Genomic DNA, 239,259 nt, shown 5'->3' on the forward strand with positions numbered 1-239,259 from the left:
ATTAATTACATACATTTTAATGTCCAGGGGCTCAACCATATGACTAGAGATGCCATAGCGGGCCTACATGAACAATTGGCTGCTACTTCATTGATGACTTATCACAACAGAATGGCCCTCGATTTCCTCCTAGTTGAAAGAGGTGTTGTGTGCACTATGTTTTCCCAAGACTGTTGTGTTTTCATCCCTGACAACACAGCCCCAGATGGCTCCGTACCTCCAGTCCTTTCTGGCCTTCAGACCATGTCAGAAGAGTTAGCAGAACACTCAGGGATAGACAATCCCTTAACTCATTGGCTAAACAGGACCTTTGGCAAGTGGAAAACATTAATTATGTCTGTTTTCTTTTCCTTAGTTGTTGCTGTAACTGTGTTAACTTTATGTGTCTGTTGCTGCATACCATGTATCAGGCACCTCTGTCTAAAGTGTATTACCATGGCTATCGATGACAAATTCCCCACATCACCTCCTTATCAATTGCCACAACATGCTGCTGAAACTGTTCCCCTGGTCTCCCTCTCTGAGCCTGGAGGGGAAGCTGCAGGCAGGGTGCTTTCAGAAATCCGTACCTCATTCAAAAAAACACGGATGGTCTTATTTCACACTTTGTATGCATGTGGTAGCACCAGAGATACAAAATAACACCCCAAATCCAGGAAATGTGAGTTTTTCATAATATGGGACCTTTAAAGTGATTCTGATATTTGCTACATACGCACAAGCAATCTACAGTGCATAAGTTCTGGTTATGATTTAAGACTGGGCATAGGAGGTTAAGAACATCTGGTCGACACGCACACAAACAAACACACATACATGCACACTTGCACTTCTATACTTGTGAGAGAATGAGGACACTCAATGACATAATGCATTCCTAGCCCCTTACCTTAACCTTAAGCATTACAAGTAAATGCGGAGCCCCAACCCATTCCCGAACCCTATTCATAACCACTACTTGCTTAACCTTAACCCGGCACTACGCTTTTACCTAAACTTAACCTAACCGTACCTAAATCTTAACCCCAGTCTTTGCCCTTAAATTTAATGATTTACATTATTGGGACCTGCATTTTGTCCCCATAAGTACAGCGAGTTCCCACACACACTGCCCCACTCAGTGAGTATAGAAGGGCGTGTTGGTATTTTCCCTGATGTATGTAACCTCACTTGATCAGCAAGTTATGTTTCAAATGGACCAAATAAAAGATGTCTGTGCTACATAACAATGCCTACAGTAGCTGCTATGGGGCTTATTTAACAACATTAAATCATATTTGTTGAAAATTCATCAAGAAAAGTACAAGGTCATCATCTTGGGTTTAGTAACACTGCGCAATTATTTAGCCAGCATGGCAACTCATTAGTACCCTTCACATATGAATAGACAGCACTTGTTTGTATGTTGTGTTCACACATCTACACTAGCTTGGTGTTGGACTTTATTTTGGGGGATAATAGCACAGCACTGTGAAAGACAAGCACTGGTTCAAAAAAGAAAAGGCAGTACACTACAATCTTGAAACCTGAAAACTGTCTGGCATCTGACAAGAATTGATGACAATGATTCTGCTCATGTCCTAAGCTGTTTTATTCTGCTGTTTCAGCATTTCCTAGATAATAGTGAATTATTAATACAATGGCGTAAATGGTAAAAAGTGTAAATGTTGTTGCAGCTATGTCTATAAAATACACTAGGTAATTGTGTTTTCACAAGAAGTGTTAAAGCAATTGGAAACATTTAGACAGTAAATGTAATATACTCAAGCATCCCTGTCAATATTGTATCAAATGCCACAGGTGTTACAGCCCCTTGGTTTCAGTTTACACATAGAAACATTTGTCCCTGCATACACAGAGCCTCCATCCATTCAACATTCATAAAATACTAGGCATCTTAGGTTTAAGATAATGAAATATTCATTCATCTTCTATACCCGCCTATCCCTTTTGGGGTTGCAGGGGGCTGGAGCCTATCCCAGCTGTCAATGGGTGGGAAGCGGGGTACACCCTGAACCGGTGGCCAGCCGATTGCAGGGCAACATATACAGACAACCAACCATTCACACTCACACCTATGGACAATTTAGAGTCACCAATTAACCTAATGAGCATGTTTTTGGTCTGTGGGAGGAAGCCGGAGTGCCCGGAGAGAACCCACGCATGCAAACACACCCGACCCGGGGATCAAACCGACCTTCTTGCTGTGAGGCACGCACACTACCTGCTGCGCCACCGTGCCGCATAATGAAATATAATCATGGAGAATTTGTTTGAGTAGTACTTTCAGCTTGAAGGCTTATCCAAACTATGAGGAAAGATTTTATGATTCACAACTGCACCGAAGAGAGATCTGCATTGAATCTGGACTTGCACATTGTCAGCATACCAAAACAATTAGTTGGGGGATGACACTCAACTTAAAATCTGGATCCCTTCGCTTTGGCAACACAGTGGCATCATTGAAAGACTGAGGTGTTTCTTTTTTATTTTGCAGTTGCTCTAAACACAACCTACATTTGAACCCATTTTGTGTGGTTTATGCTCTTTATTCGCAATTTACATTCTGAGCAATTTAAACCTGATATAAAAGTGGTTGAAAGATTTAATTTATATGGATGTTTGTGGTGTATTCAATTGCAACTGTGACAATTTTACACATCAGAATGTGTTTCCAGATACTGGGAGTAATACTGCAAATGTAAAGCCTTTTGTGGTTCCAGAAGGACTTGTGCTAAGTCTGAAAAGCTGTCTCAAGTCATTTCACTTGAGTCACTAGTCTGAACCTTTGTGAAAGAACAAAGAACAAAGAACTTTGTGTTTCTCCAATACGACAGGTGTCGTAATTGTGTCACAGATTGGCCATTTCATTGTGCAATTACTTTATTTTTACATTTATTTTGCAATTATTCAACTGTTGTATCAACTCTGTGTTATTATGGAATTATTCATGGGAGCAATTGTTCAACTGTAGAAATTACTCTGGCATTTAAAATTTCCAGTATTATTTATTTTGATATTATTCAATTATTATTTACACCATGTTTATAGTGTAGTGTGATGCACATGTATCTTTTTCTATTTCAATATATATTATACATTATAGTATAATGCAAATATTTCTACAAACTAATATCTTTATTAATCTCTATTTTCTATTTTCATTATAATTTCTCTATCTAGAATGAAGCACCTGGAATGTGACCCAATTTTTCTTCAGGAATCAATAAAGTATTTCTGACTCTGACAATTAAACATACCATTACAATTATCACTTATTACATTTAATCTTACAACCGTTGGTTTACCCATTCAAGCCCAGATGTTTAGTTAAGTTTAGTTTAGTTTATTAGTTTAGTTGACAGGGACCATGTACAGAACCGGTTCTATACCAGATTTAGCTAAAATAGCTAATTTGCATCTGTGGTCCCAGAGCAGGGAGTTAAAAATACAATAAAACACATACTAAACATTACAGACAATATCAGCAACAGACAGCAACAGCAACAACAACATTACAGAGTTAACATCATACAAAACACATAATACATTTGGTGTTCTATATACAAGATCAATGATCACATGATTGATTCTCTTTCAGCCATGTTTTCAGAGAAATTTTAAAACTGTTAAGAGTTGTCTCTAATATGGAGTAGGATGGAGTTCCATTTTCCATTTGCTTGGAATGAGAATGCTGATTGCCCAAAAGTGGTCTCCCTAAATTTGGTGGAACAATCGCCTGTCATTGAGGCCCTGGACACCCTTACATTGTCCATGCAGAGTGACACACATTGCTTGAGTGGTGGTGGTGCAGGGTCATGAATCAATTTGTACATCAAGCACGTCAGCAAAAAACAGAAAACTGTCAAAGGTCAACAGGTTATGCTTTTTGATAATGGCACAGTGATGGTAATGTCTTGGTTTTTATCAAAAACTTTCACAGCCTGTTTGTAAAGGGTGTACCAGGGTTTCAGCATAGTCACACCTGCCTGGGACCAGCTTGTAGTGCAATATGACAAATGTGAGAGGATCACTGAATGCATTAACAGTTTAGCAGCATGCATAGGTAATTGATGCCTAATATGTCAAAAATTAATTAAACAAGCTCTGACATTTCTGGATCTCTTTTTAATATGCTTTTTAAAAGTTAGATTAGAATCAATGATTATGCCCAGGTATTTGAAGTTATCTACAATTTTAGTCCCCTCTCCTTTGACAAAAATATCAGGTTGTTGTTGTGCATCTCTCTTGTTGGAGAAATACATACCAACTGTTTTACTGACATTGAGAGTCAGACAGCTGCTAGTTAGCCAGTCTGAGACTTTGTGTAATACTGCAGTGAGTTTTGATGCAGCCTGTTCTCTATCCTTAGCATGTGTGTAGATAACTGTGTCATCTGCATACATTTGTATATGGACTTCTGGGCAAATCAGAGGCAGGTCATTAATATATAAGCTAAATAAAATTGGTCCTAAAATTGATCCCTGTGGGACTCCAATGGTGCTGTTAGCAAAAGAAGAGTATGCATCATTAATTCTGGTGCACTGCCTTCTTGAATCTAAATAAGACTCCATCCATGTTAGAGCTTTAGACGAAAAGTAAAATTTTGACAACTTTGACAACAGAAAATTATGATTTACAGTTTCAGAGGCTTTTTTGAAATCAAGGAAAACAGCACCAACAACACCTCCATTATCAAGGCTGGATTTATTTTGCTCAATAAAATAGCAGTTTGCTGTCTCTGTTGAATGATATTTCCTAAATCCAAATTGCATAGAATGCAGTGGAAAATGGCCTTGATTTGAGTGGGCTATCAACTGCTCACACACTATCCTTTCTGTTAGTTTGGAGCTTTAAAAACAGGAGTTATCACTGCTGACTTCCAGGCAATGGGGAAAAAACTATGTTTAATCAACAGATTAACCAGATGTGTAACTGGAGTAGAGAGGATGTTTTTAATACTTCCTCACAATGGCACAGTGACAGTCAAAAATATCTTTAGCCTTAGTGTTCTGAAACTGGCTTATGGTTTTAACTAAAGATGGCTCTGTCACCTCAGAGATGTTAAAAAGTGGGAGATTATCATTTGGCAGTGTAATGCTCTTCTCTCTAGGACCAAAGCTTTTCGCTAAGTCTTGGACAGAATCAATAGAATAAGTATTAAACACAGAAGAGATCTTAACTATACCTTGAGTTAAGGTCACCAAACTCTTTATCTCTATCATTATTATCCTTTTTTAAGACCCTGTTAATGTTTTTCCAAGTGTGTCTGCTGTCACCTTTGGAGTCATTCATGATATTGATAAAAAAATAAATTTGCTTTAGACTTCCTCAATTCCCTTACAATTTTATTACTTAATTGTTGAAAAGTTCTCCTATCATGGGCTAAACCCGACTTAAGTGCGGTTTTTAATGCATAATCCCTCTGCTTCATTAAAGCCCATACTTGTTCATTAAGCCAGGGTAAGTTGCTTTTTTCTGGAGTGAGTAATATTTTTACTGAATTCACTTTTAACTTTATCAATCATGATCATTAAGCTCTTAGAAGCATCATCAAGGTTATCTGTGGAAAGGATCTCCCTCCAGGAGAGTTTTTTGAACTGGTTTTCACATTCATTGATAAGCCACTTTGGTATGATATTTAAAACCTTTTTACTTTCCTGTCGATACATAAATCTTTGTCTTGTAGCTTCCTTGATGTTAGTGTCAAATTGTGATCAGATAGTCCGGTCAGGAAATTAAATGTTTTAGTTATTCTCTCTGGTTTATTACTAAATATTAGATCGACCTGTGTTTGAGATGATGGGGTCATTCTGGTGGGGCCTTGGGTTAACTGTGTAAGATCAAATTGGGTTGTTATGTCCTTGAGTTTTTTCCTTTTTGATTTCTCAGTCCAGTTTATGTTGAAATCACCAAGCAGAATTAGTTCTTTGTTTCTGTCAAATTCTTTCAAAGTGTTCTTCGAGTATTCATAAAACATCCTATTTGACGAAAGTGGTCTGTATATATACACCATATTACCATACCATATTCTATATATACAAATAACAGTAAATGACATATTGGTAGGTAGGATCATTCGTACTGCCATACATTCCATATCCATACAGTTCAATTCAATTTGGAACAGTTTGGAAGATGGTGGATTATTGTCACTTTGCTGGGGCAACTCAAAGCCATTGCAGCTGAAGTTAGGCCCAGGGTTTTGGTGGACATCGCCAGCAAGCAGGAGTGTGATAACGAGGTAGCCGACTGATCTCCTGTTTAGATGGATTCTCTCTCTCCGTGGATCGGAGCCGCTTTGCAGGAGCAGTTGCACTTCCGTCACTCAATGTTGCGGAGTAGGAGATGAACTGACTCCGTGGATCACAGGTAAAAACATTGCTTTCTTGCAGTAGGTTTGTTGTTGCCCAACAACAACGTACAGATAAAATCAGGAGGGTAACGATATAACTTATGATTATGACTTCCTGAATCAAATCAGTGATCATCACCCTTTGTGTAGCATTGATTTTAAAACAAAAACCGAGCTTATTGTTTGACTGGGTATTAGCAGAGCTGGCACCTGTAGCACCTGCCTCGCTACCTGTGCGCACCGCCATGTGAGGAGCACACGTGTGTCAAGTCAAGTTGCCTTTTTCTTTCTCTGTGGGTTATGAATATGAATGTAGTATAGTCCAACTGGTCATATCTCCAAAAGATCTGGTAAAACAGGGTTTGCCTAGATGACTAAATAAAATATTCATGTAGACAGGCCATTAGATCTGCATTGAACTACATGTAAACTGCAGTTTTGTTAACTGCCAATGTATGTCACCATAAGCACTGCAATCTTATTGTGCTGGTCAACAACCTGCACAGCTGCTGGGACATCTCACACAAAACAGTGGTGGAGAGACTAGTACAAGACCTGTTACCATCATTTTAACCAAATTTGAAGTACTGGTGTAAAAATCTACTTGAGTACAAAACAACTCATTGAAAATGTATTCAGACTAAAATTTACCTTGTACAAAAGAGAATGAATACTCCTCTTTTTGCTGACTGGCCATTCAACAGCCATTGGACAGCTCCACAGTTTGCCAATTCACAATTGTCCAGGTTTTTTTTTTTTGCTTATGAGAGTCATAAAATGAGTACTCTGCAATAGTGTTTTAACTGTAGTCAGGTTTACTACTGAAATATTTTTTTAAATAGGTACACACACAAAAATTGTAGCATTAACTTGCATTTCATTCTTTGAATAGAAGACAGCATGTTTTTGTGTAGTACTATGCCATTTCATCACACAAAATTGATCAGAGGTATGGTGAACAAGACTGTTCAAAGCAGAAATGCTGCACATAAATTGTTAAAAAACAACAACAACAACAAATGAAACAATCTGAAACTGAATAATACATCAGCTAAAAGTCTAAAAATAAAATACCAACCTTGATATTTGGTCTCACACAGGACAAGAAACCCCAGTTTCCAGCATGAGAGTCGTGTGTTCATCCACCACAACCTCCCGTGTAAGTGGGCTCTGTCTCTCTGGCTTCCCAAAGCCTGTGCTGAATCACAAATCTGGAGCTGTGTTTCTTCAGATGTTCAATATGCCCTTGTTGTATTCCCCTCTGCACTTGCCCTCAGGGGAGACCCTGATGCCATGCTAAGTGTCATTCCATTGAAAAACAAAAGTGAGCTTGGCAAGATCAACCCCTGGTGGTCTGAGGGAGCGAGTCAACAATGATGGCCATTCCAGTGGTATATTCACCCATAGTGCATTGCAGTTATGCGTTTGGTTAAGTGGAAGTGATGTAGGCTTTGTAAAACTGTTTACCACTGAACAAGGAAATAAATGATTACAGTTAATATTTACTTAGACTGTACTGTTCAGCTTGTGTGATTTCTTTATCTCCAACTTTAAATGTAAACTCATGAAAAAATGCTGTTTTGGAAGATACAATAACCTTGTAACAATAACAATTACAATATTCATGATACAGATCACAAGAAATTTCTAAATCAGAAACTGATGCAACAAATTACCAGGCACCGACATATTGCAATTTTCCTCAGAAGATAATTCTGATGATTTGCAAAAAGGAAAATGGAACTAAGCCTGCAAGTGCTGGCGATCCATGATAGTTTGTACTTAAAGGTACAGGGGAAATGTGCTCTGTTTAAATCCCCCGCTCCTCCCACGCCCACCTTCCCTCTCTTCTCCAAGTGGCCTTCATGCAACGTAAGCTGTTACGTATTACTACGGGCTGAGGGGAAACGAGGGCAGTTGGAACAGCTAATGAAAAGCAGTGGTTGTTACCATTTAGACACGACCCATTTCTATCCATTGAAAACATCGTCAGGAAACTGTAGTTTTAGAAAAGCCTCTATAGCGCTGCCATTCCGCCATATTGGATCAAAGATTATAGGCTCAATGGAATCCTGCGTAACAGGGTAGCGCCCAAATGGAGGACAGCGGAGCAGTTTCATAACCCCCGAGTAGGAGGAGCTCAGTTTTCTCGAAGCTCCGTGGAGCTGAACGTCCAGGCACACGGGCGACAGTGGTACGGAAAAATATTAACCAAAGGCTAGAAAATGTTGCTGAGCCAAGAAGAAACACACAGAGAGTGAACCCACTGAATTGTACATTGAAGACTTTAACCCGCCCGTCAGTTACACGGCAGAAGGACTATCTGCATCCCTGAAAACACCAAAGTGTAACCCGTGGCTGCTCGGGAAGTGAAGAGCACTGAACCCACCTGGACCAGTGCTGTAACCCGAACCTGATCTGTCCATCAGCTCTGTCCGTTTCCTCTTTTCTGAGCACGGCATTGTACGTTAATGGTTGGATCCGTTTGCGGGAGCAGACTCAGCAGTGGAGTAGTTTACAGTGTTTGTTTGACAACCACGTATGGTTTGCTTTTTGGGACGGTACGACACTGGGAAGCGGTGGGAAAGGCGGGGCCGAACCGGTGGACTCCCAAATTGGATTATTGAGCTCCCCCGTGCCGATTCTCGTACAGCGACGCAGCGTTTTCGGGGGTAGGGGGGTCGGCGAAGGAGGCAACAACTGGAATTTAGGAACCTTTCTTTCAAACTCTTTACTGACTATTGTGCTGCCGACGACACGAATGGTGTTTTGTCAGTTAGTTCTGTCAAACGGTCAGCTGCTTGTGGCCTTCGTTTTCCCCATTTAGGAACATAATACGATTTGGGACGCATATTTTAGGAATCAATTTTCCCCAGCCGGGGTCGGACTATGGCGGACGACGACATTCTCTTTGAAGATGTGTATGAGCTCTGTGAGGTCATTGGCAAGTAAGTGTTGCATTACTGATTTATTTCACTGTTTTAAGGTAAATGTTGGTCACCGGGGCTCCAGTTAGCTCCTCATAATATCCAGTGATGGCACGCACGCACGGGCACGGCTCAAAAGCTTTCTCAATTTCTGTAGGAAATAATTGTGTGCCCGTAGTCATCATAAGTGAATGTATGATGACCTTAATCGCAGGTTATGCTATTTTATACCCCTAGGTAACGCAATCATTGAACATGGACTCAGGCGTATCCCTCAACAATTTAATACAGGCTATTATTGCCCTTCTTTGGCATAGGCACATAACACCATTGACATGGTAACAGTTGTTGCATTCCAAGTTTTATTGCTACATGAAGATAAGATCCTATTTCACTGTGGTAGTGTTTACCATCGCCCTGCATTGTTTGTATGTTACAGTTAGAGAGACATACATAACTTGGCATGAAACCGTGTACTTTGACCTAGTGGCAGTTGGCAATTTGCAGCAGAGATTAAAGGGCAGGGCACCAGACCATTATGAGTCATGCAAGCCGCACATCTGGTCATCATTAGTGACTGAAGGTCTCATCCAGCAGGCTACTTGAAATAATATTTAATGCAAGGGTCAGACTCAGTGCACGTTTTGGGAATGTTTTTGCATAGAGAAGTTACAATATTTGATCTAATTTGTGTTCAATAATTTCCATCCTTTTGGAATGAAAACCTACATTATCCCCTCAGCAAAGTTCATTAGTATAATGCAAATATAGATTATTAATTCTTAATAAATATATATCTGCAATATAAAAAGAACCCCACAAGATACTTTTATGAATAATGAGGTCTCTGTAAACTCCCTTCAAGATAATAGTTTTTGTAGCAGAATATGACAGGTAGATTATACTGTGGTTGCTACAATTACTTTCCTTTTGAAATCCTGATATATACGTAAGGGAAGACACAAAGCTTGGTATATCTTTAACATTTACCCATACAATATTATATTGCAACCAAGTAGAATGTTGTAACAGCCATGGTGTGTGAAAGTAGAATTGACTATGAATGTTCTGAATGTAGCTTTTACACTCATTGCAGAGGATGTCCTATTTAATAGCTACAATACCTGCACCACACCTGAGACTTTGCAACTTTATTTCACACAACCTCATACAAGAAACTGGGAGTGCAAGAGGAGAGGCAGTAAACGCTGTAGAAGACGGTCACGTTGCGTTGATGTTCAGTGGAAACAGTTGAATGACTGGAGAAGACCTGTTCCGGGGAAAAGTGTTTCTGCTTTGACCAATGCAGGAATAATTGATGCTGTCATCTAAACGGCTGGTCTTGATTGAAGCACTTCATTGTGTGTACAAACAGAAGTTCCATGTGAATCAGGAGCTTGGCAGGCCTGATAGACACTGTCATTCAGTCATACCAGGCTGACTGGTTATGGGACTTCTGCAGTGTCACAGAGATGGTTGACTGTTTGACAGGGGGAGAAGACCTGAACTGCTCAGTACATGTTTAGGCAAGCCTGAAATGTTCTGTACTCTGTTTTTTTCCACACACAATCACAAACAGTTTCTCTCTCTCTCACTCAATCACACACAAGCATAGCGCTAAAGAAGTCCTCCTGCTCCATCATCCCTGTTCTTTAAGTGTAATGTAAAAATATAATCACCACCATTTTAAATATGTGTTCCGCCAAGGTCCTGGTTGGGCAGGAAGAACGTTTTAAAGCCAAGTGCTTTGAATCAGCCACACACAAACACACTTTGTCTTAGTTTTCTGATTCCCAGCCTTAATCACTGAATTCATCAAACTGTCTGTGATGTACAGTTTGAAAGGGAAGAGAGTGGTCTTTTATCAGCTGACCTGCTGTTCTCTGTGTGGAGAGCTACTGCAGCCACACCACTGAATCAGCAATTGTGGTTTTTGATCCTGAAAGAGACTGGATTAACCCGAGGGGACCCAACCAAATGACAACACTGCAGATAGGAAAGGTTAGGGATGTATGATCCACTTTTTTTTTTTCAGTTCTGATCCAATTCTTCTATCTCGATTTGGATATCTGCCGATACTGAGTACCAATCCAACACTGACATAAACAATGCTTTCCGGACATTGTAAAACAAAATGTATCAAACAATTCAATAGATATAAATTTCCTGAATTATTTATCATTAAAATGATAATGAATATGCACCAGCCACTTAGTAACAAATCTTCACAATAAACAGGAATTACAATTCAAGTGTAAACCTTTTAAATGCAACTACTTGATCAGCAATTAAAATTTCAGTATAAAATGATACAACTGCAACAAATGACAACAAAATGTAAACATTGAATCACATTTAAGTCCTGATCTCGTGCAAACAAACTTGATAAGTTCACAATTCACACACAAGTGGTAAACAAGTAACATGGTAAAAACAACATTCAAAACACACAGGAATGAAAATTCTTTGGAAACATTTAGTGAAAATGGGCATGTAGACATAAACATTGAATTGATCAGCCTCAATGTCACAGATACCCGGTCCAGCTATCTGAGTCAGTATCAGACGGATATCAGTATTGGATTGGTGTATCTCTGAAAAAAGGAATACTTTTAAAGCCAAATGCCCTGGATCATACTTTGGCATGAGTATGCATGTTTGTGATGTGCAGGGATGGACCCACATACTTGCAGATGCTGACTTTTTTATATATATATATATATATATATATATATATATATATATATACTGTACTGTAGGTTATTCTGAGTTGTGCTGGATTGTGAACTGTGCTGTATCCCATACAATTGTTAATGTATGTGCTGACATACATAATTGGCATAAACAAAATTTAGCCCTGTACTTGTATTTTTAGAGCACTAGCTTTTGACCAAAGCCTGCCTGTCATCCAAGGTGTGTGTTGTGTGCATCTGCCTTGCTGTCAGATTGATCCCGCACATTATGCTACTGTATCCTGAGGCACAAAAATGAGGATGGGTGAGGGTGGAATAAAGTAAATAGGGATTTTTAAGACCAAGAAGAAAATGAATGAATGGATAAATGAATGAATGAGGAGAGTAAATCTGGGATGGAGGATGAGAAAGAGAGGTTGCAAACAACAACTAATTCCTTGTATGTGTAAAATCGTACTTGGCAATAAAGCTTCTTCTGATTCTGATTTGGATTGTGTATAGGATGAGTGAGGGAGCAAGAGAGGTCAGGGTCACAGTCGAGGGAAGTAGTCTATTAGTTTGACTCACACATAAAGAGACATCCTGTACTTTCTGGCCATGCTCTTTTCCAGTTCATCCTCAGAAAAAAGTTGTGCACATGTGCCTGTGTTTCTCACAGTAGGGTATGTAACACAGCGGTATGTTTAAAGAAATAAACTGCAAGAAAGATGTTTTTCATAATCCTTGCAGCTTTCTCCAAGTTGTTGTTAATACTATGTGACAACAGAAAATGCTAATTTCAGTGCATCAGACCAAAATTGCACAGCATTCTAGGTTTGCATTAAAGTTATGTCATGAATATAACATCAGAATGCAGGCTACACAATGTTAACCCTCCTGTTGTTTTTGCGGTCAAATCTGGCCAATTGACAATTTCTCTCTCTAAATTATGTAGTTAATTTCATCTGTCATAAGATTCCTTGACTTTGTTCACACATGGCATCTGAACACACAGAATGAATTTTGAGATTCATTTTCAATTTTTGATGTTTTATTGAACTTATGTACACCCTTGGTCTTCCTGGTAAGAAATGACCAGTCATGAAAAATGAGAGGGTAAGATTACAATAGGGCCTAACCCTAAAATAGAGGTGTGTGTGTGTGTGTGTGTGTGTGTGTGTGTGTGTGTGTGTAAATTCATTTCTGTGGCAGCACAAGGGCTGAGGCTTCAGATTATTTCTTTGATCATGAGACTGATGAGGAGGGGAGAGGGGAGGAAAATGACATTGAAGATGCTTTTGAGAAGAGGTGTCAGAAGATGAGGATGACACAGATTATGATCCAGGCGAAGAGACCACTGATGGGAAACAATCCAGTGATGAAGAGGATGCTCCTGCTGTGGTTACATTCCAGTCAAAGAATGTGACTTTCTCCTGGTGTTCATCCCACCTGAGAGGAGAGGTTGGCTGTCGGCAGAAAATGTCATCAAGAAGACTCAAGGGTCAAGGTATGCCATATCCTGGATGGATGACATAAAGTCCTGCTTCGAATTGCTCCTGACAGGAAATCCAAACAATAGTCATGAACATGACCAACTTGGAGGGGAGATGGGTGTACAAAGATGCTTGGGAGGAGGTAGACCGAATGGACTTTCAAGGCTTCATGGGTATCTCGATTCTGTCTGGTGTCTACAGATCCAACAATGAATCCACCATCAGATTTATGAAGTAGGACTCTGCAATCTTTCGAGCCACAATGCCCCTGAAGACTTTTCACTGTCCTGGGTGTTGCATTTCGATGACCAGGACACAAGAGAGTGAGAGATGTTCAAGCACCAGAAGCAAGAGCCACCAGGAAGAGGAAGAGGTGCAAACTGTGTGTACCAAACTGTGTGTACCAAGAAAAAAAGCTAAATCTAACATCTCTTGTGTACAAAGAGATGTCAAAACCGGCCTTGTTTGCCACAAATGTAGTGCATCTATTTCCAAGGCACATGCCAAAATCACAACACACTGCTCAACATGTGCATGCAGATAGATTGTGAAGATTTTTTGCTTTTCATTTTTTTTTTTTCAAAAGGACCCAGAGAAACAGAATAAGATTTGTTTTTTGCTCGGGCTTGATTTTGTTCATTTGCTTTTGTTCTCTACTATATGAATCATTCAAGTCAGTTTTGATCGGGAACATGGTATTTTGTGTCACTATTTAATCATTTTCAGTGGTTTCAAAGCAAAAGTCCTTGTTAGACATTGAAACTGGGTAATCTGTGAAAAATAGCACAATATGTCTAATCTTTTTTAATATATAATAATTTTTATTTTTCTTGCACAATATAACAAAACATTGCACAGTACACGTACATATATACATACATACATACATAGGCACACTCAACACAAAGGGAGTGGCCCAGTACTGTGAGATAGGCACTAAGCCCCTGCACAGCTGTATGCCAGCAGGTCAGAGGCCCAGCCCCAACCCACCAGCACCAGGCATGAGACAGAGAGTGCAGAATAATACAAATATATGTTCACAATTGAAAACATGGAGAGGGAGTCTGCAGGCCTAAGGCCTGCATGACCACCACTATGATGTAAATACGTATCATAGTGAATCCCAATCCATTTGTTTGTTATTCAAGAGTGACATAATCTGACTGAATAAATTTTTATGATCACTGCTCATATCATGCAGAACAGATGCTGCTTGTTCCATGGATATCAATTACAGATAATCATTTAGCCAGTAATCTATTTTAAAACAATTTAACTTCCTCACCTTCCAATTGATGAGTATTGTTTGTTTAACTGAAAAAAAAAAGCTAAATCTAACAAATGCTGAAGTTCCTTTGAAGTTACTCCATCCACATTTTTTCCCAGTAGACCCACTGCTGGACATAATGGAAAATTAATTTTAAATAATTTACACAAAAAATCTCTAACATTTAACCAAAATGCCTGTATCTCTTGGCAATGCCGCAGTAAATGCATAAGAGTACCCGTCATCCCACAGCCATGCCAACACTTATCTGAAACATTACAGTTCATCTTCTTGAGTTTATGTGGAGTAATGTAGGATCTATTCAGAATCTTCATTTGTATAACATTATACCTTACACATTTTGAGAGATAATTTGAACAACTCAAGATTGCTTCCCAATGGTCTGCTGCAAGATGTAAACCCAAATCTTTCTCCCATTGTGCTTTTATGGGTACACTACATTTAGAAAAAATACAACATAATAATCTATAGATCTTAGAGACATCAGCCAACGTAATATTTTTAAATACAAAACCATGCATGATGGACTTCAATCTTCAAACACTTTATTAATCTCTTTGAACCATTTCTGAGGGATTTCTAAAGGGATATGTCTAATCTAATATATATCCACAGTATAATGCTCATTGACCACAAATTCTCATGGGTGGGTGGGCATGGTGGGTCAAAGTTAGGCCATAAATAGCAAATGGAACTTCAAAACTCGTATTGTTCACAAGAATTTTAGTTGATAAAAAGATGAAACACACAACATTAGGTCATAATATATATATAATTTATTTATTTATTTATTTATTTTTTTAATACCCTTCTCGCCCCGCCTGGGGAGGTATTGTGCCTACTTCAAGCTCGGTTCCTCTACCAGAGGCCTGGGAGCTTGAGGGTTCTGCGCAGAATCCTGGCTGTTCCTAGGAGTGTGCTCTTCTGGACAGAGACCTCAGATGTTCTTCCTGGTATCTGCTGGAGCCATTCTCCCAGCTTGGGGGTTACCACTTTGAGTGTCCCAATCACCACTGGGACCACTTTTGCCTTTGTGCCCCACATCTTCTCCAGTTCCTCCTTGAAACCCCGGTATTTCTCCAGCTTCTCGTGCTCTTTCTTCCTGATGTTACTGTCACTTGGGATCGCTACATCCACCACTGTGACTGTCTTCTGTTCTTTGTCTACCTCCACTATGTCTGGTTGGTTTGCCATCACCAGTTTGTCTGTCTAGAACTGGAAGTCCCACAGGATCTTGACTCAGTCGTTCTGGATCACCTTTGGAGGGGTCTTCCACCTTGATCCTGGGACCTCCAGCCCATACTCGGTACAGATGTTCCTGTGTACGATGCTAGCCACCTGGTTATGATGCTCCATGTATGCCTTCCCTGCAAGCTGTGCTGGATTGCCTTAGGGGCATCTTTGCACAGCCTGCACCTGGGGTCTTGTCTGCTGTGGAAGATCCCGGCCTCTGTTGACCTTGTTTTCAAGGCTTGCTCTTGTGTGGCCATGATCAGTGCCTCTGTGCTGTCTTTCAGTCCAGCCTTTTCCAGCCACTGGCATGTTTTCGCTATGTCAGCCACTTCCTCCAGCTGTCGATTGTACATGCCATGCAGGGGCTTGTCTGTCCATGTCTCCTCCTTGCTGGGCTTCTGCTGCCTGAGGCATTCACTCAGCAGGTCATCATTGGGGGCCATCTTCCTGATGTACTCCCAGAGGCTTGCTGTTTCCTCCTGGATAGTGGCTCTGACGCTCACTAATCCATGGCTCCCTGTCTTCCGCTTAGTGTATAGCCTCAGGACGCTGGACTTAGGGTGAAACCCTCCATGCATCGTAAGGAGCTTCCTTGTCTTGATATCAGTGGCTTCCATTTATTCCAGTGGCCAGGATCTTATACCAGCAGGGTATCTGATTACTGGCAGGGCTTAAGTGTTTATTGCCTGGATCTTGTTCTTGCCATTCAGCTGACTCCTCAGGACCTGCCTCACCCTCTGAAGGTATTTAGCTGTGGCTAATCTCTGTGTTGCTTCCTCATGATTGCCATTTGCCTGTGGGATCCCTAGGTATTTGTAGCTGTCCTGAACATCTGATATGTTGCCTTCAGGTAGTTCAACCCCTTCAGTGGCGATCATCTTCCCTCTTCTGCACACCATCCATCCACACTTATCCAGTCCAAATGACATCCCGATGTCATTGCTGTATATCCTAGTGAGGTGAGTGAGGGAGTCAATGTCACGCTCTCTCTTGACATACAGCTTCATGTCATCCATGTAGAGGAGGTGGCTGATTGTAGTCCCACTTCAGAATCGGTATCCAAAACCACTCTTGGTGATGATCTGGCTGAGGGGGTTTAGGCCTATGCAGAACAGCAGGGGGGACAGTGCATCTCCTTGGTATATACCACATTTGATGCTCACTTCTGCAATTGGCTGTGAGTTGGCTTCCAGAGTTGTCTTCCACAACCCCATCGAGTTCTTGATGTAGGCTCTAAGTGTCCTGTCTATCCTACACAGGTCTAGACACTCCAGTATCCATGTGTGTGGCATCAAGTCATAGGCCTTCTTGTAGTCAATCCAGGCAGTGCACAGGTTGGTACTTCTGATCTTACAGTCCTAGGTGACTGCCCTGTCAACCACTAGTTGGAGTTTGGCTCCTCTGGTGTTGTTGCCAATTCCTTTCTGTGCTCTACTCATGTACTGAACCATGTGCCTACTCATCTTAGCCACTATGATGCCTGACAGGAGCTTCCATGTTGTGCTCAGGCAGGTTATAGTCCGGTAGTTGGATGGTACCGGGCCCTTCTGTGGATCCTTCATGATGAGGACTGTATGGTCTTGGGTCAGCCACTCTGGGTAGGTTCTCAATCTTAGCAGCTGATTCATCTGTGCTGCCGGTCGTTCCTGGAGTGCAGTTAGCTTTTTGAGCCAGTAGGCGTGGATCATGTCGGGCCCAGGTGCTGTCCAGCTCTTCATTTTTGACACTCTTTCTTGGATGTCTGCAGTGGTAATTTCTACTGGTTCCTGTTCTGGGAGGCTACTGTGGTCTGCTTTCAATTTGAGCAACCACTGGGCATTGGTGTTATACGATGCCTCCTTCTCTCAGATACTCTTCCAGTAGAGCTCAGTTTCAGACTTTGGTGGGTCTGTCTGGGTCTTCTTACTACCCTTCCATTGAGAGTAGACCTTAGCTGGGTTGTTGGAGAACAGTCTATTTATTCTCCTGATCTCGGCTTCTCTGCTGTATCTCTTAAGGCGGGTAGCAAGAGCTGTGAGCCTCTGCTTGGTAGTCTCCAGAGCTTCATCTATGGACAGCTTGTTGTATCTCCTTGGCACTTCTTTCCTGATCTTTACACCTTTCTGTAGCTCAGTTAGCAAGCTAACCTCCCTCCTTGTTGCCGTGATTTTGCTCTCCAGTCTCCTCTTCCATGGAGGGTTCCCCTGCTCCTTCCGGCTACTGCTGTTCATCTTGTAGCCTAGCATGCACAGGATGACTGTTGCCGCTGCATACATCAGCTGATTGGTCTTGGTGATGGTTTCTGTGGATATAGTCATCAGTGCCGTGTTCACGTCTTCCAGTAGAGATTCATCTAGTACTTTGTCTCTTAGCCTTGGCAGGTAGGTAGTTGTGTTTCCCCCAGGATTCTGTTATCTGTTCTCTCAGGTCAGCTGCCCTTGTGTTCAGGGTGTCTGTGCTTCCTGGGGCTTGGTACCCAATCTCATTATTTGGGGATGCAGATGTCATCCCTGCACTGACCTGTCGTCCTGGCTCCCGCTTGCCATAGCATCTTTGTACCGTGGATGAGGCACGTCAATCTCTAATTGCAACAGTAGGTTGTTCTTACGGATATTAGAGCACTGGGTCTCAAGTTGCTTTGCAGTCCACATGGATGTGGGGTTTCGAAGCATCCATAGGTCCCACATCCTCTTCCATGTGTGTCGTGTTTTTTATACATATATATATATATACATATACATACATACACACATATATATATACACACACACACACACACACACACACATATATAATTGTCATGGATTTATAATAAGCTACATGGGAATGGTCACTTTTGACCGGGAAGACAAAAACAGAAGTAGTTAACAGAAAGCAAAGACCGCAGGAGGGTTAAAAAGCTTACAGTCACAGGCCGCTGAGAGGAGCAATAGTGTCTATTAACAGAGCCTAAAACAAGAGTTAATATTAAAGAGGTTAGGTGTATAGCAAAAGTTGCCATCACAATCAAGGCTTGTTAAAAGAGGGCCACGTTCATGGCATTGAAAATGCTGGCTTTAGGCCCAATATACCTTGCTAACCCATTAATCTTTCTTTCTAGTACACCCTTCATGTAGCTATTATGTGAACTGAGCAGCACTTGTGCTTCTGAGGGGCTCAGCAATACAACAAATGCAGCCTTTTAACTTACCAGTGCACATAAAGAGCTGCTAGGGTCTGCTTGGGGTGTTCTCTCCAGCATGATGAGGATGGGTAAATATTTCAGTGGTTCAGTGTGAGATCTCTGCTATATCATTTATGTGTAATTGTGCATGCTGGAAACAGCCTCTCAGCAGATTTTCTCCTCCAAGTCCCAACAGAGAGGTTAAGATCATATAACACAAGCTGTTAACATACATACATATACAAATAGTGTAGACAAGCGGCCACCACCTTGTGCGTACTGCTCAAGGTCACAGACCACATTTAGTCACAACCACTGCCATATTGTTGATGTATTATGACTTTAAAAACTTGCATTTCTTAATTGATATAGCATTCAGTAACCACTGTAGACTTCCATGGGCCGAGAGTTATGATGACATTTTGGCTTTGTACATGCATGCATGCACTGCTTTCCTGCCCACATGCATTCAGTTTGTAATGATGATTTTTTTTTCCCTTGAGAGCATTGAGAGTGCACTGAGTTGTAAAATACATATCAACTTACAAATTTACACAATTAGTAGTTTTGTACCAGCATTCCTCTTATGCCTTATTTGCATCAACAGTGTTGTCTTTACCTCTCATAATCTGTTTGTATTCTTCATTGTTCTCCATTACAATAACCTGTTCCTATTGGCTGAAGTAGATGGCTTTTGATCCGTCCATTTTGTGTGGAAGTAGAGTCAAATGATGCACCAAATGTACCTTTTTATGAGAATACACACAGAGCCTGAAACTTGAGGCTGATGACCACCATCATGATACCCATTATTTCTGATTGGGGTTTAAGCTTTTGTTGAGCCAGCTCACGCAAAGAAAGCCTGGCTATACCAACCTTGCTTCGTAGTACACCTATGGGTGGTGTACTGGTTTCCTCACTGTCAACAATGTCACCTTCTGGACATGGATTTTGCAATCCTGTCATAACTGTGATAAAAGTTTTAGCATCGGAAAAACAATGCACTTTACTGTGGCTGCCATGCATTGCAGGGAGAGGGCTTTACATGTACTCATGCAACTGGAGTTACATCCAGTAACAACTATTTTACTCGCTATAACTCAGACCCTGGTAACACGAAGATTTGGAAGGTAACGTGAGCAAAGCACACCAACTTCTCTGTTGTTTGCTAAAGAACCAACACAAAAGTCTTCATCTACTCCCACCATCTGAGAAAGTGAAGACTTGGATTAACTTGATGGAAATGTCTCCACAGCAACTGGAAAACTCTAAGGATTTATGTGTGCACTAATTATTTTACTTCACACTGCTTTGAGGGCTGATACAAAGGAGGATTCCCCTCAAAACTGAAGCGTGGTTAGCCTGTTAAATTTGGTGGTCTCATGTTTCACAGCTAATGTAGCCAGTGGCATCTATTCTAGGCTGGTATGTAGGAGCAATGTTGCTGTGTTTAATATTGAGGCACAGTAAAGAGAAACTGTGTGAACGTTGAGTCTCATTTGAAGCCAATTAAATAACCAGACAAGTATCTTGGATGTGGATAACTGTTTTTTCACTTTGCTTTTTGTGCCGTCTCACACAGCCAGACTTAATGTTATCTCCACACTTCATACTGCAGCACAAGCTCAGCTAGATTTGTTGTTACAGGAAAGCCCCCTCTTCTGTGATGGCAAGTCAGTATGTGTGGTGTTGCTGCTGTATATAAATGTACTTGATAGACAAGTCCCATGGTACTATGACTGCTGTGCTTATATAATATACCCTGCACTTTCCACCAAAGTGTATTATGTCAATATGTGTGTCTGTGAACTCAGGCAGTAGCGGCGTTACTACTTGAACTACATTTTTCAGTAGTGTGGTGGTAGCATTGCTGTTTTCTCAATCAAATAACTTTTCAGTAGCTTAGCTCTTTTATTAATCAAGTAGTACGGCAGTGTGCACACAAACTACATTTTCCTAAGCATGTTCGAAGTTCAAACACAGCAGAGCTGTCTGAATTATTAAATGTATTAAATTCTGTGTTACCAGTTTGTCCTGCGAATGTGCTCAAAATGTGTCTAAATTGAACATCAGCCATGCAAGCGCAGTTGCACGCTCTCTCTCTCTCTCTCTCTCTCTCTCTCTGTTTCTCACACACACACACACACACACACAAATATAGATAAACATGCACACATTCTAGACACCAGCTTGTTGTTATTATGTGGAGCATATGTTTTTTTTTGTTGCTTGTTTTTTTTTGCCAGCAGAGAGCACAGCTGTTTTATTGGCCACTGAGATAGCACTGACTTGCAATGAAGTTGGTTCAATGTAATTAAACATGTAGAGTAAGTATCTTAGCTCCAACAGCTCCAAGTAGCTTGCCCAACACTGGTGTCTTGTGCTGTGTGTGTGTGTGTGTGTGTGTGTGTGTGTGTGTGAGACCAGGTATTTATCACGTTGTGGGCACAAAAATCTGTTTATACAGTCACATTGTGGGGACTCACCTGCCTTATGGGGACAAAATGCAGGCCCCCTTAATGTAAATCATCAAATTTTACGTGAAGACTGAGGATAGGGTTACGGGCTAGGTTAGGTTAGATATAGGGTTAGGAATAGGCAAATAGTGGTTAGGGTTAGGTTTGGGTTTAGGGTAAGGCTCCAGGAAATGAATGTAAGTCTATGTAACGTCCCCACAAGTGATAAAAACACAACGTGTGTGTGTGTGTGTGTGTGTGTGTGTGTGTGTGTGTGTGTGTATAGATGTATGTACGCATGCTCACTTGAGGTGGTTTTTGCTGTGCATGTGTCACTAAAGCCGGCCAGTCACACATTCACACATAGCGTATCTCTAGCAGACTATTTGCTATGTAAGCACAAACACATCCATACCAGACAAAATGAACAAATAAGATGATTTAACACTACTGTCTCTTCACAGGCTGCACACCAGTCTGGGAGAAGGTGAAATGACTGTGTCATGTTACTGCTGCTTGTGTGCATGTCTTTAGTTGACAGATTCAGATGTGGGGTAATTTTGAGCATATTTCCTCAATACATGCACACACTGGCACTGATGCAGAACATATGCCGTCAAAGGCCATCAACTCTAGATGAAAGGGCAAAGTAGGCCAAAAAGTGACAGTAATACCGTTCTTCCATTCACTTTCAACCCGGTTGCTTCTGCTACAGAGACTTCATTTAACTCCTTTACAAGAACAAACATCGCAATTGAAATTGAAAAAAAAGAGAACAATATGAGCAGAGACACACTGTTAAGGCTATGACTAGGAGTGACACAAGAGTCAGAGAGCCCACAGTGTGTGGAGTGCTAGTGTGTATGTGTGGGTCAATACATACCTAGAACTACCACATGGTTCATGCAAAGATGAGAGTGCCATTTTCTGATGTTCCATTTACCACTATAGCCATCTAGTATGTTGTACCACAAAGAATTAGAGAGCTGAATTATATTAACACCTGCCTACTCAAATTTTGGGCTGAGTATTCTCTAACAGTCTTTCATTTCAATGAATAATACCTGAGTGTTTTTTTTTTTTTGAGGCCAGTACTAATATGGATTATTTAAAAAATCTGATAACGATGCTATTTTTTGTTTTTACATGAACACATAACCAAAACAAACATAGTTTAGAGTAACCCTAATGCTGGGATCAGACTACACGATATTTTTGTCTTTCATGATGGTCTCTTTCTGTGCCTTGATGGGGTGACTGGCAAGACTACGCGTATTATCCCGACAAATCACAGCACGTTGTGTTTCATGATCACGCACACATTCAGATGTCACTGGGGAGGCAGGTGAAGCAACTGCCGGCCAAACTGACAGAAGCATCGTTTGTGATGCTGTTGGTCTTGTGTACTGAAAAAAAAAAAGGCTGTATGCACTGCAACATAAAAGCAAATACAAGAGGCGGTGTTAAGTTTGGCCCATTCGGTCATTTTTTATACATTTGCTGGGTAGCATCAAGATAACAAGGATGGCAGGTACAACTAGGGCTGGGCGATATGGCTGAAAACTGTATCACGTTATAAGTGTTTTATATTGGTCAATATCGATAATTATTGATATTTTTTATGACCTATTTAAAATAAGGACCAGCAGATAAATACATTAAATTTAAACATTTTTATTAAGCTTCCTCTGATTATAATCCCCTCAGCTATCAAGGCAGAAAGGAAAGGAAATGTCAACACAACCATGGAAAACACTCACATAATAAATGTAAATAAAAGTCTAAAATCACAATGAACACTCACACACTATATCTTAACATTAAGGTGCAAAAATGAAGAATACATAACAAATGCTTAATAAAGTGTAACAAAATAGTGCAAAGTATAAAAATGTAAACATAGAGAAACCTGAGAACTTTTTTTCTGCAGGTTTAGTGCCAGGACATTCACAAGCTGATTACTCTTCTGGTGACTTAAGTGTTTTAAAATATGTGCAGTGTTTTATAAACACAGGAGAAATTACAATAAACTGAGGTAGACTTTACATCTGTAACATAGAAAACAAATGGCAGTCTTAGAAAAGTACTTTGAGCCAAGTATAACATTGAGGTCAAGCACGTGCAAGAGATTTTTATAACCTGGCTTCTCCACAGTGCTCAGCGAAAGCACGTCTTTAGCTATATGATATGCCACTGCCCCCCTTATGTCTTTGTGCCTTTTAGATGATTTGTCATAAGACACTGAAGCAGAGTACCTCTGCATGGTGGTCTGCTGCTTGTGCGGTGGTGCTACGGTTGCACATGTTATTGGACGTTGGTGAATATGGCTGCGCTCTGAAGGGTGAGCACGGCTAAGGTGGTAAAACAAGTTTGTGGTATTAACCGGTCTTGGTGGGGACGACGGTCTTGCATACTTTACAGACCACATTGGTCTGACTACGGTCCGACTTACAAAATCCAAAAAACTGCCATACTGGTGAGCTGACTTTCCGTGTTTTATCAACAATTTCTTTGCTTGCTGCAGCACTCACTTTCTATTTCTCTTCTCACTCCTCGCGAAGAATCAAACACGAGACAACGTGATGGCGCAACCGAACGTGATACTGGCTGTTAGCGTGTCACTCCCACTGATCAATGATTACTCCCTACATTGCTATGTTACCAGAGAGTGAGTGCCTTTGTTCGTGCAACCAACCTTGCTTCGCAACTTCTGGTATCTTCCGACGAAGAAAAAAAACTATTGAATGTTTTATCAAGCGCATTTTTTATTGATATTGACGTGTCTATCGCGAGACATATCGTTATCGTTTTATCACCCAGCCCTAGCATCAAACAGGCTGCTAGTGTTAGATCAGGAGTTTGTGATGATAAGCATGTTCCCACAATTCCCACAAAGGACCATGGATAATGTTACGACAGCATGGCATACTCCCTCGAGGAAATGCCAATAGGCAGGAGTACTGTTGGCACAGCTAACCAGACTTTTTCTCTCTTTCATTGTCTCACCTGAGAGGTCGTTTCGCATGTCACACTACATGATTGTCATTTATGAATTGTGACCAAGGTCTGTCCTCAGCGGGACATTTTACAGTTGGAAAACAAACTTGTCAGTACTTGCTGGTAGACAAAATATATCATGTAGATGTAAGGCAGTTTCACTTGTTATCCCACGACACATTTAGCAATTCCTGCATTATGTTCCTTGCAGGACACCGTAGCGGTGAAATTTGTTCTGTGCAGGACAATATGTTCAAAGTTTACTTTTCTTTTTCAGTGTTAAAATCACCCACCCTGTGAAATTGGTTATTTGTTCTGTATCTTTATGTATCATGCTACAGTTCAGCATGAGTTGAATGTAAAGTACTTGTGTTTTCTGACTGTTTTGACATTTCTACTGGAGTATGGGCAGGTGGTGACTGCACAGAGGAAGTGGTTTACATAGACATTATTTCTAAAAAATCTCTTTCTGTTTGTCAACAGTTATGACAACACTGTATATATCTGCAGTGGGCTGATATGCTGGCTTTGCCAAATTATCAGTTTAGTAGTAGTATTATATTTTTTGATGCCTTGCATAAAGTAATATAAATGTTTTTTCAGCGAAACCCATGTTAAATAAATAATCCAAACTTATGAAATGCATGTGTTTAGTCAAGTCAACTTTATTATTAATGCTACTATATGTACAGGACATGCACAGAATTGAAATATCATTTCCCTTAAATCCCTGGTGCAAACAGCAATAAACATGAAATATAAAATATAGAATGTAATAGAAAATATAAAATAAAAAAATATATACAGATTTAAAAGATCTAGGAAAAATATGGCAATCTAAGATATATGGTATGATATGGAAATATGAACAGTATAAACAGTGTGAAATGTATCAAAGATAAATAAACGATGTACAGTACAGCTTGTAGACAGATTGTGTACAGCAATTGACTGTACATAGTGCAATTTAGGTTTGTAAAAGAGTTTTTTGAGTTTGTAAAGTGGCTGGTTCTGTTTGGTTTGTGCATGATGGTGGGGGGGGGGGGGGGGGGTCAGTGTCCAGAGTTTGTGGGGGCAGAGGGCAGGGAAGGAAGGGGGAGGAGAGCTGGGAGGGAGTTCAGCCCGTCTGCAGGTTCTGGCCGATAAGGCGGGCCAGGCGTGTGCTGTAAATGTCCTGGAGGGAGGGGAGGGGGGCACTGATGATCCTCTCAGCTGCTCTTACTATGCACTGCAGGGTCTTCCGGCAGGATACAGTGCAGCCGCCGTACCACACAGTGATGCAACTAGTCAGGATGCTCTCAGTGGTTCCACGGTAGAAGGTGTGCATGATGAGGACTGATGCTCTGGCTCTTTTCAGCCTGCGGAGGAAGTAGAGGCGCTGCTGAGCTTTCCTTGCCAGTGAAGATGTGTTTCTGCTCCAGGAGAGGTCCTCAGTGAGGTCCACGCCCAGGAACTTGGTACTGGTCACTCTCTCCACAGCAGCACCATTAATGGTCAGTGGGGGTTGCATGGTGGAGGCTCTCCGGAAGTCGACAACAATCTCCTTCATCTTCTCCACATTAAGAGAGAGATTGTTGTCTCTGCACCATGTGGCCAGTTGGCTCCCCTTGTCCGTTTAGTTTGACTCATCGTTATTATTGATGAGCCCCACCACAGTAGTGTCGCCTGCAAATTTTATGAAGAGGTTGGTGTTGTGTGTTGTGTGCAGTCGTGGGTCAGCAGGGTGAAGAGGAGGGGACTGAGCACACATCCTTGGGGGCCCCTGTGTTCAGCATGATAGTGCTGGATGCATTGCTGCCAACCCGGACTGCCTGTGGTCGTCCGGTCAGGAAGTCCAACAACCAGTTGCAGAGTGAGGTGTTTAGTCCTAGACAGTCCAGTTTCTGTATCAGCTGTTGGGGGATGATTGTGTTGAAAACTGAACTTAAGTCTAAGAACAGCTTCCACACGTATGAGTCCTTATTGTCCAGGTGGGTGAGAGCCGAGTGGAGGGTGGTGGAGATTGCATCATCAGTGGACCAGTTGGCCTGATATGCAAATTGGTAGGGGTCCAGGGAGGGAGGGAGGACAGATTTGATGTGGTGCATGACTAACCGCTCGAAGCACTTCATGATGATGGGGGTCAGTGCCACAGGGCGGTAGTCGTTGAAGCAGGATGGATAAGTCTTCTTTGGAACAGGGACAATGGTGGTACTCTCTAAGCAGGTGGGGACAACAGCTTGGTTCAGGGAGGTGCTGAAGATGTCTTTGAGGACATCTGTGAGCTCCTCTGCACATTTCTTAAGCTCACGACCAGGAATGTTGTCAGGACCTTTTATCCTGGACAGGTATCTCCTCACGCTAGCTGGAGACAGGGACAGCACCTAGTCATCTGGAGGGGGTGGTGTCTTCTGTGCAGGGGTGTTGTTGTCAGCTTCAAGCTGTCCAAAGAAGTTATTTAGACTGTTCAGCAGAGCGATGTCACTGTCACAGGTCTGTGGTCGGGCTTTATAGTCCGTGATGGTCTGTATCCCCTGCCACAGACTCCTTGTGTCTCTGCTGTCAGTGAAGTGGCGGGTTATCCTGCTGCTGTACTGCCTCTTTGCTAGTCTGATGCCATGGGACAAGTTGGGTCTTGCTGATCTCAGAACAGCCTCATCGCCTGCTCTGAAAGCAGCGTTCCGGGCTCTAAGTAGCCTGTGGACTTCCCCCGTCAGCCATGGTTTCTGGTTGTTCCGTACTGTGATGGTCTTGGTGTTCGTCACATCAACGATGCATTTGCTGATGTAGGCAGCAACAGTGTCTGAATATTCCTGGATGATCTGGTGGTTTGTTGGTGGCTGCCTGCTTAAACATGTCCCAGTCTGTGATGTTAAAGCAGTCCTGACATGCTGAGGAGGCACCCTCTGTCCACACCCGTACCTGCTTCTGGACCGGTCTGGTGACTTTGACCTTCGGCCTGTATGCTTGCATTAGCATCACAGTGATGTGGTCTGAGGCACCGAGATCGGGGAGGGGTAAGGCCTTGTATGCTCCTCTCAGTGTTGTGTAAACCAGGTCCAGTGTGTTGCTTCCCTTGTTGGAAAGTCAATGTGTTGGTACAACTGAGGAAACACTGTTTTGAGATTTGCATGGTTGAAATCTCTTTTCCCTGTGATCATCAGGGAACTATGAAGTCTGTAAACACTTGCTGCACAACTCCCACTTGTTGTTGATGAAGTGGATGGTCAGACTCCTGTAAGGCTCCATGCCATGACTTGACCACAAGTTAGTTATAGTTGCATAGTGTTTAACTTCACTGTAATGTTACTCCGGACCATGTCATATAATTTTGGCATTTAATTTGCCGAAAGTGTTTGTTGTCAGGTACATAGATACATTTCCAAAGAAATATAATTCTTACATTTTTACAGTATGTAATGTCTGCGGTGTTCCCTGATTTTCAGTTCATTTCCAGTAATCTGCTGTTGGATTTGTGCAGATTGGTTGTTGATATGTCTCCAAGTAAGCAGCGAGAGGGCCATAATGGAATGTGGCAGCCCAGGAAAACAGTGACTGATTTATTTCCAAAATTGTTTAATGGGTGGGCAGTCCCAGGTGGTGTAACCTGTCTGGGCTATTCTGTGTGCAGTTTGAACGAATTTCTGATAAGAATCTCATTTTAAGCATTTTTTTGCCCAGTTAAGTGAATTTTGTGGAGTAGCTTATATTGTCCCAGATGGTAGTAAAATTAGTTGGTGCAAAACTCCCTGGTCCCACCCCCCTGGTCACTGCCATAATCTACTGCCCCCCCAAACCAAACCCCTCATTCCCCTCCAACTTCTCCCACTTTGTCACCCAGTTATCTGCCATATCACCCTCTGTCCTCCTTTTTGGAGATTTTAACCTTCACATTGACAATGCTAACTGCAAATCTGCTTCCGACTTCATGGACCTGCTACAATCCCTCAAACTCACCCAGCACATCAACTTCCCCACAGACAACTGTGGGCATATCCTTGATCTAGTCTGCTGCTCTGGTCTCTCAATCCCACTCATCTCCAGCCTTAATCTCCACATCTCTGATCACCTGGCAATAATTATGGACATAAACTTCCCCATCCCCATGCTCAAGGAACAACGGACAATCTCCTTCAGAAACATCAAATCCATCTCCCCCTCTGTACTTTCTGCTTCACTGTCCACTGCCATGCCTGCCTGTGTGGACTCGATTGTCCCAGCCAGGACTGTCCATTGTTATCCAAATAACAAGTCATGGGTAACAAAGGACATCAAAGTCATCCTCAATGATAAGAAGAGGGCTTTCAGAGCTGGTCACAGGGAGGTGGTGAGAAAAAATACAGGGGGAACTGAAGGTGAAAATCAAGGAGGCTACGGAGAAATACAGGAGAAGCAGGAGTGGAAACTCCAGCAGAACAACTTGAGAGAGGTCTGGAGTGGAATGAGGACCGTCACTGGCTTCAGAACGACCAACAACAGAGGAATTGAAGGCAGCGTTGACAGGGCCAATGAACTGAATCTGTTTTTTAATAGATTTGACACTGTAGGCCTGACATATCCCCCCTCTGACTCCTCTGCTGACTGTCCTGGACGACCACTATCAACCACTCCCCACTCCCCCCCTCCTCCTCCTCCTCCTCCTCCTCCTCCTTCTTATGCCTGGTTTACGCTGCTGCGTCGCGGCGACGCCGTACCTACGGCGTACACCTGACGCCGTCACTGAGCATTCATAGTTCTGCATCGAGGGAACGCATTGCTCCGCAATTCACCACCAAGCCGCTAGGGGTGTGTGGCTGTGTCTTTGTATGGTTTCGGGGGGCTCTTGTCGGATCCCCGTGTTTTGCAAGAATTCCCTCCACAAATTGTTGGCCATTTGGCAGTCTTTATACTGCCGGGAGTTGTAGAGGTGGTCGTACTTGCGTACCTCCTCGATAATTCTTTCTTCGGCTTGGTCCATTTTTTCTTGTAGCTCTCACCACCAAACTTTGAAAATGGCAGTGTTGTTGTGCTGCAACCATAGGGCTGCGGCTGAACCGAAAATAAGTTCTGAGTGGACCAATCACAGTCCTCGACGTTCACGTCACGACGCGTCGACGCGACGCGTAGTCAGGATTTTTTGGAGGTGCGCGTCAGGCTACGGCGTAGGGTCCGCATAGGGGTCTGCGTCGACAGCGTAGGTACGGCGTCGACGCGACGCAGAAGCGTAAACCAGGCTTTACACCCTCCCATCCTCTTGTGTGAGCCCTCTTCACACCTCCTCCTCCAGCTGCCAGACTGACTGTACTCTCCAACCTGAGGACTACACCCCTCCCCCACCTGTCACCTCCACAGTGTGCGTCACTGCTGACCAGATCACAAGACAGCTGATGAGACTCCATTTAAATAAGGCTCCAGGCCCTATCAGCCCCGACTTGGAGTTGAGGATGCCATCATATACCTGCTCAACCGTGTCTACGCCCACCTGGACAAGCCAGTGAGCACTGTGAGGGTTATGTTTTTGACTTCTCCAGTGCATTTGCACAACACTATTCGTCCAGCTCTACTGGGTGACAAGCTGACAGTAATGCAGGTGGATGCATCCCTAGTGTCCTGGATTGTGGACTACCTGACTGGCAGACCACAGTGTGTGTACCTGCAACACTGTGTGTCAGACAGAGTGGTCAGTTACACTGGGGCCCCGCAGGGGACTGTCCTCTCTCCCTTCCTCTTCACCCTCTACACCACGGAGTTCAACTATTGCACAGAGACCTGCCATCTTCAGAAGTTTTCTGCGATAGTTGGATGTATCAGTAAGGGTGATGAGGATGAGCACAGGTATGCTGTGGACAACTTTGTCACATGGTGTGAGCAGAACCATCTGCAACTAAACGTGGCAAAGACTAAGGAACTGGTAGTGGACCTGAGGAGAACATAGGCACCGATGACCCCTGTTTCCAGCCAGGGGGTCAGTGTGTATGTTGTAGAGGATTACAAGTACCTGGGAGTACATATTGACAATAAACTGTACTGGGCAAAGAACACCGACACTCTCTACAGGAAGGGCCAGAGTTGTCTCTATTTTCTGAGGTGAGTGAGGTCCTTTAACATCTGCCAGACTATGCTCAGGATTTTCTATGAGTCTGTGGTGGCTAGTGCTATTCTCTATGCTGTTGCATGCGGGGGCAGCAGGCTGAGGATGGCGGACACCAACAGACTCAACAAACTGATACGCAAGGCCAGTAACGTTGTGGGAATGGAGTGTGACTGACGATGGTGTCAGAGAGGAGGATGCTGACTAAGCTACGGACTATCTTGGACAATGTCTCACACCCAATCCATGATGTGCTAGAGTACTTTGTACTCTGTTACAAGAGTACTTTCAGTGAGAGACTCACTCAATGCCACAGGAAATCAAACTGTACAACTCCTCCCTCTGAATGGCCCTATATATATATATATATATATATATATATATATATATGTATATATATATGTGTGTGTTTCTTCTAATTAATCTCTTCAATCTCTTCTATACCTATAAGGAGCACCTGTAACAAAAACAATTTCCCCTCTGGGATCAATAAAGTATTTCTGATTCTGATTCTGAGTGTATTAAAGGTGACATATTATGAAGCGTACTATGAAGCTTATTATGAAGGCTCCTACAGAACCTCAGACTCAGAAAATTTAGCAGGACGCTTCTGAAAGGTTAGTCAAAAAATGTCTTTCTATCTTTTTCTCTTCAATATGAGTGCCGCCTGTACAGGGGTCAGTGTGAGATGCCCGCAGTTCAGGTGGTTGATGCTCATGCTAGGAAGTACCAATCCTAACTTGTAGCATACCAGAATGACAGGAAGAAACTCAGCTAAAAGCCTCTACCAAGCATTGCCATCCAAACAAAACATAATTCATACCCCAAGAATTACTTGTGCATGTAACAAAAACACGGAAATAGCGTATGTCCACTTTAGTGCGTCTGCTGATTTTATCACGTAACGCAAGCCACAAAAGCGTGGTATCATATGAAAGCAGAGAGTCCGAAGATCCTGGTTGTTTACATAAAGAGGAGGAGATTTCGAGCAACCACTGGGTTGCTGAGACATTGACCGGTCTAACGAATTGAATTGAATTGTGCTGTTAGTTTCAGTGCACTGTCACATTTACACATGAATGGGCAGAGCGCACACAGACAACACTGCTGACCAGCGCTACTGGCTATTCACCTCAGGCTGAGAAAAAGTAGCTAGCTAGAGCACACATATTCAAATCTAAAACGTGGGTGCTATTATTGGTTGAAAATGCTGGTCTGCAAGGTTTCTTTTTCTTAAGCTTTATACATGCATGATTTTTTTACTTGTTAGTATCAATGCACATATGCAAAGTGTGCAACAATGCAGATGATGGGTCGACAATGACCTTCTCCATGATCATGTCCATCAAATGATCAATATACCCTGTGCAGTACACACACACACACACACACACACACACACACACACACACACACAAGTGAATCACTAATATCATTTACTAGATTATTCAACAACTGTTAAGAGAGTGACATTTTGCACTTTGAATTTTGTAGTTTCTCAGGTATTTAAGTGTGTATTTTTTTGGTTTATCTATTGTGTTGAAAGTACCAAGTTGTAGTATTTTGTGTCATGTACAATTAAATAGTTTTTTGAGTGAAAAAAAAATAACATTTTACGAATGTGGCCTCAGTCTTCACTGGTTTCGCTGTGCACTCTGTTTGAAAAGAGGATCCCCTGATGATGTGGTGGCTTGTCTTCTATCAGCATTCTTGTTCTAATGCAGTGCATTACAACATTAGTCCTTGCAGGACACAGTAGCCTGGACAGCTATAACAAAAGTATATTGTTATGATAACAGGGCATACATAGGAGTAAAACATGACATCACTGTTACAGTGTAAATTCAAGCTGTAACAGCTCACTGCTACACTTGATCAACAGCAGGTTACTGTAATGATGCACTGGCCTATATAAAAAGAGAGAAGTGACATCAACCTTATCTTACATGTATAGCTATGCCAACAGCTACATACAGCGTAAAAAAGGATCACTCATAAACAAACTCCAAGTGAAGAAACTCATTGCACAGAATGGTTGGCTTGGAGTGTAAAAAGTGCTGTGATGTAGCAGTTTCAATCATACCCTCGTTTTGCCCTGGGCTTTTCTAACATATTCCAGCTTAGAAAACTTTTCCAAATGCATTATTTTCTCCAATTCCCAAAGCTTAGACCCAGCGGAGTGTCTGTGTATGTATCACTTGACTGACTGGGTCGCTGGGTATGGAGAGCATGCTGATTGCTAACTAGAAGCTAGCGGTTAGCGTTAGCTTGTGTTAAGTGGCAAACACAACTTGGTTAGTTAGTGTAAAACTGCAAAATGAACACAGCCAAATATTTGTAAATGCTGGCATATCCCTCGAACATGCATTAAATCATTTGCAAGATCAGAAACGTAGTGTGATGCACCAAAAGCTACGGCAGCAGCGAGCTAACCATTGATGGCTGAAGTCGTAGTCTCGAAGCTAGCGGTTAGCCTTACATTGTTCTCAGTGGCAAAACACACTCTACAACACGCAAGAATTTGCGCTAATCTACAAAAGAAACAGACAGCTAATTATTTGTATACTTACATGTCCCTAGTCTGTAGGTATTCCACACAAAGCTGGAAGTGACTCCTCCTTTAGAGAAAGTCTCCCAGCTAATCCTGCCTCATACTGACCGAGGTTGGAGAAACAGTCAGCCTCGAAGTGGTTAGCACACACCAACAGGTTTTTGCCAACTGTAGTGGGGACGTTGCCCTCAAAAATGAATTCAATCCACCCTGCTCTTCTGTCCTCTCCTCTCTGGGAGCCGATGGAGTGATTTGTGCTTGTCTTTACAGCCAACAACAGAACACTGCGTGTGGCGCCTCAACATGATGGTTCCTAACACAGTGCTTTTGATAGCGAAATAGCGGATCTGTAAGAAGGTAGCTGTGCATCTGGTGGGTGGAGAGACACCAGGGAGAGGAGGAGGGGGTGGTGGCTGGTGGGTGGGAGTATGCAAATGTATGGGCTTGTTATGTAACAGTAGGCGGCAAATTCGATCGGCTCGTTTTGACGCTGCAGGCAGGGTGCTTTCAGAAATCCGTATCTCACTCAAAAAAGCATGGATGGTCTTATTTCACACTTTGTATAAGTGTGGTAGCACCAGAGACACAAAATAACACCCCAAATCCCAGAAAAAAAGAGTTTTTCATAATATGGGACCTTTAAGTGTAGTGTAGATGAAATACTATTGCGCTCAATTAAAATTTTTTATATCAATAAATCTATGGTTTGGAACTGAATTTTGGTTGCAATTTTCAACTGAACCTCAAATGCCAATAATCAAGTACCCATAAAAAATGTGAATTTCTGTTCTGCTTATCGGTTATCCTTTAATATTTCAAACAAAGGCTACATACAGTACTGTGTTTTAGGCAGACTTCTTCAGACAGTCGATGGATGTACCTGCCTCCCACGGTTTTGGTTGCCAGTTCTGAGCCGATGCACTGCTGGACATCTTATGATTTTGAAAGGAAATGTCTACGTTGCCCGTTTCTTTGTGCTTCAAGCACATCTTGAAACCCCCGTCTGCTTTGAAATCTTTGTCTGGGAGAGACCTCGCTGATGCAGTATATGCATATGCATGCATGAGAATGACAATTCACAGTACACATAGGAAGCTACTTAGTTTTAAGTGCTAATGTGGTGCTGCACATCAAATTTGGCAAAACATTTAAGGCGGCAATGACTTAAGCATGAGCCAAAAAATTGACATGAATTGTCTAAATTGCAATGAATGATTTCAAAACAAAGACAATACAGAAGTCAGTAGAAGTCCTTTTATGAAATAATTAAAAGAGCTGTTTCATCGCATGACCACATCCAGGATCAGTTTACGTACTGGCAAGTTTAACAGTCTCTGTTTGGTGGTCAGCTCAGCTGTGGTAGTTGAACTGCAGTGAAATAAAGGCTCACCTAACTCGACTAGGCGGACAGCTGGCACAGCCTACATTTAAACCCACTGGTGAATAAAAGTTTAAACTTTGTGTAAAGCACTTTATGTGTGTGGATAGTCCAGCCTCTCTCACTGCTACATCCATATTTCGTGCATTGTCTGTAGCGACAGCAATACCTTTATGATTGTTATTCTTCATTTCGAGCTCCCACTCCAAAAGAGCAGATTTCCGAACGTCAGCTATGTTGAGTCCAGTGTGTGAAGAGAGGCTGCATCTGTCAGACAAAACTTTTCATTTCCCATTCACTGGTCATAACATGAGTTGTGACTGTAATAAAGCTCGAGTAGGTCATGAAGTTCACCCATCTATGGTTATAGAGATGCACACAGAAAACGGCCTGAGGTCTTTATATATTTACTATATATTTACCAATGCATCTTGTTATTTCTTCAGTTCTGAGACTGTTATGGGGAAGCATGGCTCCAAATGCTTCTTTCAGGCTCCTTTAGTCTGGCTGAGGCTTTGTTGTTGTTGTGATTTGAGCTTTTCCGTGTGGCGATGTGCCAAATGGCTTCTCATGTTTGATGACCATCATTGACCATCATCCGGCAGTATTTGCAAGTTGTTTTGCATTTCTCAGTTTCCTTTTCGCCATTAACAGTTCTGGAATAGGGAAATCAGAAATATGCCACATATCAGCTCTAAAAGTCGATGGAGTGTCTTCAATCTCTCTTTCATTATTGGCCCGTTCATTTGTCATACTGGGTTTATTTTTTAGCAACACTTTAATTACACACAAAGGATGACAGGAGTCTTGTCTTCTTGTCTATTATGATTGCGCCCTCTGCTATTCAAACAAAAACATTACAATTTTCAACAAGGAGAGGCTGTAAATGACATGTAACGTCACGGTAGATAGCTTCATAGTCCTACGATGGTATGTGCCATATTTCTATTGCAATATCACGAGATTTGAAATATTGTTACATTCCTAGTATCGATCTTAACAAATGTTCAGCATTTGATGTCTTGCAGTCTCCTAGCCCAAAATGAGTGTGCCATAACCTTTCAACACTTGTTGGATTGTGCTCTTTTTAAAATAGTGGTTAGTTTGAATATATTTTTAGTGTTAGATATCATTTGGAAATTGTTCTGACTCTGTTGCATTTTGTGTGGTCTCGGCTACTGTGTCATGCTCTCTCTCACTAGTCTTGGTAGCCTAAATAGCATATGTTGTCGGTTGTGGGCTCTCTGACTCCTGGACAGTGTCTCTGCTCATATTGTTCTCTTCCAATCTGTTACTAGCTTCAACAAAGTTGTCAATACTCATTGCTTCTACACAATTGGAAATTACGATGTTTGATCTTGTAAAGGATTTAAATGAAGTCTCCGTAGCAAAATCAACCCAGTCGAAAATGAATGGAAGAATGGTATTACTGTCACTTTTTGGCCTACTTTGCCCTTTCATCTAGAGTTGACAGCATTTGACGGCATATGTTCTGCATCAGTGCCTGTGTGTGCATGTGTTGAGGAAATATGCTCAAAAAAATCCCACATTTGAATCTGTCAACTAAAGACACGCACACGAGCAGCAGCAGCATGACATGGTCATTTCACCCTCTCCCAGACTGGTGTGCAGCCTGTGAAGAGACAGTAGTGTTCAATCATCTTGTTTGTTCATTTTGTCTGGTATGGATGTGTTTGTGCTTACATAGCAAATAGTCTGCTAGAGATGCGCTAGAATGTGTGACTGGCTGGCTTTATTGACCCATGCACACACGCTCCCCCTCCAATATTTACCATCCTCTCTTACAATTCCTGGATGCACCTCCTAGCTGTTTGCTGAATGAGCAGGAGTGATGAGAGGACAAATTGAGATCAGGCACACTCTTAAAGAATGATTCATTGATGGGGGGGGGGGGGGGGTTAAATAAGCATGATCACATTTCTCTAAAGGCGGAGTCACTTCCAACTTTGCATGGAATACTTGTAGACAAGGGACATGTAAGTATACAAATAATTAGCTGTGTGTTTCTTTGGTAGACTAGTGTGAACTCTTGCCTGTTGTAGCGTGTGTTTTGCCATTGAGAACGATGAAAGGCTAACCGCTAGCTTCGAGACTACGACTTCAGCCATCAATGTTAGCTCGCTGCTACCATAGCTTTTGGCACATCACACCACGTTTCTGATCTTGCAAATGATTTAATACATGTTCGAGGGATATGCCAGCGTTTACAAATATTCAACTGTGTTCATTTTGCAGTTTTACATGAACTAACTAAGTAGTGTTTTGCCATATAGCACAAGCTAATGCTAACCACTAGCTTCTAGTTAGCAATCAGCATGCTCTCCACATGCAAACCCAGCAACCCAGTCGGTCAAGCGATACATACACAGATGCTCTGCCGGGTCTAAGCTTCAGGAATTTTGTAAAAAACGGCATTTGGAAACATTTTCTAAACTGGAATATGTTAGCCCAGAGCAAAACGAGTGTATGGTTGAAACTGCTACACTGCTACATCACAGCACAATTTACACTCCGAGCCAACCATTCTGTGCAATGAGTTTCTTCACTTGGAGTTTATTTATGAGTGATCCTTGTTACACTGTATGTAGCTGTTGGCATAGCTATGCATGTAAGATAAGGCTGATGTCACTTCTCTCTTTTTATATGGGCCAGTGCATCATTACAGTTACCTGCTGTTGATCAAGTGTAGCAGTGGGCTGTTGCATCCTTTTGTGCTTGAATTTATACTGTAATGGTGCTGTCATATTTTACTCTTAGGTATGCCCTGTTATCATAACAATATACTTTTGTTATAGCTGTCCAGGCTACTGTGTCCTGCGAGGACTAATGTTGTAATGTGGCTGTGGCTCAGGAGGTAGAGTGGTCGTCCACCAATCAGAAGGTTGGTGATTTGATCTCTGGTCTTGGCAGTCCACATGGTGAAGTATCCTTGGAGAAGATACTGAACCCCCAAACTGCCCCTGATGCTGTGCCATCGGTGTGTGAATTCATATGTACGTCGCTTTGGATAAAAGCGTCTGCCAAAATACTAATTGTAATTGTAATTAGGCATGGGAATCGAAAACTGGTTCTTGTTGAGAACCAGTTCCCAGTGTTTTAATTCCTCAGGATCATTTGCCAATTTTGCGCACGATTCCCTTATCGATTCCAGTGGGTGCGAATGATGTTGCACGTTAGGTAGCTTACGCAAGCTACGCATTGCTCGAAAACAAACGCTCGAAAGTTTGGTTACATTTTACAAGAAAGGATGACAACAGGGCCACTTGCAATACTTGCAAAGTGGATATTTCATCAAAGGGAGGAAATACTACCAATATGCAGAAACATTTGCATACACAGCATGCGATAACTTGGAATGAATGTCGCGTTTTCGATCTGCTCTGGAGTGAATCTCAACCCAGCAGCAGCGGCAACGTTAGCACGTCCTCTGCTGTTAATACTGCAGGTAACTAAGTAATTAACACTGCCTATTATGTTAGTGCTCATTGTAAAACCTTCTATTACTAACTGTTAACGTTAAATGAATGCCTTCTCATGCATTACATTTAGATGACTGTGATGAGAGACAGAGGCTGACTGGCTCAGAGGCTGGCAGTACTCGCTCCAGTTCACGTCTACCTCTAGCTTCCGAGTGGATCAGGAGATCCAGCTGTACAGAAGCCTGCCCCCCATCCCCTGCGAGGATAACGCCACCCTATGGTGGTGGAGCAAGAGAGAGACTCTGCACCTGCTGTCAGGCCTGACTGAAAGCTTTCTGTGTATTCAGGCGTCCTCCACCCCGTCTAAGAGAGTGTTCTCCACAGCTGGAGACACCATAAGTCCAGAAAGATCCCATATCCTTCCTGAAAAAGCAGATATGCTTATTTTCCTGCAAAACAATTGTTAATTCTTCATAGTTAATGTTTGCAGAATTGCACAATGCACAGTTCCATTGGACTTGACTTGATTGTATTTGTCATTGGCTGACGTAGTTTTATTTTTGAGTGCTCATTTCATATCCTTTTAAAAAGGAGAATTTTAATTTCTATTAGAAAAATGTTGAACATGTTACTGGACATTCTTGTGTAATTGCCACAGAATAATTTATGTTGTATTTTGTTAATTTCTACAGAAGAATATTTATTTTAATATTATTATTATATTTATTTTCATAACAAATTAATTTTTCTAGGGACCCCCTCGCACCCCATCAAGGAGCCCTAGACTGTGGCCCTCTTAAGACCTCACTGTTGGGTTTGTAAGGTCATGTTACTTCTAAACAAAGTTGATGCTAATCGGCCTGTTTGTTCTCCTTTTTTCCAAGTGAGAATCGGTAAGAGAATTGATAAAGAACTGAATTGTTAAGCAGAATCGAAATTGGAATCGGAATCGTAAAAATCTTATCAATTCCCATCCTTAATTATAATTGTAATGTACTGCATTACAACAAGAATACTGGTAGAGGACAAGCCACCACATCACCAGGGGATCCTCTTTTCAAACTGAGCTTTCCAAAGTCCATGAAGGGAGAGTGCAGAGCCAAACCAGTAATGACTCAGGCCACATTTGTAAGTGTTAACTTCTTTTTTTTTTTTCACTCAAAAAACAAACATTTATAATGTACATGACACAAAGTACTGCAACACAGTACTTTCAACACAATAGATAAACAAAAAAAATACACACTTAAATACCTGAGAAACTACAAAATTCAAAGTGCAAAATGTCACTCTCTTAACAGTTGTTGAATAATGTAATAAATGATACTAGTGATTCACTTTTGTGTGTGTGTGTTTTGTGTGTCTGTGTATTGCACAGGGTATATTGATGATTTTAAGGACATGATCACGGAGAAGGTCGATCTATCATCATACAGAGCTGAGATTCTGAAGATAAACATCCTGCCGGATGTGTCTTCACAATGTGAGCATCCAGAGCATCCAGCTACGTATCTGTATCTTCCCTGGGAAACTCCCAACGTATCCGAAGTACAAAGCATGATGGGATGACTACACATATCTTCTGCCCAAGGAAGCCCCAGCACCAGCTCACAAAACTCCTATAAGCTAAATGCTTATCGAAAATACTGTTAGTCAACAGGTTCTATAATGTCAATATCTGTATTTACATTTTTCTAATTTGGATTCAGTGAATCCTTCACCTGTACTGTATTTCTATGTACAAATATTCATGACTGCCGTCAATAAATATTTATTGTATATCTGTAAAATGTTTCATGTGAATAAATGTGTAATACACAGTATTTGCTTCGGAAAAACTTGGCTATATGTTCAAGAAAAAATTTGATCTGAATTTGCGGCATTTGCTGACTATATTTAGTATATTATGGTGTAGGTCATTATAGATGAAAGTCACTGCTCTGTCCCCTGCAGCTGTAAAGGACCATAGTCAGCCCTGTAAATGTTGTATGCGCTCTGCAGCAAGAACACTTTAAGGCAAACAGGTTCTAAACCTGGATGGTCGATCATTCATAGAGGACTTTCATGGCTGCTGCAGCCATCTTGTTACGCATTGTGCATAACATAGGATGAGTATCTGCAGTGGCATGTTATCTGCAGTCATACACTGCGGGTGTAGGTAAAGATAATGTGACCTGTGGCACCTGCTGGCAGCATATGTTCTCAGGCTCTGACTGCATTTTTGCACAATTTCCACATGTGCACTGATACTAACAAATTTAAAAAAATCATGCATGTATAAAGCTAAAGAAATAAGAAACCTTGCATGCCATTATTTGCAACATAGCACCTCCGTTTTAGCTAGCTACCTTTTCTCAGCCTGAGGTAAATAGCCAGTAGTGCTGGTCAGCAGTGTCCTCTGTGTGCGCTCTGCCCATTCATGTGTAAATGACAAGGAGCACTGAAACTAACAGCGCAGTTAGACTGGTCAATATCTCAGCAACCCAGTGGTCGAATTTGATGATCGACACCTCTATCGACCAGTCAAAAGAATCAAGAGGCAGGACCCGAGTTCACCGTAGAAACACCAATGATGATCCAGAAGGAAGTAACCCCCGAGACAATATATCACATGAAGAGGCCTCCCCTCACTCTAGCAACCCCCTCCTCTTTATATAAACAACCAGGACCTTCGGATTCTCTGCTTTCATATGATACCAGGCTTGTGTGGTTTGTGTGACGTGGTGAAATCAGCAGACGCACTCAATTGCACATACGCTATTTTCGTGTTTTCGTTACATGCCCATATAATTTCTTGGGGTATGAATTATGTATCTTTTGGGTGGCAATGCTTGGTTGAGGCTTTTAATTGAGTTTCTCCCCTTCATTCTGGTATGCTACAAGTTAGGATTGGTGTTTCCTAGCGTGAGCATAGACCATCTGAACTCCGGGCATCTCACGCTGCCCCCTGTACAGGCGGCGCTCGTATTGAAGAGAAAAAGGTAGAAATACATGTTTTGACTAATGCTTCAGAAGAGTCTGAGGTTCTGTAGGAGCCTCCCCTCCTTCAGGATCCGATTCAGGTTTGATCATGTACTTTTGAACTACTGAAGCACTTGGTCTGTTCATTGTCGCCATGTCCGCTACTGTCACACGGGTAGTACTACGTGAGTCTACGCTCTCCCCGTTACCATGGTAATACTTTATGGGTGGGACAGCAGCAGCTCATTTGCATTTAAGGCTACAGACACCAGAAACACTGCATTCTGAAAGGGACTGAAACAGAGGGAAATAGAGGGGGGCAAAAATCTTTTCCTTAAAACTTGGAACTTGGAGCCCTATGTAACTTATTGAAAAAGCTTCTTAATATGGCACCTTTGATATCCACCACTTGGGGAGGACCTCCTCCCCGACCTGGATTCTCATCCCAGCCGCTTCACTATCAGAAAGCCCACCCCAGCCCTCCGCCTCTCACCACAAGCAATTCCAGAGAGAGAGTCCAACCTTTCTCAAGCCAGCAGTCTAGGTGAGCCTGACTATATCTAGTTGGTACTGCTCAACCTCTTCTACAAGCCCCAGCTCCTTCCCCACCAGAGAGGTGACATTCCATGTCCCAGAAGCTAGTTTCTGCGTCTGGGGATCGGACTGCCATGGTCCCCGCCTTGGACAGCTGTCCGATCCACACTGCACCAAACCTCTATGGCTCCTCCTGTAGGTAGTGGGCATACTGGAAGGTGGACCCATGTCTCTGTTTCGGTGCCTGGCTCCAGGGTGGGGCCCCAGTATCCCTATGGGCAGGGTACACTGATCCTTGCTGGTTACAATCATAAGGTCACTGGTCACTGACTCAAGACTTGAAAATATCATCAAAGCACCATTGAAAACACCCAGCGTAGTCGCCACAAACACAGCTAGAAACACTAGTCTGTTTTAGCCACCTTTGGTGTGGTCAATGGGATGAAACAGCTAGTAAAATGAGTCGGGATAGGGTTAAAAAAAAGTAAAGACTCATTTGTTCACTACATCCCTTGCAAAGTGTAAGAGGAAGAAATACTTTGGACTAAACATTCCTCCTGAAGTTTTCATATGGTTATTCAGCTGTGTGTGCAATGCAGTGATGTCACCCATCCAAATGACTGCCCTGCTATGTCCCTCTTACTAAGTGTTGACACACACAGGATGTCAACTACTCTCTTTCAGTCTAATGCAGCAATGTGGCTGAAGAGAGATCAGAAAATGCTTGTGTGTGTGTAATCAAGTGTAAGTCAGTGTCACCCTGTTGATGCAAAGCGTATGTGATCTCTTAGTTTGTGTGTGTGTGTGTGTGTGTGTGTGTGTGTGTGTGTGTGTGTGTGTGTGTGTGTGCGCATATATGGGCCTGTCTTAGCTTTTGTGCTGGCTTCAGCAAGCAAAGAAGATTAAGAGAAATAAGCACATGAGTGCTACTGGACAGAGTCAGTAGTAACAACAGACTACACATCAAGAGGTAAATCCTATAACATATTACTCTGCTTCAGGGTGCAAACAAAAACTCTCCACTGACAAACATTTATGTATTTCAATACATCACCTAGAAAAATAAGTTTTACAATCATATAATTGTGCAATTAATTCATTCTCATGTCCAAAATATGTCCTATAATACTTTGAAACATAATGTTTGTAGACAGCTCTTGGGTTATTTGAAAGGACCATTTATGTTGTTTCTGGGATGGAATATTTTATATGATTTGTATCAGAATTTTTACTCATGATTTTAGAATCCCATTTCTGCGTAATTCTGATCTGGTTGCATATTTTGTGTGTTCTTAGTCTGTTACTTGCTGTTATTGCTGCCTATGTTTGCCAGTGATTATTGTTTGGCTTGTTTGCATTCACCTATGTCAATTCAGACATACAAGTTGTGGATAAAAAAGATATAAAAAAAAATATCTAAAAAAAAAAAAAAAAAGTTGTAGCAAAAGTAAAATGTGACAATGGAATCAATGAATAATGTACATGAAGCATGTGATTTAAGCCTCACTTCCAGTGAAGGAAACATCAAATCTTTGTTGGGCAATCCTCACATTAATACATGAAACAGAAATATTTCCATCCTGTTCTCCACATCTGACGGGAGCTCTTTTAATGACGTCATCTCATTGTGTTCTCTTCTGCAATACCAATTAACTAGTATTCACATATTAGTAGTAGATGGAAATGCACACTAATTTGCATTTTCTTCCTCACTTCTGTCATGTAGCACCATTTATGATTAATAACACAGCAGAAACAAAAGTGCTATCCACAAAAATACACGGCAGCTTCAAGAAGGATGTTAATGCATATCCACGTTAATGTGTGACCATACATCCACACTGGCAATGTAAATGTGATGAAGTGACTGATACATTTCTAATAAGCACGGAGCAGTGACACTTGAAAAAGAAAAAAAAAAAAAGACAGATGGTAAGTTCACACTCACAGCCAACAAGTGGAGCTTTTGCCAGAATTACAATATGCTAATAAGTCCAAGGTAGAGAGGTGGCGTTGAAACAGTATCTAGGTACAGTGCCAAATAGATGTCACTTGACAATGTTAGAAAAACACACAAATTTAGTCCATATACTTTTTTCAGAAAAACTTAATTCAGGTAAGTGCAATTCAGAGTGCTTTACATATGATGATACACAAGGTAATGATATAACAATTTTAGAGTGAGGCACACAAATAGAAATGATAAAAGTGAAATAATATAAACAAAAAAGTAGATGAAAGAAAATAGAATCCACGAAAGACATTACATTATTAAAATGATGCCAGACTATATTAAGTATGATTTTGATGTAATCTAAAACAATTATTTGATTAATAGAGTGACCGAAAAATATCTACAATGATTGTAAATTTTTTAAGCAAAAAAAAAGCCAAAAATTCAGTGGTTCCTGCTTGTCAAATGTGAATTTTGGTGGTTTTGATAAATTGAACAGATTGGGGTTTTGAACAGATGAAGAAGAATGTAGAATGAGTGTAGAATGAACAATGATAGGCATTTGTTTTTACTTTTTTCTGACATAGGCAAAATAATTGATAAAGAAAGAAATTAAATGTCAACCTATTAACTAGTTGCAGAAAATTTTGATATTACTCCTGATTTGACAGATATAATTTAATGTTATCTACATGTTGGTCAGCGGTACTGAGCGTTATGCCTGGCTTAAACATGTGAGCCTCTATAAACCCTAATGCATCAGTCTCTTAAGAGGTTATGTTGATTGCTTGAGAAGGCACTCTACTGAGACGGACCGAGGACAGTGGGAGTGATCGCTGAGAAACTAAACCTCATCTTGTGGTTTCATCCTCTCTAAATGCAGACTGCTGAGCATCTTGTCATTACTACCTTGCCCTTTGACCCAGCCATAGCTTGAATGGGTGAGTGAGCTCAGGACTGTACTGGAGACTTCAGACACCCACAGATGCTGAAATGAGAAAGGCAGCAGACAAGGTAAAGGTCAGATCTTTTCTTTTCACTCAAAGGTCCTGCTGAGATGGTCAGAGGCTCGGGTACTTTGGTCTGTTTATAGTGTAGAGTGACTTGTTAATACAAACAAGGGCTGTAAGCACACAGGAACTTATTGTGGGCCAGAGGGGGGCTTTGCTCAGAGCTCTCTCTCTCACACACACTCACACACACTCACACACACAGATTTTCTCTCATGCTGTGCACCCAGAAATAGATTGTGTAGATTTAGTGTATTCTGTGCGGAGTGTTGTTTGGGACTTTGTCCCTGGAGAAACATCACTAGCATGTAGATCAATGTGGACTTGCACAACAAATCAGATATAAACCTCTCCATGTGGCTTTGCCTTTGACGGTGGGAAGGAGACCAAGTGAACATGTTGAGGTTAGGCTGTGTGTCAGTACTGAGCTGGTAGTGTAAGAATAGCATGACAAGTGAGCGAGAAAGGACAGTGTACAAGGAGGGAGGCAGTGTTTTACAGCAGGCATGGTGAAGATGGTAAACAAGGCTTGTCAGTATGTCTTTGTTCTCTGAAGTGGAGCAGTGTGTGGCAACAGATGAGGCACTGGCAATATACCATTACTGCCCTTCTCCTTGTCATCTGACACAGAAGTAGGAGCCTGAAAAGAGAAGTAGAAAGCTAGCATTTGCACATATAAAAGGATATGTTTACCTTTCATACCATATTTCCATCTCCTCAATGTTAACCTGTATTTTTTTCTAAGTTACTGATTGTCCGAATATATTCTCCTCTCATGTACTTTCACTTCATCCCTCTCTTTCTTCACCTGTTTCTTTCTTTTTCTCTCCTTCTGCTTCATTCTCTGCTCAGTCTGGAGGCCCCTAAACTTCTGCTCTGTGGTAGAAGAGAACAGAATGGCAGCCCAGCTCCTTTTAAGTCTGTATGAGAAACTGAGTGACAGGATTGTCCCTCTTCGGCAGCGCTGCTGAGTGCAGGAGAATTTGTAGAGCTGACAGAAAGCTTGGCTCAGAAAGGCTGATGCTGATGCTGTTGTGAGTGTAATGATAATGGGGATGATGCAAAATTATATTGAAAATGTAACCAGAGCATTCATTTTCATGATGTACTTAAATAGGGCTGGGTGGTATGACGGTATATATCGTGCAATGGTAGAAATGTATCCACTGGTAATGATGAAGCAATAGCTGTTTCCACTGCACAAGCTATCCCTCATGCTGTTTTTGCACACTGTCATTCACAGTGTATGTACTGCTACCCTGCTACACAGCGAGCCAGTGGGCGTGTTGATGACTTTGCTAGAAGTGTAACTGTTTCATACTCTTTTTCTGCTTGTCTGTATATTATTTTTCACTCTTTTGTTGACATCGCTGACATGTCCAAATACATGTAGTATTGATATCACTACAAAGCAGTCATCACTACGGATGAGTCCTCCTCCTCCCCCTGCATGCTCTACCCAGGCACCAACCCTAGCTTAGACCAAACAGAGTCTGTCCAGTAAGCAACTGTCCTTCTGACATGCACAAATGTGCTACATGCGTGATTGGGCAACTCTGGATAATGTCAGGACCTTATTCTGTGGACATTGTCAAGAGTTCATATGAGAAAACAGCTTCAGTGTCTCTGCTTTATATTTGAGGCAGGCAGCGTGATGTAACAGTCCAGCAGGACACCGTCTCATTGTCACATGACGTGAGAGCCACAGTTGGTAACGATAATGCACCTCTATTGCATCTCTGTTGTTCTCATTTGGAGCCTTAAAGCTCCCATTTGTAAGAAAGTTAGTTTTACTGTTTTGAGTCTTTTTTTTTTTAACTCAAGTGTTGTCTTGTGAAGCAGCTATTTCTGTTTGTAGAAGTTCCAAATGAGAGAAGACAATAATCAGATGTGCTGAAGTATTGAGTGGTTTAAACCATTTTTTAAAATTTAATTTATCTAATGATTGCTGCAACATGATTTATACTATTACTGTAATATAAAATTGCATATGCTGTGATACAGGATTTTGGCTATATTGCCCACCTCTATACTTAAGCCATTTCTCAGGTTATGGTCTAGTGTCGTGTTCAGACTCTTATATTAAAGCAGAGCAGTAATTTAGTTATGAAATAATGACGTCGCCTCAATTCTCAATGCTGACAACAGAAGACATCATATTTTGCACCACACCACAAAGTAGACACTGTGCCTTCATGTCGACTTGCAGCTGATAATTTTCATTATGATTCATTTGTTGACTTTTTTTTTTCCAATTCATTGATCGGTTGCTGGACTGTAGTGTCATAAAGCTGAGAGTGACTCTTAAAATTAAAATTTTGAAAAATGACCAACAGTCAGGCGCATTTCATCTACAATATGAAACAACAAGCAAATTATTACATTTGTGAAGCTGTTACCAACAAATCGTTTGTATTTTGGCACAATAAATTAGTTGAAAGGTAAAGAAATTATCATCCACTAACATTGCTGAATTGATGGATCAGTCAAGTAAAACCAGTGTTTGATCAGCATCTTCTCTGTCCTGTTTTAAATATATCTGCAAGCCTTTTACAATGTATGTCTGAAAGTTTCTGAAAGGACCAGTATATACGATTTAAGGGCATCTAGCGGTGAGGATGCAGATCGCAATGAATTACAGGTCGACCGATCAGTTGGTTCGGCCAATTCACCAGCACCTTTAGAATGTTTTACAAATTATTATTGGCAGAACTTGGCTCTAATAGTGGCTGATGGCTGTGCAGCCTCCACCACTCCACAGGGGGATGTACATCACTGTGTTACATGGAAGTCAAGGGAATGGTGTTCTGTACCTCTGATCCTCATACTTTATATTTAAATGAAAGTTAACTTTAACTAAGACAGCTTTTTTTTTTTTTTTTAAATTATGAGCATGATACTGTTGTTGCTTAATGTGTGGTAATATTAATGTATTAGACTGAAGATAACTGCTGCCTCTGGAAGCATGATGTCTCTGTTTTGCAAGTGTAATGCTGGTTACTGTTAGCTTTAGCTATCAATTTGATCGTTACAGTGAACATTTTTCTCAACTGGCAGTAAGAGTGCCATGAAAGTAACAGTCTCTGCTTTGGTGAGCTAATCTCTGTTACTCACATATGTCTTCCTTTGTTGTTATTTTGATGATTAAATGTCTGAAAGAGTCCATTTTAGTCCATCAGTACAGTCACTAGCTTTGCATTAGCTTGTAGCAGCAGTCCACGCTGAGGAGAGAGCAGTTAGCTTTCCAGTTAGCCTGGCAAAATTCAAAACTGCAAAAATGAGCAACCACCAGTATCATGCCTGTTACTCTTAGTGTTAACAACAAACTTGATTGAACTATTTTCAGGCCATGGGTAAAGCAAGGGCACGGGCTTCATCTGTGTCACAATGTCCATTTAAATGTCTGCTTCAACAGTAGGATAACTGAACACTGCCAACAAATCAACAAATATGTTTAATTAAATGTGAGAGGCAAAACGTTTTCTAGGATCTACAACCAAGTCCAGTTGTCCTTGAGTCAACCTTTCCCGAATAGCCATGACCTTGGTAACTGAGAAACTTCACAGACTTCTCCTGTTGTGTGCTACGTGTGTGAAACGGCTAGTCTGGACAATGTCCAGACCTCTCTCTGATCCCACTCCGTCCCCCCAAGACTAGATTCACCCTCGCCATCTGAGCCTTAATGCTTAATGACAGGACTGCAAGGTATTGTGATGTGTGTTTATAAGTCAGAGAAGGATTAATGGCCACATGTGCTCATTTACACATCTCTGCAATCATATAAACATACTGATATATGTGGGTGTGTTTGTGTGTGCGTACACGCATTGTTGTGTGCCAAATCTCAGCTCAGTGGGCTCATTAACTTTCAGAGACTGCAGTCTGGGCTAGGAGGAAATGGCCAAGCCAATATGCTGACAACTGTGCAGATTCACTTCACAGAGAACACACACACACACACACACCACTTTCAGTCTCCCTTGTCTCTCTTGATTGTGATTAATTGCTCTGAGAAACAAGATTGGACTTTTCAGCAAAGAAAAGACAAATTCATAGTTGTTTTGTTGGTGAAAATCCAGCAGTTTTTCTATTGCACTTATCTCACCCTTTCATTATTTAAATGCACTGCAGTGTTAATCAAAAGTTCCATTGATTTCATTGATTTCCCTGTGCCAAAGCTCTGCAGTGTGTGAGCTATGTCTTGAAGTTGTGTTTAGTACAGGGAGGATGCCAGGGATTTAGTGTCAGAGTTTCCAGTCCTTATTTCTGAGGATCCTTATGGTTTGTGTTCAGCTGAGTGCATCTGAGCGGCAGAGGCTGATGGCTGTGGTTGGATTCCCAGTAGAGAGGCTTCAGGCTTTCTGGAGGGTCAGGGAAAGGCATGTTTCTGTTCAGTATATGAGACTATGGAGCTGACCACTGTTTTGTGGCTGTTTGAATATAGACTAGTCTAACATAGGATACAGTATTCAGACCTGTCCTAAATTTGAACTCAAAATATGAGCTTTACTGATGACCTCATGTGGCAGTGACCACACAACTAATTGTAAAACTTGTGTTTTTGCCCTGGACCATGGATAGTAAAGATAGCTTGTGTTTGACTGGATCATTGTGATTTGAACTGGGATGATTAGCAGAATTTCTTATTTCCCTCCCCCTTCGTTTTTGATACAAAACTATTCTGCACATGGAATCAAGTCTGAAAGCACCTAAATTAAACCAAATGAAAAGGCAAAGAAGATAATCAGGCCTTCTGTTTATAATTTCACAGCATTTTATTAATGAGAATGTCCGACATTGCATCAGCACAGTTTATTAGAAATGAATGGGATCACTCTTAAAAGTCATATGTCTAACAGTTTAAGCCCAATTCTACAGTATAACTGATAATTCTGATTAGTTTTATTAGTATGATTACCATACACAAATGAGAACATAGTAAAGACATCAGTATTTAGGCCTGGGTTTATCTCATGCCTGTTGTTTGTTTGTGCTTCTGTTATTAAGATTAAGAATACATTTCCCTTAAATTCATTTGCTTCCTGTAATTAAGATTCTTATTCTTCAGGGAAGAGTTTTCCGTTTTGCTTTGTTAAAGAAGGTAAATATTTCAGTTTCAATGGTTAGTAATATTTTCATCACTTATTAACTTTAACCCTCTGCTGTATGGAAAATCTCTAAAAGCTTCAGCTCTGTTGGCACTGAAAGAGTCATGTGCTTATCTTTTTTGTGCCCCAAAACAAATAGATTTTCATACATACAGCCGAGTGAAATCAAGCCCCTACTGCTGAACTGGACCGTGAGGCAGTAGAGGCCCAGTGCAGCACCCTATAATTTAGCCACTGGCAGCATTGCATGATGCACACTGGCCAAAAAATAAATAAATAAATAAAAATCCCATACACAATCATTAGAAAAGGAATTCTGAGTGTCACAAACTCCCCAAATGACTCTTTGTATACTCAAAATTTTATCCATTTGGCCCAATAACATTTGAAAAGTTTAGAAGAGCTGCATGATTAAATTATTTTATTCCACTCGTGTGTGGTCTTGAACGCACATTCTCTCAAGAACTGCTTTAATGTGCTTGCTTTATGAGACCCAAAATGCAGAAATGTGAGCTATTGTGAGCTATTGTTTTGTTGTCAGTAGCACTGCAATCAATCAAGAAAACTGGTTATCTGATTGACAAAAAATGTAACTACAATTTAAATAATACAGAAGTTTTGATAATCAAATACTTGAGTTATATGCCAAGCAGATATGCAAAACACCTGTCTATACAGCTCCCAAATTTTAGAATTTTCTTCTTTTCTGTCATGAATAGCTGTAAATGATGATGATGATACTTTATTCATCCCCAAGGGAAATTCACAAATTCCAGCATATTCCACAAATTTAAAGTAAAAGGCATGCAATAAATAATCCAAATGCACAGCAAGCAAATACTTAAAAGTTAAAAGTAAAAATGTCCAGTGCAAACAGAATGCAAGTTTGAATGTCTAGTGCAAACACAATGCAAGTTAAGTTGCATGTTGAACAGAGTGTTGTACAGATTCCATTCAGAACATTGAGGAATGTTGACATTAATGTTTAACGCTTAAACTCCACACAGTCCCCTTTGATGGTCACAGGTTCCGGATGAGGCCTGGGCCTCCTGAAGTCCACCACCATCTCCCTCTTGGTGGTGTTGAGGTGCAGGTGGTTGGAGTCGCACCATGTGACAAAGTCCTGGATCAGTGTCCTGAACTCCTCCTCCTGTCCACTCCTGATACAGCTTATGATAGCAGTGTCGCCTGTGAACTTTTGCACGTAGCAGGACTCTGAGTTGTATTGGAAGTCTGATGTGTACAGGGTGAACAGGACTGGAGAGAGCACGGTTCCCTGCGGTGCTCCTGTGCTACAAACCACGGTGTCAGACCTGCAGTCCCCCAGTCTCACATACTGAGGTCTGCCTGTCAAATAGTCTGTAATCCAGACCACTAGGTGTGAGCCTATTCCCATCTCTGTCGGTGTAGCAAGTACAAAATGGTGTCCTCCACTCCCACCTTCTCCTGGTAAGCAAACTGCAGAGGGTCGGGGGCGTGGCACACCTGTGGCCTCAGGTGGTGTAGCAGCAGCCGCTCCATGGTCCTCATCACGTGTGATGTCAGGGTGACTGGCCTGAAGTCATTCAGATCCTCAGGTTGTGGTCTCTTTGGGACTGGGATGATGCAGGATGTTTTCCACAGCTGAGGGACCCTCCCCTGCTCCAGGCTCAGGTTGAAGATGCGCTGTAGGGGGTCTGCCAGCTCCAACGCACAGGCCTTCAACAGTCAAGGGGATACTCCATCTGCACCCGCTGCCTTGCTGGGATAAAGCCTCCTCAGTGATTTTGGGTGAGGGGATGGTCTCCTCTGTGCTGGTGTTGAGAGGGAGAGCAGAGGGTGGGGAGGGGGGTGCAATACTCTGTGGTGCGAATTAGTTGGGCTGGTCAAACCTGTTGAAGGAGTTGTTCAGCTGATTCCCTCTCCCCACATCTCCTTCGATGGTGACACCCCGCTTCGAGCTGCAGCCAATGATGATCTTCATCCCATCCCACACCTCCTTCATGCTGTTGTTCTGCAACTTCTGCTCCAGCTTCCTTCCGTACTGCTCCTTCGCCGCCCTGAGCTGGAGTCTCCCTGCAGCTTAAGCATGTGCAGAGTTCCCTCTGCACACGCTTAAGCTCCTGCTGATCACCATCCTTGAAAGCCCCCCTCTTCTGGTTTAGAAGGCCCTTGATGTTACTTGTGATCCAGGGCTTGTTGTTAGTATAGCAGGGTACAGTCCTTAAGGGAACAAAAATGTCCATACAGAAGTTGATGTAGTCAGTCGTGCAGTTCACAGCCCCCTCAATGTCCTCGCCGTGTGATCCCTCCAGTACATCCCAGTCTGTAGTTACAAAGCAGTCTCTCAGAGCCTGCTCTGCCTCAGGAGACCACTTCCTGAATGAGCGTGTGGTTGTGGGTAGCCTCCTCACTCATGGTTTATAGTGAGGCTGAAGCAGAATCAGGTTGTGGTCTGCTTTCCCCAGTGCAGGCAGCAGGGTGGCGCTATATGCGTCCTCTACGTTTGCATACAGTAGGTCAATAGTCCTCCTTCAGTCCACATACTGGAAGAAAGCAGGTAGCATCGTGTCCAGAGTCACATGATTAAAGTCCCCAGAGATCAACACAATGACCTCAGGATGCTGTGTTTGTATATTGGCAACAGCGGAGTGGATGACGTCACACGCTACCTCCGCATCGGCCTGTGGAGGGATGTAAACAATAACAACAATGGCGTGTCCAAACTCTCCGGGCAAATAATAAGGACACAAACTTACAGCTATAAGTTCGATGTCCCTGCAACAGATGGAGATTTTGGTGCTTACATGCCCAGGATTACACCACCTTGTGTTGATGTATATAGTGAGTCCTCCTCCTTTTCTCTTCCCACAGGCTTTTGTGTCTCTTTCTGCCCTGACTGCGCTGAAGCCGGGTAGCTCCATGTTAGCATCTGGGATGTTTGTCGTGAGCCACGTTTCAGAACAGCACAGCAAACGGCACTCCCTATAGGTCTTGACATTTTTCACTAGCGCAGCCAGTTCATCGATTTTGTTCGGTAGTGAGTTCACATTTGGGAAATCATGTTTTTTCATGACATATAGACTGAGCATTTATTTGATTAAATGCAAAGTAATCAACATTAATCAATACTGAAAATAATCATTAGCTGCAGCCCCAATTCACACGATTTAGTATCAAAACATTGCACATTGAAACAAAAACATTGTTGTGCTGTTGCTTTGTTCATGCCATTGGTAGAGCTGTCTGAACCTTTGTTGTTTATCATCGACTCCTGATCTCTGAGATCAGGATTTACTGTCACCTTTTCATGTTGACCTGGGCAGCTCTCTGATTCTGTGTTTGTGATGGATTTAAATCCTGTTTCTAAGGTTACATCATGCGATGCTGTCCTGTAAATACCTGTTTCAGTGTCCTCTATTACAACTGTAACCCATAACAGTGTTAGTTTGTGCTTTTGGACTTTATACATTGTGAGAGGGACTAATTTCGTTTAGTGATCATGGCTGGCCATTGGAGGCTTTTGTGGATGGAAGATCATGGTGGCTTGCAGACTACTACCATATTGTGTTCTGTTCTGTCTTCAAATGTTTTTTTTTTTAATTGGTCCCCTCTGATCCAGAAATGACCCTCAGTGATTTAGCAGAGAGGCGAAGTCAAAGAACTAATGATCTAGCTGCCTCATTGAAGTTGCAGTAAATCTTACACACATACACAACAGGATCGTAACAAAAGGCGATCTTTTCATCTTGGACACTGAGTTAATTGTAATGATTTCAGAGGTCATCTCTAGTCTGTATGTCATGTGTAACTACAATTTGTCATGCAAAAATTCCATCAAAAATGAACTGTAATAATTATATGAAATCTGCGGTGCACTGACTGCAAATTGAATTCTTCAGAGGTTGGTATAATTTACTACCAAAAGTGCTAGATATGATAAGTTCAGCTTGGCTCTGTATCTCTTAGTGAATGACAAAAAAATAAACCAAAACAAAAAACAAAAAAACAAAACAAAAAAAACACTGAAATTACTAAATATTAGCACACTGAGCATACTAGTGCACTGTAACTCTAAGTGTATTTGCATCCAGACTATTAAATAGTGTACTTAAAATGTATGAAATAGTGTTCCTATCATGTATGAATTAGAACAACTGATTTTTTGCTTAACAGACTTAAATACCATTTAAGTTATACAAAAGTCCAACTTAAATTGTATTTAGCATACTTGACTGTGCTAAAATGGGACTATTTTAAGTATACTTAAGATACTGCAAATATACAAATTATTGTGTATTCGCTCATGCTAATCTTCAATTTAAAGTACAGCTGAAATATATTTATAATGCAATGCAAGTTGTACTTTACATAAAATCTGACATTAGTAGATTACAAATGCATCTACATTGGGATACTAGTGTAATTTTGTGCATTTTCAATAAACTTTAGTGTACTTGAACTCTCCTAAAAATGTATTATAAATGAGGATTTAAAGTGTACTACCAGTTTGCTTAAATATATTGCACTTATAATAAACATGAAATGTACTACTAATGGATTACAATGGTACATCGACATAAGTGTTTTTATGTATATTGCTCCAACCTTTCCAGTACACTTTAAATGTAACTTAGTAATCATAAAATTAGGGTACTAGTGTATTTTTTAGGGATGTAACAATTTACAGAATCTCCATCATGGGACTGTGACGCTACATGACATTTCATGGTTATTTACTTTTATTGTTTTTATTTGAACAGCAGAGGGTGCAATCATAGTAGTAAGGAAGACAGACTCCTGTCATCCTGTGGAAAAGAGATTGAGGATGCTCCATTGACTTTTAGAGCAGATGTGTGGCAGCATTTCAGTTTTCCTGTTTCAAAAACTGTCAATGGTGAAGAGGAAACTGAGAAATGCAAAACATCTTGCAAATACTGCTGGACGATGGTCAACTACACTACGAGAAACACATCAAATATTAGAAGCAGTTGAGATATCGCCACCCAGAAAAGCTCAAATCACAACAACATTTTGTGAGAGAAAGCCCCAGCCAGGCCAAAGTCTTGAAAGAGGCATCATAAGCCATGCTTCCCCATAACAGTCTCATAGCTGAAGAAATAGCAAGACGCATCTGTGATTATATAGTCAAAGACTTAAGGCCATTTTCTGTAGTCGATGACGATGGATTTCAGGAGTCACTAAACACGCTGGAACCAAAGTATATAATTCCGTCAAGGCCACAATTTAGTCAAAGTGTTTCCTTCTCTGAACCAAGAGACAAAAGCTGAAGTGAGACAGCGTCTCAAAGAAGCAGAGTGCATCTCAGTAAGCATAGATGGGTGAACTTCATGACCTACTCAGAGCTTTATTACAGTCACAGATCATGTTAAGACCAGTGAATGGGAAATGAAAAGTTTTGTCTGACAGATGCAGCCTCTCTTCACACACTGGACTCAACATAGCTGAGGTTTGGAAATCTGCTGTTTTGGAGTGGGAGCTCGACATGAAGAATAACAACAATCATAACGGTTTTGCTGTCGCTACAGACAATGCACGAAATATGGATGTAACAGTGAGAGAGGCTGGACTATCCACACACATAAAGTGCTTTACACAAAGTTTAAACCTTTATTCACCAGCGGGTTTAAATGTAGGCCGTGCCAGCCATGTACTTGGTTGAGTGAGGTGAGCCTTTATTTCACTGCAGTTCAACTACCACAGCTGAGCTGATCACCAAACAGAGACAGTTAAACCTGCCAGTACGTAAACTGATTCTGGATGTGATCATGCGATACAGCTCTTTTAATTATTTTAGAAAGGGACTGCTACTGACTGCTGCATTGTCTTTGTTTTCAAATTGTACATGGTTCAGTCATTTATTGCAATTCAGACAATTATTTCAAATTTTTTTGCACGTTTAATTCATGGCAGGCTAGTTTTATTTTTGTTTTGTTTTATTATTTTACTTTATGAAACAAGGAAAGCAGAAGCACTTTAAGTTAAAAACAAATTCTAGAAGAATAAAAAAAAAGCTGTACACTAATGTATTAATAAAGGGCATTTTTTGAAATTGTTTTTCTTTCTTTCGTTTTTTGATATCACATTAAATATTGTATTGTAGACTTTTTATCGAGGTAGTATCGCACTGTGAGTTTTTGGTATTGTTTCATCCCTGGTGTTTTTATGTACTTCTTGAGAATTTTCAATACACTCTAAGTGTACTTTAAAACCAAGGATGTGCCATACATATATTTCCTCAGATATATGATGCATTCAGTGCACATTAATGCCTGCCTGTCCTTGAAATATTTGGCAGCTCCTATTGTCTGACCTTTGGAAATTATGTGTCACTTCCTATTTTTCCTTTCATTGACAGCGTGATACCGCATTCTGGATGTTTGATCTTCAGGTGATGATAAAACAAGCTCTATAAATGTGACACTTACTAGCTGTTGTGACAGAAGTGTGAAATAACTTTATACACTCCTGATCAAAATTTTAAGACCAGTTGAAAAATTGCAAGAGTTTACATTTTGCACCGTTGGATCTTAAGAAGGTTCTAAGTAGAGCTTCAAAATGCAAAAAGAAGAAATGGGAGTGAGACAAAAAAAAATTTGAGCAATTTATTGCACACAAGTATTAAACTGAAATAGGCTGTTCATCAGCTGATCAAAAGTTTAAGACCATATCTCAAAAAACCCCCAAAACCCTCTAAAATAGAATAAATTTTTCAAAAAAGGACTCAGTAATGAGTAGCTGCACCATTGTTGTTAATCACCTCAAAAATTCGTTTCGGCATGCTTGATGCTAGTGTTTCCAGGAGACTAGTGGGAATGTTGCTCCAAGTGGTGAAGATGGCTTCACGGAGGGAATCCACTGTCTGGAACTGGTGTCCATTTTTGTAAACTTCCCTTGCCATCCAACCCCAAATGTTCTCAATTGGATTTAGATCAGGGGAGCACGCAGGATGGTCCAAAAGAGTGATGTTATTTCTCTGGAAGAAGTCCTTTGTCAGGCGGGCATTGTGAACTGCAGCCTTGTCCTGTTGAAAAACCCAGTCATTACCACACAGACGATGGCCTTCAGTCATGAGCGATACCCCCTGCAACATCCCCATCCCCTGCCGTTTGATGCCTCTGCACAACCTGAAGCTCCATTGTTCCATTGAAGGAAAAAGCCCCCCAGATCATGATGGTGCCCCCTCCACTGTGCCGTGTAGAAAACATCTCAGTTGGGATCTCCTTGTCATGCCGGTAACGTTGGAAGCCATCAGGACCGTCAAGGTTAAATTTTTTCTCATCAGAGAATAAAACTTTCTTCCACCTTTCAATGTCCCATGTTTGGTGCTCTCGTGCAAACTCCAAACGGGCAATTTTGTGCCGTTGAAGACGTTTTCCGTTCTTAAAACCCTTCTCTCACAGATGCCGTCTGATGGTTATGGGACTGCAGTTGGCACCAGTGACAAGCTTAATTTGGGCCGAGGATTGTCCCGTGTCTTGACGGACAGCCAATTGGGTCCTCCGGCTCAGGGTTGGTGAAATTTTTTTGGGTCTACCACTTGACTTTTTTGTTTCATAATCCTCAGGATCTTTTAAGAAGTTTAAAATGACTGTCTTACTGTGTCCAACCTCAGCAGCAATGGCATGCTGCGAGAGGCCTTGCTTATGCAGCTCAACAATCCGACCGCGTTCAAAGAGAGAAAGCTTTTTTGCCTTCGCCATCAGGAGTGGATACCTGACAGAAAATGACACTGAATCCACATTTTTGCGAAGATTTGGGCTTTTAAATGCTGTGGTCTTAAACTTTTGATCAGCTGATGAACAGCCTATTTCAGTTTAATACTTGTTTGCGATAAATTGCTCACTCAAATTTTTTTTTGTCTCACTCCCATTTCTTCTTTTTGCATTTTGAAGCTCTACTTAGAACCTTCTTAAGATCCAACAGTGCAAAATGTAAATTCTTGCAATTTTTCAACTGGTCTTAAAATTTTGATCAGGAGTGTATAGGATATGATTTTGTATGTGCAGGCTTTTGTTTATCTGTATGTGCTACACTGAATGGCAAATAGATATGTACAGATTAGCAAGTAAAAATGTACTCTTAAGTATGTCATGACAGCATAAAATTAATGAACTTTTTATGTGTATGTTCATTTTAAGTGCACAATTATGCTAATAGTGTTTAAACATACTGTACATAGACTAGAAAAGTAGTTGACAGCAATAATCTAAAAGGTGCACTTTACATATTTAACTCAAATATTTAAATATTTAATATATGTGTACATATGTACATGTGTATATATTTAAAGTATACACATTTATATTAATGTACTGCAAACCTACTTTGCAGTATTTAAATATGCTTTATGTATGCTTAAGTTTTTGGGGTTTTTTTCAGTTGGGTTGTTGCTTCAATTTGAAGGAATCTAGCATGAATTACTTTCATTACCATATTTTCGGGACTATAAGTCGCTCCAGGGTATAAGTCACATTTATTTAGAAATTTATTTCACAAAATTCAAGACCAAGAACAGACATTTAATCTGGAAAGGCAAGTTATTCAACTACTCAATAGCACACAGAACAACAGGCTGAATAGGTGTCTGGTATGTTAATGTAACACATTAACAGTAATTCAGCTACACAAAAGCATAAAGAAGAGACCTGGGAGGCTGAATAGGCTAAATTAACATAACAAGCCAGCGAATCCAACAAGCAAGTTACCAGTAAGCAAGTTTACCAAGCTCCCGATCTCATTCCACATCGCTTCTGAACAGCTCTGCAACTCTGGAAGAAGTTGAAGCGCTGCCTCCTCTTCTGCGAGGCTGTCGTCAGACTCGGCATTCAGCATTCAGTTAATTTTTTCAATGGTACAGGAGCAGCATATAGTTGTCACAAGCTTAGAGCGCCCTCTCGCGGCTGTAGACGGTAATGTTTACTCCTTGGTTCATGTCAGTCAATATGAATTAATATTTAAAAACATGTTGAATTATATATATTTTGATATATAAGTCGCACCTGACTATAAGTCGCAGGACCAGCCAAACTCTGAAAAAACGTGCGGCTTATAGTCCAGAAAATACAATATATTGTAAAGAATGGGCATTTCTGACTGAAGGTATTGAGTACTTACCCAAGAGTTAGGCAACAAATCAGCTTGTTAATTCAGAGAGTGCCTCCTCTCCTTAATCAGATAGTCTCACACATCATCAGGCAGCATATTTCACACTTTGCTCACAAGCCAAAACAATTAAGGGACTGGACCAGAGGATTTTCTTTCCTCTGCCTTTCTTTTTTTCTTCTTTTTTTTTTCTTTTTGTTTTTGAGGTTTATTCTGTTTTTCTCCCTCCCATGTCCTTGCTTTCCCATATCCATTAATTTCCTGCTTTATGATCTACTCACAACTGTTAGTTTTCATTCTCCCCTCATATGTTTTTTCCTTTAGCTTCATTAAGACATGTTTTCGTTCGTATAAACAGAAAATGGGTTTCCTCTCTCACTCCTTTGCACAATGGAGTGCAAAAGCTTTTGATAGTAGTGCAGCTTTGTCTGCATTTGCTGCAGGCTACGCCTGGCCTTGCTGCCTATATAATGGACCTATGCCCCAGATCACATGGAATTGGATAAAACATTGTAATCATTGGGAGATTTCCAAAATGAGTACATTCAAATAAGAATGCAATACATGGGAACACAGACATTTCATCACATATATTAAGCAAGAAGTATTAAGACATGTATGAATGAAAATGGGTAGAGATCCAAAATACTGAAGAAATTTGGATAGCATGGGCAGATCAGTCAATTGTTCAAATTCACTGAAGCTTACTTTTAATTCAGGCTGAATGAATCTATGGTGATTGACCAAATTAGCCATCTTGTCATATTTATTAGTGAGTATCAGAAATCTGGAAAAAGCAAGAACGGGTTGAGATGGAAATGAGATCTCTTTCTGCTTGGCCACATGGGAACTTGGTGCTTACTCATTCACCCACAGATGTGTGGGAGGAAGGCAGGAAAGGCCCCCAATTGCAGGACTCAGAGCTGTCAGTCTTTATGCCTTCTGTCTTCATAAACTGACAACTATAAATGTCCAGCACGGTCTCTCCTCACCAGAGACAGAATGATTGGGACATGTATTTCTTTTGTTCTTTTTTTTCCCTTATGGTTTGCTCACTAGCTCATTTCCTTCTGTCAGCAGTCAAGGATAACTAATTATCATGCAATAAACATAAAGAATAGTGAGCAGATACTACTACAACTATACTATTGAAGTGTTTAAGTTTGTCATAAGTCCAGCAATTACAGTGAAACAGTCATTGGCAATGGAAGTATTGTTATCAGGTTATGTTATCTCTTGGACACATTGTCAGTTTGTCATGGCATCACTGAACCAGCCTGTCATCTACTCCATGTCGGAATGAAAGTCTTATCTGCGAACATAAGCATACTGTTTCAACTAATTTAACCAATTACACTACATTTATCAAAGAAGACTACATTTTATTGACTGTAAACATGTCCAATTTTACAAGTACAGTAAACAATCACCGATATACTTCTGTGTCGCTTGTGGAGAAAGTTATCAGACTGTTAAAGAGTTACACTTGATTAAGTTAACTCCCCTGATATAGCTGTTTTAATGCTAACATTTGATAAATCTAACTCCCCTGATATAGCTGTTTTAATGCTAACACTTAATAAAGCTAACCTCCCTGTTATAGCTTGATCCATCTCAAAATGGAGATAAAACAGAACGAAAGTATTTAACCTATAATCGTGCATTTGTCCATCAAATCAGACACAAACCTGCCAAAGACAGCAAATTTAGCAAACTGCAATTAGCTGAAATTTGGTGAAAGAGACACTGTGGTAAAATGTAAATTTATTAATTATTGTTTTGTTTTTGGAATATTTCTTTCAATTAGCAACAGTCTAAAGTGAATCCTTTATGTAATCACAACATTAGTGTCTCATTAAATCAACAAGGAAAAATGGTTTCAGCCATTTCTACACACATGTTCAAATACAGGGAGCACCGAGCTCTTGTAGTGTTTATCTGTTCCCTGATCAGTTAAACCACTGAATACTTGCTAAATGTTTAGAAGTTATTATTCTTCTTGAGTTAGTGGTTGTTACCAAACAGGTCCAGGTATATCACCACCTCATTCTGGACTGAAGGATGGTCAACTTTGAAAATAAAGACAGACTGCATTCAGATTTGTCTGCTTGCCCAACAGGGACTTCCTGTTTTTCCAGGGTTTCCTCCGTGTTTTACTCTTCTCACCTGCTGTACTCCTGTTTCAACATTATCCCATAAATCTCCAGTATTTTTAGCCTTTCTATAAAACAAAAACAAATTATAAACAAATTGGTTAGAATGGTTTAGGGAGGCATTTTTGCTTCTTTGATGTGTTCACCATGTTCCCCTCTAGTTCAGCAGCTGGTAGTATGTAGAACATTAGCTGTAACATCTATTGATGAGGAGTCATTCATTCAAATGGCACCCACCAATCGAAGAAGAAGTAGAAGGATGAATTTGAGAAGGATGGAGTACCTTCCAAAAAGGCTAAAGGTGTTTGCAAGTATCTCACCAAATGAGAAGATGCTTACCCATGCTTAATGAAGAGCAGCATCAGTAAAAATCATCCTTTTTGTAAAATATGCTGCACAGATTTTAATGTATCACACAGAGAGAAAAGTGACAAATCAGTTGAACATAAGCATGCCCAAGAGGCACAGAAACATGCTCCACCAATGGCTGCATTTATACAATCTCTGCCATCCATTGTCGTAATGCCTCTCTGCTTCCAATTGTCTCATTTGCCAGAACGGTTTCTAAAGATCACAACTGAAACATAATATTGTGATGTGTACACATCCTTTAAGCAATAGATAGATAAACTAAGTGCTGAATTTATATGCCCTTTTGTGTTTTCATTTCTACCATGCAGGTATGTGTTTCACTTTCAACCAGGTACTGTATCTGTTTCCACCTGACCACCTAATTGTAGCCACTTACTTAGTAATGTGAGTGAGCCCAGTCCTTGTTGCTTTGACATTTTAAAGCAAGTGGTTGCCTCATGATGATTTTAGGATTCCATGTTTGTCCCCTTGTCTAAATGTCAGGGGTATGTTGACAGCAGTAAGGGTGGTGGGAAGGTCCAGGGCAGTGTGCAGGAAAATTTCCCATATTTCAAATCCTAATGATGACAGGTATGATGTGGCTGAATATAAATGCAAGAACCTCATATTTGGATAAAATCTCAGCTGGATTTTATCCGGGTATGAAACATGTGAAATGACAAGTGTAGATAGGGTTTGTGTGTTTATGTGTGTGTTTATGTCTGAGAACACTAGCACTCAGTATGTGGTACTGTTTCTTCCTAATTGTGTGCAGATGCTGGAGCCTTGGCCCCATTCCACAGAGCAGCACAGCCACCAGCCTCAGTGGGCAACAGACAGACCACACCACATTAGGCCACGCTAGGCAAAACGGCTTTGGCTCTATATCACAAGAGTCAGTATAGTGGTTATTTTTCCAAACTGCTCCTGCAGCCTTGCTCTTAGTCAGGGTGGTTAAAGGGCTGGACATGAGGGTGGCAGGGCTTGGTATCGGGCTTGGTAATTTTTGATACCAGTCTTTTGAACTTTGGCTTTGATACAAATTCCTGAACAAAACTTATACCAATTTTATACGTATATTTATACAGGATTGGACTATACAGAAATTACAAATACATGTCAAAGGGAATATTAACAGCAAACAGCAGAGGGTGACATTGTAATGTGTAGTATGCCTTATTCAACGCGACGTTTGTAGTATTGGAAATTCGCTGTAGAGTGAGACCTCTTAAAATCTGTGTGCTAAAGAGCAAGCAGCAGAGCCCAGGTCGACTATCACTACTATCGTGTCAAATTTACACCATTTTACTTTTTTTTTTTTTATACCTCTGTCATGGCACTAGCCATCTTCTATGCAGTAGTCTTCTGTAGCTTCTTGACTGCTGACAGGGAAAGACTTCACAGACTAATTAAGAAGGCTAGCTCTTTCCTGGGATGCCCCCTTGATCTAGTGGAGGAGGTTGGAGAAAGGAGGATGATGGCTAAGCTGTCATCACTGGAGGAGAACATGTCCTTCCTTGTTGCTTTTGTTTGACTTTACAATCAGCGCTGATCCCAGTAGACCACACACACTGAAACTGACAAATTCACTCGCACAATATCAGTGCATACTAAACTCTCACCTCACCTCGTCTCATCTTGTTTCGTCTCGTCTCGTCTCATCAACTGAAGTACATTTCATGGTGTTTATTCTCAAACACAATCTAACTGTCTAAGACAGGGAACCCACTGCTACTTCTGCATGCATTTATCACAGTACTTCGTACAACCTGTGAGGGGGTTTTAGGTATAGCCTGTCAGCTCTGCTGCAGTGCCCTCTGTGTATGTGTGTGGACTGTCAGTGAGCATTGCAGGTGCTGATTTGTCCAGGCTCCTGCCTAATCCCCATGGGAGTGTAAATAAGCTGCCTAACTCTGCCTCCTTACATAACCACTCTGCCAAAGAGAGGAGGAAGAGATGACGGCATGGATACAGAGACAGGAGGAGGTGGAGTCGACCATTGCTAAGAAAACGGGGGAAAAGGAAGCTGTAGGAGAATGGAGGGATGAGAAGACTATAGGAAAGGTAGAAGAAAACTGTTTGAAGAAGATGTGATGTGTCTTGATTTTTTTTTCATTCCCTGTCTTGTGTTACTGATGGACACATTTAATCTGTCTTTCTTTTTCACACACAGTCACATCTGCTCTGACTATACTTTCCTCTGCTTGTGTTTTACTCTCTCCCTCACTGTGTTGTTTTTTCACAGTTTTCCTGCGCTTTTTGTGTCTGTACAGTGAAATCCCTGGGTGGATGCAGGGAAATGTCAGACATTAAATTGACATTTAATTGAATAAATCTCAGCTTTTGTTGGGGGGACAAATCATTTTGTTGGAGAGTTGGATTTTTCCCATGCCCTGTTTGACAACCGCTGGTCTATAGCCATACTTGAAACAGGGACGTTACCATTCATGGGTGGCACCTTAACACTTGGCCAATGAGGCACCCCCATTATTTTGACATTTTGTAGACAAAGTGATTTGTCTGCAAAATTGATTGATTGTAAATATAAATGTTAGGTTAATTGAATGGTTGTAGCCCTAGAGTAGTCATCTTTGTGCTTGGGGGAATGGTACCCTTTTACTTCCCACCCTCCCTCATAAAGGCGCTAACATGACACACCAGATGGTTTGATACACAGAACTGCCTGGGAAGTCATCCATGGAAATTGTTGGGAAAAGTGCAAACCCTATGATAAATATTTGGCAGGTGATTGGATGAACCCTTCTACGTCTGTAAGTCTATGTCTGTCTATCACAGGATAATTTCAACCAATCAACAAACCATGTGGCGCAGTAGGAGAGCATTACCAGTGGAGCCAGTTGGTAAAACTTGTCAAAGCTAGTCAGGTGAAGAGTGAAAACATCTTTTCCATGGAGAAAAGCTTTCAGTGGTGGTCTTTGCTTTTCTTTCAAAGAAGAAATACTCCCCATTTCTGATGTAATTAATGCTATAGCAGCATAGCAGGCACCATTGTTGTTTTCAAACAAACGTCTCGCTGTTGGCAGCATCACACCTAAACCACACCCACACCTGCCAGTAATTCTTCATTGGACGCTGATTGATCCAAAAGCCACAAGCATATAATTTGAAGCCTGGCAAGATTGGTTCTCTGTTTGCGTTATTTTGTGTGATCTTGTGTGATCATCTGATCAATTCAGCAAGCCTGAAAAAGTATTAAAGGTTCCCCAGTCAACCAGTAGAAGTCATTAGTGCAGCAAGTAGGTCAAGATCCTTGGCCTCCCACATGTAAAGTGTGCTGTGTTTGTTGTTCTCCTTCATTCACAATCCAGCCCATCAGCATCCCAGGAAATAAAACGGATCAGATGACATACTAAAAGGAAAAGGGGAATATTCTTATGCGGCCAGTATGACATAAAGAACTTAAACTGCTCAACTAAAAAGTTGAATGTTTAATGTGCTAAAGCAGAACCTTTCCTCATTGTTTAGCTGGCTGTGACCTTTATTTCTTTCCCTTTGTTAAAAAAAGAAAAAAGTTATGTTCATGCAAGGCCATAACTTTTTTCAGTTTTACAAATACAATCCTGTTTCCAAAAAAGTTGGATCACTGAGTGTAATAAGATGGAAACAGAATGTAATGATTTGCAAAACACTGAAACTCTCTATTTAATTGAAAATAGCACAAAGACAACATGCCAGATGTTGAAACTGAGAAATTTCATTGTTTTTTTTTGTTTTGTTTGTTTTAATTGATGCCAGCAACACATTTTTCGAAAAAGTTGGAAGAGGGCCATGTTTAGGACTCTGTTGCATCACCTTTTCTTTTAAGAACATTCTGTATGCATTGGGAACTGAGGAGACCAGTTGTTTTAATTTGGAAAGTGATTTTTTTCCCATTCTTGTCTGATGTGCAATTTCAGCCACTCAACAGTTTGGGGACTCCTTTATTGTATTTTATGTTTCACAATGCACCAAGCATTTTCAATGGGTGACAAGTTGGGACTGCAGGCACGTCAGTAGCACCTGGACTCCTTTAGTATAGTGCTATGCTGTTGTAATATGTGCAGAATGTTGTTTTGTATTGTCTTACCTAAATAAGCAAGGCCTTCCCTAAAAAAGACGCTGTCTTTTTGCCAGCATATGTTGCTCTAAAACCTGTATATATATTGTTCAGCATTGTGCCTTCACAATGTGCACGTTACCCATACCATGTGCACTAATGCACCCCCATACCATCACAGATGCTGGGCTTTTGAACTGTGTGCTGATAACAAGCTGGATGGTTCTTTTCCTCTTTAGCCTGGAGGATGCGGCTTCCATGATTTCCAAAAAGAATTTCAAACTTTGACTCATCAGACCACAGGGCAGCTTTCCGCTTCACCTCAGTCCATCTTAGATGAGCTCAGACCCAGGTGGTGTTTCTGGATCTGATTTATGTTGTTACCTCTTTGCTTGGTATATTTTTAACTCAGATTTGTGGATGCAGTGACAAACTATGTTCACAGACGATGGTTTTTGGAAGTGTTCCTAAGCCCATGCAGTGATGTCCACTACAGAATCAAGTCTATTTTCAATGCAGTGCTGCCCGAGGTCCTGAAAATCACAGCCATCCAATGCTGGTTTTCAGCCTTGTCCCTTTATATGCAGACATTTCTTCAGATTCTTTGAATCTTTTAATGACATTATGTTCTGTAGAAAATGAAAGCTCCAATTTCTTTGCAATTTTATGTTGAGAAAATTATTCTTAAATAATTGCACTTCTTGCAGTGCAGTAGGTCACAGACTGGTGAACCCCTCCCCATCTTTACTTCAGAAAGACTCAGCCTCTCTGGGATTCTCTTTTTATACCCAATCATGTTACTAACCTGTTCCCAGTTACCTTAATTCATTGAGAGATTTTCCATCAGGTGCTTTCTTATAATTAAAAAAAAAAATTGACATACAGACGTTTGTTTTGCAAGTCATCGCATTCTGTTTCTGTTTGTTGTACACAGTGTCCCAACTTTCTTGGAAATGGGGTTGTAATGACATTAGCAAAATGACATTAGAGAAATGACTCATTCCAAAAATGAAACTGAATCCTGATGCAGTGTTAATGCTCACAAAGTCCACTTGAAATCTACACACACATGCTTTTACAAGCCAGGAGAGTAGAGAGCACTGATCATAACAGACTTATGGCCTATGATTATGGCCAGGTCTTGACCCTCTCCAAATAAGACACAAGACACATAACACATACACACACAGAATTCATCCTTCAGTACTCTGAGTCCCAAAAGCCACAGTGGTTGGACAAAGAAAACAGCATATAATCAAGGAAAATACTGTCTCCATGCCTTACCTTATATTTTGTGAGATATACAGTACTGTGCAAAGGTTATAAGCAGGTGTGGGGAAAAATGCTGTAAATTAAGAGTGCTTTCAAAAATAGTAATAATAACTGTTTATTTTTATCAATTTACAAAATGCAAAGTGAGCGAACAAAAGAAAAATGTAAATCAAATCAATATTTGGTGTTACTACCCTTGGCCTTCAAACCAGCATCAATTCTTAAAGGTACACTTGCACAAAGTCAGGGAAATTTTGTCAGATTATAGTCAGGTATATGATCAACCAATAATACCAAACAGGTGCTAATGATAATCAATTTCATTTTTGTAGATTGAAACACAGTCATTAAGTGAAACAGAAACAGCTGTGTAGGAGGCTTAAAGCTGGGTGAGGAATAGCAAAACTGTGCTACCAAGGTGAGGTTGTGGACGACAGTTTCATGTCACAGGTCATACACCATGGCAAGACTGAGCACAGCAACAAGACACAAGGTAGTTATGCTACATCAGCAAGGTCTCTCCCACACAAAGATTTAAAAGCAGACGGGTTTCAAGATGTGCTGTTCAAGCTCTTTTGAAGAAACTCAAAGAAACGCTGAGGATTGTAGACGCAGTGGTCAGCCAAGGAAATTTAGTGCAGCAGATGAAAAACACATCAAGCTTATTTCTCTTTGACATCGGAAGATGTCCAGCAGTGCCATCAGCTCAGAAATGGCAGAAACCATTGGAACCCAGGTGCACCCATCTACTGTCTGAAGAAGTCTGGCCAGAAGTGGCCTTCATGGAAGAGCTGCAGCCAAAAAGCCATACCTCTCAGCATGGAAACGAGACCAAGAGACACAACAATGCGCAAAAACATAGGAACTGGGGTTCAGAAAAATGGCAGCAGGTGCTCTGGACTGATGAGTCAAAATTTGGCTGTAGCAGAAGTACAATAATGAATGTCTGCAGGCAGCAGTGAAGCATGGTGGAGGTTCCTTGCAAGTTTGGGGCTGCATTTCTGCAAATGGAGTTGGAGATTTGGTCAGGGTTAATGGTGTCCTCAATGCTGAGAAATTCAGGCAGATACTTATGATGATTGGCCCCAAATTTAGTCTTTAGCAGGACAATGACCCCAAACATACAGTCAATGTCATTAAGAACTATCTGCCCTGTAAAGAAGAACAAGAAGTAGTCCTGGAAGTGATGGTATGGCCCCCACAGAGCCCTGATCTCAACAGATTGTCTGGGATTATATGAAGAGAAAGAACGATTTGAAGAAGCCCACATCCACAGAAGATCTGTGGATATTTCTCCAAGATGTTTGGAACAATCTACCAGCCAAGTTCCTTCAAAAACTGTATGCAAGTGTATCTAGAAGAATGGATGCTGTTTTGAAGGCAAAGGGTGGTCACACCAAATGTTGATTTGATTTAGATTTCTCTTCTCTTTATTCACTGCATTTTGTTAATTGATGAAAATATACTATTAACACATTTTTGAAAGCAGTCTTAGTTTACAGCATTCTTTCCACACCTGCCTAAAACTTTTGCACGTTACTATAGTTCAGTGGTTTGTAGTCTGTGAGCTATTTTCAGAGTACCATAGTGAAATGTTACACATATACATATTCTTTCAGCAATAAAGGGAACGTATTCAGGATGTCCTTATCACTTACAACTCATTATGAATCATTATCATTGCTCAGTTAGGCTGCATTAAACTAGATCTACTGTGTCCACCCTCTTTTGTACCTTGTTCACTTGGAGCCAGGTAGAGCCTTATTTTTTTTCTTTCAATGCTTGCTCTGTCTCTGCCTTGTTCACTTCATAAACATAGACTCATGAATTTTCACAGCCTGTTTTCTCTGCATCTGTGTCTCTCTGCATGATACCAAAGCTGCGTTTATGTCAGATGTATACCATTTTAGCTACAAATTTTGTCACTGAACCATAATTTATGTTATGAGAGTCAAAAAGCACTACAGCAGCTGAGTGAAGTGTAATTGAAGCTTTACTGTCAGCACCTGAACAAATGTTTGTCTATACATGAGTGAGACAAGGAGAGGAACAGAAAAAATTTAAAACAGTGCAAAGACAATGTTTTTTTTGTTTTTTTTTTTAACCTTTCCAACATCATTGATTTTTGCAAGTTTATGCTCATTCTGTATTTGATCCCTGCAATATGTTTCAAAAATGCAGGGACAAAGTCAACAAAAGAGTAGGATATTTCTGGAATGTTCAAAAAAGAAAAAAAAAAAACTTGTTTGGAATTCCACAGGTAAACACGTTCATTGGTAACAGGTGATAGTATCTTGATTGAGTATGAAAGGGACATCCTTGTAAGGCTGAGTTGTTCACCAGTTCCTACAGGTTAAGAACTTTTCTCCATGTACAATTGCAAGGAATTTGGGGATTTTGCAATCTTAAGTCCACAATATCATTAAAAGATTCAGAAAATCTGGAGAAATCTCTGCATGTAAAGGACCAGGCTGTAAACCAAAGTTGAATCCCTGTGACCTTATCACCTCAGGTAGCACTGCATTTGAAATTGACGTGATCATGTAAAGGATATTATTGCCTGTCCCTGTTTATAAAGCTACAGTAAGTTGTTGCTGATCCAGGTGACCTTCAACACTTGACCATTCTGTTCTACGTAACAGGTTTCAGCAATGGACGAGTGTAACAAGGTCTGCCCTGGACTGGTTTGCCTCCTATATCTCAGGGAGTTTTTCTGTGGCCATTGATCACTATGTCTCCTCATCTGCTCAGCTGACATGGGGTGTACCTCAGGGTTCAACCCTTGGTCCTAATCTTTGCTCCCTGTACATGCTTCTCCTGGTTTCTTTGGCAATTTGGCAATTTAAGGGCATTTATTTTCACTGTAATGCAGATGATACCCATCTATACTTTTCTTTCAAATCAGATGATGTCAGTAAGCTGTCTACCTTGAAAAACTGTGTAATGGCTATCAAGGATTTGATGTCAGATATCTTCCTCTAACCCTGACAAAACAGAAGTCTTCATCATAGGCCCTGTGTACCTTTTCTTTTTTTTTTTTTTTGAAAAAGTACAGCGTCAGCCTCAAAAAACCTTGGAGTTTTCTTTGACCAACATTTGAATTTTGAGTGACACATAAAGGGAGTGGTCAAGTCATGTTTCTTCCAACTAAAAAACATTACCAAAATTAAAGCTGTATTATTCTTTGGAGAAAAAAAAATCATGTTTTTGTTTCTTCCCACCTTGGTTATTGTAATTTCACTGTGTCTCTGAGTCACTCTTGTGTATTTTGGCTCGAGCTGGTCCAAAATGTGTCTGCTAGACTTATACCTAATACACAAGTTGTAGTCAACTACATTCTAGGGATGTCCCGATACTGATTTTGGTATCAGGACCTCTGCAGTGCGCATGTAGTCTTTCTTTTAATAATAAAACTACTTGATACTATGGCACCCGATACCACTTAATGGAAACAGAGCATTAACCTGTCTTGAGCAGGTAGGCAGAAGAGCAATATCAGCAGTTTGGAGATATGTTAAGATGCACTGCTTGTCAAGACAAGGGGTGACAAGTAGCTCCTTTAACAGTTTGCTATCAGTGGGAAACAGCTTAACCAGCTTTGCAGCAAATACTGATACTAATACTGATACTAATGGAGAAGGGAGAGAAAATATCCAGAGACAACCCACAGCCGGTGAAAATAACAGAAACTCTTGTCCCTGTACATTACTCTTAATGACCACCTGTTGTCAGTTGTAAATAATATGGGATTTTTGTCATCTCAGTGTATTGGTGCCAACATATGAGATTCCAAACATCCAAAAGAAAAAACTGAGTTCTACTCATGCTTCGGCTAAGAGCTGACATGCAAAGAAACAGACACGGTCATCAGAAGTGTTTTTGGACAATAATTCTAAATAGTCGTTATTGAAAATTGTAGTTAGTTGAATCACATTTTCTTCTTTTTGTCTGGTTTGTGTTAGTAAAGATTAAGTCAATCGAGCTTCGTTTTAATTCAGTGTTTAATTTTGTGTTTAATTTTACTCAATGTCGTACGTGTACTGTTTTCTTATACTGTAATGGGTTTTGCTGAACAATATTTCTCCTGGCTGTAAAGATTCCAATGAGAAGCTTGTCTTGAACTGTGTGTTCTACACTAACTTCTTTAGGAGCTGCCATTGTTTTTGATTGCAAACAATGCCAGCCCGTGCCGGTAGTTCCTCATAGGACACTGATTGGTCCGACCTACTGTGGCCACAAATGCAAAACTTGGAGCTTAGCAAGATGAATTTTTGGTTTGCGTGATCTTGTTTGATCTTGTGATCTTGTGAATCCAACTGCCTGGTAGATTAATAGAGTTGCTTTATGTATTAACTGTGAACAAGTGGGAACTTTTTGCTGTAAACCAGTGGTGTAAAGCAGCTTAGTGACACTTCCTCCTTTGCTGTTTCTTTTTTGTCTGTCCTTTGTCTGACTGACAGATGTGTGCTAAGGTAAAGCTGTCCTCACCACAGTGTCGTCAATAAGGCCTACTCTGAGTGTGTGTGATGCTATGGACTTGTGTGTGTCCTAAAGCTGGTGCATTTATGGAATGAGATACAGTGTGATTGATGCACAATGAAGCTAGAAGGGAGTACTGCCTGCAAATCACCTTTTACTTCGGCAATACACACACAAAGATTCAGATAGATGGCATTCAATATAGGCCACCCTGTCTTTTTGATGCTGTTGTAAATTCTCAGTGGTTACCCTGACATGGAATGTAGCAGACACTCTCCTCTCTTCCAAGCCTGTCCAAGCCCACATCCTCTCACTGGATTATTTATAGAATCCCAGGTTACAGCAGCACCTCCTACCCATGAAGTCATCTGAAGGTCAGGGAGTAAAGGTCAGGAGTTGTGTGGTAATTAGGTGCTTATTGCTGTGAGCTGTTTGACTAAAGGCCACAATGTTTATTCTTTACACTGCAGACAATTGTCTTTGCTCTCCACTGCATCTAGTTAACACAGAGGCACATTTTTACACACTTCAATTCAGTGCCCCAACTATGTACAACTTGATCAACACACAGACATGCAGCTATACACACGAAATTAAGAGTGATAGGCCATGGATGTCTGACATGGGATCATAAGGTGATCATTCAAAATCTGTTTCATGTAATTCACTCATTCTGTCTGCCTTCCTTCACTTCCTTTCTTTTGACGGATTTCAAAAGTTACTCTTCACTGTTTTTAAGTATTTTGAGTCTAATGTGTGTGGGAGATCAGTTGCGCCTCTTCAACCTTTTACTTAATGCTTGCACAGGCTGTTATGAATAAGTCTCTCATCTGCTCCAGAGCACCTCTTTACTCAACATGTACAAACACACACAACTGCTTAGGATGAATAATTTAAAGTAGAATTAGGTTGTAGTCCTACATTTCAGACATTGGCTGTTAGCAATTGAATTGTAATAAAACATGAAGCACTGATACTGCAGCTGACTGTGGCTGTTTTGATCAAGTGCCACCCATTTGAATTATATTTAAGAGCTTGTTTCCTGAAGCCCAAACTTGTTGTAATTTTCAGTAAATTAAATAATATTAGTAATAGTATATTATATTTGTATAAAGTAGTAAAAAAAACACAACAATATAATAGTATATTATAGTAATGACAATAGTAAAAAAAACAAGCAAACAAAAAAACACTGAGGCTCGCAGAAAGAAATTATGCGATTTCAGAAACTCCCACAACCCGTAGTTGTTTATTTTTGGCTTGTCTTTCTAAATTAGCTATCTGTTGGTCAGTTTTCATGCTTCTGTTGTTATGTCTCCCTGTGCTTGTCGTGGTCTCTGTTAGAGCTTCGCAAACTTTTTTACCTTCATGGTTTTACTATTTCTGTTTAAATTTCCCTAAAGAAAGCAACTTATTCAAGGCTCATTGTTTTTTCACATCATTGCCCATCTTGCCTGCCTTTCCTCTGTCCTCCCACTGTTTGTCCCAGCGCAGCCTTGAGCAAGGCCTGACATTTGCTGCACTGCGAAGGGGGCAGAGGTGAAGTGACTGGACTGTAGCGTGCAGGTAGATAACGCAGCTACAGAGAACAGACTGCATTACTAATGAGAGTGGTGTGACCCAGTGTCCTGCTCCAACAAAGTTTGGGTTGAAACCTATTCCTGCTGAAGTTTAAGTTTAGATAGACTCTTCATTTGGCTCTTAGTGCTGACTTCCTGAAATTGACAAATTCATAGTTTGCAAGCTGGCGTTATCTTTCCGTTGGAAAAGCAGATTCCCCTGTTGAGTCTGGCTCCTCCCAGTCCAAAAGGCTTGAGAAAAAACTGGGTGAAAATGATCATTTTTGTCACTCTTTCCTTTCTTACCAGTCATGCTGTACAGAAAGTTGAAATCTGCGCAATATATGTCAACATGTACCAGTTAGTGTAACTAGTGAACAATTTGTTTCTTTGAAAGACATATTATATGTAGCTTGTTTATCTAAAGAATCAATCAGTGCATGAGTGATTGGACTGATGGACAAACAGATGAATTTAGCAAGTTAATGAGGAATTTACTGTCTCACTCTATGTGTTTGTTTTGGCTAATTGCCCCTAGAAGCAGGCCTATCATGTGATAGTGAGCTGGGGAAACCGAGGAATGTTTCTGCTCACTAAAGTGGTGACCCAGTGGCTTGAGTTGACTGCTAGAGAAGGCTGCATGCATGCATATGGCATAGGAAACATTGCACAATCCCCCTGTAGTCAAAGTGGCCGTTTACTCAGCAACACTGCACCTTGTGTTTATTTCAGTCTGCGTCTCATCTATGTTTATACCGTATGTGTGGATGGAAGTGTTTGTGTGAGTGTGTGTGTGGATGCGTGTGTCTCCTGCATGTCTGGACATGGTGCAATCCTACCTTACCCTTCTGATGCTAAGCAGCTTTAGCCTGATCACCATCTGTTCAACCAGTTTGTGTTTGTGCACAAAGACAGCCTCACACTCCTCACCCACACAGGCACAGGCACAGGCACACACACACACACACACACACACACACACACACACACACACACACACACACACACACTCTCACACACACACACACACACACACACACACACACACACACACACACACACACTCTTGAGCAGCTCTGCTTGTGTTCAATCCCCAGCTAGTTGGTATTGCACTGTTTGCTGTAGCCAGGGGTATTTTTTTGTTGTTGTTTTTTTTTTGTGTGAAATTTGGGTGCTTTTACTTACTATTGAGGTTGTGCTGACTGTAATTATCTGTGCGATGGGTAATTCACAGAAGGTGGCGGGTAATGTTTGTGTCTGCAGTGTGCATGTGTTTGTTCGAGGATTGCTGCGTCTATCTGCTAGTTGAAAGCTGCTCTGTGTATATGTTATACTTTTACTGCATAATATACTACATCCAGTTTCTGTATTAATACAGACAAGTATAATTACTTAATCATGTTATATACTGTTGTGGTGTACAAGTCTGTTCATGGGTACTGTATAGTTACAGCTTGCTTTGTCATTTCGAGTGTAATTGCTCTTTTAAAGTCTGTATTTTTATTGTTTCTTAATTTTCTTCTTTTTGGATTATTATTATTTTACCCTTATCTGTTTATCTGTACTTATTTCTGTTCTCGCTGAGTTCTCCCTTGGAATATGATGGCTCATCTTATCTTTACCATGCACCATACAGCCTTCTTGTTTAGTTATTCTTTGATATCTCTTGATTTACATCAAAATTGTTGTTCTTTTATGGCTACTTGTGTTAAAGACAACATTTAATATTTGAGAACTTCAAGTTCTTTTGAAACAAGAAGAAATGATTTGTAGGAAAACTTGTGTTCTTCCTATATTAAGGACTCTCACATATAGTACTTAATAATTATCTTATAGCCGAATGATCCAGATCAGTAAACCCCTCATCAACGTACACAAATAACTTCTCGACAGCTACACATGGAGCCAAAATGTGCTTTCTCACATATTAATCTGTCACATTATTATGCCTGCTGACCCATCCAGGGTGTTTCCATGTCTATCACCCAGTGCATGCTGCGATAGGTTCCAAGAATAAGCAGATAAAGAAGCTACATGGATGGGATTATGTATCTGCTACTGCCAGCATTTTATACTGTGTGTCTGTTCTTATGCAAGTTCCATTGCCTCCTTTATCGGTATCTGCACCAGCTCCCATCCTCCCAGCTGCTAAACCTCATGCTCCCAACATATACACACATTCTCACATATGTATATCAACTCACATTATTTCACAGTGTGTACAGGTCAAATCAAGCCCATTAGCCCAGTGTTGTGAGTACAGTTGTAGCCAGGAGCTCCATTTAGGTAGTATGTGTATTGCAGTGTAACCCTGACCTGATGGCTTGTTAATTCTAAACTGCAGCCCTCAGCACCCCAGCAGATGGAAACATACCTAATTCACATTCTGTTTGTTGTGTCATTTCTAACATTGGCTTCAAATTCACCTGACTGACTGATTGTGCGAAATGATTGAGGCCACCTCAACTAATCACAATCAAGTGATCATGTCATAATTGCAACTTGGACACTCTGCTGCTCCCCTTAGCTTCACTATCATTTTTCACACTTTTCACAGCACTTTTTTTGTTCACTCTCACCATTCTTGTCTGTTGTTTCTGGCCAAAGCACAGCTGTTTTCAGCAATAAAGTTCTAAACACTCTGACTTTATGTTACCTGCCCAGGATCAAACAGCAGGCAGACAGAGTTGGCAACTAGCTGGTGAATGTAGTTGGGGTATTTTGGAGCGAAAAAGACAGATATTTCCTTCAGGAGAAAGAGAGTGAATATTGGACAGACAGTCATAAAGTGGACAGAAACACGACTCCAAATAGATGGTGATGTTACTCTGTGTCTTCTTGACATGTAAATAATCAACTCTTGCTTGGTTTAGGCTTCTGCGTCGCGGCGACGCCGTACCTACGCCGTCGACGCAGACCCCTACGCGGACCCTACGCCGTAGCCTGACGCGCACCTCCAAAAAATCCTGACGTGAACGTCGAGGACTGTGATTGGTCCGTTCAGAACGTAATTTTCGGTTCAGTCATAGCCCTATGGTCGCCCTATGGTGAGAGCTACAAGAAAAACTGGACCAAGCCGAAGAAAGAATTATCGAGGAGGTACGCAAGTACGACCACCTCTACAACTCCTCTTCGCGGCAGCAAGAGCCCCCCGAAACCATACAAAGACACAGCCGCACCCCCCTAGCGGCTTGGCAGTGAATTGCGGAGCAACGCGTTCCCTCGACGCAGAACTACGAATGCTCAGTGACGGCGTAGGGTGTACGCCGTAGGTACGGCGTCGCCGCGACGCCGAAGCCTAAACCAAGCTTAGCCAATAGGTTTGCCATGTTAAGTGTATGTGATGTTAATATTAATGTTTTGTTTTTTGGTTTTTTTTCCACCTGTGTTGTGAAGGGGTCCCTTCAGTGTGGTGAGAAGATGCATCAACAGAGAGACGGGGCAGCAGTTTGCTGTCAAAATCGTAGATGTGGCTCAGTTCACCTCCAGTCCTGGACTCAGTACAGAGGGTAAGAGATCACAGTCTCTCATTGTGTCCTGCTGTTATTTCTCTCTATTTACTCATTCTCTGCTGTTTCCAGTTGCTCATGAATATTACTGAAATTAATTTGCTTTTTGACAGACTTTTATTCATCTCACTCTGTTACACACTAGAAGTCAGTGCAATGGAGGGATCACAATCATGTTTATCCTTGTTTATGTGAGAGTGTTTTAGTTTTTCTTTTTCTTTTTTATAAACAAGTCCACAGAAACTAGTAGATGAACTCAGAAGGCAGATGAGACACTTAGAGGAATGTAGAACTTTGTTAGAGAAAGAAAACATGACCAGTTTGCAACAGTCTACATAGACAGGGCACAAATAACTTCTTTAGTGAGGTATTCAGGTGAGTAACAGGAAATGATGTTCGGTACTCACCCCATACATAGCATGGTCTTAATAAATGCAATCTTCCTTGCTGTCACCCACTTCAGCTTCCTGCATGGTAGACAATGAAGATGAATCTGGTTGAAATTCTGAGTAGCCGTCTCCATCCACTGATCACCCGCTGGCTTTGTGTCAAATGTTTATATGGTCATCTTTGACAGGTGAATGTGTATCAGGGCTGAGAGATGAGTATGTGACAGATCAGAACTATGCTTTTTATAGTTTTTATTATGTTGAGAAATGAGAATCTCTTCTCACATCCTGCACTGCTCAACGGCAGTGTAAGAGACAATTTAACCACCCTGTTGATGCTGGAGGAACAATCTGGATTGCTTGTACATGTATTTACTATTTGGACCAAATCATACACAGGATGCTGTCAAGCAATTTCCTGCTTGCTTTAAGTGCATCTAATCTCAAACAGTTTAATCTCTGTGAAGTTGCAACATTTCATGACTCCAGGCAGTGTTTGGAGTAACACATTACAAAAGTAATGCCATTACTGTAATGCATTACTTTTTGCTGTAACGCAGTAATGAAGGGCATTACAAAAAAAGAAAAAAAAGGCAATATTTTACTTAGTACAAATCTCAGTAGTGCTCGTTACAATGCATTTTAAACTCGAAATTAAGTGGTGTGTTGTTTTCATACAAATTCGCCAACACCGCGAGATTAGCAGAGGAGAAAAATCCACGCAAATTTTTACTTCCTGTTAATGCCAGAGAACTATATTGATTGAGGTGAAGATGACTGCAGCAGCAGCTGAGTCGCACTCTGGGTTGCCTGAAATTATTGTGGGAGCAATCAAAGCTTGATTTGCTGCTATAATTGATTCCAAAGCTGCACTAGTAGCTTCCGTCTCACTGCCCAAGTTTAAGCTGTGCTGGGTAAAAGAGGAAACCAGAGGAGACCACATCACTTTCCTCCTTACAACAGAGTGCCGCTCCCTTCCAACGGAGGAGCCTGCAGCCCTGTGTTTCCTGTAAGGCCAACAGACCTAAGCACTTGAATTTTATTTAAAACCCTTTGATTGTCATTTGTAATTTTGAAAAATGTGGCTATCCCCACAGAAGCAATAGCCATAGGTCTAGCTATAAGCTACATTGTTCACATTTCCATATTTGTAACAGATTTTCTGTTCAGACTTTATTTCTCTACTTTCCATTTTTTGGAATAGGTTAGTTAAGTCCATTTTACCAGCTTTATTTGGCTGCAGGCTACCTCTGTTTGTATATTTGTTTGAAGTCTGACAAATGATTGAACTGTGTTTCCTATGAGGGCCAGTAGGCCAAAGCACTTTAATTTAATTTGAAGCACTTCAGTTCCTTTTTTTTTGTTTTTTGTTTTTGTTTTTTTTGTTTTTGTTTTTTTGGACACCTTGACATGTGGCTAGGTAATGCCATATAGCTAATAGTCTAGCTGTAAGTGATGTAAAGATTACTTTTTTCTTTTTTCTTTTTTTTCCCTTCAGGCCAGTTTTATTTTATCCCTTGAGGCCAAGGACTAATTTTTTTCTTATTTTTGATGAAGCATAAACTATATGTCATTATGCTGTGAATTCTCTGTGAATAAAGGAGAATAAAGGGATAGAAATGTAAAAAGGGTGGTGTATCTTATCATGTCTTTTTTTAGGTTGCAAGATACAGTAGTAGGCTCTAGCTCTATTGATTTCAATGTGAATATGCCTAAAGTTACAGTATTTCTATTATAATATGTTTTGCGCCATGAGCCATAACTGTGGCCATTATTATTATTACTGTTGTAAGCCTTAACCCTAGCTCAGTCATTATGCCATACCACATCACATTCTGCTGGATGTGTAATCAAACTTCAAACTTTAATTATTTATATGGCACTTTTCATACTTAAAAAGCAACACAAAGTGCCTCACAGAGGCTAAAAACAACAAAGAAGAAAACCCAGCCCTCCCGCCCCCATAACTACATACAGAAACACACGCACAGACATGCACGCACGCACACACACACCCGCACACACACCCATATGGACAAGATAAGGAATAAGCCACCTTTGGGGGCCATCCACATTGAGAGGGCCCCCGGCTCATGACCGGGGAGCGCCGCCGAGACCACCCCGACCCAGACAGACAGGAGTCCCCACACCAGCCACCAGCCTCCAGCCATCCAGACCAGAGCCGGCCCCTCAGCAGAGCCCCCATCAGTAGACCAGGAGCAGTTCTCAGTAAGGGGGGCCCCATGAGGAAACACTTGACCTAAAAACCAAGGACCCCCATGAGGAAACACTGGAGCTAAAAACCAAGGGACTAAGACATAAAATAAAATAAAATGAGTAAATTAAATAAATAGCAATTAAACATGTCGTTAAAACATGCAACTAAAATAAGATACGAACAAAGATAAATATGCTAAGAAGCGTGATTAAAGGAATAAGATAAATCAAACAAATCAATTGAAAGCCTGATTAAAAAGGTGGGTCTTGAGCCTCTTTTTAAAAACATCTCTGCGGCACTGAGGTTCTCCGGCAGGCTGTTCCACAATCGGGGTCCATAATAACTGAAAGCTGCCTGTGTGTTTTAGTTCTTACTTTTGGAATGGTTAAGAGGCCAGTACCGGAGGACCACAGGGTCCGCGAGGGTTGGTAGGGTGAAAGTAGGTCAGATACATAAGAAGGCCCAAGACCGTTAAGACATTTAAAGTGTCACATAAACAAAACAGAATGTGACAATATGCTAATCCTTTTTGATATATACACAATTTAAACCAGTACACAGCCAAAATATTTAATGTTTTACCTCATCAACTTCATTGATTTTTGGAAATATATGCTTATTCTGAATTTGATGCCAGCAGCACATTTCAACCTGTCTAAAATCTCTCTTGCCCAATGCCAAGACTGAACACTCATTGCAATTTATAAAACAGATGTATGTATGGACAGGTGAAGGTGACTGTATATCTTACATAAAATGGCTACATATAATGGTTTGTACTTGTATCTAATTTTGTATATGGGTGGAGAACCTTTATATAGTTTGCTATGTCATCAGGCAGACATGCTGTGAGTTCAAAATAATGAATCTTTCTTTTAAGAGCTTTACCTGCCACAGTACACTGTAGCCTTCTTTACCTTCAAATTCTTGTTGCTGATCAAGAGTGTAAAATCTGGCATGACAGGCATGTTAGTTTACTTCTACATAGCAGACATTAAGTGCTCAGCCCTTGGTCTCATGAAAATGTCTTTTGTACACACTAGCCTTTTCAGGTCATTTTAAAAGTCACATGCAAAAATTGTATGAGACATTGCTGTATCTCTTTTTCTCTTGGTTTAAGTTGGCATCATAGTGATCATCTTAGGCAGGACATCATGTTAATGATGTTTAGGCTGATCTCTTGACAAACCATCGTCTCCTCTGCTTCATTTTGATATTCTTCCCCTTGAGCTACTACACTACTGTTCAAAGTTTGGGGTCACTTAGAAATGTCTTTATTTTTTAAAGAAAAGCACTTTTTTTTTTTCAATTAATATAATGTTAAATGAATACAGTCTAGACATTGTTAGTGTGGTAAATGCAGCTTTCTAGCAGAAAATAGCTGATTTTTAATGGAAAGTCTACATAGGTGGACAGAGGCCCATTTCCAGCAACCATCACTCCTGTGTTCTAATGGTACATTGTTAGCTAATTGAGAAAACCCTTGTGCAATTATGTTAGCATGGCCAGACAAAGACAACTTTCTTCTCAAACTCGACAGTCTATTCTTGTTCTGAGAAATGAAGGCTATTCCATGCGGAAAAAATGCCAAGAAACTGAAGATTTCCTACAACAGTGTGTACTACTCCCTTTAGAGAACAGCACAAACGGGCTCTAACCAGACTAAAAAAAAGAAGTGGGAGGCCCCGGAGCACAATTAAGCAAGAGCACAAGTACATTAGAGTCTCTAGTTTGAGAAATAGATGCCTCGCAGGTCCTCAATTGGCAGCTTCATCAAATGGTACCCGCAAAACGCCAGTCTCAACATCCACAGTGAAGAGGCAATTCCGGGATGCTGGCCTTCTAGGCAGAATGGCAAAGCAATATCTGAGACTGGCCAATAAAAGGAAAAGATTAAGATGGGCAAAAGAACACAGACATTGGACAGAGGAAGATTGGAAAAAAAGTGTTATGGACAGACAAATCTAAGATTGAGGTGTTTGGATCACACAGAAGAACATTTGTGAGATGCAGAATAAGTGAAAAGATGTTGGAGGAGTGCCTGACATCATCTGTCAAGCATGGTGGAGGTAATGTGATGGTCTGGAGCTGCTTTGGTGCTGGTAAAGTGGAAGATTTGTACAAGGTAAAAGGGATTTTAAATAAGGAAGGCTATCACTCCATTTTGCAACACCATGCCATACCCTGTGGATAGTGTTTGATTGGAGCCAGTTTCCCACAACAGAACAGCATCGTGCTGTGGAGATGTTTTTCAGCAGCAGGAACTCAATTCAATTCAATATTCCTTTATTTGTCCCATGAGGGGAAATTCCAGATTACAGCAGCATCAGTAGAGCAGAACTGGAAGATTAGTCAGGATCAAGGGAAAGATGAATGGAGCAAAGTACAGAGAGATCCTTGATGAAAACCTGCTCCAGAGTGCTCAGGACCTCAGACTGGGGTGAAGGTTTACATTCCAACAGTACAATGACCCTAAGCACACAGCCAAGACAACGAAGGAGTGGCTTCGGGACAAGTCTGTGAATGTCCTTGAGTGGCCCAGCCAGAGCCCAGACTTGAACCCGATTGAACATCTCTGGAAAATCCTGAAAATAGCTGTGCAGCAACGCTCCTCATCTAACCTGGCAGAGCTTGAGAGAATCTGCATAGAAGAATGGGAGAAATACCTCAAATGCAGGTGTGCCAAGCTTGTAGCGTCATATCCAAGAAGACTTGAGGCCATAATCTGTAATCGCTGTCAAGGGTGCCTCAACAAAGTACTGAGTAAAGGGTGTGAATACTTATGTACATGCGATACTTCAGTTTTCAGTTTTAATAAATTTGCAAAAAAATCAGAAAAACCTTTTTCACTTTGTCATTATGGGGTCTTGTGTGTAGACTGGTGAGACAAAAAAGGAATTTAAACCATTTTGGAAAAAGGCTGTAACATAACAAAATGTAGGGAAAGTGAAGGCGTGTGAATACTTTCCAAATGCACTGTACACACATACCAGCTTATTCTCTTCAGCCTGTTCAGAGGTCTCTCTGATGAATAGATCGGCCCTTTGAGGGGATCAGAGGGAAAAGCTTTCTAGAGAAATAGCAAAATTCATCATGTGCCATCACCTACTTACCTCCTTTTGCCTCTTTCATTGTCCAACCTCTCTGATTCCTTCACACTCTACTTTTCCTCTGAAAATAATAAGCTGAAACAACTTTCTATGAGACATGGTCTTAAATTCCAGGAGTGCCATGTATTTAACTTTGCATACATACATGTAGTATATGATTCTGTGCATCAGTGTCTCAACCAGCTAGCAATTTGGTAGTACCATGTTCGGCTTGCTTTCTCTTGGTGTAATGAATGGCTGTCTTGGAGATCTTCAGTTTTTTGGCTACCTGTCTCTCACTCATGTCAATTTCCAGCAGTGCCAAGATGGTTGCCTTCGTGGCTTCACATAATTCTTGTTTTAGGGATTATGTGAGAGCTGAGTTGTGCTACGGCTTGAATGTAAGCAGGAAACTACTCTAGGCCTTTGCATGTGCAGTACTACTTATGACATGAAATGGCCTCTCATATAGCCTGGGAATACAGTTAAGCTTAAGCATGTCAAATAGGACATAAAATATTATAGAATCAGCTGCATTTTTTGTCATGTTCATTGTATTCTTCAGGTAATATATATGTAGTATGTATATGGTATGTATTTTATTTTACAACATTTGTGTCACGTTGGCAGCCTTAGCAAATTTTTTCTTTGACTGAGCCAACCCAAATGAAAAAGAATGATGTATAAATATGTACAGAATATAAATATTCTCTCTTCTCTAAATATTCTCTTCTGTCTGTAATTTTTAACAGACAACAAGACATTTCTCTGGAATTTAATTTTATTATTAAGTTTCTGTTGCTTATGCTTTGGCCACCCCGTAACTTTAAAGCAGTGAAAGTTGCATCCCTGCAGCAGTTTCTCTTACAAAAGAGCTCATTAAAATTTGTGGGGTTATTTGTATCTTTGATAGAGTATCTTTCATAATTTCCAGCAGCAGTTACGGTGACAGATATGAGTAGCAAGCTGACTAGATGACATTAAATGTGGCAATGCCCTAAAGCAGCCACCTATTTGGCTTTAACAGCTTTAGCATCATGTGACCTTAGAGCTAACCCATGCCTTGTGCTTGTTCTGAGAGGATTAGCTTATTGTTAGCACTGAGACTCGCGGCAGCACTAGTGGCTCATGGCTTAAAGTCAGAGCTTAATTAAATGTCACTGCATACATAGACAAACAATACACTACCTATTCTTCATAGTATGTGTTTGTAATTACGAGCTAGCCTGCCCTGTCTTTTTCCCATTCTGTGTTCCTGTCCATAAATCACCACCAAAAACACCATCTGAGGGAATACCTCATTGGCAAAAGGGAATATTTAGCTTACATATACTGTATATTGTGCATGTGAGTTTTGGCACAGCCTGGCTATGTCAGTAGGAGAGACCAGTAATGAAAGGTAATGAAGTTAAGCATGCTTGGTGTTGCCTTTTCAACAAATGAGATTGTGCTCATGCAGAAGTGATCTGCATATCTCTGTGACTGGCTTCAACCTTCCAAAGGTCTCAGAACAACAGCTGCCGGGAGGAGAATGAGCAGGGACCTGCTAGAAAATGTGAATGAATCGAAGGATTGAGAGATTGAATGGAAGGATGAAAACAAGCTCCGTGGGATGGTCTACAGTTGTGTGCGAATGTCAGGGCACCCCTTTAAAAACAGCATATTTTATATATAAAAAAATTAATATTCATATTTATAGTCTCTCTGGTATATGGGAAAAAAAGACAATATTATCAGGAAACATTAATGCATAGTTACATTTTATTTTATAAATTGAACAAAATTACAAAAATAAAAAACATCATTTTGGCATGTGCAAACAAGCTGTTAAAGGGGTGTTTAAAGGGGCATGTTAAAGGGGTGCCCTGACTTTCGCACACAACTGTATGTTAAAATGTTCATACTGAAAAGCAAATCCTTGTTGTTTTTTCTTATCCAATCTTTAAGATTGACTTGAATGTTATTATTCGTTTGTAAAACTGGTCAGATTTGTGTTCAGGTAATGAAGGTCAGGAACGATACTCCATCTGTTGCTGTGTTAATGAGGTTGGCATAGATAGTGGTGCCTTTTAAGATACAGAATGGAAGCATATCCCCTTGCTCCTCATGGCACAACAATATTAAATATGTTTCTTGCTTCTGTCAGGGTATCCACAGGTCTTGAAAAGCACTGAAATTAGTTTCCTCAAAAAAGCTATTCATTTGCTTTACAAAGGTCTTGATTATTTTCTTTGTCTGATCTTAATTATCTTCTTGCCTGCCATAGACAGTAACATCAGCTATATACATATCATTTTTATAAAATTAGAATAATTTTTGGCAAATCACTTTGTGGTAATTAATATTGTATGTCATATGTCATTCAGGACTGTCAGGAAACATTTTACTCATAAGCTGTGTCATAAAGAGTGGGTGGAGCTACTGTGACACCACCCATTGTTTTGTGGGCTACCGCCTTTTTGTTTTTTTGGAGCCAGAAGTGACCATATTTGGACATGAACATGGAGCTGAGGAGGATGCACATTCTTACACTTCTATCCTGATCTGATTGAGAACCTGAGTACACACCATGTTACTGACTACCCAAAAGTATACCCATCTATTTTACTTTGTAATGTGACCATAATTTGCTAAATGAGCATCTTGGTGTACTGACAACTTGAAAACAGCGATTGAGACCCTAAACTCATTTGAAAAATGTTTACAGCAGATAAGCCAAGTGAGACTTAGCATCATTTTGCCACAAGTTTACTTACAATTCAGTGGAGTTGCAGGTTTAAGGCACTTAAACATTGTTTTTCAAACTTTGAAGTTCTATCCATGTCTTGTACTTTCTATCTTTTATATACAAGGTTACAGGAAACAACAATTGAAACTAAAGGTGTAGTTTGGTCTAAGGTACCACCCCCCAAGATGTGTATTGTGTGTCAGCCCCAGGGGAATGGCATCTCAGAGACTCAACTCACTAGTCTGTCTGAGCAGATATACATAGGCTTAATAACATTTGTTTTACAAAGCAAAAGGTGAATTGAATTCCAGGCTTCTTGGACAGAACATTTTACTCATCAGTGTTATGATTACTATTGTGATGAAAAAAGACCAAAATGGAGAGCAACCGATGCTACGTTTATTCGGAGGCGATGAACACATAAGACGCAAAAGTGGCGTGTCGTCTTCAATTTTTTATCCGCGTTTAGATGAGCGTTCTCAGCAGGAATTGTTTGTTTATACGAAGACGCAAAAGTGGGCGAATTCGATTGGATATGCATGCCAGGCCGCTAGGTGGTACTGTGATAGATGGTACTTAGGTGATAGGTGGTACTTTTGGTGGTACTTTTGCTATCTACAGAGAACATTTAGGGCTTTTCAATGATACCAAATGTGAAGGGGTGGGGCTTTGGTACCTTTCTCTTTCTCATTAAGGAAAATGGCATCCATGAGTGCAAGCACATTTTATAGGAAGAGGGAAAGTAAGTGCATAATACTTTTTATTGAGCAAATTTTGGCGTTGCAATGTTGTTGGCAGATTTTAGATGAGTCTCTTAACAGCACATTAAAACATTGTCTGGATTATTTTAACTGTATTTTAGCATAGTATTTGTTTAAAAAGTGTCCTAAAAAAATCTTTTTTCGCAGCAAACCTCTGTGAGGGTCTCTATGGCAGTACAGGCTGCAGGGCAATCAGATTTGGAGCCTCTGACAACATTGATGGCTTTGTCTATGCTGGCATCGCTTTCTGTGTAGACAAGACAGATGTCATCGCTGTGGCCCAGTACAGGAATACCCTTAGCTGCCATTTGGATCTCCTCGATGAGCTGGGACAAGCCTCTCGGAATGATCAGGTTGACCAACTTGTCCAGTCTGCACAGATCGTCAACTTCTTCATGTGTGCTCACCACTTGAACTAAAGATGACCTAAGTTGGACCTGTAGGAGGAAGTCGCTGAAACATAATTTTAGTAGTCTCCTTAGTAGTAATAATCTTAAGTAACAATACTGGCAAGGAAAACAACAAAGACATATGAGACTACTCTGATGACTAATCATTGTTTCCAAGCATTCAAAAAGGTTTCTAATATGATTGCTATGTACCTCATTAATAATGTGTTCAATATGTGCCATAAAATTACAGTTGATAGTGTTATATTCTGGCACATGAGCACAACATTCATCACCAGTCACTGCACAAGTGCCCCTCTGAGATGCTAAGGTGCTCAGTTCTGTAAGGCAATCAGACAGGTTGTAGCCAACTTGGATGGTAGGAGAGACATAACTTAGGAACTAGTGTCAGCTAAATCCTCCATTTCTTGGAAAAATCCCTTATCTAATTCAAGGATGGCAATACACCCTAACTGGGAATAAGCATGGCAAGTAGGTGATGCCAATTTGTCTGTCAGTGGGTATTAAATAAATCAGATTTGGATCTAAGTGATCTCAATCTTGAGAGAATTGAGGGCAAGTTATTAACAATTTGCATTGCTGGGAATACAAACATACATACCTAGGCCACACACCCCACCCATGTGTTTTTAGTCCACAAATCCACTAAACTCTTTTTCCAGGGGCGAAGGAGCAGAAAATAGCAGCTGTGGCCAATCTATCAAAATAAATTTGTAGTCTAACACAAGCTGTAGGCTGGAGATGGTAGTCTGAAGTCCAGATTACTATAATTTTTCCAAGTTTGGTGTGTGCACAGCTGTCACCCAGCCTGTCCAGGTGCAGTAGCCCAACAGGTGTGCCAAGAGGGGAAACTACAGCTCACAATCCACTGACTCAGCACCACTGCTGGCTGAGAAACCAAGAAGAACACAGACACAACCAGAGAAGCCTCCATGCTTGACTCAAACTGTTAACTCATAGTCCTTCAGAATTAATGTGTGCTGTAATGAGTGCGGAGAGCCACATGAGGGCAGTTTGCATGGGAAGGCAGCCATCAAAGCATTTGTCATATGGAAGTCAGTGTGGTATCTAAAATGGATTGGAGAAACACTGAACAACACCTAGGTTCAGGTTGCCCACAAGGTCATCTTCTTTAAAGGGGATCTAGGTCAGATGGCATATGCAAGCACACAAGCCGTGAGCAAATAATTAATACAATGGGTAGTGGTTTAAATAGTTATTTGAAAGTATTGGATAAATGGTTCAATGAGAAAGCTAAAGGTAATGTATGATTGAATTATATAGCTAAAACAAATGGACAAATGGCTGAAACACCTTGCCTCTGTCACTGTCTAATGTGGCTTGCTGTGTTTGTCTTCTCTGTGATTTCTCTAATCAGCCAGTCTGCATTGTGTTTTTTCAGCTTCAGTAACCAACTCCATTAACCCCCACATCTTTACTAACCAATTGACGTGCTACTTCTTGATGGGCAGCAGTAAGAAAATCTAAAATAATGGGAAAGATACAAAGAAACATCGCTTGAACCAAAGGATAGCCAAAAGAGACTTGTTGCTGATTTGCAGCAGCATCATCCAGATGAGTCATCGTCACGGTTTTTCAGGAGTGAGAACCCTATGCTGTGCTATTTTCTATTTTCTTTTCAGGTAACAGTAAGAGCTAAGCTATAGAAAGCCAAGGTAGGCAGGATTGTCTGAAATGCAGAGGTGTAGAGCTGGGAAAGCAGGGTTCAACTACCTAAATTGGTGGGGAAAACAGCATAGAGTGTCTCAGAGTGTAGAGGTGTGTTTTAACATGTAGCATGTCATCAAATTTAAGCAAAATAAGGAAGGTGCTTGCCAGTTTTAAAAAGGTAAAATCTGTCAGGGTTGGCCATGTGCCAGAGAGAACCTAGACCTCATAAATAATAATGGAATTCAAAATGTATAATGAAATACTGATAGCAGTTCCATGGTTGAAGACAGTTGGCCGGATTCTTGTTTGGTTGTCTTCTTAGTTACTGCACTAAAGACTCATACAGATCATTTGCGGCACTTGCACAATGGGGCTGAAACAGGAGAGGATAGTGTGGACATCTCACATCTTCTGGTGATGCCCACAGCTGGCAGGTGAAAAGAAAGGACGGCTCACAATGTTTTACGGGGCATTATGGGAGTCTTTATTAGGGGCAAGTGAACTCTGTTCTCAATACCTGTACACTTTGTTTCACTGCTGCTGTCACTTGAACCTTGTCAGCTCAGCATTTACACAAGTGTCATACGTGTGATGAAATTATTAACAGAATAATTTAAACAAATTAATAAGAATTTTTGTTAAATCACTTTGTTGCAATTAAAATGTATTTAGAAGTAGCCTGTTCATCAAATCCTTGATAAATCACAACACATTGTTCCCACCACATAATAGTCCATTGAATTATTGTAATAATACGGCAAATTACAATTTGCAGCCCTTTCCAGACTGACAATAGGGTTAGCAGTGACTGGAGTACATTCAAAATTTCAGTTTTTCAGAAAAATATGAAAAATGATAGGAATTAAGTATTTTTTATTAAGAAAATGCATTTCCAGGTCTCTAGCAGTAATAAAAGTGTAGTCTTTGGTAAATAAAAAAATAAAAAATCTCTCTCTATATATATTTCTCCTGCATATGTGATACACATATTATGTCTTCTTGATGATAATGATAAGATATCCAGCCTGTCATCAGTTGTAGAAAAAATAGGGCTGATCATATGTTCTGTGTATAATATTGAACTACATGCTCGTTTTGTCATGTATGTTCATCTCCCTTTCTCTCTCTCTCTCTTTTCTGTGTTTGTTTTCAGATCTGAAAAGGGAGGCCAGCATCTGCCACATGCTGAAGCACCCTCACATTGTGGAGCTGCTAGAGACATACAGCTCAGATGGGATGCTTTATATGGTTTTCGAATTGTAAGTCTCTGGCTGGCAAAGATTCCACTCAACAGGATTGAGCAGAAAAGTCACATGACCTCACACCAACACACATGAGGGTTTAAGGAAAAGATCATACCTGTAAGAGATGTGGGACTGATGGCACAATGGGTTGCATCTAGAGGAGAGTGGGAAGATGAGGTGGCATTGGGAAAGAGGACATACATTAGGACGATAGGAAAGAAAAGAGATGATGGCATTAAGAGGGTGGTTGCTGCAATAGCAGGGCAGAGAGAAAGCAAACCTTGCAGTAGTTTTATATAATCAGCACTGATATGAGAAAGCTTGTCAGCTGAGGATGAAGGTGGTGTAGGAAAAAAGGAAGGGGGGAGACGGTGCACAAGGGGTGAGTGCAGTGTTTTTTTTATATGTGTATATATATATGTGTGTGTGTGTGTGTGTGTGTGTGTGTGTGTGTGTGTGTGTGAAAAGAAACAGATTAAGATTTCACACTAGCTGCCTCCTCCAGCTCCTCCAGCTCCTCCCAGCCAACTCAGTATCTTCATCTTTTCTCCTCTTCCAGAACTAATTCCTTTATCATTTAATTCTGTTCTATTATCGCTGAATAGGCAAGTGCTCAGGTTTCGTACACAGTTCTATCATAAGACTTAATGCAGGGGAGAAAACTTTCAAGAAAATGCAAGTAAGCTCCATTTAAAGGGATTTTCAAGGTTTTGGAGCTCATTTGTGCTCAAACTCTTGTTTCATACATACTAATGTACACATGGGAATGCAGGTAGATTTGAGATGTTCTTTGAGTGGTGCGGGATAGATAACAGAGTAAACATGGTAGATCATTGTGGCAAGCTTCATATGTCCCCCTGCTAGCTGAGCGTCATAAGCATCAATCCACTGTGTGTGCAAGGGCCTCATGGCTATAGCTTAAAAGTCTGTCCCAGCAGTTTATTGGTTGACACTAGAACCCACTTTTGACTGGGCTGAGGTTGGGCTGTCATTGTCAGAGCCATATCTTCATTGTAAATTTCTCTGGAGAGATTTTATAAATGCAAAGGCATTAAACCTCACCATTACAGCAACAGCTTCTCCTCTTGCAGGTAATATTTTGGAATTGCATGACTGTGTGCAAATGTCCTTATCTCTCTGAAAATCTTCCATATCCCTTTGAAAAGAACATGTTTACCCACAGTTTTAAAACTTCAAGTTGCTTTGACAAATACACTAATAACAAATTTATTGAAAGATTACCTGATTTTATTTGGTAATTTATAAAGTCATTGTGATTTATTAAAGAAGAGGAATGTGCAAATATAAATACTTCTTGCCCATATTTTCTGTTTGTAAATTATATTGAAAATAAATTTAAGACCCACATCATCTGATCTAATTTAGTTTCAGATAACACATGGATTTTGGTTCAAACTTTATTCAGTGTGAGTTTTAAATATCTTTTGTGTCAGATTTCTTTTCATTAGGAATTACCTGTGATAAAATGTGCTCCCTCTAGTGGAGTACTGTGGGATATCCTGCAGTTATTTACAGAGGAAAAATAAGATTTCTAAGTAATTATGTTCTTGGAAAATAAATATTGCCCTGTCAAACTTATTTGAAAGTACATACAAAAGTATCAGCAGCTGTGGTGATACAGCTGTTTCAATCTCAACCCTCACAAATGAGACACAGTTACAGCTTCTCCTCTACTGACCTGTGTCTTCCATTTCACCTTTTTAAACTTTTAATAAATGTGATCTTTCTTACCCTGCCCTGACCTTTATGCCACACTGATCCTCTCTCTGTCTGTGTCTCTCATTCAACCTCTGTCTTTATTAGTATGGATGGAGCAGATCTGTGTTTTGAGATTGTGAAGAGGGCAGATGCCGGCTTTGTGTACAGTGAAGCAGTGGCCAGGTGAGGTTTTATTTGATTTTCTTCCTTACAGTGCTCTCTCATGCTGTTTTTATTTTTGTGCTCTGTATTAATACTGTATTTGCAACTATTACTTAAATGTAAACAAATACTTTCCTATAATACAACTATAACTGTACAATGTCTTTTCCATAGTCACTACATGAGACAGATCCTTGAGGCACTACGCTATTGCCACGACAACAATGTCATCCACCGAGACGTCAAGGTATTTCTGACCCAATTAATTTTCTTGTTTTACTGCAACCTTACTTAATTGAAACTGCAAAGTGACTGTGGCTTCAAGAAAGTCATAGAGTATATGCAGTTGAGGCAGTTTTAATGAGGCATGATTATCGAAATAGACAATGTTGCTGATTCAAAGCAAGCATAACCACACACAGGCAGCTTTATCCAATTGTAAAGCTGCTGCCTCACCATCACGTCCAGACCTACAATCCCAATCTCAATCAATCCAGTATCTTCAGAATTTTCCTTGCCAGGCTGCTCTTGTTTTCTGTCGGAGCAATTTATAAGAATGGTTCTTGTTTGTCAAGTAACATCCACATGAATGGTTTCCCAGCAGAATGTGGCATTGTGTCAAGGGTATTAATATTATTCAGTTCGCCTGTCAGTGGTTTCAGTTTTGTCACTGATCAGTGTATAATTTATATTCAGATGACTTTTTTAAAAGCTCTCTGGAGAACTAATGATAATGATATACCAACTGTCAAGTTAAGTCAAATCTGTTGTTTCGCATTCGATGACATGCTTTTTTAGATGATGTAACAGAATAATAATCAACATTAATATTCAGGGAAGGGAAGGGATTACGTAGCCTACATTTTATTTGATGGGGGACAGTAAGGGACCTCAATAAAGGATAGGAGGCACTGGCCCAAAAAAGGTTGAGAACCACTTTACTAGATGGTGGAATCTTAAAAATATAATCTCAGAATCATGCTGCACAACAGTTTTAACACTAATCAAAACCTTAGAAACACATAAAAGCACCAACTGTAAAAATTAGAGAAACTTCAGTTATAACACTTTGAAATTTCATATTGCAGCAGCTACTGCTTTCTTTGCTTGTAGTTCACAACATCATTGTTTCAACATCTGCAGATTTAAGCTGCAAAAACTGTAGAACTGGTCTGAAAACTGCCAAGAATCTGCTGCCTCTCAAACATGAATAAGTGAGCCTGTGAGTTTAGGATTAGAATTCCAGGTATAATGTGTTGTGCATCTAAACATTTCTCTACCAGATTATCACAGAAAGTTAATCACAGCTCGTCTTGTTCTCAAATTCAACATTTTTCACAATTCCCAGACAAAGCAGCCAATGATGAATGTCACCATTCATCATTTGCTGTTTTGATTTCTCTTCTATTCCTCTGTCCTCCTGTCTCCTGTGTGGGATCCAGAAACAATTCAGTTCCTAGTAGTGTGTATGGCTGGACTTGCCCTAATATTGCATTGATTGAAGGAGTCCTATTTTGTAGAGAAAAAAAGTGAGAGATAGTTTGGTCTCTATCAGCTCTCATATCTTAGTGCTGAATTCAGGTTTCCTTCATACAACGTAAGAAAACTAATTAATCTGAGTGTTCTGAATGAAACCATGGCTGCACCGTGCTGTGTGGTTGATGGTAATGGAACTCCAGGTCAAATACAAGTTTTCGTCTTATTTCCACAGCAGTATCAATATACAATGCCTTTTTTCAGTATCTCACCCTCATATTGGGTTTGTCTGTTGACATTTGATTATATGTGTGCATGTGTGTGAAAGGATCAATGCACTTGCTTGTGTCAATGTGTTGTGTGTTTGCACGTCAGTATTTGTGTCTGCTGCAGGTTGATATTGTGTCAGCCAGTTTTAACCAACTTTTATAGTAAGTAAAGCCAGGTTCTAGAAAAAAATAAAACTCAATTAAGGCTTTGTATTCAAATTCAATTCACTCAGTAGGCTCTGTGATGTGTTTAATGGTTTTTAAGTGATATTCACAGACCTCCTTTGCAGTTTTTGCTTTTATATGTATTTTATTGCATTGCATTGCATTGCAGACTCATATAGACAGACAATGCATATTATAAGGCCACAGTCAGCAGTTCCCAGCTTGTGGATTACCATCACTCTCTCTTCAACATTGTGCTCAGGTATTAGTCATCAAAGTCAGTGCAGTCCTATCTCTCTGTCTTCAGTCGGCTGCCTTCTTGACACTGGATCCCTGCTGAAAAACTGGTTTAGGCCTAGCCCCAATGTCTACATGTGATTGATAGCAAGTCTGTAAGTTCAGGGGGGCACAAGACAATACAGCCGACTGTTTACAGCTACAGTGTGTGTCTTTCAGTACAACTCCTGGTTATTAGTGATATCTCTTATATTTCCGCTATTTACAGCTCGTTTCCTCTATTTCCACTACCTATTTGCCATATTCTGATGCATGCCACATGTAACTCCTACATGCATTGACATGTCTTTCTTTTTTCTTTTATTTTCTTTCTTTTCCTTATTGTTAGTAGATTGCAAATCATCATTCACATGTCACAGATTCAAAATGGATCACAGCACCTACACAATTACCAAAAGCAGCAGCATATCTCTCTTAAACACATAAACAAGCCAATATCTTGCTAGATCCCTGAATTGTTCTTTTAAAAAACAAGAGAGAGAAGAATTTGGTAACAACTAGAAAAGATGAAGGAGAAAGAACTGAAGTATTAAATTGCCAAAAGGTACAGCGTCTTAAAAGAAAAGACATAAATCAATTTAACCAAGGACAAAGTCTATCTGGCACATCATTACCTCTTCCACATCTGGTTGACCTGATAACTGAATAGCTTCCAGATATGAAAGAAAAGGCCCAACAACCATTGAAAATTAACCTAGAGTTTTGCCTCTCTAGACTTTTTTCTCTAGTTATTTTTTCTCTCGATTTTTCTAGTGGTAAAAACTGTATTGTCAATAATTGAGCTAGGAGTAACTTGAATATTTTAAGTACTTTCCTTTCATGGAACAGGTTCGTTGAAAGGACTAGATGTTGCAATCCCTAGTGTTTGCACCACTTTTAATTCGGGAGTTCTTGATGGATGGTTGCTATAGGGCTTTACCAGCGGGACACATCATCAGTTGTGCATCACGGGGTGTTTCGGCCATTTATCACAATACACCCTCTGCTGAGGCAGGCCCAACACAGGTTGATCAAGCCTGGGTGTGTGTTCCATGGTTGTTTGCCTTAGCAGCCCAGGTGGTGTCACTCCTCTTCAGCCACAGCCAATGGCTTGTCCTCTCGGCAGTGTTGGCCAGCTCTTTGACAGCTTGTCTGTGAATCTGTCCCCTGACTCCAACCTCCCTAAGGAGCTTCGCTGTTGTGCTGGCTACAAAGCCCCTACACCCCACCTCCACTCGGCGCACCCTTATCTTCCACCCTCTGTCCTCTGCCTCGGCTGCTAGGTTGGAGTACCACAGCTTCTTACGCTCATACGCTTCTTCGATGGCGTCCTCCCAGGGAACCGTCAGTTCTATGATGTAGGCGAGCTGGCAGGAATTAGACCAGAGGATGAGGTCTGGTCGCAGGGTGGTTGTGATCTCCAGAGGGAAAATGAAAAGACTGGGGGGAAAAAACAGAGGGAAAATACTGTCATGCCTTTCTGCTAGAGTCACAGCAGCAAACTTGATATGTTGACCAATTTTCACCCAGTGGTAGTGTGTTTGATTTAGTGCACAGAACTATTTTGTCAAAGATTTAAATGTCAGGTATTTTGTCTGTTTGTCAGTCTGTGTCATACTGTTCACATGTGGCCCACAGAGAACACTTTTCACACAGAAAAGAAAAAACACACTTCACTATACGCTTCATTTCTTGGCCAAGAGCAGAGTCTTCCGTCAGACACTGGGAAGGGACCAAGCAGGTATGGGGTGTTAGGCTTATCTTGGACTTTTAGGTACTTCAAATGAAAGTTCAAATGAAAATCCTTCAGCTCTGATGGAACTCAAGATTCATTCATTGGGGCTGTTTCATTAACAGTTCCACTGTACATACCTGGAATCTGATCTGAACATTGTGAATGTGTAGCAAAACACAGAACATAAATTACTGTCAGATCCTGACCAAAGCTATGGCTGCTGTGTCAAGTGCATTAATTACTCTGTCAATTTAAAGACAGACTTATCATTTCAGCTGCTGTGCGATGCTGCAGGTGTTTAATAAATTCAAAGGAAAGAATCTGATACAGCAAACAGAACAATAGTACTGATGTTTCTGTGAAATCCTGGATATAGGTGAAACTCGAAAAATTAGAATATCGTGCAAAAGTTCATTTATTTCAGTAATTCAACTTAAAAGGTGAAACTAATATATCACATAGACTTATTACATGCAAAGTGAGATATCCCAAGCCTTTATTTCTTATATTTTTGATGATTATGGCTTAAAGCTGATGAAAACCCCAAATTCATAATCTCAGAATATTGTGGAAAGGTTCAATATTGTAGGCTCAAAGTGTCACACTCTAATTAGCTAATTAATCCAAAACACCTGCAAAGGATTCCTGAACCTTTAAATTGTCTCTCAGTATGGTTCAGTACAATTCACAATCATGGGGAAGACTGCTGACCTGACAGTTGTGCAGAAAACCATCATTGACAACCTCCACAAGGAGCAAAAGCCTCAAAAGGTAATTGCAAGAGAAGTTGGATGTTCTCAAAGTGCTATATCAAAGCACATTAATAGAAAGTTAAGTGGAAGGAAAAAGCGTGGAAGAAAAAGCTGCACAAGCAGCAGGGATGACCGCATCCTGGAGATGATTATCAGGAAAAGGCCATTCAAAAGTGTGGGAGAGCTTCACAAGGAGTGGAGTGGGGCTGGAGTTGATGCATCAAGACCCACCACACACAGATGGATCCTGGACACGGGCTTCAGATGTCGTATACCTCTTGTGAAGCCGCTCCTGAATAACAAACAACGCCAGAACCTTACCTGGGCAAAAGAAAAAAAGAACTGGTCAGTTGCTCAGTGGTCCAAAGTCCTCTTCTCTGATGAGAGCAGCCGTCTACCAGGAAATTTTAGAGCACTTCATGGCTCCTTCAGCAGACAAGCTTTATGGAGACGCTGACTTCATTTTCCAGCAGGACTTGGCACCTGCCCGGCCAGCTAACTCACCTGACCTGAACCCCATAGAGAATGGAGCATTGCCAAGAGAAAGATGAGAGACATGAGACCGAACAATGCAGAAGAGCTGAAGGCTGTTATTGAAGCATCCTGGTCTTCCATAACACCTCAGCAGTGCCACAGGCTGATAGCATCCATGTCACGCTGCATTGAGGCAGTAATTCGTGCAAAAGGGGCCCAAACCAAGTACTGAGAACATATGCATGATTTCTGTATTTAAAATCCTTCTTTTTTTTTTTTTTGATTTCATGTAATATTCTAATTTTCTGAGATTTTGAATTTGAGGTTTTCATAAGCTGTAAGCCATAATCATCAAAATGATAACAAATAAAGGCTTGAAATATCTCGCTTTCCATGTAATTTGTCTATGTAATATATTAGTTTCACCTTTAAAGTTCAATTATTGAAATAAATGAACTTTTGCACAATATTCTAATTTTTTGAGTTTCACCTGTAAGTCGCACTTTTGGCGCAGGTGCAAGTTCTGGCTTATAATGTGACGTCGGCTACCTAAAACTCTGTTTTTCTCAGTTTACATGCAAACGTGCAACTGAAGTTTTGCAAGATCTCCACTCTGGCTGTAGTTTTTAGAATGCATCGTTTTCAGAAGCAAATTCTCCATTTGCGTGTAAATGAAGGGCACAAACAAAGCGAAATGTTTCCGTTTTTCAAAATATCCGTGTACGCGTAAATGGGGCTCAAGCATCAGAATGGGGAAGAAAGGAGATTGAAGTGACTTTGAACATGGCATGGTTGTCAGTACCAGACGGGCTGGCAGAAACTGATGATCTACTGGGATTTTCACACGCAACCATCTCCAAGGCTTACAGAGAATGGTCAGAAAAAGAGACAATATCCAGTGAGTGGCAGTTGTGTGGATGAAAATGCCTTGTTGATGTCAGAGGTCAGAGGTTTGAGATGATAGAAAGGCAAGAGTAACTCAAATAACCACTCTTTATAACCAAGGAATGCAGAATACCATCTCTGAATGCACAACACGTCAAACCTTGAAGCAGATGGACTACAGCAGCAGAAGACCACACTGGGTGCCACTCCTGTCATCTAAGAACAGGAAACTGAGGCTACAGTTCACACAGGCTCACCAAAATTGGACAATAGAAGATTGTAAAAATGTTTCCTGGTCTGATGAGTCTCAATTTCAGCTGTGATATTCAGATGGTAGGGTAAGAATTTGGCATAAACAGCATGAAAGCATGGATCCATCCTGCCTTGTATCAACGGTTCAGGCTGCTGCTGCTGGTGTAATAATGTGGAGGATATTTTCTTGGCACACTTTGGGCCCCTTAGCACCAATTGAGCATCTTTTGAACGCCACAGCCTACCTAAGTGTTGTTGCTGACCATGTCCATCCCTTTATGACCACAGTGTACCCATCTTCTGATGGCTACTTTGAGCAGGATAATGCACCATGTCACAAAGCTCAGATCATCTCAAACTGGTTTCTTGAACATGACAATGAGTTCACTGTACTACAGTGGCCTCCACAGTCACCAGATCTCAATCCAATAGAGCACCTTTGAGATGTGGTGGAACGGGAGATTCGCATCATGGATGTGCAGCCAACAATTCTGCAGCGACTGCGTGATGCTATCATGCCAATATGGACCAAGTCTCAGAGGAATGTTTCCAACACCTTGTTGAAAGTATGCCACAAAGAATTAAGGCAGTTCTCAAGGCAAAAGTGGGTCCAACTTGGTACTAGCAAGGTGTTCCTTATTAAGTGGCCAGTTAGTGTATAGAGCCTTACATTTCATGCAACCTTGTCTATATTGCTACTAATGCATGAAGCAGTACTAAACTGTGCTTAAAAATACAGTTATAGTACCAGGTGCAAAGAATGTGACTATAGCCTCTGCCCAATCCTGCAATATATTACCGAATGTACCATACACATGGGGTTGTGGTGGTAAAAACAGCAACACGTGGTGGCAAGTTGGAAATTTTCAGCCATTCAGGCAGCAGCGTCAAATAAATGCTTTGAGTTGTGTTGTTGTTGTGTTTAGGAGAGCGATAGTGAATTTGACTGTCCTTGCCACTGCCACTGCACCCCAATTGCTGTCATGTTTACGTTGGAACAATGGATGCTCACTGTCCTTTACAGCCCATCTTGGGTGGATTCAGTAACAGTGTTCTCCTTCAGATTGGTGGTTAAGCTGGTGCTTGCTATTATACAGGCAGTCCTCCCATTCCTATTGTCCAACTCAACAGTGGAACTGCTTCCACTGACTCGCGCACACAAAACATGTTGCCCAAAAAGGACAGCACCTCCTTCCTCACTGAAGAGGATAACAGGAAGTACATAACAGGATCCAGGCAGCTGTTGAAGGCTGCAAACAACAGAGCCATCTCATTGGCTTTGTCAGCCACACCCTGCCAGAAACATGAAGTGTCTGTGATCTGGGTGTTTATGTAGAATACTCTCACCATGTGATTGTGAAGAGAAAGAGGATGAAGATGGACTTTCTGGCAGTTTGAGCATAGTGCAGTGCATTGCCCAGGCCTGGTTTCTCCTGGGATGTTCTCAGAAGCTTGAGTGCAATCAGTCTATAGCTAGCATTAATGTTAAGCCTAACGTTAACGTTCTTCTGATGGTTTCTTCATTTGTGATGCATTTTCAGAGAAACATTACAAGGCAGCCTGTGAAATTTGGCCAGCTTGTCTTGCATCCATAACGTCTCCACAATATGAAAGCTTGCTTTGCTACATTTCCATAGGGTATTAAATGAGCTTCATCTGCAACTTTTCCTCAGAATTAATGTTTTGAAGGTGACTTCATGCATGACACAAATAAAATCATTCAAAACACCAAGTGCTTGTATTCATTTGCATGTATTGCTCAATGCCAAGCCAGTTACATCCATGATATCGCATGGAATGTGTAAAGACTTTGCACCCCTTTACACAGGCAAGCTGCACACACCAGCCCCCACCCCCCGACTGAATGTGTAAAGACTTTGCAACTATTGCACATGCAAATTGCACACATTTGCTGCTATTCCCTACCATTGCAACAATACTATACTACTGCTGCTACAACTTATTTATTTAATTACAACTTATTTATTTAATATTACCTAGGGTTTAGATTCTTTTCTTTTTTTTGTCCTGTTGTCTTGTTGTCCTGCCGTGCTTCTGCACCTACTGTTGTCTTGTCTATGCCGGGAAAGTGCGAAACGCAATTTCAGTTCCTTTGTATGTTAAGAACATGTGAAGAAATTGACAAATAAAAGTGACTTTGACTTTGACTTTGACTTTGACTTTGATACACTTAGCTAGATGTTGGGCTGACTGCCACATAATATGTCAGTTATAGTTGACTAATGCATGTTAACTTGCCACCTTAGGAACTGTAGTTACGTAACCTTTGGAACTAGCCACAACTTAATTGTCCAGGTGCACACGTACATGTAATAGATGCGCTCTGGTACCTCAACAAATAGCACTACACCTCTGAACAAGATTTAGTTTTTGTGGTTCTTTACTTCACACTGTAGTTACAGAGCAGCTATAGTCTAGATTGAACTACCACCTGGTGGAGATCCAAATACACTACAAAACAGTGAAACGGAGCTGTACTGCTAGACCAGCTGCCATACCAAGGCAAAAAGTGATCGGTATCAGCCAGTATGGCTCACAGACATGATCAGAAATCCGTATCATATCCAAAAAATGTGATCGAAACATCCCTATGGATTACCCCTAAATCAGCATTTATCCTGGCCTCAGTAATCACAAATTAACACCAGCTGACCACTATAACAACAGAAATTGGAAAGTCCAATAAAGAATAGCATTAATATTATATTTTAATCCTTTATTTAAACTAGAAAATCATAGGGGGCACATAAAAGATACAAGATACAATAAATAATTCAGTTAAAACAGGTTCAAACAGAAGCTAAATGGTTCATTATCATTGAGTTAAATTTACCAAGGGGCACCAGAGTATTAACTTCTAGAAGAAGAAGAAGAAGAAGAAGAATCAGAGGGACAGTCCCCTTTATTTGTCACACAGTAACATCCACATGCTCACACACACGCCATGTACTGGTGAAATTTTTCCTCCGCCTTTAACCCATCCTGGTCGTCCTTCCTCCACAGCAGACCAGGAGCGGCTATGATGCTTTGTAAAGAGTTCCAAGTAGTCGGTAGGTATGACAATTGAGCAATTGAACAGAGGCCAAATTCAAATAATGACCATGTGATAGGGAACAAAACAGACAATGATGATGATGATTTAGCTTATCTCACAAGGGACCTGTATTTATTTGTAAATGAAGCCAGTGGGATGCCTCTTTCAGGTGTCTAGGCCTGGCAGGTTCATCAATCAACTGAGACTGGAAGAAACCATCTTTAAATAAACTGCTGCATTAGTCAGCCAGTCAATGTTAAAGTCCCCCAAAACAATCATTTCCAAGTTGGTATACAGGAAGAGTAACTCTGCCATATATTTAATAGACCAAGCATCAGCTGAATGATGTTAGAAATCCCAATTTCAGTAAAGGAATTGTTAGACCCCGGATTTAACTTAAGGGCAAGGAGTTTAAAACATGTGGACATTGACATAACAGAAATTCTCACTCAACCACCCCTTCCAATCCTCTCCAAAGAGATTGGAATAATTTATGGATGCTTCAGAATCACTAATGCTCCTCTTAAGCCATGAAAGAGCCAGAATATCAGGATCTCCATGAGGGAGTAATAGCTTCAAGTGATCAAGTTTCTGATGCTGGAGTAGACTTCTACTATTGAGATGAATCAGTCTTAAGCGCTTTCTGGTCTTAAACATACATGATTGTGTTGACAATATGGAGTGGACTTTGGTAGACATTTAGTCTGAGAAGGAGCAGAATTACAGGGAGTAATGGCAGGATTTGAACTCGGAGACGGAGTGAACACAAATCCAAATATATAAAGGGGATAGGAGACAAGCCAACAGTTAGATGAACTGTCTTCAGATATAGTAAGACATAGCTAAGATTATTATTATAACCATTATAAAATGAATGCTCCTGCCATAATGGGGCATATAACTGTACAGATTAACTCATGTTTTAGTTTTGTAACCCAACCAAACAATTGAACAACCATAGCTACATGCTCAGTCAGTTCACTGCAAGGAATACATATCAAAATATCAGTAACTGAAAATAGAAAATTGAGATTGCTTTGTTCACAGCACACAGCACTTACATCACAGCTAGTGTAACAAACTAAAAGATGTTGCTAATATTTCAAAGTGGAATGTGTCAGACTACTCACCTAGTCATTGAAGTCCATTAAAAAGCATTAGCTTTTGCTTATTCACTCCGTGCTGAAGAAAAGTAGCTAATTTGTGGCTTTTGCAGCCCTTTTCCTTTCCCTTGAGCCACTCCAGTATGTTCTCTCAAGTTTAATCTGTGGATAAGACTATGCAAAAGTTGCTATCCAGTGAAAACTCAGAAAGTTCAAGATCCTTCTTTTCAGTGTGGATATTCAACTTTCTGCTGTTGTCTACCCTTTGGTGACCAAATGTTATAAGTTCAAATGAGAATAGAACTGTGGTCTGCTTCTTTCTTTTGTTTCCTCTCTGTAAGAAGCATGCCCTCCCCAGCTGCGTTGCCGAAAGTAGACAGAGAAATGCTGAAGTGCAGAATGTGGTAATGTAGAGAGAAAACTTCAAGCTGTGGTCAACCCACTCTTTCCTCACAACCACAATGCAGAACTCTGAGATAAAGTCAGGACAGGGCTTAGTGCAGACCTTCTAATTACATACATGAGGGCAAGCCTTGAGATCACAGAGCATGCGCCACTTGTATATACACAATATGCATTCCACTGGGTTTTGATTATAATATGGAGGTATCTACTGGGAGTAGCCAACTGTGAAAGAAAAAGGCTTGCAAAATAGTATTCTATTCCCTCAGAATAATTAAAGCAATCTCTTCAGAGTAGAGCAAGGCCAAGGTGTAAATTGCCACCCAAGAGACATTAGCTGCTGTCAACTTCTTAAGCTAAATTCGTAGGCAAGAGGTCAAAATAATCATACCAGCACTTGAATGTTAATCATGCCACTACATTGTGAAACTTTGGGTCAGAGCAGAGGGATTATTAACAGTCAATGTTGTGCATGTCATGTACAAAATCAGATTTACACAATGAGTTAATTAACCAGTCTAGAAACTAAATAGGTGAAGGTTTGTGTTTTAATACACTGTGTCCTGCCTACTCATACTCTTTCACCACTTTATAGAGGTAGGGTGACTATGTGCTGATACATAACAACTTGCAATATAACATGTTAAAATAGTACAGAAATTCTGTTTTTTGTCCAACGTGGACAAGAAGTGTTGACAGAAAATGAAAATTTGAATGACTACATTTTCATGGAAATTGGCCCACTCCATCTGCAGAGGAAGTGTGATTGTGGGATACTTTCAAAATCTCAACAACAGCAACCAGTACAATCAGAAAAGTCATAGTTGACTTATTTCATCCTTCGCAAATAAATATTGGCTTTTTTATCAAGTGGGAAACATCTTGGTTAGAATCAAAACATAAGAAATTGTATGATACAACCAAACTGGAACTAAAACCAATTGACTTTCTACTGAGGATACTGAAACAAAACCTGAAATGTAGCTCATATAATGTTGGTTATTTGTTTGTGGTCATATTGGTTGATGCTTTGGGGATTTGGGTGTGTCTTGCACATGTGATGCTGTTATTTATAGGAGGGTGTCACTCTTTAATTACCAAAATGAGACCATTAAATCAAGAGTCTTCTCTCGTCTCTTCTCTCATTCTCAGCCTCACTGTGTGCTGCTGGCATCCAAAGAGAACTCTGCTCCAGTTAAATTGGGGGGTTTTGGAGTAGCCATCCAGCTGGGAGAATCAGGACTGGTGGCAGGAGGTACAATAAACACAACCATACATACTGTAACATTACTTTGTGCTAATTTCAAAAGAGGGAAAAAAAAATCTGAAGACCCATTGAGGGGGGGACATCAAAGGGGGAGAAGAGGTAAATCTTTGGTAATTTAAATCGTCATTCCAGATGACATTGACATGGACGTTCAGCAGGAGAAAGGTAGAGTGAGGGGGGGGGCAAAGATGCTGTGTTGCATGAATTTGAGACACAAATCATACAGAAACACATACCGATATAATTCAGTGTCACTTCCACTTCCCTCATTATCACTGATGTCCATCGCTAGTAAACATCCATAAAGATCTTTATCATAGTAAAAAGACACTCCAGAGCTTGCCTGAGAATCATCAGGTATTGAAGTTGTCTTCAGTATCAAAGTAATCCAGTGATAGTTGTCTGTACATCCATGGGCACACTGTAAATAGGAACTGCTAACAGCTAATTAGACATACTTGATGCCAATTTGCCGAAATGTAAACAAATTTGGGCAAGAAAAAAAAAACACTGGCTGAAAAGAGAATAGCAGTACCAACCTATAGCTGTCATTACAACAGCACATTGGATGAGCTCTCTCTCCTTCCTGATGTCTTTAATGTTTTCTGTCATTATATAAGTTCCACAGTAGGTATATAAATTGCTGTGAACATGTTTCCATCCATCTGATCAGCAAAACGCTTTTAGCTTACAAACAGTTGGCAGTATGGCTGTAATTATTACTGAGGTGAAAAATGTGCATTCCAGACAGGATTGAAATCACTGACCAGTGCAGGTGATGTTAACATCACTCCCTCTTCCCTAGAGAAATAAAACCTGTCTTGGAGGGAGTTTTCCATGGCAGTGGTTGATTGAAATCAGAGACTCACTGTCACCATCCATGGTGCGCTACTGACTGAGAATGTCATACTGTAATTTTTTTCCCCTTTAGCATAAGTTACTGAGTGTTAGCAATTTAAGCCGTTAGCATTTTAAGCTGTCTATTTACAACATTAAACAGTTGGGAGGATGGATCATCCTGCTCAGGTTGTATTCCATTTGAAAGTGGAAGCTAGTTACCTTAACTTACCAATGTTAGCAATGATTCCCTGTGGGTATTCTTTTTTGTTCATGTTATTTTAATCCATCAGCAGCTCCCACAATCACTGTCACTAAGCAACATCTCCCAAGTTCTTACACACCATAATGTGTCACTGACAGGTGTGTAGGATGTAAAACTCTTGACTTGAAAGAAAAATGGTTCCCCAGTTGGTGCCTGTGTGGTCATTGTAACTGAAGTGATATAACATAAACAGCTTTACCCCCCTAGAGAATTTCTTCTTTTTGGTCATCGGAATTTTGACAAATCAATTTCAGTTTCACTTAAATGTCAACAAATCCTACAAGTTGAAAACACTGTCTATTATCAAGAATAGTCAAAACCAAAAGAGCAAAATTGGAGTTCTGAGTTTGTAAAGGATGGCAAGAAAAGTCCACTTCACTCCACATTAAAAGCCAGAAAATTATGTTTTAGTTTTGAACCTGGACATGAAAACTTTATTTGCAGGGGCGGTACTTGACTTGGTCATAATTAAAAATAGAAAGACATCTGAGTATTGCTACAGGTTTCAAAGTAGGAAGAAAAATCGCTTGGAAATGGCGAAGTAATAAAAACACTTTATTTTTCGAGTTCAGAGACTGTAAAAATTGAAATTTACAAAGAAGTCCCAGTAAGCATAATGGCGAGTGTGATTTTGCTTCCATGTGCATACATTTAGATCCTCACTTTAATTATCCACTGTCCTTACCTGACTTCAGAAGTGATGCACCCACACCACTCTGTCTTTTGTAACCCCAGGTCGGGTAGGAACTCCCCACTTCATGGCCCCAGAGGTGGTGAAGAGAGAGCCATATGGTAAACCTGTGGACGTGTGGGGCTGTGGAGTCATCCTCTTCATTCTACTCTCAGGGTGTCTGCCTTTCTATGGCACCAAGGAGCGTCTGTTTGAAGCAATCTGCAAGGGCAAATACAAGGTCAGGAGTTTATTCAAAGAACCTCCACAGTCGTTAAATGTAAAATGCAGAAGTTTCAAATTTGTGGTTTCATACATCCGTTCAGCACAAGAGTCCCCACCTTAAAAGGGACAACCCACACTTAAGTTGCACTGGCATGTTATTTCTATAATATTGTACAGCTCATGTCTAATTTTAACAAATCTTACATTAAACTGACCAGCAAAGACACAGACTGAAAGGATGATGTCATTTATCATTGAGCTGCTCCACAGACTGCTCTACAGTGAAGCGCCAGTAGTCATAGTAGTTTTCTGTGATATGGACACATTTTCTGACTCACAAGTCCTACATTCAAATAATACACATTTGGATAAAGTCTTAAAAAAAACCCTGTAATATCCCCTACTGTAATTAGGGCAATGTATGTTATATTTCAGAGGAGCATTTGACCTTTAAAGGAGTATATCAGAGAATAGTTGGTAAGTGGTTGACTAGAAACGTTTACGTTGTTTCTGTTGTTAAGGAGCTATGGCCTATTGATCAAATAACATTGTGCTCTCCAAATAAATGGCTGAAATCTGGAAACACAGCAGAATTGTTAAATAGAAGTCAGATGGGGCAAACAGCAATCAGACAAACAGGTTTTCCATTCTCAAACCATTCTCAGCTGCAAATGCATCAAACTCCCATAAGGATGTTTTTGCTGATCTTTCCATTCTGCTGACATTGTGCAAATGCAGGATTATAGCACTCTGGATGGGCTTTCTTTTGTGTTTTACCTACAAATAAAGTAATTCGGATCATTTTGCAAAATTTTGCAATCACTGTGTTCCCAGATATCATCAATAATTACTATGACATTATTATTATAGTAGGAGCAATGGACAAACTACAGAAATATAAGTTGTAAGAAACTGGGATTACCCTTCAAATTGGGGCCATTAAGGCTTGAAGGTCTAAACTGCATGCCATTCTATCATTCTCTCTTTTCTCCTCTTCTTTTGATCACTATTTGGTACATGAATTAGGGATCAGTCCTTCTTTTATTTACAAGCTATATAATTAATGTCATTTTAATCTCAATGAGGCTTTTACCTGGTTAAATAAAGGATATATATATATATATATATATATATTATATAAAATTCCTGTGTGTGTGTGTGTGTGTGTATATATATATATATATATATATACACACACACATATATACATATATATACATATATATGTGTATATACACATATATATATGTATATATATATATATATATATATACACACACACATATATACACATATATATATACATATACATATACGTATATATATACATATATATGTGTGTATATATATGTATATATATACATACACATATATACGTATATATATACGTGTATATATATATGTGTGTGTGTGTATATATATGTATGTATGTATGTATATATATGTATATATATATATATATATATATATCAAACATTCTCTTTGGTTAATACCTCATATTTAATGTTAGTTAAAAGCATACATAGTTGAAAGTCTGTTAGGGTTAGGGTTAGTCTGTGTTAGTTTGGAGCAACACTGCACAGGCAGCAGGTACACATGAATGATTATGCTTTGGAACTGCATGTGTGTGCCACAGGACCAATCCCAGAAACTTGTGTGTGTTCCTGATAAGTCTGTGTATATTGTTTGTGTAGATGAATCCCCGCCAGTGGGGCCACATCTCAGAGAGTGCAAAGGACCTGGTGAGGCGCATGCTGATGCTGGACCCTGCTGAGAGGATCACTGTTTATGAGGCTCTTAACCACCCCTGGCTCAAGGTATTGCAGGGCATTCACTAGCACTGTTAAGTCATGTTCATGTTGTTTATACTTCAGTGTACTGTGTCAAAAATTATTTGACAAATTAGCACAACAATTATTTGCTGCTTTTGCAAGTCTAGGGTGGATGTTTTCCAAGGAATAGTTTCTGCCGTAAATTGACTGCATTTTTCTCCTTACTACAAGAGCCTGAATGCACCATCATTGAAGAATCTTCAAAATAATAATAGTTTTCAGCTGAATTTTCACACAACTGAAACAAAGACAAAAAGAATATGCTATTTCCCATCTTTAACATGTGCAATCTCATGACTGCCTGTAACATGGAAAAAAAAATCAACTCAAAAATCTGAAAATGTATTTCCTGCTTTGGAAATGGAAAGCGTGGGTAGTCTCTAAGATGTGCATCCAAAGTTTTGACTTGTGAAACTTCTTGCTTGTCTTTGAAACAGAGTAGAATAGTAAAAGCCTATAGCCTAAAGCAATCACGTAATGATCAGTTGCTTGGGTGGCACAGCTCCTCACACAGGAAAACAATGACTGTCAGTGCTGGCACAGTGGTGTTACTGCCTGTCATGCGTTGTCAGCAGAAGCTTTTATTGTGTGTTCTGTGGACAGTGATGGAATGGTACATAGAGATGACTGTTTGACAATTCAAGTGAGAGGCTACCAATTCATTTGGGAGCTGTGTGGCACATCATTCAAATAATCAAATTTTAAGGGGTGTCCCATCTTACAGTGCTACATTTTAGTCTATTTTAGCCCATTATACATTTCAACTGATTTGTCTGTGCTTTAACTGTAGAAAGCTAAAGTTTAGACCATCAACTTCTATTTGCAATATCCAGTTTAAGTAGCATAATTAGACTTTCTGGCTATTTAGTGTTGATTTCTTGCCCCTGATTATATACAGTGTCTTGCAAAGAATTCACCCCCTTGGCTTTTTACCTATTTTGTTACACTACAACCTGTAATTTAAATGTTTTTTTTTTAATCAGAATTTTATGTTATGGATCTGCACAAAATAGTCTAATTTGGTGAAGTGAAATGAGAAAAATATATATAAAAAAGAATTTTAAAAAAGAAAAAAATGAAAATTGGCTTGTGCATATGTATTCACCCCTTTTGCTATGAAGCCCTTAAAAAGTTCTGGTGCAACCAATTACCTTCGGAAGTCACATAATTAGTGAAATGAAGTCCACCTGTGTGTAATCTAAGTGTCACATGATCTGTCGGTACAAACACACCTTTTCTGAAAGGCCCCAGAGGCTGCAACACGACTAAGCAAGAGGCAACACACCATGAAGACCAAGAAGCTCTCCAAACAAGTCAGGGACAAAGTTGTTGGTACCACAACAAACCTGCCAAGAGAGGACTGCCCACCAAAGCTCACAGACCGGGCAAGTAGAGCATTAAACAGAGAGGCAGCACAGAGACCGAAGGTAACTCTGAAGGAATTGCAGAGTGCCACAGCAGAGAGTGGAGTATCTGTCCATATGACCACAATAAGCCGAAGATTCTCTGTTCAGATGAGACTAAAATTGAATTTTCAGCCACCAAGGAAAACACTATGTCTGGCGCAAACCCAATACATCCCATCACCCCAAGAACACCATCCCCACAATGAAACATGGTGGTGGCAGCGTCACGCTGTGGGGATGTTTTTCAGCAGCAGGGACTGGGAAACTGGTCCGAGTCGAGTGAAAGATGGATGGTAGCTAGATACAGGGATATTCTTGAGCAAAACCTGTTTCAATCTGCCTGTGATTTGAGACTGGACAGAGGTTCACCTTCCAGCAGGACAATGACCCAAAGCATACTGCTAAAGCAACACTCGAGTGATTTAAGGGGAAACATTTAAATGTGTTGGAATGGCCTAGTCAAAGTCCAGACCTCAATCGAATTGAGAATCTGTGGTCACACTTGTTCACAACCAAAAAAACATCCAATATGAAGGAGCTGGGGCAGTTTTACCATGAGGAATGATCAAAAATCCCAATGGCAAGATGTGGCAAGCTCACAGAGACTTATCCAAAGCGACTTGCAGCTGTAATTGCCTTAAAAGGTGGCTCTACAAAGACTTTAGGGGGGTGAATAGTTATGCACGCTGAAGTTGTCTGTTATTTTGTCCTATTTGTTGTTTCTTCACAATAAAAACAAAATCACATCTTCAAAGTTGTAGGCATGTTCTGTAAATGAAATGATGCACACCCTCAAACAATCCATTTTAATTCCAGGTTGTGAAGCAAAAAAACATGAAAAATGCCAAGGGGTTTGAATACTTTTGCAAGCCATGGTACCAGTCTGAATGTAGCATCACAGGACCCACAATACACACGTGCCTTAGTATCATACAAACCCATACACAGTACATGAACCCTAACTGTGCATCGTGAGTCTGACAATGTTACTGGTTTGCAAATATAAATCGTTTGAGTAGTCTTTTAAAGCAATTAAGTATTGCACTTGTAGAAAGTTTGAGGACTTCAAAGAGACAGAAAATAAAAATAGAATGGTCAAAATTGATGCAGGTGAGGCTGAGATATCCTGACTTTTCATCCCCAGTATGGATGAAACACAGGATCACACATTTCCCAGATGTTATGGCGAGACGACATCAAGTTGTAAAACCTGTCACACCTCAACGTAAGAAAAAGAAAAGAAAGCAAACACAGAGCTGGCTGGTAAAAAGAGGTGAGTGAGGGGCGCAGCTATGCCTACCGGTCTGATGGCGGTTCCAGCTGCTGGGTCTTTACGACAGCGTCCTCTCTCCGTTTTCAAACAGCCCACGCTCCGCTCTCCAGAGCAGACCAGCCCCGTCGTGCTGACAAAGTCAGGAGTTCAGGGTGAGAGAGAGAGAGATGGATCCATGATCCGTCTTCACAGTGGAACACGCTTTGGAGAAGCTACTTGTTCTGTGGCCACCAGACGTGTGCCAAGCACTGACGTGCGTGGGGTGTGTGGCGATTCAGTCTCTTCTGCAGCATCTTCCAGGTGTGTCAGATAAGCAATCACCAGTTTGCGCCAACCGACTTGACCGGAGGTGACATCACAGTAACCATGGTAACAGCTGCGCATTACATGCAAACACAACCAGCTCCAAACAAAAAAGTAGAAAGGAAAGAAAGACCAAACCTGTGTCTGTAGCACCAGAATACAACTCATGGCATGACATCCATAGTTTGTAATACAGGGTTTCTGTATAAATTAGTTGTCTCCAAGCCCAAGTTGAAATGACTCGACAAGGCTAGACAAAGCTCTCTCCAGAGCCACAAAAGATACTATATAACTGTTTTCAAAGGCTGAGTTGTACCCCTCATTATAGTGAACTGATCTTCATGTGTAAAATCAACAGAGTATCTCGTTAAGGCCTTGCTTAAGAAGGCTTCTTATCTGTATTGAATTTCCAAGGAGAGGGACCGGTATGCTTACAAAATCCACCTGCCAGAGACTGTGGAACAGCTGAGAAAGTTCAACTCCAGGAGGAAGCTGAAGGTTTGCATTTACCATTTACCATTTTTTCATTTGCATTTTGATCGGGCATGCATGCATGATCATATTTTGCAGCATTCAAGGTTTGTTGTTATGACATCATCACTATGTTTCTGAAGATGAGATGAATCTTCACAGTTACACATGCTCCTCTGCTGCTGCTGATGTGTTTCAGGGAGCTGTTCTGGCCGCAGTGTCCAGTCACAAGTTTAATTCCTTCTATGGAGACCCCCCTGAGGAACTCCATGACTTCTCCGATGACCCCACCTCCTCAGGTACACACAAAGACATGCGCTCAAAGATTTACATTTGTTGCCCTTTCATCACATGACACAGGCATGACACAAATCGGGTGTCACTGGTGATTGGGCACCACTGAGAAGCATATTATGCATATGCATTCAGGGGGATGGACATGCCCCCCAACACACATAACACTGTCTCTGTCAGAATGTGGTCTTGTGAAAGCTGCTCGTTGGGCATCCAAAAGAAGAGTGTCAACTTTATCCAAGAGCATTTGACGTTGCACAGTGAAGATCCTTCTTCATCACTGAGCATGTCCCCACAAACCAGGTTAAAAAAGAGAGAAATAAAAGAGAAACCACTAAGAAGAATGTGATAGTGTACTATTTTATGTCATTTTCTTTATCACTGAAAAGAGTAATAGCTTTTTTGTGTTCATGAATTGCCCCGTGGGTCAGATCAAATGGTCTTGTAGGGCGTATACGCCCTTGTTTTAGGGAATTCTGATACAGATGTTAAAATTGGATTGTAGTTTTCTGGAAAATCTGTTCCCACTAGGTTATTTTATGTATTCTTCCTCTTTTAGTCTTTCCAAGATACAGAATATTAGACTTTGTGTTATTCACCTTGCAATCTGCCATACCACCAAAAAGACTCAGTTACTTGTGTAAGTCTTGGTAGGAACTGTGCCAGATGGGTTGCTGTACAGTAGTTTTATCCATTCAGTGATATTTTCCTTTAAGCGAAATCTGGACAGTATTTCAAATAGATGCAGCCGTTCCACCCTGTCAAAAGCCTTCTCAACATCCAGGAATAGAATGACCATATCTAGGCTTTTCTTCTCAGTATAAATAACATTGAGCACCCTTCTCAAATTGTAAAATGCCTGCATATCTCTGATTAATCCAGCTCCAACTATTGACATTGATATTAAAACCTGAGTTCATTTGCAAACTGTCAATGTTTGTTTGTCTTTCTATTAATGCTTCCCACCTGCTAGGACTGTTAGCAGCAGAACGTAGGTATCCGTTGGTGGCTTGTGTGTTGTGATTCAAGTTATGTACTCTTACTTACTCTTAACTGTTTGTAGTTGTTAAGTCAGTTTACAATTACTGGAGGTTGTCTCTCTGTCTTTAATAGCTTGCTTTTAATGAAAAATGAAGAAAATGTTTCAGTCTTTGAGTGAGTGAGAATTGACCTGACTGATGGACCATCGCTCTAAAATATGAGCGTGCGTGCGTGCGTGCGTGCGTGCGTGTGCATGCACGTGCATGTGTCTGTGTCTGTGTGTCTCGCAGGGGCTGTGTCTCAGGTGTTGGACAGTTTAGAGGAGATCCACGCTTTGACGGACTGCAGTGAAAAAGATCTAGATTTCCTTCACAGTGTTTTCCAAGACCAGCATCTACACACACTGCTCGATGTAAGTGTCACACTCAAACACCGACACAAATAGAAAATGGGATGCATTCATGCAGCCCTTTTCTACTTTTACTGACAACTCAGAGCGCTTTGCAACACAAGCCAGCATTCACTCATTCACACACACACACACACACACACACACACACACACACACACACACACACAAACACGAGTTGTGTTTTTATCACTTGTGGGGACATTACATAGACTTACATTCATTTCATGGAGCCTTACCCCAAACCTAACCATAACCATAACCACTATTTGCCTATTCCTAACCCTATACCTAACCTAACCTTACGTAACCCTTATTCCTATCCTCAGTCTTCACCCTAAAATTTAATGATTTACATGAAGGGGACCTGCAGGTGAGTCCCCACAATGTGACTGTGTAAACAGATTTCTGTCCCCACAACGTGATAAATACCTGGTCTCACACACACACACGCACACACATTCATACACTTGTTGGCAGTGGCTACCATGCAAGGTGCCACCTACTCAGTTAGTACACTGGGATATGTCCACCTTTATGAGTTGTAGGGGAATTACCTCTAAATTAATGTTACATTCGTTAATATTACACGGGGCACCAACCTTCGTCAGCTACGAAGGATTTTGTATATTATATCTGTTAATGCTGATGTAGTGAACGAATGAATCAACAGTAGATCAGTCTGATAATCTAAGGCGTGAACTCTCAGTACAGGGATTGCTTATATCCAGCTCAAAAGGACACCGTCGGACAATGACTTGTATGCAAAAGATTACTTATTAAACACAATAATGAGATGAATATGAATCATGAATAATACGATAGATTATATGGATGATGTAAATTAACACAAACACTGCACAGAGGAACTTATGGCAAGAGGATGGTAAAATGAGTTTGGCGATAGTGAGAAGTAGGTTTTAAAGGGAAATGGGGACGCGAATATGAAGTTAATTTGTTGAATGAACGATCTAGAGAATTTAGACAAATTAACAATATCTCAACCTCACGGACCAACTCTTATTCAAAACCGCTTAGGTATGCCTACTTTGTCAGCGATGTTCCTGTGCCGTTGTCTGTCACTCTGGCCCGTACAGCAGTCTGCAGGACGAATCAAGCGAACCGCTGATGGGAGCTGGTGCTGGACAGGGATGTCTCGGGAGCTGAGGGTCTTCGGTGTCGGTTACAGACGAGGAACGGCTTCTGATGGTTCTTTAACCCGGACCAGCGGGTCAGCAGCAGGCTACAGGTCTTTGGTGCAGTCAGTTAGTTGTTGGCCGTTTGGCAAGGCTTTTGATTACTAATAATAAGATTGAGAAACTCTTCGATGGCCGGTCGAAAATGTCTTCAAAGTTATTATTACGTGACTAGATTTAACAACAAAAATAGAAATTATGCGGCTTGGCGTGGCGAGCAAAAATGAAAGTTTCACGAAGATTAGAAAAGTGCGTTTTCTGCAGAATTAAATCAGGCCGCTCTGCGTAGTTGTGAGCAGCAGCAAAAAGACTGAGAAAACGACGGAGCGGAAAAATACTTGAAAACTAAAGACAAAGAACTTAACACAAAAATTAGACTAAAGAAAGAAAGAAAGGAAAGAACTGAACGAAAGGAAAACTTAACTAAAACTGAACAGAACTGAACTGAAGTCCGCTACATGCGACTACTTTATCATCGCTCCAGGGCGTGTCTAATCAATAGGACGTCACGCATGTAGGATGGTTCGCAGACGCGCAACGTGATTTCATCCTACAGAGCGAGAATTATTTAATGATTCATACGAGGGACTCATCTGCTCCTCACTATGGTCAATCGAATATATTTTAAATGATCAATTTTCAATGGCACTTCAACAACAACAAGCGCGTTCGCTACATGCGTTAGACAATTCTTATGAATAACAACAACATTAAACAATGAACATGGTAACATTTCCTAATACTAATCCTAACAAACATGATGACTAAGAGTATAACTACTTTAATATGATGAAGGGATAAAGAAGGGCAGACTATATTTGCCAAAATGATTATCGCTATTACGGTTACTTATTAATAAATGTATCCGCTAAGCACATTCAACCTAATTGCTATGAACCTCTAGATGGCAGTATGGTTACATGGTAGAAACTCAGAGAAAACCTTTGAAATAGTTTAATTCACAGTTTCGTCATTCTGTAAGTTAGAAAAACCAGGAAAGCATTGTTATTGAACAGATCACGAGCTTAGCAATGTAATAACATCTACGGTTAAATCAAACATTGAGATTTGGTTAATTTGGTAGGTTAAGCAAAAGACACACAGACATACAGAACAGTTTGCTTCAGGAATGTTCAATTTACAACCCATCAGCGTTATCTGGTTTGGAGATTCCTTTGAGACATGGCATTCGTCCATCCAGGCAGTTTTATTGTCCTCAACTCCCATGGGCTATCAAGAAAGAGTTAGCACCTCCATGGGAACGTCTTGACCAGATGTAAATTAGAAGTAAAAGTGTTGTCAGTGACTCTTGTTGCCCTGAAAGAGTGTGATAAGAGGTCTCTGAACCAGACATCCTGTCTCTGCCTGGGTTCACACCTTTCTGTGAACCTTCCAGATGGTCAATAACTCTTAAAAGTCTGATTGTTTTATCACTACATTTCTCCTGAGCAATGCAAAGAGGTTAGAAGAGGGTCAGCTACAGACCAGTTCTGCTACAGTGTTATTCATTTTTATTTTATTATGATGGCTTATCTACTTTCTATTTCACTTTATTGTTAACTAATGAAACAGAGTAGCCTTCCCAAAGATTAATTCTCTGGAGATGTAAAATCCTGTCAGTATTACAGACTGTTGTGCAGTGTTTTGGCATCTGATAAACCTTTTAACACATTCATCTATTACTAAAACTGAACTTCCTGGATTGTATTTCATTGTCTCACCAGTACCATAAACAACACACCTCCATCAGCACTGTTTTAACTCAGGGCTATTTTTGGATTGAATCCCCACTTAAGATTAAATATTAAACATATGGGATATGGCCTCCAAGCCAGTGCCAGTTCCCTTATGGATGAGCAGCAGGTGCATTGGATGCACCTATATTCTCAATTAGGGTTGAGCCGGATACTCGTTTCAGACGAGTATCCAGTACGGATAAAGCATTTTTGACGAGTACGAGCATGATATGAGTAAAACTCGTCAATATCCATGCTTGTGCTGAAGGAAAATCCTCATTGGGTAACTGACTGTCTTCACGCTCTGCTCTGTTCTCACGACTTGTTTCGTAACGTACGCGTCTGCTTGCTCTTAGTTTGGCTGGTGATATAAAGTCAGTTGGAAAACTTTGCTCCTACTGAACACGGTGCTTTTGAGAAGAATACAGTGAACAAGGCTGACATATTATTTCCCTGTTTGCCATCACAAATCACACAGATCATTAAAAAATAAACAGTCATACAGACCACTTACACACATACACACATATAGCTGAACATACAAAGTAGCCTATATTAATATTTTTATTGTATATCAATTTCAGACTTAAAATAATGTACCGATTTAAGCCCCACCCATTTTCGATTTCCAATTTACTACCCAGCCCACTTCCGGTTTAGGCCCCGGTTTAGTGGTGTACTCGCTCATCCCTACTCTCAATGCTATTACTCAATACTACTACTCAATAATACTTTTTGCAATTGCATGATTAAAGTAGAGCCCTAAATAAGATGTAGATATTTTATGAAATATAACTCATAAATGGTTTTCTTTCACACAACACACAAACAAGGATGCTTATTGCTCAAAGTTGTTAAAAGGTTGTGATGTTTTTAGATGTGTCATTACATTCCTCTGCATGTGTGTGTGTTAAACACAAATGGGGCAGAGTGCAAGCAGTGAATTTGACTAATGGTGGTTTGCCACTCTTTTCTGTGACTCAGGGATGTTCACAACATTAGCAGCCAGCAGAGAAGCTAAACAACATTTTAGATTAGTGCATAGTTTGTCTGACACTCTTAGAGTATGTTCTTATTATGTGTCTGTTAATTCTGTTCTCTCTCTGTGCTTTGTGTCAGTCTCTGAAATCAGAAAATCTGTTGGCAGGACAAGGGGGATTTGCAAGAAAGTTATCAAACAACTGATTAGTTAAAGGATAGGAACTTGAAGAAATACAAATCAGAAAATGAGATGATTAGCAATGAATTTTGGAAAAAAGCAATTCATGTATTGTATGTTCTGTGCACACATCAAAGTGTGCTTCCAGGAGTTGGGAAGTACTACTGCATATGTGAACACAGTTGTACAAAGCCTTTTGTGCTTCCAGATGGAGCTGTGTGAAGTGTGACAGATGGCCTTGTTTGATGTCATTTGAATGAGCATCAGTACAAGTTTCAAAAAAGAAAATAAATCCGGGAGTGTGAAAGAAGTGAGTTCGCCATACTTCTGCAGCCTGCTCCCCATCTCTGATTGAGTGATCATTAGCTTTAGGCTCATGGCTCGAGGCTACATTAGCTTCCATTAGCATAATGCATCAGAATCTCTGACCAAACTGTCAGCAGTGAAGTTACTTTGTGGGTAATGTAGGCTCCAGGTTTTGACAAGGACAAAGAATGATTGGAATAAAAAAGGCAACATTTTTGGTCCTGCTTCATCAATTTTGATTGTCTTTTTAACTCTTTATATTGAGTCTGTCAGTGTTATACAGTTGTGTGCGAAAGTCAGGACACCCCTTTAAAAACAGCATATTTTATATATTAAAAAATTAATATTCATATTTATAGTTTCTCTGGTATATGGGAAAAAAGACAATATTATCAGGAAACATTAATGCATAGTTACATTTTATTTTATAAATTGAACAAAATTACAAAAATAAAAAACATCATTTTGGCATGTGCAAAAGTCGGGGCACCCTGAGAGTTTCAAAGTGTCAGATTCTTTTTACAAGCTCAGACCTTTACCAGCTCATTAGTCCTGAAGCATGTGTCAACAATTGTCATTAGGGAGCGCCAGCTGGTGCCAATTTCAGGGTTTCTTAAATACAGCGACTCCACAAACCTTGTGCAAACACTCAGCAACCATGGGTTCCTCTAAGAAGCTGTGTAAGACAGGAAAAATAAAAGTTATTGATGCCCACAATGCCGGGGAGGGCTACAAAAAGATAGCAAAGCATTTTCAGCTTGCAGTTTCCACAGTGCAAGGTATAATTAAGAGATGGCAGGTGAGGGGAACTGTGGAGGTCAAGATGAGATCTGGAAGACCAAGGAAACTCTCAGAGATAACAGCTCGTAGGCTGGTCAGAAAGGTAAATCAAAACCCACATTTGACTTCAAAAGACCTGCAGGAAGATTTAGCTGGCTCAGGAGTGGTGGTGCACCCTTCCACTGTGCGGCGATACTTGCACAAACAAGACCTTCATGGAAGAGTCTGCAGAAGAAAACTTTACCTGCGTCCTCATCACAAAATCCAACATCAAAAATATCTACAGAAGCCTGATGACTTTTGGAAACAAGTGCTGTGGACTGATGAAGTTAAAATAGAACTCTTTGGCCACAATAAGCGAAGGTATGTTTGGAGAAAAAAAAGGAGCAGCATTTCATGAAAAGAACACCTTGCCAACTGTTAAATATGGGGGTGGATCCATCATGCTTTGGGGTTGTGTTGCAGCCAGTGGGACAGGAAACATTGCTCGGGTGGAGGGAAGAATGGATTCCATTAAATACCAGCAAATTCTGGAGGGAGATATCACAGCATCTGTAAAAAAGCTGAAGCTGAAAAGAGGATGGCTTCTACAACAGGATAATGATCCTAAACATACCTCAAAATCCACCATGGACTACCTCAAGAAACGCAAGCTGAAGGTTTTGGAATGGCCTTCACAGTCTCCAGACTTAAACATCATTGAAAATCTGTGGGTAGATCTTAAAAGAGCTATGCATGCAAGACGACCCAAGAATATTGCAGAACTGGAAGCCTTTTGCAAGGAAGAATGGGGGAAAATCCCAAATAATAGAATCCAGAGACTTGTAGTTGGCTATAAAAAGCGTTTACAAGGTGTGATATCTGCCAGAGGGGGTCTTACTAAGTGCTGAAGGTACTGACACTGTAGGGTGCCCTGACTTTTGCACATGCCAAAATGGTGTTTTTTATTTTTGTAATTTTGTTCAGTTTATAAAATAAAATTTAACTATGCATTAATGTTTCCTGATAATATTGTCTTTTTTCCCATATACCAGAGAGACTATAAATATGAATATCAATTTTTTAATATATAAAATATGCTGCTTTTAAAGGGGTGTCCTGACTTTCGCACACAACTGTAGGTGTGCAATGATAAATCAGCGGAGTACTCTTTTAAGGGCATGTCAACATCCTTTCATGGTGCCTTTGCAGGAAATCAGGCTCACAAGAGGGAATGATTGAGATTTTAAAAAAACAAACCATACCTACACAGTTTTAGTTGCAAACCGTCAGTCAGTTTCATGCGCTGGACCAGTGAAGCTAGCAGAGATTCCCCTCTGAACGTGCACAACCACGGTTCAACCCCAATTCCAAAAATAATTGAGACACTGTGGAAAGCAAATGGAACAGAACTTGTTAACTTGCTTATCCTGCTTGACATACACTCAACTGAAAACAATACAACTTCATTGAATTTTATAAATATATGCTTATTCTGAATTTGATGCAGCAACACATCAAACAAGTTGAGATAGGAGCAACTAAAGACTGGGAAAGTTTTGGAATGCTCCAAAAACACCTGTTCGGAACATTCCACAGGTAAACAGGTTCGCTGGTAACAGGTGATATCGTGATTGGGTATGAAAGGGGCATCCTTGAATGGCTCAGTTGTTCACAAGCAAGAACTTTGTGAAACACATGATTGTATAAAGGAGATTACTACATGGACTTGGACACACTTGCTAAACATGCTAAACAGTTTGTGTTGTGTGTTGTGTTAAAAGCTCTCCCTCTTGTTAGAGGCTGAAAATGCAAGCTGGCGCTGTGTTAGGTGGCCACCTGTTGCAGTAGCTCCATCGTTTGCGTTCATATTTGTTCATTTAGTGTGTTTTTTCCATTCTTTTTAATCCTATCTTTTAACTGTGCTTTTTGGTAATTGTGTTGCGATGTTTGCGTGTAGTTTTACAACTTTTTTGGTGGCCCTCCTATTACTTTTTGCACTCTTCATAATGGAGGGCCGTACAGAGAGGAGTGGGGGCATTGTCTACACACGCGAGCAGCTGATCGCATTGTGTAAACCCACACTGCCACCTGGAGAGAGGATTGTAGTCCTGGATGAGGTGAAGAGGCGACGTTGGGGTTGCAGAGCTGGAGCCAAACGGAGGCCCAAGGAACAGAGATACACACCGTCCGTACGTGAGGTCCTTGGCAAATAAGATGGACGAGCTCCTCGTGCTGGTCAGGACTCAGTGGGAATACCAACATTGCAGCCTAATGGCCTTTACTGAGTTGTGGCTTCACTCAGACATCCCGGACTGGAGCATGGAGGTACCCGGCTTCAGCTATGTGCGGGCGGATGGAGACGCGGCTCAGAGCAGTAGGAAGAAAGGAGGAGGGATTGCGCTGTTGCCTGGACATAGAGCTGCTAGCTGCGGGGATGCTGGCTTATTATTTGCCTCTGGAAATTCCGTCCGCCAACGTTATCATTGTTTGCATTCCTCCGAAGGCTGATGGGGATGCAGCGCATGACGTCATCCACTCCACTGTAGCGGAGCTACAAACGCAGCAACCAAACACGTTTGTAGTCATTACTGGGGACTTTAGTCACAACTCTTTGGACAAAAGTCTGCCAACATTCCACTGATTTATTAACTGCCCCACCAGAGGCAACACCACACTGGACCTACTGTATACTAATGCAAAGGATGCATACAGTGCCACAGCTCATCCCCCCCAGGCAGAGCTGATCACAGCCTGGTATTGTTAACACCTCAGTATGTCCCTCTTGCAGAGGCAGCCTGTGTCCATGAGGACAGTGAGGAGGTGGACTCAGGACGCTAATGAGTCACTGCAGGACTGCTTTGAGGCAACAGACTGGGATGTGTTGTGTGAGCCAAATTGGGAGGACACAGCCTGACAGAGTGTATCACCGAGTACATCAAATTCTGTGAACAGACCATACTGCCAACCCGGACTGTACACTGCTTTCCCAACCACAAGCCCTGGATCACCTGTGACCTGAAAAGTCTGCTTAATAGGAAGAAACAAGCCTTCAGGTCGGGGGACAAAGACGAACTGAGGAGCGTTCAGCACGAGCTGAGGGAGAAGCTGAAGCAGAGCAGAGATGCCTACAGGAGGAAGCTAGAGGCCAAACTTCAGCAAGACAGAGTGAAGGATGTGTGGACAGGAATGAAGGAGATCAAAGGGCTAAAGGCAAGAGACAGACCAACAGCCGGAAGCCTCAAGAGGGCCAATGAGCTAAACCACTTCTTCAACAGGTTTAGCTCACAGCCAGGAGTGGCCTTGCATTCCCCCGCCCCCTCACACCTCATCACTGTCTACAACGGCCTCCATAACCCCCCTCTACCCAAGCTTTCTATCTCCAGTCCTCAACTCCCCCTGGTGATCCCTCCCTTGGACTGAGCTCCCACATCCTCTACCATCCCCCACGGCACCCCCTCCACTAGCACCATCCCCTGCCTGACTACGTGCCAGGTAAGAAGACAGCTGGAGATGCTGCACCTTGCAAGGCTGCCGGCCCTGATGGCATTAGTTCCAGAGTCCTGAGGACTTGTAAGAGCCAGACACCTCTTTAACCTGAGCCTACAGAGAGTCCCGGTGCTGTGGTAGACATCCTGTTTGGTTCCTGTACCAAAGAAGAAGTCTCCATCTGGCTTTAACGACTACCGACCCGTTGCCCTTACATCACTCAGGATGAAGGTGCTGGAGAGGCTGGTCCTGGCCCACCTGTGACCGCAGGTGAAATCATCTCTGGACCCTCGTCTACCAACCCCATCTGGGCGTCGACGACTCTGTCATACACCTGCTGCAGTGGGCTCACTCCCACCGGGATTGTAGCGGCAGCACTGTGAGGATCACTTTCTCTGATTTCTCCAGTGCATTTAATACTATTCAGCCACTGCTCCTGGGTGAGAAACTGTGAATGATGGGAGTCAATGTGCCCACAATCACCTGGATTACTGACTACCTGAGAGACAGACAATAGTTTGTTTGACTGGGCAATGTTCTGTCAGAGACCGTGGAAAGTAAGAAAGTTTTGTCTCCTTTTCTCAGACCTTTCTTCTCTTCTTCTCTTTTCCGCACCTCAGACTTTCAGTACTCTTCATTGTGCCACCTACAGAAGTTTTCGGACAAATCAATAGTGGTGGGGTGTATAAAGGATAGATGAGAGGAGGAATACAGAGCAGTGGTGAACAATTTTGTGGAATGGTCTGGTAGAAATCACCTGCTCCTTAACGTGGCCAAGACCAAGGAGATGGTTATTGATTTCAGAAGGAACAGGACAACCACACAACCACTGTGCATTCTGGGGGAGAATGTCACAGTGATGGAGGATTACAAATACCTTAGAGTGCACCTCAACAACAGACTGAACTGGAAAACCAAAAACAATGCTGTCTGCAAAAAGGGGATGAGCAGACTCTATTTCCTGAAGAGGTTCAGATCATTCAACATGTGCAGCAAGATGTTTGAGATCTTTTACCAGTCTGTTGTTACCAGTGCACTCTTCTTTGCTGCAGTGTGCTGGGGGAGCAGCATCGGAGCTGGCAACACCAACAGACTGAACAAACTGATCAGGAAGGTCAGCTCCATTATTGGCTGCAAATTAGACACGTTTGAGGAGGTGGTGGAGAGGAGGACACTGGACAGACTGTTATCCAGCATGGATAACCCTGAACATCCTCTTCACCACCTCGTGGACAGACAATGGAGCCCCTTCTCAAATAGACTGGTCCAGCTCCACTGGACAGCCTCAGGAAATCATTCCTGCCACGAGCCATCACACTCATTTATCACTTGCAACTTGCGCATATTTTTTCTGGTACATACTTTGTAGCTCTGGCTCTCACACTTAGTTATATTTTATATATTTTACATACTTAGTTATATTTTAAGAATTGCTGCTATTCTATGTTTATATACTTAGTTGCATTTTCTAAGGACACTCTTTTCTCTTAGTTTTATTCTATGTTTCTGTGTATTTTTTAACCTGCTGTTGCAACAAAAGAATTTCCCAAATTGGGATTAAAAAAGTCTAGGTCTCAAAGTTGAAGTGGATTGCAGGAGACTACTGTGTGTGAGCAGCAGTGCCAGTGGGAGCCCGGGGCTGCAGATGTCTCCTTTTCAGCGTCAGTTTCACACCCCTGCCTTGCTCTGAGAGGAGGGTGAGTCAGGAAAGGACAGAAGAGTGCAGCCTCAGACTGTGAAGGAACAGTGGCTTCTGTTGTCGGGCCTCAGTGCCATTCACAACAAGCACAAGCTCCATCACTATCTGTGCAGCTTAATGTAGCCTCCCCACCACTGAAACACATAGAGGAAACTAGAAATCCTGCAGACACTGAATGGATGGAGCCTTCTGGCTTCGATAACTTGTGTCTCATTTGTGCTCTGTTGAGTGTGTTCCTCTGACAACCTACATACCATCTCCTGGGTGAGTGTATTTTCTTTCTGATGGGTTTGCAGGAAGAGCATTTTGTCAAGAGATGCCTCAAGCTAATTTGAAGTCAGCCCAGCATCCCCCTGTGAATGCTTTTGGGGTTTGACGTGTGTATAATGAGGTACTTTAACAAGGGCATTGATATTTCTTTTCCTTGTGTACAAGTTTCCAAAGCTCCTTAGGCTTCCTGGCTAATGGAGACAGGGTAATAAGTTGCTCTTAAGGAAATGGTCTCTGAATTTATTTGTCACCAACAGGAACATATGATATCATACTGTTTCTCATCTGAAAATTATAGCTGCTACGTGTTTTTTGTGGCTGTTGACACATACTGATGCAGCCACAAAGGTGTGATGCTCTTATGATTGTGCATGTCAGATTCTTAAACATTGTAATCTGTATACCTTAACTGTCACGACCAGGTTCTCAGCATGTGAGACACATTTCCTACTTGTAAATATCTTAATATTGCTTACAGCTCATCCTGTTGCAGACTGCAGAACGTTTATACATGTGTAATTGTAGTCCGTTTTCGAATAAAACCCCTCAGAGGTCATATTTGTTTACATCTCAACAATGGCAAAAAAGATGTTGACAACTCTCCCCTTGAAAGCAGTAAATATGCATGTATGCTCAGTGGCTGCAGACAGCATGTGGGACAGCACATACTCAGCTACATTCAGCACAGTTCAGCCCTCAGGCTTTCTGGTTTATTTTAGTGGCATTATAAGGATTTCCTGAGGAGTGTGTTATGTTTGTCTTTTTGAGAGTGCATTGTTCATGAAGGGGGCATGCAGATGCACACTTCAGACACCTGTTTGGAGTGTGCCATTATTCCCAGGACACTTTTTTTATTCTGGTGGTGTCAGATTTTCACAGTAGGGAAAGATGCAATGTCATCCTCCAAACATAAATGTACACTCATTTTCGTTCACATATACTCCCAAAATCCCTTTTAATGTCCTTTCCCTTCTCTGTCTGTCAGTTCTTGTCGATCCAGTTTGCAAGTTAAACGTGCTTCTTTGTTTTGGTCTGGATGGACTGTTAGAATTACCCAAATTGATCACTTTACAGAAAACTACCAGATGTGTTTTGCTGTTCATTCATTGCATTAGCTGATGGTTTTAAGATTTTTTTTCCACTGGAGCACTCTTTTCAACTCTTCCTAGAACACAAAATTAGATTCCAAGATTTTATTAGGAAATATTTTTGTGTCAAAAACAGTAGCACTAAACAGCAACATACTTGCTAGGCAGCATGACATCCATATCAAAGCATTATATATTAGGGACAACTGTCTCAATGCCATTCCATATCTTGCACATAATTATCCGTGATCCACGAAATCATCCAAAAGCATGGCTGCATCTGACCAGTGGCATTGCTAAGGTCTCTTGGGGCTCCAAGCAAGAAGTCCCTGGGGCCCCCATCCCACCCGTGCAATGCGCCAAAAACTTGGTTTTTGCACACATAAATGCACAGATGAATACTGAAAAAATAGATTAGTGGTTCTCAAAGTGAGGTCCAGGGACCAACAGAGGTCCCTGAAAGCCCAGGCCTGTCAATAATTGTTGTTGTAAATAAGTGGCTGGGGGCTCCAAGCAACTGCCTGGCTTGCCTGTCCTCAAGCCCCGCCCCTGCATCTGACAAACATTATTTTATGCAGTGATTGGACATGTACAACTGTGAGAAACATGAAATATGAACTTCTCTTAAACCGACTTCCTTCAGCTTTTTGTGTTTACAATAGAGTGCAATAACACAAATGTCTTCTATGAAAGACACTTAAACCCATTTGTACAATTCACTATGTCTCCATGATGCATATCTTTTTGCCTCACCTTTGAGTGTGACCATTAGGACAGTTAAGTACTCTTGTTTTTTCAGCTGTTTTCTAGCAACACAGTCCACCCAGTTTCTTTGAAGCAATCTGAACTGCTAAAGTGATCTTTACAGTAACTTTAAGTTAATGTTTTTGCTCTTTCTGTCATTTGTTAAACCATCATAGCCCCATGATGACGTCCAACATCGCATGACTATGGCTGTGGCTGTTATTGTGAGAGGGAAAAACAGAAATAGTGCTGGGTCTCAGGGTTGCATTGAACTGTCTGGTACAAAAGCACTGTTTGTCTGTGACTCTGTGTCTGAGTGGTTTGTTTCTCTTTGTGTGTGTGTGTGACTGTGTGCACATTATGCAAGATTCTGTGCTTATTCAGTGTACAGCAGGTGAAATAAAAACCCACCAGACAACTTGCTCATCAAATATCACATCGCTGTGGCCTTGAATATGCTAATAGTTGTTTTAGATGACCACAGTCATCCGTGTTTTTTGTTAAAAAAGCCACCCTCTGCTTTGAGTTGAGCATACAGATGCTGCCTTTGTTGAGACTCTGCTTCAGTATCATTTTGTCTACAAACATACAATCTCTTAAATACACCCACACTCCTCTCTGACTAGGCCCGTACAAGTCGGGGCCGTTTATTGGTCAGCTGGAAGTTTAATGAATAGCGCTCTTGTGTCTGTCAACCTTCAGTCAGAGAGATGAGAAAACAGTTCTTTTTTGTTAACAGTTCAATGTCAGGGAAAAAAGACTGAAACAGAAAAAGTGGTATTGACACTCTCAATCTAAACTAAGCCAAACGGAGAGAGAGCTGAGGACAAATGGAATAAATAAGGCTGACTGCTTTGTTTTCAACAAATTGTCACTTGAAAAAGACCAAACTTTCAACCAGATTATGTCTCAGCACACCTAAAGAGAGGGTCCTCCCTCAACAGGTTACTTAATAATACAGTTTACAGAGAGGTCCTGTAAGCTTCTAATGAGAGAAATGAAAAAAGATGCGGATGAGTTTCTGATTGTAATTCAGATTGTAACATTTTTATCTTATTGTCACTATTTTTTTTTAATAAGCAAAAGATACAAGTAATGGGGGGATGTCCTGAAAATTATATATTATTATATATTACTAAAAATATATTTGGTGGTATTGTAGCCTTGCTGGGTTATTCTGAAATTGGGAAATTTATTTGGGTGGCTGCAGTTCAGGAGGTACAGCGGTTGTCCACTTGTTAGAAGGTTGTGGTTCGAGTATCCTTGGACAAGATACTGAACCCCAAAATGCTCCTGATGCTGTGCCATCAGTGTTTGAGTGGTTAATGCTTTTAATAAGCAAATGGCCCAGTCACCATTGTACAAATGGGTGAATGCAGACTTGTTGAGTGGTCGTCAGACTAGAAAAGCGCTATATAAATACAGTCCATTTACTTTTGGCCTCATATGGCTACAAGGCTTTTTCCCAAAAAAATCTACTTAAACAAAGTAAACTGATCTTCTGTTGTCCTTCTGTTCTTGGATCTCATTGTTCCTGGTTTAAATACAAATGATGCCACTTGTAGATTATTTTCTTTAGGTAAAGCTCTTTTACATCAGCTTGTGTCTTGGAACATTCAGCATTTGAGAACTTACTGAAAAGGTCATTTGGAAATCTATCACCTCACATTGTATTATACTCATTTAAAAAAGTCTCAAATGAAACCCATCCATACATTTTACAGAGGCTTAGATTAAGCAATATTCATGGGAAAGAAAGCAAACTCTGGAGAAACCATGTATGTCAATATCTCAAAGGTGCAGCCATGATCATTTTTTTCTTCTGACAAATGTGTTGATCAATCAGCTGTTAAAGAGGTGTCATTGATCACATTGACCTCATTGTTAAAGCTCATTCGTGATGCTCTGCTCAGGGTCTCACCAGTTGACTGACTGATTGACTATTTTTATCTTTGTTTCAGCTGTACGATAAGATCAACACCAAGTCGTCTCCACAGATCAGAAACCCCCCCAGTGATGCCGTGCAGAAAGCCAAAGAGGTAAATAACACACATGGTGCACACACACATTTTCTCTCCTCCACAGTCACACACACTGACTTTGCATACATGCAACAATTAGACACACATCTGCATTAACACAAGCGTATTATGCACTCTATGTTTGTCCTGTTCCTTTTCATATGATGTTTGTGATAACAAAAAATTAAATGCTCTGTGAAGATGACGGACCTAGTAGTTGTTGTCCTCTCTCGAGCACCTTAACCTCACACTTCTGTAACTGCTTAGGCCGTATTAATCATTCTGGCCTCTTGCTCACTAAAGCTCTAACTCAAGGCAGCTGCACGTCATTCTGCTCACCTGCTCTGTTCATGTAAAGAGGTTGTTCTCAGTATGGGGTCTGAGCATAGTCAGGGGCCATCAAGGTTATGCCACGGGTGGTCCCAGCAAAATGGTAAATTCTTCAACAATAATTTCATTTCTTAGAGATCATCTTCGTTTTAATGTACATAACAAAATGTAATAATCAAAATCTTCATCAGAAGTGGGCAGTAGAGTCTTTGGCCTAATATTTGAATTTATGGATCTATTTGATAAAAACCTGTAAGAAATCCAGATCTCACACCAGTCATTTATTAGAACTACAATGTTCTCTTAAAATGAATACAACTCTAGATAAGTGGAGATGTGTCAGATCTTGCTCTTTGCTGAAATATAACTGATACTGCATCAGTGTAATCCCGAGCTGTCACAAGAAAACCTAATTTATTTGAAGTGAAGCTTTAAAAGTCATTCATGCCATATGAGCAAGTTTTACAACTCCAGGGATCAAAACAGCAATTTAATCAGTAATTTTCCTATTTTAAAATTATTTGGAATCACTAAAATGAGTTTAGTCTGTTTCTGAAATATTGACCTTAAAGGTGTGGTGAGTCGTTAACGAGATTGTTGATATTAACATCTCTGCTTCTTGACAATGTGATGTTAGCGTGATTTAATGTCCCTCTCACTGCTCCCATCTCTCCTCCCCCCTTCCCCTTGTCTTGTGCACGAGCACAGACACCACCTGTTGCTGATTGGCTGGAATAGTGTTTTGGAGCTTGTTCCAAGATGTTTTGTTTGATTCCTGTTAATAGAGCAAGGACTGTGTACAAAAACATTAGTATTTTTCCCAGTGCACACTCAAATGGACAGCTAGTGGACCACAAGGAGATATTCGTTGAATGCCAAATTCAGCTTTTTGGCTTGCAGAGGGTCCACAGTCCAGTAGCACTGAAGATGATTATATTTGATGTGAATGGCATTCCCACTATGGATACCTGCAGTGTAGGTTTTGTTTGGTCTTTCACTGTCAGATTTCTCATATTGATAGCACTACAGCAGCACTGTTCACCTTGTGTTATTGTTGAATAGGAGACTCTTCCTAGGTTTACTTTCTCTCACTCCCTGTGACAGAAGGTTTGCAGCCAAGATATCTTTGAGAAATGTGTGTTACTGAAAAATCACTGAATCTTTTTCACTTGCTCTATGTTGTCTTCACTATTAACAAACTCCACTAGCTTCAGAAACTTGTAGACAGTTATGTGTGTAGGCTCTATAGCTCAGCACAACCACTTAACATACAACTATAAATTTAGTTGTATCACAATTGCCAACATTTTTAAAATGCTTGTTTTTCATCCATCCATCTATCTATCTTTTCTATCTGCTTAGTGTTGTGGGGTGGTGGGTGAATTCTCCCCCAGAATGGACTAGGCGAAAGGTGGTGAAACACCACCACCAAACAGTTTGCCAGTCCATGGCAAGACTGATGCTTAAAGAAGTGTAGAAATACCACACTGTAAAAATACTCCATTGCAAGTCCGGTATTAAAAATGTTCATTCATTCATCTTCTATACCCGCGTATCCCTTTCGGGGTTGCGGGGGCTGGAGCCTATCCCAGCTGGCAATGGGCGAGAGGCGGGGTACACCCTGAACCGGTCGCCAGCCGATTGCAGGGCAACATAGACAGACAAACATACAACCATTCACACTGACACTCACACCTATGGACAATTTAGAGTCACCAATTAACCTAATGAGCATGTTTTTGGTCTGTGGGAGCCGGAGTGCCCGGACCGAACGCCACTGTGCCGCCCCATTAAAATGTTACTAAATTTAAAACTACATGTTATCAGGAAATTAAGTATCAAAAGTCATAGTCAGTACAAAATGGACTCTATGAATCTTATGCAAGTAGCAGTTCACTGTTGTAGTCGGACAAGGTGGAGTAGTACAGTAATGTAACGGTGAATTTTTAAAATCTTAGTTTGTTAAGTATGTTAGTTGTGATATAAATGTACTAAAAATAAAGTATTATGTGGAATGAAAACAAAATACTCAAAGTCCAAGCACTTCAAATTTGTACTTAAATACAGTCCTTGCATACATGTACTTTGTTATATTGCATCACTACAAAACCCACATGAACTTGGGCAGAACAAGGTTTCAGACCGTCTTGCTTTGAGGCAACAGGCTAACTGAGCTTCTGTGCTGTTCAGTTTGCTTTATGGCTACAGTGACTGAAATTATATTGACTAAAAAAGAGAGAAACTGAGTTATTCAGTCATTTATTGATCTTATTAAGCTTTATTAAGCTTCCTCTCAAACTTCAGTGACCCGTTGAAGGTTACAATATTTGCACATGATCCAACTCTGTGTACTCAGGCACATTGTCAGAGCAGCTGACACAGCAGCCCACTGGCCTGATCACACACAACTGTTTTAATAAAGATCTCTGGCTTCTGTGTTTGACCTTCCGCATTAGAGATGCTACTCGGTTTCGCAGCCACACACACACACACACACACACACACACACACACAGTGTAACAGTATATTTGTGCTCCTAACAGCATGGTTTTGCCTTCTTTTTTTTTTTAAACTTTATTTTTATTTAGTTTTTCAACAAAAACAACACAAAAAAAAAAACCAGACAGGGTCATCACAGGTGTAAAGGAATGCATGATATGTGAAAAAAGGATTGAATGAATCTGGGTTACATTCATTATCAAGATATATGAGTCTTTAGTGTCCGTGTATGCCGGCTGGAGTCCTAGAGGATTTTAGATCCTTCGCTCTGTTTAATGTAGGTTCTGAGTGTTCCATACCAGGGCAGGTGTCTCCCAATCTTTCACAACTTAAAAGTCCATTCTTCTTGTGCAAAGGAGAATGGCATATTTCTTCAACCAAATACGTATACAAAAATCATTTCAAGTTCAAATAGGACTTCCATTTTTTCCAATATTTTTCACATTTCTTAGTAGCATGTCTCAAGGAAAAAGTCAAACGTTCCATAGTATAGATTTCATTAACTATTTCAATCAATTCAAGGATTGTAGGAGATTCTTTATTCAGCCATTTTCTGGTTATTGTTTTTTTACTAGCTGCTAGTAGTATTTGTAACAGGTATCTGTCCTGTTTTTTCAGCCCAGTTGGTACATTTCCCAAATATATAACACTGAAATTAAAAACAAGTTCTGAGCTGATTACAGATCTAATCTCTTTCACTATGTCTGTCCAATAGGAAGGAATAATTGGACATTCCCAAAAAATGTGAAAATGACCAGCTGACATATTACCACACATTCTCCAGCACTGACCTTGTTCAGGATTGTTGCTTTGCGATTTTTTAATCTTTGGGGTTATGAAATACCTTAAAAGGTTTTTCCAGGCATATTCCCTCCAATAATCAGAGCTTGATGTTGTACACATTGTCCTACATATATTTAACCAGTCGTCTTCAGTCAGTGCTATGTTAGCTTCTTTCTCCCACCTTGATTTTACATACAAAGTGGAAAGACCCCTTTCCAGTTGTAAAGATGAGTAAATCTTTGAGATCAATTTCCTTTTAGAGTTGCCTTTGTATGCATCAGTAAATATCTTAATCAAACCTGTTCCTTTCTCTCCATTAGTTTTAATATTTTTTTCGAAGTGATGTCTCATTTGAAGATACCTGAAGAAATCATATTTCTCTAAATTATATGTTTTTGAAAGTTGCTGAAAACTATTTAAGCCCCTATTGGAGGATATCATGCAGTATGAAGTCATGCCTGCATTTGTCCAAAGTTTAAATCTGTTGTCAAGTTTAGCTGGTGTGAATTCTGTGTCATATGCCACCCAACGCAATTTTTGTGCATTTCTTTCAAAATTTGGGTCTTTAAATTCTTTATACCAAATGTTTAAGGGGACTGCAGTCCATTTGGTTAATTTGTCAAGGTATTTCTTCAGGAGAGATTTGTCCCCCAGTATAGATTGGAGAGGTATATTTGTTTGACTTTGTTCTATGTCTTTCCATTTGGCATCATATGTAGGATCACACCAGCAAACCAAAAAGCGTACCTGCGCTGCTTTATAATAGTCTTCTAAGCAAGGTAAAGCCCTTCCTCCTCTGTCCTTGGGCAACTGTAATGTCTGGAATCGAATCCTGGGCCTTTGCTTTCCCCAAATGAAGACTGAAATCATTCTATTCCATTCACTGAATTGCTTGGGCGGGACATCAACAGACAGTGACTGGAAAAGGTAAAGCAGTCTGGGTAATACATTCATCTTTATAACATCTATTCGATTATACATATTCATTGGTAACAGAGACCAATGATTTAAATCAGCTTTAATATCGGCTGTTATGGGAGTATAGTTATAATCATAGGTGGCAGATAGCTCTCTAGGTATTTGTATTCCTAAGTATTTGATTTTGTCACCTTTCCATTTAAAGTTGCACAACCTATAAATATTCTCCTGTGGTTCATAATTAAAGGTAAGAGTTTGGGTTTTCTGTAAGTTCAATTTATAACCAGAGTATGAACCGAATATTCTGAGCAGAGACAATAATTTAGGCAAGCTTACATTAGGGTTGGTAAGTGTCACAAGAATGTTGTCCGCGTACAGACAGGTCTTGTGTTGTGTATCTCCAATCAGTATACCTGTTATGTCACTGTCTTCTCTGATTGCCTGTGCTAGTGGCTCGATAAAGAGAGCAAAAAGTGTGGGACTGAGGGGGCATCCCTGTCGACACCCTCTCTCATGAGACACAGTTTTAGTTAAATTCCCGTTAATTTTAATTCTGGCTGTAGGAGAGCAATATAGGGATTTCAGACATCCAACTACCTGATTGTTAAAACCAAACCATCTAAGAACCAAATACAAATATTCCCATCGAACGGAATCAAAAGCTTTCTCAGCATCAAGGCTTATAGCTATAGATTCTATGTTACTGTTTGTCATATGATCAATGAGGTGGAGGGCTCGTCTCACATTGTCCTGGGTCTGCCTGTTTTGTACAAGACCAGTTTGGTCTGTATCTATCAGATCTGGGATTATATTTTCCATACGTTTTGCAAGTATTGACGCAAATAATCTATAGTCCATGTTTAAAACGGATATGGGTCTTAAGAACTGCACTCTGTCTTATCTTTACCTGTTTTGGGAATTACTGAAATTACGGCTTGTTTCCAGGACAATGGAGTCTCCCCACCCCGAAGAACATAATTAAAACATTCCTTGAGAACTGGTATTATAACCTCTCTAAAGGTTTTATACCATTCCGATGGATAGCCATCGGCACCTGGCATTTTATTCGTTTTTAATCTTGATATAGCCTTGTTTATTTCTTCTTCTGTTATCTCCTGGGTTATTATTTTATTCTGCGCTGTTCCTACAGATGGTAAGTCTAAAGACATTAGAAAATTTGATATGGCTGCTGACTCAGCTGCCTGAGGTTAAGCATATAATTTTGTGTAATATTTTTCAAAACAGGTTTGTATGTCTTCCAGTTCATGATACAGCTTATCGGTCTGGGGATCTTTTAATTTATGTACAAATCTCTCGGCCTGTTGTTTGCGAATTCTCCAAGCAAGTAATTTTTTGATTTAGCACCATTTTCATAAAAATTTTGTTTAATTAGTTTGGCTCTCTTCTCTATCTGATTTTCATATAAGTTGTTTAAAGTCTGTTTTATATCCTGGATCTGATTTAAAACTTCAGTGTCCTTATGTTCCACATGTTTACTCTCCAGAAACTTGAACCTTTCAGCCAAATCCTTAATTTGTTTCTCTTTCTCCTTTTTCTTCTGAGCTGACCACATTATAAGTTTACCTCTAATGACAGCTTTTGCAGCATCCCACAGCATGCTGGGAGACACTGCGCCATCGTCATTATGGGTCATATATTCTTGAAACTCTCCCTTTACATATTTCTGACATTGAGGGTCGTTCAAAAGATTAGTGTTAAGTCTCCACAATGTATCCTTGCGCCTACTGTCAAGATGCAGTGTTAAATATACCCCTGCGTGATCAGAGATATCCCTTACCCCGATGTTACATTTAGTAATCCTGTGACGATCTGAGTTAAATATAAAAAAATAATCAATTCTTGAATATACAGAATGAGGGTGGGAAAAAAAAAGTAAAGCGTCTGTCAAGTGGGTGTAACTCCCTCCATACGTCATGGTTTTGCCTTCTTATAGATAGTTGCATCATGGTCTCCAGGGTCTGACTCTGGCTATGATGAATTCATATACACTTTGTTAGTTTGCATTTTTGTGTTTACCTACACTCCGGTAGGATGCCGGCTGGAGCTGGTGTTTAGCAAGGAATGTGAAAGAAGAGGGAGTCTGTTGAGAAAAACGTGGGGTGCACTGAATGTATCTGCGTGCTCTTGTGTATACAGGCTAGAAGACAAAATGCTGCTGTGTTTATTTTGCATGCTTTGTTGAGGGACCAATTAAGAAGTCTGAATGTTGAGGGACTGATTTAGGGCTGGTGTCTTAAATCCCAGTGCTGTTACTAGAGGGAAAGCCATTTAAGGGAGCCAGCCTCTGGTTTATGTGGCTTTGTATGATGCCAGAGAGACCTGGATAATTAACACAGCTCTGGTACACTAGGTCCAAGAATTTCATGTCTGCTTGTAGAGCATGGTTCACATTTTCCTGCTTAAACCAGCCTAGATACATGAACATAACAAATATGTGACACTGTGTGGGTGTGAGGGAGTGAAAAAAGCATTTTAGTACCATAACTGCAGACTTTTTTATCTTCTGTGTTTTTATTAATTTTCACATTGCAACATATTTTTCAACTTTTTTCAGAGTAGAAAGTTTTCCTGTCCAGCCTAAACATTTAGGAGTGATGCATAATTTGTCTTGTTTTCAAATGCAGGAATAAAATGATTTTGTCATCTTTTGATACATAGGAAAGTAATCATACCTGGTCCAGGATTTAGGAGAGCTCAGGTTTGTCTTCACCTCTTAGGAATTCCCAGTGGGAAATGATGAACAATTGAACACACATTCTTGGAGATGCTTCATGTATGCTTCATAATTTTGTGACCGAACAATCCAGGCTCACATGACCCACAAACCCAATCGGTTCATGACAATAATAGCTGTTCCGAAGAATCCCCTTCAGGAAATTGCTATTGTAGCGAGAGAGCGTTTACTTTCAAACTATAGTCCTTCTAACTAGGAACATGGATCAAACTGGTGTAGGCCATCTTTAGTTCCTGTATGAAATAATCTAGAATAGCCTGTCAGTTTTCTGAATATTTTGACACCACCACATTATTAATGTGAAAAACTAAAAGAAGTCATTGATGCTTTTTTTGCTGATGAGTGTTTGCATACTAGAACCAAAATAACAAAGCAAGTTGATTCTCCTCCACTTTGGCATTTCTTGTGTTTTACCATTACCCGGCTCTATTATACAGCCATACAGGGGATTCTGATTGTCTTATTTTCAGTCCAAGAAAATAAGCAAGGGTAATTTTGAGATGCTCTATGAATTCTGGCCAAGGACTGCTTCAGTACAGTTTTACCTTAAATTAACTCATCATTTAATCTTGGTTGTGCCTTTAGGGACTACTACCTCCTCCTCCTCTTCTGCTTTACCTCTGTCTACACTGATTCAGTCTGGCTGATACTGAAATGCCTTGAACCAATGAGACTGCAGCTTCCAGTATACTCTTGTGGGTTTCTGGCCCAACATAGCAGGGATAAGGTACTTCAAACTTCAACAAAGCTTTGTTCAGACTGCACTAATACGATTTTTTTTACCACCAAACTTTGCAGATAAGTTCTGTTAGTGTTGAAACTAATCTTTCTTTGGACTGAAGTTACCTGCTTTGGCTGTAGATACTAATCTCACTGATTGGCTGGCATTGATTAAAGACTGGGGTGTAGTTCTACTTTCCCCTGACCTCTGTCATCATTATACTCTCGAAAAACTGACAAAGGACAGTAGCTTGTATAACCCTTCTTCCTGTGTCTTCCTCCACTTAAGAGTTCCTCCCAAGATGAAGCAAGTGGCGCTTTGCAACATCTGGAATATGTAAGCCACAAGATCTCAACACACCACTGCTATGTTCATGATATTAATAGAGCATAAGGCAGAATTGGAGGTGGTTTGTTCTTAGGAATAATATCCATGAAGGTCACTGCTGCTTAGCGGCTCTCCTGTTTCTGTATGATCAAAATCTACTGGTGTGACACAAAGAGGAACATTGTTTGTTTGTCTAGACAAATAAACCTATTGGAGTCCACATGAATCTATTGACAATGGTGCAGTGAAAGTGGTACCCTTAATATCTGACATCCATACGCCCAGTAAGAATCAACAATTCTAAGACAATTACCTACAAACCTGTCCAGTACAATAGATAATAGTTGGTCTACATAATAGTATCACTCTTAGAGAACTGATCAATAATGCAACATACACTCCCTAACCACAACTAAAAGCAAGAACAGGAGCAAGAACATTACTATGTTTAGCTACCACATTTCTTTTGTAAATATATACAGTTTCCATATTTTATTAAATTGTGTTTTACTTCTTTCCCTGGTCATAACTGGCAATAAATTCCTTGCCTTCATTGCTCAATAATTTACTGTTCTCTGTATTGAGCCATTTCTACATGGGGACAATAAAAAATGACTGCTTTGTAAATGATGTGTGATAGCAACATATTTCCAACGGTATCTCTGGAGATATAGCAATGATGACATTTAATAGAAAACAAAATAAGAGGTAACACACTCTCATCTTTCCATGTTATGCTGTACAAAAGTTTAGTCATTGTAACTAGTACTGTTCTATGTGGGCAGTAAAGAGCCATGTCAGCTGCTTTGTTCTGTGCTATCTGTAATCTACTTAAATTACTTTCTATTGCGTTGGACCATACCACACTGAACAATAGTCTTAATTTGAACATTTAAATTGAAATATTTATAGGACCTTCTATGTGTGTGTCAACTACCAGTGTATCATGTGTATAACCTACTAAATCAGGTACTCTCATTGAGATTAAGATTTCCACTACAAAACAATCTTATTTAAGGAAGAGAGTGCACAATAACTTCATAATGCAGGTTTCAGTACTGTTGTACTGTTTCAGTAGTACTCCCACCCCCCCCACCCCCCACCCCAGAGGCCTGACCTCTACAATGCCACATTCACCAGTCAGGCACAACATAACTGGAGCCGACATCAAACCAAGTCACGTCAAAAGGGCAGGAGGAGGGACAATGCTGTTCGGCTCCCAAAGTTGGTCTCACATTGGCTGTGGAGATGTAGGAGGCAGTGTTAGGGAAAGTTTGAGGGGGACTGTGAGGCTGTTGGGTCGCTCTCCATACGTTGTCCAAGGTGCAGCAGGTACAGCAAGGTGCTGAGGTATGTGTGTATGTTTATGCGATTTGAAGTAGAGAAGATTAGCTGCTGTGCCTTAAAACAAACTCTTCTAATGCTTTTTCTCTCTCTACATTTCAGGTACTGGAAGAAATTTCCTGCTACCCAGAGAACCACGAAGCTAAAGAACTCAGACGGATACTGACCCAGCCACATTTCATGGTGAGTCAGAAAACACACACAGCTCAGGTCCACATGTCCATCATACCTCTCAGTTGGGTGCAGAAGGCATCTTTACCACCATTTGGGACTGCAGATGATGCTGGCTGGTCATAGCACAACTGAATCCCTGTACCTCCGTTCAACAGGCACTGCATGCCTCACCAGCTATATTTTGCAATGTTTTAAGTGGTCTTTCTCAGGGCAGGAATTTCTTTCTGGCATTGATGGCCTTCTGAAAATTGCCTCAGTTTTGCCTTAGCCTTAGTTTCCCACTCTTTATCTGTTATGTTTTTTTTTTGTTTTCCTGTTTTGTTTTGTTTTGTTTTGTTTTGTTTTGTTTTGTTTTGTTTTGTTTTGTTTTGTTTTGTTTTTGGTAAAGCCAAAAAAGCTATTGTGCCTTTTATCAGCAACTACTTGGATGTTCTTATACCAAGCGCCAATTTATGCAGCACTCAAGTGTGGAGGCAGCAGGGGAATGACACATTCACACTTTATACAAGATCAAGGTAATTGATTATTTGTTAGGCAAATAAACATGTTTGTAATGAAAGCAAGGTTAAATCAAGTTACAGAAGTAAATGTAAATGGATATCAGGCCTCAGTAGCCTACTTTTTGAGCGCTGGCACTTATCAGAACTTTTTTAGAAAGTAGAAATTCACTGCGGTGAGGTTAGTTTTGGTTTGGATATTCTACAGACATTCACTCCAGATCCAGCAGCATCTTCTCACCCAGTTTCATCCAGTGTTTGCAGTAAGAGGAGTCAGCTTACCTCTATGCTGTCTGTCTTAACCACAGGTGTTACACTTACGGACCATCAATAAATTACTGTTTGAATGACACAAAACCAGTGTTATTTTCAATACCTTTGTGCTGGCTTGCTCATATTAGTGAAAATTATGAAAAATTCCACTAAACTGGTCTCATGTAGCACAACTATTTGATTGCTAGTTTGTAATTTATTTTACATAAATATTTGGAAAGAAGATAATTGTATTTTTTCAATAGACTTCAAATCACTAACAAATTATATTACTACATTGGACAAATATGGCACACCTCTTTTTATTGTATTTTAGTGTGTCTAATATTTTATAATTTAATCAGCATTATTCACATTTTTTTCTGTATTTGTTTTCAGTAGCTTCTATGTCATGTCACCTGTAGGTATCCATTCACTAGTCACATTGAAAAGCTCTTTTCCTTCATCGCTTTTTTGGTTTTTTGGACGGGGGGCCTTTATTAGAGAGAACAGTACAGAATGGAAAGGGTGGAGAGAGAGAAAAAGGACGACATGCAGCAAAGGGTCACAGGCTGTGAGAGCACCAAGCAGGCCTGCACCAATGACTGTAGCCAGAGAAGGACAGAAGGTTTAATGAGGAGTCCACCTGATGACTGGGCTTCAGCCTATGTGGAACCCTAACCCTTCACAAAAAGAATTTTTATTAATTTTCACATCCTCCTGATCAAATCTCAAATGTCTGATGTGTTGGTCTTCACTTCAGAAGTCAAAAAGAACTGCTCTTCATGCCACAAAAGCACTCAAACACACACTGCATAATTCCTATGTTTGTCTCACACGCACAACCTCTCTATTAAAGTGTTCTGTGCAAAGGTGCTCTCTCACTTATCAACCCCGCATTGTTTGACTTCGTGGTTATCTCCTGCTATAAAATGATCAAAAGGAGGAGTGTTAGGAGCCTGTCATAGAGTAAGTGTTGGCGTGGCAAGGACACAGTCTTAGTACATGGGGCACATGCTTTACCAGGTGAGGTACCTGGGCGGTCCCCCTTCTTCATTCTTGTCTTCACCTTTTTTGTGCCTGTTTTTTGTTGTCTGTCCCTTTCTTTGTCCTCACTTTGGTCAGCAAAAAATGAGATCATGGTTAAGTGCACTTTATTTTTTACATGATGGTGTCAAGTTAGAGCAAGTGGTTACTTAACACAAGGAAATATGAATGTGGCAAACGGAAACACAAGGTCAGAGTGTTTGGGGTTTTTTTAGCCATGTTTTAAATGTAAGTCTAAAATTGATGTGCCTTAGAACACACTCAAAAAAAACTTTGAAGAGCATTTCTGGAAAGATGGGTGTTTAAACTTTTTGGGTCAGAAGATCTGAGCAGTGAGGGTTAATCCAGTAAAGGGAAAGTCACTCTAGGGCTGTCAGCAGCCTCCTCTGCTAATCCTATCACATTAATGTGTGATTTCTGTCTCTGATCAGTGTCATGCTCAATATCAAATAGATAGACCAACAGAGAGGGAAATAACTATGATGCAAGTGAGGAGATACAAAGAAGGAGGCAAAGGAGAGAAAACTGAATCAAAATTAAAGGATAAGGACTGGAAAAGATCAGCCATAAAAAATTAAGGGAAGGAGGGGAACCAGACTTTGAGAAAGGAGGGGAGGTGTGGATGGAGGTCAGTAAGGCGTGTCTGATGCGATGTGCTGTGCCCGGTTAGAGGCCTGGCTCACTCATAGGGTTACAAGAGTGTAAACTGATGTAGGGAGGGAGGAAAAGAGGCACCGTCGTGTTCCACATTCCAACGAGTTCAAGTTGAGTGAAGTACGGATGACACCAGAAGAGCCACGGTGGTGGCTAAAAATTATCCATTACAAGTCCTGAATTCAAAATGTTACTTCCATAAAACTACAGAAGTATTTAGTTAATATAAGTTAGTACTTGGTGTGTCAAAAGTAAAAGTTCTCAGTGTGGCTCCTTTCAAAGTGTTATATAACATAACAGTATTCTGTTTTCATCATTAAGTAATAATATTTTTAAAGACTATTTTTTGGATTGGATTGCATTTCCAGTTAGTGGGCTGAGTTTCATGTTTCTAGTTTATTCCAGCTCACAGCAATTTTAGCCATTAAGATAGGAAAAAATAATGATTGTTATAATAAACTGGCACAAACATGACTGCATGGCTTGTATGGAAGTTTTTATTGGACTTTAATACTGGTAACCCACAGAAGACAGTCCACAAATGTGTAATGTAATCTACAGATATTTCACTATCCAACATTTTTTAAATTTGTACTTTGTATAGTCATATACACACAAATACATATGCTTTGTAAACTTTGTAAACATGCATATTAATTTCACATAAATTATATAGGTTTTACAAATGTAAACAGATTCACCACAAAAATATTTGTCAAGTGATATTTAGAGGCATTTCAATTTCCATTTCCATGTAGATCCATCTGCACATGTGAAACATGTTTTATATACAGTTGAGGCCAAAATTATTAGCCCCCCAGGAATTATGGAACATTTTCCTAAAATTCTTCCCAATGTTTGCAGCTCTGATAAAACTTGACATAGTCAAACATTCACCAGTGCTATTTAGTAGCTTTTGTTACGTTTTGGAATATGGTGGGGTGGTCAATAATATGGGCTGTTTTGCAGCCTCAGGCATAGGGAGCCTTGTTCGTGTGCATGGCATCATGAAAAAAAAAATTATGTTGAAATTTTGAGGGATAATATGCAGAAATCTGCTCATTGTCTAGCCCTAGGTTGTCGCTGGGTCTTCCCACAAGACAATGACCCAAAGCATACATCGAAATTGGTCCAACAGTTCCTGAAGGATACCAAAACCAAGGTCCTGGAGTAGCCCGCACAGAGCCCAGACCTCAATCCTATTGAGAATCTGTGGTAGGTGCTCAAAGTGAATGTCCATGCTTGAAAACAACGCAATTTGGACCAGCTGGAACAATTTGCAATGGAAGAATGGGCTAAAATCCCTCAGGAGACCTGTGCCAACCTAGTAAAGAACTACTCTAAGAAGTTGTTGTCAGTTGTGGCTAAGAAAGGTATTACAGTATTGACTATTAATGGCCAGGGGGCTAATAATTTTGGATGTCTAATTTTTGCCCTTTCTCGTTTCAACTCAGTGTATCAATAAAATATCGTAATCAAACTTAGTGGACATTTTGTGTTTGTTATTTGGGAAACAAATACACTATAAACACTTGTTGTCAATGTAATTTCCATAGAGAAATCAAGAGTTTTGTCTAATTTCATAAGGAGGGCTAATAATTTTGGCCTCAACTGTATTTGTAGATCACTTCCTGTCAGTTTGGGGCCACATGGTGTTTGTGACTTCAGTCCTATTAGTTTGCGTAATTTTGTCAAATTCATTCTGGAGCACATCTGTAGAAAAAGAGAGCGTGTGTATATTCATCCGTGTTTGCCTGTGTGCATGCGTGCATGCCTGAGAGCGCCTGAGCACTTGTGCTTGCATGGGTGTGCTCAATTTAGACTTAGGCATTTGCAGGATATACTGTTAACAAAAAGTGTAATAACTCAGCTCAAACCACTGCAGAAAAGAATAAAAATCCTCACTCCTTCTGGATCAGTTCCTCTCCTTCCTCACCCTCTATCTTATTTCCATTAAGTAACCTCAAGCTTGCTTGTTTGTATTCCCTGCAGCGGAAATGTTGAAGGCATGAGCCTAACGGTTGCTACATGATGTAACATATGGAAGTGCTTCTGTCAGTGATGCATACATGTCTGTGTATGGTGGTGACGTCACTTGCTGATCCTCAGCAGTTTCATTTCTTACATGCAGCAAAAAGCTCTGCAGCTTCAGAAATGCTTAGGAAAATGTAGCTTGTGTGAACGCTGCAGTACTACTTGATCAATAAAAGCTATTTGATTCAGAAAACAGCAATGCTACCACCATCCTGCTGAGAGATGTAGTGAAAGTAGTAATGCGGCTAAAAGTAGTGGTGTTACCCAACATTGCTTTTGAAATTACATTTTCTTTTCTGCAGCTATATTAAGAATAGGATCTGTGGAACTTAACATCATCTTATTTTCTTGTGAAAACATTAAATGTCAACCGGTGAGAAAGCCCAGGCTTCCCCTGGTTGTTTATGAAGTTCACAGCAGCGTTGAAAACTGCAGGTTTTTTTGAAAAGTTTTTCGTTTCAGAGAATTCAGCCAGGGCATCTCTAAATCTTAAAGTCTCTACTCTGTCCCTTCCATGCTCTGCTTTCATTATCTCTCACACTATTTCTCACTTATCTTTTCTTTTGCTGCTTTGCTTTTTTTGGTTTCTCACACTCACTCAAGCAAAAACACTCAGCATGGAAGGATTAGTTAACCCCTTAACCCGGTCCTCATTAGGACAAAGTCTCTCTCTCTCTCTTTCTCTCTCTCTCTCACACACACACACACACACACACACACACACACACACACACACACACACATACAAACTCACACAATCCTAACCTCCTCTATGTCTTGGAACATGAAATTTCTGTTGTGTGTGATGTAATTTGACATGGAAGTCAGAGATGCTGCTATTGCCTTCATGTCTCTGCCTGTCTAATCTGTTCTCCTACTTGTGTGTGTGTGTGTTCGTGTTCGTGTGCATGCCCATGTGTGTGTTTGAGTATTGCTGAGGGAAGACGTGACAGATTTGCCCTTTGCTGTTTGCTGTCTTCTGAATTTCAGACTGGTTTGTTTAAGTCAAGGGCTTCTGTGGCTGTCAGAAGAGTAGAGGCAAACACTCAGTGGGTTTGAAGCACCAGCAGGCTCTGCAACCTCACAAAACATTCTGCTTTAGCTCAGACAGACAGAGGGGCTACAAACCAAAGGTATCTGTGAAGAACGGGGAATACCTTGAACTATGGCAGAGTAGATCACACATAATCAAGATGTAAATCCCTTCTTGCTCCTTAGTGGTCTGAGTGGAGAATGAAGTGGCTCTCTGTGTGACTTAGTTGCCATTAAAAACTGTCTGTGGTGTTATCCTCATATTTCATACAAAATATTTACATATCTTTTTGAAGTATATTGTGATGCCATGACATGACAACACCAGACCAATTCACAAATGCAAATTTGGGATTTGGGAATTTCTCAGTTCATTTGTTATTTCAAAGGGGCAGGTGCAGACCAAAATGCCTCCTGAAGCAGCTGGATAGACACACATGTGACAGAAAACAGACTTCAGCTTCTGCCAGAGCAAATGAAACATGAGCTCACATTTGGTTTGCACGCTAATTGTGATTAGTTTATAAAATTAAATTACACATTATATTACATTCATTTTGTCTCAGGGTGCTATTTTTGAGGAGCAAGGACCTCTCTCTTTTGCCGCCTATGTAGTATTTTGGTGTCCTGGTGCACTGGTGGGAAGATATTGCACAACAATATAGTACATATAAGTAATTCTAATGCAATTCATCTGGCATAATTCACCACAGTCTATATATTTTACTATGTGGGGTCATACCACTGCATTATGTCTCGGGATTGTGACAGAAGTTGGAATATTATTTCATAGTTTCAGTTCTGTCATTATTCTGGAAACCTAGCCAAACAATGCCAATGGCCTGCACATCCTTCATATTGATCAGCCTTTTGACATTCTTCTGGTGAGGGTCCTGAGGATGATTGTGGTGGAAACTATGCAGTCAGATGAGGCTTCACTGACTACTGCATGGAGCTAGTAATGCTGTCAGTATCTTGCACTACGCTGATTTTAGTTCAGTAGCAGATCCGCCATTCAGTATCCTCATTGTTATTCATTAAGACTGTCACTATCCACAGATCAATAAGGAAACTTTACTTTGTTTCATGTCACGTTACTCATCAGAACGCACTTTGAAAGAATGTTAGCAGCATCTGTTGCTGTTTTTTTTTCCAGAATAAAATCAGTGAGCCAAATTACTTTTATTACATTTGGAGTGTGGGTTTATTGGCCAAGGAATTTGACTCTGGTTTAAATATTGCACTCATTGAACTTATATAGGGGGGAAAAAAAACATGGCTCAATGAGGACAAAAAGCCAAACATCAATAAGCTAAGTAGTGCAAAAAATAAAATAAACAATATACAAGGAATGATGTGGCAGTAAACAATATATACAATTAAATTTTCAATGTGCTGATATTTATGTTGACAGTGACAGTGAGTGGTGAAGGTACATGTTAAAAATTGTGCATTATTGGATTACAAATGGCCTGTCTGTGAATGTTTTGATGTCAGAGGTTTAGTGACACTGTGTGACTAACTAACTGTTCATCAGGGTGACAGCTTGTGGGAAGAAACTCCTTTTGAGTGCGGTTGTTTTGGTGTTCAGTGATCAAGCAGAGGGGAGAAGTTGGAAGAGGATGTGTCCAGGATGTTAGGGGTTTGCAGTGATGATATCTGCCTGTTTCCTCAGTCTGGAGGCAAATAAAGGAACACCTGTTACATTGAAGCCCTTGCCTAACAAGTTCACGCAATGCTGATTAAGCTAATCACCACCAATCTCTCTGTAGTTTTTAAGTCTGGTGTCTGTCGTGACATTACTGTGATGTGATTTACATCAACCAGCTGTGATTGGTTTGCCAGAGCTGAAGAGGGATGCAACTGTGGCAACTGAGTAGGCTACAGCAGCTATGAGTATGGAGGAGCCTATGGTGTCTCAAGCACATTTACAGTGTTTGTATTATTACTCTCACTGGCAGAAGGGGGAGACAAACGTTCCTCACTGCAGGTCTAAGTAAGTTGGGAAATTGTTTTATTAATGGATTTGTTTTCAGATGTCTTCAGACAAAAGAGGTGTTGGCTATGTTGGATAACAACTTTTCAACATCGAGTGGTGGATCGTGCACTTTTGAAAACGTCAATGGTTAGTTTGAAAATGTTTTTAGTAATAGGGTGGATTTTAAAACTGCGTTGACCTTGTCACGATCTGTGTGGCCTTGGCTACACAGATCGAGTAACAGTCTGACTCACTGTGGTCTCTGTCGCTGTGACGTATTAAGCTGTTGTGGTCTGCGTAGACAAACATGCCACCAGGAAAACGTAATAAAATAAAGAGTGTTTGCCTTGGCCCACACTTGTCACATTTTGGTATCATTGCCTACTGTATCTGCTGTGTTATAAAATATTGCCAGCAGTTGGAATGGGGTGCTATTCTATTGTCTAATTTCACTTTGAAATTGAAACATTGATTTGAGCCCCATTAATGTATGGATTAGTTAAGAGTGAATGAACCATGCATGTCATGTTTTTGTTTTTGTGTAAACATAACATTGAATGACATTTGTTAAATGATGTCCAAGTGATTTACATTGTTACTCATTTATTTGGGGGCATATATTTCAAAAGTGACAGATGAAATTTCTGAGTGTAAGACCATAAGAAATACCTAATAAAAAATATAGAAATTAAAATAATTGAAGTCTTGTCTTTGGTCACACTTTATTAACTAGAAGCGCCAGACAGTATGTTACACAGAACCATCTGGTAAATCATCCTTGCAACTGTTTGGGAAAGGGCAGACACTTTCAAAAAATACTTTGCAGGAGATTGGATGAATCATGTGTTTTTCACTGTCTATCATAGACAAACTTCAATCAGGTCAATGAATGTTGCTCATAGGACGCTGGTTGGTCTGAACCACTTCGATTTGGCTGCAAGTGCATAACTTGAAGCCTGCCAAGATGGATTCTAGGCTTGTATGATCTCATGATCTTGCGAATCCAGCTGTCAGTAAATACTTTACCATCCATATGCTATAGCCGGGTTTTGATATTTTTCTGCTTTTTTGTCTTTTGTCAGTTATGTGCCTGACCAGTAAACAGCCATTGGGTTTAATGCTGCACTCATTAATATAAAAAGGGGCACCAACCTTCCTCAGCTCAGAAGGATTTGATTTATTCTTTGAATGCTGATTTAAGGATAATTAACAAATTAATGGTAGATCAATCTCATCATCTGAAGCATAAGCTCTCAATACAGTGATTGTCTTATTTCCTGCTCAAAAGGACACCGTCTGACAACGACTTAAATGCAAAGTATTATTTATTTGACACAATAATGAGAATGGATATGAATAATGAATGATATGACAAATAATATGGCCTATATGATGTAACACAAACAACTGGATGAAGAAGCTATAGCACAATAATAAAAAGAAGTTTGGCAATAGCGTGAAGTAGTTTTAAGGAAAAATGAGGATGTGAATGTAGTGTTAATGTCTTGAATGAATGACTGCCAGCGGCGCTGCAATGGTAGTCGTCCCGAACTGAAACGGAATGGCCCCAGGCTGTCATTCGTGGCTCCGATCTGCACTGCGGTGCAACGGGGCAAACCAGTCGAACTGCGGTTGAGAGCCAATATTGGACAGGGATGCTTCAAGAGCTGGAAGGCCTCCGATGTCAGCAACAGACGAAGAGTGGCTCTTTCGATGGTTATTTGACCCAGACAGATGGGTTAAGGCTGGCTGCAGCACTTCGCACCAGAGAGTATGGCAAATCTTCTCGGCGGGTAAAGTTGAGAATACTTTCAATGGCCGACCAAAAATATCTACAGAAATATTATTACGTGAGTCTGCATTAATGGTTAAAGAAAAGAAGAGTTTGGCTTTAACTCTGAAAAAGTTACGCGGTTTAACGTGGCGAGCAAAAGTAGACAAAAGATTACAATAACGCGCCAATAAGCGGGCAAAAGACAACCGACGAGCAAAAATTGAAGTTACAAAAACCAAAGAAAAACTAAAATGCCGAAAAAGTGGCGTGAGTAAAGAACAAGTAAAGACTGGTCTAGAACAAAGAAGTGAGACAAAGGAGAGACAAGAAAGACATCCAAGAAGACGTGTAACAAAGAAGAAAGTTTTGAAGTCAGCGCTTGCTGCATGCTGCAGGGAGTATGTTTTTGGCACTCTGGGGCATGTCTGTGACGAACAGACCTTCGTGCACCTAGAATGATTTAAAGGGGAGTGCTGTGATTTCATCCTATAGAGATAAAACAGTAACTAACAATTGCTTGTGATGGACTCATCTGCTTCTCACTATGGTCCATCACAGAGTTTAAATGATCGACATTTCAATCACATTTCAACATTGTTCTCATGTATGTTCTCTGACAGATCAATAGGGAATGTTATAGACAAGCTGAATTTAAGAGCACCCTCTCCTGGACCACAAGGCAAGCTACTTAAACCTGCCTCTTGAAAGATTTACATTTTGAAAACAAACAACCTGTTGCATTTTGAATTTTGAATTGTTTCCCATGTTCAAACAACTGGTCAAATTACAAATACAACGTGACTGCCCTAGTATAACTTCCTCATATACAGGAAGTTAGATATACACATATACTTCCTCATATACCCATGCATTCCGCCCATAGAAACAACCTTCTTATTTTTTCTCAACTATTTTTAAAGATCCAGAATGCATGATTTTTACTCCAGTTTTGTGACTTAGACTTGGACTTAGACTGCTTCTTTATTGATCCCAATTTGGAAAATTATTTTGTTGCAGTAGCGACTAAACACACAAACAGAACATGATGTATACAAGAATTGTTTAAAAAAGTAACAAAAAAGTCACAGAAAATATAAACAGGGATAATAATAAAAGTAAAACAAAATATAGTGTTATATTATATGTATTATAATGTATAATACATATTATATAATATTCATTCATTCATTCATCTTCTATACCCGCGTATCCCTTTCGGGGTTGTGGGGGGCTGGAGCCTATCGCAGCTGGCAATGGGCGAGAGGCGGGGTACACCCTGAACTGGTCGCCAGCCGATTGCAGGGCAACATAGACAGACATACAACCATTCACACTCTCACTCACACCTATGGACAATTTAGAGCCACCAATTAACGTAATGAGCATGTTTTTGGTCTGTGGGAGGAAGCCGGAGTGCCCGGAGAGAACCCACGCATGCACGGGAAGAACATGCAAACTTCGTCGATGTTAGTTTTCCAGTTCAGTCTGTCATTGAGGTACACTCCAAGGTATTTGTAATCCTCCACCACTGTGACATTCTCCCCGAGAACACACAGTGGTTATGTGGTAGTCAGTAATCCAGGAGATTGTGGGGGCGTCGATTCCCATCACTCGCAATTTCTCACCCAGAAGCAGCGGCTGGATGGTATTAAATGCACTGGAGAAATCAAAGAAAGTGATCCTCACAGTGCTGCCGCTACAATCTAGGTGGGAGTGAGCACACTCCAGCAGGTGTATAATGGCATCGTTCACGCCCAGATGTAAACTGTACACTTAGAGAAAAGGAAATGATTTCTGGATTTGCTTTGTTTTCCCCTCCATAACTGCACACCCCCTCACACTTAAGCACCAAACTGTAGCAAAGACTACAGTTTGTGGAATTAAGGGGTCTTCATTCCGCGTACTGCTTTGGTGGTTGGCATTCAACTGAATTTGTCTCGATATGTCTGAGCAGAGCCTCACTCTCAATCTGCATTTGCTTGTGTGTCCACAGGCCTTGTTGCAGGCCCACGACGTGGTGGCTCATGAGGTTTACAGTGACGAGGCTCTGAGAGTGACCCCTCCACCCACTTCACCCTACCTGAACGGAGACTCCCCAGAGAGCACCAACGGAGACATGGATCTGGAGAACGTCACCAGAGTCCGTCTGGTCCAGTTCCAGAAAAACACAGATGAGCCAATGGTATCCATTTGGACATATTTGCAATACTCACACACATTTCTGTTGAAATGACAGTAGCACTTATTGTTAAGACCTTATGCACTGAATCATCTATCATCTTAAATATTTGCATATTTTGTTCGTTAATTCATGCAGGGTATCACACTGAAAATGAATGACTCAAACCACTGCATCGTTGCCAGGATAATGCACGGAGGAATGATCCATAGACAAGGTACACTTTTTCTTTGTGAGTAGTGTTGTGAGTAGTGTTCTTTCACATATCCATTTTGCAAGACATTTCAGCAGCTGCTGTCAAAGGAAACCCTTGGTCTGCTGTGTCACTTTAACTGTAGCATACCATTAATTAATCCCCAGTTGATTTATCATGTGGTAATTGGAAAGCCACCTCAATTACAAAGCATGTGCCATGCAAAAAGTCTTCAGTTGGGCCAGTTGATCCTTGGACCTCTCCACAACATATAACTTATAATATCTTTTATATATAACTTGTATTGTCTTTTAATGTTTCTTCATTCTCCTGTTTTATCAAATTCTAAATCACCCATAACCTTATTTTTTATTTTCGTGTTTTGGGTATTTTCCACCATTATATTTTACTATGGGTCTGTGGCTGGCCCATTGTCAAGTACCTCCTCTTGCCACCTGGTCATTTGGTGATAAGGTCTGTAACGACAGGTGTCCTGGCCCATCTTAGTTCCAAAAATAAAATATACATGCCTTAGTATTGCAGGGGCATGTTTTGCACCTGCATATCACAAGAGCAAATCTCACAGGAGCAGGTTTGCACCTGCGTACCACAGGAGCATATATCCACTGACCGGGATTTTCCCAGCAGGGAGCAGGTCAGGAACTTTCCTGAGGCCTGACTATTTAGCTGAAACCTGTCTGTTTATAACCTATACTTATTCTGATCTGAGCGTAAATATTTTTATAGAAATGAGCATAAATGTGCTATCAAAAATACACCACACATGCTTTACTCTACTATAGTTGTTATGGGATAAAAGAGCACCAGATGCTAATGAAATATAGTGTGGTTCTGTAATAAGGAAAAAAGGTTTGATTACACATTTGTCTTTCTCCTCATTTCTCTGTCTGTCCTGAATGTTTTCTCTTTTCCTTTCAGGAACATTACATGTAGGAGATGAGATCAGGGAGATCAATGGCATCAGTGTGGCGAACCAGACTGTTGAGCAGCTGCAGAAGATGCTGGTGTGTGTGTGTGTGTGTGTGTGTGTGTGTGTGTGTGTGTGTGTGTGTGGGGGGGGGGGGGGGGGGGGGGGGGGGGGGGGGTGCATGCGTAGGTTTATGACTAAGTATGTTAGTAATGTTAGTACATGCTTCTCTGTTAATCAGCCAAATGTCACATGCTGAACTGAAGATAAGACCAAACTCACTATATATATGTGTGTGTGTCTGTGTGTGTGTGTGCGTGCGTGCGTGCGTGCATGCATGTGTGCGTGCGTGCGTGTGTGCGTCTGCCCACAGAGGGAGATGCGAGGCAGCATCACATTCAAAATAGTGCCAAGTTACAGGATGCAGGGCTCCTCATGTGAGGTAACACTTCCTCCTCTTCCTCTTCCTCCTCCCCTCCTCTTTACTGCTGACCGTGAGCTCCTGATGTGTTTACTAATTCCTCGCCTGGTTAATGAGTGTGTGTGTGTGCGTGTGTAAACCAAGTATGCTGTGTGTCTGGGGTGTGCTGTGTGTTTTGCTGGGGCTGGGTCAGATATTCAGCACACCAATTTCACAACCAAGATACCGGAACTTCCCTTTCCCCCTCTGGTCCAGGAATGAGCCTCACCGTTCTGTGTGATCCCATCCTGCTCCGGCCTACAGACCAGCCACCACTGTACACACAGTCACACGCTGCAGGGGTGGACAAAATGACACCTTACAATTCAATATATATATACCTTCAATACAAGATGACTAAAGCTCATAATGTTTGTCTTTTGTTAAGACTCCTGCATTAATCACAAACAGCGCAGATTTATTTAATGTAGCAAAATATTAGAAATCATGATGACACATACATTACGAAAGGCCTCATGGGAAATTGCTTTACACTGCCTTGGAAATAATCATCAAGTTAAAGCTATTATTTCTAAGCATTTATTAATATAAAACATATTGCTGTTTTTATTTATAGATTTTTTTTATTATACTTTTCAAGCAAACATAATGTAATCTGGCAACTGGACATGTATAACCTTTTATGTAATCCAGTTATTTTAAAATGGATTGGAAAAAACATTTGAAAGCAGTGCCAGATATTCTAAAACTGGAATTACATGGTCATTGTGGTTGTCTATTTGAAGTATAACTCTGCCACTGCCACACAACAGAACTTATGATTTTATAAAGCCATATGTGTAAACCACAGCCCTGCTCGGATTTTTGCATTTTACAGCCAAAGATGGACACAGAATGACCAAATATAACTATAAATTAAAAGCTCAACTTTTGAGTCGTGAAGAATTTGAATTATCAGTTTATACACTAAGGTGATCTGTCATTTCATTTTTGAATAATTAATTTGTTCAGAAGTTCTCTTCACTCAATGTATTCAGAGTACACTGTTAAATTTATGCTAAAACTTTTCAGTTGCCATCTCATCTTCTCCATTTTCACTTGATTTTCACAGTTAAAACCAAATACTTATTGTCATTGTATTTGAGATTATTTCATAAAAATACCATAAATGACCACCATTTATTTAATTCTAATTTCAGCTCTTTTGGTCCACGCATATGTCTATGAGCATAGAGACATTTAGTCATTGCTTTGAGCTGTGATGGTCTGTGTTAGGGATGACCTCATGGTCTCAGCTGCTCAGATGAGGATCGAATATCAGTTGACCGCCCCCCTGTGGTGGTAAGGATATGCAGGCTAGAGAGCTCTTGGTGATATTGTCACCCATGTCTTGTTGACACATTTCATTACGTCAACACTCTGGTGGGTTTCTACTGTGTTCTACGAATTTACCCTTTCCATTGCCTATCACTGCCCACAAATGTGTGTCTGTGTGAGCGTCCGTGCGCATGTGTGTGAGCATGTGTCCTCCGGTGTATGTGGCCCCAAATTCATGAATGTTTGTGAGAGGTTTGCGTGTGTGTATATGTATGTGTGGTGGTTGTGCACTGCTGATCTGTGTGTCTAATTTCAGAAAGAGTCCCCCACCACCTCCAGGCAGTCCTCTGCCAATGGCCAATCCAGCATTAACAGTTCTGTCTTGGTAAGGACCCCTACCCCCAGGAAAAACCCCATAGACAGACCCACAACCATTTCGCTCTCCTTCCCCCGCCCCCAGTGCATCCCATTTGTGTGTCATGGTATTTTTACATCTGTGTCTTTCCATCAGTTGATCCGTTTGTCCATGTAGATGTCCATTTATTATGGGTTGTGTTTATGATTGCTGTAGTAGTAGTAGTAGCAGTAGAATTAGCAGTAGGTGGGTCATACAGTACATCTCCTGAGTCAGTCCCGTGTCATTATTCCAGTTCATCTGTTTGAGCCAAAGACCCCTGTGTCCGATATCTCAGTTAACAAATTGGTGTGCCTCGTAAAGCCTGCTGCGTGCTGTGCTCCATTGCTGACACAACACATTAGGTCTACTGTGGTCACAATGGTACAGGGGACACAATCTGGGCTCCTGTCGTGCATTACACTAAACCTAATCAGATTCTGCTGTTCTTTTGTTTCTCACCAAGGCTCTAGACAGACTGGTCGTGCTGATGCTTTGCCTGCTCTGTGCTTGCTTGGTTGCTCCACAGCCAGACCTGCTTTAACAGATTACAATTACTCTGTTCTTTTCTCCACTTTTTTTATCTATGTTGCAAGAGCAGTAGTTAGATTGCAGATGAATGTGCATGCATGGTTTAAATTTCTCAAAGGATATCTGAATGCTTGTTTTAATTTTACTTTTCTTACTTGGTATTTGTATCTTGCTTAATCATGTCTTTCTGTGATTAATCGTTTACTTCCACAGGACCTGCCATCCACCATTCAACCCAAGGGTCGACAGGTGAATAAGTCACTTACTCACTCACCTGTGTTTGCAAACTTCTTATACAATGCCTGCATCTGTCCCCTTTATACAGAAGTGTGTGTCTCTTTCTCCCTAACTCTTTTCTGCTTCACAAAGCTCATCAGTATAGTTTGTATTGATTTACAAAATAGTTGTTTGGTTAAGACTGGCCTCTGAATGATGCCCAGGCTGTTCAGACTGTCACTCATGATGCAAATGGCCGAGGTCTGACTTCTTTTTCAACCTTTTAAAAGAAAAAATGTTGGATTTTGGGCTGACTCCAAAATTGATTAAATTTGAATTGTAAAATTTACACCATAATAGACTGCAGCTTTTCACTTTTTAGGGGACCAGAGAGATGACCAGACAGAATGCATCTGGATTCAAATAAGGCATTGCTTTTAGGATGTTTTGAGAAATAGGATTTTATGATGATTTAGGCTACATAATGCTTTCGATACTTAAAGTCAAAGAGGAAGACAGAATGATATGAATGCAAATGTATCAGTCTGTATATATCCAAATAGTAAAGGAGGCTAGAGATTCCAGACCAATTGTGTCAACTACACACACGTCTTAATGATCCTTCTCTCCTCATCTGTATTCTTTAACAACCACATTTCCCCTTCCCAGGCAAAATACATGAAGAAATCACACTGCAGTAGTCAGGTAGTGTTCTGCTGAGTGGATGTAAATGTCCAGTTAGGCAATTAATTATTTGGTTGTAGAGATCTTCACTAGTCCAATATTATGGACCCAATCTGAAAACTATGAACTAACTAACTATGACTGAATAGGATTTGGATGCAGCCTTTTCCAGTGTCAGGTCGTGGTTGCTAGCAATTGAGAGTACCTGCTGATGAAGACCTCTCTTGTTTTTCCTGACACTGATGTTAAACTAACACACTGTACACTCAATCAACATGAGTGACCACTTTGTGTCATCAGCTTACTAGTGTAACACTTCACTTACACTGTATGTATGGTAACAATGGCACGGGCATTGCTGAACCCTGCAGAGCCTAGAGATCACTCCTAACCACTGACCCCCAGTCAGATATAGAGTTATGGGCTACTTTTAGCTCAAGCCAACTAAAATGTAGTGTCAGTATACCTATCTTCCATTGCTGTCATCTCATCCCATCAGAGTTTTTATGTGTGACACATACATTGTCGATGTTGTCAGAGATTTTCCAACATTACTCACTCAAAATCATACTATCTCACTCTTTCAATGTTGTGAGATCAAGTACCAGCAAAGTGGCATCAAAGGATCTTGAGATTGTACCAATAGAAGATCCTACCAGCAGAGTGCAGTAGAGTACACAGGAGGCCATCTTATACCACAAGCTTGGCAGCCTCAGAGTTGCAGAGCTTGATCTCAGTACCATTGAACTTACTCATAGTTAACTATATGCTGACAGGAAATAAATATTTAATAATTGTTACATGGGTAAGCATAAAGCATATGTGGCACTCCAAAATAGGAGTTGTACCTCCTTGCCTTGTCTCACCACCATCAACTCTCAACCTTTCTCCCTTCCACCAACCTTGGCCACCGTACTGCTGTTTAGCATTGCATAGCCATTTTGCTGCATGATGTGTGTGTGTGTGTGTGTGTGTGTGTGTGTGTGTGTGTGTGTGTGTGTGTGTGTGTGTGTGTGTGTATCATGCTTTTAAATCCTAGACTGTATCCCGACCTCCAATCAAGGACAAAATGTCTGTTCAGGTAAGAGACAGCCTCTATCAACTCCCCAAAAAAGAAAAAAAAACATAGTAACTGCCTCTATACATTGTCCCAAACCTTTCAGCCCACTTTCACACGGAGTGTAGACTGTAAAACAGCAACAAACAGCTGTGAGGATAATGATAATATTGTGTTTAACTGATGGACACAAACAATGCCTGTGCCATATTTACCTACATGTTGAGAAGCTCAATAATAGTCCAACAATGTCTGGATCTATCTCACTGGAGAAATCCCTCCCTTGGAAACCACTTTTCAACCTGGCAATCAAAACACCCCCATGCTCTCATGCCTCTGAGAATACACTGCTCTTTACTCCGGTCATAGCTGTCACAATGTGCAAAAGAATATACATCATCCATCCACTTTTATCTTCCTGTGTAATCTCTCTTTCTTTCACATTCTCTGTTGCTCTCCCAAAGTTGACTTTACTCTCTTCTCTCTGTTGACACACCGCTGCCTATTTTGGAAACACCAACACCACTACCACTCCAAACCATCCCTGAATTAGTTCACTCATCTAACCTCTGTGCTGTTCACCACAGATCTACGTAAGGGCTCAGTTTGAGTATGACCCAACCAAAGATGAACTCATCCCCTGTAAGGAGGCCGGCATTCGCTTCCGGGTGGGCGACATCATCCAGATCATCTCCAAGGATGACCATAACTGGTGGCAGGGCAAGCTGGAGAGCACAAAAAATGGCACAGCAGGTCTCATCCCATCACCAGAGCTGCAAGAGTGGTGAGAGGGAAAAACACACACTCTTAGAGAGATTATGCCCAAAAAAAAGAAAGAGAAGAGAAACATTTACAATCCTTTTAAATTTGATTCTGTTTGTGTGTTTGTGGTAGGCGAGTGGCGTGTATAGCCATGGAGAAGACCAAGCAAGAGCAGCAGGCCAGCTGTACATGGTTTGGGAAGAAGAAGAAACAGTACAAAGACAAGTATTTGGCAAAGCACAATGCAGGTACACCATGCACTCAGTTACATATTTACAATCTCATGCCTATGGACACAAAACATCACTCCCTGAATGCATACATGCAAAATGTTGACATTTAAATGACTGTGGGTGTGAGCTTGTGAGCATGTTTGTCCATCCATCTGTCTGTTTGTGTGGGTGGAGCTGACATGTAACAGGACCTTGTAGCGTTTATCTCCAGTATCAGAGCCACAGCCAGAAATGACAGGAAAAGCTGCCAATGTGGCAGAAATCTTATATGAGCACAGGGGCATTTCAGGGAAATGTGGGCCGCTAATTGATAAAGTTTGAACCAGCAAATCTTCATTTTTGGACATAGTTTGGAATAACATGCCTGCATGAGGATGTGCATTTGTGCAGAGTCCCTGAAGTATCATTAGCAGCAGATACGTTTAACAGCATGTGCACAAAGACATTGCACATAGATACACTACTCAAACATCACTGCCATGTGTCTGGTTGTATGGCCAGGCTGAGTTGCTGTGGAGTAAAAACTCATCATTTGTGCTTGCAACCAGGGCCATGACTGTTTAGTGAACGCAAGAGGCAGGGTGGGGGGGGTTTGGTCAGTGTGAGAGTTAAGTGCTGACACAGAGGAAGGTAGTAGGATGAAGAAGAAAAAGATGTTGCAGAGGTGCGATGAGCTGTTTCTTCAGCCTTTTAGGTCTGTAGAGGTCTGCTTTGTCTATCTAATCTGCTGGTTTGGGAGCTTCTCCAAATTTGGTACAAACATTCACTTGGACTCAAGGACGGACTGATTACAATTTGATGATAAAAGGTCACATTGACCTCACAAAACACATTTCTGGCCATAGCTCATGAATTGATGCGCCCATAATGACAATATTTCACACAAATGTCTTATAGGATAAAATGACGCAGTGCTGACAATTTATATGGTCAAAGATGAATTTCACTGTGGCACCTTAATGTTTTGTAAAAACACTTTTCTGACCATTATTCAAAACCATAACTCAAGAACAGATTGGGAGATTGTAACCATATTTCACATTTGGTCAGATATTGAATTGGTGACACTAATCTTTGGTGTCCACCTTGAAACCGTGGTGATTGTATAGATCTTCTGTGCTGCGGTGTTTAAGATGTTTGTGAAGCGTGCATGTTTTACAATGTGTAGCTTCTTTGCAGCAACATCCATATTTTGAAGCATTGTAGTCCACCATAAACTCATTTGTTTTGCTGATACTGAGCTTCAGGTGATTGTTGTTGCACCATGTGATGAAGCTCTCTGTCAGTCCTCTGCACTGCTCTGGAAAAATAGTCTCTAAGTGAAGACAGCATGTTTCTCACTGGAAATGATTCACTGGAATCACACATGTCAATATAATGGGAACTTCATTTCACCAAAAATGACATTCAATACCTTTTATTAAATTTCTTTTTCAATACATATATGGATCTAAACAGACGTGGATGTAAACTGCAACTTGAATGGCTGGCAGAGGCATACAACCATGAGGTGATAGTTCAAGTCGTGTTATGATCCCTTAAAATAAACCAATATCTGCATTTAATACATGTAACCCCAAATCACAGGCTATGGCTTTTAACCAATGATTATTTTCATCAGTGAATAATCTGATTGATTTGCCAATTAATCATTTGGTTAACATAATGTCATCAAATAGTATTTTAACAAAAAACAAAAACAATTAGTGAAAACAAAACATAAAAATCATAAAAATGACAAGCCTGTGTTTCTTTGTATGCAAGTACTATAACAACATTGAACTGAATAATAAAAGGTATTGGGGACAGGGACTTTAGAGTTAGAAGCAGTGCAGAGTGCAGGGTGGAGATGAAATGTGGTGGGCATCGTTGTCACTGTCTTCGGGGTGTCAGGTGTCTGTAGCTTGTGTACCCAGAGCTGTACACTTTCTGTACAGTCTGTGCACCACGCAGCAGGTGTGTGTGATCATATGTTTGTCCTTACATGTGTACCTGGCAGCATACATGTCTATATCAGGAGCCATATGTTACACTTCCTTCCAAATTAGCACAGTGAGCAGTAGCAGAGATTTAAGGTCACATTGCAGCTGGGACCAGACCCAGCTGCATTCTTATTTGTAGTTTATAAGCTGCTCTTCACATGAGGAGGACCCCCAGCTCTACATCTCAGCACCTATAGAGCAAAACAAGCTCTTCAGGAACAGATCTTTGCAGCTATTCTCCATTAGCATACATGGACAGAACAGACATTAACATAAATGCTAAATGTCCAAGTACACTCCCATGTCTCAAACTACTGAAACAACACATCCAAATAACTATGCAATTTTTTTCTTCACTGCACACAGCAATAACTCGGACTAGGTATCAGATCTGACTGAAATGTGTCTATATTAGGCCTGTTTGCTTATTTTCTGATCAAATAGTTTCGGATCTAAATCAGGAAATTTTTCACTATATTTTAGCGAGGCAAATTTCTTTATTAAACAGTGATGTATTGAGCAGTTTGGCAGAATTTGAGAACTGATAAAACGGTTAAAACATGTTTATAGTACAATAATTTCAGTATTGTTTGGGTATTTGTAAAAAAAAAAATCAGGTTTCATATTGGCATCATTATTAAAAATGTTGTGATGGTAAACAACATAGTAATAATCCCATGTCAGCACTATTGTAAAGGATATGTTCAAAATGGATGATCAGGCAATTTGAATGAATAATATCAGAATCTACAATTTTGATACATACAATTGTATGATCAATTATCTGCTCTTTAAATTCAAATTTCATTTATGACCAGAAATCCCAGTTTTCCCAGAAAGAGTGATATATTCCTTAGAAATGATCACTTCAAAATCTCCTGAAAACTGTCAACCCTATCTGATCACAGTCAGTCTCAGGCTGTGTAGTGCTGCTGGTGACACCAGTTGGTGTGAATATTCCCTTCAACGGAAACAGCAGCAGTAGGTTGTGTAATTTCCGTTTCCATTGCTCCATTGTGCAGTTCTGCACAGCAGCCCAGCTGATTTGTTTTGCTGTTTGTGTGGAATGTTCTTCTACTGCTGTTGTAACTGAACCATGTTATGACCCCTCCTGTTCATCTTTCTTGCTTTCTCCTACTGAACGGCCTCTCTGCATGTAAGTAACAACCAGTGACAGCAAAGAACTCCTTCTCTCTCTTTTGCTTTCCTCCACTTGCTGTTTCTTTTCTTCCCTCTGTTTATTTTATTAACCCTGTAGATTCAATCAGTTGTTTCTGTGCCAGTTTTCAGTTTTGTTTCTGTTGATACAGTCAAAAAACAACAGAAGACTGAGACAAAATTGAAACGACATAGTTTAGTTTGTGTGTTTCAGACATTTTGTGTTCTGGTGTTAATCCATTTTCTGATCCATGTTTGGTCAAGTGTGTGCATTAGCAGACCCAGACAGAAAGTAATCTAAATAGCAGCCAAACACTGCAGTGTCAGGTTTAAATAGATTCAGTCAATACAGTATCTTCCCTTCACTCACTGCAGTCAGTAACTTGTTGCACAAGAGACCCCAGTGATTGTATTTTGCCAGTCAGTGCCTTGAGATGGTAGCTACATGGAGGCACATGTTACAGAGCCTGTGGAACACACTGTACAGTGAACATGTCAAATATGTGATACACTCAACAAGAGACAACCTGCAATTTCCCTCATTTTTTCTGGTCTGTGTTTTGTCACACAAAGAATTGTTTGGAAAGTCCTACCCAGCATTAACTTAAAGCACTGTTTCCATAGAATCAAATACATTAAAGTTAACTTCTATCTTTATTTTATGAGTGAAGTCAGGATAAAAGGTAAACAGTCAGTACTCTGTGATAACATGTAATGTTTAAGTAAGTAATTCCAGACTGACCTTATTTAGAGGAAATAGTTGCACAGATTTAATTTCATGTCCTTATGAATAAAGTAGAAATAAATATATTTTGACATTTTTCTTACTTAAGCTCTTCAGTGCATACTGGCTGGATGAACACGACATGAATTAGCCTGCAAATAAGCAGCTGCCAGCATGAACTGTTCCTGTTCTTGTGTCTGCCAGTACTCTCTCCTTGTTGTATATTTTTTGTTGTATCTTTTTCTTCTTTTTCAAAAAAATGTTAAGTTGATATTGTCTATTTGACTATGCCACATTCATTGCTTAAGACAAGGGCTGCAACTAACAACAACTATTTTCATTATTAATTGATCTGCCAGGTATTGGCAACAGTCAGAGAGTCAGAGATGTTCAATTTACCATTATAGAACAGCAACAGAATGACAGCAGAAAAGCAGCAAATACTCACATTTAACAAGCTGAAACCAGGGAATCTTTGGCATTTCCCCCTAAAAACCCTGAACAATCAATCGCTCATCAGAATTGTAAGATGCAATTAACTGACCAATTTCGACACTACTTCAGACTGGATGATACATCAGTATCAGTATCAGATGTATTCAGCTGGTTTTCTGATTTATTCATCTGACAACATGTCTCTTTTCCTCAATCCAGTTTACCTCGTTTTCCTCTCTTTATTTTGGACCCACACTATAAAGACATAAACATCAATGAGGTTTGGATGACCAGCAAAATTAGATGAACAGCAATATCATTGCTTTGGCAGCTTTTCTGCAAGCCTGCTCCTGACTTTAAGAAATCACACAAATATATTTCTCACTTGATATGACGTGGAGTTATTTCTTGTTGCACCCTTTATGGAAGCAGGCACAGATGTTTAATGCAACAGTAGACATATTACTTTCATTTCCCAGGTTAAATATATGTCTTTACGAGCACCATCTTTGCTGTATTATATTAAAATCATTTTGTCACTGGTCTGTTTGGTCAGGTTTATTTAATCTCAGAACTCAGAGGTTCTTTTAAAGGAGTCCTCAGCACTTCACAGATTATCTCAGCTCTCCACTTGTCGTTTCCACATGCTGTTTTGACTATAGGCCTGTTGCCAGTGAGAATTTTTTATCTCCTTTGTTTTTACAAGTGACCCAACATTCTCTTGTTGTCACCACATAGTTCCCAGATGTGTGTAAGACTCTTTAGTACACCTTATCCCCCTTACACTCTCTGGAGCCCTTTAACTACTGTTTGTCCCAGCACACTCCTCTCCACATCCTCTTAGTCTTTTTCTCTCTCTCACTTCCAGTGTTTGACCAACTAGATCTTGTCACATATGAAGAGGTTGTGAAGCTTCCTGCTTTCAAGAGGAAAACACTAGTTTTGTTAGGTAAGTTCTGCCAAGTGTAGCAGCAAGAAGTGGGGATATAGGCCTTCATAACTGGTTTAACTGACAGTGTGTGTCTTTGTCAGGTGCCCATGGGGTCGGAAGGAGACACATCAAGAACACACTCATAACCAAACATCCTGACAGATTCGCATACCCTATCCCCCGTAAGACACATGATCAAGGTCCACCAACACGCACTTAAGAGCGCCACTATATACGTCAGGAAATGTAAATGCTCTCTCCTGTGTTTCCTGGTCTGCCACAGACACAACTAGACTTCCAAAGAAGGACGAGGAGAATGGAAAGAACTACTACTTTGTTTCCCATGACCAGATGATGCAGGACATTAGCAACAACGAGTACCTGGAATATGGCAGCCATGAGGACGCCATGTATGGGACGCGGCTGGAGACGATCCGCAAAATACATCAACAGGGACTCATAGCTATACTGGACGTTGAACCTCAGGTGTGCATGCGTGTGGAGATCTGTGGAGGTGTGGAGGTCTGTGGAGGTGTGAGTGGGCTTGCATGCATATATTAGTATTATTTGCCCTCTAACATCTATTCTCTATCAGGCCCTGAAGGTGCTGCGGACAGCAGAATTTACTCCATATGTTGTTTTTATTGCTGCACCAACTATCACACCAGGCATCAATGAGGTAGGAATATGCCAAACACTCTCAAAAGGTGATACATTTTGAATCATAAAACTGGCTACATTTTTCTCGCTGTTAACAAATTCTAACAGGAATAAATGTGTCCTAATAACAAATGTGTGTGCATCCAAAGCCTGTTATCTTTCATTCCTCTGTGCCATGGAACTCCGCTGTTGAACAAAAGCTATCAAAGACTCTTCAGTGAGCCACACTGTTGCACTGGAGGATATGTTCCTTCATTACCATGAACACAAACACAGTGTATTTTGACTCAATCCCAAAATACACCATCCTGCTGCTGTAAATACACACTAACCCAAATGTGTTTTATCTGCAGTTCAAAATGGTCCCCAATAAATGCAAAAAACTACAGTGTCCAGCTGTTACAGGAATGAAACTATATAATTTTGGCCTATTTTATAAGGTTAGCATCTTCAGTAGGAACAAAAGGGCTGATACTGTGGAGAAGTAGAGAAGTCATCACTGAGGGACAGACCAATTTTTTTGTATCACCAGCCTTATCCTTTAAAAACTAATTCCAGACTAAAACCCTGTTCAAATACTGTATTAACAAAATCCAATAAAAGTTTTTCTTACTGTCTTCTTATACATAATGAAAACCTGTTAATGCAATGTTGATACATTCCTGTATAATGAATTAACATCACATTACCTGGTTACCATGAAATAGAGATGTAACATATTTGTTAGTGATGTGCATTAGTGCTGTGACAAGCAGCTATTTTCATTGGATTGCCCTGTCAGTAGTGAAATATGCAAATTGCTTGATTTCATCAACCAACAGTACAAAGCATCAAAATATTCAGTTTACCGTCATATATGACAAAGAACGGCAGTGAATCCTCTCATTCAAGAAGCTGAAAGTAGCAAATGTTTGGCATGTTAGCTTGAAAAATTACTGAAACAATTGTTCAATTATCAAAATAGCTACTGTTAAAATTTCTGTCAGTCAATTCATTGTTTAATTGAGCTTTCACCTCAAGTCTGCATTCTGTGTTTAACCAATTAAGTGACACATTTTCATTCTGGCAAGTTATTACTTTATTCTTTGTTGCCAAATCAAAACAAATAACGTCTAAAATCTGCAAGGTCATTATGTGAAGCACAACAATCACACAGCGTGCATGTGTTCCAGCAGTCCCTCATTCCTCTGCACTCATTTAATTTTGCATGCTGCATGCGTTTGTTTCCTCGGCACTCCTCCTCAGATGCCCAGGTGGTGTCGAACGCTGCCCGTAAGTAGAACCTGACAGCATAATGACTAGGTAATATTATGTTTAATCATGTGTTCCTTGCTTGCCATACGCTTGTTGGCATGGTTTTGTCAGTTAGAGCTGTCTTTTGTGTAAAGGCCCCTTACACACTGTGTTGTAACAGCCATCTTGCAGGTTGACCATATGTCACACTGTGGGTCTAATGTGATATACTGGAAAAAGATGTATCACGGGAGCACTGGCACTTGATGTAAACAAATGTAATGCTTTGACTTTTATGAGGAAGGACCTTAAGGATACAATAAAATGAGTTTTGGTGATCAGACTGAATGTAAACATAACTTTTGTTTGTATACAAGAGAACTGATGCATTCATGTATTTAAAGTAATCCAATGTCGGACTGAAACTGAAACTAACACAAAGTAGCCTCTGGAGGTCTAAATACATTAGTTTCCGCTGCTGGCAACTTGGTGCTGAGAGGAAAATGTGCTCTCTGTCCTGTCACCACACCATCAGTCTGCCCAAACACACACACACACATATACACACAAAATCAGGACTGACACCACATCTTCACTAAAGCTATTAAAATAGGAAAGCCATGCTTCCAAAATAGGGTAGGTGGGATAAATTGAGACTTAAGGTTACTCAAGTGAATATAAACAGAAAAAGCTCTAAATTGGCTACCGGTGGCCTTGTCTCTCAGACAGCCTGGGTTCACTGTTCTGGATTGACGACCAAATATTTTGCCATGTTTTTCTCACAATTTTCAAATCTTGTCTCAGGTAGTTCAATTGCACACTCTGTAGGGGCCTTAAGAATTTCTCTTAAAGTCGTGTATTTGTTGACATGTCTTCTTTACTCTCCCTACCTTGATCAGTGTCTAACACCCTCTCTTTCTCTTCCTTCACTAGGACGAGTCTCTCCAGCGGCTGCAGAAGGAGTCCGAGATCCTGCAGAAGACCTATGCCCACTACTTCGACCTGACCATCATCAACAATGAGATTGATGAGACCATCAGGCACCTGGAAGAGGCCATCAATCTGGTGTGCACCACCAGCCAGTGGGTTCCCGTTTCCTGGGTCTATTGACTTGCAGCCCCGACCTCCACCACCCCCTCCACCTCTCCCCTCCCATCAACAACACCTGGACCAAACTCCTCATCATTCCCTCTTCAAAATAAGAATAATTCCTGAAAAAAAAACAAAAAAACAATTAACACAAGGCGATGGAAAACCTCACTCTACACTGTACTTGATCGAAACCCTTTCAGCGTACTGTGAAAGCAACCACAGGATTCAATTGAAATCCTCTTGGACGCTGCACAAACAACCAATTATTGGACTCTTGCCCTGACAGTTATAGTTATAGTGTTGTACAAAAACAGAGTAAAAAAAGCTGAATATTGTCATGTCTGTACTAGCTAGGAGGCAGCGTTTTTGTAGATGTTTGTTTTAAAGAGACAGTACTGTGCTCCATCCTCGCATTTTGACGCACTGCTAGCTCTCCACATCTTCACCACAACCCTCTCATCACTTTGTAGTCCTGTTGGGTGTTGGAGTACTAAACCATCTGTAGAAAGACACTATCAATAGGTATTCTTTTAATCAGTAGACTTAAGTTAAAGTACACAAACACACTGCAGTGTCTTTTCATCAATAGATCATGTCACTGGTCCTCATTGTTTGTTCATTCCTGTTCTTTTCTAAGCTGTAATGATACAGTACAGTACAATACAGTATTGCCATGCACACACAGACACCTTTCTACCTACCTACATACCAGGTACTGTCTCTTCTAAATAAATCCATAAATGTTTTAGAGATTTGAATGAGGTTATCATGCATGTGGGCATTTACAAGCTTCCATGCTGTCAGTCAGTCAGTGTCCCTCCATAAACCTCCAAAAACTAGCTGTGATGGAGCCGGATGTTGATTTGACACCTATGCACATCCCTTGGATTCCGGGTGGCATTTCTAAACCACATATTTATAAAAAGATCGACTATGTAGTGAGATGTGTTTGTTAAAAAAAAAAAAAAAAAAAAAAATCAAATACAAGTCTTGATTTTTTCTCTTGATTTGTCATACACAAAAAGAAACAATTTCAACATATTCCTCATTTGCCAATTCAGAACTGTGATGTCCAAGATTAATAGTGTTTCAACCAAGTTTAAAAATTAATGAGAAACAAAATGCTGATTTTTATTCTGAAACGGTGTAATTGTCTGCAAAGGAGGTGTACACATTCGACAAATATGACTACTTTGCAAGAGAAGAGGAGGTAGTGTGTACGTCTGAATAACCTGTATATGAATATAACAGACTGACATACAACTGCCCCTTGTATAAATGACTCTGCAATGACAAAAGTTCTTCAGTATGAACAGTTTTCTAAATATATTTCCTTTCATGTGTTGGAAAAGTGAATTTTGGAATGGCTCTTCTTTTTTTCATTTCCACTGGACATAAGTATGATACGAACAATACCTCTTTTCTAAAATCCAGAGCCGGTGCAGGTGTCACCAGTCCCAACTTCCAGTAACAGTGGTGATTCTACATAATCGCTATCGCAAAGCTGGTTATTGACTGTTGACTCTTGGGTTTCATGTCCAGCTATGGGCAAATTCATTTGAAATGGGCAGATTGAAAATGCATTTTCAGCTCAATCACATGCAAAGACATCAGTCATCCACAGAGGACTTTGATGTAAAATATAAGTATATTATCCATGAATTATTAATTTTCCATGTGCCATGATAAAAAAGCTTTAATGACTAAGCAGTGGTGAAGGTTAGATAAATTGTAATTCTTAATACTGAAATGTGTGTATTTATTGTTGATTAATTTTTTTTCTTTGATTAATCATGACGTCTTTAAAATGTCAATAGAATTTTAAAAAATGCTAATTTCAGTTTTCCCAAATTAACATACATTTAACATAGCTTGTTTTAAAATTAGTAAACAGGATGATTCAGTTAGTCCGGTTCAACTATTACAAATTAAGTTTCTATCTATCAAGTAATTGTTCACCTCTGCTAAAAACACTAACTCAAGTATTTTACTTCAATACAATTTTGAAGTATTTGTATATGGGTATTTCCAGTTTATGCTACTTGATATTTCTATTTATTACATTTCAGAGGATAATATACATTTACTCCCCTGCATTTTCAGATTACGCTTTCAAATACAAAACATATAATCCACATATATAAAATGCAATCAGTTGTTAAAGATTCAAATCCTCAAAATTGTGAACAGCAGTTAAAATTCACTCAACCATATATAACAGGAAAGTGCTGCTTACATGTTCTGCATCAAAATTAACAATGCAGTCATTTATAAATATATAATAGTGAAACAGACTTTGGTCATTCTACATAATCAGTACCTTTTGATCATTGAGATACATTTTGTTGCCAGTATATTTTGTACTTTTGCTTGAGTGAATTTTTCTTTTTTTTTTTTCATTCAGTATTAAAAGATTTAATACTCACATGTTGCCCCATGTTATCCTGAGCAGCAGAGATGAAGTAAGCCTGTAAATGTATCAACACTGGCAGGAATCCTGTCTGAAATCAAGGAAACTTGCAATTAATATGAACTGCCTGTTTTATTGCCATTGTCAGTCTTTTTGTGCAGTGCACTATCCCTGTTTTTCTTGATACCAAAGTAGACACAGGATGAGTTACAAAAAAAAAAATCTTTCTGTCTCATAATTACGATAGAAAGCAGAGTACACCTGTAATAGATTATTATTTTCATTAATGATTAATCTGCCAGTTATTGTCTAGATTAATCACGTAATTGTATGAAATGTCAAAAAATAATGGAAAATGCTTGCCACAACTTCCCTGACTCCATCTTAAAAGTCCAAAATCCTAACAATTAATCGAAATAACAATTAACCGATTACTAAATTTCTTCTGATCAACTAATCTGCCAAGTAATACAGACCATTTTATAGATTTTGTCATTGTATAGATCAGGTAGTAACTCTGGTCTATAGAAATGATTCTTTTGATAAAATGATAATAATGACATAAAACAAAACAGCACAACTATTTACAGCAACCACATAGGGTAAGCTAACCTAGATCATAATATTACCGAACAGGAAAGTGCTAGTTCATATTTTTCTCATTAACATAACGGGACAATTTACATCTCTGCATTATAATAATTAATTGATAGTTTGTCTTTTTTTCCTGCAGACAGAAATGGCAAACTCTTGTGATGTGACTATTTGCTTCTTTTCTTCATCTTTTATGAATGCAGATAGAATACTTTTGGGTCTTTGGTGTGTGGGTCGAACAAAAAATTGTAACTAGAATTCATGTCAATATTCTGACGTTTTACGTTTCTAATAATTCATTGAGAAAATAACTGCAAAATAATCAGTGAAAATAATTATAAGTTGCTGACCTAAAACTGACTTTTAAATGACTTGTAAAATGAAGTCATTCACACAATGTACAAAGTCTAGCCTGTGATACAGTCCTGAGGCTTATATATTTCAGATAAGTGAGCACTCAGCTGACCTCAGTCAAGTGCTTCATTTTGTGATTTCAATCAATCCAAGTGAGTGATTAGAATAAACTGCAGCCTGAATACTGTGAGTGGTGCGTAATCCCATAGCATTAACATCTGAAAAAAGGGGTCACCATTGACCGAGGCCAGCTCTGTTTTGTTGTTATTGAAAATGGATTTTAAAAATCTCAGAATCAAAATGGATATGTCACCTCAGCAGGAGGTGCCAGGCTAATGTAGCCACTGTATGACTGTCAAGTCCTGGAATTGCTGAAAAGCCGCCTTCTTAATATTAGTTGAGTGAGACCTTACTTCAAAATAAATATGCCAGCAAGGGATGCCACAAATGTGAACATTTCTTATCTCATAATCAGCTCCATGCATTTGTATGATCTAGGATCATGACTCAATTCATGATTAACATTTGGTAATTATTAAAGTGGATGTGGCTTATTACAACAAACCTACATTTCAAATTTTAAACTCCACAAATCCAAAGCAATCACCTGTATGTCTTAAAGAGATGATTTTTTTCAGCACATCCACTGAATTGTGACAAAAGTTTGCCTCACTGCAGTTGAAGGTCAATTCAGAAATCTGTCACTTTATTTTTCAAAATATGCACATCAGTAAATATCTATATTGCCACATGTCTTCATTGAAATTCTACCAAAATTGACACAAACATTCTTTATAGTAGATATGAAGTGCTTCAAATGGTGTTCAGATCAAACTATAAATCCCTAGTAATATTCAGTATCTTGCTATAATTTGTACTGTATCCATAACATTTTTTTTTTCATCAAATTTCGAAACAAATTTCACAAAAATATTTGACAGTATACACAAAACGAGCCAAATGATGTGAGATTTGATTTTTTTTTTTTTTTCTTTCAGAATTTCATCACCAGTTATCAATCAATTTTCAATGTCAATTGTTGTGAATTTTTTTTTTTCTTTTGGAAAGTTTTGTGACATCACCCTCTCTGCCTTTTGTTTGAGAGACTGAAGTGATGGAGGAGGTGGCTGATGCATCTCCATCTTTGCTCCTCCCCCATCATTTCAAGTATCCCACAGTGTCAGAGTAACAAAGCCATAATGCCACAGTTCACCCAGACAAACCCAGAGAGTTCAAAACTGACAGGAAACGGAACAGTTGTAAAGCAACATCTTTCTCCAGGTACAGGAACTAACATAAGAAGAAGACATCCCTTTATTAGTCACAACACAACATGCAGAGTTAAAAGCAGAGTTACAGGGGAAACTGCACATGCCATGCTTAAGTGAAATTCTTTTCTCCGCTTTTAACCCATCCCGGCAAATCCTTCCTCCGCGGCAGACCAGGAGCAGTGGGCTGCCAGCTGACAGTGGCGCCTGGGAACCCAGTTCCTTTATGTCACCATTGGTCAGGTGGTGATCTTCTTGCATGTTTTTAGTGGGGTTTTTTTTATGGAGGATACCCCAGGTGAACACAGGGAGAACATGCAAACTCCACACAGAAAGGCCCCTTCCCTAGAGCAGCAGTCACCAATGGCATGGTGGAGGACACGCCCACAGCGGGAATCAAACCCTTCTAGCTGTGAGGCAACAGTGTTACCACTGTTCCACTGTGCAACCAATTATATACTTCCGATCTCTCTGCTGCTCTCATATCTCACCTGACTTACGTTACCTCCTCAGGTCACCAAGTGTGACTTGTGCAAGGGGCTTTGACCCCGTTAATACCTGCCTTGTTTTTGTTTTTTGTTTTTTGTTTTTTTTTTTTGCATTTCCTACTACTTCATACTACATTTCAGATGCAATCATTATAATTTTTACCCAAGAACATTTATTAAAAAATTTTAGAACCAATCAACATTTTTGTTTTCTGAAAAATCTTGGACAAATAGGTCTTCACATTTCCTGTCAGTTAAACACCCATGTAACATCACATATCATAAGGCAAGGCTGCCCACGAGAGTTGAACATTTCTAAGCCTAAATTCACAGGTTCCATTGTTTCCAATCCATTTCCCAATTCGCTGATATGTTATCAAAAATTCTTAGAAAGGTACCAGGAAAGTAAAATCTAATTTGTTAACAGTTATAAGGAAAATGAAAACAGTGCTCAATTAGTTAATTCCATGTAATTGCTAACATTAGACTTAGACTTTACTTTATTGATCGCAATTTGGGGAATATAATTTTTTTTCTTTTTTTTTTATTATTTAGATAGTGTGGCATAGCAGGATAATGAAAACGCAAGATGCAATATTTGTCTATGGCAGGCATACAATTCAACAAATACAAAAAAAAAGTTTCAAATAATAACTATTAACTTTGACTTACTCAGATCTGTGTCAGTTCTTCCAGATGTTTTTAACTTTTTTATTTTGAGAAAATTGAAAATGAACACAACACACACACACACAAAAAAAAAAAACAAACAAAACTAAATTAAAGTGGTGTAGCTGTTAACCTTGTCACTTTCTCCTGTTTCTTATTCCAGGAAACCTATTAAAAATTATTAGGAAATTACTGGACCTCTATAACATTTCTGCTGAAGCCCAGGATAATAGCTATGACAGCAGATGCATGAGAATGATGGTAAATGACGGAGGATGAAATGCAGCATTCGGCCTGCCCAGTTGTCTATTCCCAGCCTAATCCCACATTAAAGGACCAACAGGCCACTGTACAGATTAACTGGCGTTCACAGCTGAAACAGGTCAACTCCTCAGCCAAGGCTGACAGGACTCACTCAGCAGCCGTGTCAAAAGTTCAAGTGTTTTTTACTTAGAAAAATATATCATATGACAAAGTATTTTGTCTAACTAATTACATCCACCAAAGTAAAAAGCAGTGGCTAGTGCTAGAACAGGGAAAGTCTTTAACTTTTTCTGAAAGCATTTCTTCTCCCAAAGAAAAATGACATGCTTTGACACTATTCCCTCCTCCATCCACAACCTGACACATGGCAATCACACCTACCCTGTATAGGGAAAGATCATGGCCATAAGGGGAGAAAACGTCCGTGCAAAGGAGGCAAAAGCAATGAGAAAGTCCTTCCATTACGTACATACACAAGTAGCGATGACACTGAGCCACATGCAATAAGAAGATTAATGTATTTATAGAAAAGCTGTAGAACCTACATTTAGTGTTGAATGAATAGAAATGAGCAGAGAGGACATCTGTTTCAGAGATAACTACAGGAGCTTTTATGTCCTTTAACTTTACATACAGATGTGAATGAAAATATGAGGAAAAACACTCCTAACAGACTGTAATTCTATGTTTTATATAATATTAATTAAAATGGAACAAAAGGTGGAGGCTCACATATGCATACATTTTCACCATATTGCGACAGTGATCCCCAGTTTGAAATCAATACCCACCTCTATAATTGTAGAAATGAATCCTGCAACCATGCAGCATAGCAGGAGAGGATATGCATCAGATATATAGTTGTGATTGTTCCTATATAAGTAGGTCATCTATACATATTATAGATTATTTTGTATAAACAGCTCATGGGAAAATAAATGTTATGTCAATGTGAGTCTTTTTTTTCTGAGGATAGCTAAAAATATTCAGTATACTATAGATGGATTTCAACAACAACAAAACAAAATCCAAATCCTATGTTTGAAAGGGCAGAAACACACCAGTAACCACACTTGCAAGGAAGATTATTCATTGATGCATTCTTAGATAAATAAAAACATCTCGTGAACAATTTCAATAGTTAATCTTTGTAGCTTTCCACAGTTCTCATGTGCAAGAAAGACTAATATTAATATCTGACTGTCCAATCAAACCAAAGATGAGCCACACTACAAGGATGCAAGATTGGCTTGCCTGGGCCCGTTGTTGTCCAACCCCTGCAGAGAGCTGCCCATCCTCTGGCTCCAGTCGTGTCCCATTGTGGAGGCTCTCTGTACTGTTCCCCATCTCTTCTCTGAGCTCCTGCTGAAGCAGTTTGGAAATGAGGCTGTTGAAGCGGTTCTCTGTGGTGGAAATGATCTCTGAGGAGGCTGTGGTCAGGTTCAGCTCTGCAGGGTCCACGCATGTGCCATTCATCTTGGCGAAGACCACCTCACTGAGATCCAGCCCTGCCACAGAGGAAGGGGAGGCACAGGGGATGTCCCGCACTAGCCTGTAGTTTTCCATCCACTCTTTCAGCCACTCGAGTGAGCAGTCACACTCCCAGGGGTTTCTGAAGAGGTAGAGGCGGCCCAGGAAGTAGATTGGTTGGAAAACAGGAAAGGGAAGGGTGGTGAGGTTGTTGCTGTTCAAGTGGAGTGTGATCAGGCTCGTCAGGTTCTCAAAAGTGCCTTCTTCGATGTATAGCACCTGGTTCCTGTCCAGGTACAGGACTTCCAGCTCCACCAGGTCACTGAACCAGGTCTTGGACACGTTGGTCAACTGGTTACCCCCAAGGTTGAGCATCTTGAGGCGGCTGAGGCCCTTGAAGGCAAGCCGGGGCAGATCAGACAGCAAGTTGTCATTGAGGTAGAAGTTCTCCAGCCGCACAAGGTCCTGGAAGGCCTGGTCATGGATCACGTTGATGCGGTTCTCCTGAAGGTTCAGGTACCTGGGAGATGGGTGAGAGGAGAATGTTAGCCATGCTGACATCGATCATGCACAACCCATCCCACCCCCTTCATGAGACAGTTTCAATAACTGCTGCATCCAGTCTATGAGAAGGAACACTATTGCAGGTCTTTCATCCCAAGCTGTCACACTGTTTAACTCCAGCAACATGTAATGTAGCGTTGTGTTGATGCTGTCTGTCACAATTCTACATTATGAACCCACTTTGTTTTGCATTACTGTTACCAATGCTAATATATGCTCACATTATCCATTTCATCTGGTGCAATTTCTAAGTTGTATATTTCTCTCAACTGTGCAATAACACTATTTGTTATCCATATTGGCAGCAGTACTTTTAGAAACTGTATATATTGTGCATTTACATAGTCCTAGTATTTCACAAGTGCAATAGTATTGCTCAAGTGCAAAACAACATACTGTATGTCATTAGTAGTTTTCTCATAAGAATATTAACAATCGTACTTTTTTATGGCAGTAGGGGTTTTATGGCATTAACTATTTTTTTATAATCTGTACAAATGTACATATACATGGTTGTTTTTCTATTCTCTACCTGTACACTTTTTATTTTGACCTCTTTATGCCAATGTGCTTGCTCTTTTTAATACTTCCTGGCTGTAACGACTAAATTTCCCCAGTGTGGGATCCATAAAGTCTTATCTTATCTTATTTCATCTTATCTTTAATGGGATTAGCCTAATTGCAATTGAGAGCAAAACAATTATTTACAATAAAACTTTTTTATATACTCATGTACTTTTGACATGTTTTCTAATGGAGTGGCTCATGTTTTGTATTGATGTTAAAGTTGGGAGGTTTTTTTTTTTTTTCTCTCTCTATTCATGTTTTGAAGGTGGTCCAACTGCCAGTCACCTACAGTTGGACTATCTGTGGAGAAAGGGAATAGAACCTTTACTCCAGAGAGCAGAATGCCAAAGATCCTCCCACTCACTGTATTACTTGTATAGGTATACATAGTGTTAATTAGTGTGTGTAAGAACTATTCCTCAGTTGTATGAAGGAAACTACTGTTTAATTCGGTCGTATTACTGTAGTATTCTAGTAGCAGCACATCTTCCCACCACCAGTGGCAGAACTCAGCAGTGCATTCCCAAGACACCTTTGATTTGGCATGGTTTGCACGAAAGAGACCTTTCTCTGTCAAAGGAATTCCTGTATTTTGTGATTTGACATCTGCGTAGTGTGTAGTTTTTTTCCCTCCTTCGAACCTCAGAATAAGGTCTACTCATCTAGTGAGTTCATGTTTTCTAAACTTTTCTTGTAACCAATTTCATGAGCCTTTGAGTCTGAAAAACGCAGATTTAAAGAGATGGCAATATAATGTTCCTGGATTGGGGCTACTTATTATCTAGCTGGCTGGCTAACCACTACAAGAGTAATGATAGCAGCCAATTATTGTTAATATTTGTAAACCACAAAATAACACCCCTAATTACACAATGAAGGCTTTACACATACATAGACTCCTGGTAAATTATTTCCTGCAGGTAGCTGTTGAGGTGATGCTATCCTACCAGTGTGTTAGTATTAAATGATCTACTTCCACCCTGTGACTTACTTGAGACTACCCAGGCCCAGCAGGGAGTTGTAGGCCACTGCTTCTATCTTGTTCCTCTCCAGGTAGATATGAGTCAGGTTCTCCATGCCTCTGATGGCTCCTGGGATCCTCCTGAAGTTGTTCTGGAAGCACAGCAGTTCCTTCAATGCGGTTTGCTCTATAAAGATGCGGTCTGGGATGTTGAAGAGGTTACAGTCTGACAAGTCCAGTCGCACCAGCTTCTTCAGCCCCGTGAATGTTCGTGTATGAAGATAACTGATGTACTCGTTGTGTGCCATTTTCAGGTTCACTAAGTTGGACAGGCCCTGCAGGACAGAGGTTCAGATGTGGGTTGAATATGCAGATTTGAATATGTTCTTTCATAAGCTACTGTTCAGTTACCCAAACAAAAACTATCCTCAGCCAAAGCTACTGTCAAGAGAACTTGCATTGCTTTTTTTAACCTGTCAGTGCACGAGGGAGACTAAACACATTGAGTATGTTCTGGTCTTTCTACTGGTTTTTGTGTTGTTTACAATTGCATCCAGGGATCCTGAGTGCAGCCATGGCCCTATTGTCATTGCCCCCAGGGATCAGTTGCAACAAAGTGTTGTCCAGGGAGAGACCTGATGTTCCCTGCAAGACGATAAGGAAGAGATGGGGAAGCCATGCCAGTGCTGTGCACCACACCAGGAGAAGATGTTCTAAGCCTGTCCTCCCCTCAATGGGGGATTTGAGATCTCTTTCCAAAAAGATGGACTAGCAGCTAGCAGCACTGGCTCAGCATGAGAGGGAATACCGGGAGTGTAGCATTATGCATTAAGCCAACTCCTAACACGTATGTTGTTTTGAATTGTTTCTAGACGATGCAAGTGGACAGGACAAAGGGCACATCATGATTAAAGTCCCCTTCACACAAGAATATGTTTTTCTTCTTGTTCCTACAGCTGAATATTTGAGTTTCACTGTGTAGAATGGTGTATTGTGCAATTTGACACTAGAAGGCTGGTGTCACATTCATCTGCTGAAAGTGGAAAGTTTCTCCGCACTCACTGAAAATCCAAATTAAAAGTGGTAAGCATATGACCATGATTTGTGGCATCACAAAGAGTTTAGAACCAATCCTGGTTCAGCACTCAACTTGCACATATATTAGGTTGAAGCTTGAAGCCTCCAATGTACAAACACAGAAAATGGACTTTCCAGTAAAGTTGGAGACATTTCCTGTGAAGTAGTTAAACTTCTGAAACAACACATAATGGTACAATCAGATTCAGGATTTTTTGTGACAGAGAAAGAGTACATGTACAGTCATTTTAAGGATGTTAACAGACTACACTATCTGCCAAGGGAATTCTTGCATGTTATCATGATAGTGATGTATACTCCCCCCTCGCAAATGCTGACACTGTCTGTGTCCCTCAGAGTTAGAAGCAGGCTGCAGACATAGCACCTACATGCCCTCCCTCTTATTTCTGTTGACTTTAATTTATGCCTCTCTGTCCTCCACTCTTCCCACATTCATTCAAAATGTTACATGTTACACCAGATACAATAAAATACTAGATTTACTTTATGTCAGCACCAAGGAGACATATAACTCTTGTACTCTTTTTTTGTTTGTTTGTTTGTTTGTTTTGAAGGGCTGTTTTGATACAACTGAGTCATAAGTACTTTGTGGTGTTCATGGGGAGGGCACTGACGTTCTTGCATACTGTGTATTGGATTATATAAACTTCTGCGTGGAGAATACCATACCCACCAGGACCGCATGGTGTTTTACCAACAACAAACCCTGGATTGCTCCTGACATAAAGGCTCTCCTCAAGGAAAAAAGAGGGCCTTTAGGTCAGAAAATAAACAGGAGCTGAATAATGTGGGGTAATGAGGGAGGTAAGGAGGAGGTTCAGGGAGGGGAGAAAATAGCTAAAGGAGGATCAGTTGGAGGAGAACAACATTAGGGGAGTTTGGAGGGGCCTTAAAGCCATCTCTGGCTTCAGTGATCTGCCCCTCTCCCTGGCCAGTATTCCCTGCTGCAACCCCCAGTGTATAGCGCTTTTTCTGGGACCAGAGGGCTTTGTAGATCATGAGGAGGATTTTAAAACGGATTCTCTGGGGGGTGGGAAGCCAATGGAGCTTGTAGAGGATGGGGGTGATGTGGTCATGTCCAAGAGTGGGTGAGCAGACAGGCAGCAGAGTTTTGGATGTATTGGAGCTTATTGAGAATTTCTGTAGATGAACCATAAAGAAGACTGTTTGCAGTAGTCCAGACGAGAGGTGATGAAGGCATGGATGAGGGTTTCTGCAGCTGTAGAGGAGAGGGATGGCCAGAGGTGGGCGGTGTTCTTGAGGTGAAAGAAGGCTGTCATGGCGATGTGTTTAACGTGCTGGTCCAAGAAGAGGGTTTGGAAGAAGATGATGCCAAGATTTGGGATGTGAGGGGAGATGGATACAGAAGAGCCACCGATATTTTGGGTGATGTTGGGGGTGGATTTACAGAGTAATTTTCATCCAGTAATGATGATTTCTGATGTGTCACTGTTGAGTTTGAGCGAATTGTCTTGAAGCCAGGATTTTATTTCAGTGACGCAGTTTGTCAGGGTTGAGTTGGTGGCAGCTGACATTGTCTTGGTGGAGATGAGGAGCTGGATGTCATTGGCGAAGCAGTGGAACTGGAGACCATGGCGGCAGATTATGTGACTGAGAGGAAACAGGCCGATGATGAAGAGCTGGGTGCTGAGAACTGAATGTTACAGGGAACCTGTGATCCAATCGGTGATCCAGTTAGTGGTTGGTAGACTCCAAATAGACGGATAGATCTTTACCAAACTGGACGGCCAGAAAGCTATTACTGACACTGCGAAAAGTATGTATCCCAACAGAGAAGCGGTGAACAAACCATGCCAGTGTCCTCTCACATCCGGGTCTCCATTGATTAGAAGACATGAGAGCTGAAACCCCATTGTCTGCAGCCCTTGTATATTGTCCCACCACCACCTACACCCCCATTCCCACAATATTCAGCCACCACTGTACATCCACTGTATTTCCTATCCAATGTCTTAGATTCAATTCAATTTCATTTGTAAAACGCCAAACCACAACAGAAGTTGTCTCAGGACACTTTCCATATAGAGCTGGTACAGACCAAACTCTTTTATCTACAGAGACCCAACAATTCCCTCATAAGCAAGCACTTGGTGAAGGTGGTAAGGAAAAACTTCCTTTTAACAGGCAGAAACCTCAGGCAGAACCAGGCTCTGGGTGGGCGGCCATCTGCCTCGACCCGTTGGGTGATAGAGAGAGCAAGAGAGAGAGAGTGAGAGAGAGAGAGAGAGAGAAATGCAATCACAGTAAAAAGTGACAGTGGATATAACAATACTAGTAGCAGTTGCAGTGGATGTCAAGCAGGGCCATGGCAGGAGACGTTGCTGTAATCTACAATCCAGCCACTATCCATGGGAACCTGTGAGATGACAAAGCACAGAGACTCCGGGGAAGAAACTAAGTTAGTCACACGCCGTGGTAGGACGTGTCCACTTCCCAGACAAAGACTGGAAGATGGTTCCACAAGAGAGGAGCTTGATAGCTAAATGCTCTGGCTCCTGTTCTGCTTTTGGAGACTTTAGGAACCATAAGTAAGCCTGCATTCTGGGAATGCCATGTTCTAGTGGGGTAATAAGGTACTATGAGCTCTTTAAGATAACAATTTACACACCCATCTACAACCTCCAGGACACAGCCCACCTGCTCCAACCTGTCCCTCACAACAAACCAGGTGAGGAAAGAACCCAGGAGGATCAAGGAAAGAAATGCTGCATCAGCTCAAGGCTTTTACAGTCCTGTGCAGTTGTGCGGTATAGTTGAGTGCATTTTCAGCCTGACCCTGAGACTGAGGAGAGTGCCACAGCTGTGGAAAACATCCTGCGTGGTACCAATGTCAAATACACCATACCCCAACAACCTCAACAGCTACAGGCCAGTGGCACTGACATCACACCTGATGAAGACCCTGAAGGGGCTGGTCCTTCTCCATATCTGCTTCCTGGTGAGTCTATCAATGGGTCCACTAGGGATGAGCGAGTACACCACTATCTGTATCTGTATCTGTTCAACCATCTAAATTATCTGTATCCGTATCTGTACTCTGAGTGGGCGGACTAAACCAGAAGTGGGCGTGGTAGTAAAATCGGAAATGGGTTGGGCTTAAATCGGTACATTATTTTAAGTCTGAAATTGATATCCAATAAAAATATTAATATAGGCTACTTTGTGTGTTCAGCTATATGTCTGTATGTGTGTAAGTGGTCTGTAAGACTGTCTATTTTTTAATGATCTGTGTGAACTTGGTGATTCATGCAAACATCCAGTGATGGCAAACAGGGAAATAATATGTCAGCCGCGTTCACTGTATTCTTCTCAAAAGCACCGCGTTCAGTACAAGCAAAAAAAAAAACAACCGGAGTGGAGGCAGTGACCGACGCGACACGAGACATTTTCAGCTCTGTCTTCTCAACTCGTCTGAAATGAGTATCCGGCTCAATCCTAGGGCCCACTACAATTCACCTACAAACTTGGCATTGGGATAGATGAAGCTGTCATATACCTTCTTCATAGATCTCTCTCTCACACCTGGAAAAGGCTGGGCCACAGTATGTAAAGAAACAGGACTGTGAGTCTGTCCCACTTGTCTGTAGCACAGGGGTCTGGCAGGGAACAATCCTGTCTCTGGCATTTTCAGACGAGTGCAATCATCAGAGCTGACCCAGAGATTTATGGATTGGGGGGCAGTGGAACCACCTCCAGATAAATGCAGGGAAAACCAAAGAGCTGGTGGTGGAATTCCACAGATGCAAACACAATCCTACACAAGTAAAGATCCAGGGTACGTACTTCAAGATAGCAGAATCTTAAACGTACCTGGGTATTCACCTGAATAACAAACTGGACTGGACTAGCAATACAAATGCTCTATATAAGAGAGACGAGCAGACTGTATTTGCTGAGTTGATTCGGGTCTTTTGGAGCACAGGGAGCACTCCTGAGGACCATTTTGACTCTGTAGTGACACCAGCCGTCTTCTATGGATTGGTCTGCTGTGGCAGTGTCATCTCAACTGTTAACAGGAAGTGACCTAAGAGACTGGCCAAAAAGACCAACTCTGTCCTGTGATGCCCATTGACCCAGTGGAATGGTGGGAGAAAGGAGAATGATGGCTAAGCTATCACCCTTGATGGAGAACATGTCCCACCCTATATAGGACACTCTGACAGCACTTGGCAGCTCCTTCAGGAACAGGCTGATTCACCTGTGAAGACACCACAGGTCCTTCCTTCCTGCTGCAGTCAGATTTTACAACACCTCTTCTCCCAGTTGAACACACGCAGAAACTGACAAACTCATTTATGTGCAATATCATTATATGCAAAACTGTGCAATATCAATTATTTCCTATGTATAATAATGTGAATTCAACCATTGTCTATTTTACTTATCATATTGTTTACTTATTTATTGTATCTTGCTACTGATGCTTTTTACGATTGCACTATCCCCTTTGCTGCTGTGATACTGCAACTCTCCCCACTGTGGGATTAATAAAGGTTCATCTTATCTTAAACTTAACTGTAGCTAATCATACAAATAGCTATGGTTTTATTTGCTCAGGTTTTGCAGGTGAATGGAGTTACCTTTTGCTGATCAAACCACTGAAAAAAGAAAGACATTTTTACATCTTTGGTAGGCGATACTTCCTAATGTATTGTCTACATGTACTGTCCTGTGTATTGTCCAGGTCAATCAGGACATTGTTTCAATTTAAAGCTGTTTTGGTTTCAAATGTAATTTTGTGACTGTACCACCATTTTGATTTCGTCACTTCCATTGTTTTGTGGTTGCAGCAAATTTCTCTGCAGTGGATATCTCAAAATCGAGGCAAATAAAACTAAAACCATCCACCAAGCTAGATGTCAATGGGAAAGTAAGAAAGTGTTATTTTGGGGCTGCCAACTCTCATGCATTGAGCGTGGAACTCAGGCAGGTGACACAGATATCATGCATTCACGCCACACATGCCTTTTCTCAAACAAACTTTTCATTGTTGGCCTCCCCTGATGTAGTTTTTCCCCCAAATTCGGACAGGCTGAGATGCAGGGTGTAACAAAATTAATCCAGCACTTTTTATGGATTGTACATGAATGCACCAATCATCATCTATAGGAACTGTAAGCGTGCAACAACAAATCATTGCCATGTGCATTCTGGTGGGGCAGCCAAGCACAATGATTCTGTAGTTGAGCAACAAACTTGCTGTAGAGACTAATGTGTTGGCCATGTTGACGCTGTGTGGCTCACTACGTCTTTGAAGTTATAGTAACACCAGTCAACAATATTTGGCAGGCAAGCACCTTCATCACTAAACAGTTTATTATCTCTATGGGGAGAGAGTATGTATTAGAGGTTTGTTATGAGGTTTAGGCATAAGGAGGGATGATTAGTTAGAGTTAGGGTAAGAATATCAGGATCTGCCAATCAGAGGCAGAGTAGGCCAGGCCATTCTGTTAGCATCTAAGGAAAAAAAATTCCACAGCATACACTGCCACTCTCAAGAGTGCCGCCTTTATTGCATCACATTCACCAAACAATGTAATGCAATGCATGTATAAACAGCACCATCTGTATATTGGCTGTATCAGTACATCTCCCTTTTTTAAATCAATTGTTTATGTGCATTAGATATGACAAAGTCTGAACAATGTGCAAAAAAAATCATTGTGATTATTTTGACAGATTCTGCAATTTAAGTGAGAATGAAAATTTTTGCATTGCATTTTGACAATTTTGACAAGCATATGCCCTTATGTCTGGACAATACGATTTATAGACCAGGACATAGTACCACAATATTTCATTTTTTATGGTATGTTGTGACACATGTTATGTTTTAGCAAAACATTCCAGCTCCTGTGATATGGATGTTGCACTTAAACATATTAATAGTTCAGCCCTAGACATGACCTTAGCACACAGTGCTACATAAGTAACATAAAATCCATGCTTATACTTGGAGGCATATATTTCCTAAGCTCTGTGGAAACAAAGTGATAACTACTATGGTTGGGTGACTGGAAAAATGTAATGGCTATCGGTTGCTTTTTAGGGGTGATTTTCATTATTTTATTTTGCTAATTTAGTGGTCTGCTCCTAAAGAGTGACACTGCTCAGCGACACATTCTGTTCGAGGGGCAGACATAACAGTACACCTATCTCTACTGGTGCCACCTGGTGTCCAACCAGGATTGTCCAGGTCAACAACGTAGAACTCACGAATGAGGGAGGGATCCACAATTTGTTTGCAGGATACCCAGCACTGCCCCTCGGGCCTGTATACCTATATAACATATATGACGTGGTGAATCTTGTAAGAGGCCGGAGGTTTCAGATGCACAGCAGAGGGACTGATGACGGTAGCTGTCATACGAATTTGATTCCACTTTTAGGTGGAGATCTTTAGAGGAGAGCCATACTGGCTGGGGCATCTGTGGCTCGGGAGGTAGAGTGGGTCAGACAGCAATCAGGTCAGTGCATTGATTCCTGTCTCGTTCAGTTCACATGTCAAAGTGTTATTGGGCAAGATATTGAAATTGTTGCTGATGCTGTGTCATTGGTGTCTGAGTGTGCGTGTGTGTCAATGGGTGATGTGGCTTGTGTGGTATGTGTCATCTTTGGCCCCTGGTCTAAAGACCCTCTTCTTTTCACTCAGTAGGGCTTTCAGTTCCAGAGACACCCAGGGTTTGTTGTTTGGGAAACACCGTACCTTCCTGGAAGGCATAGCGTTTTCCACAAGAAGTTAATGTAGTCGTTAAACTGTCAATGTCCTCCCTGTGTGGACTGTACAACACATTCCAGTCAGTGATTTGAAAGGAGTCCCTCAGTGCCATACTGGACTCTTCTGACCATCTTCTCACATACGTGATGGTTGGTGAATGTTTATTCACCAAATGTATGTATGCAGGGAACAGATAAACCAGGTTGTGATCAGAACGGCCCAGCAGGGGGAGAAGTGATGAACTGTAAGCATCCTTAGTGTTTGCATACAGTAAGTCCAGTGTTCTATTGCCTCTGGTGGGGCATTTCATATACTGTGTGAAAGTGGGGAGAGTGGAGGACAGAGAAATGTCACCAGAGATGAGGAGGAGGGCCTGGGGGTGTGATGTCTCCAGTTGTGAAACCACAGTGTATAGCAGCTCGCATGCTGCTGCTGCATCAGCAAATGGGGGGATGTACACAGTTATTGCAATGACATGCAAGCAGCGAACAGTTCAATGTCACTTCTGCAGCACTGCTCTTGCACACTGATACGCCCTGGGTCACACCATCTGTTGTTCACAAACATCACTATGCCCCCACCTTTCCTCTTACTGCTCTCCTTCATTCTCCTGTCCGCTCTCAGCAGTTGAAAATTGTACAACATAACATGCAAGTCCGTTAGCCACGTTTCGGTGAAATAAATGAGACTACACTCCATTTATTTATTTATTTGGGAGAGATCTCACGTTCCCCATAGTAACAGATGGTATGGATGGTTTGTACTGTCTTTTCTTCTCACTGCACTTCACCCCAGCTCTGCATCCCCTTCTCCTTCTCCTTATTTCCTTGGGGATCACCAGTCTTTCCACTGGGAGTATGCTTGTGTTGCTTAGCATGATCAGTTGTTCCTGAGTGTAAACAATGGACCGAAGTTCAATGGATCTCCTGAAGTTGATTTAAGTAGTCCACAAAGTAGTAAAAAGCAAATCACTTGTCTCAGGAGTTGTATATCCATATGTACACACAATCAACCAAGACTAGCGAAACAAAGCAGCCAGAGATGCTGTAACAAGCTGCCACTTGCATGGCGCCATCTTGAATTACCACTTAGAGCTTTGGCCTCAATTGGAGAATCCAGGGGCATGTTATTAATAGCCAGCTGAGTATCTTTACCTGTTTGATCTAAAAAGCTCACCTTGGTACCGTAATCAAGAGAAGGTGAAGCACTGGCCTCTCCACACTACTACATTTAGCAAAGATGTGGGAGAGATGAACGGCTCAGCAGAATATCTCCCACTACTGTCAGGCCTCCCTTTTTACTAGACGCAGGGGACAGGAGGAGAGGAAATGGCCAAACTGACCACAACAGAGGCAACTCTTGGTGCAAAAATGAGAGACGGGCCTGGCCAAGCTGCATCAGTTCATGTTCTGAGACAAACTTGAGAGGAGAGATGGGAGGGGGAGATGAACAAGGAACAAATACAGAAGTAATATTAAATGGCATACTCTTTCCTCTCCTCTCACTCCGACAGACGGTTATCAATTCGTAGAGAGATATTAACTCAATCAGGTTGCTGCGCTCATGTCTGGACACCATTTCATCTTTTATGGTCTCGGACAAAGTGTTTTGAAAAGCCCCTGGAACACATTCTCATTCCAATCACTCTAAGTGCCCAGAGTGTGAAACTCAACTGATATTTCAGCAACAGTCCACAAGCCTTGATGGAGGAACAGAAGTCTCCTGGCAGCATTCTTGCCATGGAAAGGGTGATCAAAAATCGTTCTCATTTCACCCCTAATAGGAAAACAAAGAGCTGACTGCCTCTCTCACACCAACAAAAGCACAGGTAAATGCAGCTCCGTGGAGGCAGCACATCAGATACAAAATCTTGGCTCTTTTTACTAGCATATATGGGGGGTTGTCAAAAAATGATCGTGCATAGGGAACTGGAGTAGGGGAAAAGGGGCTCACAGGGCATAGGAGAAGGGCTGTTAACTGGTGGTTGTGAGAGCTGAACTATGAGTTGGTTCTTCAAGTTTAACGCCATCAGTGATACATCTGTTACCTGAGTCAACAAAGTCTTTAGGGCTGATCATGCTGTCTGAGCAAGACACCTTGTCCAGCGAGAGCTTGTGAGAGGTGGTGAAAATAGAGGAGGGGATGCTGTGTCTGCTGGGTTCATGTTGTGGCCAGATCGTACAGTTAAGGGGCTCAGATAGTGAATCCAGGTCCAGACACAGACAGGCAAGGAGACTAGAGTAATTAATAAAGAGAATAATTTATTGCATGGACAAAAGGAATGGTATATGTGCTGGGATCAAACAAAGCAGAAAGCCCAGGGAGGAGCCAAGCAGGTTCACAGTTGAATCCTACACACACACCTGCATGAATATATTGGCTAGCGGTGGTTGTTGTTTTGGTCTCATGGTGGCTGGTTGGAAAATTTCAACATATCGCCCAACCCTAATAGCTGCTGACTTCACATTGCTAACTGAGTCTGCTACACTGCAGCATAAACACTCCAAATAGCAGCAGCTAAACCTAAACCTCGATTCAAACTCAGATTTGATGGGTTTAAAAATACAGTACTCGGAGACATTGCACGCTAGGAAAGGGCAATACATATACATCATAAAGGGCAAGTTGGGAATGAAATCTTCCCACATAATTAACCAAGCCTAGAACAAGTTGCAGCTCAGTTTTGTCTTTAGGTTCTTTATTCAGTTAATGCCTTTATCTTTTCAGGCCTGGCTGTATTCCTGCAGCAGATAGTTTGTTGCCCAGGTAAGTTATCTCACTAACCCCAAACTGACACTTGTGTTTGAGCCTCAGTCCAGGGAGTGCTTTTGCCATCACGTTTAACAGTCTCTCAGCATGCAGTGTCCCTGTAGTTCCCCAAACGACCACATCAACAACAGTTGCTGTACTCATCATCCTCATCTTCAACCACTGAAATCGGGTTGCAGGTGCAACAGCTTCAGCAGGGGACCCCAAACTTCCATTTCCAGGGCCACATTAACCAGCTCTGTCTGGGGGATCCTGAGGCGTTCCCAGGCCAGTGTGGAGATATAATCTCTCCACCTAGTCCTGGGTCTTCCCTGTGGTCTCCTCCCAGCTGGACGTACCTGGAACACCTCCCTGGGGAGGCGCCCAGGGGGCATCCTTACCAGATGCCCGAACCACCTCAACTGGCTCCTTTCAACACAGGAGCAGCGTCTCTACTCCGAGTCCCTCGCGGATGACTGAGCTTCTCACCCTATCTCTAAGGGAGATGACAGCCACCCTCCTGAGGAAACCCATTTCGGCCTCTTGTACCCGTGATCTAGTTTTTTCGGTCATGATCCAGCCCTCATGACCACAGGTGAGAGTCGGAACGAAGATTGACTGGTAGATCGAAAGCTTTGCTTTCTGGCTCAGCTCTCTTTTCGTCACAACAGTGCGGTAGAGGGAACGCAATACTGCCCCCACTGCTCCGATTCTCCAACCAATCTTACGCTCCATTGTCCCCTCACTCGTAAACAAGACCCCGAGGTATTTGAACTCCTTCACTTGGGGAAAAGACTCATTCCCTACCCGGAGTAGGCAATCCATCAGTTTCCTGCTGAGAACCATGGCCTCAGATTTAGAGGCGCTGATTCTCATCCCAGCCGCTTCCCACTCGGCTGCGAACTGATCCAGTGAGTGCCGGAGGTCACAGACTGATGATGCCAGCAGGACCACATCATCTGCAAAAAGCAGCGATGAGACCCTCAGCACACCGAACTGCAGACCCTCCTGCCCCCGACTACGCCTCGATATCCTGTCCATGAATATCATGAACAGGATTGGTGACAAAGCACAGCCCTGACTGAGGGAAACCCCCACTGGAAACAGGTCTGACTTACTGCTGAGTACCCGAACACAGCTCTTAGAGAACAGAGAAAGCAATGCCTGCCAAAGGGCATGTTGTGCAGTTATGTACTTTACTCATCAGCTTAATTTGGTAAAACCATGGCAATGCATCCAGTTTTGGAAACAAGCATGATCCTCCCATTATCTCTCTGATCGATGCATACAGGTGAAACTCGAAAAATTTGAATATCGTGCAAAAGTTCATTTATTTCAGTAATTCAACTTAAAAGGTGAAACTAATACATCATATAGACTCATTACATGCAAAGTGAGACATCCCAAGCCTTTCTTTCATTCTTTTTTTTTTTTTTTTTGGTGATTATGGCTTAAAGCTTATGAAAACCCCAAATTTAAAATCTCAGAAAATTAGAATATTGTGGAAAGGCTCAATATTGTACTTCAAACTTCAAATTTTATTTATTTATATGGCACTTTTCATACTTAAAAAGCAACACAAAGTGCCTCACAGAGGCTACAAACAACAAAGAAGAAAACCCAGCCCTCCCACCCCCATAACTACATACAGACACGCACGCACACACACACCTGTGCACACACCCATATGGACAAGATAAGGAATAAGCCACCTTTGGGGGCCATCCACACTGAGAGGGCCCCCGGCTCATGACCGTGGAGCGCCGCCCGAGACCACCTCAACCCAGGCAGACAGGAGGCCCCACACCAAGGTGCAGAGGCCTCCAGCCATTCAGGCCAGAGCCATCTCCTCAGCAGCGCCCCCATCAGTAGACCAGGAGCAGCTCCCAGTGTGGGGGGCCCCCATGAGGAAACGCTTGACCTAAAAGGGCCCTCATGAGGGGCCCTTGGTAGGTTCAAAGTGTCACACTCTAATCAGCTAATTAATCCAAAACACCTGCAAAGGATTCCTGAGCCTTTAAATTGTCTCTCAGTATGGTTCAGTAGAATTCACAATCATGGGGAAGACTGCTGACCTGACAGCAGAGATGTTCACAAGTCTTTTTTTGCAAGTCCAAGTCAAGTCTCAAGTCTTTGGTCACAAGTCCAAGTCAAGTCTCAAGTCTTTGTGGGGTAAGACTTTGTCAAGTCTCAAGTCTTTGGTCACGAGTCCAAGTCAAGTCTCAAGTCTCTAAAAAATAAATCTCTCATGTCTCTTCTTGTTTTAATGAGCCCTCTATCATCTGCTGCTATTCGGTCTACTAAGAATACTGCACAGCTATATCTACGAAATTCAAAGCATCTACTGTATTATTATCTCTCCTTTATCTATTACCATAAAGTATCAGTACTGATTAGTCCTTTGTTATATGATCACTTTAAACAGGGCACTGCAATGCAATATGAAGAAAACACACAATGAATGATTTCCTTCAAAGGAGACTGTATTCTTCCAACATGAAGATACAGTTACATTATATCTTGCCCCCTATTGTGCAGGCTCAGTCGGGCCATAATAAGAACAAAAATATAGAAAATGTACACCTCACCAAATCAAAGCATTGTTGGCATTGTAGGAACGTAGATGAATAACGTTACCCAATAAACGTCATGTTAACACTGCTCCATGCAAATAAGTGTGACAAGCACACTAACATTCACTCATCTGTTCAAATATTCAGTTACAAAGCTGGTAGCAAGCTAAGTTAAACATAGCTGATGCTGGGCTAAACATGTTTGGTAACCATCCATATGCGCTAATGTGACTTATCCAGGTGAGTTTTCAGGTACCTGATAAAATTTGATGTGGTTGATCCAGCGTCCTTAATCTTGGTAATGCAGACTTCGCAGTCAGCGCTTCTTTTGTTGGTGCCGTCTTGTCTGAAGTTTTTATAACCAAGCGTAATTACAAAGGGCACAAAGGGTGCAGCAGCAGCTGCAGGTGTGTCGGTCGCCATAGCGTCATCTGAGGTAGTAATGCATGGGGCCGCGAGCCGTGCACCTGATGCGTAATATGGTTACCATGGTTACCATGTCAAAAAGGAGGGAATGACATTAAGCTCGTCAGAGGTTTCAGAGTTTCCCAAATGTTAATATGCCAAAAAAAGAAAAGAAAAGAAAGGAAAAAGGACAACATAATGATTGTTCATGAGTCCCAAAACACGAGTCCGAGTCGAGTCTGAAGTCTTTTGAGCACGAGTCCAAGTCAAGCCTGAAGTCTCTCTGTGTGCGTCTTAAGTGCGACTCGAGTCTGAGTCACAAACTCGAGTCCCCATCTCTGCCTGACAGTTGTGCAGAAAACCATCTTTGACACCCTCCGCAAGGAGGGAAAGCCTCAAAAGGTAATTGCAAGAGAAGTTGGGTGTTCTCAAAGTGCTATATCAAAGCACATTAATAGAAAGTTAAGTGGAAGGAAAAAGTGTGGAAGAAAAAGCTGCACAAGCAGCAGGGATGACTGCATCCTGGAGAGGATTGTCAGGAAAAGGCCATTCAAAAGTGTGGGAGAGCTTCACAAGGAGTGGACTGGGGCTGGAGTTTATGCATCAAGACCCACCACACACAGATGGATCCTGGACACGGGCTTCAGATGTCATATTCCTCTTGTGAAGCCACTCCTGAATAACAAACAACGGCAGAAGCGTCTATCCTGGGCAAAAGAAAAAAAGAACTGGTCAGTTGCTCAGTGGTCCAAAGTCCTCTTCTCTGATGAGAGCAAATTTTGCATCTCATTTAGAAACCAAGGTCCCAGAGTCTGGAGGAAGAATGGAGAGGCACACAATCCAAGATGCTTAAAGTCCAGGGTGAAGTTTCCACAGTCAGTGTTGATTTGGGGTGCCATGTCATCTGCTGGTGTTGGTCCACTGTGCTTTATTAAGTCCAGGGCCAACGCAGCTGTCTACCAGGAAATTTTAGAGCACTTCATGGTTCCTTCAGCAGACAAGCTTTATGGAGACGCTGACTTCATTTTCCAGCAGGACTTGGCACCTGCCCACACTGCCAAAGGTACCAAAACCTGGTTCAATGATCATGGGATTACTGTGCTAGATTGGCCAGCTAACTCACCTGAGAATCTATGGGGCATTGCCAAGAGAAAGATGAGAGACATGAGACCGAACAATGCAGAAGAGCTGAAGGCTGCTATTGAAGCATCCTGGTCTTCCATAATACCTCAGCAGTGCCACAGGCTGATAGCATCCATGCCACACCACATTGAGGCAGTAATTCGTGCGAAAGGGGCCCAAACCAAGTACTGAGTACATATGCATGAATATACTTTTCAGAGGGCCGACATTTCCGTATTTAAAATCCTTTTTTTTAATTGATTTCATGTAATATTCTAATTTTCTGAGATTTTGAATTTGAGGTTTTCATAAGCTGTAAGCCATAATCTTCAAAATGATAACAAATAAAGGCTTGGAATATCTTGCTTTACATGTAATTTGTCTATGTAATATATTAGTTTAACCTTTAAAGTTGAATATTGAAATAAATTAACTTTTGCACAATATTCTAATTTTTCGAGTTTCACCTGTAGTCCCAATCTCCATTTGTTTATTTTCTCCACAATATCAAGGCAATAAACCAGTCTGTAGGTTCTTCTACTTTTCTCATTATCCCTTTGTCTGGGATAATCCGGGATTTCTGTTCTCTTCTCAGTCTTTCTTCAGAGCCACTGGTACCTTTCTTGCTGCATGACTCAGCACTGTCTTTGTACTGGTTTGGTAAGCAGCCGACATCCTGGAACACATCCTTGTACTCGCTATCTCAGTGGTGGATCCTGTACTTCTGTCCATGTGTTTTTCAGTAGACTATTTCTAAGCTCCGCTGGCTCTTAGGCTAAAATAGGCTGTCTATCCTACACAACCAAGACAAACAGTGCACTAAAGTAGCATCCTCTTGAAACAGTGGGTCTGAACACACCCTTTGATGGGATTGATTGGTTGTTCAGAACTTTTAAGTTCAAGTCATATTCATTCATTCATATCAGTCAGTGTTAGTATCTCATACATGTACATTGTTTCATCATCCGCACTAGCTGTGTTTCCATTAAGGTGTGTTTATTCTCATTTTGAAAAATTGCATTCAAAAAGCTTGGTGGAAATGACAAAATGCAAAAAAAGTTTTTATGCTCGCTTGAGGTGGTTTTTGCCACTTGACTGATCAGCTGTGTCCGCTACGAAACCAGAAGAAGAAAAAAATGACTCAGATGGTTTTCAGCATTTTCTTCTTCTATTGTTTGTTACAGCTATTGCGTAGCAAAGCTTATACCACCAACTTTGAAACTATGCTTCTGTAGCCTTCTTTATTTACTCCAAGCCAGTTTATAGAAACTAATTTGCATTTTCTTTTTTTGCAACTTTTCAACATTTTTCTTAAAATTCTCTTTAATAGATGAAGACACGGTGTGACTTGCCTCTTTTGCCTGCCCCCCAACATGCAGCTTTTTTTGTAAAACGGGACCCAGTAAAGTGAAATTAAATTGCCTGAAGGCTTTCAAATTCTAACAATTAATTTTACTCATCATTTTCGTTGCGCTTCCTTACTCCATGTAGCATGCACTGCACCATTGGGTTCATCATTGGGATGGCTGTGGCTCAGGTGGTTGTCGACTTATCAGAAGGTTGGTGGTTTGATCCATGTCCACAGCTGTAATGGTAATTTACATTCTACTGTAACATTATAAGCTCATAATGAGCAGATGGCCTCACACACCATTGTGGGTGAGGCCGTCACCCACACATTCAGGCCATTCACCCAGAGTGGGTGAATGTAGACTTGTGTTGTGAAGCACTTTTGAGTGGTCGTTGGACAGTCCATTTACCATATGTGCAGACCAAGAGTGGAATCTTTACTGCATTGAATTACAATATTGTATTTGGATGCATGTAAACAGCAACATCTGTATATCAGCTGTATTAGCACAGGCGTGGCTCACGGATTTATATCACTGATCATGGATTTTAGTCAAGTTAACTTGACAGGTATGCAATTGTTTGGTTTTTTTTTTTTGGTTTTTTTTTGGTTTTTTTTTTTACAAATTTTACAAATTCAGCAGGTGTTTCTCAGAGGTAAGGTTAGTGGCAAGCAACTCGTCCCCCAAGCCAAAAGTCAAAAGTTGGCAAAAGTTGGCAGCACTGTTTAACATTGCGTTATAAGTCATTTTTAAATGCTTTTGCTATTTTTCATGAGCTATTACTGGAGTTAAATTTATTGAAAACTGAGGTTGCTATAGCAGTTGAATGCAACATTTGCTAAGCATTACTTGCTAAAATCTAGAGAATAGTGCAGCCTTGACAGAGTATGTGCTTTCTGTTTTCTGAAGGAGCAACAGTTACAACTCTAGACTGTCTTTATAAGGTGTTGTCTTGCATCCCAAATTTAGTTTTTATCTTTTAAACGAGTAAATTAAAATACAAAACAAATGATTGAAAAGGGACAGACAAGACCTTGCTTTTAATTTCTTCAGTACAAATTCTTAAAAATGCCATTATTTATTTTTTGCCCCTCTTTCACAAAAATATGATCAAACTTTAGCATAAAAACCCAGCAGACCTTGAAGGCTCCAGGGGTAATGAAGGAGATGTTGTTGTGGTCCAGTGAGAGAGACTTGAGGGAGGGTAGGGTGCCGAAGGCCCTCTCTGATAGGAACTTGAGTCTGTTCTTTTCCAGGTTGATGGCGGAGGCTTCACAGGGAAACTCTTTGGGCAGCTCAGCCAGGCCAGAGCGGTCGCACAGCACACTGCAACTCTTCTCCTGTGTGCAGGAGCAGGATGCCGGACAGGCCCGAACACACGCCCACCGTGCCAGCACTGCCTGAGGCAGCAGGCACAGTACAGAGACTGGAAGCAGGACAGACAGAGAGCATGAATATTGAAGTGAAAACAGTCAGTTCAAAATACTTTGCTGAAAAGAACCACTAAAGCCAGACTAGTGAAAATGTCTTTATTCAAAAACCAGTGTTCAGGTGTGTCTGCTTGATTTCCATATTGTGTATGTCTACAGCTCTCTGTAAATTACATTTTACTGCAACATTATTTGATTACTCATCAGTTTTTAAGAAAAAATACCACCAAATTAAATTGGGAGTGTTTGTATCAAACAGGCCAGAATCAGTGGTTACCAAACTTATTTCTGTCATCCCTCTGCCATTGAAAATGAAAACATTTCACCTTTCCTCTCTATGCATGAATTCACTGTATTTCCATCAACTATGTATGTAGCAATATTGGTAACAAAAGGAACCAACTTGAATTTATTGGAAGAACAATATCAAGAACATTATTAATAACATTATTCACTTTCTTACTGAGAATTAGATGAGAAGATTGATACTACTTTCATACCTTTATGGTAAATATGAAGCTACAGCCAGCAGCTGGTTAGTTTAGCTTAGCATGGAAAGCATGGAAACGGAGAGAAACTGCTAGCCTGGCTATGTGTAAAGACTTTAGACTTTAGACTGCTTCTTTATTGATCCCAATCTGGGAAATTGTTTTGTTGCAATAGCAATGAACAAAAAACAAAAAACATACAGACGACAGGTAAAAGATAACAAAAGGTAACAAGGCTCAATTCAAGATTAACATGTTGTGGTTGTGGTTTTACAGAGAAGTTATGCCAGCTGCTGTCTTCATTTTGAACATGAACATGACTTACTATTCCTATATATGCCTTTAAAGTTGGCCCAATCTGACAGACGCCTCTCCTGCTCCACTGGCTTGGATTTTAATGACATATTAAGTCCATAGGCATAACCAGTCTTTCTTTTGTCTCCTCCCAGAACTTTACATGTTTAGATGTTTTTTTAGCATGATTGCCCCTTTATTGTTTCGAAATGAATCAGATTAATTGGTGATCTTTCAGACATCTTGACTAGCCATAGTAGGACAAACAGCTTGCATTAGTAATAGCGCCTGTGTTTGATGAATCAAACTGGCTGCTGTGAAAAATGTTTCCCTCAGGATTGTGTGATACCACTGAACACTACTAAAACCTTGTGACAAACTTTCAGTGTTAAATGTTTACTTTGGTTCCCCCCCATTTTCATCAATATAAATTACGCTTATCATATTTTCCGGACTATAAGTTGCACTTTTTGTCATAGTTTGGCTGGTCCTGCGTCTTATAGTCACGTGCGACTTATATAGCAAAATATGTATAATTTAATGTTTTTAAATGTTAATTCATACTGACTGACAGGAACCAAGGAGTAAACATTATCCACAGCTCCTGTACCACTGAAAAAATTAACTGAATGCTGAATGCTGAGCCTGAGGACAGCCTTGCAGAAGAGGAGATGGCGCTTTATCTTCCTCTGGAGTTGGCGGAGTTGTTCAGAAGCAACACCGAGGATGAACAATTCAATAGATTCAGTGATGTGGAATGAGATCGGGAGCTTGGTAAAATTGCTTAAGGGTAACTTGCCTTTTGGACTTGCTGGCTTGTTATGTTAATTTGGCCTATTCAGCCTCCCAAGTATGTTCTTTATGCTATTGTGCAGCTGAATAACTGTTAATGTGTTACGTTAACATACCAGGCACCTATTCAGCCTGTTGTTCTGTGTGCTATTGTGTAGTTGAATAACTTGCCTTTCCAGATTAAATGTCTGTTCTTGGTCTTGGATTTTGTGAAATAAATTTCTAAATAAATGCGACTTATAGTCCAGTGAGACTTTTGTGTTTTTTCCACTTCATGATGCATTATTTGATTGATGCAACTTCTACTCCGGAGTGACTTACAGTCCAGAAAATACGGTACACAGCACAGCTTTGTTGTTACTCCATTTTCTCCCAAGCAACTAAGAATCTGCAAAAATCTAAAAAACATATAAGTATCTTCAAAACAACAACATACAAATGAGTTCCTGTTTACCCTCTCCCAAGATTAAATGCTTGCATTGATTTTTGCAACAAAACAAGGACACTGGTGGAGTAATGATTTGATGTTTGAGTCACATGGAATGGCAGGTAGAAAGCTAAACTGTCTCTTTGCCAGCTGCTGGTGAAACGATGATGTGATTAAGAAAGAACAGCTTACATCAGAGATTAGCCCCACAACAATAGGTTCTGTCTGTGCCCAGGATTTCAGCCTTGATCCAGTTCACATTAGCTTGAGTTAGGCCCTACCTTTTAGTATGATCAATCAGTCAATCATTACTCGTAGATGAAAAGTCTTTGATGGAGGCAAACTCAAATTTCTGGATGGTTCAAGAAATCTTTATCTATCAATTTTTATTAAATAGGGGTTTACAGCGTGCAGAAAGTTTTTTCACCAAGCCAGTATAGGTCATGAGACCATTTTTACAGCTGGGGATGAGAAAAAAAAACAGTAAAGGAGTGAAACTGACCAGTGAAAGTGATGACAGTCATTACTGTAGTCTCTCATCTGGGACATGTCAGGATTAACGGAAGTCTGAAATGGCATAAAAAAAGCACAGCAAGAGTTAATGATGAACTATTATGAATTATATAAATATGTGACTAAGACAGTTGTTGGAAGTCCAAGAGTGACCTAGTTTTGAGAACATAATTTCAGCCATGTTTCAATCTTACTGGAAAGAATAGAGAAGAGTTACGATCTTGTCTAATCTTTCTGCAAGCTACTTGACAGTAAATCACAACTGTAAAGCTGGGCAAAAACATGAACTCCCAGAAATTTAAGAGTCGACCGGCAGAAATGAAAGCAACATACCTGTGGATCTTTCCAGACAGTTGCATCCATATGTTTTAAAGGTCACTATCCACATTTTGAATGTGTCCATTCTGTCCATCCCACATTAGTCTGTTCAGTACAGCTTCAACACCATCACTGCACAAGATTACTCGATGCTTCTGCCTGACACAGTTGTCCAGCAAATGTGTATGTGGTTGTGATTTTTACACTTCATCCTCCCCCTTCAGTAAGTGTGTGTTCATCATACATACACACAAACACACCAAAAAGCCATCTCTTAATGGCAGTCAAATCCCCTGGATGGAGGGATGGATGGAGACGGGTAGAGATGGGTGGAGATGGGCGGTTGGCAGGATTACAGAAGTAAAGCAAAGCTTTCAGATCAAGCTGCTGAGGCAGAGTGGTAACTTAGAAGCGTGCACGTGCGCACACACACAATGTTGAAATAGATTAGGGGATCAGCATGCCATAATTTCTGTGATCTAAAGAGGGAGGATGATCAATACAGTAGTATAATCTTATTTAACCATTACAGTACTGTGTATAGACCACCATCCAGAGACCTGAATGCGTTCACTGTAAATGGGTTCACCTGGCGTGATTGTCACTAAAACCTTATTTGCAAAATGACAGAAATTATACAACAGGGTTTTAATGGGTGTCACTGGCTTGGTGGTTATAAAACCGACTCAGCATACAAGAGACCATGTAACCTTTCAAGAGTAACATGATAAACCTCCTAAAATTGGGGTAAACATGGTTTTCATGCAGGATGAAAGGTATGTTATTTAGCAACTGTTTTGTTTTCTCACTGCCTAAAAAGCACCCACAGATGGCTTAAATCCATTTGTAGAGGCATAAAATACAAGACAAGTGTCTTTTTTCTGCAATAATTTTACTCTGATTTCACCAGAATGAGTCTGTAGATAAAAGAACACATCCCTTGAAAAGTTCAGCACATGTGCCTTTACATAATCTCTATACATCTGGTTACCCTGGGAAGAGACAATATAAACATTGTGACAGCCCCTGTAGATTTGGGTCATGTGGGAGATTCAGCTCACCAAGTCTGCAACATTTCAAGATTTAAAAGGCCCAAACACTCAACCATTAGGCCTATATATGATTACTGAACACCTCATTCCAAAACCATGAGTGTGTGCTGCTCCAACATCTTCTGTAGCTTCCTTATGGAGAAGTCTCTCCAAATAAAATGTTTCAAACCTGGCTGAAGGATTTTGCTCTTGTCTAGAAGCAAGAGTTCAGGCCTTTTTTACTACAGCCTTTTGTCTTATCATATTGGGAAAACATAGGTATGACAAATAATTTGATCAATGACTTAGTTATATTGAAGGGTCCAACTTTAGAAGTAATAAATTCATTAAAATTAAAATAATAATTTATGGCTGCAATGTGCAAAGGTATTTTTTGGAGAAAAAGGGAACAGAATTCGGTGGAAAAAAGAAAACACCTAATCCAACTGTCAAGCACGGGGGTGGATCATGCTTTGGGCTTGTGTTGCAGCCAGTAGTACTGGGAACATTGCATTGGTAGAGAGAAGAATGGACTCAAACACCAGCAAATTCTGGAAGCAAACATCACACTATAAAAAAGCTGAAGATGAAAAGAGCATGTCTTCTGCAACAGGACAGTGATCCTAAGCACACCTCAAGATCCACAACAGATGAACTCAAGAGGTGCAAAAAGAAGGTGTTGATATGGCCCTCTTAGCCCCAGACCTAAACATTATCAAAAGTCCAAGGATATACCTCAAAAGAGCAGTGCATGCAAGATGGCTCAAATATCTCACAGATCTAGGGGCCTTTTGCAAGGGAGAATGGTCAAAATCCCCAAAACAAGATCTTGAAGACGCAGCTGCCAAAAAAAAAAAATGCGTTTACAAGCTATGATACTAGGCAAAGGGGGTATACTGACCATGCCCAAACTTTTGCTTTGAGCCCCTTTTATTGTCAAACTTAAGATCAAAGTAAAAGAAGGAATCTCACTTGAAATATTTAAGAAATGTGTAATCTTGACCTTAATGCTGTTTGGAAATAATGTCATCTTTTACTGCATTAGCTGGCACAGTAACAGAAATTTCACCTGAGGATACCCAAACTTTTACATGCCTGTTTAACAAAAATAAATACACATCTCTTTGTGGGCTCCTGTTTGTTTAACACAGGTTTGGTAAAATAAGACAACTGACACAGTTGAATTTGCAAATGAAATCTCTCTATTTTTCAACAGAATGAAGCCCATCCAATCTATACCAAATTGAGTTTTGCCACCCATCAGCCCTGTATCCACACAAGGCATCAGGCTGCTTGCTACAGGTCTTCTCTATACAACTACATTAAACAGGCTTTCATAAAACATGCTTAATTTTTCCAGATACTTTTGCATTCAAACATTTTATTTTGGTAAAATCATACAATTGCACAGCTGAGTACTTCCCATGCAGTGCAGTAGCCTATACGCTAATACAGAAAGCAAAGTCTACATCTAAAGAGCTCTAGGGTTCTCTAGAGAATGTGGAACAAGTCTCAGGTTCTACCTGTAACAACTTGCACAGGGCCTTCTATTCAACCCATACAACTTCAACAGCTGCCTTGGAAATCAATGCTGTGGACTTGATACACATTCAAGGAGAACTCAAGGAGGTGTCATATGCAAATACAACAATGACAATAAACCACATGTTTGTTTCTTTAAGGATTGCCATGTGCCAGACATTGACTGGAGAAAAATAATTATCAGGTCAAATTAAGAGTAAAGAATCAATAATGCACACACAATTGGAGAATCTGAACACTTCTGCACTGATATGCTTATGAAATTTATTTGCTCTTTTGACAGCTATATTCCAAACCTTGGCGTGTTTGTTCAATTTCATATCAAATTTTGTTGACCAATTATAATCTCATAGAGATGACTGGCCCTGAGGAGGCCCTGAAACAGCTGTGGATATTATTTACTGAGTCCAATGTATCTTAAACATTAAAAAGCTCACACTACCCCGAAATATATTAAATTTCACGCATACAGGTGACATTCAACATTCAAGTGCCAGTGTTTTTTGTACTGTCTTTTGGTCAAGTTTCTGAAACTTTCAAAGAATCACTTTGAGGCTTACAAAAATAAATATTTGTCAAAAATGCTTAATAAATTACACAAAACTAGCAGCAAAAGTAGAATCTAGAAATCTGTGCAAATGGCTAAATTCCCCCGACTGCTAAATCCCCTGGTCCCAAATAAATCCTGTTTAATCGTTGAGAACCCTTCCCCTTTGTAAACAAGCTGCGTTTTTCACAATCTCCTCACACACAATATTTGGAAGCTTAAGGACACATATCCAAGACATCTACATAAAACTCTAGATGTGCAATAAAAGAAGTTCTGTAAAACTTAATGGGCACGACGGACAAGGGCCTACACACCGAAATCAAGTAGCACCAGTCAATCTCAAGTTCTCAACACTGTCAGTGCATCCGCTTTTAGTTCAATTTCTTAAAAAAAAAAAAGAAAAAAAAAGTTTCAAGGCACAACACACCCGATGAGAAAATTGGGAGGTGAAACGCCCTATCTCCTCTCAATGGCTGCTCCTCTTTGCGAAAAGCCTGCTCTGGCTTTATGAAGCCACAGATAAACTCCAAGAGGACCTGACAGTACTTTAATGTTCCATAAGGAAGTGGACAGTCCCCCCATCTTTGGCCACCTCCAGTTACACTGTGCAGCAATGGAAACCAAAGCCACTGACACCAGTGGTGCACTAAAAACCACACCCCACGTATGCCCCTGTTTCCCTAATTCCAGTGGTCGGAGTGCTGCTCTACCCTGCTCCGTTTCTCACTGTTTCATTGATAAATCTCAGTGATCATTCAAATGCCTGTCTTTTAAAGATGAACCATGCCCCCAACGCAGCTTGAAAAGAGAAAACGTTTGTAATTAAGTTAAGCCTGCGACTCAGTTCATGTATCCTTTCTCCTTGACCAAAAAACAAAACACTTGCAAGCGTAGAATACCATCTGGGCCTCATGGTTGCCGGTCAATTCAGTGAACACTAACACCACGCAATGCCCTCCTGATGCTGTGGTCCTTTATGCAGCCATTTTGAACTTCACTTTCAAGATGGCAGGCATTTTTTGTTTTGATACATATTTGTTGAGAAACAATTCAAAAATCAAAAAACTGACCAAAGTTTTTCAATTTTGCACACACCTGCACCAAAAATGTCTCAAGTAAAAATAAACAAAAAACACCGCCCACTTAATGTAGCTAGCACTTAGTAACATGCTAGCTGCTGTAACACTGTCAAGTCAATTGAAAAATGTGGAGTAACAAGTTCCAGCAGTGATTATTCTTGTTTAAACCTCAGCAATTATTGGCACTGAGCTTAATGACTTCCGTGTTTCTTAAGATTTCATTAGGAATGGCTATTTCAAAGACTATCATATCCATAAAAAGGAGCCTGTCCAGGATAGAGTGAGCAAAAGAAAGAAACAAATGTAAATTTGCCCCCAAGAATTAAAATACGGTTGCTTCCCAGAGTGGCCCAGTTTGTGTTAGACATAATAATGGCTCCATTTGCTGTTTGAGTATACAAAAGGCTACACGATGTTCCTGCAATAAATTTGAAGTTCAAATGGAATCATGACTCTAAGCCACAATACCCCAGTGTTTGCCAAGGTTTGATTAAGTCCAAGCTTATTTTACCGTTCTAATATTTTTCACCAAACAAAATAATAGTAAAATCAAATTGAGAGCTCTTGGCCATGTTCATCTGGTGAAATGAATAACAGATTTCCTGTTTAAATTCCGAAGGCACAGTACATTAACATACAAATGATCCTCAGGTTATTCAATTGGGTTTTTTCCACAAAAAGAACAAAAATACTTTTAAAAATGAAAGTCCGAAGTTCCTATCGGACAATGCATGTCAGCATCCATGCTCACTCTGAGGTGTGCGAATCTCTGTGGTCTCCGGTGCATTGCACGTGCTGGTGACTTTCCTTTGCCCCGTGCTACACTTCCTTTTGGAGAGAAGCAAATGGCAGAGAACCAGGGTTGGTAATGTACTGTGTGTCAGTGAAGCTACACAGGGAGGGTTGTTATGGTCTGGCTTAAGTTAACATGTGGTTTCCATTGGGTTGGGTTGATATGGCAACCTATTCCTAGGGTGACTAGTTGCCCCACCAATCCACACCAGCAGAGTGGCTGTAATTTCCTCCGTAGCCATCATTGCTGTAGAAGTTGCCACCAAAGCCGCCTGCAAAAGCAACAAAAAAATAATTTAAATCAACTGCTCTGATTTCCCATTCGGGGTAAACTTGAGTATAATTGTATGCAATAAGGAGCTCACAACTTGTGAGTTATGAGTTTTATACAGTGCTTTTTGTGTGCCCAAAAGCACAAACCTATTATAAATTGTGCACCAGGGTTTGTATATGGAAGCCTTAACACTTTTACATTAACATCAATCACAGATAAGAGGTTGGTGAGATACTGTTTCCTTACCTCCACCAAAGCCACGGTTTCCTCCATGGCCTCCCGTGTTACGCCCTCCACGGTTGCTACTGAAGTTTCCAGAGCCACCAGATGTCTGACGGTAGTCTCTAGCTCCAAAACCACCAGAGAACCTAGACAACAATACAGATACAAGGGTACAGATTTTTGGATGGCACAACAAATTAAAGATCTATAGTGCTTGAAGCCGTGTGCCCAGGGCACACAGCGTGGATGAAAATATTCCTTCTTAAGAAGAAAAAAAAAAAGAAAAAAAAAAAGGAAACACATATGTTCAAACAATTCCAATATCGATTTTCGTGCATTACATCCATAAGAGGGAAAACTAATAAGACAAGAGACATACTACTTGTATATTAATTCAACATAAACATGTCTTTAAAAAAAATGTACATACCTACAAATTAAATAATGTCTTGTACAATGTTGCCTGATTAGTCACTTGTTTATCTGATTATGTTTTTTGTCTCAAAGTGACTGATTGAGACAACAAACTGACGTTTTTTCTGTATTGAACGAGAGCAGCCACGAAACATACTGCAATTTACTCCCTCCAGATGTTTGCGCACTGTTGATGTACATCCACTAAAAGTCTTTATTTTTGCTGCTGAAAGGTTCAGATTGTTTTAAGTGTCTAACATTATGGAAAGGATCCCTACAAAGACAACCCTCTTCTTAAAAAGTAAGATTGTTTTGTTCAACCAGAAACAGCTAGTATACCGCTCTCGCCAAAGCCACCAGACTCCATTCACAGAAACAGTAATTTTATTTCTGAGACACTTCTTTCAAACACAACTACAACAAAATAAAACTCAGCAAAACCTTCTTGATTTCTCTATCCACTGTTCCCTCCTCCCACATATTTGAATATAAATTTTGACAACTGCATGTATGGATTTTTTTTTTCTAAATAAATTTAACAAACTCTCTCTCTATATATATATGTGTGTGTGTGTGTACACACACACACACACACACACACACACACACACACACACACACACACACACACACACACTCTTACCTCTTAGAGCGTCCACGATTGCTGCTCTTGTGCTGGTGCTCATAAGCCAGGCTCTCAAGCCAGGAGGGAACCTCTTGCTTGGCCTCCACCAAAATGTCCAGCAAATCTTTGGTTATGTTGCTGTTTTTGTCGTTAAAGAACGACGTGGCCAGACCTGTACAAAACAGAACACAAGTAAGATTATACAAAGTCATGAAAATATGAATAAACAGCAGGCATAAAAACATTTGGTTAAAGAAAAAATAAATAAATAAATAAGTCATACCAAGGTTGCCCACACGTCCCGTACGGCCAATACGATGAACGTATTCTTCAATATCACTGGGCAAATCAAAGTTAATAACATGCTTCACATTGCTGATGTCAAGGCCTCTAGCAGCCACCTGGAAAAATAAAACATTGGAAGAAAACGTATGTGAATGTCAGGGTCATATCAAGAACACCGGACAACCTGCAGTCTAGAGTTTCAATTTGTCCACTGGCAAAATTAATTATGGTACTTCAGTTAATTAGCAATGGCTAATTATTCATCAGTTCAATCTAAGCCATAATTTTTTTCATGACCCAACTGGCCCAGTTGGTTTCCTCAGGAGTTTGTCAAAATGTGAATCAAATGCTGAAATTAAAAAAGGTTGCACTTGCCAACATGGAACTACATCAAAAATCGATCTGGCTCACTCTTAGTTATGACGCTGTAAGTTTGCAATTAAGGGGCACCAGGTAAAGGTTAATTTCACACACTAAAGGCTTACATCTTCACATAAGCCTCAAAGGAAACATACTTGTATAATTTGTTGTATTTTAGAAAGGCACATTAAAAGTAGGTTACCTCAAAGATATTACTGGATTATCAGAAATCGCAACATTGTCAAGACTTGTTTTTAGTAAAGTGCAAGCAAAAGAGCCAATATCACCACTCAACTCTGTTGAAGATGTGATGCAACATCTCAGTTTGAAAAAAAAAAAAAAAAAAAAAAAAAATTCTCACTGGGGGGAATGTGAGCAAGTTTTACACAATACAGCACTTTTTAAATTCTTTAAATCAGACTGGGTACAGGCATATAATATTACTCAATAGTAATAATTAATATTATATTAATAGTAATAGTAGTAATAGTAATATTACTCATAGTTTTTGATGTGTGTACCTCCTTGATCTGTACCGTTATTTGTCGCCAAAACCCCAATAAACAAGGGTTTAAACACACGTGAAAGCTGAATGGGGGACAAAAATGAGAAGGGTAGAGTAAGGGTAAAGATTACTTACAGCTGTGGCCACCAAGATGGGGCAGCGTCCAGACCGGAACTGATGCAGAGCCTCCTCTCGGTCTCTCTGGGATCGATCACCATGGATGCTGGTGCAGGCGTAACCCTCATGGTAAAGGAAGTCTTCCAAAGCATCTGCTCCTTTCTTGGTTTCAACAAACACCAGAGTCAACGAGTCTTTGCCTGTGTAGCCAGAAATAATGAGGATGGGAGAGCAGAATAAGGAACGAAGAGGAAAAAAACAATATATCATTGATAACAGGGAACGTGCTATGGGTGGACTTTCGTCCTTGACCACACGTATACTTGTCTTTTTCGGGGGGGGGGGGGGATTCTTTTTAAATCTGTCCACATGACCACCTTGGTTTTACAAAAATCTCTACACATGGTAAGACAAAAAAGATTCCTAATGCTCCAATAGGCATGCAAGGCGATGAAGATCATGGTGATCAAGTCTACATCAATGTCAAATACCTGACAACATTCTGCGTATTCACACTGAACTTATTTTCCTTTGGCAGAAATAACTTAAAATCAAATATGTAGTTCTTTAACATCTTTCTGGCACACAACCCAGCAGCGCTAACCCAAACTAACAAACCAGTAGTTGTTGTTACAGACACATGTTCATTACACAAAGCAACAATGGGCATGCTCAAATTGAGGTGATGACAATGTCATGTCCCAAATGCTCCGTTTTACATTTAAACATGGATACACAGAAACCAGTGTCAAAAAATCTGTTGAAGTGACCTAAAATGCTATTTGTGTGTGAACAAGAAGTCCAACAGAAGAAAATGTTTGTTTTGCAAAATATCTGCATACATGTGGTCAAGGCCTTAAACTAAAAGAGGGGATCGGGAACTTAAAATGGTCATTACTGAAAAGGTCAGCAGTTGCAAGATCATGAGATAAAAGAAGAAAAATCAAAAACAAAAATGACAACTTGGACATGGAGACAGGGTTTGCATTAAAAGCTTTACATTTACTGACAACCACAGTTTCTGTTTTTTCTGCACACCACACTGAAGATGATAACTGAACAACATAATTATGTTTAAACAAGGGATGTCAAATTTTTTGCCTCCCATTTGAATTGTTTTATATTGAGTATGTGCTGCATATGGAGTCTCATCCAGAAGCTCCCCTTCTTTTAATTGGTTGTTTTGACCAGCACGTTTCCCCAGAGGAGGTCATGTGTTCATGTATGTATAGTTAAATGTTGATTTGATATGGATCTGATACACTGAAATAACAGCCATGGACACACTTTTCAGGTGTCGTCAGATTCAAATACTGAAGGTTCTCGTTTTCAAAACTGTCAAATGTATCAGCTTCACCAACACCATTTCAGACCAAAATCATGTCTATGCAGGTTTGTAAATCTGTGAAAAAAAAATTAGTGACTGTCTCCTTTCCTCTTGCCAGTCTCCAAACTTGTCTGTTTTTTTTCCTGGTGTGTCACGTTCAACATCACGAATGCACCAAAAAAGGGGGAACAGTAGAAAGCAGCATGGAGGCCAGTGACAATATTATGGTGTTTTCTTATGTCATTTATGAGATGTTGATGAGATGGAAATGGAGTGTAATGAGCTGACAATCCTGTCTGATATCAGGCAACATATGCCAATGTCCAGAACACCAATGCATGTCATCATTACACTGGAAAAAGGACAAAAAAAGTGTGTCCACCTGGGTGTCATGTTTTCATCACTGCCTATCGGAGCTGGAGCCGACAAATACCCGTGATGACTGCAGAGTCATTTGAGACATTAAAGAATGCCGATAGTACCTTTCCCCACTGCGGCAAAGCCAGATGTTATTGGGTTTTTGTCCAGTGCAAAAGAAGCGTCATTGAAGTTGGGAAAATGGACTATCTTCTCTTGTGAAGACACAGTTTGGAGTTGTTTCAACTACAGAAAGTGTCTGATGGCATTACAGAGTGATGCTTCTTTTACCTTCTAAACAATCTTTGGCTGCATAGAGAAACCGGCTGCAGAGAGTAAAAAGTGTAATTTTGGCCTGTTATTTGCTGATGCTGTTAATTATCAACAACTGATATCATCAGCCACCAGTCTGTCATGCCCAAAATGAGAACGCTGCTATGTGAATATTTAGTACACTTCAGTACTTTGCTAGTTAGTGAAGAGATGACAGATTTATAATCAGAGATCAGCAACCTGTATATTTTGCAACTTAATTTTCCACATCCAAGCAAGCTAATTTTCAATCGCATATAAAGCAAACTGCTTACAATGTCGAGCCCAGCTGCCATAAAGAAGAGCAGTGTGCTGCAAAACTAGCAGGCTGATGTGGACTGAACACAGTCAACTTAAGCTGCCAAGTGAAGGACTGGATTTCACTGGCTTTATTCTACTGAATACTGGTTCATTAAAATATGCCCCACATTGGCACCTCATACTGATACTTGGAATTTAACAATTACTGAATTGCTAAATACTAAGTTATAATCCAGATATTTGGCATTAATTCCTACCAGAATTAAAAAGATCAAGATATTAAAAAATGGTTGAGGGGTGATGGGGTAGGACAGGTCATTCCACTTTCGCAGCCATCTCTACAATGGTTTTGCCAATTCACCCTGGCACAAAGCAGGGGAAAAAATGTCCATCAAAGATCCATCCTCTACAAATTACTTACTTAAGGCCAGATCAACCCAATCAGAAGAGCAAAATTGTTAAGGTAGTAACAAAACACTTGGCCCATGCAGTCACAGCCATCTAACTCATGAAAACTAAGAACTCTTTCTATGACAACCAGCCAACATGATCACATTGAGGCTGCTACTTCACCGCTTAAGTAGATAACACTAGACTGACTCCCTTTTCAAGTGGGGAGATTGGACTATTGACTCTAACTCTCTCAATTTCACTCAGTCTATATAGTGTAAGGCAAACATTATTGCAGGTCCTCCATGCTCTAATTGGAAATGAAAGAAAACAAAACTGAGGCAGCATGTCAGCTGGGGAGCGGAGGGACAGGATGAGCTGTGGGATGTGATGTTTCTCACTTGTGGGTCAGAGTTAAGTTATGTTCATACTTACCCGGTTTCTCTGGGGCCTCTGTCACATTTTCCTGAACCTCACTGGGAATAACTGAGATAAAACCAAACCAGCCAGTAAATGTAAGGCTGCTCAGTACACAAAAATAACAGCTTAAGTTCATCAAGAGAAGCAAACCCCCTAAACACGGCTAGTGATTTCATTGCTCACTCACCACAGCATGAGATTTTGTTTGGATATTGTATGTTTCATTTCAAGGTCTTGCTATAATGAACATTTGTTAGCAGAGATGTAGCAAAGTCAATATTAGCTTGATATGGGGCAGACTGACAAACACAGGATGATGGGTTAGGGCCCAATGTGACCATCATGGGAAGACAAAACAACACCAACCAAAAACAAAAAAAACACTTTCCTCATCGTTTATGCACTTCTCACCTGTGGCATTAAGTAGGTCAAGAAGGAAGGACCTTTTGTCAGTCTCCTCTACCCAGACCACCTTCTGTGTGATGTTTTCTGAGGTGGAACCAACACGGCCCACTGCCAGGAAAATGTAGTCCTCCAGGAAGTCACGAGCAAGAATCTAAGCACAACAAAAATCAAATAGATATGTATGTGCATATTAACCACATTAAGCAAGATTCTGTGTATTTGCTGGCTGTCCAATATACCTGGATCTCCTTGGGGAAGGTGGCACTGAACATCATGGTCTGGCGGATTCCTTTAGGTGGCATTGTATCTTGTTCCACAATGCGTCTGATCTGTGGCTCAAAACCCATGTCCAACATGCGGTCAGCCTCATCCAGGACCAAGTAGCTGTTTTTTAGTTACAAAACACAAATACTGGAGTCAATTCTTAAAAAAAATCCAATTGCAGCATGGATCTCTTTGTTATACTAACTTGCAATAGTCCAGACCGATCTTGCCCCTCTCCATCATATCAACCAGACGTCCAGGTGTGGCCACCAGTAGGTGACAGCCTCTTTCCAAATCCCTGATCTGCTGGCCAATATCAGCACCGCCATACACCACACAGGGCCGCACACGTGAGCGATAGGCAAACTAGAATGTAGGAAGAAACGGGAAAAATTAAGTTTCAATATGCATATTCAGTGTCCAGGAAAACAATGTTATGTATAATGGTGGTGTCAAATACTCAGCTGAATGCTTGATGCTTACCTTTCTTGCCTCATCATAGATCTGCAAAGCCAGTTCTCTGGTGGGAGCCAGGACAAGGGAGATTGGGTATTGCTTACGACGGCCATACCTTCCATTCTCCTGAGGATGAAAAAAAATACTTTTTAACAGAACAACTCAGTTGCATGACACGGTCAACTGTGTTTTGTTTCACCAGTACCTGCCCACTATTCTTTGCAGCCTGCAGAGCATCTCCTGGCCCATCAGTGTAGATCTGACTCAGCACTGGCAGCAAGAAAGCAGCAGTCTTACCAGAGCCTGAAACGCAGTAGGCATTATCAATACAGTCAATTTTATTTATTTATTTTTTAAAATTTATTTATTTTTTTTAGACTACATAAAACTAAAATATAAAACCATGGAACACTGAATGATCCATCAACCTTTGATTTCATTTTTAAAAATGTATAACGATACTAATTTCTAATAAGAGAAATTAACCAGAAAAAGACTGCTTATCTACTTAAAGCTGTCAATTGCATATAGAAAAATACTCACCTGTCTGGGCACAAGCCATCAGGTCTCTCTTGGACTTGATGATGGGTATAGCATGTTTCTGGACTGGGGTGGGACGAGTGTAGCGACTCAAATTGATATTCCCCATGATAATCTCCCCCATGTCAACATCATGGAACTACAGAACAATCACACACACCACCAGTGTAAGATATAAACTGTTCAATCAAAACCTCTGAACTTCCATTTTAAATGACTGTATAGACTGAGAATGACCATTTCAATTGCACCATTTAAAATATGTAAACACTGATGACTACAGACTTACACTTTCAATGTGGGGTGGGCAGTTGCTTCCAGTGGCCTCCACAGGAATATCATCATATTTTTCAAAATTTATCCCTGTGTTGCTTCCAGAGAAAAGCTCACTAAAAAACAAGATTTGCAAAGGTTGGGGTTAAATGCAGATACAAGATGGCTGTTAGTTTTCTTATTTGTGAGCAGAGTCTGTCTTACTGTTCCAGGCGCTCGTTGGGAGCAGTGGGCTTAGACCAATCATCATCTCTCGAGTCTTCCACCCATCGGGCGTTTCCTCCACCAGCAAAGCCACCACGCTCGTATCTGTACACATGCACAAGAAGTGTTTAAGAGTGGAGCTAAAACAAACCTTTAAATTTCAGTCTTTAAGACTTTATTTCCATGATGTCCAAAATAGCTGCAGGAAAAACAGCTAAACCTGTAGTGTATATCTTAACATGGAACTCAACAAGCTATACTAACTTTTGTCCCAGTATGGCCCCCCCCCCCATAAAATACAATTTATGAAACAAAGACACTGTTCACTTTTTGAAAAATGTTAATTACAAAAGATTAAGACATCCAATTAGAAGAAATTTTACAGGCTCATAAAAACTGAAACTAATAGAGCCGTGTTTTATTAGATATAACATTTTACACACCTTCCCCTTGAGCCTGCCCCACGGTCATTGAAATAGGCAGTCTTGGATCTATCAGAACGGCCCCCAAAGCTGTTGTAAGCAGCATCCCTTGGTGGTCCTCCCCAGCTGCCATCTTTGTTGTCATAACTGCCAAACCCTGTAATGAACAGATGAACAGCCCCTCAGTGATGTACTTGGGGAATCCCCCACCCCCCCTAATCAGCTCTCAGATGACACCACTTTCACACCAAAAACAAACAAAATGCGACTAGTTGTTTTAAAAGATCACATCATTTCATCTTAAATTAAGTGCACAGCTAATGTTGTTCACTGTGATTGCTGATTTATTGCAAATATATCATCAATATGGAGAGTACGAGCATTCTGATATAACAGCAGTATAAAACGGGGGGTCAAAATTCCATCTTATACTACACTATCACTCTACAACTGCAGCTAAAGCTAGATATGTTAAGGCACGACAGGATTTCCCCACCTGCATTTTGCAAAGGTTGATTAAACGAGCCTCCGCCCCTGTTACCACGGTAGGCGCCACGCCCACCTCTATCAGTGCGAGGGGGTCCTCGCCCTCCAAAGCCCCCATTTGCGCGGTTGTCATGGTAACCATTCACAAATCCATTGCTGCGTCCACTGTCCCATCCAGGTGAATCTTAATGGAGGGCAAAAAAAGAAAAAGAAAAAACAGAAAACAGAATAAGAAGGTTGTGAGGAAGCACAGAAGCAGATCATGTTGCACATGTTACTCATTTGTGTCACTAAGCAAGTACACATTTGGCTGCACTCATAGTCCTTACTAGACATGAGTGTCTCTTTAAGTGCTGACCTATTTTTAGCCTAATTAACTTACAGGTGGGATGCAAGCAGTCCACAGTAGACTACAACCTGGACTGAAATTTGGCTTGATTGTGAGGAAAAAAAATGTGTTCCAGGGTATTAATTATGTCCAATATAAAAATATAGCCAAAAAATCCAAAGCAAGGTCTAAACCTGTACATGAGAATAGATGCAGAAAAATCAAACGTTTTTGGTAAAATAAATATAATGCACTGACAACTGACTTGTCCGTACAACAGACCTATTGATCCTGGTCTCTGCCTGTGTCAGACATTTACACTAACTATCTGCCAAGCTTTGGACAGCTGCTGTGTCATCGTTCCCATTGGTGACCACACTGTTATCAATGCAGACTGAGGATGATGCTGGTGCGGGGACAATCTACAGTTAACGCTGACATGCTAAGTAGCTGAGGCTATGCCACAACCACATCAAAGGGCAGACCAGCCACACAGATCTGGTCTCAGATTAGTACTGCTTTGAATGAGAATTTGTTCAGCAAAAAGGAGCTAGATCTGTGACGAGGATCTTAACTTATACTCATGGGCCAACAGGTAAACATGGTTCCCCTTCAAGTAAGCACAAGGGCCAATGCCTTGTAATGCTTGACATAGGCGCACTCCAATCTCTTGTCGACTGGTCTTGTGGACCAAAAGTGTTTTTGACTGACACTGATCTCAGTAAGTAAATTCAGAACATCAGGCAAGACAACCATACATACTTCCTAAAGAAGCTCAAAATGTCCCCTGCTGATGGCGACAATATGGATTTTGATCAGTTCAGGGGATATCAGAATCAGAATCAGAAAAAGCTTTATTGCCAAGTACGCTTTTACACATACGAGGAATTTGTTCAGAATCAGACCTCTGGACCGGGTGGCAAGACTACACGTATGACCTTGACTAATCACACACACACAAATTTAGATGTCATCGCGAAGGTGGGTGACGAAACTGCTAATCAAACCAACAGAAGCATTGTGTGTGATGCTCGCAGTCTTGTGTCCCGAAATAAGTAACGAAAGAAAAAAACTCTGTGGGTACACTATAACATTAGAAGCAAATGCAAGAGGCACTGTAAATTTCAACCCATTCGGTCATTATTTGTACATCTAATAGGCAGCATCCAGATAACAATTAAGACAGTTACAAGTTTCACATTTAGTTGTTTTATTGCCATAGTTACTTATTCTACAAGGAGCATGCCTTGTTGTGTCCGCCGCACCAGACACGCTACTTAAATGTCAGATCTGCAATATTCCCGCAATTAGGACTGGGGATGATGTTATGACAACATAGCCAGCTACTCGTCTGGCTGATAAAGTGCTTATACAATTTCTTGCCAACATTTGTCTTTTTTGACTTGGTCATGGTAGTCCTCCGAGGAAATGTCAAATAGGCAGGGGTACTTTTGCCACAGCTCCGCAAACTTTTCTTCTCTTTCACTGTCCCACCTGACAGATGCAACCTCAGCATTGTTACCTGACTGCGCACTAATGAGAGCACCTGATCGGTAAACAATCAGGAACATATCATGGGAGATGTCACACTAGCTGTGTCAAGACAAAAAAATTCTAGTGTGTCTTTTTGTCAGGGTGTTGTAGGGCGTCCCAGACACTGCACTACAGGTCGTTTAGCATGTCACACCACACGGGTAGAGGTGCCAGACTGTCGCTCACGACTGGTAATTCACTGATCACAACAAAAGAGCTTCAAAATTGGGCTAGATTCGTGTAGCCTTACCCCAGCATTAGCCTGTTCAGGAATTAGCCTCACTAAGTGTCAAGTAAATTGGCTAGCCTAACTATCTTGGCCTATATTACTGTGCATGCAGTACAAGCAATTAGCACACACCTAATCATGGGGCTGACAGTAAAAAATTTTAACATACTGCCCAACCCTACTCCAAACAGCAAATTAACAGCATATTCTAGAGATGTTTGTACAAGAAAATTAAAGCCTGCTCAACTTCAACAACTACATGATGCAAGATTCTTTTGACCTTTTACAACAGAGAGCTTTACCTTAAGTATAAAATAGCTAGGACAGTCAGCTCAATTTAAGGGATGACAATTTTGGTGCACTATCATCCAGGCATCTTATGTAAATGCAATGCAAGCCAGCTAAAGAAAACTTGGAATCTGTTCTACTCATCGTTTTAGTCACAATTACCAAAGAAACAGCAAAGGAGAACAGCCTGATAATCATTACTTTGAAATAACGCCATAGAAACAAATATTCCTTTCAGAGACTCACTCCTTGAGACACAAAGGAGGTGTGAGTGTATACAGTTTTCTGTTCCATCACCAAGTTTTCAATGGTTATTCTACCTTCAGGGTGAAGTAACTTATCAACGAAATCACAAGGAACAGTCAGTTGTTCGAACAAAAACCTGCATGCACTCTGGTTCAGAGCATTTTTCTCAGTTATCCCGATAACTACTTTTAATAGCGTGCCGTATACAGACACAAAAACCAACACGGTCTAGAAAGACTCAAACTAACAGACTTGTGATTAATAATAAGTGACTGACTGACTTATGTCAATGCAGGAGTGTAATGCCCAGTTTCTTTGCAAGACTAAGTCCCAACTTTGATTTCATGAGAGGTTAAAAGGTACATGTAGTTGGACAATGTAAAAAAGGCATCATAGCTAATTCTTTACACCGCTGATATTGTCTTGTATTAGTCAGTAACCCTAGTGATGCAGCACAGAGTCTTTAAGGCACCATCACCATGCAAATATGCTGTGTTAGGCCCAGATTTCTGCTGCTTTTTTCAAGTGAACATGACAAAGCAAGGGCACGATTATGCCCCAGTGTTCAGCCACATTCACGATGAAACTCTGCCAACAAGTAGATGGCATGGCATGCAGGTAAAGGTCAAGGTATACCACATCTCTTTCGCCAACGCCCACTGTAGGCGTGGTTAAAGCCAAGCTGTTGAGAAGCCAGTCTTAGACAACCTGAGCAAAGGTAGGGAAGCAGGCTATAAAAAGACTAACCCACAATTACTGGCTGATGCTGTTTGAGTGTTGGGCATGATTTTAATAGTTGCCAATATGACAGTCATCCCATCCTGAAGTTCAGTGATTTCCGTGTCTTGAGAATACTCTGCCTGCCATAGTTGTGGGCACTGTTTAAAGGATACTTGGAGGAAATTGCAGGTAAAATATGGGCTTGAATATACAGTGGAAATCAATTTAACAGAGCTATCATTCGCTTCCATAGATTAAAAACATTGAACTCACTATAAAAAAAAGCATTAACCCAAGAGGCCTGTGCTTACGTCAAATTGCCCTTGACCTCTAACCTTTCTCATTTTGACTGCAAGCATCCCAGCAGAAAGAAGCAAATCAATCAATCATGAGCCCATATTATTAGTAACTTTTTCTTTGAAGTGTATAGCTCTAACCTAACCCTCTCCCTCTTCACACTAGTTTTGCTGGTGTGTAAAATGGCTATTTCATGCATCTGAAAATGCAGGTTGCCCTCAGCGAAAGCAGACAGAAGGGACTTACAGAGATTTATTGGTGCCACTGAATAACCGCACTGTCTACCAGCGGAATAAGCATTTCCTGCTGTGGAATAAGAAAACAGTAAAACGAGAAAAACGTCAAGTGTGCAATGACACAGTACCATGATTCCAAGATTTTTAAAATTGTTTGTGTTGATTTAAAGCCTTTAAGAGGCTAAAAAAAAGCACAGAAAAGTTCACCACCTGATCTGGGCTAAAAAGACATTGTTAAAACATAAAAATGTCAATGCTTACAATACAAACACCACCCCACCCACCCTCCACATTTCTCTTAATCAGTGCAGTCAACTGCAACACTCCTCAGGTTCACGTGTAAGACAGGAATTAACTTGGGAAAAGAGCAACTATGTTCTCCCCCATGTCCACATCACAAAACGTGTTACCAAATCGGTACTAAAAATTTAAAACTGATCAGACAGTTTTAAATTCTGCCCCCTTATCTTACTAATTAAAGTTCCAGGCTACAGCCACTTTGCAGTACCACTTGCCCCATTTTATCCGTGCCAAAATAAGCTATCATCATGTCAAGGTATCACTTGACATAGCTTTCTCTGCTCATTCTGTACACTAGACAACTGAAATTAATGTCTTCGACATTCCTATGGTCTGATGCAGCAAAATCACTGAGGATCCCCCATCCTTGTCTTGGCTGGTAAAGACTAATGTATTAAGAACCAAATATTGCATCATGATCATTCTCCCCACCTTGTACTTGCCTTTACCATGCTTACCATACCACAATTGTCTTTAAGGGCACTACAATTCAAATCTGTGTTGATGGTCTGACTGTGACTCAGTAGGCGAGTGTTAGTTTAAACTCACCATTTTTAGAGGCATCTTTGTTTCTCAAATGAGGTGGAATGTAGCGCCCTAGGTAGGGGAGAAAAAAAGTCAATTACACACATTCATTTACTACAATTGATTTTTTCTACAAAAACCATGATTTATGGCAACTTGAATGGAGTCATCAATGTGAAAGTGTCAAATTGCAAAAATAATTAAACAGGCTTCAATTGAAGCTAATATACTCAATTACATTTACATTGTCATCAATAAATAATCTACTTCATTACTTACTACCAGTTCCTCCGCCTTGTCCGTCAGCAGAGTTCAAGTCTAGGGCAGCAAGCTACAAAATTAACAAGTAACAATTAAAATAGTAATAATAATTAATTTAATTAAAAACTCACCATGGTTCAAAATCAGGTGAACATTCACCAAGGGCTTGACCCAAACAATACCTACAATACTTAATGAAGGTACAACAACACAATGATCACCGTTGACTTAACATGAAAATCTTATTAAACATCTATCTTCACCTTAACTTTTCATGAAATTATTTCAGATGGTTTTGGCGTATTCTTAGCAAATTTTACCAGACCATTATTCAAAACACTACCGAAGTCATTTTGCTATTGGCTCGTTGAAACTGGCTGGATTTTATAACGACCGACATGGCATGGCACAGCCATCTAGTCGCAGGCAAACGCTGACAAATTAAGACAAAAAAGTGAAAGACGCATTATACTAGCAGTGGAAAAGCTAATCCAAATATATCTGTTACTATCTGAACGATTAATCAAATTGAGAGCAACGACTTGTGCCTCAAACCATTAAGGTCGCGATAAACCACTACCAATATTTTTTCCTGCGCCACGTTTCAGGTTGAGAAGGCCCAATTAGTCGGGCTAACTCCGTCGGATACCGGCCGCACGTAAATGATAGCTAAGTTTTCCATCAAGTGAAGTAATATTTCACGAGAGGTGATTTACATGTTGTACTTTGTTGGGTTTAAGACTACTGTAAGCTATTTCTCGAGAGAATGCAGTGCTAGCAAGCTAGAAGGTTTAGTTCGCTGGCAGGACTGGGTGACGAGCTCCGCCATCACAATCTTCTATACGGCGACATCATCACCTCCATTTTACCATCCGCAGCGTTAGCTTAGCTGAAGCCTATCGACGTAGCTAATGTAGCCAACCCTCTGTCGAAACTACATGTGCGTAATGGAAAAATCACCAAATTTCTTTAACAAAAGCGAACAAGTAATCAGATAGATGTACTTACCTGCTGATCTAGACCGTGTGGATTATCAACGACCACATGACTCATAACTAAAGAGAGTAGAGGGGATTATTTATGAAGAGAAAGGATTTTCTTTGTTAGCACGGCCAGCTATGCTGAAACGTTAATTTAGCTATCCTTTTCTGTTCAAAATACGATCTTTAACCAGCGGTTACCTAAAAACTTAGATAAACGACAACGTTCACTTTAAATAAATAAAACGACGATGTTTATTATAAATATAAATTACGTTCAAGTTTCCAAATGAAATAATTGCTCTGTAGATGTCGAACAGAAACCCCCTCCCGTCAGGATTGATCGTGGTGGAATGAGACGTCGAATGCTCAGGTAGCGCGAGATATCGCTTGCGTAATTCCATGCCAGCGGTCTGTTGGACAAATATCGCGATGTTTCTTTTCATCTCGGATTGGTAGAACGCCGGCGCTGGAAACATTGCAAAAAAAACGGAGTCTTCCATGAGAACGATTCATGCGTCATTAACATAATTCTTGACGGCGCGTCTTAAAAAAACACAGAAACGAAACCTAGATATTTGGAATACATATCCAGCATTCCTAAACTAGAAGGTTTGCATACACGGAGTGAAGAGAGTATCTAGACAAGAACACAATGTCAGTGTTTTGTTTTACTAAAGACAAAAGCGAATTCAAATAAATATGAGACATACAAAGCCACATCAAATGCATCGTCATCAACACAACGCCCAGGTGTCCAGGCAAAGAGGATGGTTAATAACCAAGGACAATAAGGCTCTTCATTCAAAAGTCAAAATCACAACACCAAGTTCAGTCAAAGATGCATCAATATCAGTCCTGTGAAGTCACAAAGGTTGTGCATGATATACTAATACTACTATACACTTATATATTGAGTGTTTTACATATATACTTTATGACATCCATATACTATATTCATTTAGCTCATTCTTAAAAACAGGAAAGAATGATTTACAACTACTGAATTTACATTTGTGAGAGTCTTTAAACAAGAAAAATTTAAGTTCAACTAAGTAAGTAAGTTCACGTTATTGAAAGTTTAGATTGAGACCAGAAGCTTTGAAAAAAATTCTTAATTAACTTTATTGCAAGAGGAATGTGGGCCTATCTCAAAACAAAATATCAAAAACCAAATTTTACAAGAGCTTTCAAAATTAAACCATGGTCAAGTAAATCAAAAGTTTTATAAAATAAAGGGACAAATCAAGGAACAAGGAACAAACTATTGCCATTTACAAAATCATTACAATCAAATAAAGCAAAAACTATCTAGTCTTTACAGTATGTCATTTCCTCATGAATCCAGACTGTGATTCATTTATAATAGCATTCAAATTTTCTTTAATTCTAAAAGTAAAAATGAGTGCCAAAATGTTATAATCATCATCTAAATTGTGATAGGACACCAGTTCTCCAGATAGGCCCTGTCTGTTTTGTTTCCAAATCAAAGTGATGACAAAATGAGCCATATTTGTTCGAAGAGCTTCTGTCTCAATGCTTTCTGAAAAGACCTCAACCAAAAAAGGAAAGAGTGGTTCATCAAACATTTTATACAACTCAGCAGTTATGCCATCACACCCTGGACCCTGGACTCTAGTTATATTTTAGTTTTCTTCATGGGAAATGCAAGCGTCTTCACATTATTTAATGTTACAATGATTGATTAAGACTGTAAATTAGTTGGCTGTTGAGTCATAATATTTAGACGTGTATAAATTGCTATACAATTGTACCAAAGGGCAGCTATTGACCTGGGATCATCTACCTTAAGTTGAACAATAGCAACTTGTAAAGTTCCACTTTTTTCCAATCTAAAGAATTAGGTTAAGTTTTGCACACCCTCTTGAAACCAAAATATACCCTCTACTTCTTGCAAACAAAAATAAAGCTTAGCATTTGATTTGATTTGGCATTGACAGACATTGCAGATAAAGACATAGCACAATATTAGGGAAACACTAAGAACTTGAGAATTATCAAAATTGTCTCTAAACATTCAAAGAAAAAATTGGTTGCTAAGTCTGCAACAGATCTATAAACCACTAGCAAAAGAACAAGGGCATTAAGAAATAGCTTTTTTATTATACACATCAGTTAAACTACCCAAAACATTCTACTTTTTCCTTCTTAGGAACAAATCAAAGGAAATAAAAACTCAAATATTCTTTCTTAAATTCTCATTGAACTGAACTTGCATTACAAGGGAGTATATCTTCTGATAAGTTAGACTGATCTTGCAAAAGGGAAATGAAAAATAAACGGAGAAATAATAGTAGTTTATCTCTATTTTTTTTTTTTTCTTGTTCTTGCAAACTCCCAACAGAGAAAGATATCCTATAAGATGGACTTTCAGTCGAAACCTCCATAAAAGAACAAAGGAAAAGCTTGCATGTCATCCACATACATACAATAATGACAGTTATTTTACTGTTCAAAAATCCCAAAAGAACTAGTTGCAAATTCTACAAACTATCAACACCTGCAGTTTAAGCCCACAAAAGGCAGTGCTGTGTAAAATTGACTATATGCCTAATACATTTTAAATCTTCTTGCGTACATGTTCTTCACTGTGACCTTTTTACCATGGATGTGTGTGAGGGTCCCTCTGAAGCCTGCTTTCTTCCCTTCCTTTCTAGCCTGTTGAAGTAGTGGCCATCGTTTGTTCCTGTCATCTTTGGTCCCTATGTCAGGTCTTTGGAGATTTTGACCTTCCTTTTCTATAGTAAGGGTGATGTTCTGGCATCCCTCCAGATTTTGTTTCTGTGGGTTTGTGACAGGAACTGCTCGTTAATGTGACAAATGGAGCATCTCCACAGCAAGCACCCAATCTATGAGTGATATCCACTGAATCCAAATGTCAGGTGAGATCTGGCTGAAGAAATTGAAGATGATCTTCTTGACATTCTCCCCCATTTCTTCATGGGTCCCAGGAACATGTAGATTCTACATGCTCTTGTAAGAAGTCCAGATTGTTGCAGCAGTCACAGAACACGTTGTTTTCTTTTTCAGGATTTCATCTCAGCTCTGTAGGGTTTCGGTTTTGCTTGGCATGCTTTCCACTTTCCATTTATGTCCCTATGAATTCAAGAGTGCCAGTGACACTTTTAGTGGAACTTGAAGGTTCAGCAGTCTGAGCAGGGACGCCCAAACTTCCCTCTCCCCGGACACTTCCTCCAGCTCATCCGGGGGGACCCCGGGTGTTCCCAGGCCAGCCAAGTGACATAGTCACTCCAGCATGTCCTGGGTCTTCCCCGGGGCCTCCTCCCGGTGGGGCATGCCTGGAACACCTCCCTAGGGAGGCGTCCAGGGGGCATCCGGTAGAGATGCCCGAGCCACCTCAGATGGCTCCTCTCAATGTGGAGGAGCAGCGACTCTACTCCGAGCTCCTCCCGGGTGACAGAGCTCCTCACCCTGTCTCTAAGGGAGCACCCTGCCACCCTGTGGAGGAAACTCATTTCAGCCGCTTGTATCCGCGACCTCGTTCTTTCGGTCATGACCCAACGGTCATGACCATAGGTGATGGTAGGAATGTAGATTGACTGGTAAATCGAGAGCTTCGCCTTTCGGCTCAGCTCCTTCTTCACCACGACGGACCGATACAGCTACCGCATTACTGCTGCCACTGCACCGATCCACCTGTCAATCTCACGCTCCATTCTTCCCTCACTTGTGAACAAGATCCCAAGATACTTAAACTCCTCCACTTGAGGCAGGATCTCTCCTCCAACCCGGAGGGAGCAAACCACCTTTTTCCGGTCGAGAACCATAGCCTCGGACTTGGAGGTGCTGACTCTCATCCCAGCTGCTTCACACTCGGCTGCGAACCACCCCAGTGCATGCTGAAGGTCCTGGCTCAATGGAGCCAACAAGACAACATCATCCGCAAAAAGCAGAGACGAAATCTGCCGGCTCCCGAACTGAACCCCCTCTGACCCCTGGCTGCGCCTAGAAATTCTGTCTATAAAAATAATGAACAGAAACGGTGAGAAAGGGCAGCCCTGGCGGGGTCCAACATGCACCGGGAACAGATTCGACTTACTGCCGCAATGCGGACCAAGCTCCTGCTCCGGTTGTACAGGGACTGTACAGCCCTCAGTAGAGGGCCTCCAACCCCATACTCCCGGAGCACCTCCCACAGAATGACGCGAGGGACACGGTCGAATGCCTTCTCCAAGTCCACAAAACACATGTGGACTGGTTGGGCAAACTCCCATGAACCCTCAAGCACCCTGTGGAGGGTATAGAGCTGGTCCAGTGTTCCACGGCCAGGACGAAAACCGCATTGTTCCTCCTGAATCCGAGGTTCGACTATCGGCCGGATTCTCCTCTCCAGTACCCTGGAATAGACTTTCCCAGGGAGGCTGAGGAGTGTGATCCCCCGATAGTTGGAACACACCGACCGGTCCCCCTTTTTAAACAGAGGGACCACCACCCCAGTCTGCCAGTCCAGAGGCACCATCCCCGACTGCCACGCGATGTTGCAGAGGTGTGTCAACCAGGACAGCCCTGCAACATCCAGTGACTTGAGGTACTCAGGGCGGATCTCGTCCACCCCCGGAGCTTTGCCACCGAGGAGCTTGCAAACTAGCTCAGTGACTTCAGCCCAGGTGATGGATGAAACGACCTCCGAGTCCCCAGTCTCTGCTTCCTCTGCAGAAGACATGACAGTGGGATTGAGGAGATCCTCAAAGTATTCCTTCCACCGCCCGACAATATCCCCAGTCGAGGTCAACAGCTCCCCACCTCCACTGTAAACAGTGTTGATAGAGAGCTACATCCCCCTCCTGAGGCGCCGAACAGTTTGCCAGAATTTCTTCGAGGCTGACCGGTAGTCCTCCTCCATGGCCTCCCCGAACTCCTCCCAGACCCGAGTTTTTACTTCTACAACCGCCCGAGCCACCGCACGCTTAGCCTGCCGGTACCCGTCAGCTGCCTCAGGAGTCCCATGAGCCAACCAAGCCCGATAGGACTCCTTCTTCAGCTTGACGGCATCCCTTACTTCCGGTGTCCACCACCGTGTTCGGGGATTGCCGCCACGACAGGCACCGGCTGCATCAACAATGGAAGTGGAGAACATGGTCCATTCGGACTCGATGTCTCCAACCTCCCTCGGAATCTGGTCGAAGCTCTCCCGGAGGTGGGAGCTGAAGACCTCCCTGACAGCGGGTTCCGCCAGACGTTCCCAACAGACCCTCACAGTACGTTTGGGTCTGCCAAGTCGAGGGCTGGACTGGTTCAATGTTTACTGAAAACTGGTTGAAATTACCATATTGCACATATTGCTGCTGGAACTGCAGTCTATAAGTTACTGCCTATAAAACAACATTAATCATTAAATAAATGAAAAATTAGTTGTATTAATTTCTTATGGCTTTATCTGCAGCTTTCCATAGTAATTTCAAATGAAAACATTTTCCCCAAGGCCAACAACAGCCAAAAAATAATTTCCTTCAAACAAAAACCAAAAATGCCCAAAGAGTGCAAAAAGTCAACATATATTAAACCTGAGTGTGCTGCTCTCTGATGCGCACTACTGTAAGCCAGATATTTGAACCTGGAACTAACACAGCTCATAAGACCATTTTTATCTATAAACAACAACAATAAACACTAAATATAAGAAACATCAGTTGCATTCATTTCTTCTGGCTCTTTATGCAGCTTTTCCAGGGTAATTTACCTGTCACTGTGTTTCATTTCATAGTGTATTCTTATGTTATATTCTTTCATGACAGCCACACTGTCTCCATACAGAAGACAAACAGCTTTGTCCTTCATATCCGCAAACACATACTTTGCCTCCCACCTGCCTTGAAAACCCCCGTTTTCAAAGTCCACCGTCCCTTTAGCCATTTTTCGGGGAGAGGGTAGCTGAAAGCTGACCACAGGCAACGAGCTCCATCAGGCTGCTGATGAACGAGTAGAGCAGGGACTCGCGCTCGTGGGCCTTTGATTGACATGCCAACGCACTGGCAGTGCATTGTGGGACTTGTAGTACTAGTGGTGCGTGCAATATACTGGTGGGCCAGCTCTAATAATAATTAGATATTATCATGTGGGCCAAAGAGAATTCCAGCCTTGAGTTTGACATATGTGTTCTAGGTACACTTGCACACAGTTTTGAAAAAACTTGGCTGGTACGTTGTTCAAAACATGTTGGAGAACTAACCACAGATCTTCTGTGGATGTAGGCTTCCTCAAATCCTTCTGTCTCCTCATGTAATCCCAGACAAACTTGATGATGTTGAGATCAGGGCTCTGTGAGGGCTATACCATCACTTCCAGGACTAGTTATTTTTCTTTACGCTGATGATTCACAGTTCTCAAGCCCCGAGGACTGACTATATACAGTATGTGCAAAATACCTTAGCATGGACCTCCTGGAGTATTGTCACTGTGAAGATGCAAGCCAGCCAGCAGAGACTATAGGATTAACCAAATAATTAGGGAACTGGTGTGGCATATGCAAGAGAAAACCAGCCGTCTTAACAACTTTGCACAGCAAGTAGGTCTCAAGATCAACCAGAAGAAGACAGAGCTGATGATGTTAAACATCCCAAACTCCCCAAACCCCCCACAAATACAAATAGAAGACACAAACCTACCCCTGACCAACCATTTCACTTACCTAGGTAGCATTGTCAGCCACGATGGAGGAGCAGGCAATGACATCACAAACCGACTCAGCAAGACCTGAAACATCTTACACAGACTAAACAATGTCTGGAAGTCTGCCCAGTACAGCACCAACACCAAGCTGAGACTGTACGAGAGCTGTGTCCTGTCTACCCTGCTATACGGATCTCAGTGCTGGCGAACAACTGAAAACGATCTGAACAAACTGTCAACCTTCCACACCAAAAACCTATGTAAAATAAAGAGAATATTCTGGCCCAACACCATCTACAATAGACCTGGGGCCTCATGTGCAAAGGTTGCGTACGCACAAAAACGTGGCGTACACTCTTTTTCACGGCAAAGTTCAGATGTATCAAGAGTGAAATGACCGTGGAAATGTGCAGTGACTCACGCCAACTCATGGCTGGCGTACACATGTTTCTACAGCTGTTGATCCTTTGGCGACAATTAGAGGTGATGTTGGGATGTGCACATCAGAGACACATGAACAATTAACACTGATGAACAATTAACACACCCACGTATCTGCAATTACATGAGTGAATATAAAAGCATTCGCAATGTGGTGCAAAAAATACTGTTAAAAACAATGGCCGCTTTAGCAGTATTAGAAGACATTGCAAATGGTGCAATACGAAGAAAGCGTGTGTTCAGAGACAGAGAGAATTTACTGGCACATGATGACAATTGGTTCTTCAGCCGCTTTAGGTTCCCGTGGGCAATCCTCCTGGAACTGTGCGCAGAGCTGCGGCCGGCCTTGGAGCCCAGCACAGCGAGGAGCCATGCACTGCCTGTGCCCATACAGGTGCTGACCACACTGGGGTTCCTAGCAACCGGGGCATTCCAGAGGGAGCTGGCCGACTGATCGGGACTGTGCCAGTCAACCCTGAGCCGAGCCATGCCAGCCGTGTGGGACGGAATTATCCGCATGTCAGCCAGGTATATCAAATTCCCATACAATGCAGCTGAACAGGTCAACATTAAAGTGCAATTTGCAGCGGGAGCCAGTTTTCCTAATGTAATCGGAGCTATCGACTGCACACACATTGATATAAAAGCGCCATCACATGATGAATTTGTCTATGTCACAGGAAACATTTTCATTCGATCAATGTACAGATCATATGTGATGCGCAAATGCAATTAACCAACATGTGGCCTGGTTCAATGCACGATTCATACATTCTGAGTAACAGCATGGACTGGCACTGTGCGCGATGGGTGGCTTCTTGGTGAGTAATTTTTTTTTGTAATTGTCCTAATATTAAGCTCTGTGATGTGCATTCAGCATGTGTGCCCCCAAATTCTATTCTGTCTTCACAGGATCATTACTAGTCAGTGGTTAAAGTTAGTGACCTGCTGTTTCTTGCTGGTTAAACTACAGCTTAAGATCTTTCTAACAAGCCCCTACGACGTTCCTGGATTTGAGCGTACACCATGTCTTAGTAGGAAATCCATGCAAGTCTTTGTACATGAGGCCCTGGGGTTCTATAAAGACACTGGCCCAAAACAGACAGGAGTGGAAATCCTTTGTTGCTGCCCTACATGCCAACAGGCATAAAAGGCAATAAGAAAGAAGAAGAAGAAGGTGTGGAACAGATTTTTCCATTTTTGGACAGAGCCAGACAAGGGGCCTCATGTACAAAGACTTGCATGGATTTCCTACTGAGACATGGTGTATGCTCAAATCCAGAAAACGTTGTACGCACAAAGATATCCAGATGTATGAATCTGTGTGCATGCTTGAATCCAAGCACATTTCCTTTGTACATCCCAATCAACGTGGAATTGAGCGCACATGTTGGAGTACCCGACCCCTCCCTTTCCACGCCCCTATTTAAATACGCAAATCATATTTAAATGAGCCCTGCACCTGGGATACCCCTTTCTGCATGATCAGAAAATCAAAGAAGAATGAGTAAGATGGGAAAGAAAAAGAATTTCACCCAAAGTGAATTGGAGGCGCTTCTCGCTGAAGTGGAGGTACGCAAAAATGTGCTCTTTGGCACGCTGTGGCATAAGCACCAAACGCAAGAGGAGTGAGTGGGAGAGTGTCTGTGTCACTGTCAATGCTGTGGGGTCAGAGAAGCGCACACAAGAAGAAATAAAAAAGAAGTGGTCCGAAATCAAGGTGGATGTGAAGCGGAGGATGGCTGCCCACCGCCAAAGTGTGGCCAAAACAGGCAGGGGGACAGGAGAAGAGGGGCCCACCCCGTTTGAACAGAGAGTCGCCGCAATTGTGGGTGACACTGCTCACTCAGGGGTGGTGGGAGCACATGTGGGTGACTCTGATTACCCCCAAGGTAAATATCTATGTATATGTGTAACTCACAACAAATGTGTTCATACGGTAGCCTGCTCACAGCCCTATAAGATAGAGTTTCATGCGTAAATGCTGTATGTATGGTATTATTTGGTTTGAAATCTTTTGAATTTAAATTTAAACATGGCAGCATATCAAAGAGGATATCAAAGACTTTGGCTCATGTTTGATTACTCAATTTATTATTTTAAAACACAGGAGAGGACACGCAGTCGCAGCCACGTGCCACAGACTCGGAGGATTCCTCCACCGTCCCCAGCGTCTCCGGCATCACATACTCGGGGGATTCCTCCAGCATCCCCAGCGTCTCCGGCGCCAGTATGCCGCATCCACTGGTGTCGGCTGCTGCTGCTGCTGCTCGCCCCACTGGCCGTGTCCTCACCCGTGCTGTACTATAGTCACAAGAAGAACTCATTAGAGCAATAGGCGGCATAAATGATCACCTAGATCAATTAATAGGCGTCCTCACAAATATTGCTGAATCAATAAATGCATTGGTGAATAAGTGAATTCTGCGTCCTTGCCTCTTTTACATGGTTGAAATCAAATGTTGCCGGGCCCGAATGGCCTCCTGGGTAGGATGCACATTCATGGGTCCAGCTTCTGGTTCGTCTGGTGGGGGGATATGCTGCTCTGGCAGTGGTATGCGGCACACCTTCTCGTGACTGTACAGCAGCATACCCCCAGTCCTGTCCAGACAGCACCGTCCCTTCAGCAGACCGATTGTCCTCTCAACGACAGACCGAGTGCGGGAATGGAGGTCATTGTACCTCTGCTCTTGGTCAGTCCGAGGGTTGGTGAGAGGGGTCATCAGCCAGTTCTTAAGTGGGTCAATTGAAAGACAAAGTAAACTGGATTTACAGTTTCCATTCGTTAATTTTATACACCTCTTACATGGATCACACACTATTGTTGTAAATTAGTGCAGAAGTGCGCCGGGGAAAAGGTGAGGCTGATTAAGACATTAAGAGTACTTTGCACACAGAGACAATCAGGGGCTTGTTAGAAAGATCTTAAGCTGTAGTTTAACCAGCAAGAAACAGCAAAGTCACTAACTTTAACCACTGACTAGTAATGATGCTGTGAAGACGGGATAGAATTTGGGGGCGCACATGCTGAATGCGCATCACAGGGATTAATATTAGGACAATTACACGAATAAATTTACTCACCAAGAATCCACCCATCGTGCACAGTGCCAGCTTGTAGTCTGTTCCCAAACATGCTGTTACTCAGAATGTATGAATCGTGTGTTGAACCAGGCCACCTCGCCACAATGTTGGTTAATTGCATTTGCGCATCACATATGATCTGTACATTGATCGAATGAAAATGTTTCCTGTTGACATATACAAATTCATCATGTGATGGCGCTTTTATAGCAATGTGTGTGCAGTTGATAGCTCCGACCTGTTCAGCTGCATTGTATGGGAATTTGATATACCTGGCTGACATGCGGATAATTCCGTCCCACATGGCTGGCATGGCTCGGCTCAGGGTTGACTGGCACAGTCCCGATCAGTCGGCCAACTCCCTCTGGAATGCCTCAGTTGCTAGGAACCAAAGTGTAGTCAGCACCTGTATGGGCACAGGCAGCGCATGACTCCTCGCTGTGTTGGGCTCCAAGGCCGGCCGCAGCTCTGCGTACAGTTCCAGGAGGATTGCCCTCGGGAACCTAAAGCGGTTGATGAGTCAGTTGTCATCATGCGCCAGTAAATCCTCTCTGTCTCTGAACACACGCTCTCTTCGTATTGCACCATTTGCAGTGTCTTCTAATACTGCTAAAGCAGCCATTGTTTTTAACGGTATTTTTTGCACCACTTTGCAAATGCTTTTAAATCCACTCATGTAATTGCAGGTACGTGGGTGTGTTAATTGTTCATCAGTGTTAATTGTTCATGTGTCTCTAATGTGCACATCCCAACATCACCTCTAAGTGTCGCCAAAGGATCAACAGCTGTAGAAAAGTGCATATGCCAGCCATGAGGTCGGCGTGAGGCACCACACATCTCCACGGTCATTTCACTCTTGATACATCTGAACTTTGCCGTGAAAAAGAGCGTACGCCACGTTTTTGTGTGTACGCAACCTTTGTACATGAGGCCCTAGTTGTTTTCCCATTTCCAGTCTTTATGTCAAGCTAAGCTGATGTAATCATTCCTGGCTCCAGCTTCATATTTCATAAATTTTCAAAATGTTGAATGGTTCCTTACTATTTGGACAAAAGTATGTAGCTGTCCAAGTCTGTTTTTCTTGGTTGAGACTCCTTAGTCTTGCTACAGCATGCAATTATACTTCAGACCAGAGGTTTTAAACCTTTTTGTGCCAAAAGGCACACCAAAGGGCAAGCCAAACTCTCAAGGCACTGTACTCTGTACTCATTTGAGTGCAAAATTGCCCGTATAACATCATTACTCTTATCACTCTGTAAACATTTTTATTTACTAATGCCAAATAAATTTGCCAAACAACTCTATTACCCTTGAAATATTAACAAAATTATTCAAGAATTTATTTGAAACTCGTAAAAATTCTATCAAAACAGCAGCACACAACCACTAACACATCTTATTAGGGACGACAATAACAAAGGGACTGAATTTGAATAATACACTACAGATAAAAGAGAGATGGGAATGGGAAAAAAAAATACAAAAATACCACAGGACATATGGGAAGAATTCTGTGCTGAGTTGCATCTAGTAACTTCAAATGCGTGGAGGAAATTCAAACGGAAGGTGATTATGAGATTTTTTTCGTACACAACTAGTGGCTAAAATGGGCCCAACACATTCAAATAAATGCTGGAGAAATAGTGGTAGACAAATTGGCAACCATGCCAACATGTTTTGGACATGCCCCAAATTAAAAACATTTTGGGAAGAGCTATTTGAGGCACTCAAAGACATATTCCACCAAAATATCACAAAGGATCCAAAGGTGGCACTACTGGGAGTACTACCAGAAGGCATTGATGGAAGAGCTAAAAAATATCTCTTCCAAATATTGCTAACAGCAGCAATCAAATGTATCACAATTAAGTGGTTAAAACCTGATCCCCCAACATACAATATATGGACTGAGAAAGTATGGGATATTTACCAGGTGGAACAAATAACGTACTCTCTGAGACTCCGAAAAGATATATTTATTTATTTATTAAAAGGTGGAACCCTGCTATGGCTATACTAACACAGTGAAGTGATCTGAATCCTTCTTCCTATGTCTTCCTACCTCTACCTTGTATTTTTATTTTGTTAAATTATCTATATATATTATCTATATCTATTATCTATGCTGAAACTGAAATAAAAACTAAGTTAAAAAAAAAAAAAAAACAGCAACACACCCATTTAATCCAGACAGGTTAGAATTAAAAATGTAATGGACCTAAAATGAGGGCATAACTGAATTGTATGTGTATGTGTGTGTGTGTGTGTGTGATGTCCCACAGTCCCACAGTTCAACTTGGTAGAGTCAGTTTTGTTCCTATAGCACCAAAACAGTTCAGTCCAATCAAATTTACAACCACAAAAAGAAAGACAACTCAAACATAAAAATGGTTTCCCCAGTGTGGTAGAAGATCTTGACTGGTCTGTACAGAGCCCTGACCTCAACACCATCCATCACCTTTGGGATCAACTGAAACACCCACAGTGAACCCTACCATCAGTGTAGAACTTCACTGATTCTTTTATGGCTGAATGTGAGCAAATCCCAGCAGTCAGGTGTAACATCTGGCAGAGAGTGGAGGCTGTTCTAGTACACTGTGACTGCAATGTTTGAGGGTCCAAAAACTTTGCCAGATCATGTAAATATGAGGATGTAACTGCACTTTGCAAAACTTAACAGTGCCACCATGCTGATACAACACCACCCTTAAATGAAACTTCAGCATCACTGAATTCATACCAGACAAAACTTTATTGAGACAAAAAATGTTAAAAAAAAAAAAAAAAAAAAAAAAAAAAAAAGCCACTGATTATAAAAAGAAGACAGAAAGATCTTCCAACTCAAAACACACACACACACACACACACACACACACACACACACACACACACACACACACACAGAGTAGTAAATCAATTCATCCATCTGTCCATTGACTCCCCTGTTTCCTCTGCAGGTATCCCATGATGAATTGTGTTGTGTCACCAGCCAAACATATATTCCATGGCCTTGGAAACAAAACTCTCGTCCTTCCTGGGTGTCTGTCTGTCAGCTACCACCTAAAAACAGACAGACAGATTTCTAAAGTCAACCAAATGCATAATTCTGATTTTCAAGTAGACCCAAAGTGAATCCTGAGGTCAGAAGTCACCTGGTAGTCGCTGCCGGAGCTCCCAGTCCTGTAAGCAGTGCTGAGCGGTCTGATGGCTGAGCGAGGAGTAGATGGGAGGGCAGAGGATGAGAAGGAGATGGAGAGGGGAGGAGAGATGGCTACACTGCTGTCCATCACACTCTGTGAAAGAGACAAAAACAGCTTCAGTGCTGTTCAGTCCAGGCTTCAAACTAGGCTCAATGTCACTTGATGTGGAGGGCCAATCAGACAGCAGAGAGATAGACCAACTGATAGGTGGGTGGATAAAAATGGGTACTGACCTTGTCTATGCACGGTTTAACGCCCACCATGATGGCGTCACCAAAAACTTTTCCATCTTTAGACAGAGCTTTCCTAGCCTGAAGTCTGGACTGATACTGAAGGTGCATCCAGTTACCAGGAGATGCCATCTGTTGGTAAATAATCAATACGTGAATCAGTTCCAAATAAAAACACCTCTAAAACCTGAGCTGATTGTGTAGGTATATCTTTGGCTCTATTTTGTCTATAAAGTTCATTGATCAGGATGCTTGCAGTATTTCCCTCCATCACATCACGTATCACATATAGCTGTGATTCTCCACATGAACTCCACAGCCCATAGGGGGACTTGAAAGGGACACAGCAGGGGTGCTGCAGACTAACACAAAGTGGAGATGCACCAATATCACTCATGTCCCCAGATACTAATTAAGATACCAAGCACTGCTCCACAAATTTTCCAGATTTCCAAATATATGTAATGCTTGCTCTATGGACATGAAGTTGTACCTGTAACCTTAAAACACAACTCGCACATATTTTTACTACATTGTTTGAGACAGTTTGTGAGATTGCAAGATTACAATGCACAAACCTAAGTTAAAATTTTACCATATCCTGACCTGAGGGCAGGCACACCATCACATTCTCATCTCATACATGTAACACAGGATTTGTGCTCTAGGATGGTTTTATAAACAGATATAGAACTGACAAACGGAGCTGAGCGGGATGGTCAGAGCTGATACTCACTGTCCCCTGTGTGTCTGTAGTATCTGTAGTACAGCTGAGCAAAAATGCTTTGTTCAGCTTTATGACAAGCCTCTGCAACCCTTCTGCCTTTTCTTTTCTTTTCTTTTTTTTTTACCTCAAAGTCACCTGCTATACGACATTACAAAGCGCCTCCTGTAGTGTTTTTTTCTTTTTTTTTGCTAAAGGTTTGTTGATAATAAAATGGAATGCTCAAGGGTGTCCCGCCATCCTGGGGATGGAAGAAATTGATCAGGGTTGATAAAAAAATTCATTTTGGGATGGTTGCGAAACACAAAGTAGACCCAGTGTAAAACAAATAAACAAAAATGAACAAACAAAAAAAACCCTGCAAGACTGTGACACATGCGTGCACACAGACAGCGAGGAAATTAAGTGCAACAGTGATATCTGAAAGCAGTGTACCTGCCATGGCTGACAGGCTTTTACAACGTCATCCTGAGGTGGTAGTGGGATTTTGTCCTTTCTAGTGTCATTGGTGGCCACATCAGCAAAACATACTGTGGTAGAGACTGGGACTCCCTCTCTCTTAGCGAAGGATGTGTATGTAAGAAATGTTTGATTTATAATTGAATAATTCCCATACTATTTTATTGATGTCATGCATCACGTTTAATTAACAAAATAATTTTATTGTAGAAAAACAGCCATTTTATAATGGGGACAGTGAGCATTTTTGTATTTTGCATTTGTAGCTTGGGATGATGGTGAAAAAGTTAAACCTGAGGACTTTGTGTGTGTGTGTGTGTGTGTGTGTGTGTGTGTGTGTGTGTGCGTGTGTGCGCGAGTGCGCGTGTCTCACCGTGTGTTTGAGGATGTTTCCGTACTGAGCAAACTGCAGGAGGATGTAGGAGGCTGAAGCTGGAGGAAAACTAGAACACACACACGATAGGTTTTCATCACTTTTGGGGACATAACATGGCATGGACTTACATTAATATCCTTGACACTGACCCAAACCTTAACCATAACCACTACTTGCCTAACCCTAACCCTTACCCTAACCTTAACCCAAGCTTACCCCAAGTACTCACCCTAACATTTAATGATTTACATTATGGGGACCTGCATTTTGTCTCCAAAAGTATGGTGAGTCCACACAATGTGACCATATAAACAGATTTATGTCCCCACAACATGGCTGGACACACACAGAGTTCATGTATATGTATTTACAGCACATTGAGCAGCACGTCAGAGCTTTTAGTACATTTAGTAGTATACCCAAAGACAGTGACCCAGGTCTGGTCGAGCTGATCATCAGATGACAGAGACTCTCCCTGACTGTAGAATGGATCGACCTGCGCTGGAGACAGGCATACCTGCTGCACACCTGGAGATAAAACTAGGTAGACAGGCAGAGGGACAGAGAGATAAAGAGATTAATACAGGCAGGGGGACAGCTGACAGTGGTTAAGAGTACCAGATATGATCAGGTGATCGTGTGGACACTGCGGCTTTCCACCATGAAACTTAATAAACCCATAACTTTGGGCTTTGTATAACCTGAACTTTTGAGAACCTGTAGCACTGTGTTTCTCAATTTTGTTTTTTTCATACAAACCTGAACATTTTGGATATAAATGTCCTCCAGGACTGGTTGGCTGATGGTTCTGCTCTCCCTCACTCCTGGATCTTGAATTTACCGGTAATATCACTTCTCAAGCAGTGCCAAAATGCAGTTCACAGAACTTGGTATATTAGTATAGATAGTGGATGGCAGTCTAAACCAGGGGTTCTCAAACTTGTCACTCAATCTGATTTTTATTCAAGGAAAAACCGGTGATAACAAAATAATATTTAACCAATTAACTATTAATCTCTTGTGATGGGGGCCAGCATGAAACCAAGGCAGAGGAGGCTCAAGACAGGCTCGGACAGTTAGTCCACATCTATTTCTGTCAAAGTCAAAGTAACTTTATTGGTCTTCCCAGGGAGAAATTTGTGTTGGATAAGGGAAAATTGCTGCGTCAGTTACACCATACAAAGTCAGTAAAAGTACAGTGTACATAACCACTTGGGCTCCTCAGAAAAAATGAGCTGTGCAAAATTGCTGTACAAGACTTATGCAAAAGAGCTATTATACCACATTCTACCATACATGCCTTGCAAACACACAGTCATACTTCCATTCTGAATAAGATGTGGACAAACTAACAACTAAATCAAATTCACACTCAGACAAACTGAAATTAAGTTGTAATGCCAAAAAATAAAATTGAATTTGAATAGATTTTTTCAGATATAAGCATTATTATCTGTAGCCGTGTTTGCATCAAGGTGTTTTTATGCGCACACCTTTGGCGAAAGTTCTGGCATAGCAAACATAACTCTGATGAAACTACGCTTTGCTTAGCCTAGATTATTCACTCCAAACAAGTTTATGGAAATGCTCCTAATCAGCTTTTTCTTTGTTTTTTCTTTTTTGGGACATTTTTAAATTTTGCTTAAAATTTGCTTGACAATAAATAGAAACACGGCTTGTGTTAATGCTACTCACTACAAATATCAGCAGTAGAATATGTAGTAGCAGTAGTAGTAATAAATATCAGTGTGTACCTGTTCCTGGAGTTGAGGCCCCACGTGCAGACAGAGGAGACTGCATGACTGGAAAACACTGAAGAGAGACAAGAGACGGAGAGAAAGATTTAAAAACTGTAATTACTTTTCTTATTACATTATAACATGCGTATGGTTTTCCCAGGGACTTCACATGAGCTTCAGAAAAACACCAATGTAAATGTAATGGGGCGGCTGTAGCTCAGGAGGTAGAGTGGTCGTCTGCCAATCAGGAGGCCAGTGGTTTGATACCCGATCTCAGCAGTCCACATGCTGAAGTATCCTTAGGCAAGATACTGGGCGAGATACTGAACCCCCCCATGCGAATGTGAATTCATATGTATGTCGCTTTGGATAAAAGCGACTGCCAAATGACTGCAATTGTAAATGTAATGTGTAATATCAATGACAGATTGTTGCAGACCTGCCAACCTTGTCAAAATATTTTGAGTACCACTTGTGTTGTGTGGCTTTTTTTTTTTTTTTTGCAGACTTTTGCAACTCCATTGCTTTGCACGCAGTAATTTCCCCATTCACTGGCTGGAAATTGGTTATAAAAAAAACAATAAAACCTATATTTTTGATTACAATACTTTTAATAAATAGACATTTTGCTCTCTGTAATTACATTCTTTAACTATTTCTTAACATGAATATCCAAACCCATCAACAGAAAACCAAAAAATGCTATGTCCTTCTAAGCCATGTATATACTGTATCATGACAGTCTTTCAATGGAACACAGAAACACTTTCAAAACAAGGTAACTATATTATTCAAATTTTTTTATTTTGTTGACCTTGACCCTGATGCCCTTTTAAATACAGTTTTTGCATCAGTCATCACTCCTTCCTGGAGTGGAACTTGCTCTGGACTGTTTTGCCTCATAGGCTGCTGACTTTGCCTTCTTTAATAGAGCATCACTGAAACCCTCCATGTGACAGATGGTCCCTTTTGCAGCCATGCTCACCTTTCTTGTCACCAAAGCACTGATCATGTCAGTGTTCAATACTTATTTAATTAAAATTAATTAAAAAATATTTTAATATGTATGGTAATAATTTATTTTGTATATTGCAATAAGTGTTTTTGTTTTCAAGAATGTAATAATTAAATTGCCTTACAGCACATACGCACACATCACTGGGGCTAATTTATATATTACCTGCAGCTCCCTGGTGGCTTATGTCCACATCATAATTGCACACTGTGCAAAATGCATGATGAGGAACTTCAGAGGGTTGGAAGCATGGCCACTGTTCTTGATATTTACTCAAAAACTTCTGGGGGACATGGACCCTCTTCTTTTTGGCAGGTCTGCTGCCCTGTCCCTCCCTGTCTTCATCTTCCTCATCTGCCATGATAGTGGTTGCAAAACTTGCTGCAAAAGATTTGTTGGCTACATGTTTAAACTGTATAAATAATCACATTCCTCCTTATATACAGGCCTACTCTATCTGCAAGGGATATATATAAAGGCTAAAACACACACACACACACACACACACACACACACACACACACACACACACACACACACACAGCTGCCTCTTCTTTCTCTCTCTTTTTTTTTTTTGACGATGTATTGGGGTCATTACGGTAACATGATCGATAGATTTGCTAAGAAAAAAAACAAACTTGCAAATCTTTTTTTTTTCTTCTTTTCACTTAGACTTCGGCTCGAATGTTTCCACAGTGAAAGTAACGTTACGCGTAACGGTTCACATTTACCAAAAGCTGGCAGGTCCGCTGACACACTTACCTTTTTAAGCTCCAACTACAGCGAGTGGGGAACAGAGGACGGAGAAGGAGGCAGAGGGCAGGAGGAGGCAGGGAGGAGGGGGGCGGGGATGTTACGCTATAGGTTCGGCAGACTCATTATTCTCCGCTTTTCTACAATGATTGGCTGAAACTGGTTCACCATGCCGCTGCATCGTATTGTCAAACATGGGTACCGCACGTGCACATTTGCCACAGAACTCACATGTCCACAGCTTTTTGCGTAGTTTAGAGGGGCGAGTTGTATCAGCATATTTAGATGTCAAATTGGTAATTGCTACACAAAATGCGTACAGGTTGGCAGGTCTGTTGTTGAATTGCTAACACATTCTGTTTTAAATGTTAGGAAGTTCAAATGAGATTGCTTACATCACGTTTTCTGTTAAAAAGAAAGTCAGTCGTAGTTAGTTACTATCATTTGTAGTGACACGAAATCATTAAGCTGCGAAGCAATGACCTACTAGCAGTTCTTTGTAAAGACTTGGTTCCTCTCATGACTGAGCCCAAACCTGGAAAAACAGCTGCAAGTAGTATCATCATCATTACTATCACCTGAACTTTAGATGCCTCATCAAAGAGAAGTGGTTCAGCCACCGCAGAGGTTGCCTGGGATTTCCACTGGGTGAGTGTTTCAGAAGCAGTGCATTTTGCCTGCCATGTTTTGTTGACTTGCTCAGAACATGTTTATTTGGTCGTTTTCTCAGGGGTAAATAGGCTTTGTGGTTAAATTGTTTCTTTTTTTATGTTTTAATTGCATTTATTGCTGATATATGATCAGGAGTCTGCACAGGGTATTTCAGTGTTTCCTCTACATTCATTTAGGAGTGGTGGGCCGCCATTCCTAAATCTTATCCGCCGCTCCTTCAAATTTCTTTTTTTTTTTTTTATTGTCGCAAATACACCACCACCGCATGTCTCCACCTTCACAGCAGAGTCCGACGTTAATTACTTGCGAGAGCCCGGCCTTGAAAGTGACATCAGCACCCAGCACCAGGTCAGAGAGTTACAAGTTAAATAGACATTCGCAAAATATTGATGGCCAGCTAATGTTGCGTAGCATATCGGTAGCTTAAGTTAATTGGGCCGGTGCCAACTCAGTGTCGCTAACATGAGTAAACTAACTGATAGCATTAAGCTAATATCTACACGCCAAGATGTAACTGCTAACTGCATTTTCAGATGAGCTTGTTCAAATATTTCTCGAAGAAGAGAAAGACAGCTGATGAAGATGACGCTAGTCAGGTATCATTAGCCTTTTACTCACTCATAAATGATGATGGTTAGGTAAAAAATTGTGTCCACACTTGTAATCAGATGTGATGAGTGTAAATTATCTAACGTTAACGTTTTATATAATCGTATAAGACAACTAACATTAGACAGGGAAGAGCAGTGGAACAAAGTGAAGGAGAGCAGAGAGAAGGAGCAGGAGAGAAAAGTGATGGTGCAGGAGAGAGAGATGAGAGTAGAGGAGAAAAACCTAAAGGGAAGCACAGGCTATCAAGCTGGGACCCTAAATGGGTTGGAAAAAATAGCCGATTCCACTCATGGCTCTACTACACTGATAATGGTGAGTGTTGATGAACCTTTTTTCCTTTCTTATTTTTTTTGCATAATATACATGTCAATATTTCTGTGAAATAAATAAAAAATACCACCTCTCAGAGAATTTCCGTACAACAGAGCCTTAGATCTCTTCTATAAAAAACCCAGAAAAATTAATTGTTCTGAGCCTGGCTACAAACTTTGCCACTGATTCTACAGCCCCATCAAGAAATTATTATTTATTGTTTTTATTTTTATTTATTTATTTTTTTTGTTTTATTTATTGAATTTTTTTTCTTCTTACATTCAGCCTTTAAAAAGCAATTTTTAACTGGCCATTCAATAAATAGGTTGTAAAAGTAAAATCTGCAGTCAAGTGTCATTTGTTTACACCACCACGGCACCCCGGAGAGCCTGCCCCCGCTGCTGAAAAAAATCCTGGAGGAAACACTGTGTTGTATTTTGAAAATGTATTGGATTCTCTGGAGTATTCCTGTGCCTGACTTCCTCTCTAGCTTGATCTGCTCTCTGCAGCTTGATACGTCGTCAGTCAAAAATAGACTTATTCTAAATGGAATAGAGCATAGATGCACTTTTGGGATGCTCCTGGGGGAAATGCACCCATTGACCAAAATGCCAGTGATCAGCTCTGTCATAGGCATCATGGACAGAACACGGACGTTAGGTGCCCGGTGGAAATTAGGGGTTAGTGTGATATATGTGTTCAATAATTTACTACGGCCTGGGGTGCCATCAGGGGGTGGGCCAGAGGGACCAAGGCCACGCTGATACAATTGCTGCGCCCCCCCTCCAAGTGAGCCCCTGCCTCCCCTCCATCGCCTATGCATAATAAGCTTCTCAGGTGCCATCCAATCACCAGTGACCCCATAAATGATAGCATAAGTAGAGATGGTGAGTGGAGAGTTTAAGAAAACTAACTAGTTGCAACATTGTTTTTTGTGTTGACTTTACACTGTAACCTAAGATCAAACTTTCAGCTGGTACAACAGGCTGCTGGTCTCCACTGATCATACAGTGTCTTTGTACTAACCTGTCTGTGTGTGTTGAGGGGGGTCCCCACAGTAACCAGGTCATCATGGATACTGCGAACAGGTGGGGCTCCACTCTTATCCTTGGGGGTGGGTACAACAGGCTGCGGGGCAGAGCCTCTTCCACCTACTCCTCCTACAAAGGTGCAGAACAGGACAAAGTAAAATCTACAAAGTAAACAACAAGCATTTGATCTTCAGATAGGTGTCTTACTGCTGATGTCTGGGTGTACCTGTACTCTCCATAATAGGTGTGGCCAGGTTGAAGGTGCGTGGCTGGGGGGTAGCTGGAGCTGGCAGGTCACCCATCAGGAAGCCGGGCAGAAACTGAGCCCCAGAGGGCGGCTTGGGAGAGGTGGGAGAGCCCAGTGTCATTGGTTCAGTTCCCACTGACAAACAGGAACAGGCAGAGTGGTTTAAACTGGTCAGAGACAAGTGGTCACCATCAGGACTGACTGGTCTGATATAACCAGATATTACCTTGAAATATAACTAGAATTAAGGGATGTCTGTCCAAAGAAGACATGGAAAAACTGGTTCATGCATTTATTTTCAGTAGGTTGGACTATTGCAATGGAGTCTTTACTGGCCTAAACAAAAAATCAATTAGGAAACTACAGCTGATTCAAAATGCTGCTGCACGAGTCCTTACAAACACCAGAAAAATGGACCATATTACACCAGTCCTCAGATCACTACATTGGCTTCCTGTGAGTCAAAGAATAGACTTCAAAATCTTACTGTTGGTCTACAAAGCATTAAATGGTCTAGGACCGAAATATATTTTAGATTTATTAACTCCATATGAAGTATCCAGACCTCTCAGGTCATCAGGGACAGGTCTATTGTGTGTTCCCAGAATGAGAACCAAACAAAGTGAAGCAGCTTTCAGTTATTATGCTCCTCACCTGTGGAACACTCTCCCTGCACACCTGAGGTCTGCACCAACTGTCAGCTCATTTAAATCAGGGTTGAAAACATTATTATTTGCTACAGCTTTTACTTAAAGTAAATATATTTGCTCAATGACTTTAATCATTCTTAATGCTAAATTATTGTCTTTTCCTGGCTTCTGTTTTTAATTTTCCTTTAACTGTATTTTTTTTTATTCTCTTCTAATCTCTTTCTTTCTTTCTTTGAAATGTATGATTTTAATGTACTTTTATGCTTCTGTAAAGCACTTTGAATTTCCTGGTGTATGAATTGTGCTATACAAATAAATTTGCCTTGCCTTGCCTTGCCTTTGCGGTTTACTGCAACTGCTGGGATGCAAGACGGGACATGATCACCCCAGCTGGGTCTGATGTTGAAAGACCCGAAACACTTGATAACTCAGGCTACATCACTGATGATACATCCCATCCTATCCTGAGAATGTATTTCTAAATCTATTGTTATATTCGATTGTATATAATAATTACTTTTGTAATATACAACTATAGTATTATGATTATGTTATCAGTCATTACATCACATTGATTATCACTATGACACTAACACTATGTTTTGTTTTTTCTCTGTGCTACACGTCATACTCCTTACTTCACACCTTCCTAACCAGGATCACTATACAAACACATGCAAATAAGCACGCATGGATAGCTCTCAAGCCATAATAATAAACAAAATAATTTCCCAAATTGGGATCAATAAAGAAGCTGTCTAAGTCTATCCTGTTCTTATTTACTTTTCGATACATGCATTGTTATTACTATCATTGCATTTTCCTCTCCCATAAACACGTGTGTCATATCTAACAGACTTCTACTAAAACACATGGTAATTACACTGATTTAACAGTAACAGCATGATGTTTATTACTATCATAATTATTGGTACTGTTATTTAATCCATGTTCAGTTTATTGTATATATGTTTTCCTCTGTCTCTGAATATTTTATGCCCGTTTCTATCATTATTGTATCTGTTAAGTCATGTTTTGATTTTCCAATGAATCTTCACACCCCTGCACCACCACCATCTGTTTCCCCCTCTCTGACGCCACCATTAACCTGCTCTACACTTCTTTTTCAGAAATACGACGCTTGGTTCTGACACTCAAATGTAACGATTTTATACACAAAAAATTTTTTTTTTTAAAAAATAAGACTTTCACGTCAGTTACTGTACTGTCTTAACAGACGCAACATGTGCAAACCGTGTCTTAGCAAGAATTCACATCACAGTTATGCGTCTGAGGAGGACTGATGAAATCTCTCTCACTGGACCAGGATGAGTCCAGTAAATAAAATCATAGTAATGACAAATTGCATACAGTCGAATTCCCAACGTTACTCTAATTACTTTGCAGTAACTTTAAGTGAACGTGAGAAAAGAATTGTCCCGTAACAACCCGCCTATTGACCACTAATAACACGTTACATGTAACTTTTACAAAAACATGAAACTAGAAAACTAACACTATTGTTCGAGGCTTAAGGTTGAGCTAACAGGTATTCAGAGCAGACAAAAGATAAATAAACATTAAATAACAAAAGAACGTTATAACAAGTGGACAATAACAGATGAAAACTTTATAAAAAAAAATACGAGTTACCTTGAAACTCCATCTGTTTCGTTACTTTCTGGCCGCGATTTTCAAAAGTAGGAAGTGACGCCAAGCAAAGGGATGGCTAGCTAGCTAATACGGCTATCAAAAGTAGCTGATTCGTCACTATAATTTACTGTTATTGAAAAATCTACGTGAGTGGCGCTACATGCTAACGAATCGCATCCAATTAGGTAAAGTTTAGCGGCTTAAAATACAATATCTCACGCCGCTGCAAGTTCTTTCTGTAGCTCAGCACTGCCCGTGCGGCTACCTCAGTGAAAACTGAAAGCACTGCAGCCAACTGTTTCCGGCGCATTTAAACAGCGTTGGTGTAAACTTTTTTTTTTTTTTTTTGCTTTATTTAACATTTCAATTTACAAAACTCCATTGGGGACATTTAGCTTGCATATGAAACATTACAAGCCCACAACATATATATGTATAAGTATACATTCACATTTTCAATCACTCATGTAAACACATTGTATATCCTACATATTAAACAAACTATTTTAACAAAAATCAAATAATAAAACAGAATAGAAAAGCAAAGAAATAATCATAGGGGTTGACAATCTACCACTGTTTTATGCAAGTTAAGCACGCAGGATTTAAACTTAAAGAGCAAGAGACTCTGGCATAAAATCATATAAATCATTTATGGACTGATCATCTTTTGATAGTACCTTTAAAGATGTTATATAGTTTTTAATTTCATTTTTAAAATGGACAACGGAGGGTTTACTGTTCTTCCATTTATTTTTATGTATATGATATTTTCCCATAATAAGAATTATGTTCACCATCTTTGATAACTTCTTTGATAGACCATCCATATGAATCATTACCTGAGACTTATTAAACAAAGAATTGTTGGTCCCAATGTTTAACCAGCGATACATCTAGCCAAAATTGCAGTGTCACTGAACAAGAGAAAAATAAGTGTTCAGTTGTTTCATGCTCTGTCAGACAAATCATACAAGGATCTACTTCAAACTTGAATCTTTTCCTTAGAGTTTCAGCGGCAGGATAAATATTGCTTGTTATTTTAAACTGAATTTCTTTCACTTTAGGTGAAATTGGCCATTTAAGATAGCTTTGTTAACATTACTTCATTATCAGTTATCTTTACTTTTGTTGATTTTTTTTTTGATATCAATTAAGAGTTTCCCTTTTAAAACACTTCCCAGTACTTTGTTGTTACATTTCTTTTCACCAATTTTCACTTCACCAATTTTTAATTCAGGCAGTTTGACCGAAACATTTCAGTGTATGAGGTTTTTTTTTTTTTTTTTATCATGTACTGCAAGGGAAGTGGGATAACTCTACAAATTTGATTAAACTCTCTATAGGAGCATTTCAAATGAAACTTTTCTATAAATGAATTAAATTTCAAGAAATGGCCATATTCATCTGTCAGATCAGTAACATATAAAACTCTTTTTTAATCGCACCATTCTTGTTTAAATAAAGTCTTCCTGTTAATAGTAATGGTTCTATTATTCCACAAGGTGGCGCCATGCGGTGTGAAGGTATGAGTGAACATCGTTTTCCAGTAATTTAGTATTTGTTTCTGGAAGTCAGATAATTTGATCGGCAGTCTGCCTATTTCAAAGTCACAACTCAACAAAAATTCTAACCCTCCAGCATTTTTGAATAAACAATGTCAGTGTAAACGTGCGCTCCACTACGTCCACGGGGCTGTGTTTTATACGTGACTCGTAAAACCAGATTGAAACCGCTGTTTGACAGCGATGAACTGAGATTTAGGGTGCTAGGTTGACACAGTTTTGATGGGTCAATAATTCCTATTCTATGAAGAGATCCTTTCTTTCCTTACAATGTTAGAGAAGGGGAAAAAATCCAGTCCTTGTTTCATGCAAAAACACCGACATACAGTTTTACCTTATTTTCAGTTCACAATGTTTGGAACAGTTAAAGTATAAGCGGAAAATATATTTATATCAATATTAAACAGGACGCTATGATGTCATATTAATAAAGGAACAATACAATTTAAGAATATAATGTGAAATAAACAACATATTGTGAAAAAAAAACAACATTTTCACACACAACCATTACTATGAAATGATTAGAAACTGAACTATTAACAGGGTCACTATGATGAAATAGTTAATAAATGCTAAAGGCAGTTTACGAATAATTTATTGAACGCGCTAGTATGAACAATATCTACAGACGCGCTGCCCGGAACCCGAATGTAATCTGTTGTCGAAATAAAATTGCAAAGCCAGCCGAAGAAAGGATAAATAGTGACTTGGCAGTCCTGAATAAAACAATTCTTACCATGCTGCCCATTTAATATATAGATAATATTGTACGCATATGTTCTGCTTGTTCGCTGTCTGGGTTGTGTGCAGGGTTCTAAATTAACTTTTTTGATCACCAGCCAATGTGGCTGGTGACCTTCTAAAGTTACCAGCCAATCAGAATTTCCACTAGCCAAATTTTTTCCCGGTGAAAATAAGAGATTATGAGTGCCACTGAATACATTTGATCATTTTATTTACATTGTTGGCATGAAAAATGCACAGAAAGTACAACACATGAAACAAAATATACACAGAAAGTGCAAACATTTAATTTATACAAACAAAAAATGCTGTCAGATTAATTATTTTATAGAAGACATTTTTCCAGTAAGTATTTAGTATCATTACATTCCTAATAAAATGTATTTTTCCTTTCAACTTAAAGTGTTTCTGCTTTCCTTCTTTAATAAGAAATATATATAAGTAACAGCCATGACTTAAACACTTGCAAAAAATTGCATTGGTAATAAATTGAATTATGTATGTACAACTAGAAAACACAAATAGTGCAGCAGTCAGTACTGCAGACTCCTTCGGCTCTCCTGATGACTTCGGGCACTCATGGTCCTTTACTGCCTCCACTTTAAAATTATTAGTCCCCACCACAAAATTATTCGTCTTGTTTTTTTCTTTCGTGTACAGGCGGCAATCCTTACAAAACATGACGGCATTTTCGTGATCAAACACAAGCCATTCACGACCTGTCAGCCATTTAGCGTTAAACTTTCTTGTCTTCGTTTCGCACGCTTTGTCCACATTCTCACCCCCTGCCTCCTTCCTCTTCTCGCCCCCAGACGTCTGTCCCAACCACCGCAGCATTTAGTTTAACTTTACTTTTTACTTTTAGCTAGCTCAGTCTCCTTTTTTACAGTTTATACGCCGCCGTTCATTCTTCTTCTTCTTCTTTGTGTTTGCGTTTCCGTGGTTTCTCGCGCCGGTTGCACTACAGACTGTAGTGTGCCTGCGCACAGCCAATGGCCGTCTTGTACGTCATCACGTAGCATTACGACAGTGTTCATGGGAAATGTAGGACGGACTGTCAGGGGGACAAATGACCGAGAACTGTAGAGCGGCTCTGACATGATTGCCTAATGCATTA

The 239,259-nt window shown here is 40.6% G+C and overlaps 4 protein-coding genes across 36 annotated transcripts; 1 reads left to right on the plus strand and 3 right to left on the minus strand.

The window, feature by feature from the left end:
- Window positions 1–8,239: 8,239 nt before the first annotated feature.
- caska (calcium/calmodulin-dependent serine protein kinase a) lies at window positions 8,240–162,327 on the plus strand. 25 transcript variants are annotated; one of them, XM_076746693.1, is made up of 31 exons: window positions 8,298–9,303; window positions 44,314–44,444; window positions 75,921–76,033; window positions 88,453–88,558; window positions 90,368–90,445; window positions 90,599–90,671; window positions 102,421–102,523; window positions 104,373–104,548; window positions 106,227–106,349; window positions 109,761–109,844; window positions 110,017–110,116; window positions 111,085–111,102; window positions 111,383–111,504; window positions 125,909–125,986; window positions 134,263–134,310; window positions 135,748–135,828; window positions 147,081–147,269; window positions 147,405–147,483; window positions 148,399–148,484; window positions 148,761–148,829; window positions 150,442–150,510; window positions 151,264–151,299; window positions 152,990–153,031; window positions 153,595–153,791; window positions 153,902–154,017; window positions 159,170–159,250; window positions 159,334–159,414; window positions 159,516–159,718; window positions 159,828–159,911; window positions 161,138–161,164; window positions 162,059–162,327. In XM_076746693.1, the coding sequence occupies exons 4-31, from the start codon at window positions 88,482–88,484 to the stop codon at window positions 162,233–162,235; spliced, it is 2,697 nt and encodes an 898-aa protein (XP_076602808.1). In that variant the 5' UTR covers window positions 8,298–9,303; window positions 44,314–44,444; window positions 75,921–76,033; window positions 88,453–88,481; the 3' UTR covers window positions 162,236–162,327. The 25 variants fall into 25 exon arrangements, with proteins under 25 accessions (XP_076602786.1, XP_076602787.1, XP_076602789.1 ...); XM_076746671.1 differs by lacking the exon at window positions 44,314–44,444 and having other exon boundaries at window positions 8,240–9,303; XM_076746672.1 differs by lacking the exon at window positions 44,314–44,444 and having other exon boundaries at window positions 8,240–9,303; window positions 159,185–159,250.
- An 845-nt stretch (window positions 162,328–163,172) lies between these two features.
- Window positions 163,173–192,876, minus strand: nyx (nyctalopin). The gene is made up of 5 exons (XM_076746700.1): window positions 192,141–192,876; window positions 191,797–191,861; window positions 189,003–189,289; window positions 171,857–172,161; window positions 163,173–170,254 (listed from the first exon to the last, which is right to left on the minus strand). Exons 2-5 carry the CDS (start codon window positions 191,816–191,818, stop codon window positions 169,432–169,434), a joined length of 1,437 nt encoding a protein of 478 aa, XP_076602815.1. The 5' UTR covers window positions 191,819–191,861; window positions 192,141–192,876; the 3' UTR covers window positions 163,173–169,431.
- Window positions 192,877–193,590: 714 nt separating this feature from the next.
- Window positions 193,591–212,338, minus strand: ddx3xa (DEAD-box helicase 3 X-linked a). 7 transcript variants are annotated; one of them, XM_076747257.1, is made up of 20 exons: window positions 212,010–212,337; window positions 211,020–211,071; window positions 210,765–210,812; window positions 209,926–209,985; window positions 206,049–206,222; window positions 205,574–205,709; window positions 205,131–205,235; window positions 204,943–205,042; window positions 204,657–204,792; window positions 204,319–204,416; window positions 204,141–204,239; window positions 203,863–204,023; window positions 203,633–203,777; window positions 203,400–203,544; window positions 203,004–203,054; window positions 199,940–200,121; window positions 198,938–199,055; window positions 198,673–198,826; window positions 197,640–197,761; window positions 193,591–197,391 (listed from the first exon to the last, which is right to left on the minus strand). In XM_076747257.1, exons 1-20 carry the CDS (start codon window positions 212,052–212,054, stop codon window positions 197,306–197,308), a joined length of 2,217 nt encoding a protein of 738 aa, XP_076603372.1. In that variant the 5' UTR covers window positions 212,055–212,337; the 3' UTR covers window positions 193,591–197,305. The 7 variants fall into 7 exon arrangements, with proteins under 7 accessions (XP_076603372.1, XP_076603375.1, XP_076603374.1 ...); XM_076747260.1 differs by having other exon boundaries at window positions 206,115–206,222; window positions 212,010–212,199; XM_076747259.1 differs by lacking the exon at window positions 209,926–209,985 and having other exon boundaries at window positions 212,010–212,338.
- An 11,735-nt stretch (window positions 212,339–224,073) lies between these two features.
- nup35 (nucleoporin 35) lies at window positions 224,074–236,117 on the minus strand. 3 transcript variants are annotated; one of them, XM_076747457.1, is made up of 9 exons: window positions 235,831–236,108; window positions 233,507–233,662; window positions 233,312–233,409; window positions 228,901–228,958; window positions 227,566–227,686; window positions 227,144–227,213; window positions 225,591–225,719; window positions 225,310–225,450; window positions 224,074–225,217 (listed from the first exon to the last, which is right to left on the minus strand). In XM_076747457.1, the coding sequence occupies exons 1-9, from the start codon at window positions 235,841–235,843 to the stop codon at window positions 225,140–225,142; spliced, it is 864 nt and encodes a 287-aa protein (XP_076603572.1). In that variant the 5' UTR covers window positions 235,844–236,108; the 3' UTR covers window positions 224,074–225,139. The 3 variants fall into 3 exon arrangements, with proteins under 3 accessions (XP_076603572.1, XP_076603573.1, XP_076603571.1); XM_076747458.1 differs by having other exon boundaries at window positions 224,077–225,217; window positions 233,276–233,409; window positions 233,507–233,618; XM_076747456.1 differs by having other exon boundaries at window positions 224,082–225,217; window positions 233,276–233,409; window positions 235,831–236,117.
- Window positions 236,118–239,259: the final 3,142 nt, after the last annotated feature.

Source organism: Chaetodon auriga, chromosome 13 (assembly GCF_051107435.1).
Source record: "Chaetodon auriga isolate fChaAug3 chromosome 13, fChaAug3.hap1, whole genome shotgun sequence".
Taxonomy (NCBI): domain Eukaryota; kingdom Metazoa; phylum Chordata; class Actinopteri; order Chaetodontiformes; family Chaetodontidae; genus Chaetodon; species Chaetodon auriga.

Bases quoted from the DNA above. Each gene is read 5' to 3' on its own strand.
- caska (XM_076746671.1), top strand. From the start codon at position 9,245: ATGGCGGACGACGACATTCTCTTTGAAGATGTGTATGAGCTCTGTGAG. The intron at 90,672-102,420 runs GTATTTCTGACC...TCTCATTCTCAG, and splicing joins TCATCCACCGAGACGTCAAG to CCTCACTGTGTGCTGCTGGC. The intron at 159,719-159,827 runs GTGTGCATGCGT...ATTCTCTATCAG, and splicing joins TACTGGACGTTGAACCTCAG to GCCCTGAAGGTGCTGCGGAC.
- nyx (XM_076746700.1), bottom strand. From the start codon at position 191,818: ATGACTGTCATCACTTTCACTG. The intron at 189,290-191,796 runs GTCAGTTTCACT...TCCTGCTTCCAG, and splicing joins GACTGTCATCACTTTCACTG to TCTCTGTACTGTGCCTGCTG. The intron at 172,162-189,002 runs GTCTGCTGGGTT...TCTGTCCTGCAG, and splicing joins TTACCCCTGGAGCCTTCAAG to GGCCTGTCCAACTTAGTGAA.
- ddx3xa (XM_076747257.1), bottom strand. From the start codon at position 212,054: ATGAGTCATGTGGTCGTTGATAATCCACACGGTCTAGATCAGCAG. The intron at 203,545-203,632 runs GTATATTGGACA...TGTTGTGCTTAG, and splicing joins CCTTCCCCAAGGAGATCCAG to ATTCTTGCTCGTGACTTCCT. The intron at 200,122-203,003 runs GTAAGTATGAAC...CTGGCTACACAG, and splicing joins AGAGGCCCCAGAGAAACCGG to GCAAAGACTCGTTGACTCTG.
- nup35 (XM_076747456.1), bottom strand. The intron at 233,410-233,506 runs GTACACCCAGAC...GCACCTTTGTAG, and splicing joins ACCTATTATGGAGAGTACAG to GAGGAGTAGGTGGAAGAGGC. The intron at 225,218-225,309 runs GTGACTTCTGAC...GTCTGTTTTTAG, and splicing joins GCTCCGGCAGCGACTACCAG to GTGGTAGCTGACAGACAGAC.